The following is a 288358-nucleotide window of genomic DNA, read 5'->3' on the forward strand; positions in this document are numbered from 1 at the left end:
TTTACAATACAAATTGATCTTGTCAGTTCTTTATTTTTAATTGAAATGCTTAGAAACTCAGTAAATAGTTAAATAAATTACTGCTCAAGCTTTATCAGAGAGAGAGAAAGAACAAATGCCAAAGAAATGAGGTGTGAAGTTAGATTTGAAGATGAGGTCTTTTCACAACTGAAAAGTTTTCTTTTTCTTTTTCTTTTTTTTTTTTTTTTTTTGAAAGAGGTCAGTGACCCCTAAAATCCCAACTATAGATGAAGAAACCAGTGACAGGCAGCTTCCCAGACAATCAGAAGAAAACATAGGCCCCTTGAACTTTATCACCATGAAGTCACTGATGCAATGTAACCTTTTGTGATAAACTAAAGTGTCTCCAAGGGAAGGATTCTTTTTGAATACTGTGAGGGAAAGCCCCCCTCAAATATAATATAGCCATAGTAAGTTGGTCTATAATATTGATTAATTACAGAATATGCCCTAAAATTTACTTTTTAATTTAATGAACATTATGCCTGGTGTGCTGGCACATGGCCTTTAATCCCAGCACTTGGGAAACAGAGGGAGGCTCAGAGGCCAGCCTGGTCTACAAAATGAGTTCCAGAACAGCCAGGACAACACCGAGAAAATCCATCTTAAAATATAAATAGACACTATTAAAAGGCAAGCCAAGGAGGTAGCCCACACCTTTAATCCCAGCACTGGAGAGGCAGACAAGCAGATTGGTGAGTTCCAAGCAAGCCTGGGCTACAAAGCAAGTTCCAGGACAGCCAGGTCATCCCCAAACAAAAAACAAAATGTGGTGGATATCCATATCCTAGTGCCAACCAGAGGCAGGAGGACCAACCTACACAACATAGATATAGACTCACAAGAATGAAAGCCCCTGTGTACAAACATTGGGAAGCAGAGGACTCTTTTGAGTTATTTAAAAAAAAAAAAAAAAAAAAAAAGGCCTTATTAGTGGTCACTAATCCCAGCATTTGTATGGTGGAAGATGGAGGAAGGGTCATGTTCAAGGCTGTGGTTAGCTATTTGGGGGGGTGTAGTTTAGAAACTAGCCTGAGTTACCCATTTTGTTTCTTTGAGAGATGGCTCAGCTGCTCTTCCAGAGGTACTGAATTCAACTCCCAGCAACCACAGTGAATCACAACCATAGGATCTGATGCCTTCTCTGGCATGCACGAATATATGCAGACAGAACACTCAAGCATAAAATAAAGAAAGGAAGCTAAGTTTCATTTAGGGTTGGCAGTACTGGTCTGTGATCAACTACTTGCATGCCTGAGAGAATGCATGACCCAGGTCGAGTTTCATGCCTGCCACCCAGTCCAGATGAGACCCTGTAGTCTCACAATGAAAGGAAAATGGGCTGGGAATGCAGCTCAGTGGTAGAGAGCTTACCTATCATGTCTGAAGCCCTAGGTTTAATCCTCAGAAGAAGTTTCAGTATTTTATAATGTTTTATTCAACCCTCCGAATATACCCAAGTATTTCAATGCAATATAGCATTGTCTAAGAAAATAGAATGGTGCCCCTTTTAATAAATATTAAGGCTCAAGAAGGGGGACCATGTATAATTAATAACAACATTCATGGGGTGGGGGCAGTGCATGCCTTTAATCCCAGCACTCAGAGGCAAAGGCAGATGGATCTCTGTAAGTTTGAGGGCCAGCCTAGTCTACAGAAGTAGTTAAGGGACATCCAGGGTTATCCAGAGAAACTGTCTCAAAAGAACCAAACAAATCTGAGACATGAAACATACTGGGGTCTAGGTTGGAAAAATCCAAGACCTGGAACATGCAAGGCAAGTACTCTACCACTAAGTCATGCCCACCCAAGACACAGTCTTGCTAAGTGGCAAACTTGGTCAAGAACTTAAAATCCTTCTCAAAGCCTCACCCAAGTGCTGGGGTTGAGGGTATGCCTAATTAGTCAACAGGTAAGATTAAAACTTTGCCTCAATATGATGTGGATTTTATGATTTTCCTAAGAACAAGATTATTTTTTGCAATATTTAAAAAAAAGAATAATCAGCTCAAACAGGTAGTTTCTAGAAGCCAAGGCTAAGAAATTTAGCTTGGTTACCAGAATGCCTACAGCCTACCCTGTCTTCAACAAGCACTGGTGCACACATAATTTTTTTCCAACAATTTTTTTAAATAAAAGTATTTATGAAACAAAGGAGGGAAAACACCATGGAAGTATTTATGGGGTGGGTGCTGCACACCTTTAATTGCAGAACTTGGGAGGCAGAGGCAGGTAGATCTCTGAGTTAGAGGCCAGCCTGGCCTACAAAGCGAGTTCCAGGATAGCCAGAAACACCCAGGTAAAAAAATGTGCTGCTGTCAAGTCCATCCCTCTTTCTAGACCTCTGGAAGTCCCCTGGGCAGGCAGTAGCTGCAGCATGGATGTAACCATTGAACTACAGTTAATTTGAAATTATACTGCAATCCTTCCTGCTACCAGCAGCAGTCAAAAGCATCATTTGCATGCCTAGAGCTACTTGCAAACTGATTTCCGGCTCAGAGAACTTAAAGGCTTTTTCACTTGACCAAAACAACTAAATAAATAAAAATTTAAAAAAAAAGACATAAAAACTGTTTTTTGAAAAGTTACCACTGGGCTTAGTTTTCCCCACAGCTAAATTCTACATAGAAAGGAAGAAGGGGCCAGCGACTTCTGGTGGTTCCTAGACAGTTCACTACCTCAGGAAATGTGAGAGCAAGGGGCACTTGGAGAAGCAGCTCAGGGAAATGCAGCAGAAAGCCAGCAGATGCAGCCTCCTTCCATATGTAAAACACCCTTGCAGCCCCACAGAGATTGGGGGGGGGGGTGTCTTTGCCAAATAGAACCAAAGGGGAAGAGAAAATGGAAGTAGGAAGGCCCTTCAAAAAGTAAGAGACATTGACAGTAAGAAACATTATTTTATATATTTTAAAAGGTGAAAAGAGAAATATAAATGTAGCTGGCTTGTCATGGCACATGCCTTTAATCACAGCACCAAGGTGGCAGAAGCAGGAGGATCTCTGAGTTTGAGACCAGCCTGGTCTGCAGAGTGAGTTCCAGGACAGCCATATGTCTAGAGAAGTATCAAAGAAAAAGAAAAGAAATCCAAATGACTGAGCAATGCCAAGAATTCACAGGTGAGAAGAACCGGGACAGGATAGGGGGAGACAAGGACAATCAAATGACCTACAGGTTAAAAAAAAAAAAAAAAAAAAAAAAAAAAAGACAAGGGGGAAAAGGAAGGATGTGTCCAGACGGTGGGGGAGGGGAAACAAACTAGATAAGGGAGATTGCAGAGGGAAGAGACAAAGGGTAAGGAGGTCCTATCCAAACCTGGCCCACCCCTCCTGGGGAAGCAATAGTTAACTCATTAAAATGCTAAAGAATTTAGTTCCGCAGTTCTAACTCTAGCCTACTAATCTGCAAAGAAAAATGCACCCTGTTCCCCCAAATGTTTTTAAAATTGAAATCATAATTTTAAGACAGAGAACAGGACCCTAGGTTGCTTAATTGGGGGAAATCTGCAATCACTGCCGAGAACGCAGGAGGCTGAGCGGGGCTGGGGTGGGGGTGGAGTGTTCAACTGACTGAAACCCTCTCTAAACACTAAACAGTTATTCCGGTGGATAGTGCATATCTGTGATTCCAATATTCAGGATGCTAAAGCTGGGGGTGTCACAGGTTCGAGGTCAGCTCTTGTAAGATTCAAGCCAGCCTTGAGTAGAGTAAAACTCAAATTCTTTAAAATCATGACCCATAACCCAGGTAACCACAAAATCCGTATCAGCTGAATTTTGAGTTTCTTAATTAAATATATTGGTTGATCAACAAACATTAATCTTTCTGACGCCGCTTCTAGTTAAGCATGCTTTCCAAATTGTCTGGGCCTAAAGAAACTAATGCCTTTAAGGGGGACGGGGGTTGCCTCCCCAATCCATCTGGGAGTGCGCAGCTCCCTCACCAAACCAACACTGCCTGTTGATCTTTCCTCGCCCAGAGAACTGGCAAGTCGTTGCAAGCATTTACTAACCCGGTCATCAAGGCGCTAAAATGCTGTTTATTTGAGGTCCATAGGGAACTACGGCGAGAGGCTTAAGTGACCCACTCAGGTTGATTAGTTCACTTGGAGAGACAGTCCGGAGCGCGCGGCGCGGGTTGGAGGTGAGGGGGATGTGCTGGGAATCCTTGTTCCAGCGTTATCTTGGGGACACATTAACTTAGTGGGTCAGACAGAAATGGCCCAAAAAAGCGGATTCCCAGTTTAAAAAAAAAAAAAAAAAAAGTAGAGCGTAGAACTTGAGCGGGACAGTTCTTTCCTGACTTATTACCGTGGGGGGGGGGGCACTGGAGGCCAGGGAGGGTGAGAAACGGAAGTTACTTTTCACTTTAAGACGGGGGTCTCACTATGCAGCCAGGGTTTTCCTAGAACTCGCTATATATACCAGGCTGACCTGAAATTTAGGGGAATCGGCTAGCGTTCGCCTCCCAAATGCTGAGATTACCAAAGGTTTGCGCAGCGCTGAGAAGGGGAGATTTTCTTCCCTGCCCCGCGGAGTAGGCGGAGGTCCTTCAGCCCTGGGGCAAGGACCCAGAGCTCACGTGCAGCACGACCTGTCTCAAGCACTCACTCGCTGCCGCTACACCCTCGGTTCCCTCCCCAGGATCCCAGACCCAGTGGCACTCCCAAAACTCTGAAAGTCATTGGCAACACCATCCTCATCCTTCCTCAGGTCTTGCTTCTCAGCCCACTCATCTCCCAGACAAGCCTTCCCAAACCTCCTAGTCGCCTGCAGTCCCAAAGCGGCTCCCCAGTAGCCCCCTGTCCCTAGCGTTCCTACCGCAGTCCTCCACAGAGCATGGGGAGGGATCTCGAACGCGGGGCACACTTTCTGCACGCGACAGCTCGCATGCTCCACTACTTTCTCTACTCTTGTCTCTTATCTGGTTGAGACACCCGACTACCTCTGAGAACACCCGTTCAGGAACTTCACGGAGGCCACAGTTGCGCCCCCCCCTCTAGCTGACCCCGAGACTGGGGAGGTCCCCATAAGAATCCGTCCGAACTGCGGCTAAGCTTCTGGGTGTTCTGTAAGGTCCCCGCCGGGAGCATTGTTAGCTACCAAAATACCCAGCGCGGCCCCGGGATGGGAGGTCGCGGCGCGGAGTCGGCCCACACAGGGCATCAGTGAATGCGGACTCCCAGCCCGATAGAGATCCGCCCCCCGGACTCCCATCCCGCTAGAGTTTTAGCGCCCTCTCCCCACAACCATGCCCTCAGCGGCCGCCCCAGCTCACCCCAGGCGGCCTCTGGATCCTAGGGCAGCGTGGGTCTACCCTACTCCCAACCTGCACCAGCCCTTGGGCAAACTTTCCTCCACACAACTTTGGAGCCTGGGCTCCAGCGTGTCCCGGGGAGTGCAGGCCGAGGCTGGACACTTACCTTCCGACTCGGTCACGGCCCAATCACCCGGGGTGAGCAGCTGCTTCCCCAGTGTCCGCGGCGGAGAGGCAGGTAGAGGTGCATGACTAAGGAAGGGAGGTTTCCAGGACGACTACAGACCCCGAAGTTGAAGCTCTAGTTGCAGCGTGCACAAAGTAGTGCAAGGAGCGGAGTGCTCGGCTACTCCCCACCGGGTTAACCCCAGAGCGTAGTGGTGTCTCCACAGGACAGACCTCAAGGAGTGTAGTTGGGGCTCAGCTTTGGCTGGACCCTGCACCACTGAGCGAGAGGCAAAACACGAGCTGGATTTTCCCAAACCGGAACGGGACTCCTCTCGACCCCTCCTCCTCCAATCTGTCACTTCCTCCCCTCTCTCAAAATTCTGTCCACATTCCCTCCCCCTTTTCTTAGGTCAATGGAGAGTGTTGAAATCTATTAGTTCTCACCACTTTCCTGATTGTTGGGACTCTCTAATCTCGAGTAAAACAAGGATCTCTAAAATTAACGTTTTCAGAAGCAAGAAGGATCATCCAGGTGAGAGGTATCATACTGGAGCCTTGACTGGGCCTGTGATGACAAGCACACTTCAGCACCTAAGAGAAGCCAGATGACAAACTTGACTGGATGCCTTCTACATCGTTATTTTTACTAGTCAATTGGCCATGGACTTTATTCGTGATCATAATCCTGCCATAGGAAAGGAAATGAAGGTGCAGTGTAGTCAGAGGGAAATTTCCTCAGTGGGGAACTGCTTAGACTTGCCACCAAAACCGAGTCAACTATGAACATCAATGTGAGATAGCTGGCACTTCCAAAGTCCTAAAACAAGTGAATTCAAGACTTCATAGTCAGCTCTCACCATACCAAGACTGGCTTGGTATGGTAAGACCCCTTTCAACAAAGAAAAAGATAAATAAAGAAAGAAGGTTGGGCCTTTGAGATGGCCAGGTTAAGGGTGCTTTTTGCCAAGCCTGAAGATAGAAGCTTGTTCCTAGAAAAGTACAAAAAAAAAAAAAAAAAAGCCTACAAGGGACCGGCTGTTGATGTTGAGGAGAATTGGGACTTATTGAAGAGCTTATCTGCCAGCCAGAGATGACTGGTTCAATGTCCTCTTGAAAATGCTCAAGTCTTATATAAAATACTATATACATAATTTACAGAGGTCCTCCCAGGGCACCCTCCTAGATGTTCTTTTACTTTTGCTATGGCCTGCCTCTACATAGGATTCTTCTAGCGGAGCCTCCAGATTAGTTCAGGTTATAGAAGTAACATTTCCCTTGTAGATTTTTGAGACAGCGTTTCACTCTGCAAACTTATATATAGATTGGCCTGGAGAGAAGCGTCTCTATGCCTGAAATTAAAGTGCTAGGATTAATTATAAAGTGCTACATTTAAAGGCATGCACTAATATCTGTCATTTACATTATCATTACTGTTAATGTTATTATAAGGCTAAATGATACCAAGTCTAGCCACCTACATAGTTGTAGGAATTAAACTGGGATCCTATCATACTTGCAAGGCAGTAATGTTATTGATCTATCCCTGCTCCCTCCCAATTGTTACAGACCACATCTGCCATCCTGGCTTTATGAGGTACTAGAAGGCATTCTGCCAAATGTGCAGCATCCTGAGCCCAATTCATAAGTTCCACTGTGTAGTGCTGGTTTGCCTGAACTCCACTTACAGACTATGCTGGCCTTACTCTCATTGACCCAGCTAGCCCTGCTCCCCACTTGCTACCAAGTATTAGTTTTAAATAACTCCCCTCTTAGTTGCAGTGTGCAGTTTCACTGTGGTTTTTTTTTGTTTGTTTGTTTGTTTTTGTTTGTTTTTTTTCTCTTTTGCAGTATGGTACTCTAATACTAAGCCCCTTTCCCAGTCGTAAATCATGTTGTTTTGTTAAAATTTTTACATTCTACATTGGTTTACTTATTTGGGAGAATATTAGTGCTTAAGCAGTGGAGGTCAGTTCTCTAACTCCACACCATTGGTCTCAGCAATGGAACTCAGGCCAGCCTTGGTAAGCACAGGTGCCCTTATTTTCTTTGAGCCACTGCAATAGCCCTGACTGGTTGATTTTGATGACATGGTTTCACTCTGTATCCCAGATTTTCCTGAAACTCACTATCTACTCCAATTGCTCTGGAATCTGCAGAAATCTTCCTAGGATTACAGGCATGAGCAGCCACATTTCTATCTTAAATCACAATTTTGGACCAGTGAGGATGGTTCACTGGGCAAAGGCACTTTCCACCTTCTTTGGTTTGGTTTTTGTTGTTTGAGAAAGGCTTTCTGTGTAGCCCTGGTTGTTCTGAACTCAGGTTGTACATCAGGCTGCCTCTGCCTCTGCCTCCTGAGTGCTGGGATAAAGACATATGCTACCAAGACCCAGTTTCTTCATTTTCATTTATTGTGTGTATTTGGAGGTAAAGACAAATGAGATCCAAGGATTGAACTCAGATCTTCAGGCTTCCCAGCAGGAGCCATCTTGATGGCTACACACACACACACACACACACACACACACACACACACACTCCTGAAAAACAAATTTTCAAAATTTTCATTGCAATATCCTAGTTTGTTTCACTGCCATCACCCATCTCAAGATTGCTAGGAAACCCACAGGGAAGGGTGAAGATACTCAGCTGGAGGGACAGATGCAAAGGGTGGTTGGAAGCCTGAGCAGTCAGTCATGAAGCTTCCTGCTCTCTCTGGGCCCACCGCCTTCCCCATCTCCCTCACTGCAGAAGCTCAGAGAAAATCTTGAAGTTCAAAGGTTTTGAAGGGTCCCAATTCCCCTTCCTATTCCAGGAAGTTGGTAGAAAGGACTAAAGGTTCAAACCCAGTAATCTGCCGCTCCTCTGCAAACTATTCCTTCCCAGAGGCTATGGATGCCCCTCCTTGAAGCTCTTCTTTAGCATAAACACCCTAGTGATTAACATGATTGTTCAGAATAACTAAAGACACTCCTTTTGCTCAGGAAACTCCTGCAGTTTTTGGGAGCCCTGTAACAGGATCTGAAACGAAACCACAAAGGCACAATCCTAAAAACATGTTTTCTCTTTCAGGTTCCAAAATCACAAGAGGTGGGAAGAGTGAGTGGGGATGTGACTCATCCCAAGGGTAGGTCCTGAGTTCTACCCTTGACTGGGTAGCAAGTTTGAGGCCAGCCTGGGTTAAATGAGACCTTAACATTTTTAGAGAAAGCAGCTATGGGTGATATTTGACTGACTGCCACCATAAGAGTAAGAGGGCTCAGTAAATTCATGGCATTGTGCCTCAGTTTCCCTGCAGCTGACCATTAGGGTGGGGAACAGCAAAATATGGAACACTTCATGGATTTTGGGGTTATCTTTGCACAGGGTCCATGCTAGTTTTCTTTAGTTTGCTCCAAAGACAGCAAGATACCAAGTTATACATACCTATGTCATATCAGATGTGGTGGTGAACGCTTTTAATCCAGGGAGACAAAAGCAGGAATATCTCTGTGATCATCTTGGTCAACACAGAAATTTTCAAGCCAGCCAAAGCTATAAGGTTGCATCTGGATTAAAACTTTTGGGTTTACTGGTTAGTGGTGTTGAACACCTTTAGTCCCAGTACTCAGGAGACTGAGGCAGGCAGATCTCTGTAAGTGCCAGCCTAGTCTACAAAGCCAGGCTCCAAAGCTACACAGATAAACCCTATCTCAGGGAAAAAGAGAGAGAGAGAGAAACACAAAGGAATATTTGGCTATAAACATGAAGTTCATTGTGTGCCTAGCATTCAAAAGGCTGTCAGTTCACCAAACATGAAAAATTAATAAGGCAAGGAGGTATCATGGCTCACACCTGTAGTCTCAGCAATTAGAAGGCCAACAGAGGATTATAATCAATTTGAAGCTTTGAGAAAGCAAGCCCTTGTCTCAAACCTAAACAAATAAGGGTCAAGTCGCTTGCTGCTAAGCCTGATGACCTGAGTTGGATTCCTAGAGTCCACACATGGTGGAGGGAGAGAACCGACTTTTCCTCTAAGCTCCACCCCACCCCCACACATCATCAATATGATTTTTCTTAAATGAGTAAAAAGAGCCAGGCAGCAGTGACCTTTAATCCTAGCACCCAGGAGGCAGAGGCAGGCAGATTTCTCTAAATTGGAGGTCAGCCTGATCTACAGACTAAGTTCCAGGACAGCCAGGACTATTTCACAGGGAAACCCTATGTGTGTGTTGAAGATTGGGTTGGGGGGGTTATGTAAAAGAACTGGTCTTGAAGGTGCATGCTTGTGCTTCTAGTATTTGAGGAGATGGAAGCATAAGGAACAGATTCAAGATCACCCCTAGCTGTTTGAGGGCTAGTGTTGCACTGATGTCTCAAAAGAACAATAATACTAACACATTTACTGAATAGGAATGCACATGAGATTTCATGAGATGGAGAGATGGACCAGCAGTTGAGAGCATTCCTTGCCCTCCCCAAGGACCTGAGGACCTGTTAATATTTCCAGCAACTACATGGTGGCTCACAACTATCCTTAACTCCCAAAAGGCAATCAAATCCTTGTTCCTTGTTTGTTTCCCCCCCCCCCTTCCTCAATGCTAATAAGGTCTGCCTCACCTGAAGTTTCTCTCTTCACACTGGGCAAGTTCTCTACCAATGGGTTTTTCCCAGATCTTCTTGCCTGCACTTTATAACTGTTTATTATCTTGTAACCTCGAGCCAGTTTCCGGGACACTTTATTTAAACTCTTCTTTTGTTTCCTTGAGCCAAGGTCTCACTATGTACTTCTGATTGGCTTAGAACTCTCTATGTAAACCAAGATGGCCACAAACTAGGTGATCCCCCTGCTTCTGCCTCCTGAGTGCTCCATGGGTTTAAAGACATGAACCACGATGCCCAGCCTACTTAAAAACAGTCCATAACCCAGTAATAAATAAGAACTCTTTTCCTCTTTATGGGCTCTTTAACCCCCTTTCTCATTAGTTTCTTCTCTCCTATTTATCCTTCCCAGCTTTTCTCTTGTTTATCTAAATATTTGTCTGTCTGTCTGTACTAGGGATTGAACCTAGGCCTTGTGCGTGCAAGACAAGCATTTTATCACTGAGCTAGCTCCAGACTTCTATCTGTAAATCGTTTATGACCTCCAAGTCATATGCCCTTGTTTGTCCAGTCCTTACTGTCAATTTAAACTTCAACTTTGGGGTCTCAGCACATAAATGTTCTTGGTAGCAAGCCTGACTGCTTGAACCTCATCCCCAGAATCCACAGGGCAGAAGAGAATTAACTCCTAGAGCTGTCCTCTGAATTTCACACATACCCCAGGGTATGTGCTTGTGAGAGCAACTTACCACACCAACACATAAATGAATGTAACAAACTGTAACATTTTGACCCCTGTACTCCGGAGAAAGAAGCAAGTGTTGAAGGCCAACTTGGCCTATAGAGGAGTTCCAGGAGAGCCAGGGTTGCCTCAAAAGCAAACAAACTTCAACTATGTCACTCCAAGAATTTTTTTTCCTTTTGAGACAGGGTTTTTTCTCTGTGTAGCTTTGGAGCCTGTCCTGGAACTCATTTACTCTGTAGACCAGGTTGGCCTTAAACTCACAAAGATCCACGTACCTCCCCCTCCTGAGTGGTAGAATTAACGGTGTGTGCCACCACAATTTTTCTTGAGGTTTTTTTTTTTTTTTTTTTTTTTGGACTTCTAATTTTTATGTATTTTTTTATGTGAGTGAATATCTTACCTGAGTATATGAATATGCACCACATGTGTACCTGGTGCCCACAGAGGCCAAAGAAAGCATCCAATCCCCTGTAACTAGAGTTAGAGATGATTGTGAGTTACAGCTATCTCTGCAGCATATTGTTTTAATTTTTCAAAGATTAATCTGTTTCTGGTGCTAGGAAGATGGGTAAGTAGCTAAGAGCACTGGCTGTTCTTCCAAAGGAGCTGGGTTCAATTCCCAGAATCCACATGGTAGCTCACAACTCTCTGTAACTTCAGTGATCTGACACCTTCACACAGATATACATGCAGGCAATACCAACACACAAAAGAAAATTAAAAATAAATAAATAAAAGATTAATCTGTTCTGTTTTATTTATATGAGTATGTATGTATACTATGTGTGTGCCTGGTGCCCATGGAGGTCAGAAATAGACATCAAATCCTGTGGAACTGGATTATAGATGGTTGTGAGCCACCATGTGGGTGCTAGGATCTGAACCCAGGTCCTCTGCAAGAGTGACTAGAGCTCTTAAGGACTGTGCAATCACAGTGAGCTATTTCTCCAGCCTGATTTGCTTTTTTTTTGGGGGGTTGTTTGTTTGTTTGTTTTGTTTTGTTTTGTTTTGTTTCTTTTGGACAGGCTCTTACCTAGCTCAAACTGGCTTTGAAATCACTATAGAACCCAAGATGATCTTTTTTTTGGGGGGGGTAGTTTTTTGAGAGAGGGTTTCTCTATGGCCTTGGAGCCTGTCCTGGAGCTAGCTCTTGTAGACCAGGCTGGCCTTGAACTCACAGAGATCCTTTGCCTCTGCCTCAGGAGTGCTGGGATTAAAGGCGGCTACCTGGCCCCGAGATGATCTTTTGTTTTGATTTATTTTGTTTTTCAAGACAGGGTTTCTTGTAGACCAGGCTGGCCTCAAACTCAGAGATCTACCGAAAATAATCTTCAGCTCTAGTCACTCCCGCCTCCAACTCCTAAGCAAAGGAATGACAGGTCAACCTGTAATTTCAGCTCTGGGGAGGCAGAGGCAGGTGGATCCCTGTGAGTTTGAAGTCAGCCTGATATACAAAGTGAGTTCCAGGACAGCCAGAGCTGTTACACAGAGAAACCTTGTTTCAAACAAACAAACAAACAAACAAGGACTGACAGATCACCTGCTTTTCTTTCTCCAAATGCCATTTACATGCATATCAATTGGTCATTTGATTTAGGGCTATCATCAAAGGGCATCTCCATTCCAAGTTCTCTTAAAGCATCTCCTTTGGGGTTGGGCGTGGTGGGGCAGGGCAGAGTTCCAGGCCAAAGAGAGAAATTAAAGAAGAAACTGAAAATGCTAGACACATATCTATGGTTCAAGTAACTAGGAACTGGAAGCAGGCAGAGCAATCCTGAGTTTCAGGCCAGCCTGAGCTACATTGAAAGTAGCAGTCCAGCCAGCACTACACAGTGAGGCCATCTCAAAATAAAACTAAACAGTAACAACAATAAGACCCAAAACATAAAGAAAGGAACATAGGAAGTTAGGAAGGAAAAATGGTGTCTTGTTGGGGGAATAGAGAAACTGGAAAGAATGGGGGGGTGAATTTGATACAAAAACATTATATGCACTTATGAATATTACATTTAACAAAATAAAATATAGGACCAGTGAGAGGATTCAGTGAATAAGTAAATGTAGCAGCTCCCAAGCCTGACTACCTGATTAGATCTTCCCACATAGGGGAAGGACAGAGTGCCTGTAAGTCTGATACATACACAAGCTAAATAAATTCCAACGGATGATACTATGGTGATGATTTTATTCTAGGTGTCAACATTAACTAAACATAATTAAACATAAACAATTTTAAGCCAGGTTGTGATGGCAAACACCTTAATCCCAGCACTTGGGAAGCAAAGGCAGTGTAGAGCAAGTTCCAGGACTGCCAGAGGTATACAGAGAAACCCTGTCTGGAAATAAACAAACAAACAAAATTAAACAAACAAACAAAAAACAACTATGTAATAACAGCTATTGTTGAATACAATCATCTCCCTCTCCTAAAATAGAAACCAATGTCCCATGTGTGCCATGGTGGCACTCTACCACATCTCCAGGCCCTGAGAGTCATCTTTACATGGAATACTAGGGATGGCTGGGTGGGTGGACCAAGCCTTTGATCCCAGCCCTTAGGAGGCAGAGGCAGGTAGATCTCGGTGTGTTTGAGGCCAGCCTGGACTACAGAGCTAGTTCTAGGAAAGGCTCCAAAGCTAAGGAGAAAACTTGTCTCAAAAAGCAAAACAAGCTGGATGGTGGTGTCACAAGACAGCATCCAGAAGGTACAGAGAAACCCTGTCTCAAAGAAAGGAAGGAAGGAAGGAAGGGAAAAAGGAAGGAAGGAAGGAGAACTCAGTTGTACCTCAGTTGGTTAAGTGCGTGCTTAGCATGCACAGTGCTACCCTGAATCCATTTACTACATAAATCCAAACATGGTGTTCAAGGTTTGTCATCCAAACACTCAGGAAGCAAAGAGGAAGACCAGGGGTTTAAGGGTTGGATACGTAGCAAATTAAAGGTCAGTCTGGCCTGTATGAGACTCTATCTCAAAAAAAATAATAATAATTATAAGTCACTTTGTAGTCATGGATGACCTGTCATCTCAGAAGTTGAGAGTCAGAGATATGAGCATAAGAAGTTCATGGTCATGCTTTGCAAACACCACTGAACCCTGTCGATTCTTCCTGCAGCCATGGTCAATCCCACGGAATTCTTCCACATCACAGCCCATGGCGAGCCATTGGGCAGCATCTCCTTCCAGCTATTTTGCAGACAAAGTTCCAAAGACAGCAGAAAACTTTCGCGCTCTGAGCACTGGAGAGAAAGGATTTGGATACAAGGGTTCCTCCTTTCACAGAATTATCCCCGGATTCACATGCCAGGGTGACTTCACAGGACATAATGGCACTGGCGGCAGGTCCACCTACAGAGAGAAATGTGAGGATGAGAACATCCTGAAGCATACAGGTCCTGGCATCTTGTCCATGGCAAATGCTGGACCAAACACAAATGGTTCCCAGTTTTCTATCTGCACTGCCAAGACTGAGTGGCTGGATGGCAAGCCTGTGGTCTTTGGGAAGGTGAAAGAAGGGATGAACATTGTGGAAGCAACGGAGCATTTCGGGTTCAAGAATGGCAAGACCAGCAAGATCACCATTTCCGACTGTGGACAACTCTAATTCTTTTGACTTGCGGGCTTCTTACCCACCAGACCATTCCTTCTGTAGCTCAGGAGAGCATCCCCCACCTCATCTGCTCAAAATGCCCTATAATCTCTGCTGTCACTGAGATTCTTTTGGTTCCATATTTTTCTCATTCCCCTCCAAGTCTATAGTTCAATTGCAGAGTTAAGTTTATGATTATGACTAAAAACTAAGAACTGTTAAAAAAAAAAGAAGTTGTTCATGGTCACTCTTGATACATAGGGAATCTGAAGGCCAGCCTGGGCCACAATAGACCTTCTCAAGGAGGAGGGGAGTCTTCAAGAAAACACTTGATACCACATCCATTTAAATATACATTATTTTTAAAACTCTTGAGGGCCAGGAGTGATGGCACACAAACTTTATTATCAACACCTGGGAGGCAGAGACATTTGGATCTCTGCAAGTTCAAAGCCAGCATGGTATACTGTTACTGCTCTAGTTGTTGGCATGAACCTACTAGAGTGTAGCTTTAAAAAGTGGGGTGGAATAAAGCCTGATGCAATAGCTTTCTTTATTCAGGGCATCAGACAATTTGTACTTTGAGGGTATTCTGAGAGCTGGACAAGGCCATACATTAACAAGGGCAAGGTCACATGAGTTTAGGGTGTATGTATACATTCAGAATGTTCGGAAACATTCTGAATAATAATGGATAAAATGATAGGTTATCTTAAGTAAAACACACTCCTATTTACTACACCAGGGAGGGACATGACAATAAATTCCAGGACCAACCCATGTTTTGAAGGAATGGAGATTACAAGACTATTTTATTTACTTGGAGTTTTCAAAGCTCTTAGTAATGTCTTCACATTCTCGTTCATGGGCAGTGTTCTGACTTCTCCCCTTTGTATTTTTCAAATGTAGTATTCCAGAGTGGTTTCTGTTTTTTGACACTGTGTTTCTTTGTGTACCCCTTATCCTGGAAATCTCCCTTTGTAGACCAGGCTGGCCTTGAACTCAAGGATCCACCTGCCTCTGCCTCCCGAGTGCAGGGATTAAATATGTGCACCACCACAGCCTGGTTTCCATTTGTGGTTTTGATTCCAGGTGTTCTTGACAAAAGCTAGTTGTCCTTTGATACACAAGTAGCCTATAAGTAAGCAAACTGTGAACACAATAAAGTCAGGCAATGAGGTCTTTATTGTTATACTGTGCCATCAGGAAGGAGGATTCATTCCTTCTAACGCTTTAGCTATTCATCATCAGCCATATCCTTCCTTGTACGAAATACCTAGTAAGCCATGTGAAACGTATGAAGAACTTCATGCTGTAATGGATCAACATCAAAACTTAAATTCCCTCCAAACTCTTGTAGACTATGTATTTAATCTGGGTATAAAAAAATTACCTGACCATATTTGTATAGAATTTAATGCGGCTGGGCAGTGATGGCACACACCTTTAATCCTAGCACTTGGGAGGCAGAGGCAGGTGGATCTCTGAATTCGAGGTCAGCCTGATCTACAAGGTGAGTTCCAGGACACCCTCCAAAACAATACAGAAAAATCCTGTCTCAAAAAACAAAAATAAATAAATAAATAAATAAATAAAATAAAAAAATAAAAAATAAAAAAACATAATTTAATGCCAAAATTTTCCAAAATATGCCATTGTTGAGGTCTCAGGTTTTTAAACAAATCCTAGGCCTAAGGGAACTGGGCCTAGATCTTGTCAAGCCACTATCCTGTGGGTTGATGGTTGGAAGTAATGTGATTATGAACATGCCATAGAACTGACTGATTATAATTATACCACTGACTATTATCCCAGGAGCAGAAACAAATCCCCCATGAGGACCACAATCAATTAACATACAATCATGAAGTTGAATGATTTTTCTTCTCATTCTGCATCTGGGTCAAACAACAGGGATATGTTTGTAATTTTCAGAAGAAATAGTAATACAGCTATGTGATAACATGTATCTGGGAGGGTGGAATCTAAAAATTAAATAGAACAGGACTAAAGTCTCCTGCAATAGCCATCTTTATTTAGGGCACCAGGCAATCTAGATTTTGAGATCATTCTGGTGATTAGGCAAGGTCATATGCATTTAAGCTGTGTACAGTCACAGGGGCAAGGTCATGTGAGTTTACACTGTCAAAGACAACTGGTGCTTATTACACCTGGGGACACCCAGGAGGGACATCTACAGAGAACAAGAGTTTGGTTCCCAGAACCCACACAGAAGCTCACAATCATCTATTACTTCACTTCAGAGGACCCTAGGACGTGTGGCCTCTGCAGGCCTCATATATGCCAACAAACCATTCATAAGCATAAAAAAAAAAAACAAACAACAGCAACAAAACAAAAAACAAAAGCCAAACACCAACAGGAAGGGACTGGTCATGCTTCTTGTTTTAGACATGGCCACAGTCCAAAGCAAACCATATTTATTTGAAAAAAAAAATTTTTTTTGTTTTGTATTTTTATTTATGTGTATCTGTGTGAATGTGTAGGCATGTCTGTGATTGTGGGCTTTGCTGAGAGGCCAGAAGAGGTTGATATTGGATCCCTTGCAGCTCTTTGCTTTCCACCTTGATTGAGACAATGTCCCTTTATTGTTTGCCACTGCATATGCCAGCTATCTGTCCCTCAAGCTTCAAGTGAGTCTCCTGTCTGGACCTCCCATCTTGAAGTAAGAGCATTGGGATTGCAGAAGGCATCTGCCTACTGCACCCAGCTGTCCATGATTTCTAAGGATTCGAACTTAGACCCTCACACTTGCTCATCAAGGGCTCTACCCATTGAACCATCTCCCAAGCTCTTTTAAAAACAATTAAAAAAAAAAAGATAGGGTCTTATGGAGCTCATGCTAGACTCAAACTTGTTATGTATTGAAGATAATGTTGAATTTCTTTTTTTTTTCCCGAGGAGACAGGGTTTCTCTGTGTAGTTTTGGAGGCTGTCCTGGAACTCGTTCTGTAGACCAGGAAGGTGATGAATTCACAGAGATCTGCCTGCTTCTGCCTCCATGTGGAGTGCTGGGGTTAAAGGCATGTGCCACCACTGCCTGCCTGGCTTAGAGTCTCATCTTAAGTCTTATTGGTTTCCCCACCTCACTCATAAAACTTGCCCTCTTTCTTTTGCATCTCTCCAAACTCCAGGCACACTCCTCTTATATTAAAAACAGCTGGCAGATTAGACTTACATATTTGCTGTCATTTGACCTTGTATAAACAACTTTGCAGGAAGTTTACTTTGTATTTTTCTAACCTTCTGGTACTGGGGATGGAACCCAGGGCTTTGTGCATGGTGGACAACTCTGTACCACTGAAATACATGGCCAGTTCTATTTCCCTCATTTCTATGTCATGATTGTGTAATAGAAGACTTGAAGACAAGTAAGGTTCATGACAATGCTTATTAAAATCAGATACCAATAGTACAGTACAGAGCCCCACACCTACAATCCCAGGACTCTTGAGGTGGAGGCAAGAGGTCAGGCATTCAGGTCTGTAGCGCCCGCACTAAGATCTGTTCCACGAATCAGGCAAAGGCCTAGAGATTGAAATAAAGACAAGACAGCAGGTCATTCATTCAATGGCAATGTCAAATGCTGAAGCTGTTTATTGAGGGGGAAAGAACGGGCTTAAATACTGATTTACAGCACAGTGGAAAATTATAGGAGTTTTAGGCTTAGTTCCTTGTGTGTTGTCACGAGGAGTGTGTCATCAAAACCGGAAGAGTACCAACAACAGCCTTGGGACCAGGAGTTCCAGCCAACAGCTTCAGGCTTGCTCAAGGCACCTCGGGGGTCCATGCAGGGTCCTACAAGGTCCTCCTCAGACTCAGCAGGTTTGAGACCTGCCTTAACTAATGAAACCCTATCTCAAAAACACAAACTGGGAAGCCTGGCAATGGTCTTTAATCACAGCACTCGGGAGACAGAGTCAGGCTGATCTCTATGAGTTCCAGGCCAGCCTGGTCTACAGATTCCAGGATAGCCAGAGCTGTTACACAGAGAACCCTGTCTCTAAAAAAAAAAAAAAAAAAAAAAAGCTGGGAGATTAAAAATGGAAGACCACTAAGGCACTAAGGCACTGCTCCTTTCTCCAGTTTCAATCTTCTTCTGTATTGTAGAAGGGGTCTAATCAAGCCTGTGTCTGCTATTAATCTTATTGGCTAGAATAAAACCACTACCATATTTTGAGCCAAATTTGAAGCAAGCTTGATTTTTTTTTTTTGATTGAGGTACACCCAAGAGCTGACCAGTGACTGCCTCCTAAGATGAGTTAAAGAGAACAGCCAGAATTCATCTCTTAGACTCCCTTTAAAGAGTAAAATCACAAGTAGTTTTATAGAAGGGAGACCAAAAAAAAAAAAAAAATCATGTGGTCATCACTCAAAAAACACATCAAGGTTGTGGGCTGGGGAACGTCAGGTCCCAGGAAACAGAGCAAAGAGCAACTTGATTCTCATAGTAAATGGAAACTTGCTTTTAAAAATATAGCACCCCAGGCACATGAATTTAGTCCCATCACTTGGGAGGCAGAGGCAGGCGGGATCTGTGTGAATTCAAGGCCAGCCTGGTCTACAGAGTGAGTCCCAGAACAGGCTCCAAGGCAATACAGAGAAACCCTGTCTCAAAACAGGAAAATAAATAAATAAATAAAAATATAGCATTCCCAGCAATGCAGAAAAAAGGATGTGGTGGTAAATGCCTGTAACCCCAACATTTGAGAGGTAGAGACAGGAGAATCAGAAGTTTACCTGGGCAGTGGTGGTGCTTTGGAGCCTGTCCTGGAACTTGTTCTGTAGACAAGGCTGGCCTTGAATTCACAAAGATATGTCTGCCTCTGCCTCCCAAGTGCTGGGATTAAAGGTATGGTACACCAACCACCATGTCCATGTTGGCCTGGAACTCTTTATGTAGACCAGGCTGGACTCAAAAACAGGAATTCACCTGTATCTTTGGAGGGTCCGAATGAGTCACCATGCCCAGCTGCACCCCTGCTTCCATCTTTTGTGTAATATGTTTTCCTGTTAGTTTCACATGCAATGCATCCCTTAAAAAAGCAAATAATTTGAGAGACAGTACTATTCTTCTCTCTTTCAGCCAATGAATACGTTTTCTTAGATGATTGCTCTTTCTGTGTGTTCATCATCTGCTTGGTGTGGCAGCACACATCTGTACCAGCAAGGAAGCCAGTGTGTCTAATGGCGCTCTAACTATTGACCTACAGTGGGTGTTCACTTATATAGAATATAAGCTTGCTCACTGAATTTTTTTAGAATTTGAGACAGGGTCTCTTTCTGGTATAGCCAGTTATATTGGTGCTGAGGATCATGTTAGAGTTTGCTGAATTCTAGGTAGCTTAGCTATATCCCCAAGCTCTTAATCTTATATTTCCTCTAACAGAGTTTTACTCTGTAGCCCAGGCTGACCTTGAAGGAACCATGAGAGTAGGCTGGCTTCACACTTTTCCTGCCTTGGCCTCTCCAATGCAGTCATCACAAGCATGAGTCGCCATGTTAAACTTAGGTCTGTAGGATCAGTAAGATGGCACAGTGGAATAAGGGTAATTTATACTAAACCTGAAGCCCCAAAAGTTCAATCCCAGGAGACACATGATAGAAGGAGAAAAGAAACCTACTACATAAGGTGTTTTGAGTCCTCCACACTAGAGCTCCCCCAAACCACAACATAAATGTACATTTACTTTTAAAAATTGCATTAGCTGTTATGTCAAGAACTGACAGTAGAGGGCGAGAGAAAGCAGGGAAACTAACTGTGTTTGTGGTTTTTCTAGTTTGTGGACAGAATACAAAGTTCCTGATTACTGAATGAATGGTATACTTAGGAAAGAAGATCAGTGATTTCAATATGGATAACCTAAATACCAGTTAGAAATCCTGATGGGCAAAGCAACACAGAGAAACACCGTCCTTGAAAAAAAAATTCTGATGGGTTAAAGTGTCTGTCTGCCTAACATTTGCTAAGCTCTGAGTTCAATAGATCCCAGTGTCCTTCATCTCTCTCACTCTCTCTCTGTGTCTGTCTGTCTTTCACACACACACACACACACACACACACACACACACACACACACACACGCACACACACGAGAGAGAGAGATAGAGAGAGAGATAGAGAGAGAGAGAGACAGGTAGAGAGCACCCCAGGAGTGGTGGTGAAATCCTTTATTCTTTGCACATTGAGGGGCTTGAGGAAGAAGTATCTCAGATCAAGACCAGCCTGAGTCACATTTAGTTTTTAGTACTGTTAATATAAAACATGAAGGACCAAATGTTATGACAAAGCTCTAGGGGAATATTGATGGATTCCATGGCAGGGGAGGGTGACCAAGGTGGGGGACAAACATGCCAGGCAGACAGAGCTTAGTGAGAAGTTTCATTAGAAAGGGAAGGGGGGGGGGAGGTGAAGAGACACAGAGACAGAGAGAAGATAGAAAAGAAGAGGGAGACAGGAAAAGTCCTGTCTGCTCCAGGGGAACACCAGGAAAGAGACGGGAAGACAGTGTGAGTGGGCAGGGTCTTCTTTTTTTTTAAAGGGGTCCTTTACACCTGAGTGCAGACAAGTAGTTATCGAACCCTTCCCCAAATAGGATGACCTTCCCCCAAATAGAGGACAGGTCTTTGATAGAGTGTATAGGAATGGGCTGTACCATCCTGCTAGAACCTTCAAACAAGCCAAGTCTACACAGTGGGGCCCTAGGAAGTCAGAGATAGAGGAAGGGAGAAAAGGAGGGAAAATAAAAGAGAAAGGTAGAGAGTGTGTGAACACGGTGGGTTAGAAGGGAATAAACCAGCACATTTCTGAGGATTTATTGTTTGTGTGTCAGATAGTGAAGGATATGACTGGTGGAAGAGGGGAGTGGATCAGAAAACTCAGTAAGGCTGAGCTGCTTGTGCTAATGCCTGATGCACATCTATTCAGCAGTGGTATGGGTGGAGTGGAAGCTTCCTGGGAAGTTGTAGTTGAATGAGGTGCTCTGCTAGGACAGAGCTGATTTGGTAGGAGATAGGACTAAGTTCAGAGATTCTTAGAAAGAACAGGGAGCCAGTACTTAGGTTCTAGAAAGGGTACATTTTAGGGAGGTCAGAGGGTAGTCCCAGGGGCTGTTAAAAGCCAATGACCAATAGAAGCCAACAGCTGGGAACTTTCTGAGGTAGTTTTTGTTTGTTTTGTTGGTGTTGTCTCTTTTCTTTGGGGGAATTTCATGTAGCCCAACTTAGTTTTCTACATAGTTTCACATAACTGAAGATGGCCTTAAAATCCCCACCATCCAGTTTCCACCTTCAGAGTGATAAGATTACAGGCATGCACCATTAGACTCAGTGTAACAACTTAAATTTTGAGACAGGGTTTCTTGTATATCCCCGGCTGTCCTAGAATTAGCTATGTAGATCAGGCTGGCCTTGAACACCCAGAGGTCTGCCTGCCTCTTTCTCTTAAATGCTGGGATTAAAGGTGTAAGCCATCACTGCCTGGCATGGCTACTTTATTTATTTTTAGATTTTATTTATTTTCTACGTATATGTTTTCTATCTGCATGCATACCTTTATGCCAGAAGAGGGCAACAGATCTTACTAGAGATGGTTGTGAGACACCACATGGATGCTGGGAATTGAAGTCAAGACCTCTGGAAGAGCAGCTAATGCTTTTAATCACTGAGCCATCGCTCTACCCCTGGCTTATTTATCTATTTATAAGGGCGTGTGCCACCAATGCCCAGCCTGGCTACTTTATTTTTAAATATTTATTTCATATATATTTATTTGGTATATGTTTTGCCTGGATAAATATGTACTACATGCATGGTGTGATAGTCATGGAATTCAAAGACACTCCAGGATTTCCTGGAGCTGTAGTTATGCATGATTTGTGAGCCACTATGTGGCTTCTGGAAACTGAACCCAGGTACTCTGCAAGAACAATGTGCTCTTAACCGCTGAACCATCTCTTCAGCCCTCAACGTTTCTTACCGTGTGTGTATGTACGCGCGCGCATTGCCATGGTGGATGTGTGGAGATCAGAGAACAACTTGTGGGAAATCAACTGTCTCCTTCAACTAAGCAGGTCCTGGAGATAACTAAGGGAGTCCAGCCATCTTGCTGGCCTAGCCTTTTCTTTTTCTTCCTTTTTTTCCCCCTCCCTCCTCCCCCCGGACAGGGTTTCTCTGTGTGCTTAGGGACCTGTCCTGAAACTAGCTCTGGAGACCAGGTTGGCCTCGAATTCACAGAGAAGCACCTGCTTCTGTCTCCTGAGTGCTGGGACTAAAGCCATGAGCCACTAACTCCCGGCGCTGGCCTAGCTTTTTATTTTGAAACAGAGTCTCTCTTTGAAGCTCTGGATAGTGTGGAAGTCAATCTGATACCCAGGCTTGCCTTGATCTGAAGGTGATCTTCCTGCTTCAGAATCCAGAGGATTCTAGAATTACAGGCATGAGCCGGAGATAGGGTCTGCATACTGAAGGCTTGAAACACTCAGTTGGCTAACGAGGTGGTGAGCTTTGAAAGAGCAGATCTCCATGAACCTTCAGTCAGTACACCAGGTCTTTGAGCGTGCAAGCACCACGGGGTGATGCCCACTTCCGCCCTAATCCAGGACCCCCTCGGCCGGGACGCAGCTGTCAGTGCGTCATCATTCCGCGTCGCCCGCCGCGCCACCGGCATCATCTGGCCCCGCCCGCCCGGCGACTCTGCTCTTGTCAGAGCCGGCTCCAGCCATGGTGCTGCCCTGTGTTTTGTAAGTTGGCAGCGAAGGTTCGGGACGTGGCGCAGGTGCCGATGGCGGCGGCGGCGGCGGCGGCCCTGGCAGCGGCCGACCCTGCACCCGCGGTGCCGCAGGCGCCGGGGAGCGGAGGTCCGACCTCGCGCCGAGACTTCTACTGGCTGCGTTCCTTCCTGGCCGGAGGTAGGTGTCGCCGCCGGGACTGGGGGACTGGGTTGGAGAAGCCGGGCCGCCGGCAGGTCAGAGCCAGCGGCCGCGGTGACAGCCCGGGACCTCTGCTGCAGCACCCAGCCCGGCGTTTATCTCAGTCTCTTCCGCCCGAGCTAATCCCTCCACCGCCCCCCAGAGACACGCTTAACCCAGCGCCTGTTCCCAGTGGTTGAAAAGAAAAGGTTCCCTTAGGTGGGACGTGATGGGCACCCCTTTCTTTTGCAGATAATCTGAGTGACAGTGTAGGTTTGGATTTTGCTGTTTGCTTCAAAGGAAAACAAATACTGGGGATGGAGGCCAGTTTGCGCTCGCGCCCCTTTCCCGTGTGTGTGTTTGTGTGTGTGTGTGTGTGTGTGTGTGTGTTAAAGAGGAGAGAGGTGTTGAGAATAAGAGACTATTTCTTGTAGCCCCATCACCACCCCAGCCTCATTATGTAGTTGAAGCTGGCTTTGAACTCCTGATTCTCCTGCCTCTACCTCCCAAGTAATGGAATTGCAGGCGTGTGCCACCATCACCAGGCTCTGGAGGCCAGCTTTTAAAAATAGACTAGGATATGAGCTGTCAAGTGCCGTTAATATGAGTTCTATGGATGTAGAGACAGGCAGATCTTTGAGGTAAACGTGGTCTACATAGCAAGTTCCAGGCAAGCTTGGAATGCATAGTGATACTATGTCTCAAAAACAAAACTGAGCCGGGCTGTGGTGGAGCAGTCGGGAGCCAGAGACAGTAGATTTACATGAGTGCGAAGCTATCCTGGTCAACACAGCGAGTGCCAGGACAGACAAACCTTGTCTTGAAAAACAAAACAAAACAAAACAAAAAGCCTAAAATGACTAGGGATATTATGCAAAACTGCCTATGACCAAGACTGGTTCTGGGAATCGTGGTAGACAAGCTGCAATTGCTTAAAAAGAAGTACTGTAGCTGTGGCTACAAAACCAAAAGGTTTACACGTCTCAGATTTCCTCTTCCTTTCTGTGTGTGTAGATGTTTCTCTTACTTCCCCACAATGATTCATTGTTTTTGTTTGTTTGTTTAGTTTGGGTTTGGTTTTTCGAGACAAGATTTCTCTGTATTGGTTTGGAGCCTATCCTGGATGGTTCTGTAAACTATATATGTGAATGAACACACACACACACACACACACACACACACACACACACACACACACACACACACAAAAGAAAGATCTTTTGGCTGGTCATAGTAGCACACTCCAATTCCATTGTGTCTTAATGTGACACATTTGTTTTTTCAAGACAGTTTCTCTGTGTAACTCCAGTTGTTCTAGAACTTGGTTTTTAGACCAGGCTGACCTTGAACTCACAGGTATCCACCTGCTTCTTGAGTGCAGGGATAAAAGGTGTGTGCTACCCACCCCCTTTCTCTTTTTCTTGAGACAGGATCTCTCTATGTAGCCCTGTAGCTCTGGGTATCCTAGATTGCACTATACATTAGGTTGGCCTCAGACTCACATAGATCTGTCTACTTCTACCTCCCAAGTGCTAGGATTAAAGGCATGTATTGCCACTGCCTGACACTTGTCTAATTTTTTTGAGAATGACATCACTCTGTTGTTCAAACTGGCCTAGAAGCCTGTATTTGCAGCAAAGGGAACTCACAGCAATTCTCTTGCCTTTAAGTTCCCAAAGGCTAGTGTGTGTCACCATGTCCTCTACTTGGTCATTTTAGAACCATCCTTTTCGGTAGGCTGCCATCTCAGGTATCTAAGTGAACTTCCTATAAGCATGTCTCTGCTTCCATGTATACCATGTGCCAGTGCAATAGTACAGGCACACATTGTGTTCTTGCTGCATAGTGAGTGAATGATTAATTTCATGGGCAATGGTTGTTTTGATGTTCTAGTGAAAAACATTTCTAGGAGTTTCAAATAGAACTTGCCTTCTGTTCACCAGGCATTGGGGACTGCATTGCTGTATACTCTTAGAGCTTGTTTTTAAGTTACAGGGAATGGGGACCAACCGTCTCATAACCCTATTTAAGCAGCTCTACCCATGAGGACCAAACTTAACCACAGTTGGGATACTGACTGGACCTGGGATGATTTCCCTTTAGGAAGAGATTCTTTCTGACCTTTCCATTTTATCTTAGGTATTGCTGGGTGCTGTGCCAAAACCACAGTTGCTCCTTTGGATCGAGTAAAGGTCTTATTACAAGCTCACAACCACCATTACAAACATTTAGGTGAGTTACAGATGCTGTTCTAGTGTGGGTTTCTGTTGCTGTGATGAAACACCATGACACAAAACATGTTGGGGAGGAAAGGCTTATTTAACTTATGCTGAAGGGAGTCAGGAGCTCAAACAGGGCAGGAATCTGGAGGCAGGAGCTGATGCAGAGGCCATGGAGGGTGCTGCTTATTGGCTTGCACCTTATAGCTTGCTCAGTCTACTTTCTTATAGAAGCAGGGACCATCTGTCCAGGGATGGCACCATTCACAATGGGCTGGGCTCTCATCCATCAATCGCTGATTCAGAAAATACCCTACAGGTCTGCCTACAGCCCTATTTTATGGAGGCATTTTCTCAATTGAGCTTCTCTCCTCTCACATGACTCTAGCTTATGTCAAGTTGACATAAAAAACTATCTAGAACAGATGCTAAAGATGAAAAGGGATGAAACAGTATCTATTTGTTTTCTTGTAGAGAGAGTAGTAAAAAGAGAATTAATGTTTAAGGCCAAACTTTGCAAGGAACTAATATTTCCCTCTTTTTTTGCCTTAGGCCTCCCTATTCAGTTTTGGTTCCTGCCTCAGCCACTCAAATATTCAGAGTATAGGCATGAGTCCCCATAACTGGTTTTTTTTCTTTTATCTATTTTACTTAATTAACTTTTAGCTTTTTGATATAAGATCTCACTGTAACTTAGGCTAGCCTAGAATTCACTCTGTAGCACAGAATGGCTTCAGTTTCATGGCAGTCCTTCTGTCTCAGCCCCGAGTGCTGATATTACTGGAGAGTGCCATTATGCAGTTTATTGTACCTGATTTATGAATTAAAGTTCATCATAAGTGCCCGGCGGTGGTGGCGCATGCCTTTAGTCCCAGCACTCGGGAGGCATAGGCAGGCAGATCTCTGTGAGTTCCAGGCCAGCCTGGTCCACAAGAGCTAGTTCCAGGACAGCCTCCAAAGCCACAGAGAAACCCTGTTTGTACAGGAAAAACATAGTATTCCTGAGGTTTGATACTATGTGAAGTTTTAGATATCCACTGGCCATCTTGGCACATACCCCAGTGGATTCTGCTAATTGCATTAGTGATTCATGTTGATAATTTGTAAAGATATTAATAGGTGGAGTAGAGCTAAGTCCTTTGTCAGTATTCCCAAGGGCAAAAGTATCCTCATATTAAGCAGTTGCAGACTTTTTTAATTTTTTTGGTTTTGGGTTTTCCTGGGTTTACTGTGTAATCCTGGCTGTCCTGGAACTCAACTCTGTAGACCAGGCTGGCCGTAGAGATCCACCTGCCTCGGCCTCCAGAGTGTTGAGATTGAAGGCATGCACCACCATCTCCTGCCTGTCTTTTTGAAATTTTGTTTCTGGTGCTGATTATCGAACCTGGTGCCTCACACATGCTAACCAAGAGCTCTGCCACTCAGCTTTCCCACAGTACCCAGTTCCCAGAGAAGCCTTTTCCTTTTGCTTCCTTTTTTGTTATTTTCTTACAGAAATAAACTTGTATTTAGGCCAGCCTAAGGAACCTTCTGTCATTGTTTCAGGTAGGTCTAATCGTCAGTGCAGTATTTGAACCTCAGGTATATTTAGTACTGTTGTTAATCTTGTTAGGTGGTTTTGGTTCATTCAATATTATTTGCTATGATTATAAACATATTTTTGTAAAGATTTATAGCTGTTCTTATAGTGGTAAGTTTTCTTTGTTGGTTTATTTATTTATCTATTATTTGTTTATTTATTTTTGGTGCAGGATCTCTTTACATAGCTCTGTTCTGTGAAACTCACTATGTATATGATACTGGCCTTGAACTCACAGAGGTCTACCAGCCTCTGCCTTTCCAGTACTGGGGTTAAAGGTTTGCACTACCATGTGCATCTCAGTGATAAACCTTATATTTTATATTAGTAAAGCTTATTATATGATTTAGATAAATGGTGCAGTTTAACTGTTATGTAGAAAGTACCACTTCTGTTGTGGGCTGGAGAGATGGCTCAAAGGTTGGAAGCACTTGTTATTCTTGTAGAAGACCTGGGCTTAGTTCTCAGCACCCATACAGTGGCTCATGATTATCTATGGCTCCATTTCCAGGGGATCCAATGCTCTTTTTTGAATTTTTTGGGCACCTGTCACTCATGTAATACATATACACATAGGCAAAACAGTTGTGTATATTAAATAAAATAAATTGTTAAAAAATTACCATTATGGTCAGGCATGCTAATAATCCTAGCACTTGAGAGGTGGGGGCAGGAGGATCAGGACTCAAGGTTATTCTTGGCTGTGTAGTGTGTTTGAGGCCAACCTGGGTTGTAAGAGAACCTGTCTTAAGAAAACAAAACAAAACACTTATGAAATTATGGGTTCCTTAAATACAGTTTCATTATGAATGATGGTTAGTAATCTCTGTTAGTGTTTTCTATGAAAATTTGAACTTAGATATGTTTATTGGAGGAAGGAGCATTGAGACATACTGTTGTTTATGTTGGTCTCAAACTTATATGCCCAGGTTGACCTTGAGTATACCATCTTCCTCCCTTAGCCTCCCTATGTTGAAATTACAGTTAGGAAAAAGAACAAAACAGGGGGGTCAGTTGATAGCATGTGTCTTTAATCCTGTTTTCAGAAGTCAGGGGCATGCAGATGTCTGCAAATTTTGGACCAGGTGAAGCTATATAGTGAAACTCTCATAAAACAATACCACACACACACACCACACCACCACACCACCACACCACACCACACACAACAAAAACAAAAACAAAAAAAACAAACAAAAAAAAAACAAAGAAAGAAAAAGAACAAAAATGAGGGCCAATAAGAGGGCCCAGTTGGTCAAATGCTTGCCATATAAGTCTAATGACTTGAGTTTGATCCCCAGAACCCATATAAGTACAGAAGGAGAGAACTGGCTCTTCACAGCTGTCCTCTGACTCTACACATGCACAGTGACATGAACACACCAGTGTGCACACATTCTCAAATACACACACAGTAAAAAAAAATAAATACATGCTAACAGAAAAAGGAGAACAAGGGAGAGATGGCTCAGAGGTTAAGAGCACTGGCTGTACTTCCAGAGGTCCTGAGTTCAATTCCCAGCAACCACATTGTGGCTCACAACCCTCTGTAATGAGATCTGATGCCCTCTTCTGGCAAGCAGGAATACATCACTGTGTACATAATAAGTCTTTAAAAAAAAAAAAAAAAAAAAAGAAAAGAAAAAAAGAAAAAGGAGAACAAAACAAAAACAGTTAAGAAAGATTACAGATGTGAGTCACATACTTGACTCAGAGTTAGTTTTCATGGCTTTAATAGTGTTTTTCTTCTACACTTTCTCCATAAATAGGGGTACTTTCTACACTTCGTGCTGTTCCCCAAAAAGAAGGATACCTTGGATTGTACAAAGGAAATGGTGCAATGATGATTCGAATTTTTCCCTATGGTGCAATCCAGTTCATGGCATTTGAACATTACAAAACGGTAGTTGGATTTTTCTCTCTTTCATCTCTTTTAATATTATGTTTAATACCAGACATTTGTTTTTATTTGTGTGTGTGTGTGTGATGTGTACATGCTGTGGTGTACACATGGAAGTCAGAGAACACGTGTGGAAGTCCTTCCATCATGTGGGTCCCATGGTTTGGACTCAGGTTGTCAGGGTTGGTGGCAAGTGACTCTTCTGCTGAGCCATCCTGTAGGTCCTTACATCATTTGTTGTTTTTAAACTCTTGTCATGTAAAGCACAGGCTGGGTTTGAATGGATGATTATTTGCCTCTGCCTCCCACCTTCAGGAATTACATGGTATATCACCATACTGTGCATTGGATTTTTTCTGGTACTGGGGATTGAGCCTAGGACCTTGTGGACTGGTGATGACATGAGTGCTATGAATCAAGTAAGCACTTTCCCAACTGAGCATCTTCTCATTTCCTGTTTGTTTTGAGATGGGGCCTGGAATTTATTATGTAAGGCTGGCTTGGTGTGTACTATGTACCCAGTGCTGGCTTTGAACTCCTAATCTTCCTTCTCTTCCCAAGTGCTGAAGTTATAAGCATATACCACCATGACCACCTCAAAAGTGTCTTTCAAAAAGATAGAGGGTCAGTGTGGTGGCTCAGAGGGTAAGGGTAACTTTTGCCAAGCCTAGCGACCTAAATTCAATCCCAGTTATTCCCTAACTTCCATGAATGTGCACAATCACACACACACATGCATATACACAAAATAAAATGAATAAAAACTAAAAGTTTTTTAAAAGAGAAACTAATAATATATTAATAGGATTTTTGTTTGTTTTTTCTGAGACAGGATTTCTCTGTGTAGCTTTGGAGCCTGTCCTGGAGCTAGCGCTTGTAGATCAGGCTGGTCTCGAACTCACAGAGGACCTGTCTCTGGCTCCTGAGTGTTGAGATTAAAGGCGTGTACCACTACTGCCCAGCAACTAATTTTTTTACAATTTTTAAAAAGATAATTTTAATGTGTCTAAGTGTTTTGCCTTTATATATATGTGTGTGCATGCACGTGCGCGTGCATGTGTACTGTGAATGTCTTCTGCCTGTAGTAGCCAGAAGAGGGCGCTGTATCCACCGAAACTGCATGATAGTTATGAGCCTTGTGGGTGGTGGGAACTGAATCCATGTCAGCTGCAAGAGCAGTAAGTGCTCTTGACTTCTGAGCCTTCTCTCTGGCTCTTCTAACTATTTTAACACATAGCATAGACTGTCCTTTAATTCAGTGTTTTTGGTTTCTAGTTCATTACTACAAAGCTGGGAGTTTCTGGTCATGTGCACAGATTAATGGCTGGATCCATGGCAGGTAAGAGGAATAGGTACATTTTATATCTGATAAGTAAGTTTTCTTTATATTAAAGTGCTTAATTTTGGGGGCTATAGAGATGGCTAAGTAGTTAAAAGTACTTGCTGCTTTTTTTAAAAAAATAGATTTATTCAGATAGATTTACAATTATTATTTTGAGATATAATCTCACTATGTAGTCCTGGCTGGCCTGTATTTCAATATTTATTTTTATTTATTATTCGTGTGTGTGTGTGTGTGTGTGTGTGTTTACACACCTGTCCATGGAAGCCAGAAGAGGGTGGATCCTTTGGAGATAGAGTTATTGGCTGTGTGGGATGCCAAGCATGGGTGCTGGGTCTTCTGAAAGAGTAGTATGTACTCTTAACTTACACACCATCTCTGTAGCCCCATTTCTGCTCTTACAGAGGACTGGGGTTAGTTCTTAGCTTTCCCTTTAGGTGGTTCATAGTTCCTGGTATTTAGTTCAAGGAGGATCTGATGCATCTGTCCTCCATGGGTACCTGTACTCTCTAGCACATACCCATACACAGACAGATGGACAGACAGACAAAATTAAAAATAAAATCTTTATTTTAAATAAATATTTATTGTTAGCCAAGTACCAGTGATGTACACCTTTAATCCCAGCACCCTGGAGGCAGAGGCATGCAGAACTCTGCGTTCAAGGCCAGCCTGGTCTACAGAGTGAGTTCTAGGACAGCAGGACTGTTACATAGAGAAACTCTGTCTCGATAAACCAAAACCAACCAACCAACCAAAGAAAAAAGCAAAAGGAGGAAATGCAGAGATAGCTTAGCAGGTGGAATGTGGTGGAAGGAGAGAACCAACTCCCACAGTTGTCCTCTGCCTCTGCTTGCACAGTGTGGCCCAGGCCTTTTTTGCATACACACATGCAGATCCACCACAAAACACAGAAACAGAAAGGTAACTTTAAATATTTAAGCTTTGTGTCATGGTGCACACCTTTAATTCCAGCATTCAGCAAGCAGGGGGAGGTGGATCTCTGAGTTAGAGCCAATTTGGACTAAACAGCAAAGTTCCTGGACAGCCAGGACTACATAGTGAGATGGACTAAAGCAACAACAACAAATTAGAGCCAAAATAAAGAAGACAAATTGTCATTAGAATTGAACTTCTTCTAAAATGGAGGGAATGTTATTAAACTTTCTAAGCTAATGACTTGTCTGTGCTCTTGAGTTTGAACTTGAATGCTTTCACTTTTAAAATGAAGATCTTCATGTAAAATTAGTACATGGCTACTTAGCATAGCTCAAGTATATGTTCTGGTTTTGTTGGCTTGTGGCTTTGTTTTGCTTCTGTGTTTGTGGCCTGAGCTAGCCTGGAACTCTCTTTATAACTCACTCTGGCCTTGGTAACTCTCCTGTCTCAGCCTCCTGAATGCCAGCAAGCACATTCTCTCTTTCTTGGGGGTGGATGGGGGTGGGCATGGTTCTTTTGCCTGGACTAGCCTAGACCTCACATTCCAATTGCCTCAGACTCTCAAATGCTGGAATTACAGGCACATGCCATCATGCTCAGCTCTGGTCTGCAAAGTGAATTCTAGGACAGCCAAGACTATTACACAGAGAAACCTTGTCTGGAAAAACAAAACAAAAAAGCTAGATCATGGGCCTGTTGTGGAAACTCAAGCCTTTAATGCCAGCATTTGGGAAGCAGAGGCAGGTGGACCACCACCACCTGTCTCTATTGAGGTTTTTTAATCAAGAGTTTTTGCCACCATAGTGGTGCCTGCCTAGATTCCTAGCATTCTGGAGGCTGAGGCATGAGGTTCACTGAAACTTGGTGCCCAGCCTGGACTACATAGCAAGACAATGTCAAAAAAGCAAAAAATAACCAGGCAGCAGTGGTGCACACCTTTAACCCCAGCACTCAGGGGGCAGAGGCAGGTAGATTTCTGTGAGTTCAAGGCCAGCCTGGTCTACAGAGTGAGTTCCAGGACATCCAGGACTTCACAGAGAAATGCTGTCTGGAAAAAACAAAAAACAAAACAAAACAAACAAAAAACCCACAAACAAACAAAAACCCCCAAGACAAATAAAAAACAAAACAACAAAAAAGCAAAATATAAACACAAAATAAAGGAGTATTTTTTTCATGCCTTAAAAAATTTTGAATTTATTTAGTTGTATGTGTGGGTGTGTATGTGAGTGTGTGTATATCTATATGTCTCTGATTTTACATTTGTGATTCTGTTCTTTTCAGGCATGACAGCAGTTATCTGCACTTACCCTCTTGATGTGGTTAGGGTGCGTCTAGCCTTCCAGGTGAAAGGGGAACACACCTATTCAGGGATCATTCATGCATTCAAGACAATTTATGCTAAGGTATTTCATTGCACTTTCCAAATTTATAGAATGTCTTCTTATATTTAGGAAAACATTGAAGGCTATCTACCTTTTCCTGTATTTGGAATTAATGGTACTAGTTTAAGGGTGTAGATTATAGATTAGTGGAAGAGCATTTACCTTCCCTGCACAAGTCCAGGACCACAGGAAAAAGAGTGGAGGAGGGAGGGAGGATGTTGTTAATGATCACAGCATTAATAATCCTGATAAGTCTGTCCATATTTGCATTTCAGGTGAGTCCTGGGGTTGTTTCTATTGTGTTATGCTTTTATTTGGATGTTCATCATAATGATTATGAATACCATAATCTTCTGGTTTTCTTCATTTAAAGGAAGGTGGTTTCCTTGGATTCTACAGAGGTCTGATGCCTACTATATTAGGAATGGCTCCATATGCAGGTATGATTTAAATTGGGCCAGGCAGGTGGTGCATATCTTTCATCCCAGCACTCAGGAGGCAGAGGCAGGTGGATCTCTGTTAGTTGGAAGCCAGGCTGGTCTACATGGTGAACTCCAGGCCAGCCAGGGCTACATAGGGAGTGTAAGGAGTATTGTTTCCCACCGTTGCCCCGGCCCCAATTAACGCACAGAGACTCTGTATTTGATATAATGCTGTTGGCCAGGTACTAGTTTCTTATCGGCTAACTCTTAAGTATTAACTCATTTCTGTTGATCTATGCATTTCCACGTGGTTTCACCTTACTGGGGAGTGGGACAGGTGTCTGATCTCCCCAGTCTCTCCATCTTGACTCCTCCTTACTCCTTCCTCCTTGTCTCCTAGTCCCGCCTATCTTCCTTTCCTATTGGCCAACAGTGCTTTATTCATTAACCAGTATGAGAAACATATTTACAGAATGACATCTCCCATCAAGGGAGAGATTCCCGTCTCAAAAATAAAGCAGATCAAGGCAAAACTAAATGAAATTTGACAGCATCCTACTTTGTGTTTATGTCATCAGTGTTTTTAAAGTGACAACATGAGAATATACTATCTGGAAATGTTTTCTACTTGATGATGAAGATAGAGTTGTGATTCATACATGGTTATTCAGACCATTGTATAAAAAATTTATTTAGGTACACTGAGTAGAAATGTAATTTTATGTCTTTTTATTAATTTCTGACTTAGTTAAAGCCTTATTAATGAACACTTAGATTTTAAGAATTCAGGTTTGGAGCTGGAGAGATGGCTCAGTGGTTAAGAGTAAATGGCTGCTCTTGCAGAAGACCAGAGTTTGGTTCCTGGTACCCACATAATGGCTTACAATTATCTGTTACTCCAGTTCAGATATCTAACACCCTCTCCTTGCCTCTGCAGGCACCAGGCATGTATGTTGTGCATGTACACTCATATACATAAAATTGTAAGATAAAATAAAGTTAAAAAAGTGTGATGGCACACTGGGGAGGTGGAGGCAGGAGAGTCAAAATTTCAAGATCATCCTTAGCTACATTTGAAGTTTGGCCATGGTGGTGAATGCCTGTGATCTCAGCTGCTTGAGAAGTTAAGTAAGAAAACTCAGCCTGGGAGTTTGGGGCCAACCCAGGAAATAACAAGAACCTTTTTCTCTCATTTCTTTTTTTGTTTTATTTTTGACCTGAAGCTCACTCTGTAGACCAGGATGGCCTCAAAGTCACTGAGATCCACCTGCCTCTGCCTCCTAAGTGCTGGGATTAAAGGTGTGCACCACCAATGCCCAACTTTGATTACATCTATTTATTGTGTGTATATGTATATAAAATTATGAATTATGGGTTTGTTGTGGTGGTGCATGCCTGTAAGGAGTATGGTTTTTCCACCCGCCTCCCGGTCTTGTCCCGCCGCTGCGCCAGCCCCAAATAACGCACAGAGACTCTGTATTTGATATTATGCTGTTGGCCAGTTACTTGTTTCTTATCGGCTAGCTCTGTCTTAAGTATTAACCCATTTCTATGTATTTCCACGTGGTCTTACCGAGAGCGGAGGAATGGAGGTTCTGTTCTCTCCCTTCTCTCCATGCTGCCTCCTCCTTGTCTCCTAGTCCCTCCTATCTTCCTTTCCTATTGGCCAACAGTGCTTTATTCATTAACCAGTATGAGAAACATATATACATAATGGCATCTCCCATCACATGCCTTTAACCTCAGCCCTTTGAGAGGCTAAGGCCAGCCTGGTCTATATAGTGAGTTCCAGACCAGCCAGGGTTACATGATAAGACTGTCTCAGAATCCCCCTCACTGAATTTAAACGTTGGAATACTGTTTAATTCTACCTTGGAATACTGTTTAATTCCCCGTCAATGCACAGTATATTAATGTGTAGAAACCAATACTATATTTTTGATAAGTGGTAATATCTTTAAATTAGTATTTGTAGACATTAATTAAATATCTTATATTAAGGCAATTATCATAGACTAGGAAATACATACTTGGTTCCTTCAGTGAACTCATTATGACGTAAGGAAGTTCTTTTTCTTGGTTCATGTTATGGTGAGTTTATATTTTGCTTTTCAGGTGTGTCCTTTTTTACCTTTGGTACCTTGAAGAGCGTTGGGCTTTCCTATGCTCCCACCCTGCTTGGCCGACCTTCCTCTGATAACCCCAATGTCTTAGTTTTGAAAACTCACATAAACTTACTTTGTGGTGGTGTTGCTGGAGCAATAGCACAGACAATTTCGTAAGTGTCTCAACTTCAGTCGTCATTTCTCTGTGTTGTGTCTAACACTGTTAGTCATCTTATTCTCTCTCCACAATGAAGTATAACTTGATTTTGATAAGAATTAATTTAATACTTCTTTCAGATATGCCTTCATCATAAGTATGTTATAGTAATTATGTGATGGTTGATTACATTAATCTAAATCTTCCCAGTTTCTGTGGATTCATTTGAATAAAAGCAAGAGAATCACTTAAATATGATGATTCATTTGTTCTCATCAATTTGCCCACAAGATTTTTCTCAAGTTTGAGACATCTAGTGCGTGTGCATGTGTATAAAAGTCCTTAGCATTAAATCTTGAAAATCTGTTTTTGTTCCAGATAGTATATGAATTACTGTAAGTTTCACCAAAGGGAAAATAAAATTGCTGGCCCAGCAAGGCCTCTTTTGTTTAGGTTTTGTTCTTATTTTTAATTATGTATATATGAGGGTTTGTGCATAAGGGTACAGTTCCAGAGGCTAGAGGAGGGTGTCAGATCTGGAGCTGGCATTACAGGTGTTTGTGAACCACCTGACATGGGTGCTCAGATGGAACTCAGGTTCTCTGAACAGGAGCAAGCATTCTTTTTGTTTATTTGTGTGTGTGTGTGTGGTGTATATTGTGTTTCCTAGTGGATGATCTTCTTATTTTTTTGAGATAGAGTTTTTCTATGTAACAGCCCTGGCTGTCCTTGAACTCATTCTGTAGACCAGGCTGGCTTGGTGTGTCACCACTGCCTGGCACCCAAGCTGTTTTTATTGAAACAGTACAGTGTTTAACTGGAGTTAAATCTGCTAGCATGTAGAGGGAACATTCTAATAAATGCAGTACTATATTAAAATTGGAAAGGTGCTGGGCAGTGGTGGCAAAAAAAATTAAAAAGGCAGTATTAAGAAATTTCTATAAGCCAAGAAAGATCAAGTAGAAAGAAATAAAAGTAAGTGGCTGGAAACTAAGGAACAGGGATTCTTCAGGGAAAGAAAGTCAGAGAGAGCCTTTGTGATAGTGAAGGGCGGGTGTGTCTGGAGCACCAGGGAGGCAGCAGGAAGGGAGTGCTGTCACCATACTCCCCAAGCCAGAGTCAGCTCAGCTGGATAGGACGCTCAGGACCAAGAATTGCCCTAGTAAAGCAGACTGCAGATTCAGATGGAAGCTGATGATGCTGTGGAAGATAAAGGAGAGGGTATCTGCTTTACTGTGGGAACCTGACTGGACCACAGTTCTGTGACAGTCACCCTATATTCTAGACCTCTTTTTGACTCTGTCACCTCCCTTTCCTCACAATTGACTCCAAGCTTAACCTGTCTTCTCTTTCTCTCTATCCCCTCCCTCCCCCAACTGGTCTTAAACTTGTTAATTGTGGCTGAGGATGGCTTTGAACTTCAGATCTTCCTGCCTCCACCTGCAAAGGCAAAGTGCTGGACTGTGAAGCTAGTCTTTTGTCAGACTTACTTTGGACCACCAGCCCCCAAATAATGACATGGAGGCATTATTAATCATGAAAGTTTGGCCTTTAGTTTAGGATTGTCCCCAAGTACCTCATAAATTAACATGTTTCTATTAATCTATATTCTGCCTTATGACTTTTACCTCTCCTCCATTCTGCACATCCAAATCCCTCCTTGTCTTACTGATGACTGCTGCAGTGCCAGATTCTAACCCTGAGTTCCTTTTTAGACCCAGAAGTTCCACCTATTCTCTCCTGTATAGGTAATTGGCCACTCAGTCTTTATTAAACTAATCAGGTGCCTCAGGCAGGTGAGGTAGCACATAGACACATCTTCATGCAACAGGAATGCCATTGGATATGGGACTTTGGTTTCAATGGTTGTCAAATAGGAAATGAGAGATTATTTTTGTCTTTAATTTTTCTGTTTCTTTAGTTACCCATTTGATGTGACCCGTCGGAGAATGCAGTTGGGGACAGTCCTACCGGAGTTTGAAAAGTGCCTGTAAGTGTTCTGATATCTAACTGTTTAGAAATGTAATGTTTTCTTTTAAACATTTATGTCTTTTTGTTGTTGTTTTCTAGACAGGGTATCTTTGTGTAGCCTGTGAACATACTAGATGTAGCTCTGTAGATCAGGCTGGCCTCCAACTCAGAGGGACTCGCCTGCCTCTACCTCTGAGTACAGGGATTAAGGTGTGCGTCACCACCACCTGCTTAATTTCTTATTTTTAAAGATAATATCTCAAGTAACCTTCATTGGCTTCCAACATTTTTTGTTTTGTTTTTTTGAGACAGGTTTTTTTTTTGTGTGTGTAATAGTCCTAGCTGTCCCGGAACTCACTCTGTAGCCCTGGCTGGCCTGGAACTCACAGAGATATGCATGCTTCTTTCACCTGAGTACTGTAATTAAAGGCCTGCGCCACCATTGCCCGGCCTATGATCTTCCTGTCTTTAATTTCAAGTGCCCGAGATGAGGGTGTGAGCCTTTTAACTGGCTTGATGGTTGGTCTGTTGGTTTTTGAGACAGGAACTTACTATATAGTACTATCTGGCCTTGACCATGCACCATCCTCCTGCTTTACCCTGCTGTGTGCTGTGATTAGAGGCATGGACTACCCTCTGCTTAGGAACTGTGATATGTAAAGTCAGTAGGAAGACAGGGCTCTTGTCTCACCAACAATCTTGAAAGCCAGCCAGTCTCCCCAAGCTTGAGTCCTGCATCACCAAGCAGCTGCAGAAACATTGCACTGTAGTGGCAGCCTAATGAGCAGAAGCTCATCATACAGCCTTTGCTTCCATCATTGTGATTAAGGGGCAGGGTTGTCAGCTAACATCAGATGTGGTACAGGCAGCACACTGTGCTAAGGAGACTGAAAGTGCTCTGTAGGATGCTTGCCTTTCTTTCAAAGTGTATTTCTTAGACTTATTTATTTTATGAAGTTCGGTGTCTTGCATGTCTGTATGTCTATGTGAGGGTGTCGGATCTCCTGGAACTGGAGTTATAGACAGTTGTGAGCTGCTATATGGATGCTGGGAATTGAACCCAGGTCCTCTGGAAGAGCAGCCAGTGAGTGCTCTTAACTGCTGAGCCATCTCTCCAGCCCTTGAGTTCTCTTCTCGTTGTGATATGTTAGTACATGTAACCTTTGTCTTCCAAAAGCTATTCCAGATGGTACTTTAAACAAAGTTTCATGTAGGACATTCAGGCCACTTTTTTTTTTTTTTTAAAGATTTATCTATTTTATTATTTTATGTGTACCTATGTTTTGCCTGTATGTAAGTTTATGCACCATGTCTATTCCTGGTGCCTGCTGAGGTCAGAAGAGGTATTGGATCCTCTGGGACTGGAGTTGCAGATGGTTGTGGAACATTATGTGGGTGCTGGGAATTGAATCTGGGTCCTCTGGAAGAGCAAGAAGTTCTCTTTACCTTTGAGCCAACTCTTCAGGCCAGGTCTCAAACTTTGATTTAGCAAAGGCTAGCCTGTAACTACTGATCCCCCTGTTCCCATCTCCCAAGTGCTAAGCTTATAGGTGTGCACCACCTGGATGCATTTGTTTGTTTGTTTGTATGTATGCATGTATGTGTTTGTGTTTATATATGTAAATATTTATGGCTTTCTTTGAGACGGGTCTCTTTCTGTAACTCAGGTTTGCCTGAAACTACTGTTTTAGATTTTGAAGTGCTAGTGTTACAGGTGTGAGCAACCACAGCCAACTAAACCTCTTTTAAAAATGCTATTATGGGCCTGGTGATGGTGGTGCACTCTTTTAATTCTAGCACTTAGGAGGCAGAGGCAGGTGGATGGATCTCTGAATTCAAAGCCATCCTGGTCTACATAGCGAGTTTCAGGACAGTCAGAGAAACCCTGCCTCAAAAAACCAACCAAACAACAACAAACAAACAAATGCTACTATGGGCTGGGCCCGGTGGCAAAGTCCTCTTTCCCCAGGCAGGATTTGGAGGCAGAGGATTACAGTTCAAAGCCAGCCAAATATAGAACAAGATTCTGTCTGAAGAAACCAACCAACCAACCAACCAACAATAAACGAAGCTCTTCTAGGTTCTGAGCTGGTCTGGTTTTGTCCACTCATGAATAGCTACTACATCATTTTACCACTGTCTTTCAGTACCATGCGGGAGACTATGAAGTATGTCTATGGACACCATGGGATTCGGAAAGGATTGTATCGTGGCTTATCTCTGAACTACATCCGCTGTATTCCCTCTCAAGCTGTGGCTTTCACAACCTATGAACTTATGAAGCAATTTTTCCACCTTAACTAAAAGAAAAAATTATGACTTGCAATGAAGTTTTTCTCAGTAAATTCTCAGAAGGAAATATATATAAATGTTACCTTAATTGTGAAGGAAACCTTACTTGAGGGGGCATTGGCCCTGTTACAGGAACCACTGGGGTTTTAATACTTGATTTCTTTTGGTTTTTAAAATCATAGATCAAACGTGCTGAGTGTAATTTTTTTGTTTTGTTTTTGATGGGATCTAGATATGTAACCCTGACTGGCTTGGAACTGTGGAGACCTGGCTGGCCTCAGACTTGTGGCCATCCTCTTGCCTCTGCCTCCCAAGTACTAAGATTCTAGGCATGTGCTACCATGCCTGTTCTAACATACTTTTTAATGCCAAACACTATACCTTAGAACCCTGAAAAATCATCTCACACCAATGGTGGTAATCTGTTGATCATTTTAAAGTACTACTTGGATGGAGAGGTAGGTTCCTGTTGGAATTCAAGAGACTGTCATTAGTTTTACCACACTTCTTAATTGTTATTGTGATTATTGAGGTGGGGAGGGACTAGAATCAAATCTAGGGCCTTTTGCATGCCAAAAACTAAGCCACATCCCCAGCCTATAATTATGATTGTCTTTTTTTCTTCTTTTTTCTCAGTACTGGGGGAATTGAACCCATGGCCTTGCACATGCGAAGCAAGCGCCATAACACTGAGCTACATCCCTAGCCCTTTTCTTTTTTAGTGAGGTGCTGGGAACCAAACTCATGCATGCTAATTGCACACTACCAATGGCCTACACCCCTAGCCCTCTTAATACTGCTTGTTATTTCCCCCCACCCCCTCCATCCTTCCATTCCTTACGCTGGGGAGTAAACTCAGGGTCTCTCTCACCTATCTTGGTAGGTAGATAAGCACTCTACCTCTGAACTACATCTCCAGCACTCTGCCATTTTGTAGTGTTATTAAATCAGCAGACTTAGTTTATTGTAGCAGAATGAGAAGTGAATATTTAAGTTCTATGAAACATAGATAGCCAGCAACAAAGTAGTGTTCTTGTTATGTTTCTTCTTAGAATTCTTCTCCGGTTGATAAAAGGATACCCTTTTCTCCATTGTTTTGAAAAGTTTTTCTTTATTTTTATTTTCCTTTCTTTGGGGATTGAATCTAGGACCTTTGTGCATACATGCCAGGCAAGTAGTGTACCGATGACGGAGCCACACCCTCAGCTCTCTTAATTTCTCAATAAAATTAGTAGTGTTTTAAAAAAGTAGAGACTTAATCAGGTTCTGTTCAAATGCTATTACCAGGTACTTTGATTTTTAAGAGTTTTAAAAAGCCACTATATTTCCCAAAGGCAGTAATAATGAACATTAAATCTCTCTGCTCTTAAAAGGAGAGTAGCATTGTAGATGTTTGTCTTAAATCACTTGATGTGTACTAGAAAATTTAAGTGGACCATGAATATAGCTGAAGCGATGTTTCTAAAATATTATGTCAAGATACAAGTTCTTCCATGTAAAGTAAGTTTAGTGTGTCATACTCCTAAGTGTAAATATAAAACAAATTTTAAAGAAAGTTGTTTAGAATATGTTAGAGCACTTTTTCTCTTTTGTTGTAAGCATGAGACATGGAGTAGAAGCAGTAGACCCTCTGTCTTTAGAGGTAGTGATTTGTAGACTTGATGTGATTTTTAAGACATTAAATCTAAGCTGCTAATGTTTTTTCTGCATTTTTTTGGCCTGTAAAGATTTATTGTCATATCTTGGTAAAAATGGGATGAATTAGTTTCATTTTTATAATATTTACTTTAAAAATGAACCTGTACTTTGTGACTTTAAGTGTACCAGGAGTGGGATAAATCTGTTTATAAAGCTCTTTTGTATATTTTTATTTCTGGACCATACTGTAGCTAATTATTCCATTCAATCTTAAGGTAATTAAAACCTATAAAATAAATATCTCAGTTATATTATCAATAAAAGAGAACTGAAAATATTTTTAAAGTAAGAAATTGCATTCTATGTCTGTTATAAAATCCATAAGATATTAAAAGTAAATTTTTAATCCTTGTTTTGGTGGTTTATTTATTTGTCATCTGTGGAACCGAGATCAGCCCGAAGGCTTTGCACATTCTAGGTAAACACTTTGCCACTGAACTGGGTCCTCATCCAGCCCTATTTATTTAGTTTTATTTTTCTTATTTAATATTATGTATATGAATGTTTTGCCAGCATGTATGTCTGTGGCCTACAGACATGCCTGGTAGGTATTCCAGAAGTAAGACATAGGACATAGGATCCCTGGAACTGGAGTTACAGATTCTTTTTCTATTGAGCCATTTCTCTATCTCCCTATTTGTTTTTTGAAACCGTCTCTTTATGTAACCCAAGCTGGCCTGACACTTCCTGCCTCTCCTATGCTGGGGTTTTAGATATGTGCCACCACATGAGGCTGATACATTTTCTTTCTTTTTTTTCTTTTGTTTTTGTTTTGTTTTTGGAGACAGGGTTTCTCTGTAGTTTTGGAACCTGTCCTGGAACTAGCCAACTCTGTAGACCAGGCTGGCCTCAAATTCAGAGACCCGCCTGCCTCTGCCTCTCAAGTGCTGTGACTAAAGGTATGGGCCACCAACACCTGGTCTGATACATTTCTTTTTAAATGTTTGCATCATCATCAATTATTATGTTTTTTTTTGTTTGTTTGTTTGCTTTTGTTTTTTGAGACAGGGTTTCTCTGTGTAGCCCTGGCTGTCTTGGAATTCTCTGTATATTAGGCTGGCCTCAAATTTATAGAGATATGCCTGTTTCTGCCTCTTGAGTGCTGGGGTTAAAGGCATACACCACAACAGTGCGGCTTTAAATGTTTGCATTACTGAAGGTAAAATGTTAAATATAAAATATCAGAATGAGAGGGCTGGGGAGATAGTTCAGGAGACAAACAGCTATGTAACTTTCAGATTCGTAGTTCCCACACAATATACAGACTGTCTCATAAAGTGAACAGCCACAGGAGGCGCTGAGTGTTGAACCACTGGTCTCCCCACACTTGCACACATACAGGTGTGCACACATGTTCAGAAATCAGAATGGAAGAATGTTGAAATTACGAAGTGGCATCTTTTAAAAGATTTGTGTGTGTGAGTGTGTGTGTGTGTGGGGGGGGGGGGGCTCGTGCTTGGGCACATACGGAAACTCAGAGGACGACCTACCGGGATTGGTTCTCCGGGCACCATACCACCATGTGGGTTCCAGAAAACAGGTCGGCCATCCTAGTCACAGTCCCATTTACCAGCTCAACCGTAAACTGGGCATGGTGAACATTGCAGTTGAAAGCCGGAGACAGAGCATTGCTGTGAGTTCCAGGCCAGCTTGGGATACGCTATCTCAAATATAAAACACGAGGCGTGTGAGCCAGACTGGCTCACTCAGGCGTCCAGTCACTCAGGGAAGGCGGGAAAGCGTCTCCGGTCCTGCGCGGTGCTTCCCGGCACCGAGAGCGCGGGAGCCGCTGGCGCGCAGGGCTCCTCCTGCGCATGCGTAGCGCACTGGCCGGTCTCTGGCGCTGTGAGCTCTAGGCGCCGCGGTCGCCTCACTTAGCTGCTTGTCCCGGGCGGCAGGGGCCCGGCAGGGATGGAGCCGCTGGACGAGCTGGACTTACTGCTGCTGGAGGAGGGTGGTGGACCGGAGGCTGCGTCGCGGGAGGATCTGTGAGTGAGCGAGCGAGCGAGCGAGCGGGCGGGCGGCGGGTGCAGCCTTCCCTGGCTTTAGCCGGAGGGTTTGCCTCTTCTGCGACTGTTAAGTTAGAACCTGGTCTTGTGTAGCCCAGGCTGACCTTGAGCTCGCTGTTTTCTATAGGATACCTTACCAGTGCCATTAATACGATGCATTTCATTTTATTTTTTCATTTGCGTGTGGAGGTCGGAGGAGCACCTATGGGAGTTCTTGCCTTTCACGTGGGACCGCGGGAGCCAACTCCTGTCTTGCCAGCATTCGCCTTTAGTCATGCGAATCATATTATTAATTTACGTTTTGTGTGCATGTGTCTGATTTTAGAGGCATCTCCCGGAGCTGAAGTTACTAGCAGTTGTGAGCTTTCTGGTGCTGGTTCTGGGAATTGAACTCAAGTCCTCTGCAAGAACAATACATCCTGTAGGTGTCACCACTTACCTCAGGAAACTCTTGGTGTGAGGTTAAGTGGAGCTGTTGAGTGAAACATTTACAAAGAATGGATTGTGTACCAGCTGAAGGGATTGGTAGGGGAAGGAGGAAGGCATTCATTCATTCATTCATTCACTCAACTTACTGATTATTGAGGCAGGGTCTCTACGTAGAACTTTCTTTGTAGACCAGGCTGGCCTTGAATGCACAGAGATCCTCTTGCCTCTGCCTACAGAGTGCTAGGATCAAAGGTGTGTGCCAGCATGCCTGATAGCATTTGATGTTTTAACTGGAGAGAGCAGGTGACTTGTTAATGACTCCAGATACTCATGGGGCCCTGGAGTGCTTGAGATTCACAGTTGAGACCAGCCTAGGCATGAACTGGGAGACCTTTCTCTGGAAAGCCGAGGGGGAGTTTTCTTTCTTTACAAGGAGAGGGAGGCTACCTCTTCCTGCATCTGTAGTATGTTGGACTAGATTTCTTTAGTGGTTGGGGGAAACCAGCATCCAGTAGACCTAAGCCCTTCAATGCTGTAAAGACTAGTGTGATTGGCAGCTCCTGGCAGGAATTTTGATAACCTGTGCTGCCCTCCCCAGCTCCCTCCCCTTCTCTCTCTTTTAAGCAGTAATAGGGATGAGGCACAGGCTGGCAAGCAGGCGCTATGCCACTGAACTGTGTCCTGCTCAGCATATCAGTTAGTTGGGAAAAATCCATCTGCCTCTGCTGAGATTAAAGGCATACACCACCACCACCACCTGGCTATTTATGTATGTTTTACAAGGAGGGGAGTCACTTTTTGTTTTGAAATGGTGCTTCATGTAGTTCAGGTTAGCCTAAACTCCCTACGTATCTAAGAATGACAGGAATGGTTTTCCTGTCTTGACTTCCCAAGTGCTGGGATTATAGGCATGAGCCACCACACTCAGATGTTTGTTTAGTTTATGCATTGCTGGGGGGGGGGTTGTACATGTTTGTCAAACACTCTACCAACCAAGCTTCAGCCGTAGTCTTTATAACAGGAATTCTGGCCCCGTGTTTTTGTTTGGTTTAAGGTTTTTAGGAAAAAAAGAAACTTAAACTAGAACGCTGGCTTCCAGATAGTACAGTCAATCAGCTCTGTTCTGATAGGATAGTTTTTATGTTTTCCGCTTTAGACTTCAGAAGAAGGTGAAAGCTTTCTTTCCTAAGACGGTCCTGAGCCAAGGAGAGGATAACCGATACCTGGTGCTAGCTGTGGAGACTGTGCAGAATGAAAGAGGAGATGAAGAAAAACGTCTGTTCATCACTGCGTCGGTGGAACAGGAGCGGGAAGAGCTGTGCATCCTGAGGAATGGCTGGTGACTGGCACTTGACTTTGAGCAGTGATTGTGTGGTCTAGTGGTGGTTTGTTTTTGCTTGCTTTCCAATACAGGGTCTCATGCAGTTTAGACTGCCGTCTAACTTGCTTCCCCCCACTCACCTCCACATGCTGGGATTCCTGGGAGCTCCAGTCCAACACTAGGCTATCATCTGAAAGCCCATCAAGTGTCTTGTATGGGTTAATTATTTAAAAGGAGGTAGAGGTAGTTCAAGAGGAATAGTGACTGCCACCAAAACTCACAGGCAAAGTTTGATGCCTGAGACCCACATAGTGGAAGAAGAGGACTGGCATCCTCTCCACCCAACACGTACACACAAAATAAATATGTTACAAAAGTCAAAGAATAATTCTTAAGGGAGACAAAAAGGAATATTTTAGAGATAGTTCAGTGGCTGAGAGCATTTGATGCCTTTGTAGGAATCTGGGGTTGGCTCCCAGTGCAGTTCACAAGTGCCTGTAACTACAGGGATCTGAGACTCTCTTCTGGTCTCTGATCTCCTTGGGCACTGCATACATCTGTGCACATACAATCGAACACATGCATATATGCCTAAATAAAATAATAATAAAAATTTTAAGAAATGAACTGAGCACACCTTTAATCCCAGCACTTGGGAGGCAGAGGCAGGTGGATCTCTGTGAGTTTGAGTCCAGCCTGGTCTACAGAACTAGTTCCAGGACAGGCTCCAAAGCAATACAGAGAAACCCTGTCTTGACAAAACAATAAATAAATAAATAAAATAATAAATTAATGAAAAAAAAAAACTTTGTGGCTGTTTGCCTGCATGTATATATGTTCAAACACCATTTGTGTGCCTGTGCCTGTGGAAGTCAGAAGAGGATTTTGGACCCCCTGTATTTAAAGTTACAGACAGTTGTGAGCCTTCTGTGGGCACTGGGAACTGAACTCGGGTCCTCTACGAGGGCAGGTAGTGCTCTCAACCATAGAGCTGTCTCTTTAGTGCCCCTCCCCTTACTTAAATGAAATTTAAGACCCAGAGGTTTAGAAATATTTATTCTTCAGATACAATACTCAGTGCTTCTGGGTGTGTTTAACTGTGGGGACCTGGATCATACATTACTGCTTCAACCTTGCCTTTTTTTCAGGTGTTCGGTACCAGTAGAGCCCGGGGACATCATTCATTTAGAGGGAAACTGCACATCGGAGACTTGGATAATAGATGATGACTTTGGATATTTTATTCTGTACCCAGATATGCTGATCTCTGGCACAAGTGTCGCCAGTAGTATTCGGTGTATGCGAAGAGCTGTCCTGAGCGAGACTTTCCGGGTAAGTGACTTCAGTCCTCACACAGTGCTTTCCTCTGCTGTGCCGAGTCTGGGATCCAAGGCCTTGCTCTGCCCCTGGGCTGTATCTTCAGCCCCTAAGGGGCCCCTCACACTCACTAGCCACTCAGTCCTCACCTGATTGCTTTACAGAGGGCAAATGGGCTGCGAACACTTGTGTGGTTTGCCCAGAGTCACATAACTGGTGATTGCAATGTTGTGCTTTACACCAGGTATCTGGTCCTTTGAATTGAATTTTACTTAGCATTTAATAGCAGTGCCTATCTCTGCAAGTGCATGACTAGCTCTTTTCTTCTTCTTAAGTTCTAGGACAATTTTTTTAGATTTGAAAGAAAAACTTCACAGGAGGTAAGCTGTAATCTCAGTAGCTGCCCAGGAGGGAGAGAGAAAGCCATGCTGCTTGAGTTAGGCCAGTGTGGAGGTTAGTTACATGGTAGACAAGCAGCCACAAGATTGGGCAGGGAACTTTAGGAAAATGGTGAAGCCCAGAGTGTTACAAAAAGCATGATAAGAAAGAGGTAGAAAGGAGAAAGGAGCCTGCCAGTGGTGGTGCACGTCTTTGATCCCAGCACTCAGAAGGCAGGTGGATCTCTTGAGTTTGAAGACAGCCTGGTCTACAGAGTGGGTTCCAGGACAGCCCAGGGCTACACACAGAGAAATCCTGTCTCAAAAAAGGAACAAACAAAAAAACCAAAAGCAAAACAAGAAGAAGAAGAGGAAAAGTTATGTTTCTGTGAGTAATTCAGGGAAGTGGGCAGACCCATGCGGCTACACACCTGCTGCCTCTCAAACATTGGGATTAGAGCCAGGTACCACCTGCACTTCCTTGCATCCAGCTATTTTTTTGTTTGTTTGTTTGGGTTTTTTGTTTGTTTGTTTGTTTTTGAGGTAGTTTCTCTGTGTGGCCCTGTCTGTCCTAGAACTCACTCTGAAAATCAGGCTGGTCTTGAACTCATAGAGATATGCCTGCTTCTGTCTTCCAAGTGCTGGGATTAAAGGCACATCTGGCTGTTTATGATGTAGGTGTCAGGAATTGAACTCAGGTCAGTAGGTTTGTGGGTTAGCACTTTTACCAGCTGAACCATCTTGCTAACTCTGAATAATGTCTTTTACTTGCAGGAGTTTATGATCCATGCCTTTAAAAAAAAAGAAAAAGTTTATTATTTTCAAGACAGGGTTTCTCTGTGTAACAGTCCTGGCTGTCCTGGAACTCATTCTGTAGACTAGGCTGGCTTTGAACTCACTGAGATCTGCCTGCCTCTGCCTCCCAAGTGCTGGAATTAAAGGCATGCACAACCACCACTTGGCTGCCTTTTTTTGGGAGAAGGCAGATTATTAAGTAATAGAGTACTCTAAAAATATTAACTCTTTGAAAATATCTTGGAGTTTTTCATAGTGAATTAAGATTATATTAGGAAAGGTTTTTGTTGTTGCTTTATTCATTTTCCTAAAAGTATGGATGTTTTGTCTGCATGTATATCTGTACACTGCTTTTGTACCTGGTGCCTCTGGAGGTTAGAAGAGGGCATTGAATCCCCTGAGACTAGGTGGACAGGGGATTGTGAGCCCCAAAGGTAGCTCATTGACAACTCTCTCCTACTGATATTCACTGGTCTCTCCTCTGAGGCAGAGTATTGCTCTGTGGGCAGTATAGTCCATGGCACACAGTGGTCAATCTTGGCTTGGAGGTAGAGGTAATAATACTGTGGCTACCATATCCCACAAACATTTTATTCTGATGGCAAGAAGTTAAGTGCCTTTGCTTTTCTTCTATTTAGAATTATCTCAACTTTTATATAAGTCTTTCGCAATCATTACTTCCATTCTGGGAAAAACATGAAAATCACTATGAAGCCAACATTTGTCTTAGTTCATGTTGACTTCATAACCATTGTGTTAATGTGCTGTAGCATGAGATGTGCTAATGACTTGTTTTAATAGGTCTCTGATCCAGCCACTCGACAAATGCTGATTGGTACAATTCTCCATGAAGTGTTTCAAAAAGCCATAAGTGAGAGCTTTGCCCCAGAAAAGCTGCAAGAGCTTGCTTTTCACACTCTCGAAGAAATAAGGCATTTGAAGGAAATGTAAGTAACTGTAAGAACGGCAGATGCAGTCTCATCCAGTAACTAACTTCTTGCCTAGAGTTCAGGTTTCTGGAAGGAGACCCTTTGGTATGAATTAGCATAGCCAAAGTTCAGCCATCCTGCTCACAGTACCCTGTGGTGTATCTAGGCCACAGGGACTCTTGGGTAACATTACTAAAATACCCCACACATGTTCAAGCAGGGAGTCTGCTACATAGATACTTCAACTTTCCTCAGAAACGGACATAATGAGCACTGTCTGGGTTTGGAAGTAGGAAAAGGGAGCATTCACATCCAGTTTTGCTAGTTTAATGACTTAAAAAGTCTGAAAAGGGTGATATTTTTGCAGATTTTTTGTGGTTTCTCACACAAAGATTGGCCTGTTTGGGAGGCAAAGGTAGGCAGATCTCTGCAATTCTGAGGCCAGCCTGGACTACATACTGACTTCTAAATCAGCCAAGGCTATACAGTGAGACCCTGTCTCAATAATAATAATAATAATAATAATAATAATAATAATAATAATAGTAATAATAGTAATAATAATAAGTGAAGGAAAAGAGGGCTAGGAAGCTCAGCAGTTAAGAGCACTTCCTGCTTTTGCAGGTGTTAGAGTTTGGTTCCCAGCACCTGTATCTGTCTTATCTACAACTCCCAGGGATCCAACACCCACTTCTGGCCTCTAAGAATGCTGCCTCTTGAGTGTTGGGATTAAAGTTATACGAGCCACATCCAGCTTCCACTTTCTATTGTGAGACAGGTCTCACTGAATGTGCAGCTGGAGGATTGACAAGGCCCAATGGCTGTTAGCTTAGGCTGGTCTCTAGCGTTGTCTTAGGTAGGGTTTCTATTGCTGTGAAGAGACATCATGACCTTTATTTATTTATTTATTTATCTATGGTTTTTGAGGCAGGGTTCCTCTGCAGCTTTGGAGCCTGACCTGGAACTCGCTCTGTAGACCAGACTGGCCTGGAACTCAGAGATCCACCTGCCCCTGCCTCCCAAGTGCTGGGATTAAAGGCAAGCATCACCATAGCCTGGCTGAACTTGGCAACTCTTATAAGGAAAACATTTAATTGGGGTGGCTCCCTTATAGTTTCAAAAGTTCAGTCCATTATAATGACGGGTAGCATGGTGCCATGCAGGCAGACGTGGTGGAGTAGTAACTGAGATCCTACATCTTGCAGGCAATAGGAAAGGGGCTGAGACAGTGGGCAGTATCCTTAGTGTAAGAAACCAAATCCCGCCCCCATAGTGACCCACTTCTCAAAATCACTCCACACTCCACCACTCAAAACCACTCCAACAAAGCTACATCTCCTAATAGTGCCACTCCCTACAAGGTTATTGCAGTGCCTGCGCTCCAATTCTGTTCCACGAATCGGGCAAAGGCCTAGAGATTGAAATAAAGACAAGACAGCGGGTCATTCATTCAATGGCAAAGTCGGAACACCAAATGCCGAATGCCTTTTATTGAAGGGCAAGAACGGGCTTAAATACCGACTTATAGCACAGTGGAAAATTACAGGAATTTTTAGGCTTAGCTCCTCCCTACGAGGTGTGTGTTGTCACAGGGTGTGTGTCATCAAAACGGGAAGAGTACCAACAAAAGCCTTGGGGCAAAGAGTTCTGGCCAACAGCTTCAGGCTAGCTCAAAGCGCCTCAGGGGTCCATGCAGGGCCCTACAGGTCCCCCTTTCTTTTAATATAAACTAACACCTGCTTAGGTAGCAGAGGACGTCAGCATAATTCCTTACCCGTCATTGGAGAGGTCACCCAGGCCCGTAACCTTCCTGCCTTAGGTTGGATATTTGCCCCCTCTGCCTTACCTGTAACTGGTGAATAGTTTGTCAGCCACACTTGGGCAGAGGCATTTTCTCTTGAGCCAAAGACAGTATCTGTCTTGTTAGAAAGTTGGCCTGGGCCTGTCTAATGCTGTGGCAAAGTAGCACCAAGTGCAAGGGCTACAAACCCCAATGTTCTACCCACAAATTGAAGTCCTAGTAAAAGGCCTTCTGCAATGGCAAGTGGCACTCAGGTTTCATAGACGTTAATGATCTGCATGGCTAAAGCATGTGTATAATTTAAAAACTGATCACTCCAGGATTTCTGGAGAAAAATGATGCATTAACACAGATGTGTGAAAGACAGAGCAAGAAGCCATATGAGCTTCTCACAAAAATTCAAGAGTTCCTATAGGAGGTTACTTTGTAAATTTAGTTTAAAAATGCCAATTTGTACTAGATAATCAAGTGTTCTTTGGGTAGCTAAGGCTTAAGCCAAATCACCTGCTACTTGATCCACTGTGCTTGCAGTATTTTCAGATTGGGAGAGGGCTATGGTAGAAACTGTTGCTTCAGTGGTGAAGGCAGCACTGGCAGCCGTGATCCTGGAATCTCCTTTCCTCTCTGCTGCACACCCGGGATACGTGGCCCACGACAGCTGTTACAGTCGGCAGACCTGCTGAGAACAATTGAAACTTTCTCCAAAATTAGTAGCATTAGTCACAACAAAAAGAATGGAACCAGAATACAGTGCCTGAGATGAAGGTGAAATTCTTGTACTTTGGATCAAACTGTAAATTTATAGCCTCTTGATCCAAACTATAATTAATGGTCAGGAAAAAAGGCCACATATGGCTACTCAGACCCACAGGCATCAGGATGGGTAGATTCTTGAAGACCCATCGGACCTTCTTTCTGGCTGTTACAATCACCATCCCTCCGCATATGGCGAATCAGCGGCTCAGGCACCCAAACAGGGTTATCTGCATCTTGTGGAAAGATACAAACTGACCCTCGTGCCCATACTAGAACTGGGTTGGGGCCGCACCATTTTCCAGTAGTGACATTCTTCCAGTCAGATGACCGAGGGCGCCAATGCCTGTCAGCCGCAGATCGAGCAGCACCATCAATAGTTAAAAAATTTAAAATATAAAGGACAAGAGAAAGGTGATTATGAGGAGACCCTGTAAACTCCCCCTTTTTTGTTTTATGAAGATAGGCTTTAATTGTGCGAAGTGCATGCTCCATCATGGCCTGACCCTGAGGATTATAAGGGATACCTGTCTTATGTGAAATAAAAAAATTTTTGCAAAAAGAGTTAAAACCCTGACTAGTATAAGCAGGGCCATTATCAGTTTTTAATTGTTTGGGCATTCTCATATAAGCAAAGGCTTGTAAACAATGGCTCTTAACATCCTTAAGCCTTTTTCCAGTATGAGCAGAGGCAAATATGAGATGAGAATGGGTATCCACAGATACATGAACAGTTGTAGTCAACCAAAGGAAGGAACATGAGTAACATCCATCTGCCAGATATCATTAGGCGTGACACCCAGAGGGTTAACTCCAAGGTATAGAACAGGTAAGAACTCTGCACATAGGGAACAATTCTTAACTATATCAGTAGCTTGGTCTCTAGTAATTTTAAAATGGAATTTAAGTGACCCTGCATTAAGGTGGAAGGTTGTATGAGCTTTGCAAGCTGCTTTATAACCAGACTCTCTCATCATCATGATGGCACTGTCTGTTTTAGTATTAAAATCAGCAATGGCATTTCCTTCACTTAAAGGGCCAGGCAAATCAGAATGTGCTTGGAGATGTCCTACAAAAATTGGATGGGAGAGCCTCCATAGTAGGTTTTGTATGGCTAGTAAATGTTCTCGTACACAAGAGACTGGAGCTATATAAGCAGCAGTTTCTAAGGGAGCCAATATATGAAATCTTTTGAGGACTGATACCAGAATATAACAATTGATGACCCAGGTATTGATAGGGAAATTTTTGTTGCACCTTTTCTGGGGCTATTTTTAAGCCAGCTAGTTGAAGATTATGCTGCAATTCCCCAAAAGCCTCATTCACTTCCTTAGAATCCGGGCTAAAAGAATATCATCCATATAATGTATAATATACAGGGATTGAAATTTCTCTCTAAGTGGCCAATGATGCATAAATTTGACAAATAGTGGGACTATTGGCCATTCCTTGAGGCAACATCACCTATTGATATTTCTTATAGGGCTCTTTAAAATTAATAGAAGGAAATTTTCCCAGCCCAGAGCGATCTCCGGCTCTTTTGATAATTAATTTTTAGATACAACAGACTGAGGGGCCACCTTGTAGGAATTTACCCAGCCCTTTTCCTTGTACATAACCTTGGTCAGACAGCATATTTTTAACAGGCTCAGTAGTAAGGACTGCTCCCGTGGCCTGAAGCACATCTCGCCCCCAAAGATTAACAGGGATATGACTTAACACAAAAGGCTGAAAAAGACCTTATGTCCTTCATCATCATTTAAGAAACTGAGTACTACATTCTTGAGCCATAGCAGTTCCTTTTGAAATGTCCTGGTTGTCCACATCCAAAGCAACTCTTTGGTCTGGCTCCTCCATTTTTCTCCCCTCTTTTCATGACTGAAACTATAACCTGGCCCATAATGTGATGACCATCTATGTCCCGACATATGTGTATATAGTCATTAAGACTTTTGGCCTTACTGGGACGTAAAGCCTCTTTACAATACTTGTTTGCATTTTCGAATGCCAATTTTTTAACTATGGGCATGGCATTTTCAACATCACCAAAAATGCGACCTGCCAGCTGTAGGAGGTGGTCTGCAAATTCTGAATAGGGCTCAGACGGTCCCTGCAATACCTTAGATAGTTGATCTCCTGCAGCCTTTTTAGGCAGGGCTTTCCAAGCTCTAGGAGCAGTAGCAGCATTTTGAGCATAGACTGCTGGGTCAAAAAGAATTTGAGCTGCAATGGTAGCACATTGACCTCCACTTGTAGTGCTCGTGAACATATCTAAATTTCTAGCAGGAAATCCGGCAGCAGAATTACTTTGTGCGGTTTTCTTGCAAAATTCTTGAAATTCGCCTCTCCAGAGCAAATAGTCATCCCCACTCAACACAGCTCTACAGAGCTGCATCCAATCACTAGGGGTGCAATTTAACGCTGTGAAAGACTCAAAAATTGTGTAAAAGGAGCATGAGGCCCATAAGAAGTGACAGCCTCTTTAAGCTGTTTTATATCCTTAAAATTTAATGGGCTGTGCTCCCTAACCCTGTTATCCTGAGGATCCACTGTCTAAATCACTGGAAACACTTGTCTTTCCTTTTCTAAGGCTTTTACCTAGGTTATTAAACCTTTGTTCTAAATCTTGTACTTCCTCAAAAGTCCTATTCATCTATGCCATTTCTTTTACTTTATGGGAATGAATTCTTTAGCAGTCTTGTTTTAATCCTGGTGCCCTGTCTTTTCAATAGGGCACTAATTGCCCACTGAATATTTCCTTACAGTTACTGGCACCCATCCTTCAATACACCCTCATTCACTTACTTTTGCTGGCCGGCCTTCGAGGGCGATCTCTTAGGTGATCCTTTCTTTCCCGATCTCGGTGGAACCTCCACTTGTAGCCCTGCACTACCATCTCTTTCACGAATCGGGCGAAGGCCTAGAGATTGAAATAAAGACAAGACAGCAGGTCATTCATTCAATGGCAAAGTCGGAACACCAAATGCCGAATGCCTTTTATTGAGGGGCAAGAACGGGCTTAAATACCGACTTATAGCACAGTGGAAAAATTACAGGAATTTTTAGGCTTAGCTCCTCCCTATTAGGTGGGTGTTGTCACGAGGTGTGTGTCATCAAAATGGGAAGAGTACCAACAAAAGCCTTGGGGCAAAGAGTTCTGGCCAACAGCTTCAGGCTAGCTCAAGGTGCCTCGGGTCCATGCAAGGCCCTACAGTTATGAGGGCCAGTTACATTTAAAATGTCACAAGCTTGCAATTCTTCTCAACAAGTATTGGAATCCTAGTCATATCCTAGTCATGTGTCACCATGCCTAGTTTTATGAAGTGCTGGGGGATTGAACCCAGGACTTGCTGTGTTTTTGGCAAGCACTCTACCAACTGAACTACATTCCCAGCTCTTCGTGATTTTTTATTAGTGACATTCTTTTTTTTGAGACAAGGTCTTACCCCAGCTAGCCTGGAACTTGCTATGTAGACTAGTCTGCTTCAGAACTCACAAAGACCCATTTGCCAGCTTTGTGTGAGGAAAGGTAAAGGATTACTTGAGACCAGGAGTTTCTGGCCAGTCTGGGTAATACAAGGGCACCTTATTTATTTATTTATTTATTTATTTAAATTTAATTTTATGTGTATAGGTGTTTTGCTTGCCCATGTTTGCACCACCTGCATACAGGTGCTGGTGGAGGCCAGAGGAGGATGTCAGATCGCTTAAAACAGGATACAGGTGCTTGTTAGCTGCCATAAAGGTGCTGGAAATTGAACCAGGTCTTCTGAAAGAGTAGCCAGTGCTCTTAACTTCTGGGCCATCTCTTAAACACTCACCTTTATACTCTACTGCTTGGTTTTAGGAACAGCGTCTTCTATAGTTTTTTATTTTTTAATTTCAGAAGTGTAGTACGGACCAACCATTCAGATTAGAACTGACACGGATGAACCTGGAACACATAACATGAAGTTAGATGTCAGGTCATGTTTAGTTGAGTTGTATTTTTTTTTTTTCCAATTGGGGTAAAATATAACAAAGAAATTACCATCTTAGCTAGACCTAGTTCATGCTTGTATGTCTACATTCAAGAGACTCTAATAGCTCCAGGCCAGTCTGGTTTTCTGAAGGGAAACAAAGAATATATTTTAATTATTTTTCCTTGTAAAATGTTTTAAGGTTTGTGTGTGTGTGTGTGTGTGTGTGTGTGTGTGTGTGCAGATGTGCCTCTGTGCATTCAGAGGTCAGAGTTCAGTTTTGTGAGTCACTTATTTCTTACCTTTATGTGAGTTCTGGAGATGGAAGTTAAGTTGTCAGGCTTGTACAGCTGAGCCGTCCCTGATTGCTCTATTTATCTCATGTTAGCTTGCTGTAAACACCATTTTACTATATGTACCAGGGCTATATAGCACTTGATATTAGGAGTGTGCTACCAAGTCCACCACAGCTGACACCTAAGGGTGGGGGGGGAAACAAACCTGGGCTCAACCCCAAAGACTTAAACATGGAGAGAATGTTCTGAACCTGTGAATATTTTAAAGCTGAGCTGTGCTTTATTTATTATTATGTTTGTACCACATTTGGAAACATCCATTCATTAACCTGTTTCAATATTTCTTTCTCTCTTTTTGAGGCAGGGTTTCTCTGTATAACAGCCTTGGCTGTCCTGGAACTCACTTTATAGACTAGGCTGGCCTTGAACTCACAGATATCTGCCTGTTTCTGCCTCCCAAGTGCTGGGACTAGAGGTGTGGGCCACTACCACCTGGCCTCATTTATATTTCTTGTATTTATGTTTTCTTACCCAATTTCCATTTTTCCCCTCAGGTATCGATTAAATCTGAGTCCAGATGAAATAAAGTGTGAAGTTGAGGAGTATCTTCCTTCCTTTTCTAAGTGGGCTGAGGACTTCATGCAGAAGGGCCCTTCCACTGAATTTCCTCAAATGCAGCTCTCCCTGTAAGAAGTGGATTTTGTTTATGTGGTGTTCAGATTTTTAGACAGGATTCTTTTATGCTTGTTTATTCAGTTATTTTTGTTTGTTTTGGTTTTTCGAGACAGAGTTTCTTTGTATAACAGTCCTGACTATCCTGGAACTCTGGCCTTGAACTCACAGAGATCCACTTGCCTCTGCCTCCTGAGGCACCAGCAGGCCTGACTTAAAGGTTAAGCTTCTATAATTTATCATCTTGTTATTGTTTTTCATAAATTTTCATCTACAGTATCTTTCTATGACCAGAAAGAGCTAATGAGTAGAGAATTTTATTTTCATTCTAATGTTAGTCAATGTCACTTCATAAGCACTTTCACTGTTAGAATAGCTTTAATTTGCTTCACCTTTTTAAAAAAGGATTTATTTGTTTATTTATTGTGTATATAACATTCTACATTCATGTATTCTTACATACCAGAAGAGGGCACTGGATCTCATTATAGATGGTTATGAGCCACCATGTGGTTGTTGGAAACTAAACTCAGGACCTCCTGAAGAGCAGTCAGTGCTCTTAACCTCTGAGCCATCTCTCCAGTCCCTTGCTTCGCCTTTTATGAATTTTTTTTTTTCTCTTGTGACATGGTCTCCCATTATGGTCTTGGCTGGCTTGGAACTTACCATGTAAGCCTTGAACCAACAGATCTCCTGCTTCTGCATCTGGAGTTCTGGGATTAACAGCAAGCACTACCATATAAAGCCTTAAAATGATTTTTGGAAAGCACCTCCTTACACCACTGTGATTCTTTGACAGTTGTTACAGCCACGGGGCTTATAGCAGCAGCCTGATATCAGCGTGTTGCAGGATTCAGATCAGTCACTTGCCAAAGAACATGGCAGCTTTTCTGTCTTGTGATGCCAGTAGTATACTTCAGAATATAACAACAAAACCCCCAGCAGCCAGAAGAGATAATTGTGTGGTTGTCAGCTCTGCAGGTGTGGAGTGAGCTGTGATGTAATTAAGTATTCTGTGTTTCTTTTTAGGCCAAGTGATGGTAGTAACAGAAATTCATCTTGTAACGTTGAAGTAATAAAGTCACTGGATATTGAAGAAAGCATTTGGTCCCCTAGGTTTGGATTGAAGGGCAAAATAGATGTTACAGTTGGTGTCAAAATACATCGAGATTGTAAAACAAAATATAAGATAATGCCGCTGGAGCTTAAAACTGGCAAAGAATCAAATTCTATTGAACATCGAAGCCAGGTATAAATCTTAAACATTTGTAGGGTTTAGGGTCTTTAAGCATACACTGTTGTTTTCTTAACCTTCATTCAATTCAAGTAGTGTTTTTGTTTAAAGTTGCACTTTTTAATTGGTAATTGTTATTCAGTGTACTCAGCTTATTTTGTCAGTATTTACATCCTCAATAGGAAATTTTCTTAAGCAAATTAGTATGAGAGCTGCCTTGGGGCTGGGGAGAGTGCTCTGCAGTTAAGAGTACTGGCTACTCTTCAAGAGGACCCAAGTTTGATTCCCAGCACCCACATGGCCCAAGTTTCCTGGCCATGGGATCCAGCAGCCTTGTTTGGCTTCTTCAGCCACCTGTACGGTACATAGACATACTTGCAGCCAATATATCCATACACATAAAATAATACAATTAAAAGATGAAAACAGCTGAACTTGGGAGCCATTCAGGCCAGGTTATAATGCTAAACTCCCTGCCCAAGCAGATACCAAGAAAAAGAAAGAAGTGAATGTTTCTAAAACCAAATTCTTACTCCTGTGTGTGGGGGAACTAAATGTATTTGGAAATTCTGCCAAGTACATTGGCTTATTTAAGGCAGACTTAGCTTAGTGTTTCATATGCCTCGCTGACCATGGAACATTATCTATGTAATGTTTACCTAGAACATTACCTACGTACCATTTCTTTCACCCCTAGTCCTTCAACTTTTTTATTTTCAACTTCCATATGATTGTTTCTATCTTTTTCTTTTTTGGGGCAAAGTCTATATTTAGTTTTAGCTGTCCTGTAGCTTGCCATGTACATCAAGCTGGCCTGGAACTCATGGAGATAGATCCTTTTGCTTCTGCCTCCCAAGTGTTGTGGTTAAAAACATGCATTGCTATGCCTGGCTTGATTATTTTTTAATTTGTTTTTATTTCATGTGCTTGGTGTTTTACCTATATGTATGTCTGTGTGAGGGAGCCAGATTCCTTGGCACTGGAGTAACACAGTTGTGAGCTACCATGTGAGTGCTGGGAATTGAACCCAAGTTCTCAGGAAGAGCAGACTGTGCTCTTAACCACTGAGCCATCTCTCCAGCCCTGACTGTTTTGGTTTTTATCTGAGAGAAGTAACAGCTATTTGGGGCTAGCAAAACGGCACAGTGGGGAAGATACATGTATTCAAGCCTGACAACCAGAGTTCAATATCTGGATCCCAGGGGAGAAGGAGAGGATCAACTCTTGAGATTTATTTTTATTTTATCTGTATGGGAGCTTTGCATATGCCTATGCACCATGTGTGTGCCTGGTTCCCATGAACACCAGAAAAAGCACCAAATGCCCTGGAACTAGAGTTAAAATGCTGTGAGTGGTCAGGTGGGTGTTTGATGTGAACCTGGAAGAGTAGCAGGCCCTTTCACTTTTTCCTTTCCTGTCCTGTCCTGTCCTTTTCTTCCATTCCCTTTCCTTTTTCCCTCCCCTCCCCTCCCCTTCCCTTTCCTTTTCGTAGGGACAGGGTAACAGCCCTGTAAAACAGGCTTAGCTGTCCTAGATCTCTCGCTGTAGACCTGGCCTTGAACTCACAGAGATACCTGCCTTTGACTCCCCAGGGCTGGCCCTGTTGCAGTCTGTACTCTGTAACTTCTCAGTCACCTTCTCCAGCCCTTGCCAAATTATTTTTCACCCATTGGCTTTTTGATACAAACTCTCTAGTTCTGACTGTTCTGGAGCTCACTCTGTGGAGCAGCTATCCTGGTACTCGGATCCACCTGCCTCTGCCTTCTGAGTGCTGGGATTGAAGATGTGCTGAAGACTATTTGCGCTAGACCTAGAGGCTTCCTCTCCAGGGCACAGTTAATGTTCACCCTCAGGCAGGCAAAGAGTTCCTGCTTCGGAAAAGTGACTGTTGGTTTTGTTGAATTATGACTATATGTAAATCGTAAGCATTTTAAAGGGTTCATTTGTTTAAGTCAGGAAATAATGTATAAAGGAAATGTGGAACATAGTTTGATTAATTTTTTTTTTTAGACTTTAGCTATTGACATGAGAAACTCTTTTTCTCCCTCCGTCTCTGTTTTCCTGGTTTTTGGGTAGGTGCTCTGCTGCTGAGCCCTGCCCCCACCTCCCAGTTCACACCATCAGTGGGAGCCTACAACTGCATAGTATGAGCTGTTTGTTTTGTACAGATTAAATGACTGACATTGAATTTGGTTTTTCACCTTCACCAAGCTGGCTTGTGCTATTTACACAGTGGGAATTGTGCTGCCAACTTTTTTGTGTGTGCTGGTTCCAGATGATTTAGGGAGAGAGAAAGTCACAGTTTGTCTTACACAGGTGGTCCTGTACACATTGCTAAGCCAGGAGAGACGAGAGGACCCCGAGGCTGGCTGGCTTCTCTACCTCAAGACCGGGAGGATGTACCCTGTGCCCGCCAACCATCTGGACAAAAGAGGTTGAACTGTTCCATTTCCTATTTACCTTTCTGGCCCTATTCCCTCCCTTTTATGTTAGAACATACTACAGGTTGAAATTTATAGTTACATATTTTATATTTATTATCCATGGGAGAAGAGTAGGGATAGAAGTTGAAGAACAACTTTGTGGAAGTCGTTCTTTCCTTCCACCTTTGTGTGGGTTCCAGAGATTGAACTCATGTCTTCATGTTTGCACAGCATGTTCCCCTACCTGCTTAGCCATCTTACTGGTTCATTTCTTTCTTTCTTTTTTTTCTCTATCTTCCTTCCTTCTTTTTTTAAAAAGAATTTTAAGATGAGCATGCCTTTAATTCCATTATTCAGCATTTGGGGCACGTAGGTCTCACTGTGTGTGGGGGGGCGGTGCTCAGAGCATAAAAGAGAATGCCCTAGAGGGGTATGGAAGAGGGATGGTGCCCTTCATATTGAGCAAATGCAGGCAGCAGGTAGTTTTTGCAGGAGTGGTTATTGAGAGAAGAGAAAGGGGAAGTCTGCACTAGGGTAAGTCCTGATTGGACAGGTTAGCCAGTGCAGCCAAGTAATGAGTTTTGATTGTGACCTTGGTGTTTAATATAAGGATGAGTCAATAGCCAAATAAGAGAATGGACCTTGGGTGTACCTTCAGGAATGCAATGTAAGGGTTTAGCTAAGGAGAGGAAAGGGAAAAGGCAAAACCTGTCTGCAATGCTTGGGCCTACTAGAGAGTCCTCCACTCATAGTACTTCCCAGGTACGAGAGGATGTTGTTTCAAACCCTTGAAGTGTGCCAGCACAGTATGCAGCTGGTTAACTTTAATATAGAGACAGATGCCCATACTCTTGTTTTTAAGTCTGAAGCTTTCACTGGCAGAAAATCTGCTTCATCCTGAAAAGCTAATTTTACCTGTCTGCAGAACTGCTGAAGCTCAGGGACCAGCTGGCACTCTCCCTGCTGCACCGTGTGAGCAGAGCTGCTTCTGGTGGGGAGGCACGGCTTGCTTCCCTTCCACAGATAGTCGAGGAAGAGAAAACGTGTAGATATTGTTCACAGAAGGGCAACTGTGCTCTTTATTTCAGGTAAGCATGCTGCTGTGTGTGTGTGTGCGCGTGCGTGCGTGTGTGTGTGTGTGTGTGTGTGTGTGTGTGTGTGTGTGTGTGTGTGTGTGCTCAGTTTAGGAAAACCTTATTTCACAGCCTGCCAGGGAAATGTATGTTCAGTTCTAATTGGAATTTTGTATTTAGAGCAGTTGAAGAACAAGTGGATGACACTTCTGTCCCAGAGGACATGCTGTTCAAAATCCAAGAAGAAACACGGCATCTGAAGCCAACACACTTGAAGTATTTCAGTCTGTGGTGTCTCATGTTAACCTTGGAGTCACAATCTAAAGACAACAGTAGAAAGAATCATCAGAATGTCTGGTTAATGCCTGCTTCTGAAATGTAGGTATCCACTGAATACATAGCAGTGGTGGGTGGCATACCGCAGCATTTGCAATTCGTAGCAATAGAGGTTGTGTAGTATGTCAAAGTCACGGTTTCATGAGCACTCAGTTGGTAAAGTGCTTGTATCAAAAGCATGAGAACCTGAGTTTTAATCCCCTGCACCCATGTCAAAAGTAATCCCAGTGCAGAGGACGCTGACACAGGTAAATCCTGGAGGTTCATTGGCCAGCCAGCTTGGTTAATTGTCTAGCTCCAAGCCAGAGAGAGGTCACATGAAAATTCCTGGAGAAATACCCAGGGGTATCTCTTGCCTCCATGTACATACAAACACAGGTGATTTTTTTTTTTTTTTTGGTTTCTCAAGATAGGGTTTCTCTCTGTAGCCCTGGCTGTCCTGGAACTAGCTCTTTAGATCAGGCTGACCTCAAACTCACATAGATCCTCCTGCCTCTGCCTTCTGAGTATTGGGATTAAAGGAATGTGCTACCACCACCCAGCCAAAAAAAAAATTTTTTTTAAAGGACAAATGTGTTAGCATTGATTTCCAGGGGCCATAGGCTCCTGGGAGTGAATGCATTTACAATTAAGCTTGATGATCTAAGTGTAATCCCTGGGATTCACGCTGGAAGGGAAGAACTGCCTCTTGGGAGTTGTCCTCTGACCTTCACAGAAGTAGCTCTGCCCATGTGCACACACTCATCATACAATTAATTTTTTTCTAAATTTTCCTGGGCTATATATACAAATTGTAGGAAAAAAACACAACATATATACAGTGTCAGTGGACATTTTCTCTCATTCTTTTGTAGGGAGCAGGTTGGCAACTGCATTGGGAACCTGGTCCAGATGCAGCCTATGAAGAGAGTTTGTGATGGACAGTACTTATATAACTTTCAGCGGAAAAATGGTGCCATGCCAGCCACCAATCTGATGGCAGGTGACAGGATTATTTTAAGTGGAGAAGAGAGAAAGCTATTTGCTTTGTCTAAGGGCTACCTGAAGGAGATTAACACAGTAGCAGTAACCTGCTTGCTAGACAGGTAATAAAATGCTTCTTTGGGCAATAGCTTTGTCAGTGTGGAACTCATAGGTCATGTATCCATCCATTTATGGTGCATAGTAGTGTGATTAATGACAATTTTCAGAGATGGACACAAAGGGCTGGGATGTGACCCAGTGGCAGAGTGCTTGCTGGCATCCACCAGGCTCTAGGTTCTATCTCTAGTGCTGTGAAAATTAATTAACTAATAAAATACAGTTGTCACCAGCTTTAGACCTTTTCATAACCCAGAGGCATGTCTCCTTTAGCACTCATCACCATTTCCCTTTACTTTCTAGCCAGGGTCAGCTATTCAGAGATAAGCTTTTGCTATGTAGTCTAGATTAGCCTGGAATTAGATATGTAGCCCATGCTATAGAAGAACTGTCAATCCTTCTAGCTCGGCCTCCAAAGCTCCTAATCTGCTTCCTGTGTTAGGGAGTTTTCCTCTTAACCATTTCAGAGTGACTCAATGTAAGGTCTTTGGTAATTGTATTTTTGCCACAGCATATTGTGTTCTTTTGCCATGTTTTTAAAAATTTATTTATGCAAAGAAGCTTTGTACCACCACATCCGGCAATATCCAATCTCTCTTAATAGTTCTCATTCTTCAGCTCTTTTTCTTTCATGCTTTAGGTTTTTAGGTTTGAACCCAGGGCCTCACCAGCAATAGGTAAAAACTATCACCAAGTTACATTCCCATCTCTCATTACCACTTGTTAGTATATTGAAATCAGTAGAAATCAGTAATTAAAACAATGGGGGCTGGCAAGATGGTTGAGGAAGTGTTTGCTGCCCAAATCTGACCTTATTCTAGGAACCCACAGAAAGGGAGAAGCGAGAGAGCCACTCCACAAAAGTAGTCTTCCGACCTCCACTTGCACGCTGTGACATGACTTCCCCTACACTTCACACACATATACAATAATGATTTCCATGATCTCCATTCTCCATTCAGAGCCTTCTTAGTTAGGAAAGCTAATTCATTCTTTTATCCATAGGTTAGCTGACAGCACAAGGAGCCCTACAAGACAGAACATGTTGCAGAAAGGCTGATGGTGGGGTGCAATATGACATGGAGGTTTTAGAGACTTTGGGGCAGTAAAATATAAGGAAGGAAGTGATTAGAGGTGCCTCAGCATACCTGGTCTGTTTATAAAAATTCACACTTATTTTGTGTGTGTATATGGTTAAGCTTGGGCTTGCATGTGTGTTCCAGGTTGACCTGGAACACACTGTGTAACTGAGGTGACCTTGATGCTCCTACCTTCCGCCTCCCAAGAGCCAGTATTACAGGTGCACCCCCTGTACTCAGCTCTTTTACACTTTTAGCCAGTAGCAGTATGTGCCTTACACAACCTGTACAAAATGAACACGTCAGTTTGTATTTGTTTTATTGTTTTAGGAATTTGTCAACACTTCCAGATACAACATTGTTCAGATTAGACCGTGAAGAAAAAAATTGTGATACAGATACCCCATTAGGAAATCTCTCTAAATTGATGGAAAACACCGACACCAGGTTGGTAATGATGAAGGGCCCTGAATCTCTCCTCACTTTTCTAAAGATACTAGTGAAAGTGCTTTTGTTTTTCTTTGCAGCAAAAGACTCCGAGAATTAATCATTGATTTCAAGGAACCTCAGTTTGTACCCTACCTCAGTTCCGTTCTTCCACATGATGCAAAGGATACAGTGGCCAACATCCTAAAGGGTATGCCATAGCCAGCATTTTGATTTGATTTTCTTGGTTCCCTTTATAACTTAAATTATGCCTAGTGTCCAGTTGTTTAGCAATTGAGTAGACATGAGTTATAAGGACCAGAGAAATGGATTAGTGGGCAAACGCACTTTCCATGCAAGCCTGACAAGTTGCATTTGATCCCTGTGACCCATTTTAAAAATAAAGGTGCAGCGGCTTTTATCTGTAATCCAGCACTCCTGTGGTGAGATGGGAGAGTGGGAACAGGAGACCCAGCCTGCAGTTCTTGGTCCAGCCAGCTAACCTTGAGGCAGGGAAATCCTGCCTCAAAACAGTGGAAGGAATCCAGGCAGTGGTGGTGCATGACTTTAATCCCAGTATTTGGGAAGCAGAAGCAGGCAGATCTCTTGAGTTCGAGGGCAGCCTGCTCTACAAAGCAAGTTCCAGGGAAGCCAGGGCTACACAAGAGACACCCTGTCTTGAAAAACCAAACCAAAGAAAAATGGTGTAAGGAAAGCATCAGCTCCTGAAAATTGACCCCTGGCCCCCACACAGGCGCTAGCACACATGTTCCTGTACACACATCATACAGTAAGTTTTACAAAGGTAGATAAAGACTCAGTGTGATAAAGTACTTGACAGGTAAATGTGAGGACTGGAGTTCAGATCCCCAACACCCATATAAATATTGTGGGCATGACAGACAGCCAGACCAGGCCATCCCTGGAGCAAGCTCGGTAGCCATCCTGGACCATAATGGTAAGTTTGGGGTTTAATTGAGAGTTTGAGGGTTAACCTGCTCCAATCAATAAGGTAGAACATGGCTGAGAAAGGCTCCCAGTATTAATCAACCTGGACCATCAGGATGCACACACAAAAACGCACTCACATATATTTGAAAATGCGTTCATATATATATAGTGTATGCATACTAAATACGCATAAAAAGCATTGGCTCACATCTGTAATTTCATTACTTAGCAGGTAGAAGCAGATGAGTTCCTGGTCAACCTGACTACATAATAGAGTTTGTGTTAAAAAGCAAATCACTGAGCCTGGCGGTAGTGCACACCTTTAGTCTCATACAGAGGCAGAAGACTCTCTGAGTTTGACAGCAGCCTGGTCTACAGAGCTTGTTCTAGGATATCGAAGGCTACACAAAAAACCCTGACTCATAAACAAACAAAACAAAATACTTTGCTTGCTTTTCCCCTCTCTCTCTCTCTCTCTCTCTCTCTCTCTCTCTCTCTCCCTCCCCCCCCCCCCCTCTCTCTCTCTCTCTCTGGAGACATGGTTTCTCTGACAGTTCAGGCTGGTCTCACAGAACCACCTGCCTTTGCCTCCCCATTGCTCAGACTAAAAGCGTGCACTACCACCCCCAGCTTGCTTTTTCTTTTATTTTTATTTACTTAGGTTTTTTGAGATAGGATTTCTCTGTGATATTGGAGGCTGTCCTGGAACTTGTTCTTGTAGACCTGGCTGGTCTCAAACTCAAGTGCAGGGACTAAAGGCATGTGCCACTACCACCCAACTTTGGTTTTTCTTTTAAAAGGTGACTTTATGAGCCAGGCATGGTAGTATACAACTAATCCCAGCACTTAAGAAGCCAAGGAAAGAGGACATTTCAGGACCAGCCTATTCCACACAATCTACATAGCAAGAGCCTGTATGAAAACAAAAGTTCCTTGGGTGGTGGTGGAGCATGCAAGGGCTGCCTGGGGAGTTCATTGAAATTAAATATTCTTGTTTTGTTCTGTTAAATTGAAATACAGGTTTGAATAAGCCTCAGAGGCAAGCAATGAAGAAAGTACTTCTTTCAAAAGACTACACACTCATTGTGGGGATGCCAGGAACTGGAAAGACAACTACGATATGTGCTCTTGTAAGCTTTGAAACTAACGCTTATATTGGGTTCTTCTGGCCTGAGTAGGTGATGGTTGATGTCACAACTGCTGGATTTTACAGGTGTGATGACTCGTTCCTTTAATTCCATCAGTGGGAGACAGAGACAGTAAGTTCAAGTCAACTGGCTATGGTCCAGTTCCAGTCCAGCCAAAGATACATAGACCCTGTCTCATCAAAACAAAAAAAATGACAAATTAACTTGGCATGGTGGTAGAGGCCTATACCCTCACCACTCTGGGGTCTTTGGCTAGATAGAGGGTCACTGGGAGATTGGCATGATGAATAGCATAATAAAAATGCCTCAAGCTGGCAAGATGGCTCAAACAAAAGTACTTGTTACTGAGCCTGGCGACGTGGATGCAATTCCAGGATCCATGTGGCTGAGGGAGAGAACCAACTTCTGAAGGTTGCCCTCTGACCTTCACTCATGTGTCACAGCATGCATATCTACACAGAAATAAGTTTAAGATATAATAAAAAAAATTAATAGTGTATAATTTTTATAGGTAATTCTTTAGAAAAGTTACTTAATCCCTCTCAGATTCAGGTCTTTCTGAAAACTGTAAGCCTGTAGTTACCAGTTACCTGGGTTCAGAGCCATGTTTTTCTCTGTCTCCCTTCTCTAGGTAAGGATCCTCTCTGCCTGCGGCTTCAGTGTCCTGTTGACCAGCTATACACATTCTGCTGTTGACAATATTCTCTTGAAGTTAGCCAAGTTTAAAATAGGATTTCTGCGCTTGGGTCAGTCTCATAAGGTCCATGCAGATATCCAGAAGTTTACAGAGGAGGAGATTTGCCGATCAAGATCCATTAAGTCCCTAGCCCTTCTAGAAGAACTCTATAACAGTAATGTAAGTCTGGGTCTAATGTGTGTGTGGGCTCATGCCTGTAGGCATCCCCCGACAACCTCTGCTATCCCTCAGGTGCTGTCCTCCTTTTTTTGTTGTTGTTGGGCAAGGCGTTGCCAAGTAGTCTAGGTTGGCTGGCTGGCCGTTGAGCCCCAGGGATCCACCTTTCTCCACAAAAAGTTTTTGTTTGCCTGCCTGCCTGCCTCCCTGCCTCCCTCTCTTCCTTCTTTCCCTCTTTCCTGTTTTGATATAGTCTCTTATAGACCAGGCTCACCTTGAAGTCACTATGTAGTCAAGCCTGCCCTTGAGTGCCGGATCCTCCTACCCCAGCTGCCCTTAAGTGTTGGGGTATAGGCCTGTGCTTCCATCCCTGGCTTGCTGTTGAATTTGGGGACATTACACACATGTTTCAGGATTAAATAATATTGAAGAATTCTTGCTGTTGTAGGGGCATGGTTTTGACCTTTTAATTTAAAAAATGGGAAAACCCAAGTACCTTTTTTGACATACTGTTTTTTTTTTTTTTTTTTTTTTTTTTCTACTTATGTTTAGCTGATAGTTGCAACGACCTGTATGGGAATAAGCCATCCAATATTTTCACGGAAAACCTTTGATTTTTGTATCGTGGACGAAGCCTCTCAAATTAGTCAGCCCGTTTGCCTGGGCCCCCTTTTTTGTTCTCAGAGGTTTGTGTTGGTGGGTGACCATCAGCAGCTTCCTCCCCTGGTTCTAAACCAGGAGGCAAGGTAGGTCAATATTCTTGCTTCTGTTGCTGTGTCATACACTGATCAAAACCACCCTGGGGAAGGAAGCGTGTTATTTGGCTTACAGATTACTGTCCCTCCTTGATGGAATCAAGTCAGGAACCGAAGCAGGGACCACTACCACTGGAGAACCCTGCTCACTGGCTTGGTTGCAGGCCTTTGTTGCACAGCCGAGGCACCCCATCCAGTGACAGTGGACTGGGCTGCGCCCTCCCGCTCCATATCAGTTAGCAGTCATGAAAGTGTTCCGCAGACATTCCTGTATGCCAGTTTGGTAGAGATAGTTCTTCCATCGAGGTTCCATTCCCTATTCCAGTGTGTAGCTGACAACAATGGGGGCAGTAGACATTTCATTTTAGTGTTTTGGTTTTGAGACACGTTTTCACTATGTATCCCTGGCTGGCCTAGAAGTCACTGTAGACGAGGCTTGCCTCAATTCAGAAATCTGCCTGCATCTGCCCCCCGAGTGCTGGGACTAAAGATGTGCAGTCTCACACAGGCTTCAGTTTCGTTTTAATAGATTGGATTTTGCCATATTGTCCAGACTTGAAGGAGGCTTCTAGAGAGTTGGGATTGCAGACCTTTGTCATCACTCAGTATTGAAGTTTTCACTGTAGGAGCTGGGGGTGTAGCTCAGTTCTCAAACTGTTTGCCTGCCATGCACAAAGTTTTGGGGTCCATCCCCAGCAGTGCATGGACCAGTTGTGGTACACGCTATAATTCTAGCATGAGGGAGATAGAGGAGGAGGATTAGAAATTCAAGGAGATCTTCTGCTACCTAAGTGTTTTTGGGCCCACCTGGGATACTTGACTCCTGTCTTAAAATAAAAAAAAAAGCAAGTTTTAGTTTTAAGCTGGGATTTTGGGAACCAGTGAGGTAGCTCATCAGGAAAAGCACTTTCCCAAGCCTGAGGAGCCTCACTCAGTAAAGATGGAAGGAGAGAGCCACCAAAGGAAACTGCCCTCCTACCTCCGCAGAGACACCTCATTGGGGGTGCAGAGCACATATACAGATGTGCACTAGTAGGTAAAATTAGAGAATTAGCTGGATTCCTTTAAAGGGCAGTGTTGATGAGCCTGAATGTGTTTTGTTGGCAGAGCTCTGGGCATGAGCGAGAGCTTGTTCAAGCGGCTGGAGCGGAACAAGAGCGCTGTAGTACAGTTGACAGTGCAGTACAGGATGAACAGGTGTGTGTGGCCGGGACAGCCCCCATTGCTCTGCGGGTTCTTTACATGTCCATCCAAACTGAGACTGAGTTTTGCCTTTCTTCCAGTAAGATTATGTCCTTAAGCAATAAACTCACATACGAAGGGAAGCTGGAATGTGGTTCAGACCGAGTGGCCAATGCATTGATAACCCTGCCCAACTTCAAAGACGTCAAGCCGAACCTGGAGTTTTATGCCAATTATTCTGATAACCCCTGGCTGGCTGGAGTGTTTGAGCCAGACAATCCTGTTTGTTTTCTTAATACAGATAAGGTAAAATAAGAATGAAGAAAATCTTCAGTATTTTTTACATTTGTATTTATTTATTATTTTATTTGGTTTTTCAAGGCAGGGTTTATCTGTGGCTTTGGAGCCTGTCCAGGCTGGTCTGGAGCTCACAGAGATCTTCCTGCTTCTGCCTCCTGAGTGCTAGGACTAAAGGCGTGCACCACCCCTACCCAGCACATTTGTTCTAGTATTTAAATTTACTTTTTTGAGCTGATTACTTAAAACCAAATTTAGCACACATACTCATACTTTCACATCTCAACACAGCATCACAGTCTTGTCTGCCATTCCTGTCTTTTCTTTCTTTTTTTTTTTTTTTTTTTTTTTTTTTTTTTTGAGTCCTCCTGTCTGTACCTCCTTAGTACTAGGATTAAAGGTGGTGTGTCACTCCAAGTGCTAGGGTCACCTTTGTATGAGCTCTGTTTCTCTTTTAAACTGGATCAATTTTGTGTAGCCCAGGGTGTCATTGAACTCACAGAGGTCCACCTGCTTCTGTATCCTGAGTGTTGGGATTAAAGGTGTGTGACCCACTGCCTGGCCTCTGTGGCTAGCTAGTGTGGCTAGCTTTGCACTCTTATCTTTAGACAAACTTTATGCTTTTAGCTCATAAACAATATCACCACAAGTATTTGTAGCTCCTTGGGTCCTTGCAGTGTAAACAGTTCACTGTCTCACATTTCTCTGCTTAGGTCCCAGCTCCAGAACAAACTGAAAATGGTGGTGTGAGCAATATCACAGAAGCCAGACTGGTTGTCTTTCTAACCTCAGTTTTTATTAAGGTAATGTAGAGTTCTCAAGGATAGTCAATGTTCCTACAGAGCCATTTAATACCAACTATCTTATTAAACATTGTTAGACTGTAAGAAACAAGATCTGGTGTTAACAATTGTTTATTAAGATGAGGAGGGCCCAGGGCTGGAGAGGTGGCTCAGTAGTTAAGGGCTGATGCTTTTAGAAGGAACTGGAATTCAGTTTCCATCATCCATATTGGACACTTCACAACCACCTCTAACTCCAGCTCTAGATCTGAAGGTCAAACCTCAAAATAAATAAGTAAAAGATGAAGAGACTGAATGCTGATCATTTAGAAAACTTCTGAATTTTTTTGTTGTACTTCGTGACAGGGTTTCTCACTACATAGCTCTATCTGTCCTGGAATTCACTTGAGTCCATGTTGGCCTCAAACTCACAGAAATCCACATCTTCCTCCAGAGTGCTGGAATTAAAGGCGTGCACCACCAGGCCCAGTGAAGTTCATTCTTATGGTGGCCATTGAGGTTTCCATTTAGTGTCTTTGTGTAGTGTCCTGAGTGTGGGTCATTAGAAACTTGACTGTGAATGGGATAGCAGAAAATTGTAGGTTTGGGGAGAAAACTTAGACAAAAGCCCTCTTCTTTGCCAGCTTGAGGACCTGAGTTCAGATCCCCAGCACCCACATAAACATCAGGTGTCCCTAATGGCCTCCTATAAAATCAATGCTGAGGAGGTGGAGATGGAGAAACCTAGTAAGCTAGACTTGCCAAATTGGTGAGCTTGGGTTCAGGTGAGAAACCCTGTACCATCATGTAAGATGGAGAGCAAGGAAGATACCTGCCCCCAACCTCTGGCCTCCGCATCCACAGGTATCCCCCTCATACACAGGCACCCAAACACATACAAACCACCTACACATACAAAAGAAAATCTAAAATGTAAATACTAGAAATAAATTCAGGAAAGCTTAAAGAATTTAGAAATCGGGGTGTTTTGTTTAAATCCTCTCCATTTTCCACCTAGGCTGGCTGCAGTCCCTCCAATATTGGTATCATCGCACCATACAGGCAGCAGCTGAGGACCATCACTGACTTACTGGCACGCTCTTCTGTCGAGGGGGTCGAAGTTAACACGGTAGACAAATACCAAGGAAGGGACAAGAGTCTCATCCTGGTGTCCTTCGTTAGGAGTAATAAGGATGGAACTGTAAGTTGACTGTTAACTACTAATTCATCTGTGCTCTTCCCTCCTCCCGCCTCACTGCATCAGTGCTAAAACCCACGAGGCCACGCAAACAGCTCACCATTTTAGCTACACTCTAGCTCCCTCTAAAACTTTTTTTTTTCTTTTTGGTTTTTTGAGACAGGGTTTCTCAGTAGCTATGGAAACAGTCCTGGAATTTACTCTGTAGACCAGGCTGGCCTGGAACTCATAGAGATCCACCTGCCTCTGCCTCCCAAGTGCTGGGATTAAAGGTATGCACCACCATTGCCTAGCCTAAAAGCAGTTTTTAGACATTTTTGTGTGTGCCTGGTGCCTTGGAGACTAGAAGACAGTGTCAGATCCCCTGGAATTGAAGTTATGGTTGGTTTTGAGCTACAATATGTGTGCTGGGAATTGAACCCAAGTCGGCTGCAAAAACATCAAGTGCCCTAATTTACTAAGCCATCTCTCCAGGCTCCCCTGTTATTATTTTTAAATTGGTTTAAAGGCAAGGTGTGTGTGATTGGGAGGCAGGTGGCTCAGTGGATAAAAGCACTTGACTTTTTTGGTTGGTTTGTTTTGAGACAGGGTTTCTCTGTGTAACTCTATAGACCATGCTATCCTTGAACTCAGAGATACATATGCCTGAGTGCCAGTATTGCTGGAATTAAAGGCATGTGCCACCAAGTACTTTTGGCTCTTAAGTCTGTTGACCTGTGTTTGATGTCCAGAAGCAGCCATATTGGAGAAGGAGAAGGAGAGAACTGACTTCCCAGAGTTGTCCTCGGACCTCACTCATGTGCCATAGCATACATTCACTGACACACATCATATATGCAATAAATAAAAATGATCAGAACAAGGGGCATGGACAAAATACTTTCAAATTCAGAGATATTTTCAGGTGTTTTGTTTTGCTTATGTTATTTTCTACTCTTCAATCTCCTTTCTTTTAATTTTTATTATCTGTACGGGTAGGTTTTTGTTTTTTTGAGACAGGGTTTCTCCCTGTTACAGCCCTGGCTGTCCTGGAATTCCCCTTTGCAGACCAGGCTGGTTGAATCTCACAGGGTGCTGGGATTAAAGGCATGCCGGCATGTATAAGTATTTTGCCTATGTGTATGTCTGTGCACCTTTTGCGTGCATGGTGCCTGAGGAAGCCAGAAGAGGGCATTGCATCCCCTGGAACTGGAGTTATGGGTGATTGTGAGCAACTGTGTGGATGCTGAGAATTGAACAAGGTCCTCTGGAAGCCAGTGCTCTTAACCACTGAGCCATCAATTTAGTCACAAAACCTTGTTTCTTGTGACTTTTTAGATTATGTACATGCCATTCTATGCTGCGCTTTTCCTTAGTATCTCAGGTATTTCCTACAATAGAGGCTGAATTGGGAAGGTCTTGATTTGGAGGTTAGCCCAGGATACATAGCCAGACTGCCTCAAAATACAAAAGAACAAATAACAGAGTCACAGCCTGTAATCCTAGTACTTGGGAGGTGGAGGTAGATGGTTAGGAGTTCAAGGGTAACCTTGACTGTATAGCAAGTTTGAGTCTGGGTAGGTAACAAGAGACCCCATTTGGAAAATCAAAAAAAAAAAAAAAAAAAACAATAAAAAAAAATGCTAAAATCATTCAAGGTAAACCATGTCCTTAGATATAACAAATTCAAATATGTAACATAACCAGGATAATTAGATATTGTATTTTTTTCCAGCTTGGTGAGCTCTTGAAAGATTGGCGACGGCTCAATGTGGCGATAACCAGAGCCAAACACAAATTGATCTTGCTGGGCAGCGTGTCCTCGCTGCAACGTTTCCCTCCTTTGGAGAAGCTCTTTCACCATCTAAACACAGAGCAGTTAATATCCTTATTCCTCCACCTGGCCATTCAGGCTTTGCTGCTGTTGGTTCAGGCACTTGAGCGAATAGAAACTCATTGTCTGTGTTTTTCATGGGCATATTTTAAAGACTGTTTTCACTAAGAAAAGGGAATTGGGATGGTCTGTGGAGTGAGCGAGGGAGAGGTAAGAGCCTGATCTGTCATCTGGAGCCAGCAGAAATAGGCTGTCCCTTCGGTTCTATAGCCCCAGAATCTCTATCTTGTTGATTTATGCTGTAACTAGAACAGCGAGGCTGTGTGGTGTAGTAGGGTGCCCACTTTTAGTCCCAGCACTTGGGTGGCAGAGACGTGTGAATTTAAGGCCAGCCTACATAGTGAATTCCAGGACAGCCAGGGTTTATAATAGACCTTGTCTCAAAAAAGGGGGCAAAACTGGCCTAGATTCTTCATTAAGTTCCTGTGTCAGCCTCCCACTTGGTGGGTTATAGGCATGTTCTACAGTGCCTGGCTTCCCGTTGTTTCTCTGAAACTCTGACTGGACCTGGACAAAAATCCTGTCTATGCCTCTCCAGTGTTAAGATTAAAGTGTGGTTCTCAACCTGTGAGTCACTACTCCTTTGGGGCAGGTAGTATGACTACCCTTTCACAAGGGTCACATATCAGGTGTCATGCATATCAGATATTTACATTACAGTGCATAGCAGCAAAATTACAATTATGAAGTAGCAATGAAACAATTGTATGGTTGGGGGTCACCACAACTGGAACTGTATTAAAGGGTCAAAGCATTAGGAATGTTGAAAACCACTGGATTAAAGATATTCACACACTTAGCTCCCAGTGTCATTAGATAAGCAGGTTATTTGAAGAGGTAAAGTGTCAAGTTCCTCAGGTTGGCTGTGACTCTTATTAAAGGTGACTTTGGCTACTACATCCTGACTGGTGGGATTCAGATGTGGGCCACCACACCTGGCTTTCTATTTTCAATTAGATTATTCTCTCCCCTCCCTTTGTTCCTCCCTATAGGGCCTCATGTATCTCAGGTTATGGTCCAACCTACGGTATAGCAAACTTGGATTCCTAATCAAGTGCTGAGGTTGTAAATGGGCATCATGGTGCACAGGTATATTTCCGCTGAATCTGTCTTCCTTAATCTATCTCACATCGTGGACCTTCCATCAAGGGAACACAAGAGTCTCTGCCACGTTCTGGGTGATTTTCAAAGAGAGTGAATCCCACACTCCTGCCTCCAGTGTCACAGGCATTGGTGTGTCACCTGATGTTCCAGCTTGGGAACGCCACACTTAAACTGTGAGGATGACTTTTGGGTAAAAGGTACAAAAATGAAGTGACTGTATTCTTTTCAGAGTTCCAGATTTTTCTTTTCTTTTTCATTAGTGTAATCTTGTTAAACATGAGATTCTGTCATCACGTAAAATTTTACTCTAAAAGTACTGGTGAACTCCAAACTGAAAAGTCTAAATTTGTAAGTACTTTAAGTATGTGTTCAAGATTTTTCTGCCCTTGATTGTGGGTTGGACTTTGGGGTCTGTACTCAAAAGTTTCGATTATAACCAAGGTTCAGATCTCAAAAAAGAATTATCAGGTCTAATTCCAGAATCAGAGAAGTTGCATTGGCTTGTTTTCCTTACTTTGCTTTTCAGTATCAAATGTGTCTCATTTAAGCCTAGTCTTTGAATTACATCCGTGAGTGTGCTTCTTATTCCCCTTTTCCCTAATCATCATCTCCCTGTCCCCTTTGTTAATGTTTGGAATGTAACATTTCAACATTAGAGGAGGATTTGATATAAAACAAATTATTTTTGAGGCAGTTTACTTTCCTGAATTGATGCCAGCTTACAAGGTATACCTGATTTTCATCTCAGTTTGCCTCTTTGGGGGCGTTACTCAGTTTTTCCTTTTATGTATTGATGTTTGGAAAATAAATTTATATGTATGGTGACATTTTCACAAAAGGGTCCCTGGAGGGAAAATGCTTCTACCTCACTTGTTGGAAATTAAAATATGTGAAAATTGTTGGTGCTTCCACTTTTTTTAAAATTTAAAGTGTAATTTAATAAATTGTTTTATACTGATAGACTTTACCGTGTCATTCTTTGTTAAGTGATTTCTGTGTGTGTAAAAATAGGGTCTCATGTGTCCCAGGTAACCTTGAACTTCTGACCCTCCTGCTTGCACTTCTAAAGTGCTGGGAATATTGATGTGTGCCAACACGCCTGGTTTGTGCAGTGGTGGAGGTTGAGCCCGGGGCTTTGTGCTTGTGTATCCCATCAACTGAGCCACACCCTCTGCCCCTGAGGATTGGTTAAGCTCAGGTGTCTAGCATTTTCCCCAATAGTGATTGGTGAAATGTTGCTCATACTTGTATGTTTCTTTTTTCTGCTGCTGAGATAAAAGCACCATGACCAGAGCCATGTAAGGAAGGTTTATTTTAGGTTTCCAGAGAAAGAGTCCATATGATGCTGGGGGCATGGCAGCAGATTGAAGAGTTAACTATTATTGCTTAAATATCCTTAGCTATTATAAGAGTAGAAAGCTGGAAGTGCTTTAAGATAATGTCAGTACCTGGGAAGAGCAGAACAGAAGTGTGTGTGTGTATACAGGTGCCTTCTGAGGCCAGAAGAGTGGCAGAGCCCTTGAGTTGGAATTACAGTCAGTTGTGAGCCTCCCAACATGGGTGCTGGGAAACAGACAGGTGCTCTGCAAGACCAACAGGCGAGGAGAACTTTGGGGGAAAGGCACAGCCGCTTATGGCTTTCCCCACTGAGTCTCCTTTCCAGTCCCAATTCTAGTCAGTTATTTGAAAGAGTTAAGATGTTCTATGTAGCTGTTTTTATCCTTTGAGATCTTCTATACCCCAACACTGCAGTGTACGTCAGAGCAGGGGGCTGTTAAGATAAAATGCTCTTCCAGCAGCCCCATTCCTGGACCTGTTTGGAAAACAGGGAAAACCTCCCGGTTTACTAGCCTCACCTGAGTCCACCTCTGGCCCAACTGTCATCTGCAACAGCTGCTTTTCCTGAGACTTAACCCACATAGCCAGGTCTAGTTATTATCTAGTCAGTCTTGAAAACCACAGATTTTAATGTCATCACTCAGGAGGGCTGAGGCAGGAGGATCACAAGTTTGAGGCTGGGACAGCCATGTAATCCGGCTGGATTGATTGTTCTGAGATGAGTCCCACTGCTCTTTTCTTCCTACCCTCAGGGGGAAAGCTGTGAGCAGCTGTGCCTTTCCTCAATGTTCTCCTTCGCAGATCTCAACCCTGCTCTCCGTCCCCATCCTTGGCTGCCTCGTGAGACACTTGTAAAACTGATGGTTTCGGTGACTGTCAGATGAAACAGGCCTGGACTGCTAACACGCTAAGAGTTTTGGCCTCCGATGACCTCTGCCCTCTTCTCCCCTCACTTGAATGGCATGTTTCCAGAAGAGGCCACCAAGAGTTTTTTTTTTTTTTTTTTTCCCAGTGCGGTTGTGGAGTTTATTGAGTGTGGGGTGGGGGGGTAGCTGGTGGCCAATCGAAAGCAGGAGAAAGAAGAAAGCAAATGAAGAATGGAAGAGAGAGAAAAAGAGAAGGGCGCACACTTGCTTTAAAAGGGAAACTTAAGAATGTGTAACTGAGTCCCCTGCCCCCAGCGCAGCCAGGTAAAGCGACAGGTAAAGCATGAGGTAGCAATGACAAGGCCATGAGCTTCCTGCCCATCGTCTGGGGGCGGAGTCTGGGGACTGCTGGTTTTCAACATTCCCACCTCTTATTATTAAAAAGGTGGGGGGGGGTTGGGCGTGGCAGGTTAGGGTTCTCAAGACTACTTCCCGCACACTTGGGGGAGTAGATCGTCTTTGAGGGATCTTAGAAAGCTGGGGTGCTGCCACGTCCTGATAGCTGGTTGTTTCATCACAGTCCTGGTAGTATGGAACTCAAGGGTCTCTTTGAGACCAAATTGTAGCCCGTGTGGGATGGCATTTCCAGCGAACCGGTGGATGGAAGTGGACTGCTGGTTCAGAATCGGGTTCTCCAGATGTCTCTGGTTGGCCGTCTGACAGCAGGTGGCTGCCGAGTACTCGAGGAGGGCTTGAAGCAGTCTCAGCACCAATGTTGTTCTTTTGTTTTGCTTTTACCTATGAAACACAAACAGGAGACTCAGCGCCCACGTAGAGTTCATTGGGAGGGGGAGGGGTTAGCTGGTGGCCAACAGAAAGCAGGAGAGGAAGAGAGTGGAAGGGGAGGGGAGAGAGAGCGAGGGTTTTTTGTTTTGTTTTGAGTCAGGGTCTAGCCTCAAACTGAGGATGAGCTTAATCTATTTTCACCTCCTGAGAACTGGGATTACAGATATACACTACACACTGTTTATGCAATGCTGGGGATTGAACCTAGGGTTTCATGCATATTAGATAAACACTACCAATCTCCAGTGACCCTGTGTCCTCCAGGCTCTGCTTTATGGCTCTAGTATATTCTGTGTTATTTATTTACTTAATGAGAAAGGATCTTATTATGTGGCCGTAGCTAGGCCTGAGCTTAATAGGTAGACCAAGCTGGCCCCAAACTTGGCAAAAATGTCTGCCTCCCAAATGCTGGGATTATAGGCATGTGCTGGCACGCCTACTGTTCTCATGCTCCTATATAATATGTACTTAATTGCACTTGTTTTCCTGGAAGGACTTAGAGCACAGATCCTTTTTATTATTATTAGTTTATTTTTTTAAGTTCTGCTACAGATCCTTTTTATTTATCTTTTATGGAGGGAAAAAAAGGAAGGAGTCAGTTAACTGCCGTGTAGGTGTGCTGCAGTCTGGATGGATCCCATGACTTCTGGCTACCCAGGCACCAGACACACGTGGTGCACAGACATTCATGCCAGCAGAACACTTACATAAAATGAAACTTAAAGCTAAAGCAGGGCTGTCAGGATGGTTCAATTGGTAAAACCAAGCCTGATAATCCAGTTCCCAGAGTGTACATGGTAGGAGAGAACCAACTCCCTAAGTTATCTTCTGATCTCCTTGGTCCCCCAAATAAATTAATAAAATGTAATTTTAAAAGACAAACTAGAGGACAATGGCAACAAACCTGACACCAGACTACTATAGAATATTAAATCTAAGCTAGTGAGGAAAAGATGACAAATTTCAAACTGTAGGAGCTCCAGTGGCGAAATCAGTTAGCTCGTGGTACTTATATGACAAATTTCAAACTGTAAATAGGCCCAACCACCGAGGAAAGGTGGTCCCAGTAGTACCATACATATAGAATACACCCACATGCATACTCACAAGACAATAAAATAATGAGGAAATCTTCACTTCTGAGCATTCCAAGACAAAACAGCCAAAGTTACACACTGCTGGTAGCAATGTCAAATTTAGTTCCTGGGTTTGTGATAGTTCAATCAATCACATCCAGCACTTACCCCTGGGCCATATCTCTAGACCCAGTAGTGTAATAAGTTTTGAGAAATTTTAGAGAAAAGGTGGAGTGGTGGTACACACCTTTAAGTTCCAGTGTGAGGCCATGATAGCTGGCCTTAACCTGATATCTTACCCAAAAATGAACTGCTCTATCCCAGCCATTAGTGTTCAGACCTGAGTAAGAATGACTGCGCAATGTGAAGCCAGGCATCCCTTAAGGGCCTTGACCTTTTGCTCTGGAATGCCTGAGAGATCCTAGTGACCTGCAGGTGAGATAAGAATAGGATAGTGGGCTGTAAAGTATTAACAGCTGTCTTGGCCTTTAATCCCAGCACTTTAGAGGCAAAGGAGGTGGCTCTCTGAGTTCTAGGCCAGCCCGGTCTACAGAGTGAGTTTCAGGACAGCCAGGGTTACACAGAGAAACCCTGGCCAAAAAAAAAAAAAAAAAAAAAAAGAAAGAAAGAAAGAAAAAACAAGAACAAAAAACCTGTTTATTGCCATGGGAATGGGAAAGGATAAAATGTTTTTTTTTTATTACTATATATTGGGGAAGTAAGAAACAGCTGAGGGAAGTAAGGCAATGTTCCTGCCCAACTGTGGGTTTCATAGATAGTTGTGTTTTTGTTTTTCTTTTTTCTAGACAGGGTTCCTGGTATATCCCTCGATGTCCTCGTGACTTATCTATGGTGTGTGTGCATAGGGGGGATGTGGCTCATCATCCATACAGTTGTTTCAAGCTCATCCACACCTCTCCCCATAGCTCACTGATTTCTTCAGGTGAATGGTTTTAATCACTTTGGTAGAATCGTACCTCCGTTTGCCCTTGGGATTTTAGGAGGATTGGGTAGACATTGTTTACCCCCAGGAAAGGAATTGTAACGACAAACACTTCTTGTCATTTTGCTTCCACCTCCTAAGAGTTGGTATTTACAGGGCCACCACACCCTCCTACAAAGTATTACATGTTGTTATTTGGGACATGGTCTTTCTAGGTAGCCTTGGATGAGCTGGCACTTGCTATGTAGCTCAGAGTAACCTCGAGTTCTCAGCAATCCTGCTTCCACCTTCTGAGTGAATGCTGGGATTAGCTGTGTGCACCACCGCATCGGGATTTCAGTGGAGTTCAAATCTGAGCATCTGAACTTGAATCTTCGACTACGAATCATGCGAACTCCCATCTCCCAAATGCTGGGAATATATATATATATATATATCTCGGCTCTTAATTGCGCGAGGTTTTCTAAATTTGTCGGTCCACTCTGTCAAACATCAAAGGAAACGGCCCGGTGCATTCAATCAAACCCATTCAGCCTGCGTGAATAAAATGTTTGTAGATGGCTTAAAGGCCACCTTTACCTCCACCCTTGATGCTGTGCTGCAGTGCGGCTGGCTGGGCTGCAGTGCCGGAGCCCCTCAGGTCCCTGCTACATTTCCCCTGACTGGCGGGAGATGATCCGCAGGGAATGGCTTCGCGGCCGAGGCGTCCTCCGGCCGCTAGGGGCGCTGTGGTCTCAGCGAGCCGGGTCAGACGCGGTGGCCGCCGCGCGCCCGCGGGGAGCTGCTGACTCGCCCCGCGAGCCCGTGTTGCACGCGCACCGTCGCCATGGGTAAGGGCAGTAGTCGGGGTCGCCACCCACCACCGGGGCCATGCAAGTCATCGGGGGGTTCAGGGGACTCCCCGGATCGCCATGGCAACGCGCGCCCGCCCTCATCCCTGCGCCCCGCCCGCCCTGGGGCCTGGCTGCTGAGGCCAGTGGACGGGCGGTGACCGCGGCGTCCGGGGACAAGAGATGGCTTCCCAGCCTCGCGGGTGGCGGACGGAAGGATGGGGAGGGGAGCGGTGCGGTGCCAGGCCCCGGCAGCGCGCCCCGCGAGGGCTCCGGTGCAGGCTGGGGACATCGAGGGAGCCGGCCGGCTCTAGGGACTGCCGGGGAGCGCGGCTGCCGGCTGCTACTGCACGGCCGCCCTCCTAAGCTCATCCGGTTCAGGTTACAGGTTGTGATAAACAGTCTAAAAAAGAGAATGCTACCGATTATGAAAAGTCAGGTCGTTTCATCGCGGGGGTTCGGAGTGGGGAGAGGGAATCACACCACCGCCGCAGAAGGTGGAGGAAATGCTGGGTGCAAACCTGTCACTGTTCAGTCTGCCAGTTTTAAATTGCAGAGGATTTGGAGTCAGGACTCAGCCTACAGAGCTGAAATTTAACTCCAGATAGAGGACCAGAGCACTAGGGACTTTTTTTTTTTTTTTTTTTTTTCCAGTGCTGGAAAAATGGACTTTTGTTTTCAGACAGGTTCTATGTAATGCTGACTGTCCAGGAGCTCGCCACACAGAGATCCTTCTACCTTTGCCTCCCTAGTTCTGGAATTCGAATTGGGCTCAGCAATTGTTTCATTTTGAGACAGTATGCTACTAAATAACCCAAACTGGTCTAATGAATGCTGTAATCACCTGACTTGTCATGCATTTGAAGGTGTTTGTTTTTGAGACAGGTCTCACTATCTAGCATTGGATGGCCTGGAACTCCATGTAGACCAGGCTGGCCTCAAACTCAGATCACACACACCCCTCCCCCCATCCACACACACTCACTCTTCCCCCTCACAAATGTTGGAATTAAAAGCACATTACCACACCCAAAGCTATATGGAAATTACAAAATGTTAGCTAAGTGCTTTATTTTTCACATCTCAGTTTTGTCATCTTTGCAGAAAGTATTTCTGCCACTTGGCAGTGTTTGGAGTGTTGGGGAAACAGCTGATTTTTAAAAACCATTTTATTTATAATGGTGTGTACCTGAGTATAGGAGCCTCCAGAGGCTGGATGTGTTGGATCTCCTGGAACTGGAGTTGAGCAATTGCCATAGGTGCTAGTAATTACTGAAAGAAGGGACTTTAATCTGTAGATTAAGGATGTGGGAAAGGGGCAGGAGAATAATTCTTGCAAGCGGAATATAGAAAATCATAAAAAATGGACATTGACATGGAGGAAAGAACAGAAATTATAAGAACAAGAAAGTTACTATGGTGATGGACTAGTGGTATGCTAGGCTGATTCTGTTAAATAGGGCTAGTAACTGAATCATCAATCTTTTGTGAAATAACTAAAGTGAAGTCTCTCCCAGGTCGTGGCCCACATCAAGGAAATAGGCCCCAACCCTGGAACAAATGGTTCCAGATGAACGGTCCTGTCTGGGTCATACCTGGCCAACAGACAGTCTGGGGTCTTTCCAAGTCATTCTGTTATTTTCCTTTAAAGAAGACAGGTCACACCTGGGTGATCTCTCAAACATGAAATTATACTTTGTACTTTGTAATTATGCTTTGTAATCAATCACCTTGTGCCCCATGCATGCATGCCACTTTGCACTCTTTAAAAAGGGCCTGGACCCTCTGAGGGGTGTGCAGCTTTCCCCGGATTGCTGACACCCGAGCGCGCACTCGTTTAATAAATGCCTCTTGCTTGTTGCATCTCCTGGTTTGGTGTCTGTGTTGCAGGGCTCTCCCACCGGCCCATCAGGACCCCGGAATTAGGGTCCAACATTACCCTGGTCCTCTGGAAGAGATGATTTTAACCTGAGCCCTCTTTCAAGCCCATATTAGGGTTTTTCTTTTGTCTTTTTCTGTCTTTATTTTCTTTCCTTTTGATTTGGAAGCTGTATTTTGTCTTTTTTGAGACTCTATGGGACCCTGGCTGGCATGGGAACTAACCTCCTGGTTAAAGGCACAGGCTGTACCACCCTGGACTGAATGAAGTCTTTCTTCTTTAACTTTACATTCCCCCACCCCCGTGATGTGTGTTCTGGGAGATTCCAGAATCTGATAAATTTACCTTTGTTTTGTTGCCAGTGTATTTTGAGCTTTTTGAAATAAAGAAAATTATGGGGGGGGGAAGAATAGGATGCTGGGCCTCCTGGTGCTGGAGTTACAGGTAAACCATCCTAATGGATGCTAGGAACCAAGTTTTGGTCCTTTGAAAGAACAGCAATGCTCTTAATAGCTGAGCCGTCCCTTGGAAATCATTAGACTATACCCACTGTCCACCATTTATAAGATTTTTAAACATGTGACTCATGTTCCCAAGCTTATTTCCACAGGAAGTCATTTTACTTTAAAATGTTTTTAAGTGCTGGGTGGTGATGATGGTGGTGGTGGTGGTGGTGGTGGACACCTTTAATCCCAGCACTTGGGAGGCACAGCAGGGGATGTCTGTGAGTTCCAGGCCAGGCCTGATCTAAGAGACCCTGTGTGTGTAGTAAGCAGGCATAACTATGCCAGGGTGCTTTAATGGTGTGTGTGTGTTCGTGCATGCATGCACATTTGAGTGTGCACCTGTGCACAGATATGCCACAGCTGGTAAGTGATGGCCAGAGGACAACTCTCAGGAGGTGCTATGGATGGAACCCAGGTGGTCAGGCCCCACACAAATGCCTCTCCCTCTGAGCCATCTTGCCAGCCCAGAAAATAAACCTCATTCCCAGTGTGGAGTCTTGAGGATAAATCATAAGCATTGGCCACAGTGGGTGTGGCATTTTGCTGTGGTTTGTGAGGGGGAAATAAAGAGGTGGTGTCTCAGCACCTTGGCCTGAGGAGATAATTCAGTTGCCAACCACAGAACATTGAACTGTTGGTTTCTATGGGCAGGGACAGATTTGTGACCTTGTCATTATCCTGCCTTGGGAATGATGTCGGACTTTTCTTGTGCTTTTCAGCTACGAAAGACCCCATGGCTGTGGAGAGAGCCAACTTATTAAACATGGCTAAGCTGAGTATCAAGGGGCTCATTGAGTCTGCCCTGAGCTTTGGCCGCACCCTGGACTCGGACTACCCACCTCTGCAGCAATTCTTTGTGGTTATGGAACACTGCCTGAAACACGGCCTTAAAGGTACCCTGAGACTCAGAATCTGTTCACCCTACAGTCCCTCTCTTTGCACCCTAAATATCCTGAGAAATGGTTGTGAGGTGGTAGCTACTGTCATTTTGCATTTTAAAATACTGACTCAGGTGTTCTGAGTAAAGAGGGCTTGCTCCATGAGCTGGAAGGCCCGAGTTTGCTCTTTGGAACCCAGGTTAATGTAAAGGAGAGAGAGATGAATAACCCTATGAAGTTCTGTGGCTGTACCACATCCACACACACAGTAATAATTAAAAACATGGAATGTGTTCATTTCCTAGTGGATAATCTTCAGAAAGAATTTTTTTTAATTGGAGAAAAAATAACTAGATTCCTTTTTTTCTTTTTCTTTCTTTTTTTTTTTTTTTTTTTTTTGAGAGATATCCCTATATAACCCTTGCTCACCTTGAACTCACTATATGGACCAGGTTGGTCTTGAATTTATAGATACCCAGAGATCTGTCTGCCTCTGCCTCTCAAGCTCTGGGATTAAGGTATACACCACCATGCTTGGCCTGATTACATGTTTTTAAAATGTTTGCCCTTGAACTGGTTTTCTTGGGTAATTTTTAAAAGTTATTACATTTATTTACACACACACACACACACACACACACACACACACACACACACACGAGCACGTGTGCGCGTGCGCAACTTGTAGGAGGCAGGTGCCTTTACCCACCAAGCCATCTCAGCAGCCCCAGATTCTTTTGAAACCAAAACTGAGTGGTGATGCTGGCATGAACTTATTATTAATAGTTTGAACCCTGTTGAAGAAATCAAAGTAGATTATTGAGTTAGAAAGGTCTTCAGTGCATGGGGACTTGTGAAAAAGTGTCCTGTGAACCAGGTTGCCGTAGAAACAGGTCACCTCCAAAAGGATGATCGTCTGCTACGAAGTTCATCTGGAAGTTGTTACATGGGAAATAAGTGGATTTGAGGGTCTCTGTGCAGCCTTGGCTAGCCTGGAGCTCACTGTCTAGACCAAGCTCTTTTCAGCTCACAGAAGTCCACTTGCCTCTGCCTTCTCAGGTTAAAGGTGTGCTCCACCATGCTGGGGTGGTAGTTTGTTTGGAGTCAAGGAATTGGCAAATAGCCCAGACTGGCCTGGAACTTGCTGTGTAGCCCAAGGGCTGACACAGCAGGAACCTTCTCTGTGCAGAGGGCAGAGAGCTTTATCAAGGAATCAGGCAACTCAGACCTACGTGTGGAACGAAACACAAGATAGCAGGCCTGGGAGGTAGCTCAGTGAAGTTTGATCCCCAGTAAGCACATAGTAAGCTAGGCGTGGTAGCAAGCTTGTAATCCCTGAAATGGGGAGGTGGAAGCAGGAGGATTCCTGGAGCTTAATTGGAGATGAATTAGTCCCAGGGGGAGACCCTGCCTCAAAACTCAAGGTGAATGGCTCTTGAGGATGCTACCCAGGGTTGACCTCTGGCCTCCACACCCACCTGCACAGACACACAAAACAAGATGACAAAGCAGGCTGTTTTAATATTCAGCTTTTAAATATATACTGGCTAATAACTATCCTTTTACTTAAAATAGCAATTAAGCCAGGCATGGTAGCACATACTTATAATCCTAGCATGAAGAGGGGAGAGGCAGGAAGATAAGGTGTTTAGGGTCAGCTTGGGCTACAGAACAAGTTTGAGGCCATCCTGTGTTGGCTGGGGTGTTTGTGGAGCACAACTTTATATATGTGCATGTGTCTGTATGCCATGTGTATGAGATTACCTGACTCCCTGGAGCAGGAGTTAGAGATGGTTGGGAGCCTTCTGACTTGACCACTAGGAAGTGAATTCTGAAACCCCGGAGGAGCAGCGAGGGCTTTTAACTGCTAAGCCATCTGTCCAGACCACAGATATTTTTTTATTTTTGTTTTTTTCCTAGAGACAGGGTTTCTCTGTGAAACAGTCCTGGCTGTACTGGATCATGCTTTGTAGTTACAGGCTGGCCTCAAACTCACAGAAATCTGCCTGCCTCTGACTCCCAGATGCAGATACTTTTTTAAAAGAATTAAATTTTTTTTAATTATGCGTGTCTGTGTGTGGGTACGAATTCATGAAATCAGGGCATCAGATGCCTAAGTCGTCAAATCTCTTGGAGCTGGAGTTACAGGTGGTTGTGGGGATTGACTCAGTCCCTGGAAAAGCAGTATATTCTCTTAACCCCTGAGCCTTCTTGCCAGCTCATCTCCCAGGTACTTCTATTGTATCAGGAAATTACCAGTTATGTGCCAGGGTGTGAGTATAGGGTCAGATGACAACTAGAGTTCAGTTCTTGCCATCCTTTGTGTGTCCTGGGGATCAAATTCTGGTTTAAGCTTGAGGGGTGCCTTTACCCAGGAGCCATCTCTCCAGCCTGCCTCCCTTCATATGTTTTAACTTTGGTTTTTGGTTTGTTTTGGTTTCAGTTTTTCAAGACAGGGTTTCTCTGTGTTACAGGCCTGGCTGTGCTAGAACTCACTTTGTAGACTAGGCTGGCCTCGAACTCACAGTGATCCACCTACCTCTGCCTCCAGAGTGCTGGGACCAAAAGGCCTGTGCCACCACCACCCAGTTGGTTTTTGGTTTTTGGTTTTTTTAATGGCAGTGATAAAAATCTATCTTCTCCCCTAAAAAGATGATTTGGAATTTGATAATCATGGCCAAAATAATTGAACTTTAAATTACTTTTAAGAAGTATTATCAGTATTATCCTTTATTGTTGTAGTCACAGGTTTATCTTCATGCATCATTGTAAAGCTATTTAGCCTTGGTAATTTTTTATCCCCACAGTAAAGTTGCTCTTGGTGGCTGTCCTTGCTTAGGGATGGCTTTGATGGCCACATTTTATCCGCAGAAGGTCTGATTGTTTTTTTTTGTTTTAATGATTGCATTTGTCTATGTGCTGCCTGCATACAGTACCCAAGAAGACCAGAAGAGGGCAGCATATCCCTCTCAGGAGCTCCTGAGAAGGTTGTTGAGACCTAAATGCTTGTCCTCAACAGCAGCCAGAGACAGAATCTCTCATGTAGGATACTTGCTGTATGCCTGAGATGACCTTGAACTTTTTTGGGATGTAGATTTTGAGACAGGGTTTCTGTATATCCCTGGCTGCCCTGGAATTTGCTTTGTAGACCAGGCTGGCCTTGAACTCACAGATTGCCTTCCCTCCCCCAAAGTGCTGGGATTAAAAGCATATGCAATTATGCCCATGATCTAGAACTATTTTTTTGTTTTTGAGATCAGGTCTCTCTATATAGCCCTGGCTGTCCTGGTATTTGCTTTGTAGACCAGGCTGGCTTTGAACTCTTGATTATGCTGCTTGTACATCCCACCTCGCTGATGACAGGCATAGGCAATGGCATCCAGGTTTTCATGTGGTACTAGGCTCAAATCCAAGGCTTCCTGCATGGTAGGCAAGCAGCCTACAAACAGAACTGTATCCCCAGCCCAAATATGTTTATGTCACCTGATGTCAAAATAAAGGTTGCAGTTGTGTGTATTTAGAAGGAAAGCACCTTAACTATGCTTGCCTTTTTTTCAGTACTGCAGATCAAACCCAGGGCCTCATGCATTCTAGGCTAGCATTCTGCCACTGAACTAAGTCTCCTATACCTTCAGAACTCTTAAGGGTTCTCATAAATGTTGAGACAAGATACTGCAGAGCTTCCCACCTGATCTAGGTGTGTACCCCCATACCTGGCTTTGTGCTCCATTTATTTAGTAGACTTACAAAAGACTCAGGCCATCATTTAGTTGCTTACCTAGGTGTTCCTGATGTGAAAGGATAGCCAAGGTGTGTGTGTGTGTGTGTGTGTGTGTGTGTGTGTACATATGTGTGTAAGCATTAACTTCTTTCTGATGGTACTAGGGATTAAACCTCTGACCTTGTGAATGCTAGGCAAATGTCTACTGCTGAGGTATGTCTCTAGCCCTCTTTCCTTTCTATTGAGACAAGATATCAGTAAGTTACCCAGGCAGCTCTTGAACTTCTGATCCTTCTGTCTTGGCCTCTCATAGAGCTAAGCTAAGATTGTAGTGGTGTGTGTGTGTGTGTGTGTGTGTGTGTGTGTGTGTGTGTGTGTGCATATGGGTGTGTGCACTTGTATGTGCACCAACATGACATATGTGCATACACAGAGGCCAGAGCAGGACAGTGTCTTTCTGTCGCTCTCTGCTCTGCTCTACTGAACTGGAAAGTCATAGTTTCACTTGAGCAGGCTAGCCAGCAAGTCCTCAGGGCTGCCCATCTCCACCCTCCAACACTGGGGTTACAGGCACATACACAGCCATGCCCAGCTTGTCATGTGGGTGCTGGGATTTGCTCAGACCCTCATGCTTGAAGATCAGACACTGTGAGCCACTGGACAGTCTCCCCAGTGTGACTAAACACTGAAAATGCTGTTACCCCAGTCTGTTTCATGAGTTGAAATTGTACATTATATGTTTTCCAGTGAGGAAATCATTTTTGAGTTATAACAAAACTATTTGGGGCCCTCTGGAACTGGTGGAGAAGCTATACCCCGAAGCAGAAGAAATCGGAGCGAGTGTCCGGGATTTGCCCGGCCTTAAGTAAGTACGACTGCTCATCCCGAGAAGTTCATGTACCCACCCCTCAGTACCCAGTCTGAGCACTGCTTTGGTTTTCTCCTCCTGAAGCCCTGCTCATTCTATAACTCAGTGCATACTGTTTACTTCATTAAGTTTTCCTAAGTCCCTTCATCAAGAATTAAGAATTAGCCACTGAGAAGACCAGTGGGAAGGTTGAGGCAGGCAGATCTCAGTATGTTCAGGGCCACATAGTGAGTCCCTGTCTCAAAAAAAAAAAAAAAAAAAAAAAAAAAAATCCAGAAAGAGCTGGTGCATTCCAGCTTAGACATGAATGTTGAAAACTTTTTTCTTTTTTTTTTTCCTTTGGTTTTTTTGAGGCAGGGTTTCTCTGTGGCTTTGGAAGCTGCCCTGGGATTAGCTCTTGTAGACAAGGCTGGCCTTGAACTCACAGAAAACTGCCTGCTTCTGCCTCCTAGTGTTAGGACTAAAGGCATGCACCACCGCCATCAAGTTGAAAACTTTTTTTTCAGGTAAGAAATTGTTTTTTTTTTTTTGTTTTTTGTTTTTTGTTTTTTTTTTTGAGACAGGATTTCTCTATCGCTTTGGAGGCTGTCCTGGAACTTGCTCTGTAGACCAGGCTGGCCTCAAATGCACAGAGGTCCACCTGCCTCTGCCTCTGGAGTGCTGCTGAGATTAAAGGTGTGCAGCAGCCAGTAGCTGGTTGTTTTGTTTTTGAGACAAGTTTTCTCTGCAGCCCTGGCCATCCTGGAACTCACTCTGTAGACTAGGCTGGCTTCAAGCACACAGAGACCTGCTTGCTTCTGCAAAACCTCCCTCTGCTCTGCCATGCTGGGATTAAAAGTGTGTGCCATCACCACCTGGCTTATTTCTTGAGACAGGGTTTCAATATGTAGTTCTGGCTGTCTTGGGACTCACTGTGTAAACCAGGTTGGCCTTGAACTCAAGAGTTCTGCCTGCCTGTGCCACGGGAGTGTTGAAATTAAAAGCATGTGCCACTATGTTTGGCCTTGCCATTTTATTTTACTTTAAAATTTTGTTATTTGTGTGTACATATGAGTGTGTGTGTGGGTGCTCACACGCGCATGAGCACATATGTATGATATATGTGTGTGGGAGTGAGGGCATATGAGTACTATAGTGGTCAGAGGACTATTTTCAGGGTCAGCCTTCTTACACTGTGGGATCTGAGACTGGAACTCAGGGCATCAGCCTTGTTTGGCAAGCACCTTTTATCTCACCAGCCCTTCATCCTTATCAATAAGATGGCTTAGCTGTGTGTGCACACTCACTGGAGAAGAACGTGTGCCTTGGTGCAGATGTGGAGGCCCACCCCACTGTGACATATTACCTCTTACAGAGGTAATATTCTAGAGAGTTCTTTCTTCTAAAGCGCACAGTAGTACTTAATAACTTGCGGCTGGAGAGCTTGCTTAGTGGTTAAGAGCACCAGCTACTCTTCCAAGAAGCCTGTGTTTGATTCCCAGTGCCCACGTGATAGCCACAGCTGTCTGCATCTCTAGTCTCACCGGTCTCCTCCAGCAGACACTGCACCTACATGGTGCACAAACATACATTCAGGCAAAGTTACATACATAAATAAAATTAAATCTTAAAAAAAAAAAAAAAAAAAAAAAAAAAAAAACACAACAAAAAACCTTGCCAGAGCAGGTTTTGCTGACCTCCCAGAGGTAGAATTGCTTGCTCAGAAAACTAGCCTAAGGGTCTGGAGAGATGGCTTGTTTCTTTGAGAGGACAGGGGTTTGATTTCTCAGTACACTCAGCTGTTCATAGCTCCATCAGGTCCCAGGGGATCCAATATCCTTTCTTGGTCTCTGCAGGCACTGTTTGCATATAGATGCATACACAGTGCCCATACGCATGAAATAAAATTAGCAACTAGTATAAGGACCAAGGAGATTGCTCAGTGGGTAAAGGGCTTAACTGCACAGGCATGATAACCTGAGTTTGTATCTTTAGAACCCATGTAAAAACTAAGTGCCATGGTGAGGACAAAGCCCAGAGACCCCCACTGGGCAGCACAATTTAGGTTCCATGAGAGACTGTGTCCAAAGAAATAAAGTGGAGAAGTCATAGATGACAGACACCCCAAGGCCAGTCTTTGGTTCCCACGTGCACCCTCTGGGTAGAAAGAGCAAGGCACCTTGCACACCCACACACATCAGCATCAGGTTATAAAGATGAGAACAAAGCACGATAAAATACCTTTTTCTCTGGCAGTGTGTCCTGCAGATGTGGAGCACGTGGCTATGATTTTAGCACTGAGGCTGCTTTCTAACCCCTTGGTTCTTTCTAGGACTCCCCTGGGTCGTGCTAGGGCGTGGCTCCGATTAGCCCTCATGCAAAAAAAAATGGCCGATTACCTTCGTTGCTTAATTATCCAGAGGGAGCTCCTGAGGTTGGTACTTTTTAATTTTATTTGTATCTTGTTATCCAAAAAGAAGTGAAGAAAGATCTATGAAATACCACAAAATAAAAGAAGAGCAAAGTGAGAAAGCTAGGGGTATTTGTCCTAGGGTTAGAGTTGCACTTCTCTTCTTATGATCTTTAATGTTGGAATGAGCACCTCAGCTGCATCATGAGCATTGTTTAATTGAAGATCAGATGGTGACAGGGCAATCAGGGTGGCCCTTGTCATGGCAACTGGCAACCTCTCTGGTGTTCTGGGAATACCATGCTGTGTTCAGTTTTATTTGTGACTCTGGCTTCACATCTCAGTTTTTGCATTTGTTAAATGACGATGGCCATAGTTGAAGCTATGGAATTTGTCAGCAATATTCTGAGGACCAGTTAAAGCTGTTATTGCTACACATGTGACTTGATGCCGCTAGAGCTTTTCCTGATTATAAAAACTGGTAACTTCATTTTTAGACTATTTGCAATTCTCTCTTTCCCTCTCTCTCCCTCTCCCTCTCTCTCTCTCTCTCTCTCTCTCTCTCTCTCTCTCTCTCTCTCTCTCTATCTCAGCAGGGTCTCATATAGCCCGGGCTGATCTTGAACTTGCTGTCTGACTAAGGATGACCCTGAGTTCTTGATCCTTCTGCCTCTACCTTTCCAGTACTAGGATTACAGGTGTGAACACCATACCTGTGGACTGTAGTTATCCACATGTTCTTAATTGATGATTACCTACCCATTAAGAATACTTAGTGGACCAGAGAAATGGCTCAGTGGCTAACAGCACTTGTTGCTCTTGCAGAGAACCAGGGTTCTGTCTCTAGTACACACATGGCAGCTCACAAGCATCCAAATTCTGGGGGACCCAGTGTTCTTCTGGCCTTTGAGGGTACCAGGCACACATGGTACACATACATACATGCAAGCAAAATGCTCAAATACATAAAATAAGTCTGTTCTTTGTGTAGGACAGGGTATTGCTATGTAGTTAAGACTGTCCTCTAACTTATGAGATCCAGCTGGCTCTGCCTACCAAGTGCTGGGAGTAAAGGTGTGCTGCCACAGCCAGCTATTCCAAAGGTCTTGATGAATTTTGGGACTGAAATTTCTGCTCTAATTACAAGTATCGTAATCAGATTAGTGGCAGTTACTGAGTCCTGAGAATCTAGCATTCCAAGCCTCAAGGTTGCCCCTTTCTCTCCCACTCTCTGAGACAATGGTCCACAGCTGAGGGATGACTCAGCAGTTATGAGCACTGGCTTGCTCTTCTAGAACACCTGGGCTCAGGTCCCAACATCCACAATCGCAGCTCACATTGTCTGCGTCCAGTTTCAGGGGCTCTGATGTCTTCTTTCAGCCTCTGTGAGCTCTGTATGCATGTGGCACACATAGATACATGCAGGCAAAACACTCACACATAGAAAATAATAAAATGATAATTTTTTAAAAAAAATCCATGGTCTTAATTTTATACTGAGACTGGCCTGGAACTTACTTTGTGAATCACGCTGGCTTTGAACTCAGCAATCCCCATCTCAGCCTCCTGAGTACTGGGCATTCCTGGCATAAACTATGAAAACTTATGCATTACCCCCTTTTTCTTTTTTCTTTTTTTGTCTTTGTTTTCCCCTCACAAGGTCTTTCTCTTCTATCTCCTTCAGTCCTGCTAATTTTTTATGGAGACATCAAGCCTTTTCACAAGCATTCAGTTCAGAATACAGGTTAGAGGAGCTTAGGTTATTTCTATGTCTACAGGATGGGGACATGAGGTGTTCCAGTTCAGCGTTGGGTTTGTGATAACTCTCTGTTCTGATGTTCCCAGCGAGTTCTATGAGTACCATGCACTAATGATGGAGGAGGAGGGAGCCGTGATTGTTGGGCTACTGGTCGGCCTGAATGTGATTGATGCCAATCTGTGTGTGAAGGGAGAGGACCTGGACTCCCAGGTGAGTGAACACAGGTAATACAAATAGGTGTTCTCAATACACACAGTTCTCCCTGGATCTGAGAGGCTCTAAGTTACACAGTGCTGTTAGTTGTGTTAGACAAGCATATGATAGAAACAGCTTAAGTGGGCTGGAGAGATGGCTCAGTGATTAAGAACACTGGCTGCTCTTCAGAGGTCCTGAGTTCAATTCCCAGCAGCCACATGGTGGCTCACAAGCATCTCTAGTGGGATCTGATGCTTCCTTGTAGTCTTCAGGGTTCAAATTTGAATAAGGGATAAACCATTGCCTTTGCTCAGAGCTGTCAGGATGTAAACATCACTGGAAGGGCCTTCCTAGACATGCCCACAGCAAGCTTCCCTGACCAGTCAGTCAGTCATCTCTCATGCCAGTGAAAAATCAGAAGACTGCATTCACACCAGACTTGCTGAGGAGGATTTCTTCTCTTTAAATAAAAATCTGTTTATTAATTTCAGGTTGGAGTGATTGATTTCTCAATGTATTTAAAGAATGAAGAAGAGATTGGAAACAAAGAAAGGTATACTTTCCTCCTTATTTCCCAGTTTTAGGAATTCTTTTGTTTGTTTGTTTGGTTTTTGTTTTTTTCCAGACAAGGTTCCAGACAGTCCTGGATATCCTGGAACTCACTCTGCAGACCAGGCAGGCCTCGAATTCACAGAGATCCACCTGCCTCTGCCTTCCAAGTGCTGAGATTAAAGGCTTGAGCTACCCCCACCCCCAGTTAAGGGTTGTAGTTTTTACATAACGATTTGCAAAAGAACTTATGCTGTCTGTTCACTGTGCGGTTTCTGTTCCTACCTAGAGCTCTGGCTTGCATTTTTACTTCTTTTTAAAGCTCTACAGGGCAGACATAGAAAGTCCTTTAGATGGGGTCAACTTTGGTTCACAGTAGGAGTCTTGGGTAATACCTGTCCTTGTTGAGAGACACCTTAATAACTATATTTGTGCCAGTGGTGATTTATTATCTAACTGGGTCTATTTCAAGTATATTAATGATACATTAGCGAGTAACTCAGTCAGCAGAGTCCCTGATGCCTAATTTACAGCTGTGTGACAGCCTGTTTTAAAAGCAAAGCCATATTTTATCACTGTGATTTTCATAACCGTTTCCAGATGATTTAGATATATTTCAAACTACTCTTTCCTCCCACCACAGGAATGTTCAAATTGCTGCCATCTTAGACCAAAAGAATTACGTTGAAGAATTAAATAGACAACTAAAGTAAGTATCGAGTACCTAACTATATTAAAGAGCCTCATTTTAGGGGCAACTTTGTTTTCATCTTAATCCTTATTTCTTTCTACATAGCATCTTTGCATGTTTGCCTCCTAGGCATTTTTGAGAGGACTCGAGGGGCAGGTTAGATGCACAACAGAAATTAATAGTATACAGAGAGCTTGGTGTATCACACACCTGTAATAACTCCAGCACTTGGGACGTAGTGGTAGGAGGGTCATGAGCCCCAGGTTCCCCCAGTAAGTCAGTTTGAGGCCAACATATCTCCACAGTAGAACCTTCGCCTCACCTGCACTGGGTCCTGGCCTCAGTCAATGCTGGCATCCAATGGGTATCAGAGTACTTTATAGAGAAATGTTGATTCTTTTGCTGTGGTCCTTACTGCTGTCTTAGCTCAGATCAAGTCAGGCAGGTTAACAAAGTTGTCCCCCTCTAGAAATTTATTCTGGGTCAATAAACCCAAGTCTGGGACAGTCACATTGTCCTTGCCTGTGTGAGCTTGTGTGATTCTCAATGAGTTTTGTTTTATTTTTTGCCGATTGCAGCAGCACAGTCAGCAGCCTCCATTCAAGAGTTGACTCACTAGAAAAGTCAAACACTAAGCTGATTGAAGAGGTACTGTCCCCAACAGTATGATTGTCTTTGAGTATCCTACTGTTCGTTATTCTTTTCTATTTTAAGTGAGAATGCTGTCAGTATCCACCCCCCAACACACACACTTTTCATTGTGGGGGGACATTTGCAGTCTAAGGCTATAAGTTCTAGAGAACCCACATACACCTTGAGTTCCTAATTGCAGGACTCTGAGGTAGTGTTATTTATTATAGTCAGTAACTAGAATTGAGCACCAGAGAAAAAAGTCACATGGATTCCTAAATCCATAAAGTGTGATTCCCATTACAGTGAGGTTCACCTATGTGTAGGTCATGGAATGACCTCTAGTCACAAGCAGCAACATTGCATAACTGTCACATGTCCCCCACCTTCTGTGTACAACCTACCAGTCATGGCTTCCCACAATGTAAATGTGGCCATTGGGTGCCCCTTTGCAGAAAAGCAAGTTCATCTTAAAAATAAATTAAAAACCTGGGCTTGAGGAATTGGCTCAGTAGTTAAGAGTATTTGAGATAGGGGCCCACTATGTTGACGAGGCTGGCCTGTAGTTCATAGAGATCCATTTGTCTCTGCCTCCAAGTTCTAGGATTTAAAGTGTGTACCATCACATTTGACTTTTTTCTTAAGTGTATTAACCCTATTTTCTAGATGCTAGATAGAAGCCTGTTATTACCACTGTGCCCCTCATTTTCCATGACAATCAAAAACCACCTTTTAAATTGTCCCAATTTATTTCCAAACCAGGGACTCATCTTACTGTTTTCAGGGTTTTTTTTTCCCTCCAGTTTGTAGCCACAGACCTAAACTGTATAGCAAGTCTATAGAAAGATGCTCAGAGTGGCTTTTTGTTTCTGTTTCACAATTTGCAGTTAGCAATAGCAAAGAATAATATCATTAAGCTCCAAGAAGAAAACCATCAGTTACGCAGTGAAAACGAATTGATCTTAATGAGAACTCGGCAGCACCTGGAGGTGAGTAGTACCAGCAGAGCCTGCTGGTGTCCGTAATCATGTAGGCCAGGTGTGTGTGATGGCAGAGCATGGTGTGATGGCATGACCTCTTCTTCCTAGGTTACCAAAGTGGATGTGGAAACTGAGCTGCAAACATACAAGCATTCTCGGCAAGGTCTAGATGAAATGTATAATGATGCCAGGAAGCAGCTTCGAGATGAGTCACAGCTACGACAGGTAGTTGACCTTGCAGTTACATTACCAACATCCTGGAGATAACTTACTCTCAAGCAGCACCATTCTGTATATCAGCCTTAGCTTCTCGGACATGGAGCAGAACCTTACACCCTTCATACACCAACTTTTTGTTTTTCAATATTTATTTATTTATTATGTATACATTGTTCTGTCTGTATATGTGCCTGCAGGCCAGAAGAGGGCACCAGATTTCATTACAGATGGTTGTGAGCCACCACATGGTTGCTGGGAATTGAACTCAGGACCTTTGGAAGAGGCCTGAGCCATCTCTCCAGTCTCCCTTTGTCTGTTTTTGTATTTATTTTGTATGTGTGCACATAGGTCATGGCATACGTGTGGAGGTCAGAGGGATAACTCTCGAGAGCCAGGTCTCTCCTCCTATGTGGTTCTGGCATAGGGATTGAGCTTAGGCCATCAGGCCTGCTGACACACCTTTGTCCACTGTTCTAGTCTTCTCTGTTGCTGTGATAAAGCACTGAAATCTACACAGGGAGGAAAGGGTTAATCACAGTCCTTCATTGGGGGAAGTCAGGGCAGGACCAGAAAGGAGGAGTCTGAACCTTTCCTGCTCACTTAGGCTTATGCTCAGCTAGCCTTATGTAGCCCAGGAACTGACTACCCTCAATGGGATGAGACCTCCTATATAGGTATCAGTTATCAGGAACAGCCCCCCCAAGACACACCCACACGTGATATAAGCTGTGTCATAACGTTAACTGATGCCCACAGAGCCATGGTGCAGTGCAGGCCAGTGTTCTTATTTTAATGAAAACACATCTTAGTCTTTTTAAAACCTTCCAACTTATGGTTGTGTGAATGCAGACCACCATCACAGAAACAATACCTAGGAGGACATAGTGAAATATATAAATATTAGCAACATCATATTTAAAATTTGAGCTTTCAGATATTGGCACACATGTAGCTTGATGAGTCGTAATGCCCAGGCCAAGAGGAGGATATGGCCCGCCTTTCACTGCAGTCTTCCTGTCTTTAACATTAGCAAAAGTCTGAATCAAGGTTTTTTGGAGTTTTTTGAGATAGTATGCTGCTTAGTTCTTGTTAACTTGACCCAGACTAGAGGCACATGAAAGAGAACCGCAGTTGAAAAAATACCTCCATCTGATTGGCATGTAAACAAGTCTGTGGGGCATTTTCTTCATCAATGATTGAGTGAGGGCCTAACCCAGTGTGGGCGTGCTGTTCCAGGCAGGTGATCCTAGGCTGATTAAATAAAGCCGTCTAAGCAAGCCATGGAGAGCAAGCCAGTAAGCACTACTCCTCCATGGCCGAGGTTCCCACCTTGCTAATGCTGTGACTCTTCAATACACTTCCTAATGTTGTAGTGACCCCTCCATCATAAAGTTATTTTAGTTGCTATTTAATAACAGTAATTTGTTACTGTTATGAATCATAGAGTAAATATGTCTTGTAATGATCTGTTGGGGGTCAGGACCAGGCTGTATGGTCTCTGCCTCCATGTTCCTGTCTTGGCTTGTGATGGACTGTAAACCTTTTTTCCTCCCAAGTTGCTTTTGTTTAGTGTTTTATCACAGCAACAGAAAGCAAACTAGGACAGACAAGATCTCACTACTCACTAATATAGCTTTGGCTTGCCTGGCCTCTGCCTCCTGAGGAGCTGAGATCAAAGGTGGGCACCAGCATACCCAGACCTTTTTTTTTTTTTTTTTTTTTTTTTTTTTTTTAATAGAATCGTGTAGCTCAGGCTGGGTTTGAATTCAAAGCAGTCCTCCTGTCCCATCCTCTTCAGTGCTGGGACTACCCATGAACCACCCACCAGGCAGACTTAAGAGGAGCAGATGAGTAGGATGTTGTTCCTCATCTTGTTGACAGCTGCACATCTGATTTTAATAACCTGAAATAACCTGTTGATGAAGACATTGTGAAATTGCAGGATGTGGAGAATGAGCTGTCAGTACAAGTTGGCATGAAGCATGAGATTGAGCTTGCTATGAAGTTGTTGGAGAAAGACATTCATGAGAAACAAGACACTCTCATAGGCCTTCGGCAACAGCTGGAAGAAGTCAAAGCAATCAACATTGAGATGTACCAAAAGCTGCAGGTACAGGATGGTCTTCCATTGTTGGCATTGCTAGGAACCCAGCCCCATCTTCCTGCATGCTGGACAAATTCGGTACCACTGAGCCACTTCCACCCTGATTTCATTCTTCTCTTTTCCTGAGACAGGGTTTCTCTGTGTAGCCCTGGCTGTCTTGGAACTCGCTCTGTAGACCAGACTGGCCTTGAACTCACAGAGATCCACCTGCCTCCTAAATGCTGGGATTAAAAGAGTGTGCCACCACAGCCCACTCCTCTCAAATGTTTTGTTTTGAGACAAGGGCTCTCTAGGTAGTCCTGGCTGGCCTTGAATTCACAGATATCTGCCTGCCCCTACCTCATTCAACTTAAATATTTTTAAATGTAAATCTTTATGCCCTTTTATTATTATTACTATGTAGCCCCTGGCTATCCTGGAACTTGTTATAAAGATTAAGCTGGCCTTGAACTCCCAGAGATCTGCCTGTCTCTGCCTCCTGCTGGGATTAAAGGTGTATGCCACCATGCCTAGCCTGTTTTATTTTTCAATAACATGGAAATATGGTCAAGTTTTCTTGGTTGTAATTTTGAAGGACATTACTGTTTTATGTGTGTGTGCTATGTGTGTGTGTTGGCATATATGGGAATATGCTCTCCCACCATGTGGGCCTCAGAGGTGGACCTCCACTGGCCAGGTCGGTATATCTTCTCACTGAGCTCTTCTCTGGTGAATCCTGTATCTTATTCTTACTTTTTGGTGGTTTTGGAGAAGGATTGACTGCTCAGGCTGGCCTCAGTGTCCCCATGTAGTGAGGCTAGCATTGAACCCGTAATCCTACCTACCTACCGAGTGCTAGGATTTCTAGGCATATACCACTACACTTGGCCTGGTGTTTGAGTTTCAAAATCAAAACCACCATAGCTGTTGTGTTTTTATAAATAGGGCTCTGAAGACAGCTTGAAAGAAAAAAATGAAATAATTGCCCGACTAGAAGAAAAGACCAATAAAATCACTACGGCCATGAGGCAGCTGGAGCAAAGGTACGATACTCAGGAGTTCCCATTCCCTCTCCGTTCTCCACCTCTGACACCTGCCATAGACGCTGTTAGGAGAGCTTGCCTAGGGCCTGTGTCTTATCTAAGCTAAGCCAGATTTTGTCCTTTCTTTGCTGCATGGAGTCAAGTTGCTTTATTAGGGTGATGATTCCTTTGAAGTTGCTTTCTTGGCACAATATCTGTGACATAAAACTAAACACAAAGACCTGGAAAACAGAAATGGACAGACTCTGGTGGGACTGTCCCATTCTTCACCATTGGCCATCTCCTATCTGACAACAGCATGAGTTGACAGTGTAGTTACTTTCTGAGCTAGGACCCTCAGCCTAATCCAGGGCCGGATTTTATGTCAATGGAGCTCTTTTACCCTGGCATTTTCATTTTACTGTTGAAAATGTAATGTACCCATTGCCCTGTCATGTTGAGTCAACATGTGTCACCATTGCTTTCTTTGAGTCTACTTAGGGAAAACATAACTGTTGATGCTTTACTGACACAAATATTCTTTTATTGACACCCTCTTTCTTCTTTTTTCTTCTTTGTTTTTGTTGTTTCCTTTATCCCCACTTTTACATTTTGGACATCTTTATTACCGTTTCTTGTCTTTGATTTCTGTCCATTCCATTATGAAGTGACAATGATTTGTTAACTCAGACTAGGACAATTGCAGTGTCATTGGTGAAAAGTGCTGGCAGTGACCCCCAGGACCAGTACAAGCTGGTCAAAGACATCTCCTTCTGAAACTCACTCAAAGCGCAGAGCCCACCCTTTTACCAGATGTCAAATGGAAAAGAATTTATGCTGTCTCCTGTACAGGGCTGTAGGAGCCCTTCAAGGCTGCTGGGAGACACAGCAGGTGCACTAGGCTCCCCAGATGCACTCCTCAGCCTTGTGTACTTGAGCCTCAACTGCTTGGAGGGCAAGATTTTCACATGGTTTTATCTTTTTAGCTACCTTTTGATGGAAGCTAGAAGCCTTTGGTTTCAGGCTGTGTTGGCACAGATAAGCTCTCTCTCTCTCTCTCTCTCTCTCTCTCTCTCTCTCTCTCTTACACACACACACACACACACACACACACACCCTACCCCATTTGCACACTCTGCCTAATGGCTCCTTACTGATTTTTAAAGTTTAGTTTCCAAACCAGGTTGGCCATTGCCCTGGGCTTCAGCACTCAGTTTTCTAGTTGCCACTCCCCCCTACCCCCATCTCCCAGCCCTCTTTTGTGATAGCACAATTGCAAGGCCTACCTCACTTACTTTACTTCCTTTAACTCTAGAGAAGAAAGCTGAGTCCACCCCTACCGCCTTAACCCTTTAACTCCAATGTAAACCTAGAGATAACTTCTTTCCTCTCCTTGGAGACTTTTTACTCACTATGTGTGTTGCCTTACTTAGGAAGTTTTTGAGGCAGATAAAAGGACACAAGATTTCTCTTGTGACTTCTTGTGAAAACTTAATGTCCATTGAATCCTGGGAAATATTTTCTTATAAACCTCAGGATTTTGATGGCCAAGAGAGGCAAGGAGTGGAGCTAAGTCTAGAAACAGTGACTTAACAAATAAAAACAGGAAAAAGTGGCCATATATAATATTTTAAGCTCATCTTTAATATTCAAGGTAAAGAACAAAAGTTAGGGGGCTGGAGAGATGTGGCAGCAGTTAAGAGCACATGTTCTTACAGAGGACCCGTGTTCAATTCCCAGCACCTCCGCAATGTGGCTCACACTGTCTATAACTCCAGTTCCAGGGAACCTGACACCCTCTTCTGACCTCAGTGCCCCCCCATGTATGTATGTTGTGCACATACATACATGCAAGCAAAACATTCATAAACGTACAATAAAAGTCCTTAAAGATTATTCATAGAGAATGATGCCAACAAGCATTGAATCTTTTGAATTTTAATATCTATACATGCACACATACATATACAGCTTTGTGTAGAGCTCTGCTTGGAAGACTCTGTTCCTGAGGGTAATTGTTGCCCTTTGCTGAGCCCTGTAGCACACTTGGTTCCCAGCACACACATCTTAGCATTACATGACAGGTGTGTTCTGCACTTAGTAAAGACCTGAGTGTTATTCATGGCTTTGTGAAAAGGCAATAAGATATCTAGCCATATTTGAGATTTGAGTCATTATCCTCCAATGGTTAAAAACTGTATGCTTTGCATTAATTATGAACAAGAAATAAAGCAAATTTGAAGATAGTTTTCTGGGCATATTATATCTTATATTGAAAAACAATCACTAAACAATTTCTAGACATTGTGTGGCTTTTCACGTTTGAGTTTGTGAGTTCTCCCCCAGACTTTGTTTTCATTTAGGAATGTTTCTATTTCCCCATTTTTCTTTTATTTGTCTTCTTCACCCTTTTACACCCTAGTTCTAGCCTCAGTTTTACCCAAAGTTGATTTGAATTACACCAGATTGCAGCAAACAGAGAAGGCACAAATGGAAGCTGAAGACGAGGGTGAGAAATGTGCCCAAGAGTGTCTGAGCAAATCCGACAGTCTGCAGAGACAGATCTCGCAGAAGGAGCAGCAGCTGTGAGTGTTTGGTTTTGGAACCAAGTTCTTGTACTAACATGGTCTCTACCAGCTAGTATGGCCCTCAAAGAAGGTGTGTGGGGGACGTCTGTGATGGCTCAGTAGGTTAAGGCAGTTACCACCAAGCCTCAGCTCAGGCTCCAGGACCCACCTGGTAGTCCTGCACATGTCCTAGATCCTCACACTACATAAAGAAATACAATTTTTAGAAAAAGAAAAAAATTTGGGTAGGGATGCAGTTCAGTGGGAGAGTACTTTGCTAGCATTATTGAGGCCCTAGTTCAAACTCCAAAACCACACATATACATACACCTATTATCTATTTTGGAGATGATGTCTCATGTATTCCAGGCTGGCCTACATAATTCCTTCCATAAGCAAGGGTGACTTTGACCCTGCTTCTGCCTTGCAATACTGGGGTTTTAGGTAAGCCTTCCATACCTGGTTTATGTGATGCTGGGGATCAAAAACCAGGGTTTGTTTATGTTATACAAGCATTCCATCCACTGAGCTGCATCCTCAGCTCCTGTTGTTTAAGATTTAAATTTTTTCAAGTTTTTAAGTACACTGTTGTGTGTCTCTTAACTGCTGAGCCATTTCTCCAGGCCACTTTCTTTTAATAACAAAAGTAGTGCATGGGTCCTGGGGAAGAACATTAATGATATTTGTATAGTAAAGACTGAAACCCCTCCCAGTGACTTGAAACTGCTCTGGTATAACTGTTGTGGGCTTCAGTATAAGTCATTGGTAGAATATGTGTTTTTAGTTTGCATGAAGCCCTACATGCAGTCCTCAGCATCACAAAATAAGGACAAAACAAAACTTTTCTTTGTACATAAAAATACACAAGTAATACATGGTTTTAATTTTATTGTAAAATTTAAAATTACATTTACTTATTTAGTATATTAGCATGCATGTACAGAGTATGTATGTGGAGGTCAAAGGCCAGCTTGTAGGAGTTGGTTGAACCCAGGTCCTCTTGGAGGACAGCCAGTGCTCTTAACTGCTGAGCCATCTCTCCAGCCCCTAATTTTATTTTTATAATAGGATCATATTTGACAGACTATCTGGAAACTTTTTTTGAAATAGGATCTTGCTACAAAGCCCACACTGGTTATATAGGTGAAGACAGAAGGATCAGAAATTAAAGGTCATTTTTGGCTACATGGCAACTTCATGGCTAGCCTGGGATATATGAGACCCTGTCTGAAAAAATAAAAATAAATAAAATAAAGGGGACTGGAGAGATGGCTCAGTGGCTAAGAGCATGTACTCTTCTTGCAGAGGTTGTTCAGCACTCAAGTGATGGCTCACAAACACCTGTAATTACAAAGTAAGCCTTTAAAGAAGTCAGTGAAAATAAGAGAGCAGGTATGGTAGAACATACCTAACCCTGATGGTTAGGCGGAGGCAGGAGCATTACTGGCTGCATGAGCCCCTCTCTGAGAACTGACCAACTGAACACTCAGCTGCTTTCTGTGTTTGCCATTCAAGGGTACAGCTGGAAACAGATTTGAAGATTGAGAAAGAATGGAGACAAACTTTGCAAGAAGATCTTCAAAAGGAGAAAGATGTCCTATCTCATCTTAGAAATGAGACCCAGCAAATCATTAGTCTTAAAAAAGTAAATAGTAGTAACACTTTTAAATTTTATATCTTGTTGTTGGAGATGGGATTTCTTACTATAGCCCAGACGTTCTCTGAACTCTGTTATGTAGCAAAAGCTGGCCATTCTGTCTCAGCCTCTGGAGTGCTGGGATTAAGGCATGAGCCACTATTTCCAGCCTGTGAGTTTATGCAAATGATTTGGGAGGAGGGGATGGCTGTCAGTAAAGAGCTCACAGGATTTGTATGTAGTCTCAGCTCTGCAAGGCATCCCTGGGACTCACTGGCTGCCATTCTAGCCTAATTCATGAGCTACAGGTTAATGAAAGACTCTGTCTCAAAAGAGATGGTAGGCAGTCCTAAGAACAACCACCAGGGTTGTCTCCCAACCTGCACATGCACCTGCATACAAGCACACATGCATCTTTTAAAACAAAACTCTTTACATGATTTACATTTAAATGAGAATATCCTTAGTCATTTTAGGAATATGAGGAAGGTTGTGTGGGTAATAGTTGATACATAGAGCAGCTAGGAAAAGGTTTCAGATACATTGCTTCTTATGAAAAGATTAAGTTGGTTGTGGTGTGCACCTGTAATTCCATCACTGAGTAGGCTGAGGCAGGAGGATCAGGAGGTTGAGGCTTAGCCTAGCTTCATAATGGTCAGATTGAGCAACAATCCCAGAATTCACATGGTGGCTCACAACCGTCTCTGAACTCCAGCTACAGGGCATCTGAAGCCCTCTTTGGACCTCTGGGCATCAGGCATGTACATGGTACACACACATAAATTCTTTTAAAGAGAGAAATTGTGGGTGGGGGAATGCCTGAGAATTCAAAGCTTCACAGAATCATTCCTGTAACCCCAGCACTTGGGAAATGGAAGGATGATTAGGACAAGGTCATGCCTCAGCCTCCTGAGAACAAAGTTCAAAGATGTTTATACTTTCCTAATTAATGATGTATATGCAATATGGTGTTTCTTGGTTTTTTTAAAATTATATTTCTGTTTTTTATTGAAGGAGTTTCTTAACCTCCAGGATGAAAATCAGCAGTTGAAAAAAATATATCATGAACAAGAGCAGGCTCTGCAAGAACTTGGCAGCAAACTTTGCGAGTAATTCCTCTTTTTTCCTTCAGCTACATGCCCATAAATTTGTGGAAGACATGAGTATACCATGCAATGAGTGTACCCCAAGTTATGCAGAGGGGCTTGAGTTTGGGAACACTAAAAAGACTAGATTCTTTAAAGGGATTGAGTAGTTATGTATTTTAGATCTTGGCTCTGAAGGCTTCCAGCAAGTGAAGGCAAAGACTTTTGTTTAATCCTTCAGTGATTTAAAAAAAAAATATCTAGAAGCAGCTGTGTGGTGGTGGCGAATGCTTTAATGCCAACACTCAGGAGACAGAGGCAGACACAGATCTGAGTTCAAGGCTAGCCTGGTCTACAGAAGAGTTCCAGAACACCACAGAGAAACCCTTCTGGGGAGTGGGGGTGGAAACAAAAGCAGTAAAAGAACCCTGAAGTTTAGTTTTGGCAGAATAAAAGTTGAATTTTAAAAATGTCCAGAGATGTCAGCCTGTTTTGAGACTGAGCCAGTCTTATTATGATGATTTAAAAGTAGTTTTCATGCCTTCAGAGATCAATTCTTAGCATGACTCATGTGATCTTGTGGTAAAATGTTACTGAGATTCTATAGGAAGCCAGGAAAGTGGATGTGATATCAGCACTTGGGAGAGAAAGGCAGGAAGATCAGGAATTCAAGGTCATTGTCAGCTACATAGAGAGGGGCCAGCTTTGAGATCATGCCTTTAAAAAACAAAGAAATAGGGGCTGATTTTTGTTTTAGGACATTTAGAAAAAAACAAAAAACAAAAAGCAGAAAAATACAATATCCTCTTAGCTAGATTGTTAGGATCTAAAATTATATGCAATGAAAAAAATCAACGCCTTTCCAATGAAATGTTAGGTGTACTGTATTTATATTCATACTAAAATTTGGACCTGTTTGTAATGCTTTTAGATCCAAACTTAAAATAGATGACATAAAAGAAGCCAACAAAGCATTACAGGTGAGTAAAAAGGTGTTGGTACAGCTGAAAGCTCTTAAGTCGGTAAACTTGAATTATTTGGAGACTGGGTATTGAGAAGGCCTTGGTTTGGTCCCAGGACCAGAAGGGTGCATACGAAGCACAGAGTGTGGGTGGTGTTGGTGTTCTATTGTGTTAACTATTCCCATTTCCAGGTTTTTTTGTATTTTCTTTTTCAAGACAGGGTTTCTCTTATGTAGCCCTGGCTGTCCTGGAACTCAGATTTGCCTACCTCTGCCTCTTGGGGGGTGGTGTGTGGCTGGGATTAAAGGCGTGCACCACCATCCTTGCTGAAATGTTTTAAAAGGTGGAAATGGATTACCTGCTAAAGGATGTATTAATGATCTCGATGAAAAATGCTACGTTAGTAGAGAACACATCCTGCATGACCCTTAATTTACTCTTCTAGAATAGGCTTCTGATGAACACAAGGTTGCTTTGACAGGGCTAGAATGTGTGTGTCTGAGAGAATCCTCCTATGACATGGGATTATTGGGTCAGCACTTAAGCATCAGTGAGTGGAGAAGTTTTTAATCAAAATGTTACATGAAAAGTTATTTTAAAAGTCATGGAACCTAGCTTATGTAATTGCTGTTAATGCCAGCCAGCACTCTGAACAACCACCAAAAAAAAAAAAAAAAAACAAAAACAAAAAAAAAAACATAGACTAGGTGGTACTGGGGTTACAGAGGATTGTGAGCCATGTGGATGCTGGGAATTGAACTTGGGTCCTCTGCAAGAACAGCACTCTAATTACTGAGCCATTACTCCAGCCCACATTCTAAAAAGATTTCAAACTGCAAAGATTGCTTGCTCTCTTGCCTTTAACCTACTGCTCCAAATGGGTGCTGCTTCCAGCTCTAACAGCTGTTTCCTTTGGCATGTAGCTCTGTATTCAAAGCAACGTGCAAGTCACACTGCTTTCCCTTTTTGTAGTACTGGGAATGAAAGGGGCCTAGCAACATGCTAGGCACACACTGTTCCCCCTGCTGCTAGTTTTCTCACCTTGCTATGGACATGGTGGGGGGACCTGTTTGATCACTCAAACTCATCTTTTCCTTACATACCCTCAGTAAACTTTTTTCCTAGACAGGATTCTCACTGTAACCCTGATTGGCCTTAAACTTGGGGCCTCTTGAGTGTTGGTATTAAAGGCAGTCATCACCGTATCTTATTTCTCCTGGTGTCAACCACCTGTCACTTCATTTATTTTCTGGTGTTTTATTCCAACACCAGAATATTTCACTTTTCTATGACAGTAACAACATAGCACCTATAACAAATGTCACTTGATGTTAGGTGGTCCATTACTTTGAGTCTGGGCCCCCAACACCTATCTGGCCTGGTCTTGACATTAAGTTCCTTTGACCTTCCTCTGAGATTGCCTGAATGCCTTCTTTCTTGGGTTCCTTAATTTTGAATAGAAGTGGCTCCCGGAAAAATGATGAATCATAGAAATTCTGCCTTTTTTGTTTTCATGCTTTTAAGCTAAGTGCAAGTGTTACTGACTGATTTGAACACTAACAATCATCTTTTCCTATTAGGGACTGGTCTGGCTAAAAGACAAAGAGGCAACACACTGTAAGCTTTGCGAGAAGGAATTTTCACTCTCCAAAAGAAAGGTAAGGGGGTGAAAGTGAGTCCAAACATTTTGGCAACAAAAATGGCTTCTAATTCAGTTTTTCCTTCCTTGTTTTCCCATTTAATAGCACCACTGTAGGAACTGTGGGGAAATTTTCTGTAATGCGTGCTCTGACAATGAACTGCCTTTGCCATCTTCACCAAAGCCAGTGCGAGTCTGTGATTCCTGTCATGCAATGCTCATTCAGAGATGCTCCTCTAATGTGCCATGACATGGGAACTCAATCCTCCTGCACAGAAGCACCTGCAGTGAGTGTGAGGACGAGTGCAGAGCAGTCGGCACTGTTCCTCTCTCCTCCAGCTAACACACAGGAGTCTACGTTGTACAGTTAGTATTGAGTTTCTGCTCTTACTCAGACTTTAAGATAGCATGTTTTGTGACTGCTTGGAACAATCATTGAACCCTTAAGGAAGGCTGAATAGCAGAGCTAACAATGCACTTCTGCCTTAACTTCTAGAGGCCTTCTTGAGAACAAGGCCACAGCTTGTTTGTTCTGAACTGTCAAGTTGGCACTTGGTGGTGCCTGTAATTCTCTTAATGCACTTTAAAGATTCACAATTCTCAGAGGAAGACTGGAAATCTACTCATGATGTGATAATATGTTAACAGAACATCCTTTTCTGACCATGAACTCATAGATTTCCTTGCCTCAGTCTAGGATCATAGGTATTGCCGCCACACCAGGCCTGTATAGTCTTCATTGTCTGGTAAGATTCTAATTTAACTGTGTTTGTTTCTCCCTTTCTACAGTGGAAAAGGCCAATAATTTTATCCCATACCCACCTCTCCTTTCATATAGTGAATTAAAGGACCAGCTTTGCTCTACACTTAAGGAATGTTAAATATAACCACCATCCTTGTCACAAAAGCTCATTTTTGTAAAGGGTTGGACCCCAGAGACAACAAACAACCTTTCTGAGAGGGATGGAGGGAGATCACAGGCTTTTAACGATTCTAAGTAAAATTAAGAGCATTTAAAATTCTGCCTATGCTAGGATATAATTTTCTCCATCCCCCAATTCTAAGAAACTTCTAGGAAACATTATATTGCAGTGTTTACACCTATCTACAGTAGAATTTCACTCTATGTATCAAGTACCTTATGCTATAGCCTTAGGCAGAAAAATAAAACATTAAATTAATGAAACCAAGATCATTCAGGATCTTAAATTTAAGTCTTGCACTTTTAAATCTATAAACTCTGTAGAGATTTTACATTCCTAAAGACAGTTTAGTGATTGGGCACTTTTCTGATCTGATTCTTTGGAACCTTTTTGTTATATTTCAGTAAGTTTTATAAATTGCCAAAATTACAAAACCAGTTTTCACCAGCTTCTGGGGTCAACTTAAATTAGATGTCAGATTTTGTGATGCCCCCTTTTGGAAACAGCAACTCACGTAACCCAAGTTGGCCTTTAACTTGGTGTGTAGCAGAGGATGTCCTCGAACTGGTTGTCTGACCTCCAAACCCTCCTGAGATTACAGCTGTTTTATGTGGTGTTGGGGATGGAAGCCCTGGCTTTGTGTAGGTTGGCCAGGTACTCTACCAACTGAAACCCCGCCCCATGCCAAGATGTCATTTGTTGAGTACTTAGATGCTAAGGCAGGAAAGACTGCCATAAGTTCAAGGTGAGCCTGGTCTGTCCCTAGAATTCCAGATCAGCTATATATAGAGATCTCCACTGAAAACCTGGCTCAAAAATTAGGATATAAGAATTATATTCTCAAACCATTTCAAAAACCATTTTGACGGGATAGACTTAACATTTTATGAAAAAATTTCAAATACTTTTATGTGCTTTTTGTCACATTTCTGGGGCAGCATTAACTTGATCCCCACAGTCTGGGATGAGGAGACATCTCAGTGGTAAAATGTTTGCTTACTATGTGTGTGTTAAAGCCCTGGGTTCTCAATCCACAGCACTACCACCCAAAGAAATATGATAAAAATCTAAATTTAGGATACATTTTATTTTGCAAAAACCACGGACATTCCCTTACTTACCTTAAAGTCAGTACTACCACAAAATTGTAATTACAGTGCCAAGGAATTGTAATACTAATCTGTAATGTTTTTAAAATAAATGTCAATTTTTTGAGAAATAACAATTTTATCTGTTGTATGTGCCATGTATGTACAGGTGGCCCAGGAGACCAGGAAAAGGTACTGGATTTACTGGAGCTACAGTGAGTTGTGAGCTGCTTGATGTGGGTGCTGGGAACCAAACTCTCAGGTTCTCTATGAGCAGCAAGTGTTCTTAACCACTGAATCATCTCTCTAGCAACCTCTTTTGAAACATAAGGTAACTCTTGAAATGCTTTTGACGTCTGTGTCAGCCACACAGAATAGCTAATGTGTAGGCTCTACGTAAAGCCCTCAGTCCCACACTAGACAGACAGAAACTCAACTGTTTCAGATAGGCCCTAAGTAACAAGCTGGGCACTCCTTTATCAGAAATCTCTATCTGGCATCCAACCGTACTTGCCTTCCTACCCACTCCCTGAGTGCTGGGATTAAAGGCATGTACCACCCTACTTTCTACCAATGTGTATTATAACCAATAACTAACACAAAGCATTCTAGGACAGACAATTCTTTTATCTCCCATGTTGACATTTATTACATGAGTAATATTTCTAGCAAAAACAAGTAACAAGTTCAATAATTGAGTTCACATTGACAGGTTTCAATTTGATCCATTAGCCAATTTGGGGAAAAGCAACATTGATCAAAGTGATAACATTAGAAAGCACCTTTTCCTTGCTACACAGAGCTTAAATACTCAACACCAGTATCAGATGCAAAATCCAGCTGCAGCATTGTTACTCATTTTCTTAAATGTAGTCTTTACACAATTAAAAAAGTTTTCTTGGGTGAGAAAGTGAAAACACAAGAATACATCTATCACAGTAAATACCTGTGTATTTACACACCAAGCTCTTTCTGTCTTCATCAAATACTCTTAGCTACTCCAACAAACTCAAATTTTGGGAACATTTTTTGGTATCTTGGTCAAATGCTATGTGAGGATTTTAAAATCTAGGGCTGATACTCCCACCCACCCCCACCCCCTGGGTTCATAATTCATAACACAATGAGAACACAGAAATTCCTGAAGCCACCTGAATGCAGCTTTAGGCCTTTTATTTACAGTGTGTACAGGAAAGTTAGCTGCTAACTACTCAAGCTCTATTCCAAATGTCTTGCACTACACTACTTTTTGTAGAGCCAACAGTAAATACATCATCCCAAAATCTTATGAAGGCAGCATATCTTTAAAGAGTGCCTATATATAAAAAGTAGCAACATCAGTGTTTCAATATAAAAATTTATTTTAAGTCAAAGTATGCAACAAATAAAACCTACAGAAAACAGATTTTCCCATCACAATCTGTTACTTTAACCAAATATCTTGAAAACACATTCCTTCAGTCATTATAAAGTTCTTGAAATACAAAAGAAATTCAATCTGTAAGAAAGTCTAGTAGACAGATGTTGTTAGGACTTGTATGTTGGAGGAAGTGGTCTCAGTACATCCCACGCCATCCACCTCCACTCATTCCACCTTGTCCATAGTAACCTCCACCGCCTCCACCTCCACGACCTTGAGAAGACATTAAGAACATCCATCAGGAGATGCACATCACAATATATTTTTAGAGAAAGACATTGCCTTAATACAGACTTACCATAACCTCCCAAGCCATCAGGAGTGCCATATCCTCCACTGTAGTTGTTCCCCATTCCCATTCTCCCAACAGATCCATATCCTCCTTGATTATCTGCACATTAAAAAAAAAAAAAAAAAAAAAAACAAACAGACACTGTTTATCCTAAAAAGTTTATAAACCCAGGTTTGGGAGGGATATGCTGAAGCACCGAGGCAGAAGGGTTGTTAGTCTCAGGCCAGCCTGGGCTACATAGCAAGATGTCCCCACCTCAAATACAAAACTATACATACCCATTCCATCTCTGCCATAGCCTCCCATTCCAGAACCTCCCATTCCAGAGCCACCTCCAGGAGTGGAATTCAAGAAGAGTTCAATGTATCGATGTTCTTTAAAAGAATAGAGAAAGGGATAAAATGTATTAAAGGTTGATTAGCTAGTATTTAAAGCAGGTGCATGCATAAATATAGGACTATCTCAGGTAGCCATTAAAGTCTAGATATTGATAGGTCAAATGATTTTAAAACCTAGGATCTAAGGGACATTTTAACCAGAGATTTATAAACTGCACACACCTACAAAACAGAAGTATGCCAAAGACACCACTTACGCATGTTGTTTTTATCTTTAGACATGGCAGCCACTGCATCTTCATGTGTCACAAACTCTACATCTGCCTCTCCTGTTGCTCTGCCATCCGCTCCAATGTCAATATGAACTCGTATTGGATTGAGTGGTGAGAAGAACTAAATAAAAGTTAACTTTATTTTTAAATTCCAGTTATTTAAAAACGCACACAATTTAATTTTCCCTAACCCACTAAAATAAACTACTGAAAGTTCTATAAAGGCTCCAGCATTGTGGAGTCATTCTTTGCTACATACAGAGGTGGTCGTCCCACTTGGCTCACATGAGGAAGGAGTGCATTTGTTTTAAATGCAAAGCACTTCCTGCTTTTAAAGAAAGAAAGGCATACTAAACTTTAAATGAAAATTGTGAAACTGGGAGTAAGTACAGTTCCATGACAAAGCATGGTTAGTTAGGAGTATCTTGAAGTTTGTGATTGTTAAAGGCAAACTCCTACATGATTGACTCCATTCTTAACCAAGTTTTTTTTTTTTTTTAATGCATTTTTTTTAACCCGCTTAAAATCTCACTTAGGTGTTTGTGCCCATTATGTGCTAACAACCTATGTGCATATTAGGCAAATAATCTATCACTAAGTGACAATCCTGGCCTGGATCTTAAATTTCAAATCTCAAAGCCAAGTTAGGATTTCTAAATTCTAGTCTGGTTTGAGCTACAATGAGACCTCCCCACCAAGAATAATTGAAAAATACCCATTATATACCACAGTTACTCACATTAGCAATATCATTTTCAGTTGCACGAAAAGGCAGCCCTCTCATGTGCACAAAATGACCACCATGGAAACCTGAACTTGCATCACCAGCTCCACCATAGCCATGTCCTCCCATGCCTAGATTATAAACCATTGTGGGTTCACATAAGTATATACATAGAAATCAACAAGGCAGTACAATGATACAAGTTTCCATTATTCCATCAAAGTTGCCTAGTTACTACTATTGGAATCTTATAAAGGAAACAGTAAAAATTTACTTAAGCATGACAATATTCTTAGTTTACCTCTTCCATCTCTCATCCTGTCATCAAAGCCATCGTTTCCATAGCCATAATTATTATAGCCACCATAGTCATCAAAACCTCCATAGCCTGTGCAAACATAAGGAAAAAAAATACCATTCTGAGCAATTTATTTGTAAGCTAATTTACAAATTCATTTTGTAGTCAATCATTTTAGCTTAATGTTTGCAGCTTACTGCATATGAGAAAAAAAAGCAAAAGCAGATAACCCTTGATAGAAATGTAAACATCCTAAGTAAAATTAAATTAAAAAAAAAAAAAAAAGAAATGTAAACATCCACAGGATAAATTCAAACACAACATGAAAACCAAACTTCTTTACGCCCAGAAGAAGCATGCCGTTATCTTTGTTTCTACATTAAGTTTTCTAGGTGTTAATATGTGCATCAATCAAATTCCACAGTGGAAATCCCACAATTTCATGAACAGGTTTTAAAACCTCATAGGTACTGAAATTACTGCCATTTCTGTATTTCTTGACAAAGTGTCAGGAACATCAAGAAAATGACAACAGAACCTTTGTTCATTAGATACACATACCACCATCATATCCATCACCTCCTCGTCGCATTCTGTCATACATACTTCCACGCCCAGCTCCATAATAACCCCCTCTTCCTCCTATTGGTCTATCATATGGTCCAGGTCGCTGTCCCAGCAATCTTCTTGGTGGATCGTAAAATCCTTTGATTTCACTCCTGCTACTCCTGAAGATCTCAATATACCTATTTAAAAAGGGTTAAAGTACAGGTTTTAGCACAGATAGATGTATTTGAGAGTAAATTAGATACTGGGCAAAATGCAGTAAGTTTGTCTATATCTAGGTATATAACCCAATTTAAATTGCCTAAATAAACCATAAGGTAACATTTTTACACCTACAAACTTAAATAGTTAAATATTTAAGTTTTACATAGACAAATGAGTAATCTGAAAACACTGAATTATGAATATATTTTTAGTTTGTTTCCTTTAGCACAAAATAGGTACGTAAGAAAAACAGGTGATTATACAAAAACAAATTTAATATCCTACAAAGAAATGGAAACAATCTAATTTTAAACTATTAGAATTAATTCCCCACCCAAATCTGTAGTTTCCATGTTAAATTTAGGTAATTATCAATTCTTTAATACTACCCCAGAAAAATGTTATGGTTACCCCCCATTTAAGCAATAGTGACCCACAACCCCCAAAAATAAAATTTAACACCATCCCAAACTCTCCATCCCCACCTGTGCCCTATTCTTTCCTTGTGTTTCCCCAGAGCATTTTCTGCTATCTCCTTTGAAGCAAACTGCACGAAGGCCTCCCCTGTGCTTCTCCCCTGGTAGTCCATCGTCAATGTTATCCCATTTGGCACGATTTCCAACCCTTTAACCCAAGGACAAATACCCCATCAAGGGGAACAGTGTTAAAGGCTGAAACATTCCCATCTGAATCAAATATTTAAAACAACTCTAAACAAAACAAAACAAAACGCTTAGTTTCCCATCACCCCATAATACAAATGGAATATTTTTCAAATATCATTGGATTAAATATTTTCTGTGATCAGTGTCTTAAAATTATACTTCTAAAAGCCCACTACATGAAAAACTACAAATCATTTAACTGTGCTCCCAATGCTGATAACCCATGTCATCACAGTTATTCTCAATTAACTATATATACTGTACATCATCATCATTTACATAGCCTACACATTCTCTACTGTATATTAACTGGAGCACATATTCCATTTTATTATATAACCCAGAGTATCACAAAAGTTCCAAAACAAAATGTGTTTTATAAATTACAAGCCATCTAATAAAAAACACATACATAAAATATTACTAAACTTTGACTAGTACTAGAGGTACCTTGGAAGAACTGAACTATTTCCTCTTTGCTGCAACCAAATGGCAGTCCTCGAAGTCGCACTGTCCCATCACTAGCGTCATTTGGACCATTATGTTTCATAACCCAATCCATTTCAATACCGCTTGATTTAAATGCTATGAAAATAAGCACATAAAGCAGTCAATCACAACACGCTCTTACCAAGACTCGAACACCTCACAAGTAACCCAGCACAGAATGCATGCAAGGTGACTCCTATATCAGCAACAGTACTCTAATAACATTCTACTTTGGGGTAGAGTAAGGAAAGGTAAGGAAACTTACCCCTCCAAACAACCTTGAAGGTCTAATAAAAACTTGCAGAATTCTGCCCACAAAGATTTGTTGTAACACACTATCCTTTTTTCTTATTCCACTCTTTTTCTTAACTTTCCAGACTTCACTATTGACCCAAAGCTACACAGCTTTTTTGTTTTGCAGATGAGATGTCACCATACCCACTACACCTAGCTTGTTTCTGTTTCAAAACAAGGGTCTAACTTGGTAGCCCAGGTTAGCCTTGAACTTCAAGCAGTCCTCCTGCCTCAGCTATGAGTGCTAAGATTACCTGAGTCACCTGCCCAACTGCAAAAATGTTTAATAATCACATGAAATACGTTTGTGGTATAATCACCTATTCATACTGAGGTTTAGTGTTTAAAAAAAAAAAAAAAAAAAGTCATGGTAGCCAGGTGGACCTCAAGGTCATCTTTGACCACACCAGCAATTGGAGGATAGCCTGAGTTGTAGAAGACCCTGCCTCAAAAGCAAAGGAAAACAAGTAAAGGCTACTCAAAACCAAATGCTATATGAAATATGATAGGTAGTAAGTACATGTCCAAGATCTTTGTACTTGAGAGCTAGGGTAGAAGGATTGAGTTTAACTAGCTATAACTATAAGGAAACTGCTTCAACAAACATTCAGATGAGTACCTTTCAACAGTAACATGGGGGGTGGCGGAAGATAAGGTGATCAAGAACAAGACTGGTTTTGAATTACACATATCCGCCTGCTTCTCTCAGCCCTGGAGTGCTGGAATTATTGTCACCACTACACGTGTATATATGTGTGTGTGTGTATTTTTTTTTTTTTTTTAGTCAAGCAGGTTTAAATAGTTTACCCAAAGGCAACATATTAACACTCACATAGTACTTTAAAAAAAAAAAAAAAAAATAGCAGCATGAGGTCCCCCTCTATCCTATAAGGAACACACAACCTAGCCAGATCCCTTCCCTAGAGGCAGCCACTTTCCTTCTAAAATTCCAGAATATTTTTAGAGACTAATATGCAGAAGTTCTGCAGCTGTGGAAACTTACCAGCCCTTGCTTATTTCACTACAGATAGATATGGGAATCCTACTCACCTGAATAATTCCAATCTTTCCCTCACCACCTCCTCCCCTGTCAACAAAACAATTTTTCAATTGTTTCCTTTAGGCCTGAAAGTATATCAACATCATTCACTAATGATTAATTCCATGTCATCAGTTAGAGGCAGCATCTACAGAATTAATACAAGTTCAAGGCCAGACTCTGCCTTAAAAAATAAACCCCGGGCTGTGGTAGTGCACCTCTTTAATCCCAGCTCTCAGGAGGCAGAGGCAGGCTGGTCTCCATGAGTTCAAGGCCAGCCTAATATACAGAGAGTACCAGGACAGGCTCCAAAGTTACACAGAGAAACCGTGTCTCAAAAAAACAAAAAATCCCCAATAAAACTGGAGGTGGTAATGCACCTCTTTAATCTCAGCATCTGGGTGACAGAGAAAGACAGGTATCTGTGAATTCAAGACCAGCCTTGTCTACATAGTGAGTTCCAGGACAGCCAGAGCTATACAATGAGACCCTGTCTTGAAAAAAAAAAAAGAACAAAATAAAATGTAAAGTTAGAGCTTGGCATGGTGGCAGATATATGCGTTCAAGGTCAGCTTGGTCTACAGTGTTCCAGAACAGCCTGGGCAGCACAGAAGAAAAATGTCTCAAAAAACGGGGGTGGGGGTGGGGGGACACATGACACGGATGACTAAGTTTCTTTTAGAATTCCATGCATCAATGAACCCAAGGATATAGCTCAATGATAGAATGTCTACCATGTGCCAACCCTTGGATTACATTCTCAACATCTTTCCCTAAATATATGCATTAAAGTAAGCCAATCTTTTCTACCAGTGGATATTAATCTCTACACGTATATACCATCAGCATGTGTTTTTTGTGTACTGGTGACTGAACCTTAAACCCTACTGAGAGAAAATCCAGACCCATCTTTAAAGCAAAGCCCATGGAAGGTACCATTCTTGACAGAACTAAAATGGTGAAAACACAATTTAAAAACTGGCATTATAACTAATTCTTTGGTGGACTTGCTTTTAAAAAAAAAAAAGTATGACACCCTACATGGTGGCACATGTCTTTAATTCCAGCATCTAAGAGATGGTGAGTTCAAAGTCAGCCTAGTTCACATAGTGAGACTATCTCAAAAACAAACAAAAACATGGGGTTGAATGGCTCATTAATTTACCTTACAATGGCTACTTAAAACATTTAATTTCTGAGCCTGTTAGTCACTATAAAGTACAACAGCAGTAGTTGCTGGGTGGTGTTTGGCCGCACCTTTGATGCCAGCACTGGGAGACAGAGGCAGGAACTCCTTGAGTTCCAGGACAATCAGGGATACACAGAGAAACTGCGGTCTCAAAACAGAACAGCAGTAGGTAGTGAGGTGTTGGCACCCACTGCTGTCTTTCACAAGAGTACTTATATTCTGTAGCTCTGCTTCAGATGGACATTCTCCTTTGACAGGTACACTTTATGGACCCTGTAAAACCAGTGGTTTTCAACATTCCTAATGCTTTGACCCTTTATTACAGTTGCTCATGTTGCAGTGATTCCAAACAATAAGGTTATTTTTGTTGCTACTTCATAACTAATTTTGTACTGTAATGAATTGTAAATGTGTGTTTTCCAATGGTCTTAGTCAACCCACAGGCTGAGAACCACTGCTGTAGAATCAGTAAGATGCTCCACAAAATCTCAACTGTATCTGAAAACCATTTCAGTCCTGAAAAGAAACAAGAAATATTAAAGGTGTTTTGATGTCTAATACCATTCTAGAGTATCCCTGAAAGACAGCACCAAATTAGCTTTGAAATAAAAGCTCAAATGTTTTTGAAGATCTCCACTATTTTCTTAAAAACAAACAAAACAATATACAGCTCAGTGGTAGAATGCCTACCTAGCATGCATGAGGTTGTAGACTCAGCTCAAAACCCAGAGCCACAAACAAACCTCCTCCTCAGAGTGCAGGTAGTTAATTCTTTCCCCACCCAAGGCAGGGTCTTGCTCTATAACCCAGACTGGATTCTCAAAAATGGGAGTACAGGTGCTATCACACCAGCTTAAGATAGTTCCTTCCCCTCAAATGTGATGACTATTAAGTCATCATAAAGAACAGAGGATCTGGTTCTATTCTCAGCACCCCTCAGCAGAAACAGCCTTGTAAAAAACCCTGTGGATCTGACACTCTCTGGGCTTTCTACAGGCACTATGCATGCACAAGGTGCATGTGTGCACACACAAAGCAAAACATTCATAAAATAAAAATAAACGGGGGAAAGACTACTACCTTCAGTAGCAAATGCAAGAGAAAGCTCTTTTGTGTGTGTATAAAATTTAACACACCAGTTTTGCTAGTATCAACGATAATAATTCTCTGAAAACCACTAAACTGCTAATAATGCTTTTAGTCTGTGTATGTGATTGTATATTGTAACACACTCACACCTCAGTGCAGTGTGGAGGTTAGAGGAAAGTTTTTGTTCATCAGGTCTTGACTTCAATTAACAAAAGTTTACTGGAAAAAGCCAACCAGATTTGGACCACAAACCATCTCATAAGGTGACTTTCCATTCCAAGTCTGAAGTCAGTAAGGAGACAACCTTGCTCTAACATACCTTTAAACTCAATTCTAGAATTCTACTAAAACACTTAGAGCAAACTGTTCTAATACCTTAATAATAAAGCTTTCAGAGGCTATGCAACTATTTACCATTTAGAATACCCCATTTAAACCGTTCTTTAAAATAGTGTCATAGTCACTACACTGCTTTAGGGATCCCACCTGTTCTCAGGCCCCTAATTCTAGACCACCCCCCCCAAATCCAAGAGCATCACAGGTGCAGTCACTACATATTATACACATACCCAAAACATAAAAAAAAATCTATAAAAAAAAAAAAATCTGTGACTTCCAAGGTCTGAAACAGAGAACACGTCAGCATATAGAATGACTGTTAGTACGTGTATCTTTTTGAAATAAGGTGTTTTTAAAATTGTGCTGTTAGAGCCAGGTGGCTCACACCTTTAATCCTAGCACTCAGGAGGCAAGTGGATCTCTGTTGAGTTTGAGGCCAGCCTGGTCTACAGAGTGAATTCCAGAACAGCCAGGGCTACACAGAGAAACCCTGCCTCAAAAAACAAAAAAGTTGTGATAGTCTGACAACTAGTAATGTACTAAAATCCATAGAAATATTACTTTAAACAGAAGCTAATGGATGTTACTAACTGGGTATGGCGGCTCATAGCTGCCATCCCAGCAGTTAGGAGGCAGAAACATCAAGATTCTCGAATTTCAAGGCTAGCATAGTCTACACAGAGACCCTATCTCAAAACTATCTTGTAGGCAGAGAGGCAGGAGACTCCAGGAGAGCCTCCTGTGTATATCCAGTGACAAGCTCTTTCCAAGAGTGTCTCAAAAGATATTTATAATGTAATCCAATCAAGAAAATGTGGGCCCAACGATTATTTTCATTATTAGAGTCTGAGTTCTTGGCATTTTCAAAGCCCATTAAGATCTGCTTTTTCTAGGTGGCACCGGCACTACTGCAAGCCAAGTTTCAGGCCCAGGTGTTCTTTTTCCTTTCTATCCCATCTTCAATGAAAAGTCACCAACAGTTCTGATTTAAGGACCCAAACACTTCCAAAGGCGCGCGATTAGGCTATGGGAGGGACCACAATTCGATACTTGTTTGATTTAAACATGCCTAGCCATTAAATGAAAACAAATGCTGACTTCCGGCCTTAATTACCAGCTCACACAAAGCACAACTTTTGGAGAATTAACTACAACAAAACCTTAACTACCTACTCCGGCCTAAAAGCAGTCCCATCGTTCACTCGGACCCGGCCCATCTGTAACATACCCATTTCATCCTATTCTATTGGATAAGCCATCATTTATCTTACAAAATTATAAACTCTTGGTAAACACCTAATGTGGGGAGAAAAAAATCCTTTGGAGACGCGTACGTACTCTTTCCGCAGTTCCAACCCTGGAATATAAAGGCCGGTTAAGCGTTCCCGGAGACTTTCCGTTATCTAGCTTGCCCTCGAGAGCAGAGACGACGGGACGCCCCGCCTCCGGCCTTCGCCACCGAGCGGCCGAGCTACAAAGGACCTGCCCGCCGCCTTTGTCCTGCATCCGGAGCGGAGCGCCCGTCGCCATCGGCTCCTCCTTCCCCCAGCTCCACCCGCCTCGTCCTGGGAACCTGCGTCAGCAGTCCCTCCGAGACCCCGGAGGCGGCGGCCGCTGCCGCTGCGGGAGGCCGCGCCGCGCCGGGCGCCATTTCCACGGGGAGCGCGTCCCGCCGCCCGCTCTCCCTGTTCGCCGAGCTCCCCCACCCTCACCTCTACCGGAGAGCTAGGACCAACACCCCCTCCCCAACCCCCGGCCTTCCCAACACTTCCCGCAAGCTGGCGACCACAAAGTAGCCCGAGCGCGGAAAGGCGGGAAGGCGACCCCGGCAGCCACCGGCCGGCCCCAAGATGGCGGCAGGCGAGCGGCGGGGAGAGCGGGCGAGCGGCTGGAGAGCGCGGCGTCGGCCCTCCTCCCGGGGCCCAAGGCCAGCCGACTCCACACTCGCTCACCCGCTCCCGGGTCCTCGCCCTTCTCCCGACTCGGCTCGCACTCGGCACCGCCGGCCCAACCTACCCCCTTCTACTTCAGATACCCCGTGGGGCGCTAGTGACGCCGACTCCAACGCTCGCGGGCAGGGCCGGCCGGCCGGTTCGTCCGCGGGCAGCGCTCCCGACAACGGTTTTTCCCTCCCAACCGTCTCCCACGGCGACAACCGCGGAGGGAGCTGCGCAGCACAACACTGGCCGGGGGTTGGGAGGGAGCGAGCCAGCGAGCGAGGAGGAGGGGGCGGGGCGAAGCGCCCGGGCCGGCCCGCGCTGTTCTCGCGAGGCTTGACTGACAGGACGGCCTCGCGGGGGCGGAGCAAAGTGCACCTGCGCACTCGGGCCCTGCCTGGTTCGTGCTGTAGCGGGCGCAGAGGCGGCTCCGCAGCACTGGTTTACCCCACAGCCCTCAGATCCTCCGAGCTCGCTCGTGGGCCTCCCACCGGAGGGCGTGAGTGGGTTCTGAGGAACCGAGGCTCTTTCCTGCTCCACTGGGAATAAATCCCACAAAGGCCAGCCCTTGCCCTGCGTGGAAGGAGCCACGTGGTTCTGCCCCCAAATCCAGGGAAAGGCTTTTCTTGGCCACCATGTTTGCGTTATGCAATCAGAGTGGGTGTTCCACCTGAGAAAGTACAGATACCCAGGTGCAACGACACCCAGCAGGATTTCGGTCCTAGCCTGGGGTTTTGCTCTCCTGCCTAGCCAGCCTTAACCTTTTGTAGGTCCCACCTGCCTTGTTTAATTTTTTTCCTCTTCATTAAACCCAGTGACACATCAGTGACTCGTGGCAGTTGATTTCGTTTTCTAAATAGAGTTTACTATTCCTGAAATTTATGCTTAGAGGAGACATCTAGTAAACGCTTTTGGGGCTTCCGTGCTGCTCCCAAGGTTTAAGTTTTAACACAAATGGCACGTCGCAAATCCGTGGGAAGGTGGAGAGCAATTCTGGGGTAAGAGACTTAGAGCTCAGAAAGTCAAGGGGCAAAGAGGATGAGTTTAGTCACAGGCCAAGCAGGACAGGTTAAGGTTGTAAATGTGAGTGTGAATGGGGGTACGATGTAGTCACCCTTCAGTGTGCTGAGTGGAATGGGTCTGGGTGGGGTACATGAGCAGTGTACAAGGATGGGTTTTCTTTACCATGAAATTTGTGTGTGTGACTGGAGTCAGGAGCCAGTTACTCAGTTTCTGTTATGGAAACTTCCATTTCACAGCTTTAATTCATCCCCAAACCTACTTAAGCACTCCAGTGATTTTAACCCAAAGTATTCCTCAGAGAAAAGCGTGATTATTGTTGCAGACAGGAAAACCAAAAGAGGTTGCAGAAGCCATAATAACTCGGGTTTAGAACTTTCTGGAACTAAGCATGATAAGTGATTCATTGTGTTTGTTCTTGGGTAGTCAAGGGTCCTCCTACCTCCATGTCAGCTGTGTCTCTATAGCCCTAAAAGGTGGTATTCATTTCACAGATGCTGCTTCTAATCCCAGAACAGTTGAAAATAGTTTCTGGAGAGATAGAGCCAGAGTGACATAACTTCAAACTTCTTTTTTTAAACGTGGTTACAGGTAAGTTAGTAGTTTACTGGTTGCAGACTTCTGCTGAGGCTTGCTTATCCTATTATTACTATAAACCTCCTAAGGTCTCCCCTTTCTTTTAATAGCTGGGGATAAATTTAGGGCCTACAGCATGTTCTCCCTTTTAAAAGTAATTGGTTTATTAGCAAAACTCCAAGCTCCACACATAGGGTGAATTCTCCCCTGGGCCTTCCTTCCATGGATTTAAATTACATGGCTTCTTTATTCTTTCAACCTGATTTGGTAGGTGGAATTCTGTAATCCTTTTCGATCTCCTGGGATTCAGTCTACTTACTGCCTGAATGAACTTGGCATCCTTTGCACACTCTTTTTGTGGTTATGGGTGACCTCAATCACCCATATGACTTTGCAGCACCCTATGGTGATGTTTCTTTTGGAGGTGTTTTGTGTTGTTTTGTTTTCCATAATTTCTTGATGGTGGGCACTCTTTACAAACACTGTGAAGATTTAGAAGGCCCTTTTCCTCTTTGTTACAGCAAGTAGGAATCTTTTAGTTTAAAGATGCATTATAGGTGGTAAATGTAATTTTTATTAGCTTCTTAGTTTACTAGTATTGAAAAAAAATCCTGTTCCTCCCCCACTCATTTGAACTGTTAGTAAGGGTTGGTGTGATTGGACCCTGCTGCTCCAGTGATGCCTGCAGAATTGTTTCCAGATTGATCGCTAAGGAATTGTTTCCATGGAGATGGTTACAACTCAGGGCTCCAGCTGCTTTCTTGATCTCTCCTCCCTTTTTTTCTCCTCCTCCCTCCCCTTCCCCATCCCTCTACCACCCTTCTCTTTCCCTCTCCTTCCTCTCTGGGCTCTCCCATTAGCATAGAGATCAGAGGGACCTTGAAGAGGGTTTTTGTCACAGTTTACAATGAAAGAAAAGATGAGACAGGAGGAGGAAATGGAAGTACCCAGTCTCTCAGACGAAAGCAAAATGAGGTGCACGTGACTATGTATTCATCCATCAGAATGAAGAGAGGAAAATTCCGTGCAAGGCCTGCCTGAAAATGAAAGAGAAATTGAGAGACGAGACGGCATTCTCGTGGGGCAGAAGGAACACATTTACTGAAATTAGTTTACAGTCGATGTTCGTATAACCCTAATGGTCCTGCAGATATCATTAATGTGGGATTATCATAATGGTCGTGCCTGTCTGAAAACAAACCAAGAACAACAAGCCACAGAACCATTGGTGTTGTGTCTAATCAGTGTTTAATGGCTTTGTCCCAGCAACTCTGACTAAAGCTTTGTGAAGGGCTGCTTTGTCCGTTTATGTCCTAACTACCTGGGTGTCTTTAGAAAAGCGACCACCTTCTCATGGTCATCATTGTTTCTCAGGACAACGCTTTCAGACAAAGATTTCATCCTTGAGACTTTGTTTAAATTACTTCACTGAGAACTATGGAAACCCAAAGAAACCGTATCTGGCTTGATTCTAAGTAAACAGGTGGTAAAATTACTCCAGAAACCTCACCCATTTATTCTCTCTGTTTGAGAGTGCTTGTGTGTGCCAGGGTGCAAGCATCTTCTTTTTTCTTTTTAACGTGTGTGTGTGTGTGTGTGTGTGTGTGTGGTGTATGGTGTGTGTGTTGGTGTGTGTGTGTGTGTGTGGTGTGCTTGTGTTTGCAGTGCAGGTGTGAAGGTCAGAGGATAGCTTTCAGGGGTTAGTTCTCTCTTACCATGTGAACCTGGGGATTGAAACTCAGGGCCTTAGGCTAAGCAGCAAGTGCCTTTACCTGCTGAGCCATCTCACCTGCCCCCATACACCTCTTAATGAGACTGGCTAGCTGGCCAGCAGGCCCCAAGAGATTCTCCTGCCTCTGTCCCATGTCCAGCTTCCTTTACACGGGCTCAGATTCAGTTTCTCAGGCTTGCAAATCAAGCACGTTGCCCCATGAGCTATCTCCTCAGCCCCCTTTAACTCATTTTTGAAAATAGTTCCAAGTGGTGAACATTTATTCTGCTTCAGTGATTACTGTGGGAGTCAAAGTGGGGTGGGGAACAGGAGAGGTGAATCACCACAGTGGCTTTCGGAATATTTAAGTGGGTGACTATATAGAAAATTCAGCATAGACCGTTTCTCTCAACATGATTTTATAGTTTTGTATGTGTGCCACTTTTTGTTACATAGCCAGGGCTCCTCTGGAGAATTCAGTTGAGTCCTCATGTGCTGTTGACAAGTGTGTACCTCACCTAGCTGTTAAGCTTTATTGTTTTCAAGATTTAGGTTTATGTGTGAATGTCTTGCATGAGTTTACAGGCACTGTACTCACTGGCGCCCTCAGAGGCCAGAAGGCATTGGGTCCCATGGAACTGGAGTTACACAGTTGTGAGCCGTCTAATGTGGGTTCTGAGTACCAATCCCTGGTTCTCTTTGAGGGCAGTGAGCACTCTTAACTGCTGAGCCATCTCTCTAGCTCTGCTTTCAAGCTCTTAGGGGTTAGACACAAATGCAGGTTTCATTGTATATGTACCTCTGTTTCTTCATGTAAAAACAGGATTGATGGTTACTCTTAGTAGCCGAGGCTTTAATTGGTTTTTACTAGAGTCCTGCAAAATTGGTATATGTGTGTTGGTATGTGTGCTCACACATGCATAACTGAGACCTACTAAACACATACTTCTGGCCTAGGGTTCTGAACTCATCCTCACCCTTGTGTAGCAAGCCTCTGACCCATTAAACTATCTCCCCAGCCCACAAAGATTTTTGTGGACCAAGGAATTGAAGGATAATTGGACATACTGTAATGCTTTTCTTTTACTTTGATAAAGGCTAACTTTAATAACCTTAGTCAGGGAATGGGAGCCCTGAGTTCCAATCTACTCCTTCATACTTGCCTACTAGCTGCTAGTTAACTTTGCCGAACCTCAGTTTCTCAATCTTTTATATGGGCTATTAGGATAAAAACTAGAAATTGAAATTTTCAAGCAAGGCAGAGTGGCACACGCCTTTAATCCCAGCACATGGGAGGCAGAGACTGGCAGATCTCTGAGTTCAAGGCCAATTAGGTCTACAGAGGGAGTTCCAGGACAGCCAGGGCTACATAGTGAGACTCTGTCTTGAAAACACAAAAAAAGAAGACAAATTGAAATGTAGATAACTGTAGTTCTACCATGTCTCATGTATGTTTGCTTATGACATTGTTAATGAATTTGGTTTCTTTTATATAAACCTACTTAATATGAATTCAACAGAAATTTGATTTTTTTTTCTTTCTGTTTTTTTGAGACAGGGTTTCTCTGTGTAAAGCCCTGGCTGTCCTGGAACTAGCTCTGTAGACTAGGCTGGCCTTGAACTCACTGAGATCTGCCTGCCTCTGCCTCCCAAGTGCAGGGACTAAAGGCTTGTGCCACCACCATCCAGAAACTACTGCTGTTGTATTTTATAGTGATACCAGGTTCAGAAATTAAATGTTTTAAGTAGCCATCCAAAGGTAAGATTAGTAAACCATTCTGGTGTGTTCCAGATTAAAGGCACTCTTCCCATCTAAAATACCCAGATTAGAAATAGGTCTTTCCACTTCAGATGATTTAATTAAGAAAAAAAAATCCTCACAGGTGTGCCCAGTCATTTAGGCTTTAGTTAATTCCAGATGTAGTCAAGTTGACAAGGAATAGACATCACACATACCATATTACTCAAGGCCTGCCCTTGCCTGTGAGGACGTGCTTGCTCCTCATGGCTAATTCAGCCTGCTTTCTTGAACCAGTAAGAACCACCTACCCAGGGGTAGCATTGCCCACAGTGGTTTGGCTCTTCCCATATCATTAATTATTCAAGAAAATGTCCTATAGGCTTCCCTACAGCTCAGTCTGTTGGAGGCTTTTTCTTAATTGATGTTTCTTTCCTCTTCCCACATGACTCTAGCTTGTGTCAAGTTGGCAAAAAAAAAAAAAAAAAAAAAAAAAAAAACTAAATAGCAAACAGACATTGATGCATATACATAAATAAAATCTTTTTTTTTTTTTTTTTTTTATGGTTTTTCAAGACTGGGTTTCCCTGTATAACAGTCCTGGCTGCCCTGGAACTCACTTTGTAGAATAAATAAAATCTTAAAAGAACAAAACGAAAAAAAGAAAGTAAGCATCAACATCTCCAATTACTATTGTTGAATTGTCTATTTCTTCCTTGCTCTGTCAATTTTGCATTTTGATTCTATTAGTAGGTAATTTATTTTTGTCATCTTCTTTATGAATTGATCCTTTTATTATAACATATCCTCCTTTGTTTCTAGTAATAATTTTTGTCTGAGCTGGAGAGATAGCTTAATGGTTAATAGCACTGGCTGCTTTCCCAAAAAGACCTAGGCTCAATTCCCAGCAACCACATGGTGGCTCACAAACAATCTGTAACTCCAATTACAAGGATCTGATGCCCTCTTCTGGTTTCCTTGGGCACCAGATACATATGTGGTACACAGACAGGCACAGGCAAAGCACACACATACACACATATATAATTAAAAAATTAAATCTATTGCATAGTCATTATTATTTGTTCTTTTTCTCAGTCATCCTCTGCCCGGTTGCCCTAGTTCCTCCATCTCTACGAATCTCTATGCAGACGAAGATGCTGGGAATGTTTGAGGTATTGCTCAGCTATGCCAGGGTTCTCTTCTGAGTGCTCCACACAGGTCCCTAGGGAGTGACACAGCCTGACCTGTGATACAGGTCACAGGCAGGAGTGCATTCTATTATTTGCAGTCAGATTTCAAGTGTGATCTAAGTTTCCCTCAATTCAGCTCTCCTCTCTGCCAGTGTACAGTTGTTGAGGCAGAGGCATGCTGGGCATGGTGGCATATGCCTTTAATCCCAGCACTCAGGAGACAGAGGCAGGCAGATCTGTGAATTCCAATCCAGCCTGGTCTACACAATGAGTTCCAAACAAGCCAGGACTACACAGTAATACCCTATTTTCAAAACAAAAGATACAATAGTAAAAGTTTTGGAACCACTATGTCCTTCAACCTCTGCTGCAGAGATCAGAGAGCATGCTGGGAAATATCTTCAACATCACTCAGAGTATGGAAACTTTGTCTTTGCTTCTGAGGCTCAGTCTTTTGTTGTTGTTTTGTTTTAAAAATAGTCCTCATTATTCCTCTCATTTTTAAAATTGAAAATAAATTTTCTATCAAACAATATATTCTGGTCATGGTTTCCCTCATCTCCTCCTGGGTCCTCCCCAGCCCTCCACCCAACCAACTCTCACACCTCCTCTCTCTCTCTCTCTCTCTAGAAAATAAACAGTCAAACAAACAAAAACAAAGGAAAAGCACAAAAAGCCACACATACCATTAAAACAAAAATCTAAAACCATCATTTACAAGCAAAAGACCAGTAGGGTAAAAAATACCCAAAACAAAATACTAGGCCAAAAAAAATCTCCAGAAACACCATTGAATTCAGTTTATGATGGCCACCTGCTGCTGGGTATGGGGCCTTAAAAGTGGTTTATATACTCAGCGAGGCTCCGTTGAAGAAAACCAATTTTTCCTTTGCAAGTGGTTATTATTTGGAGATGGCTTCCGTGGTTAAGGACAGGAGTTTGTGTCCATTTCCTACTCTCAGCACTGGAACCCCATCTAACTTGGGCCTGTGCAGGCCCTGTGCCTGCTGTTACAGTCTGTGACGTTACATGTGGCAGTCCTGTTGTGTTTAGAGGACACTGTTTTCTTGTGTCCTTCATACCCTCTGGATCTTACAATTTTCCCACCTCCTCTGAATAGCTTAGTGATCCCTGAGGGGAGGAGTTTGATGAAGACAACCCATTTAGGACTGAGTGTTCCAAGGTCTCTCATTCTCTGCACATTGTCTGCTTTCAGATCTCTAATTGTTTCCTGCCTCTCTCCATTTAATATTCATGTTCCAATCTCTCCCTATCTTCCATAACTGTGTATCTTTTCCCTCTTCCTTGGGAAGTCCTACCCTTTCTTCTAGTTCCTTACTCTACACCTAACCCTATGATTATACAGATTGTAGTATACCTATCAAAAGCTTACAGAAGCTGGGCAAAGGGGGCTCACGCACTTGGGAGGCAGAGAGTTCTGTGAATTCAAGGCCAGCCTGATCTACAAAGTGAGCTCCAGGATAGCCAAGGCTACACAAAGAAACCCTGTCTCAAAACAAAACAAAAGAGCTTAAAATCTAATGCCCACATGTAAGAGTCTTTTTGGGTCTGGGTTACCTTACTCCAGTGATATTTTGCTAGCTCCACCCATTCACTTACAAATTGCATTTTTTTTTTTTTTTTTTTTTTTTTTGAGGCAGGGTTTCTCTGTATTGTTTGCATGCAGCCTGTCCTGGAACTCCCTCTGTAGACCAGGCTGGCCTTAAACTCACAGAGATCCTTCTGCTTCTGCCTTTCAAGTACTGGGATTAGAGGTGTGCACCACCAACGCCCAGTTCAAATTTCATGATTTTTTTAATCATTATTTTTAAACACCTGAATAATATTCCATTATGTAAATGTACCACATTTTAATTATTCATTTGTCAGTTGACGAATATCTATGCTGTATCCAGTTTCTGACTATTATGAATAGAGCAGCAATGATCATGAATGAGTGTGTATCTCTGTAGTGGGATGTAGAGTCCTTTGAGTAGATGCCCAAGAGTGGTAGAGCTGGATCTTGAGGTAGAGCTATTCCCATCTTCCCAAGGAACTGCCACACTGATTTCCTTAGTGGCTGTACAAGTTTGCACTCCCACTAGCAATGGATGGATACCCCTTACCCCAAATCTTCTCCAGCATGAGTTGTCATTTGTCTTTTGGCTCTTGGCCATTCTGACTTGTATAAATTTTGAAATCTCAAAGTAGCTTTAATTTGCATTCCCCTGATGACTAACATTACATGAGTGTTTCTCAGTCACTTGTGTTTCCTCTTCTGAGAATTGTTTAGTTCTGTATCCCATTTTTAATTGAGTTATTTGTTTTCTTGATGTTCAGGTTTTTCTTATAGTTCTTTTGTGTTTTTGGTTGTGAGCCTAGCATTTAACGGCTGAGCCATCTCTCTAGCCCTCTTACAGTTCTTTATATAGTTTATATACTATATTTGTATATTGACCCTCTATTGGATGTATAGTTGGTAAAGATCTTTTCCCCCTAGTCCCTACTCCAAATGACTTGACAGATAAACAAAATCCCCCCCTGGAAGGGGGGAAAATGAGGTGGGAGGGTAGGGGGGGACATAGAAGGGAGGGAGAGGGGACTGGGATCAATATGTAAAATAAGAACAATAAATAAATAAATAAAAATAAATAGATTGAACATGTCAAAGGGGAAAAAAAAAGATCTTAGTTCAAAACTCTTCTCCACTTTCTCTTCTGTCAGATTAAAGGTGTTTGGCTTTATGTTAGGGTCCTTGATTCATTTGGAGTTGAGTATTGTGCAGGGTGATAAATATGGCATTCTTCTACATGCCAACGTCCAGTTTGACCAGCACCGTTTGTTGAAGATACTTTCTTTTTCTTTTTTCCCAGTGTGTATCTTCTGGTTTATTTTTCAAAAATTATGTGTGCATAGGTATGTGGACTTATGTCTGGGTCTTCAATTCAATTCCATTGATCAACATGTCTGCTTGACATGGGGATGATATCACTAGCAGTTTTTTTTATTATTCGGGAGTGTTTTGACTATCCTGGGTTTTTATGTGTCTATATGAAGCTGAAAATTGTACTTGAAGTTTCTGTGAAGAATTATATGGATTTTTTATGTGATTGTGTTTAACCTGTAGATTACTTTTGGCAGGATGGCCATTTGCATTTTCTCAATCCTACTGATCCACGCGTATGAGAAATCTTTTCATCTTCTGATATCTTCTTCAGTTTCTTTCTTCAGTGTGTTAAAGTTTTTATTATATTAATCTTCTACTTGTTTGGATAGAGTTAGTCCCCCCCACCCTTGTGAGGGGATTGTGAAAGGTATTGTTCCCTGATTTCTTTTCTTTTTTTCTTTTTTCTTTTTTTGTTTGCTTGACATTTATATATAGGGAAACTACTGATTGTTCTATTAATTTTGTATCCTGCTAATTTTTTAAAAATTTATTTTGTTTTAGAAACAAGGTTTTTATGTGCAGCTGTGGCTGTTCTGGAACTCACTTTGCAGACCAGGCTGACCTGGAACTCAGAGATCCACCTGTCTCTGCTTCCTGAGTGCTGGGTTCAAAGGCATGTGCCACCACAGCTTTGTGGGTTCTGATATTTTGTGGAAAGTATTTATCAGCTGTAGAAGTTTCCTGGTGGAGTTTTTAGAGTCTTTTATGTATTAAAATCATTCATCTGCAAATAAAGATTCTTTAACTTTTCTCCTTTCTATTTGTGTCCCCATATCTCCTTCAGTCTTCTGATTGCTTTAGCTAAAACTTCAAGTGCTGTATTGAATAGGTATGGTGAGTGGACAGCCTTGACTTGTTCCTGATTTAAGTGGAAATCAAGCTTAGTCCTGATTGCCCATTTAATTGGATTGAAAAATGCTGAGGAGATTAGCCAAGTGTAGTTCCTGTTTCCTCTCTTTCTCTCTCTCTCTCTCTCTCTCTCTCTCTTAGCATGATTCCAGAGAAGAGGAACTAAATTGGAGAGGGCCTGGCCTTCGTGTGGGTGGCATTATCCACTAAGGGGGTGGGTAGGAGGATGGAATAAGAGCCCCCTACTGCATGCTCTTTCTCTCTTCCTCCTGGCTTCCACCCCCTAATCTGATCTGTTTTGCTATGCTCTTAACCCACATGGTACCTGAACCCTCTGAAATGGAGCCAAAATAAATCTTCCAAGCTTAAGTTCTGGTCCATTAGTCTGTTACAATGATGAGAAAATAACCATCATTCCTATTATTTTGTTGTGAGACAAGGTCTCACTATGCATCCCTGACTGTCCTTGGAATTCTGCTTGGGCCAGGCTGGCCTTAAACTCATAGAGATCCACCTGCCTCTGCCTCCTTAGTGCTGGATGGGTGTGTGCCACTAGGCTCAGCTACACTTGCTATTCTTGCAGAACCCTTGGACTCTGTTCCCAGCACCCACATCAGGCTCACAGACCATTGTAACTCCAGCTCCAGGGCATCCAGTGTCCTCTTTTTGCCATGCATAGGTGCACACACATTAAAACAGAGCTTAAAAATAAACTCTCCTCAACATCTCATGCCCATGCTGTTTCTTATAAACATTTGTTTAAAGTCAATTGTTTGTCTTAGTAACTTCCCTACCACTCAGGCAGACATAATGTTATTAAACAGTTGGTTGGCTGTTTTTGACAAACAGTTCTGGAGAAAAAGCTGTTTTTACTATGTGAACTGAATCAGGTTAATAGAAAAAGCCTTGCTATTGGGAGTCTGCCAGGAAAATAGCAGAGAACCCAAGCCAAGCTGTGAATTTATCCTTTCCTTTTCAGAGACTGTCAGATTGTTCCAGAACGGCAGTGGTCTCTTCTTCCTACTCCTCTTGCCTGACCCCTCCCTCCCTCCCCTCTTTCTCATTTTTATTTGTTTTTGAGAGAGGGTATAACTGCAGTTCTTGTTACACTGGACCTCACTATGTAGATCAAGTTGGCCTTGAACATATGGCGAACCTCCTTGGCCTCTTATGTGCTGGCATTGCTGTTAGGCTTCAAACCCTGAACGAATGGCTGAGGTGCCCTACCTCTCACAGGGCCCTCCTGGCTGCCATACTCCACCCCTATCTTGAACTCTCCAGGCCAGGGGGCTGGGCTGCTTGTCCCCGTACAATCCAGCCATTTTGATTGCTTCCTCTTCTCTTTGTATCTTTGCATCTCCTGCTCCAGGCTACTACACCTGGTTCCCCTTTCTCCCTTCCATTTCCCCTCTCCCCATCTGAACACGTTCTCTCCAGACTCCTCCAGATGCTCCTGTCCCTTCCTCTATCTATAATAACCCTCCTCTATCATACCTAAGAACAGTTGTGTTTCCTTCCCTTTGTATTTCTTTTCTTCATTCAATTACAGACATGAGTTACTAAGTCTGACAGCATGTAATCCTGGCTGTCCTGGAACTTGATCTGTAGATCAGGCTGGTCTCCTGAGATCAGAGATCTACTTGCCTCTGCCTCTGGAATGCCGGGCTTAAAGGTGTGTGCCACCACCACCAGGGCCATTTCAAGGATATTTCTACAGTGTTGTGTCACATGACTCAGGGCAAACAAGACAGGTGTCAAAAGGACATTAGCCTTTTCTGTATTTTCTTACTGTTTATTGAAAGGGTGTATATTTGCCTGGCAGTGGTAGTGCATCTCTTTAAGTCCCAGCACTCAGGAGGCAGAGGCAGGCAGTTTTCTGTGAGTTTCAGCCAGCCTGGTCTACAGAGTTAGTTCCAGAACAATCTCCAGAGTTACAGAGAAACCCTGTCTTGAAAAACAATAACAAAAGAGTATATTTATGCCAATTTGAGGGTTAAAAACCAAGTTATGAGGAAGAGAAACCTAGGGCTAGAGAGAAAGCTCAGAGGTTAACAGTATCCACTACTCTTGCAGTAGACCAGGTTCAGTTCCCAGCACCCACATCTGGTGACAGGTGATAAAAAGTCACTTCAGAAGGGGTGGTGCCCATTACCAGAGGTCCAAAAGGCTTCCAGCAGGTCTGTCAGCACTAAAGCATGCCTTTATCTAAGCACATCTCTAACCTGCTGTTATTATGCTCATGCAATGAGTCTTAGGGACAGGGTTGGGAAAACTTCCCATAGCCAAATATGAGGACATTTCTGGCCTGGAAGCTCCTTTCTCCTGCTCCTATACTTCAGTTACATTCTGCAGGTCCCCTATTAAAGACCTGAGAAGGTAACCCCAAAAGTGTAAGCTTAAAATCAAAGACTGCTATATTAAACGTTTTGTTGACATTAGTCCTAACGAAGGCTATGATGAGAACACTGGCTAAAGCTCTAGGCCGGTTGGAGGTACATTTGACCAATAAATGCATTCACCCCCCCCACCCCCTCCCATCCCCCACCTCACCCCCCCATCCAGGCTATGGGATGCCAGTCCCTGCACTGTGTCAGGTGTTTCTCACTTAGATTTTTGTTTCTATTTAGTGTGAAAATGCTTTTTAAGTGCTCTGCTATACAGCAGGATTTCTTAAAGGAGTTTTTTTTTGTTTGTTTTGTTTTGTTTTTTAAAGTTTTCTCAGGCCCTATGGAAATTCCAGCCTCATGGTGGGACTTCAAAATACTGTTGTTGGTTTTTTTTTTTTTTTCTTTACTCTTTACTCTGCTTGGGGGGGGGGCTGCCAAATAATGACATAGAGGCTTATTATTTCTTATGAATGCCCTGGTCTTGGGGCTGGAGAGATGGCTCAGTGGCTAAGAGCACTGGCTGCTCTTCCAGAGGTCCTGATTCCCAGCAATCACATGGTGGCTCACAAGTATCAGTAATGAGATCTGGTGCTTCTTCTGGCCTACAGGCATGCATGCAGGCAGAGCACTATGTATAACAAAAATAAAATAAATCTAAAAAAAAAAAAGCATACTCTTAGCTTGGCTTGTTTCTAATTAGCTTTTCTAAACTTACATTATTCCTCTACCTTTTGCCTCTGGGCTTTTTTCTTTTCTTAGTCCTACATATCTTTCACTCTTACTCCATGGGTGGCTGGGTCCCCTGAAGTCCTCCTCCCCTTGTTCTATCTTGCTCCTTCTTCCTTTTCCTAGAGTTCTCTTCCTATTTATTCCTTTTGCCTGCCAGTCCTGCCTCTTTCCTGCCTCTCTATTGGCTGTTCAGCTCTTTATTAGACCATCATGTGTTTTAGACAGGCAAAATAACACAGCTTCACAGAGTTAAACAAATGCAGCATAAAAGAATGCAACACATTTTTTTCATAATTAAAACAATGTTCCACAGCATGAACAAATCTGAGACTCCTTAAAATAGCATTCCATAACACACAGGTATTCCTAATCACTTGGGTGTCAGTTCATTCCAGATGTAGTCAAATTAACAACCAAAAATAGCCATCACATATATACACATTTTAAAGACCCATCATTAAATAACCCTGTTTGCTGGGTATTTAGCTCAGTGGTAGAGAGCTTACCTCCCCTGCATGAGGCCCTGGGTTTAATCTCCAGTACTTTGTTTATATATACAAAACTCCTTACACAGGATTTGATAATCCAGAATAATCAGTTGATTAAACGTTAACCTAATTCCCTCTTCTATGGGTTCTTGAGAGTTAAAATGTGGACAATTTCATGAAGTCATTATTTTGGCTGCTACTGTACTAACAATGACTTGAAACTTTGGTACATTTACTGTGTATTAGGCAGGAAGTATAGAGGTAGGAATGCTTAAGGGTCAACTAGCAGGTTAACTATAGCATCAGAAAGCACACTCTTTCCCTTTTATCTAGTCCCTTAGCTTTCTGTCTCATTGTTTGTCACAGTCCAAAGACCAGGCCATTGTGTTTCTAGCATCAACATGTTCAGCTCTGGGAAAATGGGGAAGGATGGGGTAGCCTATTGTCTTAGCTCTGTTCCCTTTAATCAGAGAGCTGAGAACATTCCTCCCACAATCTTTCTAGTCTTTCTCTGAGGCTTGTCGCCATCTAGTTGTTGGACAATCTTTAAGATTGAGCATCTGGCAAAGAGAACGAAATTATCCTGTCCTGGCAGGGGCCCTGTGCAACCCTGAAGCCAAAACAAAACCCAAGTTCTTTGAGGAAGAGAAGACAGCATTAGGTGTGTTGTGGGTGGAGAGCTAGGGACATCTTGTTGTTGAATAAGTGAATGACACAGGTTATTAGAACCTACTCCTTTAAAAAGACTTTTTTTGTTGGTAGTGATTTGGGAGGAAATATAGAAACTTTAAAAAGCACTTAAGGATAGAAATCTATTCTTCAGTAATGAATTTAATTAAAGAGCACATACCAAGCCAGAACTGGGTGTGAGGTATATCTACACTGTGAGGCAAAGCACTTACTTGAGTGTGTGAAGCATGGTAAGGAATCCTCTCCCTGACCCCCCCCCCCAAAAAAAATCAGAAATCAGGAACTTGGGGAGTTGTAAACCTTGTGTTTAGTATGATAGAGTCCCTGGATTCAATCCTCAACACACACACACTTCAGAATATATGTGTGCATTTATATATGTACATATACACACACATACAGATAGTAGGTAGATAGATAGATAGTCTGTTTGCTTTTCAAAACGTGCCTTCTCTGTAATCCTGGCTGAGGTGGAACTCACTCAGAGATGCGCCTGCTGACCTTGTTCTCAATCCCCCTACCTCATATGAGTAATCACATGTCTGCATGGGAAGACTTCAAGCAACAATTGTGCCTCTCAGACATCTCATGAACTTCATTAAATGTACTGCCACAGGAGGGTGATATATTGCAGAGTTCTGTGTCTGGCATGAAAAATATTTCATTTAGCTAGTGTGAGACAGAGTTTCTCTGTAGCCCTGAGTGCTGGGATTAAAGGTGTGTGCCACCATCACTCTGCTTAATTTAGCTAGTATTTTAAAACAAATTAAATGCAAAGGCTTTAAAATGTAGGGGAATCACATATCTTTAGGTGCAGGTATGTTGGAATAATTGTTTGCCTTTTATCTGGGAGCCATTAACTGTGCCTGTATATAAAGTAAAACATTAACTATTATTTTTTTAAACAGCAGGAAGTGAAGCAGGTTCCAGCAAGGCTGAGACAGAGCGGGTGAGGAAAATGAAGCTCCCAATTTTCATAGCAGATGCGTTCACTGCAACAGCTTTCCGTGGCAATCCTGCTGCTGTCTGCCTCCTCGAAAATGTAAGTACTCGGTTCTCAAGGGCCTTGTTGAAGTTCTAGATGTGTGGAAAAGATGTGAGACCACCCTGAGTGCTTGCTTCTTTGGCTTGTGTTTTCTGTCATGTTGGTGATGGTCATGTGTTCAGGTTAGGACGGGAATGGCTATACCTAGACTGAGTTGGAAGCATAGAGATTGGCATGCAGAGGAACTGGAGCCCATTGAAGAGTTGAAGAGGCGGCAGCACAGAGTGGGGGACCAGGCCTGTGAGTCTGATGTTCCAAAGGATATGGCAGGAGGATCATGAGTCTGAGGCCAGCATGGGCAATATAGAGAACAATCTTATAAAAATAAAAAGTAATAAATAATCAAGCAATTATTTTATAAAGGAATGACTGGAGCTCCTCTTCAGTATTATGTTTTAATTAGCACCAAAATGTAAGCACAAAATCACAGGAGATCTGTGAGTAGGAATGGCTGAACAGTTATGTGACATTTCTATGTGGACATTTTTGGGGCTTTCAGCAGGGGCAGGTGAGACAGGCTCGACGATGCTACCCTGACTGACTTGGAACTCCCTATGTAGCCCAGGCTACTCTCAGACTCTACCTATCTCAACCTCCAGAGTGCTGGGCTTTCAGGGTTCATTATTATGCCTGGCTGCTGCCTTATCTATACCTCAGAAATGTAGACATTTTCTTCAGGGCCTGGCAAGATGACTCAACAGGTAAGGGTGCTTGCCATTAAGCCCTATGACCTGAGTTCAATCCCTGAGACTCATGGTGAAAAGAGACAACTTATTCTTTTTTTATTTATTGATTGATTTTATGTACACTGGTGTTTTGCCTGCATATATATCTATGTGAGGGTGTCAGATCTTGGAGGTACAGAGTCATGAGCTGCCATGTGGGTGCTGGGAATTGAACCTGGGTCCTTTGGAAGAGTAGCCAGTTCTCTTAACTGCTAAGCCATCTCTCCAGTATTCTAGAGAGCTGACTTTTGCAAAGTGACCTTTGGCTGCATGCATGCACAGTGTGTGGGACCTGTGAGAGTGGTCTGTGAGTAAAACCTGCTGCCAAGCCTGACTACCTGATTAGATCTCTAAGTTCCACATGGTAGAAGGAGAACAGAGTACCTGCAAGTATCATCTGATCTCTACACTTGGACACAGACACACACACACACACACACACAGTCACATACACACTCAACACACACTGACACACACACATACTCATACACATATAACACTCATACACATACACACTCACACACAACACACACATAACACTCACATACATAAGAAATAACTGGAGCCAAATAAAAAAGAGGAAGTGGCTTTATCAGGAGGGTCATGAGTTTGTGGCCAGCCTGGGCTACATAGCAGGCTATAGGGACTATTAATGATAACTGTTTCAAAAAATAGAATAAAATATGTATCTTACCTTTTTACTTAGAGCAGTTAGCATAAAGGAGTTGATTTTTGGGAGCTAGAGAGATGAGAGAGATGAGCCTCCTTTCATCTCAGCTATGTATCCATCAAGTAATCCTCAGCCAGCACTTTCCTTCCACCAGCTGCAGGGTAAAGAATTACTAGGCTTTATCTAATAATGCAAGAGCTTGGGAAGATTAGCAAGAGAATAGTTAACAACCAGATCCCAGATTCCAAAATTGGAACCTCCTATAGGCTTAATCTAGCAAGCACAACTTCCTGCCAAACAATTGTGGAATCAACTGTAATTGCCTATCAAGAATCTAATCATATTTGTTCCATGTCTCCATGTCACTCATATATATATTTATATATAGAAGTACATATGTATGTATATATGTATGTGTGTATACAGATATACATATCTATAGATGTAAATATATGCATATGTGTACATATAATAGCTGTGTTTTCACCAGATAATAATTTGAGTTGTTTCATAACTTTGATTATCTTCAGAACACTAACATCAATAAACACTGTAACTAAAGATCTATCAGCTGATGGGAGTTGTCCTTCTGTACATATGTTTCTCTTATTGGTTGATAAATAAAACACTGTTGGGCCAATGAGGCAGGAAGATAGGCAGGACTAGGAGAGGAGAAGTCTGGCTGGGAAAGGTAGGAGGAAAGCCCACCAGAGTCAGTCACCATGTAGCAGGTAAAGGTATTGCAGGTCCATCATTCTCCGGTAAGCCAAGACCATGTGGAAATACATAGATTAGAAGTTATGAGTTAATAATTAAGACAGAGATAGCCAAAAAGAAGCCCTAGCCACCAGCCAACAGTTTAATAATTGATAGTGTGTTCATTTGGGGCAAGGTGGCTGCTGAACCAGGCAGGAAACCCTGTAACAATCAATATAATGTTTTTTTAAAGACAGAATTTCTCTGTGTAGCCCTGGTTGTCTTGGAACTCATTCTGTAGACCAGGCTGGCCTCAGACTCACAGAGATCCATCTGCCTCTGCCTCCCGATTGTTGGCATTAAAGATAATGTGCCACTATGCCAAGCATATGTCTTTTGATGCCAATAAGCTGCTATGTTGAGTCAGATCTGTGTTTTCAGGTTCTCAATAACCTTGTTGTTTTCTATTTAAGACATTGGATGAAGATTCTCATCAACATATTGCAAGGGAAATGAACCTCTCTGAAACTGCTTTTATCCAAAAACTGCAACCTACTGACAACTTCACACAAAGTAAGTATACACTTAAATGTTTTGTTGTGTGCGTGCACGGGCATACACCACAGCATTTGTGAGTTTGGAGGACAGCTTATAGGAGTTGATTCTTTGGTTCAACCATGTAAATCCTAGCAATCAAACTCAAGTCATTGGGACCTTTCCTGGGAGGGAGAAGAATGTCTGTCTGTCTGACCTGTGCTCACCCCTTCATGAAGGTTTACCTGTTAGCCACGCTAATGATTTAGGGAAGAAGATGCTGAGGCATGTTTAACCTAACTGTGGGTCTGATCTTGCTTTTCTTTTATCTTCACTCCTCTAAAGGTTCCCATTTTGGACTAAGGTGGTTTACTCCTGAGAGTGAGTTCCCACTATGTGGCCACGCCACCCTGGCTTCTGCGGCTGTGCTGTTTCACAAAAAAAGTACTGTGGACTTTACTTATCTATGGTTGTTTGTTTGTTTTGTGATAGGGTCTCATTTAGCTCAGGTTGACATTGAACTTCTGGGTTAGATGATGGTGGCCTTGAAATTCTGGCGGATTCTACTCTTTCCACCTCTCAAGAATTACAATTATAGCACCTACCACCATGGCATAGTATGTGAATTTCTTTTTAAAACATATTTTACTTGCATGTGGCTGAGGGAGCTGCATGACCAGAATGGACATAGCTTTCAATGTAATATCTAAAAAATAAACGCAAGCCATTCTCCACATAGTGCCCCAATGACCTTAAAGTCATACTTTTTAAAGTTTGTTTATTTTGAGATTAGGTCTTATATAGCTCCTTATACACCCCAAATAGTCTTGAACATCTTCTCTTTCTGCCTTCACTCCCAAGTCTTGTTATTACAGACTTTCACTACCACAAACCATTTACACATTGATACTGGTGGAACCCCAGCTTTGTGCATGTTAGGAGAGCACTCTACCAGCTGGGCCACATCCCCTGCCCTTTTCTCAAAAACAGGTTCTTGCTACACAACCCTGTTTGACCTGGAACTTGCTCTTTAGACCTGGTGGGACTTGAACTTGCAGCCTTCCCACCTGATGCTGGCTGGGATTATGGGTTGAGTCACCACACCCAGGTCCTCAAACAGCAATTCAAAATAACTACTTTACTGTTGTGATTACTGAGCACTGGACTAACCCAAGGCTTTCCTCGAGGCGTGGCAGAGCTGGAAACAGCCTGGGATCAAGGCTTCAGATCTTAAGAACCCAACTCTCCTCACCCTGTAGGGCTACAATTGTCATCCCAGGATCAGTGTGTGCCTGCTCTGTGAAGCTCTGGAGATACCATGTTCACCTCATATAGCATTGCTTGATTAGCTCCCTGCTGACTTCATCTAGTTGTATCATAGTCTCTGCCAACTTTGCCCCATTTCCCCCGGAACTAGTCTGCAAGGTTCTATACTTCTCTTTTTTGGGGGGTGGAGGGCGTAGAGACAGGGTTTCCCTGTATCTCTGTTTTGCTTTGGAGCCTGTCCTGGACCTCAAACTCACAGAGATCTGCGTGCCTCTGCCTCCCTAGTGCTGGGATTAAAGGTGTGAGCCACCAATGCCCAGCTGGTTCTGTACTTATTAATTAAGCTTACTTGGCCTAGGATGCAGCTTCTCCGAGATCTCCTGAACTCTCCTGTTCTATCTTCTTTATTTATGATCCCCTGGACCTTCCTTCTCAAGATCCTGTCACTGAAGAATGATGTGCTGGTCCAAATCAATTTTCCCTTTGTTTTTATGCACATATGTGTTTTTGTCTACATGTATAGCTATACATCATGTGTGGGTCATGGTTGTAGAGGCCAGAAAAGGGTGTTAGATCAGCCAAACAAGTTTTGATTACATTATAATTAGTTAATTAACTTTTGTGCGTGCACAAACAAATGCCACAGTGTACATGTGGCAATAGAAGGACAATTTTCACAAATCTGTTATCTCCTTCTACCTTGTGGGGCTGGAGTATTGAGCCCAGGATGTTAGTCTTGGCTGCAGGTGCCCTTATCCACTGAGCCATCTAGCTGAAACTCAAAGAGCAATTTTAAAGGTCAACATTTTAGGAATTGGATAGATGGCTCAGTGGTTAAGAGCACTAGTTACTCTTCCAGAGGACCTGGGTTCCACTCCCAGCACCCACATGCTAGCTTACAAACTCTCTCTAACTCTACTCCCAGGGAATCAGTGACCTCTGAGAGCAGCATACACACATGGTGCACACAGACATACATGAAGCAAAAACACTCATACACATTAATTTTTTTGCCTTCTAAAAATAAAAACTAAAATCAAACATTGTAATAACACAAAAACAAAGAGATACTGATTTGATACTTATATGCTGACAAATGGCAATCAAAAAACGTTAAACACTTTTACTTCCTGTAAGTAAACAATTATGTTTCTGTAAGAAAAATGCATTGTATGTGCAGTAGAAATGGTGTAATTTATAATATACCATAGACTCAGATCTTAGCCTATGTGTTTCATTGGGTACAAAGTACAAAGTGTGCATATCTCAAGGCCATAGTTAAGTCATACCACACAACATGTGTGAGCCCAGCCAGAAACACTTTCTTTTCACTACACAGATGATTTTGAGTTAACTTTGGTTGTTGTGTATTTAGAAGCCATGTACTATTGACACATTCTTTGCAACATCCACATTCAGTTACATGACCCCATATGAGGTTGTGACTCATGGTTTAAGAAGGTGGACAATAGACAAGGACCTTGAGCTGAAGAAAATGAAATCTGTGCTCTGAGCTAGATCCAGAAGAGATGTATCCTCAGAAGCTGCAGTGTGAACAAAGCTCCTGCTGTGTTTCCTACATAATCCAGCATCCTTAGTTTCCTGAGGGAGCATGTGCCTGGCAGGAGATTAAGTTTTGAGTTAGCCAAGGCCTCTCTATCTTGGCATTCATTATGACAAAATACATGACAGAAACAACTTAAGGGAGGAGAAGTTCTGTTTAGCTCACACTTCAGGGGATGTGGACCATCATGGTGCCCATGGTGGTTTGGTCCACAGCTTTAAGAGCTTGCATTAGTAACTCTGAGATCAGAGAGGAAGCAATAATGTTGGACCAGATACTGATCAAGTTACAGCTCTCGAAGGCCTGTGGCCTTGGTAAGGAAGTAGCGTTAGAATCCAGCCACTGCTCAGGCCACAAGACCCTGAGGAAATCCTTTCACCTCACAGACACTGACAGGCATCTGACTGAGACATGAGTTCGTAAGTCACAGACTTCCTGGTGTCAGGAACTCTCATCTACGGGAGTGATTTTATGTCAAAGCTGGTCCTGGTGGCCACACATCCTGCTCTACCCCCTTCCCTATCTCCTTCCTGGGACTCAGAGAGCCTAGCTACAGGCTTGTGCTGTGAAGCTACCCTCAGAAAGGTATGAGAAGAGACCCTCCACTTCTGTCATGTGGGCATCGATCTCCTTTCTTCAGAATCCACCATGCTGTCTGTGTCCTGGGCTGGATGGACAGCCTTAGCTCTGCTCAGGGCCTCTGTCATCTTTCTATTTGCCTGTTAATAATGTTTTTATTCAACTCCTTAATCCCTTAAAATCTGTCTAGGTATCCCCTCTTGAAAACCCACTTCTGAGACCTTTCACTGTGGGTCAGTTCTCAAACTGTGTCTCTCCCCAAAACAGTGCCATGAGCTGAGGACCGAGAGTATTGGGGACATTTCACTTTCCTATTATAAAATTCTGATCATTATGATAAAATGATTTTATTTGTGTGGGTGGAGGATAATAGTGAAGACAAGTTTAGGTTGGTGAAATAGGCCTGAAATCCCAGTTATTCAGGAGGTTGGGAAGAGAGGGTTAAAATTTCACAGATTTCCTGGGCCACAGAGGGGACTCAATGGTAGCCCAGAGATATCATCTAGAAAATAAAGACCAGTAAGGATGGGGAAGAGTTTTGGGGGAGATCCTCTGGGCTCATTTTACAGATACACGCACACACAGACACACCACCACCACAGAAACACCCACCAACACCCAGAAAATACAACCATTCTTATTTTCCTGATTCTTGATTCCTCCTCTGTCCAGAGAACACAAACAGCACTCTAACCTTTGCCACCATGAGTGGGGAGCTAAAGGCCAGAAGAGCAGAGGACAGGATTGTCTTGGACTTTCCTCTCTACCCAGCCTTCCCCCAGGTTAGCTCTTTCTCACTGCATTTACACCTAATTGTAACAAATACTGTTATTACCAAAAACTGCACTTAGTCCGCAGCTCTCCTGTTCAGCACTGACTGTATGTCTTTCTTTCTTCTAGGACTTCCATGAAGTAGAAGACTTAATAAAGGTTGGTGGAAAGAATCCAGTTAGGCCTTGTGATGTGCTCACTTGTTCGTGTTTGAACAGAAAGCTCTGGTGTGACCTGATCCCATAAAATAGCCCCTCCATCCTGGCTGTGTACCCACTGCTTGGGAGCCTAGGTGGTTTCAGGTCAGAATGTTAGCAATGTGTCTAACATTCATTGAGTTGCACTATTTCTTTCCTCAGGCTAGCTCAGGCTAGCCTTGAACTTGCAATTCTCTTGCCTCTCAAATACTAGGATTACAGGTCATAAAATCACAGCTGACTCATTTGGTTTAACTATTAGTGATACAACCTCCATAGAGGAACAGGACAAGATGGAGTGTTTGGGAAAGCCTGAAGGAGGCGGTGAGGAAGATAACAGGCATCCTCAGCCCCTTTGGACTAAGAAGGGTGACTCCCACCTGATGAAGGCAGTGTGCTTGCTGAGCAGAGGAGGATAAAGCAAGTTCTAACCGGAGGGCCATCCCTGAGTCCTGGAATTCCTGGAGCTTCCTACCTCTGCCTCCCAAGTGCTGGTGTCAAAGGAGTGTACCTACCTGTTTTGTTTTATTGCTTTTGAGACAGGGTCCCAGCCTGACTTCACATTTGCTGACTAGCTGAGGATGACCCTGAACTCCTGACCTCCCTACCTTTTAATCCTGGGTTTATAGAACATGCTCAGTTCACGGTGGTGCTGGGGATTGAGCCAGGGCTTCTGGCATCTAGACAGACATCTAACAACTGAGTAAGAGTTAGTTCTCTGAGAGTTTTGGTATGCTGTCACAGGCAGCCATAGGTGACACCCTGGTCCAGGATATTCGGTACTCTCCAGATACCAAGAACCTCATGGTCCGGCTCAACGACTCTTATAACAGGTAAATGCCCTGTTTTAACCATTTACATGCCAGCACCCAGATTTCCAGCTCTGCTATCTCCAATGCCTGACTTCTTTTGAGACAGGCTCTTCCTATATAGCCCTGGCTGTCCTGGAACTAGCTCTATAGACCAGGCTGGTCCCAAACTCACAGAGCTCCACCTGCCTCTGCCTCCTGAGTGCTGAGATTAGAGGATATGCCACCATGCCTGGACCAACCACTTCCTTTCCCATAGGCAGATGTCAAAGGCAGGCTCTCCCGTCCCTCTCTGAGCCATCTGGGCATAGCCCAGCCTCTTTCCTATGCTGTGTAGGGGGTGGTCTGTGGAATACTTATTGCTGATCCATTCTTTTTATGCTCAAGGTCCTTTCTAGAGAGCCTGAAGGTGAATACAGAACCTCTGCCTCGAATTGAAAAGACAGGGAAGGTGAAAGGACTCATTCTCACTCTGAGAGGAGAGCCTGGGGGGCAGACACCCCAGTATGACTTCTACTCTCGGTACTTTGCACCATGGGTTGGTGTGGCTGAAGACCCAGTGACAGGTACTCTTCCCTTGATATTACATGTGCTGGGCATAACCAGGTTCTTGTAGTCTTATTCAAAAGTTGAAATACAAGCCCAGAGAGATTACAAAGTAGTGAGGATGCTTCATTCAAAGCAAGAGTGCAGATCAGAAAGGGCACACTGTCAAGACTGATAGTGAGGTATGTGAACAAGCACCTACTGAGGGCTCCAACTAATGTTTGGAATATGTCCGTGTGTGCATGCTTGCGTCTGTCTGTCTGTCTGTCTGTCTGTCTGTCTGTCTGTCTGTCTGTCTGTCCTTGGATGGGCAGTATCTCCAGAGGCTGTGTAACCCTTGGAGTGTCACATAGTTGTGAACTGTTTAGTATGGGTTCTGGGAACTGAACTCTGCCCTCCATAAGATCACCAAATGTGCTGAACTGCTGAGCCATCTAGGTGCATGTTAGTAAAGGTCACTTCAAGGGTACAATGTAGCCTGAAGCAACATTTGTAGGCCTTGTGCCAGCCTGAACTGTAGGGAAGACATCAAAGATGGGCTAACTGTGTGCCTCCTACTTTCATTCTCCTTGAGGACAGCAGTGGATGTAGCCAAGGGTGGGGGTGACTGATGGAGGGTGTTGCTGGGGGAAGCAGGTTCAGGGCTGAGAGCCACTGGGAAGAGGCTGTGGACACTAAGAGCCAGGATGGCTCTGGAACCTTCACTTAGTCTTTGGTGAGGAACAAAACGGTCCAACTTGAAGGTCAGCATTTAAGCAGACTGAAGACTCAGGAACATGGCCATAGTGTCCATGTGGTCCAGTGAGTCTCTCCCCAGAGCAGAGGATCCCAGGCAGCATGCACACCCACAGCTGCTTCCCCAGACTGGGACAGACACCCAGTGTATATTGTGTGTGTAATGTTTTCTAAAATGTGAAGGTCTTTGGACCAGGAGGGATGAGCTGCTGGAATGGAGTAGGACTGGGGGGGTCTTGGGACAGGAAACTGGTATGGCTCTTTACTCTGAAGGACATCTCATAATTCTTAATGAACTTTTCTAGGGGAAGAGGAATTTCCCCACACTACACTTTACTCCCTCGAGATTTTGTTACTACTGACTTTTTCTTTCCTTCCCAAGAAAGGGTATCTGAGCCTAGCTTGGCTTCTCCAGCTAGCTGCGCATGACCTGGAACTCATGTCTCTACCTCCAAAAGCTAAGGTTAAGGGTGTGAGCCACAGAACCCTGTAGGACTTATTTGCATTTCATTTCTTCACTTTCATGGGTAATCTCTGATCAGGTTCTAGGGTAAATCACATGAGAAAATAGTGGCACAGATGTCAAGGGCAGGAGGAAAAGAAGTTCAAGACTAACTTCAGTTAGTTATAGGATAGCCTGGGCTACATGAGACTGGTCTTTAAAAAAGAGAACAGAGAATAACCCTGCAGTTGAATGCAGCTTCAGAGAAGGCAGAAGAGATTACTCATAACACCTCTCTCTCCCGTCCCTACTCCATACTCTGCAGTGGCCACCTTGACACAGGACTGGATGACCTAAGGTTTAGTCACACTAGATGAGTGGTTGTAAGTGTTGGTATGTTTAGAGAAACATCACTCCTGCTCTCTCATAGCTTGTCATTTCTTTCCAGGGTCCACCCACACTGTTCTTGGCTCCTACTGGTCTGAGGAGCTGGGGAAGAAAGAAATGCGAGGTAGGCTAGCTCTCCTCATCTCTTCCTCTCCTCTTTGGGTGCTTGGGTGTTGAACTTGGGTCCTTCAAGTGCTTGGTAAATGGGATACCATGGAGTCATAGCTCCAGCTCTTGGCTTTTTGAGATGGAGTCCTGCTGTGGAATTCAGGATGGCCAGGTGTGTGTCCCTGACCCCTGAGGGACCAGTTCCCCAGGGATGACTCTAAAACTCAGGGTCACAGAGAAGGAACTCAGCTGAAGGGAGCTACATTAGCCTGTCATCAGCACAGGGCTCTGACCCACAAGGCTGAGCTCTTGCTGAAGGGGATTATCAGTCTCTGACTGTGAGGTGGAGAACAGGGGTTTATTGTCTGTTCTTGGCAAGTCTTCTGACTTGATAAGCATAGAACCCCTGGAAAGCTGAGGCTGTGCCTCTCTTGGGCACCTACCTGGCCTCACAGTTGCTTTAACTTTCTACAAGGAGACAAACTCCATCTGACTTTTCTGAGCTGAGAAGGGAGGGAAGACATCCAGGACCCCTCTCTACACCTTCTTAGACTACCTTTCTCCAACTCCATCTCTTAGCATGTCCTTGAGGGCTAAGTGCTAAAGGGCGCTTTAGTGCTAAAGGGGCAATGCAGGAAGTAGCAGAAGAGGCCCAGGAAGGAAAGGGCCGGGCAGTGTGTGCATATCAGCTGTGCATCAGCTGCAGGAGAATGGGGGGGGGGCGGTAGGCTGTGGACACATGAAGGAATTTATTCTGGAAACTGGCCTATTTGGAATTCTAGGTTTGTAACACTTCCCTGTGTGGGTGGCTAATCAAAGGGAAACGCTCTTAATTGTCCTCACTCTGTGTTCTCTTTAAGCCTTTCAGTGTTCCCGCCGAGGAGGGGAACTGGACATTTCCCTGAGACCTGATGGACGAGTTGACATGAAGGGTGGCGCTGCTATTGTCTTAGAGGGCACACTGACAGTCTAGAGACACGTATGCTGGGCTGTGGCCACTGCAAAACACAGTGTTTCCTCTATACCAAATACGAAAAGAAAAACCCAAGCCAAACCAACAACAAATGCCCAGATGGGCTTCAGCAAGCCCAACGACCAGTGCCCTCAACCCTCTTGTGAAGAACAGAAAGGGAAGCCAGTTGTTGGAGGGCAGATAGTGTCTCCAGACTCCTTAGCTGATGAAGGGCTCTGGCCTCTGCCTGTGTGTGTCTTCAGGAACCCATAGCGGGAAGTGATGCTGTCACTTCTTTTGATTATGACTCCAACCAAAGTTAGAGATTCATTGATAAGGATAAAGGATAGAGATGAAATTTAAATTTAGGTGTGTGTAACCAATAGAAGATTTTACAAGCATATATATATATATATATATATATATATATATAATTTTAATTTAAAGACAGATTCTTACTGTATAGACCTGTGTAGACCAGGCTACCCTCTAACTCACAGACATCTGCCTGCCTCTGTCTCCTAAGTGCTGGATTAGTGGTGTACGCCATGATGCTCAGACTCATAACCTTTGAGAGATCCAATAACTTTGTGGAAATGCAGACTGTTAACACTAAAGAGAATAGACTGTAAACTGTTAGGGAGGCTGTGCTATGGCTGTGGGGAGTATGGAGTCACATGACTGTGAAGACAGCAAAGGGAACAGTTTGTGTGGGAAGAGTCAGAGTAATCCTAGTGTCTATAAGTAACAATCAGGACAGAGCTCAGGAAATTAAAACAAAGTCTGTATCTGATTCGATTATGTGATGATAAAAATAAAAACCAGGATCAGTGTGACCTGTGACCTTTTTCTCCTCTGTGTCTTGACAATGGTAAAGCCAAAGTCTTCTCTCGTTTAATAAACCATTAGAGGGGCCAGACCCTTGCCCAGCCCCCTACTGTAGCAGCCATGACAGGCTGCAGAAAAGACCCAGCAAGATGTGCTGAGGTTCCTGACCTTGCCTGTCCTCCCAGTCTCTAGGAGGTCAGATATCCTTCACATGGCAAGGAACCATGGGGGGACTCTGGACGTGCTTTTGCATCAGAATGGGTCTCTTGGTGATTTGGGGAATCAATTTGGGCACAACACCATGATTTAAATTAACATTGAATTTGGTGACTCTGTGATGTTGACTCCACGTGGGTGGATTTGGAGTAGATTTCCTCCTCAGGCAAGATAATTTTAAACCTGGTGTGGTGGAACATGCCTGGACTCTCAGTACTTGGGAGGGAGAGGCAGGAGGATCAAGAGTTCAAGACTAGCTTCAATATGGCCAACCTGTGCCACCTGAAACCCTGTCTCAACAAACAAAGTGTTTTGTAAAGCTGCATTCACTGATGTGAAGTCATAACCATTTCAAAAATTTCAAGCTAGTCTGGTTTGGTGCAGCAGTCTATAGACCCCTGACTTGTGTGGAGGCAGGAGGATTGTGACTTGAAGGACAATCTGGGATACACAATCAGATGGACTCACAAAACAGAGCAGAGCAGAGACAAGCACACACACACCCATCTGCTGACAAAGCAGTTTCTATGCCCCCTGCCCCCGATTATCAATTTTCACTGTGTTTTAAGTGATGCTGGGGCTAGAAGCAGAGTCTACACATGCCAGGCAAACACTACAAATTGTGTCACACCCCCAGTTCCAGGATGTAAATCCTCAGATCTTACTGGGGACCTAAAACTCAGAGAACAACAGATGACAACTTTGTGGAGTAGGTCTCTCCTCTCACCTTTGTGGGGACTGAACTGGTTCCATATTGCATGGTAAGTGTGGTCCGTGGTTGAGTCATCCTTATAAGGATTGACAGCCAAACCGGTGACTATCCTGTAGCCTCAGCTAATGGAGAAGGTGAGGCAGAGGGACCACTTAAGCCCTTCTCATCTCTCAAAAACATTAGGGATCAGGGCTGGGGAAGGGATGTACCTGTGTTATAAAAGGTATGCTTAGTCTACCTGAGTGTCTGAGCTTACCCCTACACACACACACACACACACACACACATACACACACACACACAGCACCCCAGAAAGTCTCCCATGTCACCTTCCCTCATCTCCAGGGTTTACAAGTATGTATGTGCATAGTCAGAAAACTATTTAATTGACATTTCAAAAACTTGCAAATGTAACTCCTGGTTTCTGGAGGTCATGCATTTTCTCTCCCAGGAGTGAGAGATGCTAGATAGAACTAATGAGGCTGAAGATCAGCCAGTCCCCAACATAATATTTGTTACATATTTTCTTTCTTTGAGCCTGAGATAGCCCAGGCTAGCCTTGAACTCAGGGCAGTCTTCCTGCTGCAGTGTCCTGCTATCACAAGCCTGTGCCGCTGAGCCTAGCTCACAAGCTTCCCTGTTACAGCTGTGAACACCTGATGCCAGGAGACACAAGCCTGTAATCCCAGCTATTCAGGAAGCTGAGAGGAGGGCTGCAAGCTAAAGGCCTGCCTAGGCTGCACAGACAGCTCAAGGCCAACACCCTGACCCCACAGGCTAGCAAGCTGAGTGGCTGAGCAGTTACCAGTTGTGTGTGTGAGGTCTGGGCTCCATCCCAGCTGCTAGAAGAGAACCGCACATCATTAGAGAAGCTTTGTTGCTTTCTGTGCTGACTCACACTATCTGATATAAAGAAGGCAATCCACAAGGACATCTTCAAACATTCGCATTAACAAGCTGAGACTCGATGGCAAACAGTGATGCTGATGGAGACACATCCTGGAAGATGGCTTCAATGACCAAGCTTCCTGCTTGTCTTCCAGGCTCCAAAGTTCAGTTAAGATGTGAGCAGAGCATATTACCACTTAAATCATTCAGTGTGTATATTTTCTGTACCAGACATTCTTCTAGCAGCTAAGTAAATTCAAAAGGAGAAAGGGAAGTTAGGTGTGGTGGTACAGGACTTTATTCCCAGAATTAGGGAAGCAGAGACAGGCAGATACCCAAGTTCAAGACCAGACTTAAGATCCAGGCTGATAAGGCCAGGTGTTGGTAGCACACACGTTTAGTCCCAGCACTCGGGAGACAGAGGCAGGCCGATCTCTGTGAGTTCAAAGACAGGCTGATCTACAGAGGGAGAGTTCCAAGACAGGCTCCAAAGTAATACAGAGAAACCCTGTCTCAGAAAAACAACAACAACAAAACAAACAAACAAAAAGATTCAGGCTGATAGTAAAAAAAAAAAAAAAAAAACAAGAAGAGGGAGACTTGATGTTGTTTCCTGCTGATGAAAACCCACTGTTTGCCGGTGGCACATGATGGCACATGCCTTTAATCCCAGCACTTGGGAGGCAAAGGCAGGCAAATCTCTGTGAGTTTGAGGCCAGCCTGGTCTACAAAGCTACACAGAAACCCTGTCTCAAAAAACAAAACAACAACAACAAAAAATAAAACGGTAATTCAATGCTGAAAACATTAGAGGATTAGTGTCTTTAAAAGGAAATGCATTGGAATAATCGTTTGGCTTTGTATCTGAGAAACCATTAACTGCGTGCATGTATGCACCAGTGAAACATTAACATTCTGGCGTTTGTTTTGGAACAGCAGGAAGTGAAGCAGGTTCCAGCAAGGCTGAGACCTTGCAGACAGAGCCGGTGAGGAAAATGAAGCTCCCAATTTTCATAGCAGATGCGTTCACTGCAACAGCTTTCCGTGGCAATCCTGCTGCTGTCTGCCTCCTCGAAAATGTAAGTACTCGGTTCTCAAGGGCCTTGTTGAAGTTCTAGATGTGTGGAAAAGATGTGAGACCATCCTGAGTGCTTGCTTCTTTGGCTTGTGTTTTCTGTCATGTTGGTGATGGTCATGTGTTCAAGTTAGGACGGGAATGGCTATACCTAGACTGAGTTGGAAGCATAGAGATTGGCATGCAGAGGAACTGGAGCCCATTGAAGAGTTGAAGAGGCGGCAGCACAGAGTGGGGGACCAGGCCTGTGACTCCAGGTGATCTGATACTCTCTTCTGACCTCCAGGAGCCCTGCACTCATGTATACAAACCCAGACAGAAAGTCTCTCTCTTTCTCTCTCCTGGCCTCCAAAGGCTCTACACTCAAGTGTACCGCCAGACAGACAGAAAGACAGACAGACACACACACACACATGCACACACACACACACACACTTTTTCTCAAAATAATCATCAAAATAGTTTTAAAAATCTCTCTAGGATCAAGAAAATAAGGTACTTACAGGAAATTAAGTAGAAACTAGAAGGAGTTGATCTCTAGGACCTGGAAAATTTGCCAAAAACCTTCATTGTATACATAGCTCTTTTGTGTGGGAGCAATGTCTCAGCAGGGATAGGTTCCTAGGCACCAAGTCCAAAGACCAGTTCAATCCCTGGGAATCACAGGGTGGAAGCAGAAATCTCCTCTGCAAGTGAACCCCTGACCTCACAGGTGTGCTATGGTGGACATGTGCCTCCTCCAAATAAAGGATTAGTTGAACTTATATTAGAAATATATAGGCTTTTGATTAGGATAATTGCAAATGGGATAGCGAAATATTCCTTGGCCTTCTGGGTAACTGTTGTTTTGTCCCCTGGGCAGTAGGAAGCAGGGAGCTTCCTATGACGATGGTCATCTTGACAAGCTCTAGAGTGGCCTTGGAGACACATTCTTGACAGGTCTGTGAGGGAGGCCTCAGATAAGTTACTTATATTGGGAAGACCCTCTCTAACTGGGCAACACTGTGGGCAGTGGATGAAGTCCTGAGTGAGTGTCTATTGTTTGCTATGAGCACAGCCATGTTAAGGGTCCCAGTGCTCAGAGCCATGGGAATTGTCAAGCCCTGGGTGAGGCTCAGGAAGAAGCAAAGCATCACTTGGTCTGTGTGGGAATGCTGACAGAATGTCTAGAGTAGGCAGCTGCAGCTTCCTCCTCCTAGGTCTGGTCACAGCCTATGACTGTCCCATACAGAAACTTGGCAGGGATGCCAGCTAAGGCCTCATCCCAGTGCTGTATGTAATAAACAGGCAGAGATTCTGGGTTGAGTAGGTGCCCTCCACTGGAACGAACACAGCCCACCCCATCCCAGCTTCTCTGTACATCTGTCTGTCATTTATTCATCCTCTCCTCTCCCCAGTCAGGTTACAGGGCCAAGCTGTGCCTTGGAAGGACAGTACAGTTTCGTGGTCGAGAATCGTTGACTGGGGTGGGTAAAGGTGGGATCCGTTTGTGTCTGATGAGCAGAGTTCAGTTCACTAGGGTTCAATTGGCAGCATATTGAAAACACCTGTATCCCCAGCATTCCTATCGAGACAGGGGAATGGAGACCAGAGAATCTTCTGGAAGCTTGTAGGCCAGCAACCCAGACTGCACAGTGCAGTGTCAGGAGAGTGAACTGCCCTGTGTTTGATCTTCACCAGAAAATTGTCCTCTGACCTCCACAGCCATGCCTGCTCTCTCTCCCTTCCCATTAGTGACTGGCTGTTCCACATTTCCACTACAGTGAGTGTAATCCCATATCTCCAAGTCAGAAATATATATTTGGCAGTAGTGGGGTTCGGGTGGGCGATGATGACAGGTTCTCTATGTAGCCATGCAATATAATATCATTGAGATTTGAAGGATTTAAATATTTGGTTTTCACCAGCTATTAAAAATTTGCATGGTTCTCTAAATTCTCTTCCTCTCCAGCACAGAACTCAGAAAAAAAAAAAAAATTGTTTTCCTCTCCGTGGTTTTGGAGGCTGTCCTGGAACTAGCTCCTGTAGACCAGGCTGGTCTCAAACTCACAGAAATCCAACTGCCTCTGCTTCACGAGTGCTGGGATGAAAGGCAGGCATGTACCACCACTGCCTGGCCCAATTCAGTAAAATTTTAACTTAATCTTTCTGTCTCCACCTCCTGAGTTTCAGGACTATTGGTATGTGCCACCATCCTCAGCTTTATTTGTTTGTTTAACTGCTTGAAAGGTCAGCAACATGGTTCAGCCAGTGAAGGCACTTATTTCACAGTCCTGACGACTGGCTGGAAGGTGAGGGAGTCCAAAGGGTTGTCTTCTGACGGACACATGCATACTGTGGCATGCATGCCCCAGAAAGTTAAACTGACTGCTTTGCATAGAAGAAAAGGCTTTTCTTATCAGGTGCTAACAAGGGTCTCATCTTAAGTACCGTGGAGTGTTGACACTGGAGAAGCATTTTGTATGTACTGCTGAGTTTAACTGTACAAAAATAGAGATGGCTCAGAGGTTAAGAGCACTGGCTGCTCTTCCAGAGGATCTGAGTTCAATTCCCAGCAACCACATGGTGGCTCACAACCATCTATAATGAAATCTGGTGCCCTCTTCTGGTGTACAAGTATATATGCAAGCAGAACACTATACATAATCAATAAGTCTTTAAAAACAAAAGGTGCTGGTGGTGGGATTGTTCCTTGGGGAAAAGCGCTTGCGCCAAGTCTGATGACCAGAGCTGGATCCTTAGGACACACGTGGTGAGAGGGGAAAGATATTAACTTCCACACAGTTTTCTCTGACCTCCACAAGGGCACGGTGGTATTCAAAAGCACACATATCCAGCCCCTTCCCACATTGAAATGTCTTTTTAAAAAATGTACATTTAGAGAAAAACAGTAGGTGGAGATGGTGGCACACACTCGAAATCTCAGCACTCAGGAGACTGAGGAAGTGGATTGTGAGTTTATATGTATGGAGATATCCTGGGCTACATAGTGAGTCCCAGGACAGCTTGGGCCTTTCAATGAGACCCTGTCTCAAGAAAAACATAGAGCAATCAGCCAGGCCTGAGTGTGCAGCCCCCGATCCAGGCTACTCAAGAAGCTGAGGTAGAAGAATCTAGTTCAAGACCCACCTCGGCATCTTAGAACTTGTCTACAAAGAAAAAGTAATCAATCAATTAATTAAAATTGGCCGTGGCCATAGTCCAGCAATAGAGCATGAAGCCCTAGGATTAATTCCCTGCATTTGGAAATAGAGAATTAAAAAGATAACAAACTGACAGAGGAACCTAGCCCAATACTCTGGATTTTTACACCTGTGGCTTTGCTAATTGCGATTCCACATAGGTGCTGTAGGCCTGGGTATCAGAAAAACTGACTGCATAAACATGCCTTGAATCACTCAGCACATAACATAAATTCCATAAGTTGAGAGTAAACTGCTGTTAGCTAAGGGTAGTTGGCCGTGCAAGGAAGTCTCCATAACATTTTGTTCCTAATTAAGACACTGGCTGAAGATGTCCATCAACAAATTGCAAGGGAAATGAACCTCTCGGAAACGGCTTTCATCAGGAAACTGAAACCAAGTGACAACTTCACACAAAGTAAATACACATTTTTCATTGATTCCTGGGTGGCTGGGGAAACATTGTCCTAGGAGGGAGGCTTAAGGAAGTGCTTATGTGTTATCTGCCTGCCGATGGCAATTGTGGGTTTTAGTTCATCTAGGAAAAGGAATGTTGAAGTTAAGCCTAAGTTTAAAATTTAAGGTTTCCCACTACCTAAAGCCATGTATTGGAAAATGGGCCCCTAGGGTAGCATATTGGTAAGTAGATCCTAAGAGAAAATAATGGAGTAATGACATTTCTGTAGGGGCAGGTTGGTGTCTCAGGATGGGCTTCTAGGACATGGGTGTTTGGCGCCCTCGTGTGTTGGTGCTTGCCCTGGGCTGATGCAGTGACAGGATGCTCTGCAGGTGCCAACCTGTAGACCTTGAACCTGCAAGCCATCCAGTCTATTACAGATATTCCTTTCTCCAAGAGTCACCCAACCAGTGGAGTTCTGTTACAACCACCCAAATGGACTAAAAGGGTGTTGATGAACCTAATGTTTCCACTGCAGACCTAGCCCCAGGGAGCCTGTGGATGTCTGATTAGTCTGCATCTGTCTTCTGCTAACAGTTGCTGTTAACCACACCAGCAAGAGATTTAAAGATGCTTCGAAGCTGAAGACTTGCCACTATGGGTCTGACCTGTGTCTCTTTGGCTTTCCCTGTTCTGAAGGTCCCTGCTTTGGACTAAGGTGGTTTACACCAGCAAGTGAGGTTCCTCTGTGTGGTCACGCCACCCTGGCATCTGCGGCTGTGCTGTTCCACAAAATAAGTAATATGAATTTCATTTCATGTATGCTTTTATTATGCATGCACATATGTCGTTGTTTTTCTCTGATCCAGGTAGTCCTGGCTGTCTTGGAACTCACTCTATAAACCAGGTTAGTCTCAAACAGAGATCCTCTTGTCTCTACCTTCCCAAATCTGGGACTAAAGATGTGTGCCACCACACCTGGCTCCCACTACTCAGGCTTGCCCTGGGTTCTCTCTGTAGCTGTGAGAAATGCTTGGTCTTCCTGCCCTAAATTCTCAGTACTAGGATTTCATGGATGGACCACCAGCACTCTAGAGGTAGAAGCAAGTAGGTATTTGTGGGTTCAAAACCAGCCTGGCATACATAGGGAGCTCCAGGTTAGTGGGGATTCCATAGTTAAGATCTTGTTTTGAAAAATAAATTAGAAATTATTAAAAAAAAAAAAAGAAAAAGAAAAAAGAGACCAGGTGGCACACGCCTTTGATCCCAGTACTCGGGAGGGAGAGGCAGGTGAATCTCTGTGAGTTCGAGGCCAGCCTGGTCTACAGAGTGAGTTCCAAAGGCTCCAAAGCAATACAGAGAAACCCTGTCTGGAAAAAGCAAAACTAAAACAAAACAAAACAAAAAGCCCAAAACCAAACAAACAAATAAAAAAACATTTAAAGTAGGCCTTGAATCTGTGGTGCCAGATTCAGTCTCTAGTACTGGAGGTTAGGGAAGTCCCCTGTACTGAAAGGATGAAAATACAGCCTAACTTTCTAATGACCACTAAAAGTTAGAAAGTTTTTTAAAAAGCCCATCAGCATGTATTTAAAAAATCACCCTAGCTGCATGCAAAGCTCAGGAAAAAGAAAAACACATGAAATAGCTTGGTCATGATGACAGGTTTCTGGAAATTATTATTATTCATAACCACCTACTGTCTGAAGAATATTGTTATCCACAACAGTCTGGGAATTGTTATGGGTCATCCTGTCTACAAAGAAAATTAATAACTAAAAGAGACGGAACTCATGGCAAGAAGGGAAAACTAGAAAGAACAAGTGCCTCTGCCAATAGATACAGATAATTCCCTGACTGGAGAGTACATTCTGCCAGCCACTCAAGGACAAGGCCACTGAGCCTGCTGGTCCTTGAGAAAGAAAAATCCCCTAACCTTGCAGGTACGCTAAATCTCTGTAACCTAGGAAACCTTATTAACCATCCAAGTTTTGAACTCTCCCATGACCTTGCTTTTAGGCCTAGTGAAAATAACAGGCTGGCTTTGAAACTGGCCTTGTTAGCCTTGTTGTAAATCCTATAAAAGCTATCTCAATTCTGCACTAGAGGTCCTCAGTCCTCTACTCCTGTGTGGCATATGACTGTGCACTTGGAATAAAAATTCCTCATGCTATTTGCATTGAGACTGCTTCTCGTGAGTGATTTGGGGTGTCGCCTTTCCTGAGTGGGAGCGTGAAGGTCCATGCTCTGCAGGTACCTTTCAGTACCAAGCTTATTTTCCTGATTCTTGATTCCTCCTCTGTCCAGAGAACACAAACAGCACTCTAACCTTTGCCACCATGAGTGGGGAGCTAAAGGCCAGAAGAGCAGAGGACAGGATTGTCTTGGACTTTCCTCTCTACCCAGCCTTCCCCCAGGTTAGCTCTTTCTCACTGCATTTACACCTAATTGTAACAAATACTGTTATTACCAAAAACTGTGCTTAGTCCGCAGCTCTCCTGTTCAGCACTGACTGTATGTCTTTCTTTCTTCTAGGACTTCCATGAAATAGAAGACTTAATAAAGGTTGGTGGAAAGAATCCAGTTAGAGCCTTGTGATGTGCTCACTTGTTCGTGTTTGAACAGAAAGCTCTGGTGTGATGTTGTTTGCCACCCTGATTGGTGGCATGAACCTGAAAGCGCAGGACCTAAACATGATGTGGACTAAAGTCTCATGCAATAGTCAACTTTTTTTCAGAGAATCAGACTATTCATCCTCTGAGGGTTAAGAAGAGTTCACCCCAGTCGAGCGTATACCCACAAGGCACTCACAAGGACAAGCTCACTTGGCAAACGTTTTTCCATAGAGGTGTATAAACCAATAGCAACAGGCAGTTGTAACAATCTGAAGTAAACTCAATCCTACCCACTACAGTTGGGAGGGGCACAAAAGCACATTCCAAGAACAATTCTGTGTGAAGAAACAGAGATCACAAGACTCTTGTTTTCCGGGTACTCAGAATATCACCTTGCATAACTCCATTCTTGGATTGTGTTCTAACATAATGTGATCCCCCAAAATGGGCCTCCTACCAGTGCAGGTGTTGCAGTGGAAGCCTAGGTAATTTCAGATTAGAATGTTAGTATTGTATTCATTTGGCAAATTGATTACTTTCATAGATTTGTAGTCATGGTGTAGCCCAGGCTAGCCTGGAACTTGCAGTTCTCTTGCCTATCAAATGTTTGCTGGGATGACAAGTTCATGCCATCACAACCAACACTATGACTATAAGCAATATAACCTCCATGGAGGAACAGGAATAAGAGAGTTTAGGGGAGAGAGAGACAGAGACAGAGAGAGACAGAAACAGAGAGAAAGAGAGAGAGAGAGAGAGAGAGGAGACCTGTAAGAGTCAATGAAGAAGGTATCAGGCATCTTCAGCCGCCTTGAATAACGAAAGGTTGGATTTCTGTTCATTCCAGCAGGAAGGAGAAATCAGCCAGGGGTGACAGTGTGCCCATACAAGTTCAAGTAGGAAAGCTTGGGGTTTTCTTTCTTTAAAAATTCCTTTACAGGCTAGGTGGTGGTGGCCCACGCCTTTAATCCCAGTACTCAGGAGGCAGAGGCAGGCAGATCTTTGTGAGTTCAAGGCCAGCCTGGTCTACAGGGCAAGTACCAGGACAGGTTCCAAAGCTACACAGAGAAACCCTGTCTCAAAACAAAACAAACAAACAAACAAAAAATTCTTTACAAGTTCAGTCCTGTATAGAACAAATTTTGGTCTTTTTTACGACCCTTACCATTCTTCTCTTCCCTCTCCCTACCCCACTGAAACAGTTCTTCCCAACAATTTCCCTACTTTTCACACCTGTGCGTCTGTATGTGTCTCTATGTGTGTATTTATGTGTGTGTCTGTATGTGTGTCTCTCTCTCTGTGTGTGTCTGTGTGTGTATCTGTCCCACTGAATCTAAACAGAGTTGCTTGCATGAGCACTGGGTGGAGGTGGACATTATTTACTGGAATCTGGACAATTTATATACCACTGACAAAATGACATCCTTTCTTCAGTTGCCATTAACTACCATTAGTCTATCAGGGGAGCTGCAGACTTCGTGAGCTTGTCCCTCATTCATAATGAAATGTTGACCAGCCTGATGATTTGCAGATAGCCATAGCTGCTGTGATGCTCATGAATGTAGTGGCCATGTGATATCTAGAAGATCCATCTGCAGTGCTCCCCCCCCCCCATCCTTTGACTTTTATACTCTTCCCCGTACCTCCTCCTTACTGTGTTCTCTGGACCTAATAAATGTCTCAGTTAGGGCCAAACATTCAAAAGCCACTTCATCTCAGCCTTTGACCAGTGATAAGTCTCTACATTAACTATTATTTACTCCAAAACTAAGCTTCTCTGACAAAGGCTGAGGATAGCACTAACCTATAGATGTAAACACAAGTATTTAGAAGGTTGTGTGATACATGTCTATTTACCAAAACCACAATAGTAGGTTCCTTCTTAGGGCCCTTGACCTTCCTAGCCATGGGCATTTAACAAGGTTCACAGTATGAGAAATGACTTCCATCCTGTGAAGCATGCCTCTAGTGGTTGATTACCTCCCATAACAGTCACACCACTATTACATGAGTGTTGGATTTTCTGTAGGAAAGACCAGTCCCAGCATCCCTTAGCTCCCTGTACAACCTGTGGGCAATTCCACCTGTCTCTACTCTAGAACTGATGTTTTCATAGCCTTAGGGATGAGCCTTGTGAGTCCTGTAATTTTCTGGGTTTCCTGGACTTTGTAGGTTTCCTTATGAGGAGCCTTCCTCCCTTCTCCAGGAGGGAATATTTCAATTGGTAACAAATAGCTACACAATAGCAGATAGTATCTAAGGCAGAGGGACTTCAGCCACAGGAGCTGGAGCATCTCAGTGCTTAGAGCAGCTCAGTGCAAAGCCTTCTAGTAGCTGCCATATCACTATTCCAACCAGAGGCTGGACCTGGTACCAAAAGGAGAGAACTAACAACTGCAATTTGTCCCCTGACCTCTACATTTGAGCCCACACACATACAGATATGCACACAAATAAATAGATACACACACACACACACACACACACACACACAGCACTCCAGAAAGTCTCCCATGTCACCTTCCCTCATCTCCAGGGTTTACAAGTATGCATGTGCATGTCGCCATACTTGGTCTTTTATGTAGCTCCTGGGGATCCATGTCCACAAGTAGCATTCTTATTCATCTCTCCAGACCCAGACTCTTTGTTCTGGAGCTCACCAATTAGGCTAGATTAGCTAGTCAGCAAGCCCTGGGGAGCCTCCTGTCTCTGTCTCCCCAACAGTGAGATAACAACTGTTAGTCATCATGCTTGGCTTTAAAAATACATTTTGTATCTGGGCAGTGGTAGCACACCCCGTTAATCCCAGCACTTGGGAGACAGAGGCAGACAGAGTCAGTTCAAGGCCAGCCTGGTTTACAAAGTTTCAGGAAAGCCAGAAAAACAAACAAACTTGAACTCAGGTTCTCATGATTGCAAAGCAGACAATTTGCCAACTGAACTGTCTTTCCAGCCTAACCATGAACTTTTCATCCTTTTCCTGGTTTATGTTGTGCTATGGCTCCATGCATGCTGGGCAAGCCATGGTGTGAGGTTGGAGGTCAGAGGACAACTTGCAGGAATGTGTTCTCTCTTGTCATTTGGGTCTGGGTGACTGAATTCAGGTTATGAAACTTGGCAGCAAGTACCTTTTCTCTTCAAACCATCTTTCAGGCCCTCTGAGGCATTTTTGATCTGTTTCACAGGCAGCCATAGGTGACACCCTGGTCCAGGATATTCGGTACTCTCCAGATACCCGAAAACTCCTGGTCCGGCTCAGCGACTCTTATAACAGGTAAATGCCCTGTTTTAACCATTTACATGCCAGCACCCAGATTTCCAGCTCTGCTATCTGACTTCTTTTGAGACAGGCTCTTCCTATATAGCCCTGGCTTCCTGGAACTAGCTCTATAGACCAGGCTGGTCCCAAACTCACAGAGCTCCACCTGCCTCTGCCTCCTGAGTGCTGAGATTAGAGGATATGCCACCATGCCTGGACCAACCACTTCCTTTCCCATAGGCAGATGTCAAAGGCAGGCTCTCCCGTCCCTCTGCTGAGCCATCTGGGCATAGCCCAGCCTCTTTCCTATGCTTTGTAGGGGGTGGTCTGTGGAATACTTATTGCTGATCCATTCTTTTTATGCTCAAGGTCCTTTCTAGAGAGCCTGAAGGTGAACACAGAACCTCTGCCTCGAATTGAAAAGACAGGGAAGGTGAAAGGACTCATTCTCACTCTGAGAGGAGAGCCTGGGGGGCAGACACCCCAGTATGACTTCTACTCCCGGTACTTTGCACCATGGGTTGGTTTGCCTGAAGACCCAGTGACAGGTACTCTTTACTTATGATCAGGGGTAATGTAACTAGGGAAAAGGAAGAATACACATTTCTACACACTGTGTGTAGTTCTTGGTGTTGTCAATGTTAAAGAATCCAGAACCACTTGGGAGATGGGTCTCTGAGCACAGCTCTGAGGGCTTACCTTGACTATGTGAATTCAAGTGGAGGAGCCTGTCTTAATTCCCTGATTGGGATCCTGGCAGGGAGGGGCTAAGCAGGAGCTGCATTTACGGCTCTCTCCTGACTGTGGCTGGGATGTGAGCAGCTGCTTCAAGCTCCTGCAGCCAACTGGGAGGCCATGAAGGGCCGTGCACCTTGACCCATGAGCCAAAGTAAACTCTGTACTCCTTAAGTTGCTTCATCACAGTATTTTATACCAGTGACAAGGAAAGGAACTAAAACAATTAGCCTTCATGTGACACTTCAGATGCCATGCTTTGATTTTGTTCTCTGAAATAGGGTTCCCTGTAACCTGGGCTGATCTCTAACTCAGCATGAACCAAGGATGACTTTGACTTCCTGCTGCCTCCTCTTGCCTCTACCTTCCAAGCGCTGCATTGCAGATGTGTGTTGGGGTTACAGCTGTGTGCCACCATGCCCGGCTGGGTGGCTTGGGCTGCCTTTGTTCTCTATCTTTCTTTCTCTCCCTCTTCCCCTTCACTGAAATCTGTGAAAAGTGATTTAAGAAGGAGTTCTGCAGCCCTGGCTCCCTTGTTCTTATCACCTGGACCTGTGACAAACCCCTGAAAAGTCTCAGTCCCTCCTCTGTGTGATGTGACTAATAACCTCAGAGGGTTAGGTCAGTACAGCACATGCCTGGCACATGGCAAATGCCCAGCAGACATTAACTATGTTCAGCTCTGCCTCTTTCTTCCCCCTCCTTCTCCACCTCCACCTTTCCTATTCTGGGGATGAGACCCAGGGTCACCTTGCTTGCTAGGTAAGTGCTCCACCACAGAGCTATGTCAACAGACCTACATTATTCACTAGCAATGCACCTAGAGCCCTGAGCCAACACTTGCAGACCTTGTACCAGCCAGAAGCAGAGGAGTGACATCAAAGATGGACAGGAATGGCACACCCTGTACCTGTACCCTCTCAGAGAATAGTGGTCTATGTGGTCAAGGGTAGGGGTGCTTGATAGTGGGAGTTGCTGGGGGAAATGGAGTTCAAGGCTGAAAGGGGCTCCAAATGCTAGGAGCCATGTGGCTCTGGTACTTCATTGAGTTCTCTGAAACAGCATGCATGAACACAAGCTTAGCAAAGTATTGCATAAGACTGGGGAAAATTGCCCACGATGGTGGCGCATGGCTTTCATCTCAGCACTCGGGAGGCAGAGGCAGGTGGATCTCTGTGAGTTCCAGGCCAGCCTGGTCTACAAGAGCTAGTTCTAGGACAGGCTCCAAAGCTACACAGAGAAACCCTGCCTCGAACCCCCCCCAAAAAAAAGACTGGGGAAAATGCCCATGGCTTCCATGAATTCCACTGAGTCTCTCCCCATTGCTGTGATGTAATGCCATGACCAAAAGCAAGTTGGGGAGGAGAGGGTTTATTTGACTTCAACATTGTATCCCTCCTTGAAGGAAGCCAGGATAGGAACTCAAACTGAGAAGGAACCTGGAGGCAGGAGCTGATGCAGAGGTCATGGAGGGATGCTGCTTACTGGCTTGCTCATCATGGCTTGATTAGCCTGCTTTCTTATAGAACCCAGGATCACCAGCCCAGGAATGGTACCACCCACAATGGACTGGGCCCTCCACCATCAATAATTAAGAAACCCCCTTTTAGCCAGATCTGTGGAGGCATTTTCTTGATTGAGGTTCTCTTCTTTCCAGTGACTCTAGCTTGTGTCAAGTTGACATAAAACTAACCAGCACACCATAGTAGCTTGTGTACACATAGCTGCATCCCCAAGACTGAGAAGCAGTGCACTTTTGTGTGTACTGTTTTCTAGAAGGTGAAGATGTTTGGACTAGCTAGGGTAGAGTGACATTGAGGGACTCTGGGACATGGAGCTTTTAGTGCCCAGTCTTGGGCAAAGCAGAATGTTGGTTATCATACTTAGACATCTCATAATGCTCAGTAAGCTTGTCTGCTGGGTGAGAAGAGAGAACGTCCTTTTTTTCCTCCCTAAGAACCTTTCAGCCAGTTATAAAAATCATAGCATTTTTACTTTCTTCTTTTTTTTCCTGTTTTTCAGGGTTGGCTTCATGTAGCCCAGCCTGGCCTCAGGCCCCCTATGTAGCTCATAAATCTTCAAAACAGGTTTCAAGAATCCCTATGTAGGACTACAGGCCTGCACCACCATGCCTGGCATGACTTTACATTTTGTTTTCATATGTAGTCTGTAATCTACTTCTAGAGTACAATCACACAACTAACTAAGGAGTTAAACTTGGTCTATAGAAAAGCTTGCCCAGCACACCAAACAATAACAAAACCCTGGCTGAAAGGAATGTTCTTTTTTGTCCACAAGGCCCTGCAAGGTTGAGCCTGTGTCTGAGCTCCTTTTCTTGCATATGTGCTCTAGGAGGAAGGAGATATGTTCCTCGGAAATTACCGAAAGGATTATATGAAGGCCTTACATTTCCTATCAAGAGCTGACAATGCTGCCTGGAGAGATGAATACCGCTCTTACAGGGGGCCTGAGTTCAATTGCCAGGGTTCACATCAGGTGGTTCTCAACTGCCTCAAACTCTAACTCCAGGGGAAAGAGCTGGCAATGAATGGTGGAGCCAAATTAAAGCCCAAAGCAGGCGTAGTGGCACACACCTGTAATCCCAGCACTCAGGAGGTAGAGGCAGGAGGACCAGGGTTCAAGACCAGTCTCAGCTACATAGAGAATTCCAGCCAGCCTGAGTGAAACGGAACCCTGTGTCAAAAAATAAGCAAGCAAATATCTGGAGTCTAATTCTTCAGAAATAGTAAGACATAGTTGATAGACTTTTTGGGAGAGCCCATTCCTGAACTACCATCTTCCTTTCCTTACTGCACACTCTGCCATGTCCTGGTTGACATTAGGATTAAATCAACTAAGATTTAGTCAAACTGCTTAAGTGATTTATCAGTTAACACAATCAGGGACACACACGTCCATTTTCTCTGCCTGTTCTCATAGTGTCTTACTTTTCAGGATCTGCGCACACCGTTCTCAGCAGTTACTGGTCCCAGCAGCTTGGAAAGAAAGAGATGCGAGGTAGGGTGGATACTTCCCTCTCTCTCTTCTTTTATGGGTGCTTGGGTGTTGAACTTGGGGCTTTGCAAATGCTTGACCAGAGTCAAAGCCCCAACCCTTAACTATTTGGGACAGTGTCTTGCTATGTAGACCAAGCTGGCCTCCCATTCGCATATACCTCTTAAGGGCTGGGACTGTGCAATACTATGCCCAGATCAAAATTTTTAAAAAATTTTTATTTCCAGCTCAAATTTTTCATTTGCCTCATTTTAGGCTCACATCTATTCTCATGTACACTAGCTCCTTAAAAACATAGTAAGAACTGAGCTGGTTGGTGGTGGTGCACACCTTTAATCCTAGCACTCAGAAGGCAGAGATAGTCAGATATCTGAGTTTGAGGTCAAACTGGTCTACAGAGCAAGTTCCAGGACATCCAGGGCTATATAAGGAAACCCTGTCTCAAAACAAAACAAACAGAACAACAACAACAGAAACCTACCAAAAAAAGCAAACAAAAAAGTAGATCATATATGTGTGTGTGTGTGTATGTATATATGTGTGTGTATATATATATATATATATATACATATATATCGTATATTATCGCTCATGTAAAATATCCCTGAAAGATCTCCCCTTCAGTAATCCCCCAATCCTAACCCTTTCCACTCCTGCCTTCCCAAACACAGATATTTCTGATAATGTAAGTATTTAATAAATCTTAATCAGTATAATTAGCTTGCTATGTAACCTTTGAGTTTGATAATCCCTTTTCTCTATTCTAGGTAATTGTAATAACTTCTTGAGTGCCTAGAAATCTGAGGTCATGCCTCTTTGGTGGGCCTGGCACATATGGTTGCTTTAATATGTTATGAGAAAACAAACTCCCTCTGTTTAATTCAGAGCTGAAGGTGGGGCCTTCTCAGAGGCCCAGGAAGGAAAAGGCCGGGCAGTGTGTGCATATCAGCTGTGCATGAACCTCTGGGTCTTCAGGAGAATGGGGGGGGGGGCGGTAGGCTGTGGACACATGAAGGAATTTATTCTGGAAACTGGCCTATTTGGAATTCTAGGTTTGTAACACTTCCCTGTGTGGGTGGCTAATCAAAGGGAAACGCTCTTAATTGTCCTCACTCTGTGTTCTCTTTAAGCCTTTCAGTGTTCCCGCCGAGGAGGGGAACTGGACATTTCCCTGAGACCTGATGGACGAGTTGACATGAAGGGTGGCGCTGCTATTGTCTTAGAGGGCACACTGACAGTCTAGAGACACGTATGCTGGGCTGTGGCCACTGCAAAACACAGTGTTTCCTCTGTACCAAATACGAAAAGAAAAACCCAAGCCAAACCAACAACAAATGCCCAGATGGGCTTCAGCAAGCCCAACGACCAGTGCCCTCAACCCTCTTGTGAAGAACAGAAAGGGAAGCCAGTTGTTGGAGGGCAGATAGTGTCTCCAGACTCCTTAGCTGATGAGGGACTCTCACTTCTCTTCCCTGTGGGCCACATAAACATATCCTCTCCATCCCCTGAGTTTCCAAAGACAAACTAAGGTACAATGCCACCAAAGTTCCCCCAGGGCACCAGTGAGCTATTGGTCTTAGTTACAGAGCACAGGAGAGGGGTTGCATAGACAAGCGTGGGTGTGCTCCTCTGAGAGGTGGCGCCTGGAAAGGCTTTTATCCAGCAATGGTGACTTTCATGTAGCAGCATAGGTGACCTTAGTCTTCGCTGGCCTATATCCCCTAGCCTGTTACTGGGGCTCTGCGTGGGATTAGGCAACATTTCATACCACAGATGGAAGGGAGAGGCTAGATACTCAGGGGAGGGAGGGTCCTGTGACCTCTCCACCACTCTACGAGGAGATAAAAGCAGAAAAGAACCCAGCAGAGATGATCATTTGCAAGTGGGACAGCTGAACTCTGAGTACCACCCAGAGTGACAGGCAGGAAAACATTTCACGATGTAATCACACTAAGAAAGGACAAGTAGGCTGGAGACTGTTAGGGAGGTTGTCCTATGATGATGAGGTATTTGGATTTGTATGAGCTGTGATGATAGCAAAATGAAACAGTTTGTGTTGAGGGACAATGTAATTTCAGTGTAGCTAAAATGAACAAAACAATGATTTGGGGGCTAGCAAGACTGCTGAGTGGCTAAAGCACTTGCTGTCAAGGCTGACAACCTGATTCAATTCCTGGAACCCACACAGTAGAAACAGAGAACCAGCTCCTGCATGTTGTCCTCTGACTTATATACAGATAGGTGCTGTAGAATGCATACACCCACACATGTACAAAAAACAAATAAATGTAATAAAAATCATCTTCTCCATTTTTACACTCATGTATAATAACTAAAACCTAGGGGAAAAAACTCAGAAAATTAATAGAGGAAAGGATGTATTGGGTGGGCTGGGGGCTTGATGAGTAAAACACTTGCCAGGCAAGCCTTATGATCAAGTTTGAGTTCCCATAATCCATGTAAAAGATGGATGCAGTGATGAGTGGCTGTAATTCTAGTGTACTTTTGTCAAGATGGGAGCATCCACCCCCCACCCTTATCCTTCCATCCCCTCTCCCTACCTCCACCCCCATTTACCTGAAAACTCACAGGCCAACTAGCTTGGCATTTATAGCACAGTGACAAACACTCAGAGAGACTCAGGCTCAAGCAAGGTAGAAATCGAGAATTTGCCACCATCCTGTCAGGCACGATGGTACACACTGTAAACCTGGTACTAGTGAGGGGAAAGCATGAGCTCCCTGAGACCTTTCTTCAAAAACCAAAAACTACAACAAAACTGTTAGAATCTATAGAAAGGGCTTGGGAAGCACAGCAATTATAAGTCATCCCAACAGAAGAGAAAGGGAGGGGGCTCCCTGAGCAACATCTCTTCATCAGCATGAGCTTCAGCACCATATGGGAACTTGCTAGGAAAGCAAAACCACCGGCCCTCTTTGGACCACTTGTGTCTGGAGCTCTGCAGCCTGGGGCCAGTACTTTGAGTTTAAACAGTCCCTCTAGCCAATGGGTTAGTGTGACACCTGCCCTGCACTCAGGCTTCCAGATATAGGGGCCATTTCATCACTCTCTTGATAATGGACTCTGCAACTCAATAGCATTTGACTGCTACAACTCAGAAGCTCCCTGACTGCACCAATAATACTTGCTGCTTAAAAGTGCAATTTTATACAGGTTGGTTTGGTGTTAGCTTCCAGCTCTGTCCAGCAGAGAAAAATTACCCTTGCTCAGGTGGGAGCTGTTCTGCAATGTGTTAGTAGCAAACAGATTAGTTAATCAGTCATGATTTATTCATGATGAATTAATTATACCTGGTTGTGCACCTCTGATAGCTAAATGAGCTTTGAAGGAGTTAGTTTATTAATCGTCATGGTGATAACTGCAGACACAGAAGGATCACTAATTAAACATGCAAACTGCATGCAGGACAAGTTGGTTTGCTGAGGCCACAAACAAACAAACAACCCCCCACCATTTTTTAAAAGGGGAACAAAACAAACTTTATTTTATGCAACACTAAGGAGTCCCCTTATGTTAATTAATCACATACTGCTTTCCAGCAGGAACTGACAACATACACCAGTGTATGTACATTTCTCTGTTTAGGCTTTGTTACGGGAGAATGTGTTGTTTGGTCATGTGCTACAGTTTGTTTATACTTTCTTCTGTTTGTGATGATTTACCTGGCTTCCAGTTTGGGGCTGTGCATAAAGTTGGTGTGAACAGGGGGCTGGAAAGATGGCTCAGTGGTTAAGAGCTACATGAGGGATGGGATTTGGATCCCAGCATTCATGTAACAGGCTGCGAATTCCACAAGTAGCTCTAAAGGATCCAACATGCACTTCTGGCCTTTGCCTGCACAGGTATGTGCAACCACACATATACACAGACACATAACTAAATAAAAATAAATCTTGAAGAAGTTGTACGCTTGTATTTGTCTTTTCTAGACTCCCACAGTTCTTACTGTGGGCATTATCCTTTAGAATGTAATTACTCTCCATACTGGAAATGGCTTCAACATATTTAATGGTGACACTGTCAAATGGTTCTTAAATGTAGGTGAAAGGGCTGGCTATGTGGCTCAGTTGGTAGAGGACCTGTTTAGCATGCATGAAAACCTGTGTTACATCCCCAGTACCACATTAAAAACAGATGTGATGGCTAGGCGTTAATGGCACACATCTTTAGTCCCAGCACTCTGGAGGCAGGCGAATCTCTGTGAGTTCGAGACCAGCCTGGTCTACAGAGCTAGTTCCAGGACAGCCTCCAAAGCCAGACCAAACCAAACAGGTGTCTACACCTGTTACCCCAGCCCTCAGGTAGCTAAGGCAGGAGGAACAGGAGTGCAAGGCCATCCTTCATCACAGAGTAAGTGGAGGGTCACTGTAGGGTGTGTAAGACCCTGTGTCAAAAAGTAATTGTAACTAAAATAAAAGGAGGCTGAGCAAGGGGCTCGAGCACAGCACTGACATAGCTGTGTGAGGTCCTGAGTTCAACTCCCAGCGGGGAAAAATATGAGGAAGACACTACTTTGGTCTAGGACCTGCACGTGTACACGAAAGGCACATACTACAGCATAAGTGCATGAACAGACAGACATATAATATGAAGAGCCCCCTGGTTTCTATTAAACACTGTATTTTCTATCTTCCTCAAAGTAATGTGTTTATGTGTGGTGTGAGATGGGGAAATTTTCAAAAATGAAAAGAAAGAAAGAAAGAAAGGAAAGAAAAGAAAAGGAAGAAATCTTGGTGGAATTCTCCATATCCTATAACTCTGGCATCCTCTGAGCCTGCAAAACTAGCATTATTTGGACAGTGCTGAAGTCTACTGCTAGCTGAGCTCCTAATATGAGAGCAGGGCAGCCTCCGAGTGCTGGGTACTATGCACAGTCAAATCCCAAGAAAGCAACTCCCTGTGTGAGAAGGATACTAGCAGTTTTCTCTTCTCAAGGAAAGTTCTTCCTTTAACTTGTTACATTTTATTTGTAAATGTGTAGGCCAGTGCCTGTGTGTGTGTAAGGAATGGATTGGCTAGGATGAGAATGGCTCCCATAGGCTTATACATTTGGATGCTTTGGCCCTGGTTGGTGGAACTGTTTTGGTAAGGATTAGAAGAATCAGCCTTGTTGGAGAAGGTGTGTCACTGAGAGAGGGCTTTGAACCTTCTTGAAGATCCCTTGTGTTGTTTTTAAAGGAGCAAAGATGTCTTTGAACCATTGTCACCAAACATGGATCATCATCACAGAGTTGAAAATACTCATCCCACTGAGCCAGGAGAAACCTACAAGGGACCAGAATCCAAGGACTTTGTGGGCTCTCACCCAATGCCACGCAGAGGAGATGGGCTACATGTTCTCTGTTTTGCAGTCACATGCTGTTTGGAGGGCAACAGCATTCCTTAGCTTTCAGTCTCCTGAAACGGTGCCTGGAACTCACTGTGTCCTGAAGCTGCTTAACATTCTGGGGATGCCAGAGTGGCTACGGCTAGGGATGTGTGTTCTGTGACTTTGGGCAGTAGCCAGTCAAGGTTATTGCAATACCGTTGGGCCAGGTTATTTTAAGGTACAATTGACAGTTTGTGAATTTCACCAACTGGAGGCTCTTCCCGGTTAAAGTCATGATTTCAGCATAAAAGAAAAGAAGGGCTAAGTTAAAAGCCAGCACCTGTTCTTCTAAAATTGCTTTTCTGCAGGTACCAGCCCCAGAGGGTCGGCAGATGGTTTTGTGTTTTGAAGCCTGACCTTAGCAGCCCTTCATCAATCTTGAGCTGGTTGCCTCTCCCAGGCTTCCCAGGGTACCCAAGGTATCTTTGATGTAGTTACTACCTGAAGACCAATTAATTAGCCCACACCGATTCTGTTCCGTTTTCCCAACAAAGCTAGGAAGCCCTGGCTTAGCCTACCTGGGGCAGCTTCATGCAAGCTCATTAATTACTGTCAGACCAGACATGGGCACTCCTGGAAAATGGAGAAGAAAGCTCCCATCTGCACCAGGGAGAACTGGTGGTCTCCAAGGCCTGTAGCTAGCTCTCCTGTGCTGGATGCTATGCCATGGGGCCCCCCATATTGAAAAACATCCATCCAAAGCATTGGATTCACCAGCCAAGATTCCCATCCCATCCCACCCATGGCTGCCAGGTTCTCACGAGGGAAGTAGCTACCTAGCACTCTTTAAACAGTTTTTCTTTTAGGTTTATTTTATATGTATGAATGTGTCCCACAGGAGTGCTTGGAGTTACAGATGGTTGTGAGCCATCATGTAGGTGCTTGGAAGTGAACCCAGGTTCTCTGTGTGAAAGAGTTCTTAAACACTGAGTCATCTCTCCAGCCCCCAACTTTGTTTTTTTAAGTGTAGGAGCTTCATTTATTTTTCTTTTGGAGTCAAAGGGATTGCACTTTTTTTTTTTAACATTTATTTATTTGTGTATGTGTGTATGTATGTGTGTATTCATGTATATATGTGTATGTGTGTGTATGTGTGTATATATGTGTATGTATATATGTATGTATGTGTGTGTATACATGTGTATGTATGTGTGTGTATGTGTGTGTGTGCGTGCGCTTACAAGAATACTTCCATGCGCACATGGAAGAGGTTAGAGGACAACTTGCAGGGGTTGACTCTCTCTTTCCATCATGTGGGTCCTGGGGAGTCTCAGGTCTCAAGACTTGGTAGCAGGGTGATGATGGGCACCTTTATCTTGTGAGCATGTGCTACTCTTCTGAGACATGGAGTGATTGATTAGTTGACTTTAATCTCAGGTTATCCTCTGGAAGAATGCTGTGGAGAGCTCACTTATCCCCTTATGTCTCCATGATGTGAGGCTCTTTTGCCCTGTACTCAGCTTCCTCTCCCCTCCTCTCTGTGTATTCTTTTTTGTTGTTTATAGACAGGGTTTCTCTGTGTAGCCCAGGCTGTCCTGGAACTCACTCTGTAGACCAGGCTAGCTGCAAAATCAGAGATCTGCCTGACTCTGCTTTCTGAGTGCTGGGGTTAAAGTTGTGCACCACAACCCAGCAAGACCAGAGTCTTCAAGATTTCTCTCTACTAAGACACGCTGGTGGTGCAGGGCTGCCCAGTGCCAGCTACTTCAGAGGCCAAGGCAAGAGGATTGCAAACTCTCAGGAGCAGCCTGGCAACCGCAGGGCCCAGCAGTTCTCAACCGTGGGTCAAGACCCCTTTGAGGTGTAAGACTCTTTCACAGCAATGGAATAATTTTATGGTGTGTGTGGGGGTGTCGGCAAATGTGATGAATTAACTATTAAAGGGTCACAGTGTTAGGAAAGTTGGGAGTCACTGCCCTAGACACAGTTACCAGTATTGACACAGGGTTGGGATGAGGACAGTAACCAAAAGAGTTGGGCATGATGGCACATGCTGGTAACCTCAGTGCTCAGGAAGCACACAGGAGGACTTCAATCCATCCTGGCCTAGATAAACCAAAACAAGAAACAGCAGAAACAAACTACAAAGATTTCTGTGAACCAAAGTTCTCAGGAGGAAAAACCCTCAAGAAACCAAACTGAAAACAAGAAAATAAAGGCCCTGTGGAAAGTTAAAGATGCAGAGCCAAACTGCCTACCTTCGTGTGTGGCCTAACAGCCTTGAGATGGTCTTTAAGAACATATAAACAGAGCCATGGCTTTCAGCAACGCAAAAGCTAAGAGTATCATCAGGCACCTCAGGCCTACAACAGAGTTTTCCTTGATTTGCTCTAACCTATCTAATGGTCTTGTCAATGTATTTTGAAGATGTCTGGACCTATCTATGCATGAGTCATTTTGTTCTGTTACTATTAAAAGCTTCGTGAAAGGGCCTGGGGAGATGGCTCAGTAATTAAGAACACCACTTGTGGTGCATGACTTTAGTCCAAGCACTCAGGAGGCAGAGGCAGGCAGATCTCTGTGAGTTCGAGGCCAGCCTGGTCTAGGACAGGACAGGCTCCAAAACAATACAGAGAATCCCTGTCTCAAAAAAAACCAAAAAGAAGAAAAAAAAAAAAAAAAAAAAAAAAAAAAAAAAGGAAAGGAAAAAAGAAAGAAAGAAAGAAAGACCGGTAAAAAGTGTGGAGAGATGGCTCAGCCGTTAATTTAAGAGCACACCCACTTCCTGATGCCTGTGTGGTGGACCCCTTCCTGGCTGTCTCCCACTCCACTCTTGAGAACACTTCAGTGTCACATTCTGTTTTGCTTGATGGGAAAAATTCAAGGCGTCCTGGTGGCTCACAGGACAAAAGCACAGCTGTGCCGGGCTGCCCACAGGCTAGGGCCTCTGTGGAAACTCCCCAAAACTCTCTAAAATTCTGGGAGAGTTGTAATCATGTTCCAGGGGCCAGCCTCACCGGACATCTCTGGAACAATTGTAGGCGCTGAGCTGTGGTGGAGAAAAGTGACAGCCTTGATTTGCATAAGCAAGTATCCTAATTAGAATGTCAAAAGTTGGTGGCACAGAGGTGTTGCAATGCTGTGACTTCCGATCATTTTAATTCCCTTCCATTTCCCATCATTACATCTGTCTCTCGCCTAAATCAGGCAGGCCTCTTTCTTTCCAAAGACAGAGGCTGCTGCTAAACTGCAGAGGCTGAACTCTGAGGGCCATTCCTTAGCCAAAACTACAACTTTGTTTCTATGTAAACTGACAGTAACACAAATATTTAGATTCACAGCTGATATCAGAAGCAAACGCCTTGCTCTGATTCCAGATGCTCACTCCGCAGGTGTGGGGTGGGGAGCACCTTCTGATTGTCCCATGTGGGGCAAAAAAAAAAAAAAAAAAAAAAAAAAAAAAAAAGGAGCATCTTGAAATTGTCGCCGTGATTTTCCATCTGAGAATACGGATTGTTAGGAATCATCAATGCATAGCGTTTTATATTGTGTGTAGAGTCTATGGCTGTAAGAGTCTAAGTACAAAGGGGCTGAGAAGGAACAGAACTCTGGGTCTCAGGCAGAGAACCGCGCTGGCCCATCAGACGTGTCTCAAGCATGCATCAGTGATTTCTGAGCCTGCCCTCCAGGGTCCCAGTTTAATCAGGCATTCCCTACTTTTCCGCCCTCATTCCCTTTCTGCAGCAGGAGGCCACCTTGTTAATTAGTTGAGGGTAGGAGCGTCTCTAATCTCCTGGGGATGGCTTCAGGCCCCAGAATTAGATAAGAGGGTGACTCCAGCACCAGGGGGCATGGCTGGCCTCTCTTCTGCAACATATGGGAAATCTGCCAGAACTCAAGTTCCAGCAGCAACCATTAGCAGAGAGGCCTTCCCTGCTGGGAACACACCCTGCAAAGCCAAGGGCAGACAGCATTACAGGAGAGGCCAAGGCAGTTCTTAGACTAGATAGCATCTGGCAAAGCTATGCCAATTGTAAATCAATGGCCCTCCCTGGGTGGGTTTAATTTTATGGTTATTTGCACAAACTTACTTCTCCTAATGGGCAGGGAGGACCTCAGAGCATCCTCTCATTGTTCTGGTGGGGTGTGATGTCTGGGTAGTCCAGGACTTAGCTGAAGCTGAGTCTGTCTGTTAGGGGTTAGCGTTGGAGCCTGGCTGTGAGGCCAAAGAGGATCAATGGGCTTGCTGGCCAACACAATTCTGGGTTCAGTTTGAGAGCTTGTCTCAAAGGAATAAGGGAGAGAGTGACAGAGCAGGACACTCAAGTGGCTTCCTCTGGCTTCTGTAGTGTGCGTATAGGTTCACACACCTGCATATACACCTGTGTATATCACGCATGTACTCTTGCACAATACACTCACACACATACACACTAAAACAAATACAATAACATAGTGACAGTGGTGGTGCCCACCTCCCTGAACCCCTGAGAGGATGAAGTAGGGCTTAACATAGTGTCTGAATCATTCACGAACTTTTAAATAAATCTCCCCTAGAAATGATAAAATGCCAGGAGGTGGTGGTGGCACATGCCTTTCATCTTAGCACTCAGGAGGCAGAGACAGGTGGATCTCTATGAGTTCAAGGTTAGCCTGGCCTACTGAGTGAGTTCCAGGACAGCCAGGGCTATACAGAGAAACCCCGTCTTGATAAACAAAAACAAAAAGGTAAGAAAAAAATGTCAGCAAAGGCTGTGGCTGCAGCTGTGTGGCCAGGGCCCAGTGGTCTGAATGGTCTAGAGAAAGACCGTGGCTGGTGTACATTTGGTTTCAAAGAGTTTATGTGCAACCAAAAGTAAAAGAAGAAAGAGCAAGGAACAAACAGAGATGGCTGGAGTTGCCTAATTGAGAAAGAGTGAGCACATAAAGGTGACATCATCACATTGGGGGGGGGTACAACGTCCAGCAGAACCCCGCCCCCAGCACCCAGGAGATGAAAGCAAGGAGAGTCAGGAGGTCAAGGTCATCCTTGGCCACAAGCCAGCTAGTAGCTCAGACACACACCCCACCCGCCCCACAACCACATATGGACAGGGAGGGCAAGTTTAAATATGCAGGAGCCTTGAGTGAGCAGCACTGGATTTTAAAATACTAAATTTTAGCATTCTTCAAGTGAGTTAGGACACTTGATACCATGCCTGGTGACCTGAGATTTATCCCCTGGCTCCACATGGTAGAGGGGAAGAATTAGCTCCCAAGAGCTGTCACCTAAGCTCCACACGTGTGCTAGGATATACACACCCACACACATGCAAATAGATGTGTCTTTTATACTTGGATTTTAGGGGCTAGAGAGATGCCTCGGCAGTGAATATCACCTCCTGCTTTTTGCAGAGGACCAGGCACCCATATGGTGCCCCCCCCACCTCCAGTTCCAGGGGATCCAGTGTCTTCATCTGGTCACCTCAGGTACCAGCCATGCACATGGTGTACACACATACATACATACATACATGGATATAAACATAAAAGTAAAATCTTTAAAAACTATTCGAAAACAAATTAGAATCTAATATTATTCTTTAGCTTCTTTGTTTACCTTTCTTGCCTTTTTTTTTAGTCAGAGAAACGAAGCCCCAACTGTCTCACTACATTTTGACTCACCATGGCATGAATAGGATAATATTTTGAAAACTCTTCATGCCAACTGTTGGCTCTTTGAACTGGTTACGGTTTTGCAGTGGCTTTGCCACAAGGAATACACACCCTGAAGGTGTTTATGGTGATGAAGTTGGACTCCAGTTAAGAACTGCAGCTGGGTGGTGGTGGCTCACGCCTTTAGTTCCAGCACTCGGAAGGCAGAGGCAGGCAGATCTCTGTGAGTTCGAGATCAACCTGGTCTGCAGAGCTCGTTCCAGGACAGCTTCCAAAGCCACAGAGAAACCCTGTCTTGAAAAACAAAAACAAACGAACAAAAAAACCTGCAGCCAACCGAGCACCCTGTGTGCATTCACTGAACATCTAGCAAGACCATTGTGTGTACACTTTGGCCCTTCCCCCAGAGAACTGACAATAAACATGGAGGAACGGGAAGATAGCGATGACACCAACCTTAAATTGTTCACTTCTGTTTCTTATGCCTAGAACAATCCCTGGCACATAGCAAGCCGAAAAATCACAACGCAAGGAGTGCAAATCTCTGAAACAATCAAACGGGTTGGTATGTCGATGCCAATGAATAGAAGAGGGGAGACACTCAGACATCTCCTAACAGGAGTCCGTTTAGCCTTATAACACAGTAGCATATTGTTTTCATTACCCCTTGCTGGAGGGGGCTGAACTATAGCCAGGGAAAAGCCACACAGGATGGTGATGGTGAGGACGATCTCCACGATCTCCTAGAAGCTCAATTTCAGACTCTAGAGACCAGAGTGTCTAGACATTTAAATAACGCCAGTCTACGCATTTAAACTGATGATGGGACAAAAAAACAACACTAATAAGGTGAATAGGCACCTCCCTCCCACAGGCCAGGAGTGGCCATCAGTGGCTGGCCTGCACCATGAAGCCTGGGCTTTTAGTGTGAGCTGGCTGACTCAGGAGCTGCCTGAAACCTGGCGGGTAATGAGAGCCTCCTTTGGGGAAGGGAGCCACCTGCTCACTGGAAACCAGCGGATGTCATGCTTTCAGGGCAGGAACAAAGGCAGCAGGTTTGTACCCATGGCTTTTGGAGGACACAGTTTCCCCCTAAGAGGCTGTTAGCAGAAGGAAAAAAGAATTGGGTTGCTACGGGAGCAGGACCACTCTCTGGGTCTCTTGTTTCCTAGCTTCTTTTCATTCATCCTTTTCCATTTAATTCATATTTATTGTTTTATCTTAATATGAATTAATTAGTTTCTGTGTGTGGAGGTCAGAGGACAGCCTTCAGGAGTTTATTATCTCCTTCCACTATACGGCTCCAACTCAGCATACTTGGTGATAAGTACTTTACCTGTTGAGCCTTTTCACTGGCCCTATTTATTGTTTTTTTTTTTTGTATGTGTGAAACAGGGTCACCTAGTTAGCTCAGGCTATCCTCAAGCTCAGGGTTCCTCCTGTTTCCGTCACCCAAGTGCTGGGATTGCAGAATGGCATACCATGTACAGTTTCCAACAATATTTCTTGTGCATCTACATTGGCCTAGATGTAAGTCTAGGTGCTGAGGAGGAGTTAGTTAAGAGCCACCCAGAGGAAGTTCCTGAACTGCAGGAGTTTCCAAACACAAAAGGAAGGAAACAGAACATCAGAAAGAGCTGAATGATATGGGGAGCAACAAGTGTGAGGGGATGCTCAAACGAGGCAAGCTTTGGCAGGGGCAGAGGGGTGACAGCAGACTTTTCAGGCAGCAGCAAGATGGCAGAAAGCTGTTGGAGGTGATGCTGTTTATGTAGATAAGGTAGCAGGCAGATGGGTTTGGGAAGCAGAGGACACAAAATTTCCCATCAGGAAATTAACTAGATTAGGAAAGATGCCTCAAGACCTTGGGACTATGATAGGCCTTATGAAGGGAAGGCATGAGGAAGAAAGCAGAATATATCAGAGACAGAGAGGCTTCCCTTTAAAACCCGGTGTAGCCAGGTGGGAGGCAGAGGCAGAGGCAGGTGGATACATCTCTGTGAGTTCAAGGCTAGCCCAGTCTACAGAGCGAGTTTCAGGACAGCCACGGTTACCCAGAGACACCCTGTCTTGGAAAACCAAAACCAAAAACAAAACCAAAAATCCAAAGAAACAAAAAATAAAACGTCAAAACAACACATATACACACACACCACCAACAACAACAACAACAAGAGCTGGTTTAACACTTCTTTAAAAAAAAAATAGTTGAAATAGTACAAGAAAGCCATTCAGAGACTAATTCAGCCAATCCCAGCACTAGGGAGGCAGAGACAAGTGGATCTCTGAGATTGAGGCCAACCTGATCTACAAAGTAAGTTCCAGGAAAAGCTAGGGCTACATGGAGAAATCCTGTCTCGAAACGAAACGAAACAAAACAAAACAAAACAAAAGAGTAAGAGAGACAGCTGTTATGGATAGGATGATGGCAGGGAGTCCAGAGGAGAGTCAGACAAGTCCTCCAGACGAAGGCAACTATCTGGCTTTTCTGTACTTTCAGGGAGTGCTGGAGGCCCTACACCACGTGCTTTAGAAGGAGCCTAGAGGGGCCAGGTACTGGGAAGTCAGCACATGGCATAACTCTCTGGGGAGGTGGTTCTGTACACAAGCACAAGCTGGGTTCAAATCCCCAGCACCCACATGGTATGGCTGCCTGTGTTTGCAGCCCCAGGCCTGTTGTAGGCAGAGACAGTGGTACCGTCTGGGGCTTGGTGGCTGCCGGCCTAGCTCAAGGATCAGGGAAAGACCCAGCCCCAAAGGAGAGTGACAGCTGGTATGGATAGTTTGAAGTATTTGGCCTCTATAATCTTACAGGGAGTGGCATTATTAGGATGTGTGGCTTTGTTGGAGTGGACTTGGCCTTGTTGGAGGAAGTGTGTCTCTATACTCAGGATACTGCCCAGTTGACTTCCTGTTGCCTATAAGATATAGGACCCTCAACTACTTCTTCAGCCCCACGTCGGCCTGCATGCTGCCATGTCCCACCATGACAATAATGGACTGAACCTCTCAACTGTAATTGAGCCACCCCAATTAAATGTTTTCCTTTGTAAGAATTGCTGTGGTCGGGATGTCTCTTCACAGCAATAGAAACCCTAAGACAGCCAGTGTTGTTCAAGTTTATTCCTGGGGGAGATGTAAACACTGTCCACCCTCTCTTCCTCTTCCTCCTGTGGCTCCAAAGACAAACCAAGGAACCATTCCACCGCAGTTTACCCCGGTGAACCAGTGAGTTTATTAGGCTCACAGAGCAATGGGTGAGAGTGTATGGGCACCAGTGTGGGTGGCCTTGGAGCAGCCCCACTGGAAGGTCTGAGCCCCGTAGGGGCGATGACTCTCCATGGCTGTGTAGATGGGTTCCTCCCCCAGTCCGCCCTCACCTCTACACTCTATCCCCTCCCAAAGACCCAAGGCCTCCCTCGGTGAGGGCACAATTGCATGTATAACTGGTTGGGACAGGGAGATGGATACTCAGGTAAGTGTCCTATGGCCCCCTTGGTTCCTCCTTCTGAGAGGGAACATCAACTGTCAATAAATCCAGCAGTGATGATCTTTGTTGAGCAGGCCGGGCTGAACTCCTGCAGATGGTGGCTCTGGAGACAGTCCTGTACAAGAGCAGGGCATCAGATGTCCTCCCCTAGCTTCTTCTCTGGCATGGACCCTTACACCTGCTCATAATGTGCATATGGTATGCAAGAGCGCATATACACACACACACACATACACCACACACATACACACTAATAAAAAAGAACAAAAAGCCGGGTGTTGGTGGTGCACGCCTTTAATCCCAGCACATGTGAGGCAGAGGCAGGCGGATCTCTGTGAGTTGAGGCCAGACTGGTCTACAGAGAGAGTTCCAGGACAGTCTCCAAAGGAATACAGAGAAACCCTATCTAAAAAATAAAAAACCAAAAACAAAACAAAAGAAAAAGAAAAAATCAAGGCAGGGTCTCAACTATATGGCCCTGGCTGGCCTGGAACAATCTTTGTAGATCAGGCTACCTTTGCTTCCTAAGTGCTGGGGTTGAAGGTGTTCCTCACTTAAAATTTAAAGATAATGAGTTAACTTTTTGAATCACAATAGGTTCAAAGCACTTGGCCAGCAGTTTATGTGTAGAAGACAGAAGTGATAGCCTGGCATGGTGGTGCATGCCTTTAATCCTAGCACTTGGAAGGCAGAAGCAGAGGATCTCTGTGAGTTCAAGGCTAGCCTGAACTAGAACAGAGTGAGTTCTAGTACAGCTAGGGCTATTACACACACACACACACACACACACACACACACACACACACACACACACTATCCAAAAAAATAAAATGTAAGTTTCAGAGATAGCTTGTGTTCTCTGCAGGTATCTGCCTGTCTGTCTGTCTCTTCTTTGTGTGTACCCCATCCCATCTGTATGTCTCTATCTCTATGAGGAGGAAGAGAGCTGCAAATCATTCTATGGGTTGGTTATTCACTAGAAATGTACTTATTATTACATCAGTTTATCTAATGTATTGCCCCAGTCACTCCTTCTGGGTCATTTACTGAGTTCTTAGTATTTTCTGGGCTTCGTCCTAGACACTAGGGTTGCAGTTCAAAGCTAATTGATCTTTAATAATGGCAAGGCTAATCATACTCCTGAAACTTTTACAAGTGCTTTGCCTGACTTTGGGAAGTCATCGGTGGCTCTCTCTTGTCCTATTGTCAAGATGAAAGGATTCAAGGGACTTGACTTCCTCTCTTAATCCAGCCACGACTTTCCCAGTTTCCAAGCACAGTGTTGATTCCCTGAACTGAAATCTTCTCTCTGTGATAAATTGAAGGCCAAGCCTGGGATATAACTGCCAGCGGATTGTTTGCCCAGAGTGCCAGAAGCTCTGGTTTGATTCCTAGCACTGCGGGCACTAAGTGTGGTAGGTAGTGCACACCTGTAATCCCAGCACTCTAGAGGTAGATGTCATCCTCAGCTAATAGCAAGTTCATGGCCAGCCTGTAATATAGGCAATCTTGTCCATAAATAAATAAATAAATCACATGGAGGGTGCTAGAGCAGGTGTACCTTTGAAAAGGTATACAAAGAATGTTAATAACTATGTAGAAGAGAATTCTGGGTTCCAACCAGTCTATGCAATGCTAAAGCCAATAAATAGATTTCCCTTCTCCTAGGAGTCTCAGAAATTTTCCTGTGCCGAGTTTTCATCATGTCTATTCAGGTGTGGGAAAGTAGAACTCTCAATGTCCTTCAAGACACACTTGGAAGGTGTATAACTAGATGTCCCCTGGGGCCCTTTAGTTTAAGTAAATCCCACTAACTTTGGATCAATTTCATGTCACATGTAGTTTGTGTCCCATTGTTTATTTTATTCTGTGCTTTTGACTCTCTGGTGGGTGGGGCAAAATCTTACCTACCCTGGATACACCATTTTCAAAACTACAGATCTTATTAATATGTTGGACAATAATGGGCAGAAGGTGTAAATGGGCTGTTTTACGGGGTGGGGGTGGGGGCATTATCCACGGTGCATCATAGAGGAGCCGATTCAGGGGAGAAGGGTGAGCTAAATGAATGCGGGGAACAACAGCACTAACAAAGCAGATTTCTGAGAAAACTTTAAAAAGCATAACTTGACATTTTGAAGACTAACACATCGTTCCCATCACAGAATGGCAGTTCCCAACACAACTGTTAGGACTCAAAAGTGACAGGGCCGAGTGGCTCTGTGCAAAAGTCTGTGTCCAACATCTGTCACTCTAAACATTATTAATGTCCAATCGCATCCCATTGTCTTCAGGTTGGTCAACTTCATTTTGCTGTCAGTGCTTCAGCTGCGGATTGATAAACTATTTATGGGAGGGCCCGGCTTGAAGTCAGGGAGATGGTGTTGGGTTGTAGTCTGAGGTGCTGGAGGGGAAACAAATCCAAGCTAAACGGCTCTTGGCTTGTATGAGCATATAGATGATTGAATCAAACAAAAATATCTGAGGGTATTGCTGACATACCCATGTTTCAGAAGGAGAGAGGACTTATATTCAGCCCTTCCTAAAATGTATTGAAACTATTTGGAGCCTGTTTCTTTGCCTCTTGATTCCTTTGAAACAAGCTGAGATGAGAGAAAGGAAATCAAAGGTTTCTCTGTGTAAATCAAATAATTATCAGTGGTGGAATCATGTTTTATTACTGTTCTTGAAGACAGATGACATACTAGAACATTGAGGTCCATTAAGAACTATTTTTGAAACTCCCAAATTATTTAGATGTCTCCATTTTGCACATACGTGTATGTGAAAACATTTTATTGCATTTAAGTGCTAAATAATGAAGTGATTGGTTATCATTTCAGTGTGTGCACCACAAACATTAATGAGCAAATAAATAAATAAATAAAATGAAACAGAGATGCTGAATTAATCTGCCAAGGTCTTGGGATCTGTGAAACTCATTCACATAATTAGCATAGTATCAAGTTGAAAATAGGCACATTCATGTCTACTTTGTAAGTTGTTTCATGGAAATTATTTGCCGAGTCCCATTCCAGGTCTGCAATAACATTAGGACTTCCCAATTTGTCTGAATTGATTTAGTAAATTAAGTGAAAGTGTTAATATTTTAGAATGTAAAATTGCCACTTCTCAGCAAAGCAAAACCTAACAATGTCAAAATCAACGTCTTCACTCCATTGTTTTCTACTTAATCATTTAAAAACCTGGGCTTTGTTTTTAATATGTAAGCTGCCCGCTGGTATGGGAAAAGATGGACCACGCTCTCCCCTCCACCCCCACCTTGTTATTCTATTGGGGACAGCCAGGCCAGGCCACTCCAGATGGTGCGTTAGTTAGTGCTGGACATTGCTTTGGAGAAACTTGAACAGACGAAGGCAGTAATGTTAGGATTTTGCTGTGCGTCTCCCTTCCTCCCCCCCCCCCCCCGCAGTTCCCAGGGTAGGAAGGTGCTGAGATGGAATCGGAGGGACGCCCGCCCACCTGCCACCACCTGTTCCCTCTTTGAGCCCTGGGCTATAAATTCTCCTCCCTCACCGCTTCACCCAGTCCTCTCCAACATTTAGACATCTACTGCGGGCGGTCCTGACCTAGCTGAGTTCCTTCGAAGATTTCATCACCCCGAAAAGCAGTCTCAGGCTTTCCCAGATAATTGGCAGGGCCTTCTTCCCCTCATCCACAGAACCACCCGCAGCAAACTGCAAGGAAGTTTCCTCCTTGTTCAACTTCACGTGGTTGTGGGGGAAAATGACTTTTCCCTGAGCATCCCTTCCAGCTGCATCTGGGGAAGGGAAGAGACATCAGCCGGACAGAAGCCAGGGTCCCCCACTGCCCACTGTACACTGACTGACTGACTGCACGTGAGTCACCCCGGCTGTGACTTATTCACTCCCCGGAGCCACGCAGATCCGCAGCGTGGATGAAGTCGGCCTGCAAACCACACGGCTCTCCGGCGGGAGCGCGCGGCGCGCCTCCGTGCGCCGGTGCAGCCGAGCGCGCAGCGGTCTCGTGCACGGCGCCCGGGCGGCTGGAGAGCGCGGCGCGCAGGCGCCTGGCGGCCAACGCGCGCGAGCGGCGCCGCATGCAAGGGCTGAACACCGCGTTCGACCGGCTGCGCCGGGTGGTGCCGCAGTGGGGCCAGGACAAGAAGCTGTCCAAGTACGAGACGCTGCAGATGGCGCTCAGCTACATCGTGGCGCTCACGCGCATCCTGGCCGAGGCCGAGCGGGACTGGGTGGGGTTGCACTGCGAGCAGCGGGGTCGAGACCACCCCTACCTTCCCTTTCCCGGTGCCAGGCTTCAGGCTGAGTCCGAGCCCTATGGCCAGAGGCTCTTCGGCTTCCAGCCCGAGCCCTTCCCCATGGCCAGCTAAGCCGCACGGTGTTTAGGGTGGCCTGCGAGTCTTAGGAAGAAAATCAGTCACCTTTGCGGTTAATTTCCTTCGCCTTTGAGACCGTAGATGAAATAGTTTCGTTGCTCTCCTTCCTTCATTTTTCTTGTGTTTTCTAGATTTCATGAATGGACATTGTGAATGACTTTGGGCTGCTATGAAAATAATGCCCTACCACTTTAAGCTTAGTACCTGGGGCTGGGGTCTATCTGAGTTGGTAGAATACTTGTCTAGCCTGTACAAAGCCATGGGCTCGTGCCCCAACACCTCACAGGCAGAAGGCTGGTGATCATGCCTATAATCCTAGCATCATTTGGGAGGGAGAGGAAAATAAATGGGACCCTGTCTCAAGGAAAAGAATTCCTTTATTGATCAAAATTGGATTGCATTGGGCTGGTATTGAGTCATCGGACAAAGCGCTACCTTCTTAAACTCTGCAAGTTTGTTCTGATTGGGTGGAGTTATATTAGGTGTCTTGTGTGTGTTCAGAGCAGCTACCTTGTCATGGAAGTGCATTTATGTTCCGAATACTGTGTGTGCATGCAGCAGGTGGAGTCAGACTTTTATTTTCCGGGGGGAGGGGCCTGGTAGAGTACTTGGACATGAGCGCTCTGTATTTTTTTAACTATGTACACATTGAAATATAGATTTTGTAAAATACAACTACTGTGTGTTTGAAACTTACATATTTACTAGTTTTCTGGGTGGGGTGATGCTGAGTGCTTCCCCGATATAGACAGGGAGTGTTTTATCCCACTACATCTGGTGTACTGGCTCACTTTATAATCCCAGCTGTCCCAGAAGCTGAGGCAAGAGAATCACCATGGGTAATATTAAACTAAACTAAAATAACATGCAGCTTTCAGGTACTAAGAATTAAGAATTCACTATTTTAGTTTCCTTACTAAGCCAGTTTCTGAACTTCCTTACAAGTACCCAGACATACTCATTCCAACATCCATACACATAATTTGTACACATCCACTGAGGCTTTTACACGGAGAAGAATGTCTATTTCTGTAACAACGGAAAAATTAATGTTGCTTGTGGAGGTTCTTTATTTTTCATTAGTACAGTTTGAACAATGAAGGCGTAATTGCCATGATGGCTAGTCAAAAGATCGAGCAACGCACATGAAATTGATTTGAATTGCTTTCACAAGTTTGATTAGCCATGAACCAACGCTTCGTGTAGAGTGGCTGTGGCCAACGGCATTCATGAATCTGGTTGATAAGATGTGTAGAGCTAGGAAAAGCAGGACACTGAAGTTACCCATGCACTTGGAACTTATCACAGACCAAACAACAGCCCAGAAAGCTTTTAGATGATGGGTTCCAAAGCCCAACTACCAACGCAGCCTTGTGTATTAGATAAATCTATAGGACATTGCCATCAAAATTCTTTTCTTAGCATGACCTGGGGATATAGCCCAGTTGATAGAGTGCGTGCCTAGCCTGGCCCTGAATTTTATTCTCAGTGTGGTATGAAGTTCCTAGAAGGTGGGGGCAGGAGGGTCAGGCTACTTGGTGAGTTTGAGACCAACTTCTGCTACATGAGACTCTGTCTTTACATAAATAAATATTTTTGGTTGTGAGCCATCTCTCCAGCCCTCTACAAATAAATAAATCCATTGAGGCAACATGTGTATCTTTAAAAAAAAGTCTGGTTATTGTGGGCCCCACTGAAGACTGTTGTAGAGTCCCTTTCATCTGCTGCTTGTTAGGAAGACTCCAGTGGTAGCTCAGGACTTTGATTCTTCACTGCAGATTGTGGAGCAAAATGCTTAACCTCTTGACGGGCACTCATGCACACACATACACTGCATTTTAAAATCAATATTCTCATATTATTGGTCACTGGATAATCTTTATTTCACTGTTTTTCGAACAGCTACAGCACTTTTTTCTACTATCCACATCTGAAAATAATATTCTTTAAAAAAAAAATCAATTGCCTTCTTGTATGACAACTTGGCATATAGGCTCCCAAAGGGCACTGGACAGTTAAACCAACAACCTTTGATGGTGGGTCTCTAAAGCACCCCCCATAATATTTGCTTATATTTATTGCATCTCGGGAAAGGCTGAAGTATTGTGTATTGTGCCTATTTAGCAGTTAAAGACAGAGGCAGGCAGATCTCTATGATTTAGAGGTCAATCTGGTCTACAGAGTGAGTTCTAGGACACCCAGGGCTACACAGAGAAACCCTATCTTTGAAAGCCAAAAACCAAGAACTAAAAATCAAAACCAAACAAAACCAAAACAACACACACATACCAAGAAAAAAATTTTAAAAATGTAGCCAGGTATGGTGCCCTGTAATCCCAGCACTTAGAAGGCTAGACTCAGGCATGAAGATTTAGAGTTTAAGGCCAGCATGTAGTAATTAGTGAGAACTGAGTCAGCCTGAGCTACAGAGCAAGATTGTTTCAAAAATAAAATAAAACAAAATGTACACACATCAGGTCTAAATTTTTTATTGTCAAGTGATGTTTAGCAATTTTAATTTCACTTGTGTTAAGATCTTTTAGCAAACTACTGGTGTTTAAACAGCATTTATGCCTGCCCTCAGCATTCCCTGCCCAATCCTCAGAGATTTGGATCTTGTGCTCTTTGCCTATTTCTTGCAATTTTGAGGCTATGGCCCCTGAGAGTCTGAAGCAGCTATAACTTCCGTTTTAATAAAAGACTGTGTGTTTGCAGTTCTCTGAAAACATCAAGGATGCTAACTAATATAATTAGGCAGAAATCAGAGGTGAACATGTTTTTAACTAATATGCATTTTTTTTGCACTGCACACATTTTTATTAAAGAAAAAAACATGGTATTAGCAACTTTTTAGGCATACTGATGAGCGCCGCATTGTCAAGTTGGTAAGGTGCTTTGGTCATTAACTCTCTGAAACATTGGTCCACTTCAAACAAGAAAAGGCAACTTGTGGCATAAAGTGCTTCTGAAAATACTGGTGGAGGCCAGTGACTGGTCCTTCACCTTACTGGTAAGGGGTATAGCCTTTCAACTCAGTGGAGGTACTTCCCATCCAGGTTACCCAAGGACTCTGGAAGGATTTGAGTCAAGGATGAGTAAATTTGCTTATGCTTTGGTTTCTCTAGCAGCTTTGAGTTTATAACCAGCTTATAAATAGCCCAAGGATAGACAGGCTCAAGATTCCATCTTGTCGGGCTAGAGAGATTGCTTATGGTTAGCAGTGCTTGTTGCTTTTGCAGGGGACCCAGGTTTGATTCCTAGCACCCACATAGGGCAGCTCACATCAATCTGTAATTCCAGTTTCTGGAGATCTGATGCCCTTTTATGGAAAGCACGTGTGCACATCCTTGCAGGCAGTATGCAGACGCACATGATTAACATTAAAGAGACCCTATCTTGGAAAGCATTGACTGAGCACGTGGGGGGTAGGGGATGGAATGTAGGAGAAAGCTACCATGGGGAGAAGAGTTTGGGTGCTGGACTCAATTTCTGTATCTCACACCAGCCTTTTAATTTTGATTTTATTTTTTTTAAAGCTAGGTACAGAGGCATGGAGGAACCCGGGGTCCCTGGGGCTTGCTAGTCAGTCAGTCTAGCCAAATCAGTGCGCTGCCAGTTTAGTGAAAGACCCTGTCTCAAACCATAAAGTGGACATCTAATGATGGTCTCTGGCTTCTCACAGGTGCCCGTACACAAATCTCTATCTACAGCCATTCTATTGATTAGAAACAAATGGTGTCAGAGAGCAATTGCTTTTGAAAACGAAGCACACGTGTGACCTCAGAGGACTCTCAGGCGGGGCTGGTGAGATGACTCGGAGGGTCAAGGCTTTAATCAACCCAAATGACCTAAGTCCAATCCCTGGGATGCACATGGTGGGAGGGGAGACCTGACTCCCGCAAATCCTTCTCTGACCTTTGATCTCCATATACACACTATGGCATACGAATCCCTCCCTGAGAAATGTTTTTAAAAATTATTTTTAGGAAGACTTAGCCATTCATTCTGTAGCGTTCATGTGGAAGGCTTCCTTGGAATACCAAGCCTGGACTCCCTGAGTTGAGCTTCCATCATTGTGGAGGTGAGGAGAAAAACGCGGACTGGAGCTTGGGAGAAAAACGCGGACTGGAGCTGGGTAGCTGCGGAAGGACCCAGGCACTCTAGCCTGGACATATTAGAGACACAAAAAAAGAAGAAAATGAACTTTTTCATCTCTTCTGGTTGCTTACCCCAGTTTTCAGTCCTTGATTTTAACTCAATCTGGGTCTCAACCCCTTTGGCAAACCTCTATCTCCAAAAATACTTACAATTCATAACAGTAGCAAAAAAAAAAAAAAAAAAAAAAAAAAATTACAGTTATGAAGTAGCAATGAAATAATTTTGTGGCTGGGGTCACTATAACATGACGAACTGTAATTGAAGGGTCGCAGCGTTAGGAAGGTTGAGAACCACAGCTCCAGAGAGAGACATTTAGAATTCAGTCATGAATTTGATGGGCTCTTCTGGAGTCTCTTGGGAATCTAATATAAGGTGATAAGTATACAAGACAATATATTTTGTGTTTATTTGTAAACTAAAAATAAACATTTTTGAGTGTGTGTACATGACAACTTGCTACAGTTGGCTCTCTCCTTCCTCATATGAGTCCCCAGGGATCAAACTCAGGTCATTCAGTTTTGGAAGCAAATGCCTTTACTCACTGAACCATATTTATTGTGTGACAAGACTTTTCCTGGTGAGATTCACCCCTATTCATACATAATAGACAGACAGACAGACAGGGCAGGCAACTAGATTCACTGTCTATTCGACCCAGATAGGGAGCCCACAACAGATCAAGGTTACTCACAGGAGTCTGGGTGAGGGGTTTCTTACAAGAGCAGAAATGACTTCAAGACAGCTGCATCATCAAAGCCCACTCCAGCTCTCAAAAGCTTGGGGACCTGGAGCATACTGCACAACCTGCAGGCAGCTCAACGGGTTGGAGAGTGTCCTTTCCAGGTGGCTCAGTTGGTCTAAGCCTCTCCCAGGTAGCTGGTCTAGTCATCTGGGAGTGACACTTGGCTGTCTATATTGTTTAATATTGGGAAGGAGGGGCCTAATGAATCCGGTCAGTTTCGGTGCTCTATCACTGAGCTATAGCCCTAACGGTCTTCTGTGGTTAACAAGATATGTAAGCAAACATTTATAAAACAAACATGAATAATCTGAGGAAGCTTCAAAGAACCTGTCCTTAGAAAAGCCAGCTTTATCCCTAGGAGAACAATTCTCTGAGTGCTTTGCCTCTGGGCAACTTAGTGTCCCACTGGACACCTGTGAATACGATGAAGCTGTGGGTGAGCCAGATTATATCGAGAAATTCTGATTATTTCCTCTTGTTCTAGTTGGCTTTCTATTGCTGTAATAAACACCTCAACCTAAAGCAACTTGGGAAGCAAAGAATTTATTTCCTGGTAGCTGGATGTCCATCATGAAGGGGAAAGTTGGGGTAGGAACTTGAAGGCAAGAGCTGAAGCAGAAGCCACTGAGGAATGCTGGTTACTAATTTTCTCCCATGGTGTGCTCAACCTGCTTTCTTAGACCACCCAGGACCACCTGTCTCCAGTGGGCTGGGCCCTCCCACATCAGTTATTAATGGAAAAAATACCGCACAGACCTGCCTCCAGGCCAAGCTGATGGAGGTTTTTTTCTTAGTTTAAGTTCCCTCTTCTCAGATGACTGTGGCTTATATCAAGTTGACAAAACACCGGCCAGCACACCTCTGCTGCCCCCTTTCCAGATTAACCAGGCTATGGGGAGCCCTTCCATCTTTTGTAGAGAAGGGTGTTGGTGGGGAGACATGTGTTCTGGAATGGAGACCTCTCTTGCTCAGTTTCCTAGATCTCCCAGCTTCCTCTGGGGGCTCTATGAGCGTTGCTTGTCTGAAGAACACAACACAGACAGCAGACAAGCGAATGCATGCCTTTCCCTGCTTTCCAGGCAACACACATGGGTGATCAGGTGTGCATTGTGCACGGATGCCAACCCTTTGGTTGTGAGTGATCTGAACTGTTGGACTTCTTGCAGTACATTTTGGGATCAAGCCATGTCAAGAAAACATTTTCCCCTCAGCCTGTGCTGCTCATTGGAATAACCCGAGAAACTTTAAACACTATGGGTGTCAAATGGAGAGTGAGAGGCAGAGACAGTGTTCAATTCAGGGTACCCAAGACTCCTTCTTAAACAAGCAAATGAAAACTGGAACCCAAACCCAAACCATGGACACCTGTCTCACAACCCTGGCACTTAGTTACTTAATTCATCTGGAGTGTGGACTGCATAGTATTGGCTGATCTGGAGTTCAATATGTAGACCAGATGGCCTCAAACTGTTAAGTTTGCTCTGGATGCTGGAATTAAAGACTAGATGGGTGATGAGATGTGATGAGATTTTTTTTTCTTTTAGTTTTTTTTTTTTTTTTTTTTTTTTTTTTTTTGGAGACATGGATTCTCTGTGTAGCTTTGGAACTTGCTCTGTAGATCAGGAAAGCCTTGAATTCACAGAGATCCATCTGCCTCTGCTCCTGAACTCCTGAATGCTGGAATTAAAGACTAGATGGGTGCTGGGATTTTTTTTTTTTCTTTTAGTTTTTTTTTTTTTTTTAGACATGGATTCTCTGTGTAGCTTTGGAGGCTGTCCTGGAACTAGCTCTGTAGATCAGGCTAGCCTCTAATTCACAGAGATCCACCTGCCTCTGCCTCCCTAGTGCTGGGATTAAAGGCATATGCCACCACTGCCCAGCTGGGTGTTAGAATTTTACAAGAGCTTTCTAGGAGGTTCCAATGTGCATCCAAGAGTAAGACTGCCAAGACTCAATTTGCTTCCCATAGAAACACACTCACATTGAACTTTAAATTAGTCTTAAGTCAGTAAATATTTGCTGATGCCTACTCTTTATAAGGCATAAAAGTAAATGCCTAACATAGTCCATATTACATAGTCCATATGAGCAAGTGGGTAACCGTGGCCAAGAGTGGGCTGACTGAAAACGGGCAGGCCAGGACACTGAGTCTGTGTGTTCTACAAATCTGTGCACAAGGCTGGGAGATGATGGCACACACCTTTGATCCCAACACTGGGGAGGCAGAGATAGGAGGATCTCTGAGTTTGAGGCTAGCCTGGACTACAGCGATCCAGGACAGTCAGGACTTTTACGTAGAGAAACCCTGACTTGAAAAACAAACAAAAACCAAGAAACTGCACCTAGTGGCACATGTCTTTAATCCTGGCACTCAGTAGGCAGAGGCAGGTGAATCTCTCAGTTCAAAGCTAGCTTGGTCTATATACTGAGTTCCAGAACAGCCAGAGCTACATAGTGAGAGTCTGTCTTGAAAAACAAAAAACAAAACAAAAATAAGGGGCTGGAGAGGTGGCTCAAGAGCTAAGAGCCCTTGCTGTTCTTTTTGAAGACCTGAGTTTGGTTTTCAGCATCCCGCAGGCCGCTTACAATGGCCCATAGCTCCAGCTGCAGGTGATCTGATGTCTCCTGACCTCCCTGGGTACTCCCACACAAATGTGCATATTCATACTCACAGGTACACATAAAAAATTGTTTAAAAACCACAAAAAAAGGACTTACAAACTGGATAGAAGAGGAAGAAATGACTTGGCTGTTTCTTACTGGGCAATGAGGACTACACATCCGTAAGACAGGTTGAGCACCGCCTTACAAAACAGAAGATGAATTTGATTGTGAGGGTGATGAAAACAGACACATCCACAGGAACTGAGGTCTTTTACTCAAATACCCTCAATTACAATAGAGTTCTATTGATTTTTACCTTTTTTTTTTTTTTTTTTTTTCCTTATACGTTCTCCTCAAAGAGAAATCCTGCCTCTCAGGAAAGTCAGTTATGTCTGAAACTGGGTTCACCAGAGCCTGGGACAGGGCCAGGGTTGTTACCAGATATCACACAGTGCACAGGATAGCGCCCTACAATGAATGATTACCCAGCCTCTATGTCAGCAATGCTGAGAGGCAAAAACCCTGATTTAAAACTACCCAGCAGTGCAACCTGGAGAATTGAGGCTTATTCTATTTTGAGTGAGACAGCACCACCTAGTGCCAAAATAGATTTACCTTAGTTCTTGCACAAAGGACCAGATTAAAAAATAATCGGTGAGCTGGTACCAGAGATGAAGGATATTCATGCGACAACTGGCTATACTTTACATAAGCAGACAGAATGGTGGCATTATACATATTATGCACTTGAATATAAGAGTTAAAATAAATAGGCATGATGGCACGATGATGGTAATATATGTATAATATCCCAGAGGCAATCTCAGGAGTTAGGAAGTATTTCTTGGAGGTAAGACATTTCATAACAAATGACACTGTGGAAATATTTTACTAATTCTCTGTGTGAATATTGCCTGTGAGGCTGCCAGATGGCTCAGCTGTTGAGGGCACTGGCTACCAAGCCTGACAACCTGGGTTCAATCCCTGGGGGGAAGGGGGTGTGGTGGAAGAAGTGATTGCTGTCTGACATCTACGTGCATGCTGCACCATGTCTGTCCCCATATAAGAATGAAATCTCCTGTCACTGCCTACAGGAAAAGGGACACAAAACCTAAGCACTCAGCTGAGTCATCAACTGAGGTCTTTATTCGCAGACCAGGCTGGCCTCAAACTGAGTGCTGGGGTTAAAGGCGTGTGCCGCCCCTGCCCAGAACCTTTTATAGAACAGAGCAACTCAAAACTGAAAATAGAGTGAGAAGATTTTTCTTTGAGTGTGCTTAAATGTGTTTCCTGCTAGTTCCGTGTGTGTGTGTGGTGTGTGTGTGTGTGTGTGTGTGTGTGTGGGGTGTGTGTGTGTGTGTGTGTGTGTGTGTGTGTGTGTGTGTGTGTGTGTGGTGTGTGTGTGTGTGTGTGTGTGTGTGGGGGGGGGGGGGGGGGGGGGGGGGGGGGGTGTGTGTGTGTGTGTGTGGTGTGTGTGTGTGGTGTGTGTGTGTGTGTGTGTGTGTGTGTGTGTGTGTGTGTGTGTGTGTGTGTGTGTGTGTGTGTGTGTGTGTGTGTGATCGTGCACTTCTGTGTGGGGATTGTGTGAGCATTCACTTGTGTGCACCTGTGTGGGGAGGTCAGGTGCAACACTGGTGATGTCTTCAGTTGCTCTCCACCTTATTTTCTCCTCCTCCTCCTTTCTCTCTTCTTCTTCCTCTCTTCCTCTTCCTCCTTCCTCTTCCTCCTCTTCCTCTTCTTCTCCTCTTCCTCATCTTCTTCCTCTCTTCTTCTTCCTCTTGAAACAGTTTCTCTGTGTAGCCCTGGCTGTCCTGGAACTAGCTCTGTAGACTAGGCTGGTCTCAAGCTCACAAAGGTGCATCTGCCTCTGCCCCCCTGCCCCCCTGCCCCCTGCCCCCCTGCCTCTGCCCCCCTGCCCCCTGCCCCCCTGCCTCTGCCCCCCTGCCCCCCTGCCCCCTGCCCCCCTGCCTCTGCCCCTGCCCCTGCCTCTGCCTCGATTGCTGGGATCAAAGGCACCACCGCTTCCGGGCTCCTTATTTTCTTTTTGGGGCAGGGTCTTCCATTGAACCTGGAGCTCTAATAACTGGCTAAACTGGCTACAGGCCTTTGTCTGTCCCCATCCCCCACCCCACCCCCATCTGGGATTGTAGGTCCATGCTGCCTCAATCTGCTTTTTTCATGGAATCTGGGAAATAGAATTAAAATCCTCATGTATATACAGCAAGCATTTTATCAACTGAGCCATCTCTCCAATCTGTTTTATTTTTTGTTCTCTCTCTCTCTCTCTCTCTCTCTCTCTCTCTCTCTCTCTCTCTGTGTGTGTGTGTGTGTGTGTGTGTGACAGCAGCTCTCTCTCACTGTCCTGGAACTCACTTTGTAAACCAGCTTGGCTTTGAACTCACAGAAACCCTCCTGCCTCTGCCCCTTGCCCCCAGTGCTGGGATTAAAGGTGGGTACCACTACTGCCCAGCTGACTTTTCATTCTTGACCTTACTGCCTTAGCTTCCCAAGTGCTAGAATCATGGGCAAATAGCACAATTTAGGCTTGAAAATATTTTGTTAGTTATGAAAAACAGGATGAAGAACATTGGAATCTTCCATTTGCCCAAGGCCAGATCTCTGACTCAAGAAGCAGTATTATAGATGCCTTAAACATTATCTTCCTGCTAATCACATTGTGAGCTTTGGAGGGCAGGGCCTGTACCTTATTCAGTTGTTTTTTGTTTGTTTGTTTTTGTTTTGTTTTACTTTACTTATTTAGAGTGTGTGGGGCATGTGGGTGCCATTGTGTGTGTGTGTGTGTGTGTGTGTGTGTGTGTGTGTGTAAGCCAGAGAACACTTGTAGGAGTGAGTCCTTGCCTTTCATCATGTAGGTTCCAGGGATTGAACTCAGGCTCTCAGGCAAGCACCTTTATTTGCTGAAACAACTCTCTAGCCCCTTTATTCATATTTGTCTGTCTCCCACAGTACCTTGTGCAGCCTCTTACACAGAGTAGACACAAAGCTGATTTGTTGAGTAAATGAATTTATTTTTATACTGGAAATCCTTGCCTTGAAGCAAAGAAAGTTTCAAGCCTTTCTAAGCAATTACTATCTCCAGCTAAAAATCACCAGTTGAGTGGGACCTGGCACAGAGAATGACAGAGATTTGAGCAAAGGAAACTGATAACAGACATCTCCGGTTCATACCTCTGGCTTGCCTGAAGCAAACTGCTGTGACAAATATTCCCAGGGCAGTGTTTGGACTGGCCTGAGACTCATTCCCCAGCAGACGGATGTTGAAGGTTTCTGCGGTGCCTGGTACCCATCTAAGAGCTAGGTGTGGATGTGGGTGTGCTCTGCCTAAAATGGAGAGGACAGGCTTGCTTTGATCATATAGCGAGTGCACTGTGAAATCTCATGTGTCCTGGTTGGTCTGTTTGCTGGTTTGTTTTGCTTTTAAATCTCAAGCACATTTTGGCTTCTTATGTGATTCCACAGGCAGCACATGCAAATTAAGTATTTCACCACCATGGTGGAGGGGTGTACAGCAAAGTCCTCTAACGTCAAGTGGGAGCTCATTTAATGAATTCATCAAGATGACTGCTATGAATGTAACCCATGAAAGGTGATGGGCTCTCCATCTTTCGCCTTTGTATCTATTCTAAAGTTGCTAACTTCTCTCAGCCCTGGCTATGGCTCCTAATTGCTCCTAGTTGGGTCTAGTGACCCAAACACATGGGGTGGGGAGAATGCTAGACCCCCACCCCTGGGTGGCCTGGTATTTTTGATTTGTGAATATTGTCTACTTGCATCTTTAAGACACACAGCCCTGTAACTCTCCTTCAGCCAAGGCTCTTTTTAAAAGCCAATTTACTTAAACCACAGCTTGCCATGGGTCCAGCAGGATGGAAACTCACTCAAATCCAGTTGTTTGGGAACCACTGCACATGATCAGTCCTCTTTCCCCTCCATAGTCCACCCTCTCACACGGCAGGCACTGAGACACCCTTAAAGTTCATCGCTCTCCACTACACTCCGGGAAGTGCAGGAATACAGCATCGTGCTTTCCATGGAGGAAAAGGCAGAAAAGATGTCAAGTCCTTTGCTGGTGAGGGATCCATAGCGGCTGCCACTGGGCCGGATAGAAATAGGTGGTGGAATCTGCTGGTGCCACTGAGCTGGGGAATGAACCAGGTAAAATGTTATGATCAAAGAAATCAATGGGAGGAACACAGATACTCCATTTCTAAAAGGAGCATTAAAACCTTCCTGCCTTGGGGTTAGTGGTTCACTCCTATAATCCCAGCACTGGGGTAGTAGACACAGGAGGATCAGAAGTTCAAATTCAGCCTTGGCTATGTAGCAAATTTGAGGTCAGCTGGGCTTTGTGAGACTCTGTCTAACATGGGGCCATACATGGACAGAGAGAATTATGGAGACATTAGGAGTGAAAGGAGCCCCTCATCCAGGAACAAAACCTCTCACCATCTGGGAAGCAAAAATTCCAGTAAAAGGTCAGGCAGGCATGGTAGAGCATGCCTTTAATTCTAGCACTCAGAAGGCAGGCATGTGGATCTCTATGAATTCAAGGCCAGCGTGGTCTACATAGAATTGCAGGCCAGCTAGGGTTGTATAGTGAGACCTTGTCTCAACAAACAAACAAACAACAACAAAATCCAGTACAATTAACAAATACTTATTGCATTGTCCCAGGCAGTCTGTAATTTTCAGCTCCAGGGATATGGCTCCCTCTTCTGGCCTCCATAGGTATCTGCACTTAATGGCATACATATAAAAAGACAAATCCCTAACCTGATCTTCTCCCCCCCTTTTTAAAATGCTTCATCTTGATTTCATGTGCTTTTGTGTTTTGCCTGCATGTATGTAAGTGTGAAGGGGTAGGATCACCTAAACCTGGAGCTACAGACAGGTGTGAGCTTCCATGTGGGTGCTGGGAATTGAACCTGGGTCCTCTGGAAGAGCAGCCAGGGCTCTTACCTGCTAAAACATCTCTATAGCCTCCATTTTCCCTTTTCTTGATAAGTGAGATTGTAGGATGGCTCTGAAGATAGCTTCAGAATTATAATGTGATCAGGTAAATATGTGAGCTGCTAAGGTTAAACAAAGAATTTAATGCATGTCCTTTTTTTCTTTTGTTTTTCAAGACAGGATTTCTCTGTGAAACCTATAGGTGGGCCTCAGAGATTCACCTGCCTCTTCCTCCAGAGCACTGAGATTAAAGGCATGTACCACCACCACCACCCAGTTATATGCCCCTTTTTTGTAAGTGGAGTTTCTGCTAGAATTCCTAAGAAAAGAAGGAGCATCAAGATGGTTGAGTTGGTAAAGGCATTTGATGCCAAGTCTGACCACTTGATTCTCAATAAACAAACAAACAAACAAACAAACAAACAAACATGTGGTAGGGAGAACCCATCTTCCAAGCTTGACAGATAATGCAATCTAATTTATTCATGGAACATTGCACGATGATCTTTTAAAAAATGATTTTAAAACTGTTGTTCATGTACAGATGTTCCTTGAATGACATCATCCTTACCATATATATCCAGCCTAGCTGTGCAGGACACAATACCAGCTTCATTCTTGGCTGACAGAGTATACCAGCCGGCGTCAGATTTCTTGGCTGGCTGGATGAGGAGGCAGACATAGCCTGTTGTGTCCTGGTGCATGCTGTGAAAGAGGAGCATCTTGATCAGTCTGAGGCTTGGAGAAACTCTCAGGGGAGCCACAGGGGACATTTAGCTTCTTAACCAAAGCCTAGAAAAGCCTTCATCTTGTCCCCTCACTTTCTTCTTCTCCTTTTCTCCCTTTCTTCCTCCCTTCCTCCCTTCCTCCCTCCCTCTCTCAGCCCCCTCCATCTTTTGAGACAGAGCCTCCATGCTGGCCTGGAACTCACTAGCCAGACCAAGCTAGCCTCAACTCAGAGATCCTCCTGCCTCTTCCTGCTACTGAATCCAGCCCGCTACTCCTCCTCCCGTCCTAAAGAGATATGTATGTATGTATGTATTATGTATGTATGCATGCAAGCATGTATGCACACCACATATATATATTGACAGCCAGAAGAGGCATCAGATTCTCTGGGACTAGAGTTACAGACAGCTGTGAGTCATCATGGGTGCTGGGAATCAAACTAAGGTCCTCTGCAAGAGCAGCAAGTGCTCTTAACTGTTGAGCCATCTCTCCACCGCCATTCCCTTTTAAGATGGTCTCATGTAGCCCAGAGTGACCTTGAGCTCACCAAGTATTGGAGAACTTGAATTCCTGATCCCCCTGCCTCTTCCTCCCAAGTGTTGGGTATGCCATCATACCCAGCCCCTTACACAGATTTTTGCTTATAAAAAATAAAAACAAGGGGCTGGAGAGATGGCTCAGAGGTTAAGAGCACTGGCTGCTCTTCCAGAGGTCCTGAGTTCAATTCCCAGCAACCACTTGGTGACTCACAGCCATCTGTAATGAGATCTTGTACCCTCTTCTGGCCCACAGCTGTACATGCACATAGAACACTGTATACACAATAAATAAATAAAATCTTTAAAAAAGAAAAAGAAAGAAATTTGTTCCAAAATATATTAAAAATAAATAAATAAATAAAAACAAAAACTCTTCCAGGCCCCAATATGATTAAGAATATGACAAAATATGCCAGGTTTTATATGATCCTTCTATAATTTTTAAGATTTGTTATTTTTACTTATATGAATGTGTGTATGCCTCTATAAGTTAATGTTCTCCATGTACCTGAGGAGCTTGTGGAAGGCCTTAACTGGGTGTTGAGTCATTTGGAGCTAGGGTTACAGGCGATTGTGTTTCACCCAGTGAGGATGCAAGGTATTAAACTTGGCTCCCCTCAACTGCTGAGCTATTTCCCCCCACCCCACCCCATGTATATTTTTAAAAATTTCTTTTAGTTTTGGAGGCAGTGTCTCATATAACCCAGAATAGCTTCTAACCTGCTACGGAGCCAAGTTGATAACTTTAGACTCCTGATCGTACCTCCACATTCTTCCTGGATACTTGTAGTCAGTACTGCTCTTTCTTTCTCTGGTAAACATTTATTAAGGCAAAGTGAGAGTGGGAGGGGCCTGAAGGTTAGGATGCCACACTCTCCCCCCTTTTGAGACTGAGTCTCACTTTAGTCTAGGCTGACTCCGAACTCACTCCGTGGCTCAGGCATGCTTGGCATGTGTACCATAACATGGCTGAAGCTCAGGAGTACTGTATTAAGTGAAGGAAGTCAACTGCAGAAGGCTGCAGGCTTATTTGGATGGCCCCACAGGCTGAACATGGATATCTCCATGGAGATGGTACCCACTGTACCTGATCCTCTCTCTGGTGAAAGGGATGGTCTCATTGTCTTTCTTCCAGTAGAACACAGGCGGAGGCATGCCTATGACACGGCACTCCAGTCTCACTGGGTGCCCCTCAGGAACGCCACTGTTTTGGAGTTTCTCCAGTATCATGGGTGCTTTCTTCACCTCTTTGGCTAAAGAGAAATTACTTTTTATTTAAATAGTAGCAAGTGCCTTGAGGTTTATGCCTCAGATTCCTCACATTCTTATTTTATTTTTTGAGACAAGGTCCCACTGTATTGGCTATCCTGGAACTTGCTTTGTAGAGCAGGCTATCTTTGAACTTTGCCTCTGCCTTCTGAGAGCTGGAAATAAAGGCATGCACTGCCATACCCATCCAGAAATAGTGACTTTAAAAAAGTTTTTTTAATACCAGCACTCAGGAGGCAGAGGCAGGTAGATCTCTGAGTTCAAGGTCAGCATGGTATATAGAGCTAGTTTTAGGACACCAAGGGCTACATAGAGATACTCTATCTCAAAAATAAAAATAAATAAATAAATAAATAAATACATAAAGCTTTTTAATTAATTCATTTGGTGTGTGTCTATGTGTGTATGTTTTTGTGTGCTTGTGTATGAGTTCCTCTTTGTGTTAGTCTGTGTGTGTGCATTCATGAATGCTTGAGTGTGTGAGTGAGTGTGTATATGTATGAGTGAGGTGTGTGTGTATGTGCGTGTGAGTGTATATGTGTGAGAGTGTGTGAGTATGTGTGAGTGTGTATGTGTGTGAGTGCATGTGTGTGTATGTGTGAATGTGTGTGTATGTGAGTGCATGTGTGAGTGTGTGTATGTGTGAGTATGTGTGTAAGTGTGTATAAGTATGTGTGTGAGTGTGTATGTGTGAGTGAGTGCATGTGTGTGTATGTGAGTGTGTGTGTATGTGTGAGTGTGTGTGTATGTGTGAGTGTGTGTGTATGTGTGAGTGTGTGTGTATGTGTGAATGAATGTGTATGTATGTGAGTGCATGTGTGTGTGAGTGTGTGTGCATGTAATTGTGTGTATGTGTGAGTGAGTGAGTGTGTGTATGTGTATGTATGAGTGAATGTGAGTGTGAGTATGTGTGAGTGAGTGTGTGTGTATGTGTGAGTGTGTGTATGTGTGAGTATGTATGTGTGTAAGTATGTGTGTCAGTGTGTATGTGTGAGTGCATGTGTGTGTGAGTGTGTGTGCATGTAATTGTGTGTATGTGTGAGTGAGTGTGTGTGTGTATGTGTATGTGTGAGTGAGTGTGTGTGTATGTGTGAGTGTGTGTGCATGTAATTGTGTGTATGTGTGAGTGAGTGTGTGTGTGTGAGTATGTGTATGTGTGAGTGAGTGTGTGTGTATGTGTGAGTGTGTGTATGTGTGAGTATGTGTGTGTGTAAGTATGTGTGTCAGTGTGTATGTGTGAGTGCATGTGTTTGTGTGAGTGTGTGTGTATGTGTGAGTGTGTGTGTATGTGTGAATGAATGTGTATGTATGTGAGTGCATGTGTGTGTGAGTGTGTGTGCATGTAATTGTGTGTATGTGTGAGTGAGTGTGTGTGTGTGAGTATGTGTATATGTGTGAGTATTATGTGTATGTATGTGTATGTATGAGTGAATGTGAGTGTGAGTATGTGTATGTGTGAGTGAGTGTGTGTGTGTATGTGTGTATGTGAGTGCATGTGTGAGTGTGTGTGTTCATACCTCCAACTTCCATGAAAGTCAGAAGACAGCTTTTTTTTGTTGTTTTTTGTGTTGTTTTTCGAGACAGGGTTTCTCTGGTTTTGGAGGCTGTCCTGGAACTAGCTCTTGTAGACCAGGCTGGTGCTTGCCTCTGCCTCCTGAGTGCTGGGACTAAACACATGAGCCGCCACCACATGGCTCAGAAGACAGTTTTTGTCAGGATTTCCTTCTCTTGTTCCATCATGTGGATCCCAGGGATTGAACTCAGGTAAGAATGCTTGGCGGCAGGTGCCTTTACCCCACTAAGCCACCTCGATAGTCAAATAATGACTTTTGAGAACATATTCTACATACTGTAACTGATTCTTTTTGAGGACTTTATTTCATAGGAACTACATTTTCACCCAACTTAAATGTTTCTGTTTGTATGTGAATGTGCGTCTGGGTGAGTATATGTGCACTGTGTGCATTCAGGAGCCCTTGCAGGCCAGGCAGGACTTCATATCCCCCAGAACAGGAGTTATAGGCTACTGTGAGTTACCTCGTGGGTTCTGGGAACCAAACCCAGGTCCTCTGCATGAGCAACAAGCGTTCTAACCACTGAGCCACCTCTCCAGCTCTCGGCCCACTTTTTAGGTTTGGTCCCAATGTCATATTTTTAGTTTGCATGTTCCCACCCATAAATGTATTTACAACAAAAAACCTTTACAAAATTATGCAACCCAAGAAGGTAGCCTCATCTATCAAAGTCATTGTTTTAAAAATATGGAAAAAAGGTAAAGGCCTGAAGCAAAAAGAGGGTTTCCTGTTCTGTTGGTGAGACTAAATTGAGAGCAGGGGAAAGGGTTCACAGGAGAGAGAGTAGCCACTGGCTGAGAAGGGACTGCAGTGCTGACTCGGTTGGCTTCCTTCCTTCCTTCCTTCCTTCCTTCCTTCCTGTCTTTTTTTAAATATGGAATTCTTTGCAAATTTGCATGTTACCCTTGCTCAGGGGTCCTTTTTTCCTAAGAAAGGGTTTCTCTGTAGCCCTGACTGTCCTGGAATTCACTCTGTGGACCAGGCTGGCCTCAAACTCAGAGATCCTCCTGCTTCTGCCTCCTGAGTCCTGAGACTGCCTGGTTCAGATTGTGGTTCAGATTGTTTACTTAATGGGCCACTCCCAGTGGGAAGAAGCCTAGCACTAAAATTCCCACTGGACCACTGTCCTGCAGCTGATGGTGTCTTACTTCCCTTTCCGTGGGCATTGGTGTGTTTTATTCACACTGTCTTATCAGATGAAGGCTCAATTGAGTCAACATTTGATGAACATCTTCCACTGAGGCAAACATTAGAAAAGACAGCAAACCAGGGTCTCAGGAAATGGCTCAGTGGGTAAAGGTGCTAGCCTTTAAGCCTGAAGACCTGAGTTTGATTCCTCAGGCCTGCATGGTGGAAGGAGCCAGCCTACTTCTGCAAGTGGTACTCTGACCACCACATGCAGACTATGGCACGCCCCCTTCCTCATAAGTAGAGCCACATCACAGCCAACCAGAGCCTCAGAAGTTCAGAGCCTGCTGGGAGGCAAAGCTGAGAAGAATTAACACAGTAGTCCACAGGTGCTCTGTGAATCTTGCCTGTTCTTGTGCCATGGGAACCTAGAGGAGGTGGCCAAGGGCTGCCTGGCCAACCCATTGTGCCCTGGTGGTGACACTAGACTTTGGCCTTTAAATTTTATTCATTCCTATTTTTAGTTTTGAGAGGAGGCTCCAGGTGACCCGGCTGGTTTCAACTCCCCTGTAGGATGACCTGTCCCCACCTCCCCAGGGCTGGGTGTCAGGTGTATGCCACCATACCTCATCTACGTGATCTCTGTGTGCTCTCACGCACTCTACCACTGAGCTGATAAATCCTTGGTCCTGAAGTTAGGCTTTACAGAAGAAGAAGGGTGCTGGGTAAAGAACATCCCAGTTAGTAGGACCACCAGTGGAATGCAAAGGTTTGTAACTCAGGGGACAAAAGAACCTAGTGTGTTCCAGGAGTCCCAGACTGAAGGGCAAAAGACTAGAATTAGTGACAGCCAATTAAATAACTCATTAATTGCTTTGTTAGTGAGTACAGTTGCTCCTATTGATTGTATGATTAAAATGAAGAAGCAACCATATTACATTTCTAGATTACTACGTATTTTTCATACTACGTATCAAAAAACAGTATAGAAAACAGGGTCTACTACAGTGAAGGGGAAACAGATCAGTGGGGTGAGGGATTCCAGAATTCTGTCACAGCATCTGAGTATTTGGACAGACAATTTGGAGGGAGTTCTGCCTAGGAGTCCCACAGTGAACCTTACCTACTACAGTGAGCTCCAAACTAAAGGAATTCTGCCCGGTTTTGTTGGTAGCCACGCATGTATAGGTCCCTGCATCGCGTTGGGTGAGCGGGTCGATGAGCAGAGAATGGACTCCTGTCTCTCTGACCAGCATCTTGTGGGAGGCGTCTGGTAGCACAGGTTGCCCATTGAGCAGCCACGTCAGCTCCGGGGGCGGCAAGCCACTCACCTAACAACCAACAGAACAGGTGGCACACTGGTGGCAGGCAGGGTTATTTGGTGAGTGAATTATCTATTCTTATTGGCACTGAATATGTAGTGAAGGAAAACAGAGGGTTGAGGACTCTGCAGCGGCCTTGGAGAGAGCTGAATGAATGGCACTGTGAGTTTGAACCTTGTGGGATCTTGGCCCCATTCGAGCCATGACTAATCCATGGGGAACAATGGTAGATAAAACAGGCCTGTGGCATAAGTGGGAGAGCCGACTTCCACTTGGATAGCAGAGTCAGGGAAAAGTCAGACACTAAATCAAAGCTCTCAGATTTTGCTCACAGACTATCTAAAAAAAAATCTTGATGCCAGACTATGTAAAAAATAAAAATAAAAGTCTTGATGCCTACCTATGGTTATATTAAACCAGGGTCTCTGGGGATGGGAGCCAGACACTGGTAATTTTTGGACTTTAGAGGCAGGAGAGCATACAACCTGAATATTATTTAGACAGCAACTGGGGGATAAAAACCACTCATAGAAATGGGTTCTCTGTGAATGCTTAACCTCCAGCCTTCACTGACCTGCATCTATGAAACTCCATTTCAGGGTGAGAAATTCTAATGTAAAATCACAGAAGGTGACAGAGGTGCCTTAGTGTCAGAGAATGGCATCTGTTCACTCAGAGTGCTTGGGCTCTGTCTCCTCACACCTATGATTTTTCAGTTTCTTCCCTCCCTACAAATAAGGGATCCCAGGGACCATATAGAAAAGTCCACGTATTAGCCTCTTTGGTTATCTTTTCACAATGAATAATTAATTAACTTACATGATGCCCACATAAAATGTTTTTTCTTTAACATTTTTATGCTAATATAATTACTATTATATTATTATATGATGATTTAAGATTTTAATGACATATTTGTGTATGGTATTAAAGAGGTTAAATTTGGAGCTGGCGAGATGGCGGAGCTGGCGAGATGGCTCAGGAGTTAGGAGCACTGGCTGCTCCTCCAGAGGATCCAGGTTCAATTCCCAGAACCCACATGGCAGCTCACAAATGTCTGTAACTCTAGTTCCAGGGCATCTGACACCAATGTACATAAAATAAAGTTAAATAAATCATTTTTAAAAAGTAAAAAGATTGAATGTTTTAAAAGAGCCTGTGGAGGGGGCAATTTCCCTCCCTTCCCTAAGACCCTTTCATGTGGGAGAAAACCTCACATAACAAACACAAACAAAAATGAATGGAAACAAGTAACTAGATGAAAAATCTGGACAGGCCTGGAGCTAAGGACATGCATTTGAAAGTACCTTACAGTCCAGCCGACAGAGGCGGCCCTCGTGAGCCACCATGTCCCCTGGGGCCTGCAGGAAATGTGGTCGGAAAAAGCGCTCCTGTAGAGGCTCTTTGTCTCTTTCTTGTATCCTGGACCTTCCCCTACAAGAAACATATACAAACCTATAACAATAACCACATGCTTTTAGAAATGGCTATAAAGCTATAATGAGACAGAGTCCCCTGTGGACCAGGCTGGCCTTGAGCTCAATAAGTAATCCAGGATGACCTTGAACTGGTTCTCCTTCTGAGTGCTGGCATTACAGGCATGAATCATTATGCCCAGTTTATGTGATCCTACTGGGAATGGAACCCAGGATTCGGTACATGCTAGGTTAGCACTCTACCAAATGAACCACACCCTAGAGTAGAAGGGATTTTCTGGACAGTAAATCAATCAATCACAGCTTAAAACTGATATACATACATATACACAAGCCAAGCCAAACCAAACCAAACCAAACCAAAACCAAAACTCCTTGTGGCAAGTATCACATACACTGTATTATCACCTCTGAACTCTGAAATCAAGGAAACAGGCTCAGGGCTGGTGCCTCCAGAGGACCCAAGTTCAGTTGCCAGCACCCACACTGGGTGGCTCACAAGTGTCTGTAACTCTGGTCCCAGAGTACCTGCACTCATGAGCTCATACCCCAACCATAGACATGATTCAAAATAATGAAAATTAAAACAAGCAGGCCTTAGCTTCTTTCTCTCTGACGTCATCCCGCATTCATTGGCTTAGCTCCCCTCTCTATGGGCTTTGGCACTTGTTGAAAAGTCATCAAAATAAACATAAATCAGTACTCCATCTGAGAGCACAGAGAGAAAGCTGTCTATCACCCAGAACAGCATGGCTATGATCACCATAAAATTCAGCCTGGCAATAAATTATGGCTGATAATTAAAGATGACCATGAACTTGAACTCAGTCACAGCGACCAACAGTAACAGCTGCTCTTGAGAACAAAACAAAACAACAAAGATAAAGGAGGGGGCAGAGAAGTGGCTTCACAACAGCAGCGTGTGTGAAACATGGGTCTCTATTTTTGCTCCTTTTGTAAGCCATTTAATTCAACAACTATCTGCTAAGACTTTGTGGCACCCTAAAACTCAAGGGAGAAAGCCGGGCTCTTTCTCATTAGCAGTTCATAAAATCCAATAAGACAACCAGTTATAATGGAGACTACAGCAGAAATATTCAGCCCCCAAGTTTCTGGTTGGCCATAGAAAAACAGGTCATTTCAAAGGATCTCATCCTTCATTGTGTGCTGGAGTGTTAACTGATGGTTACAATGTTTTAAACCATTACAATTGTACCAAAGGGGCTGGGAATGTTTTCAACTAGGCTAATTCCTGCTTAGCATGCACCAACCTCGGGGTTCATTCGCCACACCACTAAAACTGGGTGTGGGGGTGCATGCTTATAATCGCGACACTTAAGAGGTGAAGGAGGAAGTATCAGTTTAAGGTCACCCTCTGCTATATTTGAGGTCAGGCTGGGCTGCACAGGAGCCTGTCTTTAAAAAAAAGAAAGAAAGAAAGCGCCAAAGCCCTGCTTCTCTTTAACAGAGTCTGTTAAAGCACAATTCCTGACTTGGACACTGGTGAACCAGGCTTGATGTCTGTAACTCCAAGGAGCCCCCTAGTGGTGGGGCCGCAATATGTGGGGTACATTTAGGCAGTGACTCACTGTGGTAAGTGGGAACACGGGAGGGGTCCAGAAAAGGGGGATCTCCTGCTTTACCTGTGGGACTGACCAGCAGGGCTGCTGAGTCTGTTTCGAATGGGCAAACTCTGTACCATCAAGTGGCCAGAACAGCTGATTCTCCCCTGAGAAGCAGAAAATATACAAGATTAAATAAGGAGAAATCCACTTTTTTTTTTTTGCAGTTTATATAATTTTTTTCACTAAAATATTATACATTTTTTTTTGTCTAACAATAAAGAGATTTTCTTTGTTCAAGAGGAATGAAAGCAATACGATTTTGTTGTGTCTTTTTTTTTTTTTTTTTTTTTTTTTTTAGACAGGGTTTCTTTGTGTAGTCCTGGCTGTCCTAGAACTCACTCCATCCACCAGGCTGGTCTTGAACTCAGAGATCTGCCTACCTCTGTTTCCTAAGTACTGGGATTAAAGGTATATAGTAGCACCTCCCAGATAAAAAAAATGTGACTTTTAGTGTGTGTTCAGGCCTTAATGTTGGGAGTCTTCCTATATGGCCTTCCACCTTAGTCATTGTGGTAAGATCTCTCAGTTGAACCCAGAGCTTGCTGATATGATCGGTGTGGCTAGACACTTGCACTGGGGGTCCCCTAACTCTGCCTTTCTGGGCTTGAGTTCCAGGTGGGCCACACACCTACCTAGCATTCATAGGAGCTCCTGTCCCCACACTTATACAGTGAGGGATTTAAAAATCTGGCTTCTGGGGCTAGAGATATGGCTCAGAAGCGAAGAGAGCTTGCTGCTTTTTCATAGGACCTGAGCTGTTCCCAGCACCCATATGCAACCCCAGTTCTAGGAGATCTGACACCCTCTTCTGGTCCCTGAGGGCAGATACATGACTTCTATTATTTGTCATTATCAGGCATGTATGTGGATGGGTGCACATGCCATGCAACATTCTTGGTGAAAGTCAGAAGCCAGCTTCTCATAGTCAAACTCAGGTCACTGGGCTCACGTGACAAATGTCTTTACCCATCTGTCCAGACCCAAAATGACTTCTTAAGTCACCGTTAACATTTTAGGGGGAAAGGTCTTAGGAGTTTTGTCATGCTTTCCACTTTAACCTGAGAAATGAAAAGAGCACAAACATTTTTAAAATTTTACCATTTCCCCCTGGATTTAATATCATTTGCAGCAACAATGCAAAGAGCATGGCCACATATTCTTATGCTTATCCAGCAAAACTGAAATTTTAGTGGGGAATGGATGAAAATAGAAATTATGGTTTTATGTTTTCAATTTGAATGGTATTTGAAAATACCATTCAATCTTTTAGAGGAATTCTGAAAGTTGGCCTCATTCAGAAATGAAAAGTTCAAGATTACAGTTCTTTTTTTATCCATAAAGAAAAAAAAGGAAAAAAAATCTGATATAGGTCTTCGATATTTAAAGCCTTTTTGAAGTCATCTATTCTCTAGGTTTACTTATTTTAATTTTTTAAAGATTTGTTTGTATATGAGTAGTTTGCTGAAATATATATTTCTGTACCCTGTGTGTTTAGTTCCATTGGAATTCAGAAGAGGAAGCCAGAACTCCTGGTCGGATGGTTGTGAGCTACCATGTGGGTGCTGGGAGCTGAGCCCTGGTCCTCTGCAAGAAGTGCTCTTAGCCACAATCCACCTCTGTAGCTCACCTCATTTGTCTATTTTGTATTTATGTGTATGTATCTGTTTGCCAGGTGTGTCTGTGCCTTAAGAGGCCAGAAGAGGGCGTTGGAGCCCATGGAGCTAGAGTTAGCAGGGACTGTGAGCTGTCGTGGGTGCTTTGCTCTTAACTGAGCCATCTCTTTAGCCCCTTGCTTTCCTTTTGATTTGTTTTTTGTTTTGACACTCAATGCATTGAGCTGATCCTCTTTGCCTTTGCTTCCCCCACATGCTTGCTTCTTTTTACATGGTGCTGAGGATCAAACCTAGGGCCTCACAGATGCTGGGCAAGCACACTAAAACCTGAACTATACCCCCATGATAAAGTTCTGACTGCCTTCTGACAAGGGCATCCAATAGCAGACCAGACTCAGTTTGACCCTGTGTTTTTTTAGGCAGTCAGGACACTTCATTCAATCTCCTCAGCACTTGTCAAGGTCTCGTTCACAGTGACATCCATCACTCCTGAGATCCAGGAGCTCTGCTACCAACCTGGGGGTTGGCCGCCATGATGGTGTAGTTGCCATCATCATCACTGTTGGTGGATTTGATGTGCAGAGAGCAGGTCCCATCTCCTTCTCGCCGCATTTTGCAGTGCTCGTTTCTCTTCGAAATCTGCTTCCCATCTTTGAACCAATAAACCTGGAGTGAAAAGTAATCAAGGAACTGGTGGTGAGGATGTACTGTTCTGTATCTTCAGAAATATGAGACAAAAGTCAAATACTGTTTCTATTATCAGACACCTGTTTTATGCAAACACTTAGAAAAAAATCATAAAACCTATTCAAAATGACAGTATACTGTGTATCTCCATCTTTGCACAAAAAATATGATATAATCAGCTGACCTGAACAAAGGGGAGCTTATACTCCCCAGTCTGAAAGCTGGGAAACCAGCACAGGACTGACCCAGACCCCCTGAATGTGGGTGTTAGTTAGGAGGACTGGGCAGTCTATGGGGTCTCTGGTAGTGGATCAGTATTTATCCCTAGTATAGGAATGGACTTTGGGAGCCCATTCCACATAGAGGGATATACTTTCAGCCTAGACACATGGGGGAGGGCTTGGCCCTGCCCCAAATGAAGGCTCCCCATGGAAGGCCTCACCCTCCTTGGGGAGCAGAAAGGGGATGGGCTAGGGTTTGGTGGGGGTGATAGAGGAGGATGGGAGGGTGAGGGAAGTGGGATTGACATGTAAAACAACCTTGTTTCAAATTTAAATAAAAAAGAAAGCAATTAAAAATATGATATGGTTTAGCATAGCAGTAAAGCTTTTGGCTATCTTTATTGTACCTCATAATTAGCTTAGCTTAAGGGTACTCTAAGAATCAAATACATCTTCACAGGCCAAATAATGAACACAAGGAACCTGGGTCATCCCCCATTACCCTAGGTAAGCCCCAGTCACGAAGCAGATGCAGGTCTGAGGACCTGGGATGGTGCATCTTGCTTGAAAGGTTTATTGGACCAAGAAGAATAAGGCTAGGATCAAGTTGCTAAATTTACTTCCTGGCCCAAAACCAAACTCTAAGATTGAAATATACAGATTTGCTGCATAAATATTTCGGTGGTCAACCCTGCACGTGTGAGGGTGAGCTCTTCAAGGCAGGGTGGGTAAAGTGCTGGCTGTAGGTGTCCACTTCGCCTCTTTCTTGGTTACCTAACCATGTGTGGTACCACCACCATCATGTTTGTGAAAGCATATCCCCTGCCACAGCCACACCAGGTGCAAATCCTTTCCTGACTGCCGAGGAATGTGGTGACTCAGAAGATGGCTCAGCAGCCAGTGACAAGCAAGGGACATTCTTGGCATTTACTATCCTAACAGTAAGGATACCTATATAGTTCTCTTTGTACAGCAAAAGGCACCCTGTGGGTCTTCAATAGAAACTAAACACAATGAAAAATATTAATTGGATGAGTTTGATGGCTAAGAGAGCCAACAATCCAAAATAAAGTGGCATGACTAAGAAATTTGTTTTAAACTTTTATTAAAATTCTAACAAGGTTTGATGTGGTGTCACTCACCTTTAATCCCATCCCTCCAGAGACAGAAGCAGGTGGATCTCTGTGACTTTGAGGCCAGCCTGCTCTATATAGCGAGTCCCAAGCCAGTCAGGACTACATAATGAGACCCTGTCCAAAAAAGAAAAAAAAAAAAAAAAAAAAAAAAACAAAAACCAAAACAAAAAAAAACAAACAAAACAAAAAAACCCTAACAAGTCCAATTTCTTTTTGTCTTAATGATCCTGTTCCTGACTCTTTTTAATCTAAATCAATCTAAATTTTTGAGTATTGTTTTCCATTTTTATTCTGCTGATGCTTCATTACAGTGGGATAAGTTGTTTTGTTTTCTGAGATAGGGTATCATGTAGCCTAGGCTGGCCACAAACACACTATGCCTTGAATTTTGGATTCTCCCAAGTGTTGAAATTACAGGCATGCATCACCATATCCATGTTTTGTTGTTTTTTGCTTTTGTTGGTTTGTTTGGGTTTGGGTTGGTTTTTTTCCAGACAAAGTTTCTCTGTATAGCCTAGGGTTTTCCTGAACTTGTTTTGTGATCCAGACTGGCCTTGAATGCAGAGATCTGCCTGCCTCTGTCTCCCAAGGGCTGGGATTAAAGTCTTGTGCCACCACCACCACCCAGCCAAGTTTTTGTTTTGTTTTGTTTTTAATATTGTTTGGGGGATTGAACCCAGGGCTTCAGGCATACTACATACCAGGCCTGAGACATTCTTTATTATTGTGTCTCTTGTGGGTAGGGGGTGCAGGAAGAGACCAGAACAGGTGGCATCAGATGCCCTGGAACTGGAGTTATAGGTGGTTGAGAGCCACCCAAAGTGGGTGTTGGGAACTGAATGTCCATCCTGTAAAAGCAGCAAGTACTCTTAACTGAGAAGTTATCTCTTTAGCCCCCTGAGATTTTTTTCCTGGTGTGAAGGATACATATTAGAGCCATTAGAGGCAAGAACTCTACCACTCAGCTACATCCCAGCCCCGAGAGAGTTTCTTGAAGACCTTGTATAAGTTCCTGGCTATCGATGGGTAACTGGCAGGCTATCTTCCCTACCTTTGGAACAGGTATCCCGACAATTTTGCAGGTGAAGGTAACTGGAGAGCCTTCAGTCACTCGGAAGTGTTTGAGTCTTTTGTCAAAGATGGGTGCGATACACTTGCCCGTGGGGATTTCATCATGCTGGATCTCATCATCTGATTCGTCAACAGGAGTACGCTCCAAGCGGAACTCTATCTCATTCATCAGCCTCTGCTCGAAGCTTGAAATTTTATATTCCTGCCAAACAGAAGGGTATGTTGAAATTTCTATGTTAAAAAAAAAAAAAAAAAAACATTATTGTCTCGAAAAACCAAACCAAACCAAACCAAACCAAAAAAAAAAAAAAAAAACCTTTATTACTATTAGTGTGTAGGAGGCCATGCATGCGTGCCAGAACACCATGCCAATGCCCCAGACAGCTCCCTGAAGTTGGTTCTTGTCTTAGGTTTTCCTTTAAAAAATATTTATTTTGCTGGGCAGTGGTGGCACAGGCCTTTAATCCCAGCATGTGGGAGGCAGAGGCAGGTGGATCTCTGTGTGTTTGAGGCTAGCCTGATTTATAGAGCTAGTTTCAGGACAGCCAGGGCTACACAGAGAACCATGTCTCAAAAACAATTATTTTTCTTTATGTATCTGGATGTTTTTTTTTTTACACATATGTATGTGCAACATGTACATGTCTGTGAGCCATCATGTGGGTACTTGGCATTGAACCTGGGTCTTTTGAAAGGAAATACAGTATTCTTAACCACTGAGTCATCTCTCTGGCCCCTTAGTTGGGTTTCTATTGCTGTGATGAAGCCTATGACAAAAAGTAACTCTGGGAGGGTAATGTTTCCTTCATCTTACAGCTTGCATCATCCAGGGAAGTCAGGGCAGGAACTCAAGGCAGGATCTGATGCAGAGGCCATGGAGAAACACTACTTACTGGTTTGGGCCTCTCGGCTGCTCAGTTTGTTTTCTTACATAGATCAGGAAAACCTGCCCAGGGGTGGCCTCACCCACAGTGGGCTGGGTGCTCTCACATTAATCACTAATTAAAACAACACCATGAACACTTGTCTGCAGCCCAACATGTTGGAGGCAGCTGGGCAGTGGTAGCACACACTCACCTTTAATTCCAGCACTTGGGAGGCAGAGGCCCGTGGATCTCTGTGAGTTTGAGGCCAGCCTGATCTACAGAGAGTTCCAGGGCAGTCAGGGCTACACAGAGAAACCCCGTCTCAAAAAACAAAAGTAAAACAACAACACAAAGCTAGAGTCCCTCCTCCCAGCTACTTCCGGGTTTGTATCAAGTTGAGGAAACCAACCAGTACAGCTCCACTTCTGCCTTGCCATGGCTTCTGCAGGGTACACAAATGCATAAAAATATACCCCACAGTGAAAGTGTAAAATCCAGCTTCAGAAAGGCCTGGAACTGTAGGGAACTTCACTGACATGTACAGTTTGGGTCTGGTTCACTTTGGGGTGTGGTTAATTTATCTGCACGCTTTTTAATAATAAAGTTTATTAAAATTAAAAAGTTTAATTAAAATTAAAAATATAAAACACACAGATATACCCGATCAATGTACCAACCGTGCAATACAATGTATGAATTGAAGATGAGCACTAAAATAAGAATATAAAGGCCAAGTTGTTTTGGTGACAGATTAAACATTTGGCAGGTGGAGCTTTAGGAACAAGGACACTGTGGCAGAGAATGCTAAATCCCTGAGCTGGCAGGCAGTTTGGGCATCATTTGCTTGGTCTCAAGGTCGACTGTCTCTGCCACACATAGATCCAACTGTAAAGTTACAGCCTATGCCAGGGTTGCTAATGAGCTGTGCAAATGCAAGCGGTGTGTTTACATTAATCCCATAGTTCTTTCTGCACTGTTCTGCCTGAAAAGGGTAACTCAGATTCACCATCAGTGGATGTCCATTTCTGACTTCCCATACTAGATTTAGGTCACTTCTCACTTTCTTCTGTCTTATTTACTTTCAGAATAAAAATGGAAAAATTTCTTTATCAGCTGCCTTCAGTGGTATCTGTAAGCAGAGGAGAGAACACACGGGAACACACACACACACATACACACACACACACACACACACACACCTGAACACAGTTTAAGAGTGGAATTGTGTAAAGAGAATTCTGAGTTCTTGTGAGAAAAGAAAACAAGAGTCTTGTGACCTCAGTTTCCTCAAAAAGATGGAATTGTTCTTGGGATGTGTTTTTGTGTCCCTCCCAGGTGTGGCAGATAGTAGTGAGTTCATTTTAGATTATTATTACAGCTGGCTATTGTTTTTTTATATGTCTCTGTGGAAAAACATGTTTTTTGACATGGGCAGCTTGTCCTCATGATTGTATACTTGATTTATATGACTCTTAACCTTTTAACTGTATTAATTGCCTGCTGCATTCCTTTAATCTCAGCACTCAGGAGGCATAGGCAGGTGGATCTCTGTGAGTTCAATACCAGCCTGGTCTACAGAGTGAGTTTCAGGATAATCAGGGCTACACAGAGAACCCCTGTCTCAAAAAAACACACATACACACAAAAAAATGTCTGATGCTCTGAATAAAGTTGGCATGAGACTTTCTCCCTCATGTTAAGATCCATTGTCCAAGTGGTAAACACACACACACACACACACACACACCCTTCTGTGTAATATGTGTAATATGGCTAGTATAGAACTCAAATCAATGATAAATGAGCTGCCCTTTCTAAATTTCTGACCCCAAAGAATTATAGCTGCTTTGCACAAAAGGAAATGAAAATCTAAAAATAAAAATTTCAGGAGAAGATGCGACTTTAAACTATTAAGTTCTTGTTTTAAGGGTAATCTTCTGAAGGGATATGTGGTGCTTTGGGTGAGAATAACCCCCACAGTCTCACAGGTTTGAATGCTTGGCCCCAGTTAGTGGAACTGTTTGGGAAGGATTGGGAGGTGTGGCCTTATTGGAGGAAATGTGTCACTGGGGGGGGGTGGGCTTGAGGTTTCAAATACTCAAGCCAGGCCCAGGCTCTCCCTGTGTCTTCCTGCTGCATGTGGGTCAGGATTTAAAGCTCTCAGCTGCTGCTCCAACACCATGCTTGTCTGCTGCCCAACTTGATCATGATTAACCCTGCATTCTATCACTGAGCTACAGCTTCAGCCCTTATGTCTTCTTTCGTAAGTTAAGCTTTAAAATATTAATATATTCTGTAGGGAGATACCATCTGTGGAACTCAGGCATATATTGAGAGTCTTGGAACCTGCTCCCCATGTGTAACAGGGGCCCACCCAATAGTCTATCCAAGGCAAACACATATAAACTTGATGAGTGTGGTTCAGGGTCACCTTCTCCATCAACAAGCTCTCCAGCTGGCTCAGTGTATGCTCTACTGTTGACGCTGTGACCCACCTCAGCACCCAAAGACTGTATCAAACAGTGACATCCTTAAAACAAGATCCCACCCACCCATTTGAGTCTAACACTCTTACCTGCTGGTGTGATCTGACATCGCCGAAATTCACTTTTTTCCCCAAGTCTAGAATCACTGAGTTCTTGGTCTCTCTGATGTAATCATCACTCACGGCTTGAGGGGCTTTTGTGCTTTTCTTCATCAGACCCTGGGGAGGTCTGTAAAAGAAACCCCAGCCCTATGAGGTGACTAGTCAGTGTAAAGGGCAGAGTGGGTAAATGGCAACCTGACCTCAGCACTCAGGGGATTAAATACTGTGTAGAGAGGCATTTTATTTTATTTAGTTTTATTATTTTGAGACAAGATTTCATGTAACCCAGGATAGCTATGTAGTCAAGGATGATTTTGAACTTCTGATCCTCCCACCTTTGGCTCTCAGTGTTGGTATTACAGGTGTGCAAACAACACCCAGTTTATAAAATGCTGGGCACTGAGCCTAGGGCTTCATTCAAGCTAGGCAAACACTCTACCAAATGAGTTGCATATTTATAATTGCCAGGCATGGTGGTGATACACACTTTTTTTTTTTTTTTTGTCTCTTCAAAAGTCTTTATAGTTTAGTTTCTTTTCTTTTTTCTTTTAAATTTATCTTTTACATTCCAATCCCAGTTCCCCCTCCCTCCTCTCCTTCCACTCTCCATTCCCTCCCCTCATCCCACCTCCCATCTGATCCTCAGCAGGTAAGACCTCCCCTAGGAAGTCAACTAAGCCTGTCTCATCACCTCATTGAGGCTGGACCAAGGCACCCCTGCCTCCCTTGTCTAGGCTGAGCAAGGTACCTCTCTATAGAGAATGCGCTGGTGGCACACACCCTTGAGCTCAGCACTCCAGAGGCAAGGGGATCTCTGAGTTCCAGGTTAGCCTGGTCTACAAAGAGAGTTCCAGGACAGCCAGAACTATATACACAGAGACATCCTGTCTCAAAAAACAAATATTGACTAAAGAAAAAGGAAAAAAAAAAAAAAAAAAAAAAAAACACATGCCCCTTGTCCTGAGGCATTCAATATCCATTTTGTATCTGCTCGGTAAGATTATCTCAGAATCATTCACTAAGAGTGCTGGCTCAGACCAAATGATTCTATGCATGTGCCCCCTTAATTGGCATCCCCAAACCTTCACGACACTTACACGGATGGTGCACTTTTAGGCAGTCCCATGGCGTTGGTGGGCGGAATGGATGGGAGAGAAGGCAGGACAGAGCTGAGGAAAGCCGCTGGGTTCTGAATCCGACCGGTGGGAGAGACAGGAGTTGGGGACACACAGTGAGGCTGAAACTGGTTTCCACTGGGGATGGGATATGGGAGCGGCGGTGGCTCTGCTGGGCCTGGAGGAGCTGGCTCATTTTGGATGGAGAGCCCTCCTGGAGATCTGTTTTGTGCGGAGGGCTGAGACAGTAAGAGGCTTTCTTTGCTGACTGTCCTCTGAATTGTTTGAGGAGCATTGCTCAGGGTGAACACTGGGGAGCTGGATGGGGACACAGCCGCTGTGGAAGCGCTTGAAACAGGGAAGAAATGCTTCGGCCGGGCCAAGTTGAATGTCTGTGGTACAGGGCTCTTCACCTGCTTGCTGGATATGGTCACTGCTGGGGGAGCCGAGTTCAAGACACCCAAGTTGAAAGGAGGCTCCTTGGGTGATGAAGGAGATGCACTTTGCAGTTGCTGCTGTTCCAGTAACACTTGGTTATGAAGCTGTTGTAACTGAGTAGAGTCACTGCACAATGAACAGGGCAGGGAGAGAGGAGGGACATGTTACCATGAGCCTCACCCTTCAGGAAACCTGACCTGGGGGTGTAGCTCCGCTGGGAGATTGCTTTCCTAGCATGTGAAGAACTCTGGGTTCAATCCCCAGCACTGAATAAACCAGGCATCATGGCACATACCTACAACACCAGCACTCAAGAGGTAGAGATGTGGGGATGAGAAGTTCAGGGCTATCCTTAGCTACACAGTGAGTTTTTAGACAGCCTGGGCCACAGATGGCTATTTTCAGTTGGGGTGTAGGGAAGTAGACACAGAGGGAGTAAGACAGAGACAAAGAAACAGAAAGACAGAGGGCCAAAGTGGCATGACATCGTGTAATAATTGCTACGGAGCTATTGGTTTGTCTTTCCCTCTCCCTAACAGAATCTCAAATATTCTAGTTTTTGTGCCATGACACTGCTGCTGTGCAATGTTTATAAGTTGAAAAATAAAAGAAATAGAGGCAGTGTTACTCTTGTTGTAATTTTAAAAAGCAGCCCGAGAGAGAAAGACGCCATGTGACTGAATGCACATGGAGGGGTTTTTATTAGGGGAAGGGGTTAAGACTGGCCTCTGGAGACAGGAGCAACAAAAGAGAAGAGAAGAGAGAGAGGTGGGAGATGGGCAGGGCCCTTTTAAAAGGGAATGTAGTGAATGTGCACAGGTGATGCTCTTAGTGGCTGCAGCTGAGGGGGTGTCCTGTCAGAACCCCAAGGACAGATGCCTGAATACTAACAACTCTTGCTGATACTGTTACAATGGCGTTTACTCTTTCTCAGCTTGGACTGAAGGCATCTAGCTGCACACAGGTGCAGTTACTGTAGGCACTGAATTATCCAAAAGACTATCTCCCACTCCACCTGTGATGGTGGTGGAACCTAGGGCTTAGTGCAGCTCTCCTGCAAAGTCAACCTTATGACAGGATGTGTGTCTGAATGTTTTCCATCCTCTCTAGCTAAGGCTTTGGGTTTTTGGTACTGTTGTTTGTTTGTTTTTGAGACAGGGTTTCTCTGTGTAGTCCTAGATGTACTGGAAGGCACTCTGTAGACCAGGCTGGTCTCAGACTCACAGAGATCCACCGGGCAAGACTTTGTGGATAAGATGATCGATCCTATGTTCCTATTCATTCAAAGCAGTCTTGCTCTAAGCCTTTCTTAGTGTTATAATTATTACAGAGGTTAATTTTCACTCTCTAAAGTACTCTACTGTGACACCGTGTGGTGGGGCATGCCTTATCTTAGCACTTAAGTGTTCTATGAAGGAGGATCAGGAGTTTAAAGCCAGCCTCAGCTACATGTCAGTTTCTTGCCAGTTCAGGCCACATGACATTGTTTGTAAACAAAACAAAACGAAATGAAATGTCCTGATAAACTTTATACTTATCTTGCTTATAAACATCATCTTTGACTTTTCTTGTTCTTAAAAAGAGAAAGGGGGCTGAGAGATGGTTCTGTGCAAGTTTGAAAATATAGGTTCCGGCTGGAAAAAGGCCTCAGTGGTTTAAGAGCATTGACTGCTCAATGGAAAGGCAGGATGTAGCCAGGCAGGAAGTATAGGCAGGGCTACCAGGCTAGAAGACAGAGAGGGAGTTGCTATGTAGCTACTGGGAAGATAGGAAGCCTGGGCATTCTCTGGTAAGTCAAGACTATGTAGAAATTCTTAGATTAATAGAAATGGATTGATAATTAAGAGAGAGCTAGCCAGTAAGAAGCCTGAGCCATCAACCAGTTTATAATTAATATAAGACTCTGTGTGTTTATTTGGGACTAAAGGGCTGTGGGACCAGGCAGAACAGAAACTTCTGTCAACACACACACACACACACACACACACACACACACACACACACACCACTTTGAAAAAGAAGTCTACACTGTCAGAGCCCATAGAAATGATTCTGCTTCATCCTGACTTAAGGTCAGAGAGTTCAAACCCACTATTGCTCTTTCAAGATCAAACCACAGAATGTTTGACCTAAGGTGTGGCTATTGTATATTTTTTTCTAGACAACAGGATATTTGGCCTAAGAAGCAACTAATGTATGTCTTAATTTAACAATAGAATATTTAACCCTAGGTATGGCTATTGTGTATCCTCAACATTAGGATATTTGGCTTAAGTTGTAGTTATTTGATGTTTTGGGTATTGAGAAGGTAATTACAATTGCTTGTTCTTTGTATCTTGGTAAGGAGGTCTTTTTGCCTTCCTCTACTTCTGATTGTGGTATATAATGACTGTGTGTAATAACCTTGGGGCTTTTCCCCCAATACCATTGGAGATACCCTCCTGACTCTATCCCTACCCTTTTTTTAGTATCTATAATTGTTCTACCTGACATTTCTTAATCTCCAAGCATGGAATGGACAAAGAAGCCAGGTGAGACCTGACTGTTGTAGTCTCTGAGGGATACTACACAACACTCACCATATTGAACCAGAAGTTTCTTTAAAATCTTATATCTTAGCCAGGCAGTGGTGGTGCACAACTTTAATCCCAGAAGTCAGAGAGGCAGATACAGGTGGATCTCTGTGAATTTGAGGCCAATCTGGTCTATAGAATGAGTTCCAGGATAGCCAGAGCTGCTACACAGAGAAATCCTGTCTCAAAAACAAACAAACACCCCCCCCAAAACAAACAAAAAAATGTACATCATTTTGGAATATTGAGGGTCAAATCCAGGGTTTCACAAAGCTACACTCACAGACCTTTGGTTAGTTTTCTTTTCTTTTAAAACAGAATCTTTCTTCAGATGGTAATGGCACATGCCTTTAATCCCAGCACTTGGGAGGCCCAGGCAAGCAAGTCTCCAAGTTTGAGGTCAACCTGGTCTATGAAGTGAGTTCCAGAACAGCTGGGTGTATGCAGAGAAACCCTGTCTCTAAAAACAAACAAAGTAAATATTTTCATTTCTCTTTTGTTTGTTTTTGTTCTTTTGAGACAGACTCTCCCTATACAGCCCTGGCTGGCCTGGAACTCATTTATGTAGACCAACCTAGCCCCTGACATGTAGAGATCCACTCCTCTGCCCCCAAAGACATGTGCCACTATGCTTGGACTTTTCATTTCTTCATCACTGAAAGATTAAACAATTAAGAAGCAAGAAATAGGGCTGGAAAGACGACTCAGCGGATTAAGTCATATACTGCCAGACCTGATAGCCTGCATTTGATACTTGGGATCCATGTGTCTAAAGGAGACCAAACTCCCAGAAGCTGCCTCCCCCATCTCCATAAGTATGCCATGATACATGAATGCTCACACTTATATATACAAATGTACAAACAATAAATAATTGTATTAAAATTAAGAAGCACAAATACCTTTGTTGCATTTTTCTCAGCAATGAATATAAAATAAACAGCTTCTACTGGTGTTGGCTTTTTCATGATATGAAAAGGCAAAACCTAAATATTTTAATATTTGAGTCAGGGTCTCCCATGTGCCCACAGCTAACCTGGATCTTTCAATCTCCCTGCTTCAGTCCCTTGAGTGCTAAGATTACAAATGTACTGGCATCATATCCTGTGGATTTTGAATTTTTGAGATTAAAGTATTAGACAGTCAAAATACAAGCCTGGGTATCAAATGTGAAATTGCTTTAACAACAATTTTGGATACTGTGTGCCAGCCCCAACTCCTCCTGGCTCAGAAGGACAGCTGTTATGAACCCAGTCCCAACGACCCACTCCTCAGTGGCTAAATTCATGTGGGAGAAGTTGGCAAATGCTAACTATGCTGGCTCTCTCTTGCCCTTGTCAGTTGTTAAATGTTTCCCCAGCTGATGAGGACAACTAATTCTGAGCAGATATACACAGCTTTACCCGTTCTCCCAGTGTTGGCTGCTCATTCCTGTTACCTGGAGACTGTAAAACAAACTTGGCTGACTGGGACACTGATGCTCAGAGGGGTAAATGGACGAGGGAGGAGTCTAAACACTGATTTTTAAATGTAGGTCAGATGCTCTTCAATGTTAGCCAGCCTCAGAATCATGTTAAAATACAAACTTCCATGTTACCCAGAGTTTCTAATTCCATGGGTCACGGTCCATCTACCATACCCTAGGTGACTCTCCTATGCATACCATATACTTGTCTGGGGTCTGGAGATATAGAATGCTTGTCTAACATTCAGGAAGTCTTCTGTTCAATTCCCAGCACCCCATAAAAAACTGGGTGGTTTTGTGCACACCTGTGATCCCAGCAGGAAGGAAGTAGGAAGCAAAAGAATCAGAAGGTCATCCTCGGCTAAATAGAGACCCTGTCCAAAATAATATAAACAAAAAGACACATGTTTTGCCCCCAAAACATAGGCTTTTTAGTTTATCCTATCTTTTGTCTGACAGTTGGCTCTTTTTGTCTTGTTTTTTTTTTTTTTTTTTTTTTGTTTTGTTTTGTTTTGTTTTGTTTTTGTTTTTCAATTGAGACAGGGTTTCTCGTTATTGCTTTGGAGCCTGTCCTGGAATTAGCTCCGTAGACCAGGCTGGCCTTGAACTCACAGAGAACTGCCTGCCTCTGCCTCCCAAGTGCTGGGATTAAAGACGTGCGACTCTAATGCCCAGCTTAAGAGGAAACTTAAAAAGGTAAGGAATACTAAAGAAATATATAGTGGTGAGGATTGGATTTTTAGAGGGTGTCACTTATTGCAAAAATATTTTTATTAATCAGAAGTCTCATGTGACAGACATCACTGTCTACTTAATTCTTTGATTTTTTTTTTTTTTTTCATTAGGCTTAGTTTCTTTGAGACAGGGTTTCACGGAGTCCAGCCTGGCCCTGAACTTGCTATGTAATTGAGGATACCTTGACCTCCTGCCTCTACTCCCCATTTGCTAGGATCACAGGTGTCTGCTACTGTGCCCAACTAAGAACATGCTTAGTGTTTTGGTTTTTTTTTTTTTTTTCATAGTTACAATGTATGTAACTAAAGACTACACTTCCCAGTCTCCTTTGCAGCTAGTGTACCAGGTGACTCAATTGTGGCCAAAGATATAAAATCAGAAGAATTTTGGTTAGACCTCCAGGAAGTCACTTACAAGAGACTTCTAACACTAAGACTGTGACTCCTGTCGGTGTGCTCTTTCTGCTCCTGAAATGACCATGAGACAGTTACACCATGAGACAATTTGGCCATGAGAGGTGCCAGCAAGGAAGCAAATGCTGGTGATGGCAGAGTAGGCAGAGGAGACTAGATCCTAATGTCAGAGCACCCACACATACTTTCCTTTATGTGAGAAAAAAGAAATACATTTTTATGTGTTTAACCTTTGTTACTTTAGGTGTTCGGTAATGATAGGCTTCAAATAATCTTAAATGACCCACCCTGACACAGTTTGTGGATGAGGAAACAATCTACAGAGAGAGAAGGCAGGTCCTAAAGGAGTTGTCTGGTTTATCCACCCTCAAATTCCCTTCTCTGAGGATCATACTTAATCAAGAAAACAGAAGACAGAGTTGAAATCCAGAGTTCCAAGTGAGACCTCTATGTGGGTGCCTCTATATGTCCCTTCCCACAAAAAAAAAAAAAAAAAAAAAAAAAAAATGTAATTTTGTTTGTTTTGAGACAGGGTTCCTCTGTGTAATAGCTGTCCTAGATCTCCATTTGTAGACCAGGCTGGCCTCAAACTTGCAGAGATCCACTTGCCTCTGCCTCCTGAGTGCTGGGGTTAAAGACATGCACCGACAAGCCTGGCTAATGTAATATTTTTTTAAAGTTTAAAAACCAAGAGAGACGTCTGATATCAACCTCTGGCCTCCTCTGGTGGTTTGAATAGATATATGGCACTGTAGATTCACTATTTGATAGAGTGCTTGGCCTATAAGGAGTGGCTCTATTAGGAGGGATGGAGTAGGTGTGGCTTTGTTGGAAGAAGTGTGTCATTGTGGGGGCGGGGTTTGAGGTCTCAGAAGCTCATTGTCTTTTCCTGCTGTTTGATCATCCTGATCAAGATGGGGAACTCTCAGGTTGTTCTCCAGCACCATGTCTGCCTGTATGCTACCATGCCTCTCGCCATGAAGATAATGGACTAAACCTCTGGAACTGTAAGCCAGCCTCAGTTAAATGTTTTCCATTATAAGAGTTGCCATGGTCATGGTGTCCCTTCACAGCAATAGGAACCCTAACTAAGACACCTCCATATACATGCATACCTCACACAGGCACACACAGGTGTGTGCTTGAACAAAGAGGAAAGACCTGAACACCATCCTTTCTCCATCCTTGCTCTGGCTCCTCATTCCTGAGCTGATGTCACCTGTTCCTGGTCCCTCATCTCTAGTTGCCTACCACTAACATCTCCAAAAAAAGACAATAGTTAAGGTTTGATCCATTCCCCTTTCCCACCCCTCTGCCTGTGAGTCCTCCCAAGCCCCACTGTAGGAATGTGCATTTGGGAACTGGTCCTCCACCCCCACAGGTGGTTGTGTCCTGAATAAACTCTTTCTCCTTTGCAAACCCATCATCTCAGTGAGCTGCACACTGTGTGGTGGGCAAATGGGCCTGGTGAGGACCAAAGGAGAAAATGTAAATGGTACCTGGTGAGCGTCTCATCACCACAGAAGGACAAAAAGCTGTAGGTTTGCTTGATGACACTACAGGTTTATATAATTACAAATATACTTGCTACCACTGTCTGTAATATATGTTATCACCAACTGTAACAGATGTGGATGAAACACAACATGCTAAGGTCATTCTCTGTCCTTGCTTGGCCACAGGAGCCCTGAACATGTAGAATGGATGTGACAGGAGCTCTGCACAGAGTTGGGCTCCTAAGCAGAACCTGAAGACAAGGCTTCTTGCATCCCATCAGAGTCATACAAATGCTGGTGTTTTCACTGTGTACCCAGCATTAGCAAAGAGTTGTCTGTATGTACTGAAGAGTGTTCCTAATGGCTACAAAGCTCAAGTTGATGCAGAGACACATATGGACAAAAGAATGGGCTGTCAAGATTATCAGGTACAAGAAAGAGTACTCTATTCTGGGAAGAGTTCAGAAATGCTTTGCCTGGAGAACTCTAACATTAGACAGGCGTTTTCCAAATTTAGGTGCCATTAGGTGCTACATTGCTTGGGTAGAATGCTAACAATGAGGACGACAGTGGGAATGCATTCATGGTGATGCAGAGATGTTCATTCTGCATTGCACTCAATATATCTTTGTAATGAGAAAAATAAAAAGACCCCAACTAAGCAAGGGACCCTAACTCTAGGCTATAGGATAGGAAGTCACAAGCAGTTCCCACAAGAAGAGGGGAGCCTGAGCTCATCACCAACCTTGTAAACATCACTCCTCACCCCATTGTCTCTTAAGAAAACTGGGAACCAGGTAGCCCAGATCCCAGGATGTGTTAATCAACCCCGCCTGAGCAGACTACAGTCTTGGCTCCTTTGCTAAATATCCTTTGTCATGCAATTACTTTGTATGGAAACTTTGTAACCTTGTGCGCTAAGAAATCTCTGTAAGCATGGAAACTTTATTACATGAGATCAGGGGTCTCAGGACCCCCTTCCCATTCTTTACTCTTTAAAAATGCCTTGCATTTGTAGTTTAGGGCTTCAACTCTCCCGACAGAGTGAAGCCCCAGCTAGCTGGTTCTTTTGAAACAAACACCTTTTTGTGTTTGCATTCAGGTGTCACTGGCTCCTTGAAGCTTTGGGGGGTCTCTTGGTGGGCACAACAATCTTCTCACTTGGAATTATGTTTTTCTTTTTTTTGAGACCGGGTTTCTCTGTGGCTTTGGAGGCTGTCCTGGAACTAGCTCTTGTAGACCAGGCTGGTCTACAGAGATCTGCCTGTCTGCCTCCCGAGTGCTGGGATTAAAGGCATGCACCACCACCCCCCAGCTGGAATTACTTTATCTTTTTTTTGGTTTGATGTGTTCTGAGGTAAGGTCTCATGAAGCCCAGGCTAGCCTCAAACTCCATGTGACTATGAAATTGACCTTAAATTTTAGATCATCTTGCTCCCACCTGCTAAGTGTTGGAATCACAGGTGTGCCCTACTTTACCTTCTGCAATGCTTTGGTTCAAACCCTGGACCTTCTGCATCCTAGGCAAGCATTCTAATAACTGAGCTACATCCCCAGCCCAACTCTATTATTAACATTTTTAAATTTAATTTTTGATGTATGTGTATGTGTGTGTGTATGTGTGTGCATGTGTACACATGTGTGTACACTTGTGCCTGTGTATGTGTACAGTGTGTATGTGGAGGCCAGAGGATGCTTTACTTTTACCACATGGGCCCAGGGATTGAACCTGGATTTTCAGGCTTGTGTGGCAAGCATCCAACTGAGCCATCCTGCCGGCTCTCATCTCTATAATTTTTAAGGCTAGGCCCATAGGAAGCTCACAGGCACCCATAGTTATTCATTCTATTTTTACTTACAGTTTGGGTTTGGCCAGGACGGGAGGGGGCTCTTTGACAGGTGAGGAAGGCTCTGGGGTTCTGGCCTCCTGTCCGTTGAACCTCTCAGGAAAGGAATCAGGCCTAGTCTGGCTAGTGTTGGCCACTCCGCTCCCAGAAGATGCTTCACTCTCTTTGTCATCTTCAGGCAGGTTGAAATGCACCCGTAGCCCAATCCTGGAGCTGGAGCGGGGCTCATTATGGTTGACCAGGACCCCTTCCAGTTTGGGCTTAGGGGGCTGTTCCTCAAGACGAGGTTCTGGGTTGAGTGGGGAGGGCTGCTGCTCAGTCACAGCCAGGTTGGTGGTTGAGTTGGCTGGGTGAAGAGCCCCATTATCGCTGATATCTTCATTTCCTGAAAGGACAATTAGAAAACTTGAGCTGGAGGCCACCAACAGGACTGAGCTGGAACTGTCACCTTGAGCAAGGATATGCATACAGGCAGGAAGACATCAGTCCATGGAAATGCACACACAGGAAGATGCTTGTCAAAAAACAGGCCAAATCTGGAGCATTCAATAATGGTGAGGGTGTGGGGAAAACTGAATTGAGCATCCAAATACACAGCTGTGTGTGTATCGGTGCCAGAAAATATACTTAGTTTATCCCAGGGTGTGGGCTTGATTCCCTGAATCCTTACCTCTGCGATCTAAGCACTCTGTGTTTTGTATTGCTTTGTTTTGTTTGTGTGTAGCCTTGGATGTCCTGGAACTCACTCTGTAGACCAGGTTGGCCTTGAACTCAGAGAGATCTGTCTGCCTCTGCCTCCTGAGTGCTGGGATTAAAGGTGTGAGCCACCACACCTGGATATATGTTCTCTCTCTCTCTCTCTCTCTCTCTCTGTGTGTGTGTGTGTGTGTGTGTGTGTGTGTGTGTGTGTGCACGCACATGTGGAAGCCAAAGAACAGCTTCAGATATTTATGGTCAGGAGTTCCAGAGATCTCTTTCTCCCCCATGCAGCCATTACAAGCATAGGCTGCCACGCCTGACTTTTGTATGTAGACTCAAGCCACTGAACTCAGGTACTGAGTTTGTGAAGCAAGCACTTCACCTACTGGATTATCTTCCAGCCCTTTGACATACTCTTAAGAACTTGAGAAGTTTGTATAAGGCCAGGGAGCTGCTTTCTAGGGATGTATGAAGAGATAACAGGGCCACTGAGGAGGCTGTGGCTTTAAGTGTAATAAGAACTTGAAAACTGGATATTGTCTATAAACTGTTTTTGGTGATAGGTTCTCATGTATCCTAGACTGGCCTTGAACCCCTGATCCTCCTGCTTTCCTGTTCCCAGTGCTGGGATTATAGGCATGCACCATTATGCCTGGTTTATCAAGTGCTGGAGTAGGAACCGGGGGCTTCATGCATGCTAGGCAAGCACTCTAGCAACCGAACTATAACCACTAGCCACAAGAACATTTTCTTCTTCTTTCTTCTTACTGTTGTTATCTTTTATTTTTTATTTATTTATTTTTTGGTTTTTCAAGACAGGGTTTCTCTGTAGCTTTGAAGCCTTTCCTGAAACTCACTCTGTAGACCAGCCTGGCCTCGAACTCACACAGATCCTCCTGCCTCTGCATCCCAAGCCTGGGATTAAAGTCGTTTGCCATCACCACTCAACTTGTTATTATTTTATTTTGTGCATGTGTGAATACAGTCATGCAGGGTAGAGATCAGAGGACAGCGTGCTGGAATCAGTGTCCTTCCACTGTGTGTGTGGGTCTCAGGGACTGATTCAGTTAGACTTGGTGGGAGGTACCCTTACCTGCTGAGCCATCCTTCTCGGCAGTCCCTAGGAACAATTTTCTTAATAACTAAAAAAATTTCAAAGACACTTTATCTTTATTTTATGTGTGAGTGCTTTGCCTGTGTGTGTGTGTGTGTGTGTGTGTGCACCACATGTATGCAGTGCCCTTGGAGGCCAGAAGAGGGTGCTAGATAGATAGCCTGGAACCAGAGTTAAAGATAGTTATGAGGCCACCCTGCGTGTTGGATATTGGACCTGGGTCCTCAGGAAGACTAGCCAGTGCTCTTAACCACTAAGTCATTTCTCCATGCACCAATTTAAATCTTTTGCTTTCAAGTCAGTCTTACACTTTATTGCCTTTCTACTTCAGGCCGTGACCACATACTTATACAGTGGGGAATTTAAATCTATGATTCATGTATGAATCAGGAAAAAAAGATGACTCTGGGTGGGGTGTGGTGGTGCATCCTTTTAGTCTTTTAGTCTTTGCACTCAGAAGGCAGAGGGGCCAGCCTGGACTGTAGACTACAGAGTGAATTCCAGGACAGCCAAGGCTACACAAAGAAACCTTGTCTCAAAAAAAAAAAAAAAAAAAAAAAAGACTCTGAAGTTCACACTCACAGGCTAACTGCTGAGCTCACCTCTCACGTCCAACTGTGCAATGCTGGACACTGTGCCATATTTGTTGCTTGCAGTGCAGGTGAAACATCCGGAATCTTCTGAAAACACCTCAGCAATGACTAAAGTGCAGATCTCCTCTGTATGCCAGTAAGATGAAAAAGTGAATGATGTAATCATGGAGACAGAATTGTGAGACTAAATGGCACCAAATGACGATTCTATAAACTTTGACATAAGGAGCTAACTTAACTAGTTCTTTGAAAACAGCTGATCACACTGGCCCATTAGGAGGGCTGGAGTCCAGATACATAAAACCAAAGGCTCATGCTGACAGGCTGAGTACTGACAAGAAGGTGTTGCATATAACACTAGGGGAACCCTCTAACAGTTGAGCTACATCCCCCCAAGGGGATGTGCAGACTTGCCCCAAACTCCTGATTCCTTATTCTCTTCAGCATTTGCCAACTAGGGCAAACGAAGACCAGTGGGTTACAAATAATGAACATCCTGTTTCTACTTCACCAATCCAGACATTGAAAAGTAAACTAAATAAATGTCAAAAGTCACAAAAGCAAACTGGGGGGAGGGGTCAAAGGAAAAGGAAGTATGTGTGAAATGGAAAAACTAATAAAATAGTTTTCCAAACCCCAGTCTCATTATTTTCATGGGGAAATTTCACAGTGAGGCAATTTTAAAGGAAGGCCACAGCTTCAAATTGGGCAAAAGGGCTGGGGGAGGTGGGTTCTATCTTAGTGGGAGAGTTCATGCCTAACATGAGTGAGAACCTGGGTTTTATTGACAGCAGCACAAGAAACTGATCCATGAATGCTTTAAGTAGTAGTGATTAGCTGATAGAGAAATAGGAATTCCCTTTGTAATATATAGTCATTCCAATGGATTACCCTGATCCATAACATGAAGTCTTGAGAGTGGCTATACAGATAATTCTCAGATATGACTAAAGCCTAAAATTAATACAGTTAAATAGTCTTTGAAAACTTGAGAAGAGCAGGGGTCGTTGAAATAAAATTACTGAAGCAGTTGTATTAGTTGTATTAGTACTTCGTGATGACTGAGTTAAGTCAACTAGGACCCTCTAGAACAGTGGTTCTCAACCTACATACAGGTTGCAATTTGGGGGTCAAATGACCCTTTCACAGGGGTCACCTAAGACCATTGGAAAACACAAATATTTATGTTATGATTCACAACAATAACAAAATTATAGTTATGAAGTAGCAACAAAGATAATTTTATGGTTGGGGGTCACCACAACATGAGGATGTACTAAAGGGTCATGGGATTAGGGAGGTAGAAAAGCAATGTTCTAGAAGAACTTCCCAGGAGGCCATGGCAGACAATACTGGGTTAGTCCTTACGAGAAAGACCCCTCATCTTTATTATCTGCCCCATGGTGTGTAACATGGATGTCCTATGCTTACTTCTGGAATGTCTTCGCTGTGAGAAGAGCGCCAATGAAATTGCAGACAGTCTCCTCACCCAGGTTTACAGCCTGAGGGCTCTGCTCTGTAGTTGCATTGTCTATAGGCAAATGAGAGCTTCTTGGCTCTCATTTCTATTTCAGTAATTCTCCAAAACCAAATCAAGAAACAGCACACACACTGTATTTAATCTCTATACATTTCTGGATCTGATCCACAAATTATTCTTATCTTATTTTGACTAATTCTGGGGCTCAAACCCATGCCTTTGAGTGTTCTCAATTATTGATATTCTCAGACTCTTACCCATTAAATTTGGTACACAAAGGCTGTGGGGTTGGATTTGGCATCAAAGAAATTCCAAAATCAGTTTTGAGGAAGGCATGGAATGAGTAGGAGTACTGGTCAGAGGGAAAATGTCCCCAGGAAAACATTTTAAAAAATTAACTATATTCGTATCATAGATATGCAAATTTGAACATGCCCCTTCCTGTCCCCTTTAACAATAACAGCTAGAGTTCATTTGGATTTTTCTGGAATTTTTTATTTTCACCTTTTTTTATTTTGACAGTTTTAGAATAGTTACAGCATATTTCCACATATGTGTATCTCAGAAGACTCATCACACATTAATAAGTTAGTCGAGACAATCTTTACCTGGCTCTGCCATGGATCGAGGTTCTAAAGGAAGAAAAGACAAAAGGTTGTGAGCATCTACTTTACTGAGACGCTGATTTCCATCAGAAGCTCACTGGAGAGTCTCAGTGTCTTGTACACTTGTGGTTGAAGTGATCAGGACAATCTGTCAAGGTCAAGTAATGACCCAAGTACCAGAGACCTCAATGAGGTGTGATAATACCTTATTTGTACAAATAAAGCGTGAAGCTTGCCACTAGCTAACAGACAGGAAGTGAGATGGCTAGGCAGAGAAAGGATTGTAAGTGGGAGGAAACAGGGACTTGCTCTCTTTTCAGCTGGGAAGTTGCTCCTTCTTCTGACTCTAGGCGTTTATTATTAAGACCTATTAGAACAATGAGGTCACAGAGGGGCAGTTGGAGAGGTGCTAAATGGTGCTTCAGTTTGCAGTGCACCTGGGGTCACACAGTGAACATAAGCTTCAGTCTCCCTGCAAAGTGGAGTGCCAAAGGAAGGTGGGATTCAGAAGGACTAGTGTCTGTCTGTCTATCTATCTATCTATCTATCTATCTATCTATCTATCTATCTATCTATGCTTCTAGCAATCATCTATGTATGTATCTATGTATATATTTTGTATGCTTTATCTATGCATCTATCATCTATATATGTAGGTGTATCTATTAACAATATAATTTGTATGCTTTATCTATGCATCTATCATCTATATATATAGGTGTATCTATTAACAATCTAAAAGTATGTATATATGCATCTATCTATCATCTATGTATGTATCTATTTATGTATGTATCTACTAATCATGTATGTATGGATCTATCTATGTATCTCTCATGTGCAAGCCACAGCTCTCATGTGGTGGTCAGGGACAATTGGCAGGAATCAGTTTTTTCCTTCCATCCTGTGGATTCTGGGATCAAATTCAGGTCTTAAAGCTTGAAGGCAGGAGCTATCTCACTGGTATATGACTTGCTGTTTGAGAAATATTTCTTGTCTCTGGGCTCCCAAGTGTCTATAAAGTGTAGCTTCTTCCTTCTATAAAATTTGTAATTTTAAGTGCCTCAGGACATGCAAAAGATTCCTTGAAGGCTGGTTCATTATCTTAAAATTGTTTGGTTTTCTTCAAAGCGCCTACCACCAAATACAAGTGTTCCACACATGTATCCAATTGTAGACATTCAATGAATACTGTACATCTAGTGCCTAGTACACAATACACAGAATTACTGAAGCATTTTTCTTTTCTCAGTTAAATGGTATTCCAAATTATCACTGTTGCTGCCCCCATGCATGTGGAAGTCAGAGGAAAAAATCTTCAGGAGTTAGTTCACTTCTCCACTATATGGGCCTGAGGATTGAAGCCAAGTTGCCAGGCTGAAGGCACACATCTTGACCCACTGAGGCATCCCACTGGCCCATGACTTACACTAGTTTTAAAGGTAACAAAACTCATATAGAGAGAGCTTAGTGATAGAGCTCTTGCCTGGCATGCAGAAGGTCCTGGGTTCCATCCTTACTACCTCAAGAAAGAAAACTTTATAATTATGGCTGATAAAATGGTTCAGTAAAAACACCGTGGCTGATGACCTGAGTTCACTCCATGGTATGCACATGGTGAAAATGGAGAAGTACTCCTGCAAGTTGTCCTCTGACCTCACAAGTGTCCTGAATTACATGTGTCCACATATACAGACACACATACAATAAATATATATAACTAAAATTAATGTAAGAAAACTACATTAATATGGAAAGATGTCTATGAACTTTTGTGTAAAGGAAAAATCAAGGATAGTAGGGCATGGCGGAACATGCTTTTAGTCCTAACACTTGGGAGACAGAGGCAGGAGAATCTCTGTGAGTTCAAGCCCAGCCTGGTCTACATAATTCCAGGTCAGTCAGAGCTACACAGTGAGACCCTGTCTCAAAAAGCAAATGAATTACAAAAAAATATTTGTGTGACTCATTTTTTTAAATTAATAATGTATATGGAGAAATCTTGGAGAATATATATCAACATATTAATACAATTTATTCTTAGGTGATGATTTGTAAAGTGATTTTTATGTTAGTTTAAAAAAATTTTAAAGATCTTTTATGTGTAAGAGTGTTTTTGCCTGTAGATATGTCTGTGTACAATGTGTTTGCAGTGCCCAAATAAGCCAGCAGAGGGCGTAAGATGCCCTCTGGAACTGGAGTGTACACATTGTTGTAAGCCTCCCTGTGGCAGCTGGGAATTGAACCAGGTCCTCTGGAGGAGCAGCCTGTGCTTTTAACTGCGGAGCCATCTCTTCAGACCCTTTATATTAGCTTTCTACTAGCTATTTGATTCATTGTTTAAAAACACAAACACAAACTTATATGAAACTCTTGTTTAAAAATGTAAGACTATTAGAGAAGCATCCACTTACTCTTCTGTAAGATCCTGAAGTCTGGAGAGTCTTCTATTAAGGTCCCTTCTCTGTACCACTCGACTTTCGGGGACGGGGCTCCTTTTACCCGGCACTCAAAGACAACCAGCTGCCCCTCAGAGGCTGACAAGTTCTGTAGCATCTGGGACAGAAGGGGTTTGTTATCGTCTACTCACTTGGGGACTGTATCCCTCTGCTGGAGTTTAGGAACTCTGTCTCCCCCCTGGGTTCTTTCCAAATATACATCTCTGGCAGCTTCAACCCAGTGAGGGTACACTGAGTCCAGTTTGGAAATAGCACTATCTAACCCTTCCGGGACTCTTCATTTACCACCACTTAAGTGCTAATCAAATTTATTAAATATTATGTCAAACATTTTGAGTAAAGGAGATCTTTTCTTTCTTTCTTTCTTTCTTTCTTTCTTTTTTTTTTTTTTTTTTTTTTTTGTAATTTCTGTTCTCATTTGGATATTTTGTTTTTTTACAATTTGTGTCTAAACAAAGCTCATGATATTTTGTGCATTGCCCTGACACATTTACAATCCTTGTTTAGTGTTGTGGGCTGCATAGACCTCCCCAACAGCTATGAGAATGCCTAACTCAAAAATGATAAAAATAATACAAAGTGAGGTGGTTTTGGTCAACTGCACAGTTTTCAAGCACGGGTTTTGTAGATGACAAAGGTCCTGTCCCAGTGTCAAAAGGCAGAACTCTGGCCTGAATGAGCACAGCAGTTGATTTTTATCTAGAGCTGTTTGTGGACAGGCTTTATGACTGCCAGGGCACACTGTACTTCAACATCGGTATTTTGTTCTTTATGTAGTGCCAAATTTGTTTGCTGAATTCATGACCTGGATAACACAGAGTGGTTTTTGAATTAATAAAAAGTGCTATTGAACTGGAAAATCTAATTATTCTTCATTTCCCCAACACATCTTATAAGGACAAGATCGAAGGCAGGAAGGCAGACAACATTCACGTGTTGTATGCTATGTCCTCTCTCTGACCTCTGAGAAAACTCTGTGCTAAAATGTTAACTTGGGTGCCTATTAAAAACTGTAGTGGCTGTCAAACATCTCTCTGGAATTAATATGTAATGCAGTTTTCATTACTTCTGAGGTAGACAAGTTAAAAAAAATCAACTCAACAGACTCCAAAAAAAAAAAAAAAAAAAAAAAAAAAAAAAAAGTGTGGTGGCACACACCTTTAATCCCAGCACTCAGGAGGCAGAGGCACGTGGATCAGTGTGAGTTCCAGGACAGCTAGCACTGTTATACAGAGAAACCCTGTTATGGCAGAAGGGATTGTATAAATGATATATGGCAGGCTTTACTAACCTAGTTCTCAGCAGGACAGACCCTCTAGAGATGGTGTGAGAGAAGCTGTATCTCATGATTCTCATTTGACAATGAAAGCAGAGACCTGCTCCATTTGAGAGAAGCAGGTCAGCCAAGATACCTGCAATACACATTGTTGAGAGGCCTGCTAATATCTCAGGTAGGAAGAAGTTCATTCCCATAGAAGCCATAGAAGCCAATATTCAGTGGGAAGATTCCAAAGGTTATCTTACAAGCCACTTAGTCATTATTGTTGCAAATTGTGGGCTTTTTTCCTTTTCTTGAAGTTTATTGTATTTTTATTTACTGTGTGTTTAGAGAATGTGGACCACATGCAGGGGTCAGCTGCTTTCTTCCAACCTCTAGGACCTGAGGAGCAAACATAGGCCATCAGGCTTCGAGATGAGTGCCTTTACCTGCTGATGAGTGCCTTTACCTGCTGGAGAATCGTTTTCCTTTATTTCTTTTCTTTTTTTCATTTTTTTCTTTCTTTTGTTTTTTTGAGACAGGGTTTCTCTGTATACAATGTTCTGTCTGTATGTATCCCTGCAGGCCAGAAGAGGGCACCAGATAGCACGATAGACGGCTGTGAGCTACCATGTGGTTGCTGGGAATTGAACTTAGGTCCTCTGGATGACCAGATAGTGCTCTTAACCACTAAGCCATCTCTCTAGCCCCCTTGTTTATGTTTTTAAAACCCTGCCTCCTGTCTGGATGCATGATTCTCTCCCCTCTTTCTTTCCCACCATTGTTACCATCCTCCTCAACATCTTTACCAGAGCTAAGCCTATACCATTTTTATGTTCCCGAAACTCCAAAACTGTAAGATAAGGCTTCCAGGTGGTGGCAGGAGGGAGAAGCAGGTGGCTCTCTGTGAGTTTGAGGCCAGCCTGATCTATAAAGTGAGTTCCAGGACAGCCAGGGATACACAGAGAAACCCTGTCTCAAAAACAAACAAACAAACAAACAAACACCCCTGTAAGGTTAAAAAAAAAAAATCTCTTCTGAATAAAGGAACCTGCCTCCAGCAGTTCGTTGCAATAAGGAAACAGACAAATACACAGACAATGTACAGACTTGATCACATATATCTCACTTCACTAAGGGTGAACATGACAAACCAACTGAGAAAGGCTGAGTTAATTTTTACTAGAAATTATGGATTGGAACTAAAGTCACTATGTCAAAAGTCCACAGCCTCTTGAGGTAAAACATTACTCAAAGTACAAATCTGCCATATTTGTCATCATACAGATAACATTTGAGTTCATTCATTATCAACCTGCTGGTCTGGAGGGACTCATTGACCAGTCAGCACTGAGCCTGTTGTTTCTGCTCTTCCTAAGCTTTCAGAAATAGAAGTATTTACCAACTGTTTTGTCCCCACCCTTCTCAGGTGCTACAAATGTGGGTTCCTGCTTAGAGGACCTTGACTGGCAGACACAATGCAAGGATACCTTCAGAAATAGCATCTCCCTTGTTGGTTAAATACATTATCAGTAAGGAGTACTTGTTCTTACAGAGGACCTGAGTTTGATTCCCAGCATGCACATGGTGGCTCACAAGTGTCTGTAACTCCATTTCTAGAGTATCTGATGTCCTCCTCAGGCCTCCTTGGATACCAGGCATGCATGGGGTACATACACATATATGCAGACAAAACACTCATACGCATAAAATAAAATATATAAATATCTTTTAAAAATAGCTCCAAAGTGGCCGGGCAGTGGTGGCACACACCTTTAATCCCAGCACTCAGGAGGCATAGGCAGTAGGATCTCTGTGAGTTTGAGGCCAGCCTGGACAGGCTCTAAAGCTACAGAGAAACCCTGTCTTGAAACCCCCCATCCAAAAAAAAGACTAGCTCCAAGGTTCATTTTTTTTTCATTTATCTTGTTATGCTTATGCTTATCTTTATGTTTTATGTTATACTTATTCATGTTTCTGCACCTTTGGTCATGATGCAGCTGAATGTATACAGTGCCTTAGGCTGGACTTGGCCCAGAAAGGTTTACTAATATGGATCAATGTGAGATGGTGCGATGCTCAGCAGGTAAGGGGGCTTGCCACCAAGCCTGAGGATCTGAGTTCCATCCCAGGACCTACGTGGTGGAAGTAAAAAACTGACTCCCGCAAGTTGTCCTATGATTTCCACATTTGGGCAATGGCCTATGCAACACACACACACACACACACACACACACACACACACACACACACACAGACACAGAGAAAAACATGTAAAAACAGCTAAATGGAAGGCCCTTTGCTACCTGGTTGTCATGGGCGCCCCAGGCAAAGGTAAGTCTCTGGATTTGATGGATTGGGAAGAAGGACCCTGAAATTCTCAGAAATATGGATCTGGCCACTGGCCCAGTTATTTCTGGGTTTCCTGCCTCTGCTCTTATATAATGTAGTGCTCTTCAAATTCTTGATTCCCCTGCCCCCTTAAACTCTTCAAATTACTGCTGAAGCAGCCAGAGCCAGGGCTGCCACAGCCTTGAAAGCCCGCCAGGGCAGCTGCCATTGAGTGGGAGGTGACAGGAGCAAGATTCTAATTTGGTCACCTCCCTCCCTCCACACTCCAGAAGTGTGAGTGTTGTTCTCTTCATAAGCAGAGTGAAGTGTTTCTGATATTGCCAAGAGGAGGAAGGGTGGTCTAGCGCCACACATGGAATGTTTAAAAACATTAAGAAGGATGGTGAGATGGCTCAACACGGAAGGACACTTGTTACGGATACTGACAACCTAAGTTCCATCCCTGGAATGTACATGGTCAAGGGACAGAACTGGCTTCTGTAAGTTGCCTCTAAACTCATGCATGCATTGTACCCAATAAGCAAATAGATCTGATAAATTAAAAGAAACAAAACATAGAAGGTGGGCTGAGGATGTAACTCAGTTGGTAGAGAGGTTGCCTAGCAGGCACAAAGTCCTGGGTTTGATTCTCAGGCTGGCATAAACCTAGTGTGGTAATGAACACCTTGTAACCCTGGCATTCAGGAGGTGGAAGCAGAGGGACCGAGAGTTCAAAGTCATGCATGGCTACTTAGAGAGCTCAAGGTCAGCCTGGGTTACATGGGGCTCTGTCCACAACAACGATGACAAAGTGTGTGTGTCTGTGTGTGTGTGGGGCCGTGGATGGGGCTCTGTGGCAGAGCACTTGCCTAGCATTCAGAAGCACACACTCAATGCACTACAAGCAAACCAAGGGCACAGGCACCCTCTATGAGCAAACTCCTCTGGAACCCGGTAGTCTGCTCTTAACTCTGTCACCATTCGGCTGGGCAAGTCTCCTTTTCACTTAAACCTTCTATAAAAGGAAGCTCATTAAAGAAGGGGGAAGGGGAGTTAAATAAAACTCTCTAATCAATGCTTTTAAAAAATGATGGCTTGCCATAATTGGCAAAGAAACGCTTTGTTGGGCTGTATAGAAAGTGAGTCACAAGAGACATGCCGCCGTAAGTCCCTGAAGAGATCAACAGAGACAGAATAACCTGGATAGATATATGCAAATCACCTGCTAGCATTGCTCGGTGGCGAAATACCATCCTTGGTAACTATGACTCAGAAATTTGCTAATGACACTGGCAATGATTGTGACCTCAATCCTGCCCTCACTGACGGAAACTAACGCAAGCACACTGCGGCTGATAAGTCTCTCTGGAATCTGAACCCCAGCCTGTCCTGGTGCCCCATGTCCCTGAACAATCCCATTTATGGAGGCAAGAGTCTACATTCAGAGGACAGAGAAAGCCTCCTCACAGTTTGTGTCTGTGTTCCAAGAGCCGGTTTCCCACCAACAGGCTAGTATTTTTTATAGATTTCACTGTATAATCAGTTTATTTTCCCATTTTTACTTGTCAAGGGCATATGTATCTGCCAACCAGAACATCTAATCATCTAATCAGAGAGAGGTGTTCAGAGTCACCCCAGAAAAGCAGTTAAAATGAATGCTTTGATTGACCTTGGAAATTAAATATAAAGAATATTAAAGTGTTCTGACTGTCTCTCTCTGTCTCCTCCTCATCTTGGGCTGAGGGTTAAATCCAGGGCTTTGTGCTTGCTAGATAAGTACCTAACCACTGAACTACCCTCTGAACCCATGTGCTGAGGATGGGAAGAAAGGAGACTGTTGGGACCACCAGGGAATTAGTGGGTTAGCTGCTTTTGAAGAGTGGGTCCTGTTTCTAACCTGTGATGAATGGACATGACAAATGCTTTATTTCCATGTCACTTTTACACTTTTAAGGCTAGATGGACAGCAGTGATAAGAGAAGACACAAGGCAGGTCAACTAACTGTAACACATACAACAGACACAGACACACACATACACACACTGATACACACACACAGACATACATACACAGGTACACACACACACACACACACACACACACACCAAAACACATAAACATAGTCTATCCACAGTTTTCCTTCAGAGTCTTGTATCTACTAAATCATAACATGGTATTTTCTTACTTCTAGTCTTTTACAACAGTCAAGCTGAAACACTAGAGGCAGATTATTAAGTGAGTCTAAAAAAAAAATAAAGTGATATCTTTTTTGGTTTTTTGTTAGTTGTTGTTGTTTGAGACAGGGTTTCTCTGTGTAGCCCTAGCTGTCCTGGAACTAGATCTGTAGACCAGGCTGGCCTCAAACTCTCAGAGATCTGCCTGCCTCTGCCTCCCAAGAGCTGGAATTAAACTCCATGTGCCACCATCACTGGGCATAGAGATATTTTATTCACATAAGGAAATGTGGTTAGTCAACATGGAAATGGGTAGATAAGCATTATTCTAGACTCTTCGATAGATTTTGGGAAGCCATTTTGGATGATCTCATTCAATATGGTTGAACTCCTCTTTCTCATTTTGGGCACTCTGGAAATTTGGGGCTAGGTAATTCTTTGTTGTAGGGGCTGGCACCCTGTGCACTGCACCGGATTTAGCAACATCTCCAAATGCCACTAGCACAGCCCTCTTACATGACAACCAAAAGTGTTTCCAGATATTACAAATGCCCCTTGGAGAACAAAATCAACCATCCATGACTCAAGCCATATTTTCTTTCTTTCTTTTCTTTTTTCTTTTTTTTTCTTTTTTTTTCTTTTTTCAAGACAGGCTTTCTCTGTGGCTTTGGGGACTGTCTTGGAACTAGCTCTTGTAGACCAGGCTGGCTTCAAACTCACAGAGGACCTGCCTCTGCCTCCCGAGTGCTGGGATGAAAGGCATGTGCCACCACCACCCAGCCAAGCCACATTTTTTTTTAATAGAATATAAATCTCTTTGGTCTTACAATTTGTTATTTATATGAGGTAAAATATCATGAAGACACATTTGATCTTCATAATATCAAAAATTCCAGTGTGACTTATTTTTTCCACCTTTGAACTCATTGTCTTGCTCAACAATATGTGTTGAACATAGAAAGATTCATAGTCTTAGGAGTGGGAAAACTTGTTTCTACTCCTAATTCTACCATTAACCAGTCTTTCGAGGTTGACTGAGTTTTAGTTAATCTCTCTGACCCACCCCTGGTTTTTCTCCTTTGTACATGAAAATCTCTAACTGAATTTTCAAGTTTGAAATACAAAGACTGTGTGATTTAAAGTTTGGTGACTCTCTAGTCACTAATACTGAGAAACAGAAGAGCTCTTTGTCCTAATCCAGGCTTTACATTAAATCTCCTAAAATCACTTAGCTCTGCACCAAAGCCAGCCCCACAACCAGATCCTCCTGAAAGTCGGCATACCTTCCTGGAAGAACAAGTAGCCAGGATCTTGTCACCTGATTTCCAGGAGTGACTGTTTAACAACCTTTAGAGTGGCCATAAAGGTCAGTGTGGTTAGCAGTGAGTACATTTCCTAGACACACTGCAGTGGTCAGAAACACAAAAATATGAAAGACTTCTAATGGAAATGGATGGAAGAACAGGCCTAGAGCCTGACTGACAACTACATTTCAACAAGAAAAGGTACCTTCTGCTCCATTCCCTGTTTCCTCGGTCCTCCTTGCCCTGGCATGAGGCCTGGACCCCAAATGGGAGGCACTCCCAGGATGCCAATGAGCGGCCCTCCTGCTCCTGGAATGAGGTTACCCATGGGAGGCCACATGCCCAAGATGCCTGGGCCTCCAGTGATGAAACCGCCTGCTCCCTATGATAGTGTCCACTTGGCCTGACATGACTTGGCCAGGCAGATAAGAGCAGAAGAGCTCTTTATCAGTCTTGTATTTCTTGTTCTGTTTCCTCGGAAATCATCTACTGAGCTTGACTGTTTTCTAGCTGCATGACAAGGAAGACTTTACCCTTCCTAACAGAAAGAATAGTTTTGGAAGGCAGAAGTGGGGTAAAAAGTACAGTTTGCAACCAGACAGTAGTAGCACACACCTTTGATCCCAGTGTTCAGGAGGCAGAGGCAGGCAGATCTACATGAGTTTGAGGCCAGCCTGGTCTACAAGAGCTAGTTCCAGGACAGCTTCCAAAGCAACAGAGAAACCCTGTCTTGAAAAACCAAAATAAGTAAATAAATTGGCAACGTTTTAGTTTAAAAAAAGAAAAGGAGTCTATCTGATAGTTGGAGGGGGGAGCTGAGAATATAGCTTAACTGACAAGAGTGCCTGCCTAGTACACACAGGCTGGAGTCCTAGCAATGAATAAGTTGGGTATAGCTGTATACAACTGTAATCCCAGCACTCAAGAGGTTGGGGGAAAGAGCATTAGAAGTTCAAGGTTATCTTAAATTACATAGCAAGTTCAGGGTCAGCCTGGGATATATGAGATCCCATCTCATAAAGTTAAATAAAACAAATAAACCTAGGGCCTTGACATAATACCATAGAAACTATCAAAACACAAAAACCCTTAGTCCTACACTGTACTCCCAAAAGACAAATCTTGAGATAGAAATCAGAGGCTCTCAGGTCCCTCATCTGGGTTCCCTGGTGTTTAAAGCCCTGGCAGAAAGAAAGAAGTCTTATTTGGTTACCTTTGTAAACACTGGGGCTGCAATGATAGGCTTTCCATCCAGTCCTTGCAAATAGTTGGTAGGACTCTGACACTGTGAGAAGGGAATCAACAATACATTCATTGTCACCAAGGTGGCTGCAGGGATAGACTGAGATAACAAATCTATAGACTTAGTTATATAAAATTAATCTCAAATCAAAAGACCAGTGTTTTCTAAATTCATGAATCACAGACTTGAGATTGTAGATTGAACCAATTGCATTTCTTCCCAGGTCAGGATGGCCATAAAATTATACTTCCCCCACCCCACACGGGTCCAGGTAACTAGGCCTAATCTGAAGAGGGCTCATCAAGTCCCTGGGGCTACACAAATCATTGTTTAAAGACCAATGGATTTGGACTCAAAGTTGACCCACGGAATTACTTCAGAGGTTAGATAAGTAATCCTCATTGTTTTTTTAAGTTGTAGATCAATACATCAAAATATAGTCATTTATATTATCATTGACATGCAGCAAATACATTTAGAAAGTATAGCTTCATGTTTTAAAGTACATGCATCCATGAATAGTTTTATAGGTGAATAGAAAATGCATGTAAGTCTGTCCTAGCAATTATTACTATTGACAGGAGATTCGTCTGAGGATAGGGGTGTAGAGATACAAGCTTGACTAAAGTTGGTAGGGTTTTTTTTAAAGATCTTATTTTAGTTTTAATTATATGTATATGTTTGTATCTCCATTTGTGCATATACTTGCAGGTGCCCATGGATGCCAGAAGAGTCAGCTGGATTCCCAGGAACTGGAATTATAGTTGGTTGTGAGCTGCACAAAGCAGGTCCTGGGAATTAAATTTGGGTCCTCTGCAAGAGCAATACTTCCTCTTAACTACTGGGCCATCTCTCCAGCTCTGATTAAAGTTTTCACTGAATATGCTTCTAAACACTGAGTGTTTCATAATACAACTTGAAACATGTGAGTCATTACTATTTTTTGAAAGGAAAGGAAAGACAAGAAAAGAAAAGCTTCCTGCTTGCCTTGGAAGTAGACTCATTCTAAGTTCCATGAAACAAAGTTAAGATGTATACCCATTGGTTCACAAATGATCGGCACTTTTTATAAAACAGTGGTACCAGAGACTAATTGTCAAGTGTCTCTTTTCCTATGATGTTTTCTCAAGGAAGAGACGAGGTTCCCAAAGCCATCAGAAGCAACGCGCTCATGCAGCAGAAGGACAAATTGATTACAACAGAGGAGCCTGACCTTGCCATGCCATGCAAGGCGGTCATGGTCACTTATATTCAATTTAGATTTGTGTACCTGCTGGATGGTGGGCACTCGGGGCTGGCCTTGGGCTACTGGAGGAATGGCTGCAGAGGTAGTGGGAGGAGATGACAACTCATTTGGCTTCTGGATTCTGAGGAATTATTAAAATATAGATTATAAAACAGAACTATAACTGCTTGTGGAAGTCATCAAAACCAGTAATGTCAACATTGTCTGCTGGTGGATATAGTAAGTCTTTGACAGGGTTCCATAAGTATTTGCCAGTGTTTCATTGCTATACACTCTGTTGAGCAATACATACATGAAGACCACATTCTTAGCCTTGGATTCTTTGCTTGGGGTACAGCCAGAGAGTCAGAGGTATCAACAGTGACCCGAGATTCATAAGTGATGGGCACAGCACAGCTGGAGATAATTTTTAAAGCTCCATTTTGTTGCCACTACCTCTATTGTACTTCTCATTTCTTCTTTCTTTTCTTGTTTCCCTTCTGCCCCCTCTCCTCTCTCTCTCTTTTCTTTTCTTTTTTGAGACAGGATTTCACTCTGTAGGCCAGGCTGGCTTTGAAGAGATCCAATTGCCTCTGCTTCTCAAGTGCTGAGATCAAAGGTCTGAACCACTAAATTTGGCTCTTTCTCTTTTGGCCTTGAACTGGCTATGTAATGGGGGAGGGGGGACTTTGAACCTCTGATCCTTTGGCCTTCTGAGTGCTCAGACTATTGGTGTGAGCACCATGCCTTTCTTATGTGGCACTGGGAGCCAATTCCAGGGTTCTGTGCTCACTTGGCAAGTGCTCCATCACCTGAACTTCATCCCCAGCTCCTCCTCTTTCCATTTGAGCAAGGAAAAAAGAAAAAAAAAAAAGAGGCCAGGCTTTATAAATCTTTATTTCTGGTATTTTGCCCTGGTATTTGCCCAGTAGAAATATCCTGAAGTCAACAAGCTCTTCAAATTTATACAATTTTACTTAAAGAGATTTGAACCTGGGAGTATCTTGAGAAGGATGCAGAAGGAAAATTAGTTTTGTGAGGAAGATAGAGGTCTGAGGATCTAGCCAGAGAACCTGGCAGAGGTATAAGGTAGCCCTTTGGTTGGAAGATTCTAGTTCTCCAAAAGAGAACTGGGAAAAAGGAGTGATGGCCCTCAAGATCTTGACCATGGGTCTTTTGCCTATGGTCCTTGGGGACACATGGCCACTCACAGTAGGTTACCCTGTCTTTGGTCTAGATGTTGCCTCTCAGTTTCTTCATCTCTAAAATGGGTAAACAATCATTGATAGCCTGTAAGTCCTTTAGGAGGGTTAAAGAAGTAACACCCATCAGATGCTTAGCTTGTCCTTGCTTTCACCATGCCCAGTGAAGATGCTTGTAGGCTCTCTGTAAAACTGAGTGGGACATAATGACACAGAATAAAATTTCCCCAGACAGGCAGCATATGTTCTAAGAAGTGAAATGGCATGGCCTATAGTTGCCTCCATAGCATGTTTCCCCTTACAATAGGAGAGTCACTTAGTTTTTCACATAGGTACTCCATATAAAGAGTATTTCCTAACTGTCATTGTGGCTGGGTGCGTCCCTATCATGACTTTCTGGAAATGGGCCATGAGGGAGAGTGATGGTGCAGCTTAAGAGAGATGACTCAAAAGGAGGGTTGGTGTGTCCTTCATGCCTTCCTTTAATACTAAGGAGATGGGACCATGTGTTAGCATGAGGTGGGCAGAAAGCTGGTCTGACCACTGGAGGCCTCTGATGTCCCATGCTGGTATCTAGTAGACTGAGAAGCCTGTTTGCCAGACAAATCCTGATCTGTATGTAAATGAGAAGTAAATACCTGTGTTGTTTAAGTCACAGTTAATTTGGTCTCTGTTGTATTGAAGCTAAAAATCTTTGCTGTAACAAGACAATTAATTTAAAGCAAAGGAATAAGTGAGCTAAGTGAAACTAAGCCTTTGTAGTAGGACAATGCCCCCTGGCCTGAGAGATGGGGTAGGGGGAGAGGAGCAATGAGCGATGAGTGTGTGGCAAAGCAGGACTTTATTATAGAACCTGGAGAGGGAGCATTCAGACTGGCTGTGGACGATGAGTAGGAATTTCGCAACAGGAAATCCCACAAGGTGCACAATTTAAAGGAAAAGCTGAAAACAAACACTATGCTGTTTGAATGAGGTGCCTGCCACTTGGAGAGCCTGACACCGCAGAGACAGAGGGTGAGCTTGGTTGACATTCTCCTGAATACAGCTTTGAATAGCAGGCCAGTTAAAGACTTTTTTAAAAAAACATTTATTTGTTTCATGTTTGGCTTTGTTTTCTACAGATATTTTTTTTTTCTTTTTTTTGTCTTTTCAAGACAAAAGCCTGTTCTAGATAGAACTTGCTCTGTAGACCAGGCTGGCCTCAAACTCAAAAGCATCCACCTGCCTCTGCTTACTGAGTTCTGGGATTAAAGGCCACACCACCACCACCTGTCTTCAGATAATCTTTTCTGAGCCAGGAACAGGATGAGGTCAGAATGCTCTGTTTGAGAACAATTGGTACCTCTTCAGATTCTGTAAGAGAGAGAGCCTGAGGCAGAGAGGAAGACCTTTAAAGATGGTAGACAGACACAAGAAAGAGAAATGGGACAAAGGCCTTTTGAGTGATAGTAGAAAGGGGTGAAAGTTGAAAGAGAACCCCTTTACTTACTAATGTTCATATGCATGCTAGAGCTAACAGTGAGTTACTGCAAGGGCAGATACACAGAACGTCTGAGGAATAGGACATGGCTTCTTCCCTTTGGAGCTTCCCCTCTGTGCCCATAGCTCTGTGAAGCCTTTCTTGATCTCTCTCTTTCCTTGACCATCCGAGTCCTATGCAGCCTGCACATGGTCATATACCACTGCACCTTACTACTCTCTACATGTCCTCTACATGTCCCTCTACTAGACCTTAAATCTTGAACTCAAAGGAAGCCTATGATCATTCTTGGTGTTTGCTGAATCTAGTGCAGTACCTGGGTCATAGTTAAGGCTCAGTTAAGGCTGTAAAAAGCAATAATTAGATGGATAAAACTTTATTCGGTACCACTGTTTAGCAAAAAACTATGAGTTGTCCAAAACTAATGGCAATCCTCTTGTCTCATTCTCCCAAGTGCTGTGATTAGGGGTGTGTTCCACCACCTAGCTTTATAAGTACTATTTAAAAATGTATTTTAAAAGTTACTGGGTTATATTTTTCAATCCTGCATACAAAAGCATAATACTATTGTATGAGTGACATTTCAATTTTTAAATATTTAAATTAATCTGCTGGGCAGGATTTAAACAAAATCAAATTGAGTCTTCCCCAAATCTGCCCATGTATATGTCCATATATATTATTTCTTATGATGCTAGGATCTACCATGGGATCACCTCCTTCAAGTTGTAGACATTAATTAGGAGTTCCCTTGGGGTCTGAGGATATTGAGGCTATTAGCATTACCGATTCATCTCTTCTTTGTTAGGGTCCCCTTCTGAGTCAGAGGAAGAAACTCCTGGAGAAATGAAAACAAGAGATGGGATTTTTAATATGATAATTTATTAAACAAATCCCTAGGCATCTGAAGACCTAAGAAAGGATCTTAGGCTCAAGAAGGAACTTACTGGCTCCTCACATGAACATCCGATCTGTCCATCTGGCAAAGGAAGGAGGAGATCCTAAGAAGCCAAAGGAAAGGACTTGACCAAGGACATGTGCTCAGTGAGTGATAGTTCCAATGAGCAGGGCCAAATTTTGAATTCCAGTGTGTGAAACACCTGCTAAGATCTTTGGACTAACATGGCGGTCTTTGCAGGCATCTCTGGTGCTCATAAATCCACACAGAGTGGGTGAAAGGGGGGATTATTCTGGATTCTGAACATTGCAGGTGTAGGCAGGAGCTCTTCCGGCCTGCTCTAATATTAACAAGTCATCCTCCATTTTAGGAGTGGGAGTGTTAGATGTTCAGATGCCAGAATGGAAAAACAAACAGCAATCCAATCTCAGTTCTCCTACCAGGTCCTAGATTTATTTCTCAAGATAGGAAATTCCAGGAATATACAGTGGAGCTAAGCCTGGGGGTGTTTGTTATACTCCAAAAACTTGAGGCTAAAAACACGGAACACATTCCTATAGATGTATTTATTCACTCAATATCTGTCTAATATTCAATATGTGCTTAGTCTTGTGGAAATTATCAGAAATAAAGAGCAAAGAGACCATCTGAGCCTCCAAATCTTCTCAGAAAACGAGTGCTTGTCCCGGGATCCTATATGAAGTGCTCAAAGCAAGGCATACCTAAGGCATTACATAGGCAAGAAAGAGTACTGAGGAATGGTCCTCCAGATAAAACTCAGGGGAGGAAGCAAACAGGAACAAAAGCTTAATGGATAGCTGAGGTCTACAAATTGTTTTCTCCTCTAAAAATCACCTCTGCTTGGTACTGTTGCAAACACCACCCCAAAGCTCTCAAGTGGTCACCAGACTTCTATTCCTGACTCCCCACAGCGAGGGTAAGTCAGATTGTGCCATGAATTTCCTTTGTTACTCACAGGCAAAGCCCTTGCTATGACTGATTAGGACTTAGAATCTGCTCACCGCCTCCTCCACCTCACCTTGAATTTTCGGGCTTTGTTTCCTATTACTTTTGTCCTTGCTTGCTCTGCTCTGGCCACATTAGCTCAACTCTTCCTATTTTATTTAGGTTGTTTTTATTATTATAGCTATTATTAGGGTGTGTGTGTGTGTGTGTGTGTGTGTGTGTGTGTGTGTGTGTATAGGCATGCATGGAGGTCCAAATGACAACTTTTGGGAATTGGGTCTGTCCTTCCACTGTGAATACCAGTGATCAAAACCAGGTTCCAGGCTTTTATATTTAATATGAGGCATGTAGCTGGCCCAACACACTGGCTCATTTCTACCTCAAGACCGGTGTTCTCTCACCTGTGGGCTACTGTGTTTGCTGAATTCTCTGCCTACAGTGATTTTCCCTTGACTCTCCTGTGACCTGACCACTACTTCCTCTAGGTCTCCCTTCAAATGTCACCTGGTTAGTGGCATTAGGTCACCTAATCAAAAAATTACAACACACACACATACATACACTATTCATTTCCTATTTCTTTTTTTTCTTTTTTTTTTTTTTGGGGATCTTGTGATTTATTGTCTGCAATTCCTCCCATTATAATGTAAATGTATCAGCACATCATCCATCTAAACACTTTTGCCTGCTCAACTTATGCCTATTATCCCCAGCGTCTAGATCGGTAGATAGGTCCTCAGCAAATGTTTATTTAATTACAAATAATTATATTTTGATAGTGTATGTCATGCTCCAGAGGCATGTAGCTTTACCTTCTATGTAAATCTCAGCAGAAGTTGAGTCTGTCCCATAGATGTTGGAAGCAAAGCAGGAGTATCGTCCTGTGTCCTCTTCAAAGGCTTCGGTGATGGTCAACGAGTGCAGGTTTCCTGCCTGCACGATGTGAATATCTGGAGAATTTTCAAGCTCCTTGCCTTCACAATACCACCTGCAAGGAAAACAGGGAAGTTGTCACGCATGGTGGAATTTACCTGTAATCCCAATCTCAGGAGATAAAGGGAACAGAATCAGAAGTTCAAAATCATCCTAGGTTACACAGTGAATTGGAGGTCAGCCTGAGCTACAACAGACCCTTCTCCAAAACAACTACAACAAACCATACCAAACCAAACAAACTAAACTAAAAAACATCAAAAATTCAGTAGCAGAAATGGTTCCAGACATTTTCTGAGAAAGAAACTTAAACAAATGAACATTGAAAGGTGAAAATAGAATTTTTCACATAACAATTTTGGGAAACTAATATATATGAGCACTCTCATATATATTAGTGACAATGAAAGACAGCATCATTCTTATGAAAGGGTTCTGGAAGTGATACTAAAATAACACATACATTTTATTCTTGGAACCAACAATCTTATTGGAATCTATGTATGGGGAGACTTGCAGACATACAAAATGATAAACATACAGGCTACTGGTTAGAATAGCAAGCAACTTGAAACAAACTATCATTAGGTCACTGTTCTCCAAGCCAAGACACAGCCGCACAACAGAACACTGCAGTTCCAAAGGGAGGATGGGAGGAAGCACTGGCTGTCGGCTGTCGGTGTGGACTATAAGATATCCTTAACCCCAACTGGTTTAACTCCTCCCTCCTACCACTTGATGAAGTGGGATTCTAAGACTCACTCCAGAATCACATCTGTTTACCTACTTCCTACAATCAAGCTGTTCTCTACTTCTTCTTAAACACGTCACGGCCACCCCAGTGTCCAAACCGCTGTCCAGGTTCTTACCTTCTTCCTGTGCTTTTCCTATACCTATTAATAACTCATCCATCATCATTCAGCTCAGATATCATCTCCCACAGGAGGCTACACTTACCACTGATGGTTAGCATGTTTTCTAACTTCACCTTTAAGAAAAGATCTATCTCGCTGGGCTGTGGTGGCAAACGCCTTTAATCCCAGCACTCTGAAGGCATGAGGCAGGCCGATCTATGTGAGTTCGAGGCCAGCCTGGTCTACAAAGCTACACAGAGAAACCCTGTCTCGGGAAAAAAAAAAATCTATCTCATGTCATCTAAGTTTTGATGACATAGGACCTTCACTGAGTCTGTTTTGACATTGTTTGCCTCACTAATTTTACTGGATTGTAAACTCCTAGAATTCAATCTCCACAAGGAGAGGTCTGCCTCATCAAGGACTGTGCCTTATGCTCTTGAAGCAGTGGCAGAGCCTGGTGCATCTCTGACTGCTCTCTCCTTTGGCATCTCATCTCACCCCTCAGTGTCAAGCACACCTCCACCTCCACATCTGATTTTTCAGGCCCGACTCTCTTTTCTCATCTCTTTCCTTCTGTTTCAGCCTGATTGGCCTTTCTATTCTGTGTGCACATTGAACCTTCTCTGCCATGGATTCTTATTTTTTTTTTTATTTGTAAAAATTGTTTGCATGGGGAATATTCCTACCACAGCATGCTTGTGGAGGTCAGAGGACAACTTGTGGGAGTCATTTCTCTCCTTCTACTAGTAGGTTCTAGGGATTAAACTCAGGTCATCAGGTTTGATGGTAGGTCCCTTTACCTGCTGAGTTATCTTCCTGCAGGCCCTTGAGATAGGATCTTACTAGGTGTCTCAGGTTGACCTGAAACTTGTTATATAGCCTAGGCTGACCTTGGACTTTTGGTCTTAGGAGTACAAATGTACACTTTCACACCCAGCTCCACTGGGGGCCTTTTGTGATCCCTAAAATCATCCACCCCAGATCTTCACAAAAATAAGTATTGCTAAGTAAGACTACTGCTCAAATGTCGCTTTCTGGGAGAGGCTTCCTAGACTCCTTTCCCATTGTGGCCTCTTTATATCTACTCTATCATTGGTTACTTTTGTGTAGCTGTGATCAAAATACCTTGGATAACAACATAAAGGAAGGCGGATTTATCTTGACTCAAGGTTTCAGGGGGTATAATCCTTGGTTACTTGACCCCATGCACTTGGGGAGAACATACAGCAGCAGGCGCATGAGTCAAACAAGATCTTTCTCTTCACGGCTGACTGGAAGCAGGGACAACAAGGCCATGAGTTAGCATCAGGTGTCACCTTCTAAATCACTCCCAACAACCTACTTCCTCCAACTGGGCCTACTCCCTAAAGTTTCTTATCTTCCAACATGGCATCAGGAACTGGGTGACCATTCAATACAGAAGCCTGTAGGGGACATTTATATCCAAACCACAGAACCTTCATTTGTCATTCTCTGGACATTCCCTACTGTTTGGAATTTTTATAAACTTACTTTGTCACCATTTGCTCCCCTCAGCATATTTTAAGGCCCTTGAGTGGACTTCATCAGCCCTATTTACCAAAACAATCCCATCACCTTCAGCAGCGCCCTGATACATGGCAGGTACTTGGAAAATTAATTGTTGAAAATTAAATGAAGTGTTGATGGACTTCTTGAACCACCAAACGATGGGAAACATCCATAGTTAATGTTTTGTGAGTATTTATTTTGCTTCATCAGATTCACTGCCTGTCTCTGAGCAGCAGACACAGGACTCGCAGGTGCTAAGACAGATTTGCAAATCTCTCAGCACACAGCTAAACCAGACTACAGGGAGTGGCTGTGAATGAACCAGAAACTGGTATAAATACTGGGTTTTCAATTAAACACTGCACATTGAGAACATTTGTCATCGTTATTCTCCATTTGAAATACCCATAAAATGAAACTGAAAGGATTTTCCTTTTCTTTATTTGCTTGTTTGTTGGCTTATTTATTGCTGTGTGTGTGTGTGGGGGGGGGTCGTCAGAACAGTCTCTTATAGCCAAAGCAGGTTTTAAAACTTGATACCAGGACAATGATGACCTCGAGTCCACCATCCTTCTGACCACACCTCCTGAATGCCAAGAATGCTGAAGAAAAGAACTTCTAAAGGCAGCAAGCCACAAAAACTAAAAGAATCTGAATGAGAGCACTGTGGGAAGATAGACAGCACCTGCAGGGGCAGGCTAGCCCAGAGCTGCAAACCAAGCGCATGCTTGGGGTGTCAGTGAAAGGTGCATTGGTACCCCCAAACCCCAGAAATCTGGGACATGGAGACAGGAAATTGCTGACTACGGGGAGAGGATGTGGAGTGTAAAATGGGGGAAAGGTTACACATTCGGAAAACGAGCCTCCGCTGCAGGTCATTGCCCCACAGCTGAGCAGTCAGCTGTAATCCCAGGAAGGCCAAACTGCAGGGTGAGCAAGCAGAGGTCCCAGAAGGGAGTAAGAGAAAGCAGGGCTTCAGGAGGGATTTCTCTAGGGAAAAATGAAGAGCTTACCCTCATAGTACAGCCCATTTGGAAATTTCAAAAACTGATGGTAGAATTGAGATGAATTTGTTTCACATTCAAACAAGTAGGGACGAAATCACCACCACCAACAGCCTGGTCAACAATACGTTAGGCCAAAATGAACAGTACACCCTGTTCTTCGGGAGCTTCGGTCTATGTAGCCAGGAATTCTTTGAATGCAGGGTGGGAACCATATTTTCATTGAGATGCACAGACTTTGTGGGTTAGTGTTTTCCCAACAATATACAAGAGCAACTATTAGTACATTATTATTATGTCAGGTATGTATTTAACTGTTTATCACATTTATTTATTTTTGGGTATATGGAGGTCAGAGGATGACTTGTGGGAGTTGGTTCTTTTCTTTCATCATGTGGGACCCTTAGAGTAAGTTTTGATCCTCAGGCTTTGTAGCAAGTACCCTTTTTATTAATATTATTATTCAGGATCTCACTGTGTATTCCCAGCTAGCCTGGAATTCAATGTGTAGACCAAGCTGGCCTCAGACTCATCTGACTCTGCTTCCCAAGGTCTAGGATTAAAGGTGTGTGCCACCATGTCTAGCCTTTAAATTTTATTTATTTATTTATTTATGTTTTTCAAGACATCGTTTTTCTCTATAACAGTCTTGGCTGTCCTGGAACTCACTTTGTAGACCAGGTTGGCCCCGAACTCACAGAGCCTGGTTCTGCCTCCTGAGTGCTGGGACTAAGGTGTGCACCACCACCACCCAGCTAAAATGTGTTTTTAAGTTAGCAACCAGAGTCAGGGGTTGAACTGCTGCCTCTTCACTCACATGTGACTTTGTCCCTGACCCTGATGCACTCTTCTCCCACCATGCCACCCCTGTCTCCCCCTGTAGGTCCCTCCCCCTGCCCTCATGTCACTTATGTTCTGTTAGCCCCTTTTTTCCCTCCAACCCTAAAGATGAAATCCTCCCCTCTCATATCATCTAGATGCAATTTAAATCACACGGGAAGGTCTGGGGTCATAGCTCAGTGGCCAGGTGATTGCCTTCCACACAGGAGACCTTGGGTTTAGCACCAAAAACCATGACCCCACAGAGAAAAATGTACAAAGGGCAATATGCACCAACCCTATGCAAACAATAAATAAAATACAAAGTTTTATATAGGGGACTTCTAGGTGTTGCATTCTAGGTGTTGCTACTTACGCCGAACATCTGGAGACAATTCCCTGATAACAGTGTGGTGCTGTGTAAACACATAAGGTTGGAGTGGACAATTTCCCAAGAATAAGCAAATAAACACTAACTACTTTATAATATAAATTTTGAAGCAACATAAAAAAGAAAAAAACAGGGGAGCTGCTTTAATGTGGGGGTGCTAAGTTACCACAACAGACAAGGAAGTTGGCAGAAAATAGCTGACACTAGCGTACTAAGCAAAGGCATAGTAAGCATGTCGCTTTCAGTGAGAACAAAAGTGAGATTATTTGCCCTTTGTGTTCTCATTTACACTGATAGGGCAAAAGCCACAGCAAGTAAAGAGAGCTCAGAGTGCTTCAGGCACATGAATTGGAGCACCTCACAGAGCTGACTGTGGTAGGGGCCCACCATACCCACAAGGAGCAGGCTTTGCCAAAGCAACAAAAGTCATTACTTTTTATCAACTCTTTTACCCCCATTTGGAGGCAGGGTCCTAGGATGTATGTACAGTCTGGGCTAGCCTAGAACTCACCATGTAGACCAGGCCACCCTCTGCCTCTCAGGTGCTGGAATGAAAGGTGTGTGCCACCATATCCAGCAACTTTTTTTTTATTAAGTCTTAACCTTGAGTCCACGTTTTTTAACATTCTGGGTGGTGGAGTGGGATGTGGTATAGGGCATTTCTGCCACATGGGGGAGGGCCGCTGTGCTGTGCTTGAGTTGAAGGCTAAACTAACTGTTTCATGAATGAAGTGGTCATGGGGATATAGTGCTCCGTTTAATTGGGAAGGGTGACTGATAGACAGGTTATGGACATTCAGACACGGGTTTTCCACAGGCATTTTCTCACAGATCAAATGAAGCAAGTTTGTTATCTCAAGTAAAAATAACTGACAGCATTTGTCGCTAATGGCTTAAAAAAAAATGTCTTTTCCAGGAGAAATTAGAAAACTCCCACACTGAGTTCAGGTTTCTTACTATCTTAAAGTTTTTTTTTTTTTTTTGGTTTGGTTTTTAATGAAATCAATGATTTAACAAATGTATTTTGCTTTTCTTAATGCCAGATGAGAAATTTTGGGAGATCTGTATTCATTTTCCAAATGACAGATAAAAGACATTGTCTCAATGGAGTTGAAAGTGGTCCATTGGGTTTAACACAACAGAGGACAAAAGTCATTTGGTAAGGTTCAGGTTTCCCACTGCAGCTAACCTTTAGGAAGCCAAAATCTGAAAAGGCTGTGAAGCACTTCTGTCTCCAAACTCCCTATCAGAAGAAGACTCAGTGACATCAGTCCAAACAGTTCATCACAATAAGCTGAGTGCAGAAGCTGTCTTCCTTCATGCTAGATATCAAAAGAATTATAAAAATATGTGCAACATGGCTGGGCACATGGCTTGGCTGTTAAAGTGTTTGTTGTGCAAACACAAGGACCTGAGTTTGGATCCCAACACCAGTGCCCCGCAATTGTGGTACCCAGGAAGTGGCAGTAGTGGACCCCTGGAGCTCACCAGTCAGCCAGCCTAGCTAAATCTGTGAGCTCCAGGTTCAGTGAGAGATTCTATCTCAGAGAATAAGGTGGAGAATCGAGTGAGGAAAATAGCAGATGTCAACCTCTGGCCCTCCACAAGCATGCTCCCCCGAATGTGTGTACCTGCATGTCCTTACATTTATATCACGCCTACATGTCATACAAACACTAAAGCAATGCCACTCTTCTAGCCTCACTTTTTTGACTTGGAAAAATTGGTATTATTCATCAAATTATTTAGAGTCACTTATTTATTATTGTTATTTTTAAAATGAATGAATATTTGAAACATTCTGGAGTTTTAATTTCTAACATGGGATGTAATTATAGATCATGTAAACAAAATTTCTAGGCTGGAGACTGTAGCTTGATGACAGAATGCTTGTTTGGTCTGTTTGAGAACCCAAGCTCAATTACGCACAGGAAGGGGAAAAGGAGGGAGAGGAGGCGGGGGATGGGCTTGTGGAAGGGAGGGGGAGGAGAAAAAGGGAAGGGGAAGGAAGAGAAGGGGAGGAGGAAGGAGAGGGAGGAGACAACAGAACCCCTTCTTTTGAACTTCGTGATCTTTATTAAGATTATAAAGGGCAACTAATAGCAATAACACTGAGAAACACTGGTACTGTGAGAGGCCTAGAGGGAAATAACAGGAAACTACACCGAGAATCGAAAGTAGTCTGAGCTATAATATTTGCAGGTTTTGTTTTGCTTTGGGGGGGAGGTAGTTTCTTGCTGTGTGGCCCTGGCTAGCATGGAACTCAGTTTGTAAGCAGGCTGGCCTCAGACTCACAGACAACCACCTGCCTCTGCCACTACACCCTGACCAGTATTTCAACTTTTATGTTTAAATTTTATGTGTCTTGGTGTTTTGGTAGCATGCGTGTCTGTGAAGCATGTGTGTGCCTGTTACTCACAGAGGGTGATGGATCCCCTGAAAGTGGAGTTACAGAGGGTTGTGAGCTGCTGTGTGAGTGTTGGGAATTTAGCCCAAGTCTTCTAAAAGAGTTTTAGTGCTCTTAGCCACTTAACTATCTCTCTAGTGTCTGCATTTGAATTTTTAAGCAATGCATCAGGTTTTTTTTTATTTACTAAAACAAATATAAGTATTTGTTTTAAAACAAATAAATGCCTTCCTTTATATAAACATTATAGGAGTGTCTCAATCACTTAGGTAAGATTTCTCCTTATCAAAAGAGAGTGGAATTATGATTCCATAGCCAGAGGGAGCTAATTGGGGTGGATCTGAATGCCTGAGCCATTTGTCAGAAGTAATGTCACTCTTACTCAGATGACCAGGGTGGCTTCAGTCAGGGCCAAAGACCAGTCCACTTATCTCTGACTGTAACACTGAGATTCACTCAGAAACCAGAGTGCTCAGGCTGCCTCCTGAAAGGCTGAAAACCTACCCAAACACCCTAAAGACATCTGAGGGTGGGAGAGAGATGTCTGCTCTCCAGGCTCTCTATGTTAGCGAATGCTTTCATAGAGATGCTCACAGTAATTCCAGGTTTCCAGAATGCCAGTCCTTATAACACTCACAGAATGGCAGGAGGCGGTGCCCAGCGTGATTCATGACTCAGAAGAATTGAGTCACTGGGTTGGAGAAACAGGGCAGATCCAAACCTCCCTTCTACATATTGTAGTCACCTGCCAAGCCTGCTGATTTGGCCAGCTATCAAGCTAGGGAAGAAAGACACTCAAGAAATATGAAGGAATATGTTTTCTAGATTTAACTGGTGTCTCACCCCTCACCCCCCAGCTGCCTATCATTACCAATTACCATTCTACTGTTAGATTGCTTGTGCAGCTAAAACATGATGGGTAAATATTGTGACTTGTCATTTTATCACGTTAACAAGTTCTAAGTATAATTTGAACGCGCTGCTCTGACTCACCAGTAATAGCATGCACTAAGGGAGCTTGCTCAGAGTCCTCTTTTAACCTCGCCCCAGTCCTTCCAAAGTCCCTGTCTCACCTTCTATTATTTTGTTAGCCAGTTCCTTTTCCTTCCTAGAACCTACAGATGATGGATAATTACATACTTATTCGTAGGTTTATGTGTTTAACATCTCTTTCCTTAATTGGATGTGAAAACCACAAGAGCTATCAAGGACTAGAAGCTACGTTGTATTTTACTGTATATGTGTATGTGAGTGTGCATGAATGCATATGTGTGAAAGTCAGAGTCAACCCCTTGTCTATCACCTATGGGAATGTTGTCTACCTTCTTTGAGACAGGGTTTCCCATTGGCCTGGAGTTCACCAGTTGAGCCAGAGTCTTGGGGATACCACGTCTCCTTACTATCTCAGCACTGGGGTTACAAAGGTGCCCTGCCAAGCCTGGCGTTTTGTGTAGGTTCTAGAGGAGGAAGGCTCACTAAGCCATCTTCCCAGTCTTGTGCTCAATTTTGTGACACAACTTGGTGTTTTCAATGTTTACTGCTTACTCCTAGGTCAACAAGTTTAAGTCTCCCTTGTCCATTGAGTATGGGGCTTCCACTCACAAAGGTGTGGGAAGACAAGACAAACTAACTTTATTTAAAATGTGTTAGTTAAGCTGGGTGCGGGGCTGTGCAACTTTAATCCCAGCACTCAAGAGGCAGAGGCAGTCAGAGCAGTCAGAGTTTGAGGTCAGCCTGCATAGTGAGTCCCAGGACAGCCAGTGCTACAAGGAGAAACCCGTCTCTAAATAAATAAATAAATAAATAAATAAAAATAAAAATAAGGGTAATTCTTCCAGGTGGCAGCTGGTTGGTAACTTAAGCACAGCACAAATAGCAGTCGTCTTACATGAAGACACTGGGCCCTCCCACTTAGCTAAATTGACGTAGAACAAAAGAGATTGAATAAAGACAAAAGCAGTTTCTGAACCTGGGCTGACCTTGGATTCACAATTCTCCATTCTCCATCTCCTCCTCCCAAACTCTGGGATTAGGATCGAGCTCACCACAGGGGCTCCCAGTATTTTTTATTTTTTGAGACAGAGTTTTCCATATCCCAGGCTGGCCTGTACCTGCCTTGGGCTTCTGACCCTCCTGCCTCCCTCCTGAGTTTATCTACTGCTTTGTGCTCACCAGGCAAACACTCCACCAGCTGAGTTTTATCCCCTGAAATAATAAGTCTTACAGACTAAATTACTTTGGTCAGGGATCACCCACCCAAAACTTTAATTGCTTCTCTCTAGAAACTTACATTGCTTCAACCCATTGCCTTTATGTCTAAATCATTGCACAATTTGCTTATTTATTAAAGTTATCATTTACTATCTGTTCTCCTTTACAAAATGTAGTATTTCAGAGAACCTTCCTTGTGTCCTTGAAACATTCCCTGATGCATATTAAGTGCCTTGAATTGTTGTTGAGTGAGCAAACACAGAATTTTAGGTTTGTTGTCATCAATTTTGTGTACTGAAATCTTTGTGTTACATGTTTAAAAATATAATGTATTCCTTTGTTTTGTCTGCTGTGTTGGGGGTGTGTGTGTGTGAGAGTGTATATGTGTGATTATGTGTTCACACAGATGGAGACTAGAGGTCAAATACTGGGTGTCTTCCTCAGTTACTCTCTACCCACATTTTTTTTTTTTTTTTTTTTTTTTTCTTATTCAGGAAGCTCACAGATTTGATTTGGGTGGTCTGGCTGGCTAGCATGCACCAAAGATTACCCTGTCCCACCTTCCCAGTCCTGGGACCACAGCATACTGCCATGCCGAGGATATTACATGCACGCCAAGGAGCCAAGCTCAAGTCCTCGGATTTGTGCAACAAGCATTTTACCAAAGGAGCCCTCCCTGGACCCTGCTAGGTTACATCTTCCAGAAGGAACTCTTTTGTTTGCTCCTGGGGGAGCCGTCTCCAAACTGATTTTCCTGAGCCATTTGAAACTCTGGCCGGCTCAGGACTCTCAGCTCTCATTACAGGAGACAATAGTTTCTGTGACTGCTGGGGAGAGGCAGCTGAGGTTTCAGATAGGTAGACACAGTGTTCCGAAAGTGCCCCCATCCTACTGGCTATTGTTAGCTGTCTGGGCCACTGCCCGGCCCCTCTGGAATGCGCTTGCTGCTTTGGCTCCTGTATTCAGGGCTGTGCTTGGTGCTCAGCCCAAGCAGAGTGGGAAGCCCTGACCCACAGCTGTCTAAATGCCGTCCCCAGGTTAATCACACTGACTGCCAGGGTTCTCTCCTAGTTCCTGGGTCTTTCCCCTCTGAGTCTGGAGCATGCCCAGAAGACAGCCTAGTACCTAGGCCATCTTTTCTATGATTTGGATGTGATGTTTCTTTGTCAGTCAGGGTTCATATTGTCTACTATGTCAGTGAAGCTTTAGGTTTCCACAGAACTCTTCCAAAGCCTCATTACTGTATATTCGGGAGGTTAAATTATTCATATAACGCGTCAAGTCTCACAAAACTGGCCTCTGTCGTGTAAATGGGATTTCTACATAAACGTCACCATTCTGATCAACAGGCAAGCAAGGAACAACAGGGCAGAGTCAGAAAGAAAGACCATGGGAACAAAACTTGGTTAAACTTTCATCAATTCAGCAGTGTGGGACAAGGGGCGTTTCCCACGTGAAGTTTTGTGAATTCAGTAAGGTTGTGAAAGTCAACTGTATTTCTATACTTGACAAACAGCATGCCATTAAAAAAAAAAGAAAAGATACCATTTATAGTTGCTTTAAAAAAAGAAATACCTGTGAATAAAGGTAACCAAAGATTTGATAAGACTTACAGAAATGATTTGAAATCTTTACCGAGATAATTACATGGGCCTGAGAGGCAGCTCAGTGGAGCCTTCTACATGGCTGGCTTAGATTCCATTCCCAGTATAACACACTCTTTCCTGTAATCCTAGCACTCAAGAGGTGGTGTGAGTGTGTGTGTGTGTGTGTGTGTGTGTGTGTGTGTGTGTGTGTGTGTGAGATGAGGGGGGTGGGGGTGAGGGAGCACAAGAGAAGACCAGCCTGGAAGTTCCCGGGGCCAGTGGGAACTGCAAAACCCTGTTTCAAAAAAATCTAAACCAAAGCAAAACAAAACAATCAAATCTGTTAAAGGATACCTAAGGAAATGGGGAAATACACCATGAGACAGGGTTTAACTAAATAGCCTAGGCTGGCCTAGAACAACTCTGTAGTTCAGACGGATCTCAAACTCATAATTCTTCAGCTTCACCCTCTCAACCATGCTCCTTCAGCTTCAACCTCCCAAATAGCTGGGATGATAGGATTGCTCCACCAAGCTCAATTAATGTCCAGACTATTTTTTAAAATCTTAACAAAAAGAGTTGGGCAGTGACGGCGCATGCCTTTAACCCCGGCACTCTGGAGGCAGATGCAGGCAGATCTCTGTGAGTTCAAAGCCAGCCTGTTCTACAAAGCAAGTTCCAGGATAGCCAGAGCTGTTACACTAAGAAACACTGTCTCAAAATACCCCCTCCCCAAATCTTACAAAAAGAAAAGACTAAACGATTCAATAGAAAATAAGAACATCTTAAACCAGCAAGATGGGTTCGGGTAAAATCGGTAGCTGCCGAGCCTGAAACCACACAGTGGAAGGAGAGGACTGACCCCCTCATGTTGTCCTCCAAAGTGTCACACCATGGCACATGCATACACAAAATAGATACATACGTAAATTTAAAAATGAAATACTAAATAACATGAGGCAGCACGTCATACCACTATAATGGTTAAACTGGTATCATCTACATTGGCAATGACTCAGAATAACCAAAATCCTTGCATTATTTTGGTGAGAACATAAACCAGGACAATTCTTTGAGAAAACAATTTGCTGCGATTATGAAGTTGAAGTTAGCTATACATGTACTACCTACAATTCCATCCCTACCCACACTAACAAACTCATTCACCAGAATATATTGAGAGCATACACCACAATTCATGTGTGAAAAAGCACTAAGGCAAATCAGATGTACACGAGTAGTAACACAACAATCTAACCATGTGGTGATAAACTACACAGCAATGAAAATGAGTGAATAGAGTCATATGTGCCTAAAGAAGCAAAGTCATGTAGCCAAAAAGAATACAGATGTTCTCATTCCATTCATCTAAATATTTACATGCCAGACTTACCATACACTTAATTTTTAAAAGTTAATAGTTATGCATTGAGTATGGGGGAGGGGGTTCATGTGGAGGTTGGAGGACAATAAGCCGAGTCAGCTCTGTCCCTCCACCGAGTGGGCTCTGAGGATCAAATTCAGGTTGTCAGCCTTGGTGGCAAGTACCTTCACCTGCCAAGCCATCTTGCTGACCCCTAACTTTTTTTTCTTTTTTAATTATAGACAAAGTAGAGATACACACATTGCTAAGTGACCTCAATTATCAACAAGTTACCAGCAACTTGTTAAAATACGGTGTCTGGCCTCCTTTTCAGACTCTGACTCAGGGGCTCCTGGGTAAAGCCTATGAAGTTGCCTGCTTATTTAGGTCCCAGGTGACACTCATGCTGCAGGTCCAGCGAGACACTCTGCCTGCTGTAGAAGCTACTGAAGCCCTCTCTTACTTCAAAACCATCCCTGTCTCGCTCCTCATGTTTTGACTACATGAATTTGTTCAGTTCTTTATATTCGGCATTTGCCTTGCTGTTTGCCTCATACTAGGATAGTTTTCCCCATACTCTGCTTGATATAACTAACTCTTCCAAGTCCTCTTTAGGTGTCAGCTGTAGTACTATTTTTTTTTTTTTTAGGTAAAATGTCCCTATCCAATCATTCCGCTTGCCCTCTACTATGTTCCCTTTATAAAATTCATCACTATTGAAGTTATGTAACGGGGCTGGAGCGATGGGTCAGTGGTTACAAGCACTAGCTATTCTTTCAGGGCACCCGAATTCATTTCCACCCACATGGCAGCTCACAACTGCCTGTAATTCCAGTTCTAAGGGATCTGACACCTTTACACAGACATATATGTGGATGAAACACCAATGCATATAAAATAAAAATAAATATTTAAAAAATTTTTATGTATCCCAAGTGCACGCCTTTAATTCCAGCAGCACTTGGGAGGCAGAGGCAGGTGGATCTGTGAGTTCGAGGCCAGCTTGGTCTACAGAGAGAGTTCCAGGATGGCCAGGGTTACACAGAAAAACCCTGTCTCAATACCCTTCCCAAAAGATAGCTTTATTTTATTTTATTTTTAGCATTATGTAGACTAGGATGGCCTCCAACTTGCTAAATAGCCAGGGAGGATCTCAAACTTCAGATCCTCCTGTCTCTACCTCCCTAATGCTGGCCTCAGCACTCCACCCTTTTCTGATTTAACCCAGCCTTCAAGAACCATCTCCCGAAATCTCCCTCTTTCATCGCTCACACAACCTTAGATAGCTTCCAGTTTGTTCTGGACTTTCCTTTCCAGGCCCTTCAGAACCATCTAGCTTCACTCTCCTTTCTGGTTAATGTGACCTCCCTGTCACATTAAAATATTACAATGCCCACATCTGTGGCCCCCTGTAAGCAGGCCTCTGTGGCAGGACAGGATCCATCCTCTCCACCCACTTCTTCATTAGTGTCTCTGCCTTCTGTTCTCCACCAGACAAGAGCTTGTGATTCCTTGACAGCAACTGCCTCTGGGCCTCTGCACTTGATTTTTCTACGAGTGCTCCCACTCCAGGGTCCAATGCTTGCTTTATCCTGTACTACAGGCATAGCAATGTCTCTTCTGAGCCACAACTGAGTCCTGTACTCTTTTTTCCCCCCCAATGGTAGGGTCCCATGGAGCCTAGTCTAGCCTCAAACTTGCTATGTTGTTGGGATGAACTTGAACTTCTGACCCTATTGCCTCTACCTTCTAAGAGCTGATTATAGGCATGTGTCACCATGCCTGGTTTTACGTGAGGCTGGGGGCCAAACTCAGGCGTCCCCAGCCCTACTCTCTGTATACCCTTTATTACATGATACAGCAGCGTTCTGATTACACGTCTGATTTCTGTACTGGATTATGAGTTGCCCTGTCAGGATGGTTTAGATGTGGTTTTAAAACAAGGTCACTAACATGCAGTAGCTTACTGCTTTGAACTCTTGGGGAGCAACTTTAATGACTCAATAGGTGTTTGTTGGATAACAAATGAATACATTTCTAAGTAGCTCCTGTTTGGTCTTCAAAGTTCAACTGGAATGCCTTTATGTCTCCACAGCCTTCTTCACTTTCCTGTTTCTCAGCCTGAGAACATATGGGTTATTACTATATAAATTAGGATGACTTCTTTCATTGGATTCCAACCTCCTGGATGGCATAGACATGCATTCATATCATTTGTGTATGTGCATTGACAATGGTGCTGAGCAAATAAAAAACTAAACAAATATTGCTTTCAGAGAAGATGTGTATAAATTCTGTATTAGGAAAACAGTGGTGGCTGGTAGCCATCCAGGAAAATTATAGTTTTCTTCATATGATTGTAGTCTGGAAATTCAGCACAAGTTCATTCAGAAATGAATGTAATAAATTCCCACAGGTTTCCTGGTCTCAGAACAATTATTGGAATAGACATGAACTCTATCAGTAGAGAATTTTATTCCCAGGTAAAATTAGTATTGCTTCAGCCACATACATGACTTTCACTTTGTGTGTGTACACATGTTTTTGTGTGAATATGTATGTATGCATGTTCACATGTGTGTAAGTTCATGTTCATGCATGGGGTCAGGGAAGGTTGATGTCCTATCAGATGTCTTCCTCTATTGCTCTCCATATTATTTACTGAGGTGAGGTCTATTCTGAACCTGGAGCTCACCCATTCCATTTGGTCTAGCTAATCAGTATACCTGGGAATCTTGCATTTATGTGGGTTCCAGAGAGCTGAACTCTAATCTTCATATTTGCACTTTAATCCTTTGAGCCACTTCTCTAGCTTGAAAATTTATAGATCTGTAAAATTTTGCCTGGCCAATGAACTAGTTTAGGGTTATTTTGGTTGGGGAAAGGGTACTTTACAGTCCTGTTTGATTTTTTGGGATGGTGTACTGAATTGGTTCTTGTAGCCCCAAGACCATCCCATTGAGAAATAGGGAGAGTGACTTTTTGAGGGATTTGGAATATTTTCCTTTAAAAAACCAGGCTGTGTCCAGAAACCAGTGAGTTGGACTAGACCACACACACTAGTGTGTGTGTGCTGTAATCTACCAGCTTACTCAGACTGACCAGAAGCCATGGAGGGACATGTGTCATGCTGCTGGAATGACACCTCGCAAGCTTTACTGACCAGATCCCAGGCAGAGTCATCAGTCATATTTAAAGGAGAAGGTCAGACGCCACCATTCCCACTCTTTGGCCAACTGTCTAACTCACACTTTAAATGTAAGGTGAATGAATCTCTTGCTTTTCTGGTTTTGTTTGTTTGTTTTTAACACTCAGATGGTGTCCTCTGCCTTATACTCTCCCAAATGACATAAGTGCAGGGAAGCCACACCAGGGGCCACTTCACTCTGCACCTTCTCCTCAGGGTTCTCAGTGCTCTTCACACTCTGAGGGACTTCTCCAATAATTAGCTACAAGCATGTCCCTGAAAGTGCAGTCTTCTCCGCCCACTATTTATTCATTGATTCACTCAACACTCCCGAGTGAGTGGCCAGCATGGGGTAGAAGTGATGCTAAATGCTCAAGACTCAAAACCATGGAACCCAGCTTTGAAGGTCAGACGTTCAATAACCTGATAGTAAACTGTCTACACCACTGTGAAAATAATATTCAATATGCTTTATGTTACCCTTGAAAGCAAAATCTGACATATGAATATGTCTTTGGGCCAGAATATGTTCAATTAGTATGCATATATAAAATACAATTATTCACATTAATATGATTGCTTTATAGTATAAGTATTATGAAAGAAAAAGATGAAATACTGTTGACATACAGAGACTAAAGGTCACATAGTAATGATGTCATATTCTAGCAGTGATTAGGCCTCTGAATACTAGTAATTCTCCACAAATTAATGTATTTTAGCTGAACTATTCATATTACCATATGGTAACAAAAGAAGTAGCGAATATTACCTAGGAAGTTAAGGTTGGTTCTGGGTTCCATGGGACCACAAACATAGAATGGAATACCTCAAAGTATAGAATAACAGTAGGATATAAAGTTAGGTACAGTGTATGTAGGCCCTGAAGCTTCTGCCTGTGTTACTCACAGAACAGTTGACTGTGGTAGACACAACAAAGATGAGTGTCTTTAGGGATGGAGAGATGGCACAGTGAGTACAGTGCTTGACTTGCAAGCATGAAAATCAAATCTGGGATTCTCAGGACCCATGTAAAAGCCATGTAGTCTTTGTCTGTTCCAGTGTTCCATTGGTGAGATGGGAGGCAAAAGCAGAGAACTCCCAGAAATCCAAGGACTGGCTAATGTGGACCACACACACACACACACCACACACACTGAACATCCCCTCTACTCATTAGACATATTAAATAGGGAAAGACTTGGGAATTAAGGAGAATAGTGTTTTATATATGTAGAATGAATTTTTAAAACCGGCTTTTAGAAGAAAAGAATTTGGGAGAGGGTCATATGTAGACCAGACAGTCTTGAACTCTATATGTAATCAAAGATGACCTTGGACTACTGATTCTCCTGCCTCTCCCTCCTGAGTGCTGGAGTACAGACTTGTGTCACCATATTTAGTTTTCTGTGCTGTTGAGGGAATCTAGGACTTCCAGCAGCATGTTAGTTAGCTAGGCAAGTATTCTATCAGCTCAAGAAATTTTATTTATTGCAATGCTGGAGTGAGGGGTTGAACTCAGGCCCTCACACATGCTGGGCAAGTACTCCATCAATTGCAAGCCTACTACTGCCTCAATCGTAGAACAATTTGACTACTTACGGAGTTAATGTTAGGTCCTGCCTTTCATGCCTTTCATCCTAGCTCCTTTTCTCAAAGGAAGTATGGGGTCTTCTGGAACAACAATCATGGATGATGGATAGCATTGCTAAACATTTTACCTTACTTGGGGTGGTGGAATTCCTACCACTATGCAATCCAACTGGACTCGGCTTCCTTCTGGAACTTCTCGGCTCCGTAACTTTTGTGTGAAGCGGGGAGGCTGCCCCAGAGGTTCTTCATAGTACAGGGATGAAGGTGAAGACCCTGGGGTGCTGTCTCCAGCAGCAGCCTCGCCTGCAGCCAACTCGGCTTCCCGCCTCTTGGCTTCCCGCTGTTCAATAGCATGGTTCAGCTCATTATCCCTGCTGTCTGCAGGGATAGGGATGGGTACAGATGCTCTTTCTCGCCTCTCTGTCAGATCTGAGAAAGTGGAGCTGTTTTCCTGCAGGACTTTGTTTTGAGATTCCGTTTTGCTCTTGTGGTTTTTGCAGGCCCGAGGTCTGATCTTCTTGGAACTGTGTGCCTTGAAAAGAGAGGACAGCTCTTCTATGAAATCGGCAGCCTTGTTTAGGAAGACTTTCTTGGACTGGGTTTCAGAACTGTACTGTGGCCTCTTAGTCTCCGGGGGACTGTCTTTAGAGGTAGCAAGACCTCGAGGGGTGTCCTGGCAGAAGGCAGGTTCGAAGCTTGGTTTGGGCGAAAACTTTGTCTTGTCAGAAGATAGACGTTTCCTAGCTTGAGCCTCATCTACTCTCTCCAAAGGGTCGTGGTTGATGGCCAGCCTTGCCAGATTGACGCTCTCATCCAACTCTTCTTGACTCAGGAAGGCGGACAAATCCGGAAGGTCCTCTTGGCCTCCTCCTTCTGCAGCCCCAGAAGGACTGCCGAAGTGGAAAAGGTTGGAGGAAGGCTCGGCTCGACTCCGCTCATTGTCCCCGCGATGTCTGGTTTCAGCCAGATAGCTTTCTCGCAGAAGCTGAGAGATGGAAGTAGATGCTTCTATGCTGTCGTCTTGCATGCTGTAACAAAGTCATGGACATAGTAAAAAAAAAAGAAAGATAAAAAAGAAAAAGAAAAAACATCAGATCACTGCCATGGAATAGCAAGCCTGTATTTACTATAGCACAGACTTAAATTATGTTAAGAAATGCTTAAATCACCTAATGTTTACACTTTCACAAAAGTGAAAGACTTAACAATGACTCCTCATTGTAAAAGGAAATGAAACTCAATGAAGTTTCCTTGAAATTAAAATAAAATCCGGCCGGGTGTGATGGCCAACACATTTAATCCCAACACGTGGCAGGCAGAAGTAGATGGATCTTTGTGAGTTCTGGGCCAGCCTGATCTACATAGCCAGTTCCAGGACAACCAGAGCTATATAGAGAGACCCTATTTCAAAAGTCTAAAACAAGCAAAAAAAAAAAAAAAAAAAAAAAAAAAAAAACACCCCGAGGATTTCCATTGTAGCACTTTCTTTACATTGAGTTCAATTGTACAAACTATGAGATAACCAGTGATTTTATAGTGTCAGGGCTGGGAATGGAACTCAGTGGCAGAATGCTTGCCTAAAATGTGAAAAAACAAATGTCTAAGCCTGATTTATAAAATTGTATTTATTTATATTTATTTATTCATTGTTGTTGTAAGGCATATGTGTGCCATGGAGGTTCTTTCTTCTGCCATTAGGTCTAGGAGTCCCACTTCGGCTTAGTGGCAGGCACCCTTACCCACTGAGCCATCTCATCAACCCATCTAAGCCTGATTTTGCTAACAGTTGCAATGGTTGATGTGCTTTCATATTCAAAACAGATCTGTTCTGCACCTTTTCCTCACTCTTGCCAATTTTGTTAACTTGATGATAATAGAATTATAGAAAAAATGAAAGAAATTGACAACATAGTCTCACTTAATTACTGAAAATGTAGTCTTGATATATATGATTCATGGAAAACAAATGAAGTTTATGTTGTTTGACAGACAGACTATTTAAATTTAGTGCTGTTGCTGGGCTTAGTCTGTCCTTGAAAGCTAGGATAATCTGGCCCTCACGTTGAATCTAAGTAGTGGGGCTTTTTTTTTTTCTTAGTTTTAAAATTAAAAAAAAAAAAGTCACTTGTATGTCTGTATAGAGTATGTCCACAAGTGCCAGCTCAACAAGGCCAGGGGCATCAGCTTCCAATGTGGGTGCTGAGAATAAAACTGGGCCCTCTGCAAGAGCAGTGTGTGCTCTTAATAACTGAGCCATCTCTCCAGCCCCAAGTCTAGGTTTTTAAGAGTATCTTAAATTAATGTTGGTTAAGAGAAGACATGAGAGATAGCAGAATGTAGCACTTGGCAGGGGACTTCACATACCTGAGCACCAGTCTTAGTTTGTAAGTTGTAAATATATGAATATATCACCTTTTGAAAATGAATAGTTTTAGAACTTAAAAAAATATGTAGTATGGGGCTGGGGAGTTGCCTCAATGGTTAAAAGAGTATTTGTTCTTTCGAAGGATCTGGGTTTGATTCCCAGCACCCACATGGAGCTCACCATTTCCTCAGGCATCAGGCATACATATAGGCACAAACATACATGCAGGCAAAGTGCTCATATGAATAAAATAAAATGATAATAAGAAAAAGAAAGAAAAGTAAATAGTACAATGTGATTTGTACTGGTGTTATCACTCATGTATTGATTCAGCCACTTCCTGGGGGGTAGTAATACCCAGGCTGCTATTCCCTCCCCTCCTGAAGAGACACTCAGGGATGGCTAGAACCTTCCCATTGACCTTGACTTACTTAGCACCCTACCCTTTGGCTCCACCCACCCTCAGATGTGGTGATGGAATGAAGACTACTTTGGCATTCTTTGCTACTAGTTATTGGCCTTGTCCTGGGAAGATGGGGAAGAAAATAATTCCCTAAGTCTCTGTTGCCTCTAAGATTCATGACAAAATCTGTTTCAGTCCATACATCTCTTCCACCAAACCTGGGAACCATCTTCTGTATAATGTAACAACTCCTCACTTACATTACACTGAAGGCTTCCAGGAACTTCTCTGGCTCCCAAACTTCCACGGTGCTATCCCAAACTAACCTCTCAATTGGCAAAGTATGCAGTCACCTTGAGAGGGCAATTAGAGATGGATGGTAGGATTGCTCACAATGAAATGTTTTTTTTACATGCTTGTCAGAGCCTGAGATGGTTCTGACTAGAGTTATTTATTTCAGTGAAGTCTACTGTGCCTTCAAAATTCCAGGGTGTTGGATGAAAGTATCACTTTAAATCTAAAAAGATAGCCATTATGGTATGGGTGATAATATGAAAAGTTGAACTATGTTCAGTAAGACTTAGTTGAACAAATTATGATGTGTTCATTTACTAGAATAGTTTCAAATTTTGTAGACTGATAATATGGAAAATAGTACATGAGACAACACTAATATCTCAGTTGAAATTTTCCATTTGTGCATGAATTCTGTGTAAGAACAGATGTATGAAATAAGGCTCAAACTGCTATTTGAAAGCTTAATATACTGAGTATATCAAAACTCATAAATCAATTATTATAATTACCCACTTGTTATCAACTTAGTTTGAGTTTCTGAATACACCAGGGTGAAAAGTGACACTGTCTTAGAAAGTAGGATGCTTTTCCATTTCAGGGATGCTAATGTTTGCTGTGTCGTAATGTGACTTTGTCTTTAGCTCCAGGTGCATTGGCTTAGATCTTGAGCCAACACAGAAATAAGCATTGACCTTAGAATTAGAGAGATCTGAGTTCAAATTATGGCTTCATCTCTTAGCAGGTCTGTGACTGAGACATTGGCGTGACTTCTCTGGGTTTGCTTTCCTTATCTTTAATTCCATGTAATCACTTTCTCTAGGAGTTAAGAATAACTTCAAGAAGGCAAAGCCCTTCACACATGGCCTATGGCAAAGAGGATGCAACTGACATTATCATTATTTTGAAAAGAAATGGACATTCCTTTTTCTTTATAAAACATGGCACAGATATTAACGTTGAAGAAATTTCATAAAGTTTATATTTAGGGTGGAAGTGGAAAAAAAAGAATAGTCAATGGTTTCCAGTTTTGTTTTTTTAAGAAGCCAACTGAGATATGTGTGCTTGTTTTTATGTTTATGGTATAAACTATTCTGATAATAAAACTTACAAGTATTTAAAACATAGGATTTCTGCAGTAGTTTAATGTTTTATGCCCCAAGATGTTGGTCCCTGATACTCAACATCTGATGATGCCTGGCTTTATTAAGGTCAGAAAGTCTAATTTGTGAAAGCCTTAATCTCAAGCTGTAAAACAGGGAAGAAAACAGTGGTCACCTCTAGGCTGAAGTGATGATTAAATGGTCTCAGCATCTGGCATTTAGTACATTTAGTACATCTATCTAGTCAATAGATGGTAGTCACTCTTGTCATATAACAGCTATGGCCACACATGACCCATTTCATGACAGAGAAATACTAGCACTAGTGAAATAACTTCTTACGAAAGGCATTGACAATGTGTTGACCTATAGACTTCTACTTACCCAGCTTGTCGGTATCTTCTGTCTTCTGCTAAGATAGAAGCTCATGAATGGCCTGTCCTTACTTCAAAAAAACTACATATTCTCTTTGATTGGCCTGCTTACTGTTCCCATCTCTCCTCACTCTCTTACCAGACTAAATTCTTCATAGTTTGCAACTCTTAGCCAAGACTGCCCTGGAACCTCTTCCCTCTCTCCAATATGTCTGAAAACCTCATGTCCTTATCACCAAACACAGCACTTGATGAAATACATTGAATTTGTCTGGTTTTTTATTTTATTTATTTATTTTTTGTCACCTTTCCTACATTGTACTCCATTCTCTCTCCACAGCCAGAGAGCAGAAGATAGTCAACAAATACCTGCTGTGCTATTCTGTTCACCAGAACTTCCTATCAGCTCTATTACTTAATTTTTTTTAATTGCAGGGTTAGGTAGAAGAGATAAAATGACAAAAGAAAACTTACAGAAAATTGTATGATACTACAAAAAAGAAAAAAGGCATCATATACGTTGGACAAGTATTCTATCACTGGCTACAACTCTGCCATGTTGTCTAACTAGTATTAATTAAGCACCTTCTCTATGCCAGGTGCCAGTCCACGAATTGAAGATTCAGTGGCCAATAAAAGACAGAGCTTCTGTTTTTATGGAGCTGATTTCCTGAGGGTGAGGATACCAATGTTAAGAACAAAGAATGAAGCAGGGTGTGGAGATCTCCTGGTCAACAGGGTGAGTTACTTTAGCTGGGAAGGCCAAGAAATCTATTATGGAGATATCAGCAGTCTGACCAACTGGGAGAATATTCTTTACTAAGGAAGAAATGTCAAGGTCAGAAAAGATATATGTCTGGTGTGTTGGGTCAAATCCTATGTACCCAGTGAGCGAAACAAAGGAAAGGAAGGCCATAGACTGGGTGTGGTGGCTCATTCCTTTGATCCCAGCGCTTGGAAGGCTGAAGCAGGTGCAGTGCCATGGGTTCCAGGTCAGCCTGGACTATAGAATAAGACCCTGTCTCAAATAATAATGATAATGATAAAAAGAAAGGAAGGAAGAAGAAAAAGGTAGAAGGTCAGATCATATTAGGCCTTGCAGACAATGGAAAGAACTTTATTTTTTTTTCCATATGAAAGGAGGAGATTAATAGGAATCAGTTGTGTGTGTTATGTCAGTGACAGGGGTGTGGACCAGTGAGTGACAGCAGCAGGAGATGGTGAGGAATGGTTGAATTTGAGATCTCTTTTGAAAGCAGAGGCCAATGATTTGCTCATAGGTTGAGAATGAGAGATGAGAGAAAGACCAGAGTATTTATGACCTGAGCAACTGGGTGGCTGGCAGAGTCAGATTTGGGGAAAGGAAAGCTTGAGTTCTCTTAGACATTTCATCTGTGGGGGGTGGCCCTGGGACATTTAGCCACATTCTCATTTTTGTCCTTGGTAAAGTGAAATGTAGTTTTATGTCACTTTCAAAATAAGATGAGTAGTTGCTCATGTGAAGACATTATGGTATTTGTGAACTGCCCCATGCTAGAAATAAAGCAGCCCCATCAGTTGTCTGGATAGATTTGGCTATAATCCTAGGATAGAGTGGCCACACAGAGAACTTACTTGCTTAGCTGAATTTCTTTGTGCTTCCTTTTCCCTATGACTTTTCTTGAGGAGACTTTGTCCTGAGAACTTTTTGTTTCATAAAAACAAAACTTGATGCTAATACCTTTAGTGCTTTCTCTCTCTGTGTATTTGTCTCTGTCTCTTTTTCCTTTGGCACAGGATCTCATTGTGAAGCCCTAGCTGACCTAGAATTCACTATGTAGAAGAGGATGGACTCAAACTCATAAAGACCCATCGGCCTCCTAGTGCTGGGATTAAAGGTTTGTGCTATTCTGCTTTCTTGCTTCCTCTCTCTGGAGCTTGGGGTTGACCCAGGACCTCTGGCATGCTGGGAAAGGTTCTATTACTAAGCTCTATCTCTAGCCCATGGGGCATATTTCTTGATTCATTATAATTCAGTGCTATCTTCAGGCTCTAAAACGTTTCTGTTGTTGGAAAGATCATACCCCATAAATTCATCTTTCATTTCTAAGGTGACTGTTTACATTGGGACTTTGGAGACTTAGTTCAGTGGTTGAGCATTTGCCTCATATACAGGAGGCCCTGGGTTGGATCTCTAGTACTACAAAAACAAACAAACAAACAAACAAACAAACAAACTGTGGTATTGCCCAGAAAATTGGCAAATCCCAACTTTAAAGAGCACAAATTTAAATATAAGTGCTAGAATTTTCTGGCTATGAATATCAATAATTGTTCATTACTTTATTATTATAGTTTGGTGTTAGGGACTGAACTTAGAGCCATACACATGCTAAACATGTCAAGTATCATTATATATTTTATTGGAGGTGAGGAGAGGTTTCTTAAGAGCCCAGAATCTCAATTTGACAGGAGAAATATGTTCTGGCGATTCTCTGTGCAACATGGTAACTACAGCCAAAAGAGCAGTGCATGCCAAAACATAAGTATGTGAGGCATATTAATTATCTTGGTTAATCACTGCATAATGCATACATATAACAAAACATTAAGTTACTACCATCAACAAGCATAACTTTTGTGAAAGCTCGTCAAACACTACTGTACATTCACTACAGTGTGGGAAACATTCATAAAACCACCACAAAACAGAACAAACCCATAAAACCCAAATCTAGTTTCTAGGTTGACACAAAAACAGCCTAATGTTTAACAGTTATTGATGAAGAATGCTGAGACAGGAAAAGTTAGTCATGTTCAAGCAACTTACTTTCAACTGCAGACACACACACACACACACACACACACACACACACACATCCCCTGCTCACTTCCTAGGTTTATCTGTGAAAGCGCTCCAAAAATAGAGCAATGTGCACATTTAAGATAATTATTTTCTGCTCATATGTAACTACTAGGCCTAGAATTTTCGTTAGGGGGCAATAAGACAGTGTTCTCTTTGGGGCTTTTTGTCTTTTCGACAGGTTCTCTTGTAGCTCATGCTAGTCTCAAATTCGATTTGTAGTTGAGAATAAGCCTCTGCCCCCTGAGTGCTGCCTTTTTAAGCATTACATTTTGTTCATTTAGAAGGGGGTGAGGAGAAAGAGAGGGAGGGAGGGAGAAGGTGTGTATGAGAAAAAGACAGAAAGAGAGAGAACATGAGTCATGCACATGTGTTCCACTGTTTATATGTAGAGGTCAGAGGACAACCTGTGGGAGTTGGCACTCTCCCTCTACCCTGTAAGTGTCAGGAATCGAACTCAAGCCATTACCTATAGAACCATCTCACTGGCCCCACTTTTTTTTTCTTAGTACAAATTTTCCCTGTGTAGCTCAGACTAGCTTCTCTCTCAGTCCTCCTGCTTCAGCTTTTTGATTACCGAGATTACAGGTAGAATTTCCAAGAACTATCCAATATAAGTGAATTCTCCCTTGCTTGTAGAACTGTATGTACAGAACACCTTTTAATTATTGGGCTGCAAGTGAGATGCACTTTGTGCGCCATTACAATGCCTATCCCAGAAGTAATATGACTCATTCTCTTAAAGAGCTTCTAGTCTGGGGAAAGAAAAACAGTCAACACAGAAAAATCCACATAATAGAGTCAGTAAGAGAATATGTTGGGGGTGAAACCAGAGGCGCACACACATGTAATCCCAGCACCTAGAAGGCTGAGGAAGGAGGGTTGTGAGTTTGAGACCAGCCTGGGCAACATGACAAGATCCTGGGTTTTAAAAAGTTGCTTGTTTTGTTTGTTTAAAGATGAAAAAGAGTGTGTTGGAATAGAGGCAAAGCAGAGACCACACACAAGAGAACTAGTGAGGGTCTCTTAAGTAGACCCCTCCCGAAGGACAGTCTGACAGTGAAAGGCCCTTTGAGAAAGTAGGGCAAAGGCCAGTGGCCATTCTCTCGTTGCCTTCATAAACTGATAAAGCCCAGTAAGTAGAAGAGAAAGTGTTCAAGAAAGGGAGATTGGCTACACAATATAGCACCTGTATTTTGCACACAGAAGAGGAACAATGTAAGAGAGACCGTAAGAGATTAGTGTAAAAGACACTGATGCCAGAGCCCAGTTACTACTGAATCCGAAACAGCAAACAATTGGTAACCAGAAAATCTGTCAAAAGGCTAGTGGGAGGAATCTAGCATTAGAAAGGTGTTTACAGGTTGGAGTAGTTTCATGGTACAGTATCTACCTAACCTATACAAAGCCCTGAGTCTTAGCCTTAGGGAGAGAGAGAGGGAGGGAGAGAGAGAGAGAGAGAGAGAGAGAGAGAGAGAGAGAGAGAGAGAGAGAGAGAGAGAGAGAACATGTAAAGGATGGAGAGGTTGATGGTAGTCTCAGTGACAGGTACGGAAGCTGTGTGAAGCACTGTGGCTCTCAACCTTCCTGATGCTGCGATCCTTTAATATAGTTCCTCATGTTGTGGTGACCCCAACCACAAAGTTATTTTCATTTCTAGTTCACAACTGTAATTTTGCTACTGTTTTGACTCATAACATAAATATGTATGTTCTCCGATGGTCTTAGGTGACCCTATGAAAAGGTTGTTCAACTCCCACAGGTTAAAAACCACTGATGTAGGAAATCATAAACATAAAATTTCTGTCAATCCTCATAAACGCAAATTTTCTTTTTTTTTTTTTTAATGAGGAAAGTAAGGAGAGAAAGGACCCACTTATGTTCTTCACCCTCTGCTTATATCATTTCTTTGTATCTCAGGTAATTAAACTTTGAGAAAAGAGAAATTCCCTAATTAAACTGGCACAATGTGTATACGAGGTTGGGAAGTAAGTGCCCCCGGTAAGTTTTCAGTCTCAAGACCTAGTTCTAGGTGAAGTGTGATGGCTCTACTGAGGGTGGGGTGCAATGAGGCTCCAGGGGAAGGCAGGCAGCCTGTGCAGATGACTCATTCTGTGAGAGCTCTGGGAATTCTCTAACGTCCACAGGTCTAGTCACACCAACATTCATTGCCACCAAAAATATCCATCTTTTCAAAATACACTCTTGAACTGAAAAGCTGGCCCAGTGGTTAAGAGCACTGTTGTATCAGGCATGATGGGGCACGCCTTTAATCCCAGCACTCCTAAGGCAGAGGTAGGTAGGTGTTTCTCTGTGAGTTCCAGGCCAGCCTGGTTCACAAAGAGAGTTCTAGGACAACAACCAGGGCTGCTACACAGAGAAACTCTGCCTTGAGGGGACAAAAATAGAGCACTTGGGTTCAACTCCTCCTGTTGCAGTTCCAGGGACCCAGTGCTGTCTTCTGACCTCAGAGGGGACCAGGCATGTGGCACATGTGTATACAGGTAGATCAATCATTCCCTAGGAGCACATGTGTGACACTCTGGGAAATTTAAAAGTGCTGTGTGGACAATGGTAAAAAACTCATGAAATCACGCCTGTAGTGCTTCATTTGCTTTTCTTCTCCAAGCAAAGGGAAAAGGCTTCAAAAAACTCTTTCTGGGTCATTTCTTTTCAAAATTTAATTTGTAAAAGCTATCTCAGTGAATTCCAAAACTGGCTAGCATAATAATCCTCTAAATTTATTGTGTTCATAGATTGTAGTTCTGGGTGGGTGCCTCTTAAAAACGTTGTTATAATGTTCATTGTGCTACCACGTGGTGTGGAGGTCAGAGGACAACCTTTGGGAGTCTGTTCTCTCCTTACATGATATGGGTCTTGGGGATGGACCTCAGGTCAGACACTTGGCAGTGCAAGCCTTACCCATCAGACCCTCTCGCCCTCCTGGTGTGTGTGTATTGTTGCTGTTTGTTGTAAGAGAAACACACGAGGTGCTCTGTAGCAGATTACAGTCATGTGGAAGAGTTGGTATGTCACAGAATTGTAATTATCATTAACCACATAGTATCAGTTCAGATATGGACAACATCCTAGAATTTGGATAGTGTCCAGCTGTTGGTTTCAGAGTTCACTTAGTCTCTTAATTTCTGAAAGTGTAATCTTCATACATTTCGCATTTCCTGTGGTGACCTTGCTTTTAAATATTTTGCTTGTCAAATAGAATGTCAGAGATAGTATCTATAAGTGTAGACATTCTTGACTTCCTAGAAAAATACTATAGATTTTAAATGAACCTGAGAGTATCATTAATGAGAAATTGTGAAGTTATGGCAAAATTTTAATTCATAGCCTATAAAATTTGTTCTCTCATTACTAAATTATTACTAACATGAAAGTGGCAGAATTATCTTAATGATATGAGAGAGACTTCATCTCTTTCAAACTGAGTGATGGCAGTAATTTTAATAAGTACATGAAAATGAGTTGATAAAGTGATACCATTTCTTCACATCTTTTTGACTGGAGACACTGAGTAATCTATTTTTTCTCTTTGCTTTTATAGCTTTCAAAATATGCTAAAAGCTAAGTGTACAGTGAACTGGGCCAAACATTTGCCAGTGACTATCAAGTAACTGATACAGCTAGAGAGAGGGAGAGAGAGAGAGAGAGGACGGAAAGGAAAGAGAGAGGGGAGAGAGAGGGGAGAAAGAGAGAAAGGAGAGAGGAAGGAGCAAGAGGAGAGAGAGAAAAGAGAGGGGGAGAAAAAGGAGAGAGAGAGAAACAGAGAGAGAGAAAGGAGAGAGAGTGTGTGTCTCTTGCGCAGGGCTTCTGCAGCTGTTGTGTACATTAATCCGGCGAGCAGATCTCCCAACACTAAATATAGCAAGCAGATCCTTTTACAGGATAAAAAAAGTTTTAAATGAAAGTCTTCAACCATGGAGTCACATTATTTTAGATTTGATTTCCTTTAAGAGGGAAATAGGCATTGCACACATAGTCTCCATGTGAACAGTATAGTCAGTGAGTATGAGGAAAATGTCAGTAAAATTTGTCACAGCTTGCTCTGTTAAAGTACTTTTCCTTAGAACTCAAACAAGGACTCAAATCAGATACCATCTCCCTGAGTCTCATCCCCTACTCCTAAAGCTTTGGAATGGAATGCCTCAGTTTCCATTCAACTGTGTATCTCATCATACATACTTAGAAAGTTCTCCTAGCTTTCACTCTAAGGACCAGCAATCAGCTCCCTGAAACACCCCTTTCCCCATTGTCAGTAACCCACTACCAGAACACACTTTTCGAACTTAAATCTGGATATTACCTTGCTTTTATTAGGTGACCCAGATGAGGATGTCCAACCCAGGCACGCTTCTTTCTGAGATGACAGTTATCCACGGAGTTTTTGATGAAAACACAGGAGAAAGGCTAAATTCTTCACGCCCTTGGAAAGAGAGAGTAGCCGTCCATGGAGAACGCCGAATTAACCTTAGTTTCGGTGAGGAAGGCTGTTGGAAGCTGGGCAACCTGTCACCACCGCGGCCAAGAGCATTTGTCAGCTCACAGGTCCCAAGTTATTTTGAGCTGTATAAACCATGTGTCTGTGAAACATTCCACCTGATTGGACAGGAGAAAACTGAGCAAAGGGATTCCATTGCGGGACAGCACCTACGGGAGCTGGGGTCAGTGATATTTTTCTACCTTCAGAATTTCATTGACATTTGGAAGCCCAAGGTATTTATTGATTTGTATTTTGAATTAATGGTAAATGGATTATATCGCACTCCACCTGTCAAAGAAAATGTCATTACTTTAAAAGTGTATCAGAATTTGTCATTGTTGCTGTTATTAATTAAAAAAATAGAGGTGTTTGTCTTTGTGAGTTTGTGTGGGGGTGCACAGCGACACGGTATGCATGTGGGGGTGAAGGGACAGCTTCCTTCACCATCTGAGACACAGGGGTCAAATTCAGATTGACAAGCTAGTCCCCAGCACCTTTACCCTCCGAGCCATCTCATTGGTCCAGTGTCTTTAATTTTAGTCAACAGAAAACTTACCCCCATTTACTGCTAACATACTGAGGAAATCTGTCTATGAAAAGGAAATACAAAGCTGAAATTAACAAGAAGCCGAAAGCTTCTTAAAATTGTCTGTCCACAGGGAGCTAATTCCAAAGCACAGACCAAAAAAAAAAAAAAAAAAACCAAACAAACAAAACAGAGGAAAACGCCATTATCTTGAGAATAAATACAGGAACAAATACATTTGAACAACCATCTTCACAAAAGATAAATTAGATTAGATGTGGTGGCACACACCTTTAGTTCTAGCACTTGGGAGTTCTCTGAGTTCTAGGCTAACTTGACCAATCTAGCAAGTTCCAGGCCAGCCAGAGCTACAGAGTGAGACCTTGCCAAACAAACAACAGCAAAAAAACAAAACAAACAAACAAACAAAACCCAAAATAAATAGAACCCACAAATTGGATAAGCTTAAAACTTAAAATGAGGGCTAACAAGATGGCTCAATGGCTTTTTGCCACCAAACTGATGCCTGGGACCCAAAGATGAAAAGAAATGAACTTCTGTGTACACACCACAACAAACACACACACACACACACACACACACACACACACACAATCAAAACTAATTAAGTCAAAATGGCTGCTGACATAGCACAATACAACTCTTGTTATTAGTACTGAGAGATAACTTCTTGTGTAATATTTTGAGGGGAAAACATGCTAGCTGTCTTCTTTAATAAGAGTTACCAATCAAAAAGAAAAAGAAAAAAAAAAATCCTTAGCCTGATCACATCTGCTCAGATAGTAGTTCTGAAAAAGTGTAGGTTCTTTGGTGTTCATTTAACACCAAAGAATAAGTTTTGAAAAGCATTGGCTCCATTAGTACAGGTTAAGTGGTGGTTTAATACTGCCTTCTGGTCAGAAGAATTCTGAAACTCAGTCTTGAATGCCAGGAATTTTTGTTCCTTCCTTCCTCCTTTTTCTTTTTCTTTTTTTTTTTTTTTTTTTTTTTTCTTTTTTTCTCTTTTAAACCTCTGGGTAGCCTTGGCTATCCTGGAACTTAACTCTGTAGACCACAATGGCCTTGAACTCAGAGATCCACCTGCCTCTCCTTCCAAGTGCTGGGATTAAAGGCAGGAATTATTTTCTCAAGGATTGTTTTCAAATTCCTGTGGCATGAAATAGATTGTTTAAAATTTTTAGTTTTATCACTAAATCACACAACTATTAACAAGTTTCTTTACATCCATTCATTCAGTAAATATTTCTCATCAGGTGCTGTGCAGTGTGCATAAAGAAGAATGCAAAATACACACATCTTCCTATCCTCATGGAACTTACTAAGAGGTCTTTATCCTCTTCAGTCATCTTGAGACTTTCTATAGTGCACTGGCTAGAGATGAAATTTATTTATTGTAGTCACATCAGAGGTGTCACTGTACCTTTTGTTACCAGGTCTTGGGCAGGGGAGAACCATTATTAAATAAAGAAAGCAACAAAGGAAGAGCTGAGTTATCTGGTTAGATTACTTTTAGAAATTTCTAATTGGATTTAAAAATTATCATTAAAAGTAACAGATTTCTGCCTGGCATTTTAATACCATTTTAATTTTTGGTTGATCCTTTCCCTCCTCCTGCTGTTCCCATCTAGTCAGGATGGTGAAGGAAGGTCTTCATCTATTTTGATGATGCTGAGGATTGAACCGAGGGCCCTGTGAATGCTGGGTAAGGGCTGTGACACTAAGCTGCATCTTTCTGTTGTCCCCATCCCTGATTATTCCCTTCCATACCCATAGCTTCCCATTCCACTTCCATTTTACATGTAATCTATTATCCATCCCAATCTCCCGATGAACATCAAGACTATTTAACTTTGTCATATCATGGGGGCACACACATGTAATCCCACTACTTCAGGGGCTAAAGCTGGAGGATTTAAATTCAAGGCTATCCTGGGCTGCATTTGAAAAAAAGAAAAGGCTAATTTTGTTTCTACATTTTCTATTTATGTGGATGTTCCAGCAATTTCTTTTTATTTAAAAAGAGGCTCTTGTTATGTGCAGTAACATACTCTTTTATTTGTTTGTTTTGTTTTCTGAGATAGGGCTTCCTTGTGTAGTCCTGGCTGTCCTAAAACTCTCTCTGTAGACCAGGCTGGCCTCAAACTCATAGAGATCTGCCTGCCTCTGCCTCCCAAGTGCTGAGATTAAAGACACTGGACACCACAGCCACTCTGTGACATACTCATATAATCTTAGCACTTGGAACAAGAAGGTTGTTGTGTCTTCAAAGTCAGATTGGATGACTGGAGTACAGAGAGAAACCCTCTCTCAAAAAGCAAAAACCGAAGCAACAGCAAAGTGGGTTTGGGGTTGGGTGTGCAGCTTAGTGTCACAGCACTTACCAGCATTCACAGGGCCCTCGGATCAATCCTCAGCATCATCAAAATAGATGAAGACTTTCCTTCACCATCCTGACTAAATCTTAAGCCATAATCCCTTGTTGCTGGGGCTTGGGTGCAGATGTGAAAAAGTGAAACTTCTACTTGAAGGAACTAAAAGGTGTACCACAGACTGATCTCCCAAGGGGAAATACTTATAGGTATCATACTAAACATATTTACTTCCTGAACACTGCTGTGACAGGCCTGTATCTTACCTTTTTATATTTGCATAAAATACTGACTTGGGAGGAAGAGACCCACACCCAAAGATTGACCAGAGTTGGTAGGACAGTAAAAGAAGGAATACATACCAAATATTAAAATATGTTTAAAATAATAAAGACGTACAGAAGGAACCAAGAGTTTCTGCTCTCTGACATTTTCAAAAACAAATACTGTACATATTTTTAGGCTCTTTTAAAAAGCTAAGTATTAGGCATCTAAGTATTACTCAGCAATTATGAGGTGAGTGTTTTGCTTATAGTATCTCAAACTCTTATTCTAGATTTTTGTCTTAGTCCTTCCCTTGCTTATCAGTAATAATTAAACAAATATACCATAAACCTCTTAGGTTTTTACCAGAGTGTATTGATTTGGAGAAAATTCTTAAGACCTTTAAAAACTTAACATAGTCATAGACTTACTAGTGATGAGCAAACATAAAGTTACATGTCTTAAGCCTTTCTCATAACGCAGTGCAGCCTAGCTACCTAAGTTATTGTGTTTTAAGTTGGATTCTCAGCTTGCTTCCAGCTGTTCCTTAGTCACACTGGGATAAGCCATAAGGATGCCAAGGAATCTAGGAATCTGCACAGAGCTGTCTTCACTCGGAGGAGAGACATGAGTTTCCATATTATTTTGGTTTACTATTTTCTATATTGCCATGAACTTTAATGTCTAAAAGGAACTGCTCCCACACACCAACGTTTTAATAAATTTGGCTGAAAGTTGATAATTTTATATTGAGGTTTCCCCCTCTGGTATCATATTTGAAGACCAACAGTATAAATTCATCTTCCAGGTTTTTGTAATGAAAACAATTTTCACCCCTTAGACAAGTTCTTGACCATTTCAAACAAAAGCTAGGTGGTAGAGCATATACTATTGTGCACCCTCTGATGTAATTAAGAAATACAATGATAGTCCTAAGAAGTTTCTTTTTCACTCTGAAAGCATTAGCCTTGGAAAACTGAAAAAAAATCTAAAAATTATCAATTCAAAACTCAGTCATAAGAGCTTTTCACAATCCCTTTCCAAAGCGAAACAGAACACCTGTCTATAAGTCCGATTCTATAAAGGAAAGTTGCCATTGCCTATATCATAAGAGGCGCCATCCCTATATCAATCAACTAGGATCATCTAAAGCCTGGTTCTCACTGCCTAACTTGAGTTAGCCACAAAAGTGGCATGGAGGAAATGTGATCCAGCCCAGCCCAAGTAATGAAGGGTATTTGCAGGGTTCCGCTGCAGATCCAGGGACAGTCGCTTAGAAGACACTGCTCTTTCAGATCGGCTTTAATAACTCAGTCTGTAATGATGTTCTTAGCCTGAGGCAATGGTGGAGGTAGATAATAACGGAGACAACCAAGGACACAGATATGCTCAGCCTCTCAGATGAGATGAGAAAACTTGCAAAGAAATTCTAAGAAACACCAACCAACCGAGTGTGTGTGACAACACCATAAGGAAACTTGCTGCTTTATTTGCTAACTAAACATAAAAAAAACAAAACAAAACAAAACAAAAAAAAACAAAACAAGGAATTCTGAAAAACAAAGTTTAAAGACTTTGTAAAACATAAGGCATAGGAAGGCCTTCATTTGTACAAAACAGAGGCTATAGGTAATGTGTTTAGTTAAGTAAATGTAGGGGAACAATCAATTACTATTACTAAACACTTTGTGTTTGTGCCCCGGTTTTAGGGTAGTTAAAGGGTTTCAATATTATTTTTAGTTAACACATAGCAATGCTTACTTTATTGTGCTGTTGGTATGACTATTAGAAATATCTTCCAAACACATCAAAGTTTATATTGTATAGTATTACTTCCAAGAAGCAAAATCTGTTCCCAGAACTTAAAATTTTTATTTTTAATTTTGTGATGTGTACGTCTATGAGAGTGTATGTCATATGTATGTGGGCCAGAAGACGGTGTCAAATGTTCTAGAGCTAGAATTATAAGCAGTAATTATGAGCCACCCAACATGGGTGCTGGAAACCAAAACCATGTGTATTCTGGGAATTGAACCTAGGTCCTTGGCAAGAGCAGTAAGCATTAGCTGCTGCACCATCTCTCCAGTCCCCCGTCCCAGAACTTTGTGAAGGCGCTTCCTGAGACTGGGTAAGTAGTACAGTGGTAAAATGTGTATACAGAATGCATAAGCCCCTGGGTTCAGTCTGCACATGTGTGTTTGTGTGTGTGTGGTAAGTGGTTAGATAAACATCCTGTTCATGAAACACAAGACTATGTACAATGAACACACAATGAGAAAATTTTAAGTATCTATTTGGGGGATGAACTCAGTTGTTCACAGATATTAATTGGAAATAAAGTACAAAATCAGCTGGTTGATTCTAGGATGTATGTATTCTGATTTTCACATTTCTGAACTTAGTTTTTGGCCTACAACTGGCCAAACTTTCTGATGCTGGAGAGAGATGCTGGAGGTCAGCAGTTAAAAGCACTTGCTGCTCTTGCAGAGGATCCAGGTCCAATTCCCAGCACCCATGTGGTGGTTCTCAACTGTTTGTAACTCCAGTTCCAGAGTATCTTCTGGTCTCTTCTGGCCTCCACAAGCACCAGACATGTAGATGGTGCCTAGACATACACACAGGCAAAACACACACACACACACACACACACACACACACACACACACACACACACACAAAACAAAGTTAAAACCATGGCAAATGGAGGGTAGTGGAGTTCAACTCAGGGCTCCAGATTAGGGCATCTCTCATCCCTCCTGAGAGGAGCTTCTTCTTATGGCAGATAGCAGTCAGCACAGAGACTCTCAACTAGCATAGAACAAACAGGACCCACATATCATACCCCTTCCATCAAGCCTCAGGGATCTTTTTAAAGAGGACAGAGAGGTTGTCAGAAGTAGTAGATAGCATCAAGGAAACTGTTTTGTTTTGTTTTTTGTTTTGGATGCAGATCAAGCCAGACAAAAATCTCACCATGGAGGTGGGGAGGTGGACACAAAATCCCACCACTAGCTGAGGAGTGAATGGGATTTGATAGCTGCTGGAGAGGAAGAGACAGTTTTCTATAATGACATGAGACTCCTGATAGGTATATCACTCTCCAGAGAAAGCCCCACGCCCAAGACTAGTTGAGCAACACAAACTGAACTCCACAGGGGGCAAAAAGATGAAAACTCAAAGTTGGGTGGGTAGGGAGGTGAGGGGGGTGGTAATAGGGTGGGGGGCTAGGATAAATCTAGGAGAACTAGGCAAGAGGAGTGAATGATCAAACTACATTGTATGAAATTACCGAGAAATAAAAATATTTTTTAAGCTGGGCAGTGGTGCCTCACACCTTTAATTCTAGTGTTTGGGAGGCAGAGGCAGGCAGATCTCAGTTCGAGGCCAGCCTGGTCTATAGAGCTACTTCCAGGACAGCCAGCCAGGACTGTTACACAGAGAAACCCTGTCTAAAAAAAAAAAAAGAAAAAAAATTAAAGTATTCTGTGATTAACACTAAGTTACAAAACTCCAAAATAATTAGTGTCAGGTATATAATCTCAAAGATAATAACTTGCCATTTTGGTAAAAACAAGTTAGCATTCCTGTGCTATGCACTAGAAACTTTGTTGAGAACTTCATGTAAATTGTGCTTTTTACTTCATTCTTTCAACATGTGAGAACCTGGGGTCTCACAGAGGCTAAAAGTTCTAAATGTTTGAGCCAAAATTAAATATGTGCTCATAACCATTGGAAATAATTAAATGCTCCCACTCTCAACATTTTTGCTAAAAGACTAAGGGTTAAATGAATGTGAAGCATGCCTTTTCTTTTAGCAAATGCCCTACAGAGATTCTATGTAAAACGTTAAGTTGCTTTTTTTCTGATTAGCATGTACCCTGGAATCCTTCCGTGATTAGACCAACAAAATGAAGGAAAAAAATTAGGGGGTGGAGAATGCAGATGTTTTGGAATATTCTCTACTGCCAGATTTTAGCCTGCAATGTGGCTTGCTTTGCAGACAAACCGGATGCTCAGAGGTAGGGCACTGACAGGCAGGCAGGAGGCTTTCCAAGACTTTTTTTTGGGTTTCTATTCATTACAGCAATTTGTTGAAACAATTTAAGAGCATTGCTCATTTGAAACGACATTTAAATGCTTTAAATGTTATTTCTGAACATATTCACACAAGTCATTAATTTTCTATTTTTGCAAGAAAGGGATAGGAAAATGGGTTTGAGTTCTCTCTGTAGAATGTTAGCGTGGAATATGCTAGTACGTCAGGCTCTGGGCGATCCCACTCAGAGGCTATTTTTGGGCTACAAGGTCATCTCAGAATCAAAGTTCAGGGCTCTTCTTCAAGATATATGAGTAATCACATTAACACTAACAACAGGAGGGGAGAAATGGGAACCAATGTTCCTAACTCCTTTAATTTACAGCAATGACAAGGCTTAATATTATCTGTGTATACTGGGGCAATTAAGAAGTGTGGCTTTCCCAAAGTAACCTGATCTGTGGGGTACACAGCTGGGAACATATTGGTCTTCTAATTAAAATGTATTCTCTTTTCAGTGGTTCCCACTGTTTGCCCATGAAGGATAATTATTCAGGTTAGTACAAAACCAAAAGAGGTTCATCTTGATTTTTATGTTTTGATGGGCAAAGAAGTTGTGAAAACTATTAATTTGCTCCCATGGACTTGTGTTTATTTTACAGAAGTTGGAAAAGAACAGAAAAGTAGTTTAAGGCACACATACACTTCTACCTTAATAAAATTAATGGAAATAGAAAACGATCAGACACATTTGTGAGAAACTATCATCTTATTACATGTAGCTTGCCATGGAATTAGTAAATGTGTTTAAAGGGGTGAGTTTGTTGCCCAAAATAGAAGAATATAAAGATACAGTGTGGAGAATGTAAACTATGAAGGGTGCAAAAGGGGCCTGTATTTTATGTCTTTATATAGTCAGTGGTTCTTAGCCTTCCTGATGCTACAACCCTTTAATACAGTTCCTTGTGTTGGAGTGACCTCCAACCATAAAATTATTTTGTAGCTATTTCATAATAGTGATTTTGCTACTGTTATGAATCATAACAAATATTTGATATGTAGGATATCCGATATGCAACCAGTGTAAGGGTTGTTCAACCCCAAAAAGGGTCACAACCCACAGGTTGAGTGAGAACTACTGGTCTAACACCTGGATCTATCCATTTAGTGTTTTCTTTTTTTCTTTCTTTTTTGTTTTTTTTTATGATTTATTTATTTATTATGTATGCAGTGTTCTGTTTGTATGTATGATGCCTGCAGGCCAGAAGAGGGCACCTGATCTCATTACAGATGGTTGTGAGCCATCATGTAGATGCTGGAAATTAAACTCAGGACCTTTGGAAGAACAACCAGTGTTCTTAACTGCTGAGCCATCTCTCCAGCCCCTTGTTTTGTTTTTTGAGACAGGGCTTTCTTTGTGTAGCCCTGGCTGTCCTGGAACTCACAGAGATCTGCCTGCCAAGTGCTGGGATTAAAGGCATGAGCCACCATGGCTCGACTCCATTTGGTGTTTTCTGGATGTCATAAACTCCCTGCCAGGTAAAGACAGCATACCTGAATGAAGGAAGACCTTAAAAATTCACTTTGTTCTGCTTTTTCATCCATCCTGCTCATCTCCAAATTGCTCTTCATTCCAGTTCAAAGATGAGTTATTTAAAGCCTAGTCTAAACAGTCTCCTGGTTAGAAGTAATCACCACGTGTGTTTTGTCTTTAGGAGCTCCTTCCCTTCATCTTCTAGCCTTGTCAGTAAACTTCAGTTCAAAATGTGGCCACTGGACAGTGTCACTAGTGTTGCCAACAGGGACAGATGAAGTTGCAGAGAGCTTTGAACACAAAACTCAGGACAGTGTTCAATGAACTGGAGATAAATCTATTTGTCACCTGCCTGACAGTATTTTAGATTTCTGATCAAGAGTAAGAAAAAAACAACCCATATTGAAATAGCCATACTGTGCCCCACATACATGTGCAACTGTTATGTGCTGAAAGGCCTTGGTATAATTAGAAATGTGATCTCCCAGTCCTGTGACAATAGGTCTCACCAACCACTCTTCTGCACAAATCCTGTCTTCAACCAAAAGCTTCACCAGCATCTCTCTGTCTTTCCCTATTCCTTTGCTCAGTGTTTCTTTTCCTTACAATGTACTGGTGGCTGCCCATTTCTCTGAATTCTTCATCTCCCTGCCTCTAGCTCCTAAGTACTAGGATTATAGGTACGTGCTGCCATGCCCTGCTCTTCTTATATTGCTGAATTAAACTTTCATTTATATATCTAGGTAAATTCCTTGAGAATCAGACCTATAAAAAAGGTGTGTGTGTGTGTGTGTGTGTGTGTGTGTACATATGCCTGAAAAGGCCAGAAGAGGTTAACTCCCTGAAGCTGGAGTTACATGTGATTCTAAGCCACTCCTTGTGGGTGCTGGGAACAGTCTTCCAGTCCTCTAGAAAGACAATAAAGCCTCTTAATGGCTGAGCTATGTTTCCAGCTCCCTCCTCACCCCCAATAATTTTTTTTGTTTTTGAGTCAGGACCTCACTATGTAGCCCTGGCTGTCCTGGATCAGGCTGACCTCGAATTCAGACATCTGCCTGGCTCTGCATCCCAAGCACTGGGATCAAAGGCCTGTGCCACTATGCCTGGCTTCCCCATAAAAATTTTAACCACACAATTAAATTGTCAAGACATAGCACAAAGAGCCAGGTGACAAATATTTACCTGTGGCACATCATGAAAATGAAGTATACATTCTTAAGTTGTCCTAAATTATTCTCTTAATTCAATACATATTTGCTTACCATTTCCTATGTGTTACAAGGAGTCAAATGACCTAAAATCTCTTCAATAGTGGCTAAGTTACCACTCATGGTTATGATATTTAATCCATAAATGCTATGAAGAATTAAGTCAAATGAAGTACAGAGCTAGAAATGATTGGATATTAACTGCATACAGGTCACAAAGTGGGTTGCCATATGTGCCATTGGCTCAGTGATTGCTCAGTTTCTGATATAATTTGAGTAGAACCCTTGCTTTCGGAAAAGGTTTGGTCCATCATGCTCAAGGGTTCAATCAAAGATGCCTCAATATGAAGTCTTTCACACCTTGCAGTGACTACTGATTTTCCTGAATGCCTTTCCACAGCCTTTCTTTTTTATATTTGCACACGATTTCATTCTATCCCACAAAGATAAGCCTGGCTTTCTGTTGGTTTCTTGTTTGTTTTTAAATTCCTTAATCTGATTGTTGTGGGTTTTGCTACTCCTGGCCCTAAGAGAACAGTAAAGAATATATTTAAAACGATGGGCATCAGTGGCGCACCCTTTAATCCCAGCAGAGGCAGGTGGATCTCTGTGAGTTTGAGGCCAGCCTGGTCTCCATCTGAGTTTCAGGACAGCTAGGACTACACAGAGAAACCCTGTCCAAAAAGGAAAACAAAACAAAACAAAAGAATATATTTAAAATGTATATAATATATACTAATTTATATTAACACTTCAATTATTTGTTTCTGACTCCTGAGTGTATTTACTCTGTAAAAATGCAGATAAGAAGAATGAGTTTCTTAGCTCTGTGAGTGATGCTATGATCCCAGCACTGCAGCCAAGCTTTGTTTTTGTTGCTCTAGTTAAATGTAGTGACAACTCAGGAAGTATGGGTCATAAAAAATTACACGCCTCTATGTTTTTTTTTTTTTTTTTTTTTTTTGCAGAATCAAGGGTCTGAAAAAGATCACTTAAGAAGCACTATGCCATTATCTTCTTTTTATAGAGGAAGAAACTAAAGATCAGAGAAGAAACCTGTACAAAGCCACTCAGAGCTGATTCACACCCAAGTCTTTTGGACGCCAGAGCTCAAGCTCTTCTCTATGCCAGCAAGCTACCTTTCAGAGGCATTCACACTTGTTAGCAATACATTTAGGAAGCAGCTGGGGACTGGGGGAACCTTGGCAGAGATAGAATAACAAGGAGACATCTGGTAAAGTTGGAGCATGATAGTTACTAACTCCCTCCAAAGTTCTCCCAAGTCCTTCGAAATCCAGATACTTTAGTTGCTCTTGCTGATCAAAGGAACAAGTTAAAGGAATTGAAGTAACAACAATAATAAACAGTTCTCTCTGTATCTGTCTGCAGACTAGGAGGCACAGGACACTCAAGCATGAGAGGCTGTTACTCTACTTGTAGTTTTTTAAGTAGACACAGCCTTAGAATTTCAACTTTTTAAGTTATTTCCAATCTCAATGCCAATAACATGCTCAACTTTTTGTAGCCCCAACTATCTGGGAGTCTGAGAAAGGAGGAGTGTTTGGGGCCAGGGTTGGAAAGCAGCCCGAGCAATATGGTAAGGTTCATCTTGTAAACAAAGGAATAAAAATAAAAGTAATGGAAGTGTACTGTCCTTGACGTTGGTTTTCATTGTGATTATTTTGTATGTAGGAGAGTTGTGATGATCAGTGCTGTGTGTGAGGACACACCAGCAGTAAAACCCAGATTCCAGAGGTTACTGCTCATCGACCTAAGGGAGGGAACATCCTGGTCTTAATCTATAGCAGAACATACTGGCCCTAACCTACAGCACACATCCTGATCCTAACCTATAGCTTACTCCCACATGGTATCTCTATACTGAAACCCATTTGACATTATTTGCATAGGTCATTGTTTATCTTCAAGTTTCAGTGAACTGTGTCTACATGCATTCAGTGACATGATCTAGGTATCACTGAGAGTATAATTTGATCTGTGGACAGTATTTACACATCTCTGAGCCAAATTCACATCAAAACATAACTGTCTGAACAAAATTATTCTGTTTCAATTTGGGGATTAGATGTTCTAAGTCAAAAATCTGTTTCAACTTTGATTCCCCAGTCACATGTTCTCTCTTTAAAAAATGGAGCTGAGGTTATAGCTCATGCTCAAACCATGCTTAGTATGCACAGACCCTAGGTTTGCTCCCTGGATCACATTTTTATTAATGTAGTAAGTAAGATATAAGTAACACAATTTTACCATTTAAAACATTGGGGGCTGGTTCTGTTTTGAAACATAGTCTTACTATATAGCCCTGGCTAACCTAGAACTCATGAGTTAGCCGAGGCTAGCTTGTGTAGAGAGATCTGTCTGTCTCCCTCTACCTCCAGAGTACTGAGATTAAATGTGTGCACCATCACACCTGGAAAATGCCATTTTATTTTTAAAATTCTGGAGTTCAATATTTTAAAGGATTTGCTGTAGTGAGGGAGACAAAGAGAGAGAGAGAGAGAGAGAGAAAGAGAGTTTTTCTGTATTAAGATGTGTTTTCAGGGGCCAGACCACAAGTCAATGGAGGGTGTCTTTTGCTATTACTGTCCACCTTATTCTCTCATTGAAACTGGAGCTCACTGATTGTCTAGGCTGGCTGGCAGCAAGTCTCCACAATCCCATCAATGCCCTCTGTGCTCACTGGGTTTCAGGGACTATGCTATGCCTGGCTTTTTATGTAGTTGTATCATTTATGTGGTTGATTGTTATTTTTATGTAGCTGTGTATCAGAACTCAGTCTTCATACTTATGCAACAAGCACTTTATGAAGCCATCTCCTCAGTTCATCCATACTTTTTAAAGTGTCTAAAACCAGGAGTGGTGGAAATTGCCTGTAATCTCAAAACTTGGAAGGCTGAGACTGGAGGATTTTTGAGTTCAAGACAGCCTGAGCTATATAGTAAGATCATATCATAAATATATATCTATGTTATATTATTTATTTATTAATAATACCTCTCATGTGGGCATAGGATTTTTGGTTTTGTTTTGGTGTGGTTTTTGGTTTTTGGAGACAGGGTTTCTCAGTGAAACAACCCTGGCTTTCTTGGAACTGTAGCCCAGGCTAGCCTCAAACTCAAAAATTCTCCTGCCTCTGCTTTCTGAGTGCTGGGACTAAAGGTGGGTGCCACCATACCCAGCTGGGGGTGTAGGATTTTTATAAAGAGTAAAAAAAAAAAAAAATTCCTAACACCCTCCCCAAAGTCTCCAGGACACTAGGAGGGGAAAGAGCAATGTTTGGTTGTAGCCTGGTTCCGGAATATATATCCATTCATTTAATAGTGCACATATCCTCATCTCTGTGCTGCTAAATCACAGGAGGGGACTGCTCCAGACAGTGGAACTGAGGGCCCAAAGTCAACAGCACCGCACATAGGCCATGACCAGCAATTTGTCTTTGCCCGCCCAGCAGCACCCTGGCAAGAAAACATGTCTTTTAGTTTACTTTAAAGCCGCCTTGGTTTTTTTTTTTTTTTTTTTTTTTTTTTTTTTTTTTTGCAAATCAGCAAATTAGGGTGTGGTAGCACTTGGCTATATTCTTGCATTCAGGAGGCCAAGGCAGGAGGATCTCTTGTGAATTCAAGGCTAGACTGTTCTACATAGTGAGTTCAGGCTAACCACAGATACACAGTGAGATCCTGTCTCCAAAAACAAACAGAAAAGTAAATTAACAAATCCTAATTCTGGCTGGTAGAATGCAGTGATGAAAAAGTTTGTTTTGACATTTTGGGGGGTACAAACAATGCTTATGAGTCTGAGCTTGGAAAGCTCAATGCCAAACAGTGGAACCTACTAATTTCATAAAGGTAATTATAAGCTACAGGATCTATGACAGTCAACTAAGTGGACTTCCCTTAAACTCAACCCTGTAATTCAGCATGTCATGTTTAGCATGAAATAAACACCTCCAAGGCAAGTGTGTCTGGGAGACATTGCCATAAAATAATTCCACAGTATAAACAATGGACACGGCATTTTACCTGCAATTCTATATTATTCCCCCCCCCCGTGTGTGTGTGTGTGTGTGTGTGTGTGTGTGTGTGTGTGTGTTTTGCATGTGCAGCTACATGTGAGGATGAGCATGACTGTGCCAAAATGTGTGTAGAAGCCAGAGGAGGACACTGGGTATCCTGTTCTATCACTTTTTGCCTTAGTCCATTGAAACAGGGCCTCTTGTTGAACTGAATGCTGGCTGGTGGCCAGCAAGCTCCAGCCATCCCCGTCTCCACCCTACAGTGCTAGGGCTACAGGCACTCCTACACAGCCTTTTACAAGTGCTGGGGTCTATACTCATGATCTCTTGTTTGCACAGTAAGTACTCTTACCCATGGAGCCAGCTCTTCAGCCCCTATGCTATTACTATCCCTAATCTAGAACTGCAGATAAATTGAGGACCCGAGAAAGTAAGTCAGTTATACTAGATGGTAGTTAATATTAGGTCAAATTTGACATTACAATTGGTGCTTCTGGACCAGAACATGAAACTACTTCCACAGCTTTTATGAAACAATGTCATAGCTGTATTATGTGCATATCTAAAACTGCATCTTCTTTCCCTGTTTGAATAAACTCTTACTTATTGAATAGTCTGTTTAAAGCACCCTGCTATGTCAATGCTGTGCTCTAGTCTTCTCTGTGGGTTTTATACTGTGATTAGATGCCTAACATTGAAACTAGAAGGGGAAGCTGGGTGGTGGTGGTGGCTGCAATGGTGGTAGCATAAGCTTTTAACTCCAGCACTCGGGAGGCAGAAAGAGTTCAAGGCCAGCCTGGTCTACAAAGCCAGTTCCAGGACAGCCAGGGATGTTACACAGAGAAACCATTTCTCAAATGACAAACAAACAGAATGCATAACCTTAGAATGTGCTCTCCCACAATGCCCTAAATAGATATATGGCATTATGTCAGATTTTATATGAGATGATCATTAAATACAAATCATTGGGACTAGAAGATGGCTCAGTAGTTAAGAGCACTGACTGCTCGTTCAGAGGACCTGGGTTTGATTCCTAGCACCCACATGGCAGCTCACAACCATTTGTAATTCCAGTTCCAAGGGATTCCACACCCTCTTCTGGCTTCTGCAGGCACTGCAAAAAATGTGATGTAAAGGCATGCATGCTGGCAAAACACCCATACTTATATATGGGTATATAATACATATATACATATATATATTTATATAATAAAAATCATCACGACTACATAGCATTGGTGAAAAACATACAACACTGGACTGCCTTCACAAGTGAATAATTATAGATGGCTGTAGATGTTCACTGTGAGTGTATAGGGGAGGTGACTGTGAAACCAACAGCTAATACTTCAATGACGGAGTATTATCTTAAAAAGAAAACACAACAGACTATTTATGTCAGGAGCCCATTACATGAAATGGCCAGAATAGTCAAACCTACAGAAGTAGAGAGGAAGTTAGTGGTTGCCTGGGCTGTGCGTCACAGGATGGTGGAGGGAAAGAGGGCTGGAGGGGGGGCAGGGATGAAATGTTCTGAAATTGTTCAACAGTGGTTGCAGGTTGCACAAGCCTGTAAATATTTTTTCAAATCCACTGAAATGAATATTCTAAACGGGTGATTATATGGTATGAACATTATTTCATGTTATGATTTCACTTCTGAATATTTATTATTCCGTTGTACAATCCCTTCAGATTAAACCTGGGAAGATCCTTTCCACTTCCCCTTGAAAGTTTTAACATTGGGGAAGATTTTTAACTTCTAAAAAAGAAATAAGACATATGAAAATAAATTCCAGAAGAGGAGACAGAAAGCTATGGATCAATGGAGAGGGGCTGGGGGTCCAGCTGTGAAAGACCATCTGTCTAACATGCTTGAGACCTGGGCTGGAGCTGGAATTCCACCACAGCTGGAATAATAAAGAATACAAACTAGACATGGGGGTCTATTAATTCCCAGGGCTTGGGAGCCTGAGGAAGAGGGAGCAAGAGTTTGAGGCCAAGGTGAGCCACA

General features: G+C 43.1%; 8 protein-coding genes and 1 pseudogene across 12 annotated transcripts; 7 read left to right on the plus strand and 2 right to left on the minus strand.

Moving 5' to 3' along the window:
* Positions 1 to 13883: 13883 nt before the first annotated feature.
* On the plus strand, positions 13884 to 14438 carry LOC127223859 (peptidyl-prolyl cis-trans isomerase A-like; annotated as a pseudogene).
* Positions 14439 to 23043: 8605 nt separating this feature from the next.
* Positions 23044 to 41646, plus strand: Slc25a16 (solute carrier family 25 member 16). The gene is made up of 9 exons (XM_051186811.1): positions 23044 to 23285; positions 25425 to 25517; positions 28853 to 28986; positions 30259 to 30322; positions 32549 to 32670; positions 33023 to 33089; positions 35187 to 35349; positions 37255 to 37323; positions 39452 to 41646. The coding sequence occupies exons 1-9, from the start codon at positions 23159 to 23161 to the stop codon at positions 39606 to 39608; spliced, it is 996 nt and encodes a 331-aa protein (XP_051042768.1). The 5' UTR covers positions 23044 to 23158; the 3' UTR covers positions 39609 to 41646.
* Positions 41647 to 43199: 1553 nt separating this feature from the next.
* On the plus strand, positions 43200 to 74109 carry Dna2 (DNA replication helicase/nuclease 2). The gene is made up of 21 exons (XM_051186812.1): positions 43200 to 43282; positions 44889 to 45071; positions 46202 to 46385; positions 48344 to 48489; positions 55835 to 55966; positions 56982 to 57201; positions 59503 to 59620; positions 60535 to 60697; positions 60863 to 61060; positions 61873 to 62103; positions 63508 to 63624; positions 63705 to 63814; positions 65575 to 65684; positions 66334 to 66558; positions 67108 to 67301; positions 68418 to 68507; positions 68594 to 68798; positions 69503 to 69592; positions 70590 to 70772; positions 72484 to 72630; positions 73772 to 74109. The coding sequence occupies exons 1-21, from the start codon at positions 43206 to 43208 to the stop codon at positions 73838 to 73840; spliced, it is 3192 nt and encodes a 1063-aa protein (XP_051042769.1). The 5' UTR covers positions 43200 to 43205; the 3' UTR covers positions 73841 to 74109.
* An 8538-nt stretch (positions 74110 to 82647) lies between these two features.
* On the plus strand, positions 82648 to 108046 carry Rufy2 (RUN and FYVE domain containing 2). 2 transcript variants are annotated; one of them, XM_051186813.1, is made up of 17 exons: positions 82650 to 82923; positions 87377 to 87494; positions 89809 to 89910; positions 91732 to 91855; positions 92332 to 92393; positions 93033 to 93098; positions 93659 to 93728; positions 94598 to 94699; positions 94799 to 94915; positions 96852 to 97019; positions 97938 to 98035; positions 100480 to 100599; positions 102097 to 102226; positions 103232 to 103326; positions 104234 to 104282; positions 105845 to 105922; positions 106010 to 108046. In XM_051186813.1, the coding sequence occupies exons 1-17, from the start codon at positions 82674 to 82676 to the stop codon at positions 106151 to 106153; spliced, it is 1893 nt and encodes a 630-aa protein (XP_051042770.1). In that variant the 5' UTR covers positions 82650 to 82673; the 3' UTR covers positions 106154 to 108046. The 2 variants fall into 2 exon arrangements, 1 of the variants encoding a protein (XP_051042770.1); XR_007834677.1 differs by lacking the exon at positions 103232 to 103326 and having other exon boundaries at positions 82648 to 82923; positions 106010 to 106162.
* A 1210-nt stretch (positions 108047 to 109256) lies between these two features.
* On the minus strand, positions 109257 to 119320 carry Hnrnph3 (heterogeneous nuclear ribonucleoprotein H3). Of its 4 annotated transcripts, none has more exons than XM_051186818.1 (10): positions 119169 to 119320; positions 113145 to 113279; positions 112515 to 112653; positions 111820 to 112004; positions 111262 to 111348; positions 110976 to 111091; positions 110222 to 110357; positions 109905 to 110000; positions 109633 to 109725; positions 109257 to 109547 (listed from the first exon to the last, which is right to left on the minus strand). In XM_051186818.1, exons 2-10 carry the CDS (start codon positions 113254 to 113256, stop codon positions 109471 to 109473), a joined length of 1041 nt encoding a protein of 346 aa, XP_051042775.1. In that variant the 5' UTR covers positions 113257 to 113279; positions 119169 to 119320; the 3' UTR covers positions 109257 to 109470. The 4 variants fall into 4 exon arrangements, with proteins under 4 accessions (XP_051042775.1, XP_051042774.1, XP_051042773.1 ...); XM_051186817.1 differs by having other exon boundaries at positions 119150 to 119318; XM_051186816.1 differs by lacking the exon at positions 119169 to 119320 and adding an exon at positions 114897 to 114919 and having other exon boundaries at positions 111865 to 112004.
* A 15022-nt stretch (positions 119321 to 134342) lies between these two features.
* Positions 134343 to 145491, plus strand: LOC127224052 (phenazine biosynthesis-like domain-containing protein 2). The gene is made up of 9 exons (XM_051186819.1): positions 134343 to 134440; positions 137008 to 137107; positions 137414 to 137512; positions 141150 to 141259; positions 141378 to 141407; positions 142190 to 142278; positions 142642 to 142820; positions 144426 to 144488; positions 145333 to 145491. Exons 1-9 carry the CDS (start codon positions 134357 to 134359, stop codon positions 145443 to 145445), a joined length of 867 nt encoding a protein of 288 aa, XP_051042776.1. The 5' UTR covers positions 134343 to 134356; the 3' UTR covers positions 145446 to 145491.
* Positions 145492 to 149005: 3514 nt separating this feature from the next.
* Positions 149006 to 164647, plus strand: LOC127224053 (phenazine biosynthesis-like domain-containing protein 1). The gene is made up of 9 exons (XM_051186820.1): positions 149006 to 149147; positions 152644 to 152743; positions 153422 to 153520; positions 155030 to 155139; positions 155258 to 155287; positions 158523 to 158611; positions 158966 to 159144; positions 162287 to 162349; positions 163477 to 164647. The coding sequence occupies exons 1-9, from the start codon at positions 149064 to 149066 to the stop codon at positions 163587 to 163589; spliced, it is 867 nt and encodes a 288-aa protein (XP_051042777.1). The 5' UTR covers positions 149006 to 149063; the 3' UTR covers positions 163590 to 164647.
* A 15846-nt stretch (positions 164648 to 180493) lies between these two features.
* On the plus strand, positions 180494 to 181455 carry Atoh7 (atonal bHLH transcription factor 7). The gene has a single exon (XM_051186549.1). It carries the CDS (start codon positions 180740 to 180742, stop codon positions 181190 to 181192), a length of 453 nt encoding a protein of 150 aa, XP_051042506.1. The 5' UTR covers positions 180494 to 180739; the 3' UTR covers positions 181193 to 181455.
* Positions 181456 to 191710: 10255 nt separating this feature from the next.
* Positions 191711 to 272415, minus strand: Mypn (myopalladin). The gene is made up of 20 exons (XM_051186821.1): positions 272174 to 272415; positions 260600 to 261499; positions 243403 to 243578; positions 241513 to 241564; positions 238090 to 238186; positions 236790 to 236861; positions 228464 to 228605; positions 226053 to 226076; positions 223974 to 224090; positions 221571 to 221943; positions 212574 to 213155; positions 211465 to 211603; positions 208004 to 208225; positions 205425 to 205574; positions 203314 to 203399; positions 201542 to 201668; positions 200036 to 200243; positions 196029 to 196194; positions 194245 to 194378; positions 191711 to 192862 (listed from the first exon to the last, which is right to left on the minus strand). The coding sequence occupies exons 2-20, from the start codon at positions 261496 to 261498 to the stop codon at positions 192693 to 192695; spliced, it is 3936 nt and encodes a 1311-aa protein (XP_051042778.1). The 5' UTR covers position 261499; positions 272174 to 272415; the 3' UTR covers positions 191711 to 192692.
* Between the last annotated feature and the right edge of the window lie 15943 nt (positions 272416 to 288358).

The sequence above is a fragment of the Phodopus roborovskii genome, unplaced genomic scaffold (assembly GCF_943737965.1).
Source record: "Phodopus roborovskii unplaced genomic scaffold, PHOROB, whole genome shotgun sequence".
NCBI lineage: Eukaryota > Metazoa > Chordata > Mammalia > Rodentia > Cricetidae > Phodopus > Phodopus roborovskii.

Bases quoted from the DNA above. Each gene is read 5' to 3' on its own strand.
- Slc25a16 (XM_051186811.1), top strand. From the start codon at position 23,159: ATGGCGGCGGCGGCGGCGGCGGCCCTGGCAGCGGCCGACCCTGCACCC. The intron at 23,286-25,424 runs GTAGGTGTCGCC...ATTTTATCTTAG, and splicing joins GCGTTCCTTCCTGGCCGGAG to GTATTGCTGGGTGCTGTGCC. The intron at 30,323-32,548 runs GTAAGAGGAATA...TGTTCTTTTCAG, and splicing joins AATGGCTGGATCCATGGCAG to GCATGACAGCAGTTATCTGC.
- Dna2 (XM_051186812.1), top strand. From the start codon at position 43,206: ATGGAGCCGCTGGACGAGCTGGACTTACTGCTGCTGGAGGAGGGTGGT. The intron at 45,072-46,201 runs GTGACTGGCACT...CCTTTTTTTCAG, and splicing joins TGCATCCTGAGGAATGGCTG to GTGTTCGGTACCAGTAGAGC. The intron at 60,698-60,862 runs GTAAGCATGCTG...TTTTGTATTTAG, and splicing joins AACTGTGCTCTTTATTTCAG to AGCAGTTGAAGAACAAGTGG.
- Rufy2 (XM_051186813.1), top strand. From the start codon at position 82,674: ATGGGCAGGGACAGATTTGTGACCTTGTCATTATCCTGCCTTGGGAAT. The intron at 89,911-91,731 runs GTTGGTACTTTT...TGATGTTCCCAG, and splicing joins ATCCAGAGGGAGCTCCTGAG to CGAGTTCTATGAGTACCATG. The intron at 103,327-104,233 runs GTAATTCCTCTT...TAATGCTTTTAG, and splicing joins CTTGGCAGCAAACTTTGCGA to ATCCAAACTTAAAATAGATG.
- Hnrnph3 (XM_051186818.1), bottom strand. From the start codon at position 113,256: ATGGATTGGGTTATGAAACATAATGGTCCAAATGACGCTAGTGATGGG. The intron at 112,654-113,144 runs GTACCTCTAGTA...CTTGGGTTAAAG, and splicing joins AATAGTTCAGTTCTTCCAAG to GGTTGGAAATCGTGCCAAAT. The intron at 111,092-111,261 runs GTAAACTAAGAA...TTTATAATCTAG, and splicing joins CAGGATGAGAGATGGAAGAG to GCATGGGAGGACATGGCTAT.
- LOC127224052 (XM_051186819.1), top strand. From the start codon at position 134,357: ATGAAGCTCCCAATTTTCATAGCAGATGCGTTCACTGCAACAGCTTTC. The intron at 141,408-142,189 runs GTTGGTGGAAAG...ATGCTGTCACAG, and splicing joins AAGTAGAAGACTTAATAAAG to GCAGCCATAGGTGACACCCT. The intron at 144,489-145,332 runs GTAGGCTAGCTC...GTTCTCTTTAAG, and splicing joins GGGGAAGAAAGAAATGCGAG to CCTTTCAGTGTTCCCGCCGA.
- LOC127224053 (XM_051186820.1), top strand. From the start codon at position 149,064: ATGAAGCTCCCAATTTTCATAGCAGATGCGTTCACTGCAACAGCTTTC. The intron at 152,744-153,421 runs GTAAATACACAT...CCTGTTCTGAAG, and splicing joins AAGTGACAACTTCACACAAA to GTCCCTGCTTTGGACTAAGG. The intron at 158,612-158,965 runs GTAAATGCCCTG...TTTATGCTCAAG, and splicing joins CTCAGCGACTCTTATAACAG to GTCCTTTCTAGAGAGCCTGA.
- Atoh7 (XM_051186549.1), top strand. From the start codon at position 180,740: ATGAAGTCGGCCTGCAAACCACACGGCTCTCCGGCGGGAGCGCGCGGC.
- Mypn (XM_051186821.1), bottom strand. From the start codon at position 261,498: ATGCAAGACGACAGCATAGAAGCATCTACTTCCATCTCTCAGCTTCTG. The intron at 236,862-238,089 runs GTACACAAATCT...CCCTTCTCACAG, and splicing joins GAGTGCCCACCATCCAGCAG to TGTCAGAGTCCTACCAACTA. The intron at 221,944-223,973 runs GTGAGCTCAGCA...TTGTCCTTTCAG, and splicing joins TGCACAGTTGGACGTGAGAG to GAAATGAAGATATCAGCGAT.